We start from the raw sequence: 288,358 nt of genomic DNA on the forward strand, positions 1-288,358 counted from the left end.
ATTACAAAGTAGGCTTAGGCCTAGGTTACCATCCTTTTGAAGACTTGTGAAGACTTTGTTTTGTATATGTAACCACACATGTCTACACACCCAGTACGGACGAAACCCAGTTCCGGAAGCCAACCCTTGGTAACCGTCGCCTCACCACCCAGAGCAGACATTGACAAATTCAATATTTAGTTTATGTTTAATGACAATGTTTAATGTAGTTTCAATCCAATAGAAGACATTTCAGTCTCTCCCTTTTTTCTTTTTCAGTGGTCAAAATCAGAACAGAATACAGTTACACTAGTTATATACAATATATTTAATATTCATACACCACTCCCACCATGTTTTATCTAATTATTCATGAGCCTGTTCTTGCCTATCTTCTTTGACACATGTTTAAAAACATCGATTCTATTACTATTTTTTAAGTCCTCAATTTATTCCGTAGTTTTACAGAAATACAAAATCTGTCTTTGATTGTTCATATAGCATGATTTTTTAAATTTTTTCCCCTTAAATCAGGGGTGTGAAACTGATGCCATCGAGGGCCGCTGCCCTGCTGTTTTTTCACCTCTTCCTGCCTGATTACCTTGATCAGGTGTGTTCAGTCAATGATAACCCTGAAAAGCCAACTGACACACCTAATCAGCAGAGAGAGCTGGAAAAGCAACAGGGACAGTGACCCTCAAGGACCGGAGCTTGACACATGTAATCTATACAGTGGTTGAAGTGTGCCTTTGTATGTGTTTCCTCAGTTTTTAATACCATAGTCTAAGTATGATAAAATCAGTAAACAATACAGAATATGTAGTGCTTTCCTGTCCAAAAATTTCTAACGCTTGCCAATATAGATATATTGTTGGCCATTTTGTTTTGTATATATCTGAAATGAGATTTACTACAGGGCGGCACAGTGTTGCGGTGGGTAGCACGCTGCCTCACAGCGGTAAGGTTGGATTCCCGGGTGCCTTTCTGTGTGGAGTTCTCTCTGGGTTCTTCCTCCCACAATCCAAAAACATGCATTAGGTTGATTGACTACTCTCCATTGCTCGTAGGTGTGAGTGCGTGTGTCAATGGTTGTTTGTCTATGTGTTGCACTGCGATGGGCTGGCGACCCATCCAGGGTGTACCCTTCCTCTCGCCTATAGCCCACTGAGATAGGCTACGACCCTGCGTATGGGATTAAGCGGTATGGAAGATGGATGGATGGAGATTTACTACACAATTTATGATCCACTATGACACCTAGTTAGCTATCTAACGTAGCTAACTATCACACCATTTCTTAATCTTCTCAAGTTTCTGTGAAACCAGTCCAGAGAGTTGCTATAGAATTTCACCAAATGCCTTTTTTAGGTCAATATATATTCCCATTGATAATGTATTAAATCCTTTAAAGCTTTAAACCTTAAAGTTTGGGACAAGGTATGAGAATTTCATACACTACAAATGCTGGAACTATGTGGTTATGGTATCAGTGATTCACGTATATTCACACAACAAAAATCAGATTATGTCATTAGTCCTTGTTTACTGTAATTATGTGATTTTCGACAACCAGAAGACACCATGACCTAGAAACTCTAGTAACCCAAATAACTGAAGACTGATCAGAATGACAGATGTACGCTGAATCTAATCTAAACAGCAGGTTAGACCTCAGTAGACAAACATATTTACTACAAGATCTTTCATGTTCATTTTCTACATTATCTGCTACTACACTATTCTATGCTTGTTTGCAACTTCATCTTGACAAAGTCTTCTCCGGAGTAGAGGATGTGTTTCAGGGCGCTCAGGATCAGTAAGTCGATGTCGTCATTGAGGTCGATTTCCTCATGATAGTTCTTAACGAGGAAGATGCAGTCCATAGAAATCCCCACTGCTGCACTTAACCTTTCCATCTGAAGACCACAAACATCTCAGGTCACATGATCTTTAGACAGAATTACATTTAATCTGTTGGTTAATAAATAGATGTACTCATTCAATAGTAAAATCATACCAGCTGTTTCAGATATCTGCTCCTGTAGATGTTCCGCAAGTCGTTCTTGACCTCTGCACACGCTGCATCAACTTTGGTGAGAATGGCTATTTGAGGAACGTCTGAGAATGACAGAACAATATGATTGAGGACAAATCTTCTATATTTTATCTCACTGTTATCTCACTGTCTTAAGTTCTTTGCAACAGACACTTCAATAACTTAAGTCTGTACACATTTGTCCTACTGTACAGTACATGTGAACTTCAGAAATCAGATCAGCTCTCAACCTACATGGCACAGATATCTGTTTTCTCCAGAAAAAAAAAAATCTCTCTATGCTGGTCAGACAGTAACACCACTCTCACTCACTCGCTGCCAAAGTGTTTTGCTGTCGTTTTAACACTAGCAAATGCTGTGAGAAACTATGATCGTGTTGTATTAGCTTAGCATTAGTGCCACAATAGTGTTTTGTAGTTCTGTCATTGTTAGCATTTGCTGCCTTGGCTGTCAGTGTGTTGTTTTAGCATTAGCATTGCCCACTTCAACACTGTTAAAAGTGTTTAGGCATATAGACCTCATGTCTGTGTATTTAGCAGCCACTGCTTAATGTGTTGTGATAATACAGTGGAAGCTATCTTCAGTTACCAAAACCCTGAGTTCAATACGTCAGCTCTTCACAGAAAGTGGAATGAAACCAAGTAAAACCATTGCTAGGTATGCCTCTGTGAAACTTGGTAAGTAATCTTGTAAGGACACACACATTTACTTGGGGTTAAGTGTCTTGCCCAATGACACTTGGGCACATGACCCGAGGAGCCAGGAATTAAAACACCACCACCAATCCTATGATTGTTCTACCTCTCTCTTTAAATTGAAGAGTTGAGTTGAACTCTCACCCAGATGACTGGCTTCCTCCCTGAGTTCCTTAAACTTCATCAGGACTTCGTCACTCATGGTTGACAATGTGTCAGCAGCAACGACACAAACCAGAACATGAACCTTATCATTATCTGTTGGAGTTTTGTTGAAATGCTCATCACCTTCTGATAATTTAGATACTGGATTGAACTGAAAAGGAGGAAAATGTGCATACAGCAGAAGTTTAACAAAGAACGTTCGAAAAACAGAAATTACAAGCAGGAACCTTACCATGTAACTGTCCTTCACACGTCCCTGCAAAGACATTTTCAAGTCCTCTACAAGGATTTTGTTGAAGCCCATTACATCGTTGAATACAAAAGGGTAAAAGATGTCTGGACTGTCTTTTTCGATCTTGTAGGTTTTTTTCTGTAGATGAGGAAATCATTCAACACTGCGTATGAACTATATATAATGTCTATATATAACTGTCTATATATAACTAATCAAATATTAATTTTACCTTTTTGGTGAAACTATCGTCACAGATGTTGGCTGCCAAAGCCTGTCTGCACATCCTGCCCCTTAAAACACTTTGAACAGAGTTGATGAAACTGGATTTTCCAGCTCCACATTGTCCACAAAGAAGAATCCTGAGCTGTTGGTCTTCATCAAAAGGTTTGTAGTCGTTCACGTACTGGAGAGATTCCTGTTTGTCTCTGCTCACAGAAAAAAAGTGGGTCTCAGCTCAGTACAATAACGCACAACAGCTGGGTAGATAATGCAGAAAGCATTGATTTTAGTGAAATTTGAATCATTAATGCACTTACACTTACCTCCAGTCTATTTGCCTCCATGGTTTATTAAGAACTGACAAAGACAAGTAATAAATAAACAACAATTATATCATTGTACAATGCAGAAAAAAACTTTTTTTTAATTTTTAGTTTAGTTTTTAAATTATCCTACGTGGAAGTGGAGGATGAGGTTTAGATGATCTTCCTGCTCTATTCGAAAAAAATTCTGACACTTTATGTATCATCCACATAATGAGGTGGAATTTTGGGCTTTGTTTCAATATACAGTATTTCTGTAAATCAAAACAAATGTAAATATCTTACTTAATATATTTACTTTTACATCATAAAGCAATATTCAGTCTCTAACAGTAACCAGATTTACAATGACAAATAAAGAGGTACTAAAATATTTTACCTTTGCTGTGCTTAGACGTCGACTGAATGTCAAGCCGTGTGATTGAGCTGTTCACTGTTAATTTCAAATTCTGGAACAATGACTAACCATGTTCTCGCCCACTTTTTGTTTTACTTTCACTTAGATGAAACATTTAACTTCACATAAAGACTGTCGAACATTCTCTCTGTCCCGTACAGAACCTGCAAATGGCTAGTGTTTCAATGGGTTGAACTGCTTTCATGGATACATTTATTTTCTTTTATTTGCTGCTCAGTCAGACTGCCTGTGACTTTTCTTTGTTCTGCCTCTTCGTGCAAGCATAGTCGCTCGAACTTGTTTTTGTTAGGCAGACCAAACATTCTGCATGTTACGACGTAACAAGGATGCTGCTAAAAAAGTTGCATACACAGAGGATTCATGATTATTTTTATTATTTAGGAGAGTTTTAATGCCGGCCTGATCATTTTTTTGTTGTATTTATCTGCCACACCTTAGGGCTAGTCTGTGAAAATATTGTTTGACATTAAATTGGTCTATGGTGCAAAAAAGATTCTGGGCTGCTGCTTTAATGTGAAGATAATCAAATATGCATGTGGGAAATTCGTCATTTACGCCAAAAGGGGCGCATTTGTTTTGTTTAGTGACATCTTTTGTTAAGTTTTGTTGTTTTGTAATTGTGTATTATTTGTATTCCTTGTGTGTGTGTATAACTTTTGTCTTCATGGGTTGTGGCTTATTAGGTCCTTCTACTCTTTCTTTGATCTCTTAATTTGTTGGTTCTGTTTGGACCCTGAGAAACAGTCGGTGTAATTTTGACCATTTCAACATTAATTTTGTAGAATCTAGAAGTCATCTACTTGTACATTTTGTGATGTATTTTGCCATCTTTGTCATTGTTGGGGATTGAACAGGTATTCCCGATTTCATTGTTCCCAGAATTCATCAGTTTAAAACTGCACTCTTTTTCACCTTTTATATAGGTAGATATCTTCTTTACACAACTGTCCAATAAGTTGCAGAAAAAATAATGATTTATTGGGTAGTATATGGTTGGGAGTGAGAGGTTTTGGGCCAGAGGGATGATGAAGTTGCTCTAGATTTAGTAGTCTACTGTTGACTATGGCAATTTCTTCATATAGAAATGTTCTCAGAGCTGTAGTACCAAGTCAGCTGGCTGACTTATCGAGCATAGCAGTCAGGATGCTTCTCATAGTTTATATCTGGCACTCCCAGACCTCACTTATATGTTAGCAGACAATCTTGGTCCATTCTCTTCAAACAAAATTTGTTCACATCTTAATTTGCATACAGGCCCTCTGATTGATATGAATGATCTGAGTCCATTCCTAAAGGCATCTTTGGTCAAGTCGTTGGGGGTTTCTCTATATATCACTCTGGAACATAAACAAGTGAACAATAATTCATATCGTTTCGCTTGGAGTTTTCTGTGTGTGAAACAAACCTGAACCAAGGAGAAATTGCTTCAAGTTTAAAAACTCATCACTTGAGTTTGACCAAAGCAAGTAAATTAAGGTGTAAAAGCACTCTTAGACACTTTCAGCTGAGCTGCCCTCAAACCTCTTGAAGCTGGGTTGTTATCAAAACTTGTCACCATTGTCCTGGTTCTGTTCTACATCTTATTTGTTGGATTTGATTAACTACAAAGTTTTTAATCTCTAGCTGTTCTTTGACTACATTGCCAATGCAAACTGTGAGTGAGCAACCTATCTGCCCTGTCTTTTCTGTAACTTGGAGGTGTATAAATGGACCATATTCTTTGAAACTTGCATTATAAAAGTTGTGAAGCTCATACTGTACAACTTTGCCAGTTTGGAGGAAGGTAGTATATCGGAATCTTTAGGGTTGCTATGTACACTAAGGCAAATTTTTAAGCCATGACTCCCAGTGGATCTTAGTGGATCATAGACAGAGTCAAAAACAATTGTAAGTGGGTTTTCCTTTAAAGGAAACTGGAAGTCATCAGCTTCAACACACCCCGGAACTCCAAGAGCTCGCTTGATGTGGTGTTCTCCCAGGGCAATGTCCACATACCCTCAGTCCACGCCCTGCTCCGTCGCTGCAGAAGATGATCCGCACCAAGTGCCGTACAATTCGGGGGGTGACCCCAAGCACAGCCTCGTTATGAGGAGGGTTGACTGGTCTGTCCACCAAAGTCCTAGTCACGTAAGTTGGAACAGAAATTGATTGGGCCTTTTACGATCGAAAAGGATCATTAACCCAGTCTCTGTCAGGCTTACCTTACCCAGAGCCATGAGAGTTCACCCAACCTTTAATGTCAGTCAACTCAAACCTCCGCCTTTTCCAGTGCCCTGGGTCCACCCACTCTGTAGTTGCCCCCTCAGCACCTCATTAATGGTTGTTCCACAAACTTCCACCATTTACATCCTGACCAGCCTGGACCACCTGGAAGCTGCCCTGGACCGGGGGGCTCTGTCGGGAATCGAGACTCTTAGCCATGTCTCCGCTTACCTCCAGTTTTATTTTGTTAAGTTCCTGTCCCATGTTAGCCCGTTGTTTTTGCTTCTGACTTTACTTCCAGTTACGCATCATCTCAGCTGTTTCCTGTTTGCAATCTACACAGTGCAGGCTGTGATTCGGGGTCTGTAGCCTCACCAAACCTGACAGAATAGTGACAAAACAATTTATTATGTGATAATACTTCAACTGTTGCAACATCATCACACATATGATTCCTTGATTGACCATGTAACCATGTGTTTACTTTAATCATCATTTAATCATTTTAATAATTTCTAGCTTCCTTAACTTTCTCTATTTTAACCCTGTGATGCATCCAAGTTTATCTTCTTTTACTTTATCTTGTTTTAAGTTTTGTAATTTGAAATAATATAAATACATTTTACACTGCTTTTGTCTTGCTTCTGACATAATTTTCTTAAAAATTGTGCATTAATATTCAGAGCAATCATTGCATGACATACCTGGGAACAAAGAAAGCATTGGTTCGAATTATATATTGACCTAACGTATTTTTACTGCTTTTAGTAATGTTTTTTAGAAATGTTATTGATCATCCTTTATAAATCTGACAGTAATATGTATCAAGTTGTTACAGGTATGTACTGTACACTACAGAGGCTCGTGAGCTGGTGCTGGGGCTTCCTGGGGTGAAGAATCTGAGTTTTCATGTGTTCATGCGTGGTTAGTAGATCAAGGCAGAGTTTCCTGATGGATAAAGCACTCACTGTACTGTATGTTCGATTTAGACCACCTGTGGAATAACTCATTTACCATTTGTGTGTGTGGATAAATGAGTTTGTGTGTTTTTTTGTGTGCAATACTCATCAAGAATCTTTTTAACCAGTTGAATTTAATCTATTTTTGCACACAAGTTTGTGACAAAACTGGGATTGCTTCAATACCACCAGAAGAATGTACCCAAACCGAAGATCTTGACATTAACAAAAACAGACGCTTCCACATCTTGTGTTTTGTGCTTTACGGAGACGTAACTGTGCGATCTTATTCCGGAAGCTGTGCAACAGCTGCAGGGATTTCAACGGCACCGAGGGGACAGACGCACTGAGCTTTCCGGCAAAACAAAAGGAGGTGGAATTGGTTTCTACATTAACAGTGGCTGATGCAGCGATGTTTCAGAAGTGTCTCAACTTTGTTCTCTGAACCTCAAGACCTTCACTATCAACTGCCTGCCCTTTTACTCTCCCTGTGAGTTCCCCTTATTCTTCCTCATCGGCGTTTACATCCCACCACAGGGCTGGCTGAGGAAATTCTGAGGATAGAACGGACAAGCCCAGATGCCTTAGTCATCATCCTGGGAAACTTTAATAAAGCCAACCTCTACAAACAGTTCATCAAATGTCCAACCAGAGAGAGAAAGGTACTGGACCACTGCTACACCACCATTAGCGGTGCTTATCATGCTGTCCCCCATGCTGCACTGGATCTGTCCGACCACATCATGGTGCATCTGATTGCAGCCTACAGGCAGAAGAGGGCACTGCTACTACCCTTTAATGCAAGGTATCCCCTCAAAGGGTTTAAATTTTCTAAAAGGACTTACTGGATGACTCCTCCTTAAACTGTCGCCTTATCGTGGCAGAGTAGTTTGTGTGCCCGAATGACTATGAGCTATGTTGTCAGGGGCTAATTGCCCCTGGTAGGGTCTCCCAAGGCAAACTGATCCTGGGTGAAGGGCCAGACTAAGAGCGATTTACAAACCCCCTTATGAAAGGAAAACCAGCAAGGGCCGAGACGTCGCCCGGTATGACGCAGCCGGGACCCCACCCTGGAGCCCCACCCTGGAGCCAGGCCGAGGCTGGGGCAGAGCCCAAAGGAGCGACAAATAGGCCCTCATCATCCGCAGGAGTAGCCACCAGCCCTGGGGGGATAGATCACTCACTGTCGTTTGTGCTTATGGGCCAAACGGTAGTGTGGAGTACCCGGCCTACTTGGGGTCTCTGGAGTGAGTGTTGGAAAGCGCTCCAACTGGAGAGCCCATTGTTTTCTGGGAGATTTCAATGCCCACGTGAGCAACGACAGTGATACCTACAGAGGCATGATTGGGAGGAACGGCCTCTCTGATCTGAACCCGAATGGTGTTATGTTATTGGACTTCTGTGCTACGCACAGTTTGGCCATAACAAACACCATGTTCGAACATAAGGTTGTCCATCGATGCACATGACACCAGGAGGCCGGAGGTCGATGATAAACTTTGTAGTCGTTTCACCTGACCTACGGCCATATGTTTTGGACACTCGGGTTAAGAGAGAGGGGCTGAGTTGTCAACTGATCACCACCTGGTGGTAAGTAGGATCCGCTGGCAGGGAAGGAGGCTGGAAAGACTTGGCAGGCCCAAACATATTATGAGGGTCTGTTAGGAATGTCTGGCTGAACTCTCTGGTGTCTGTCGTGGTGGGAATCCCCGAACCCGGTGGTGAACACGAGAGGTAAGGGACACCATCAGGCTGAAGAAGAAATTTCTGCCCTGTCTTTCTGGCAAACCGTTTGACGCCTAAGGAGGCGAAAACAGCCCTTCACCAATTCTGTTTTCAGTGGAGGTGGGGAGCTGTTGACCTCGACTGGGGATGTTATTGGATGGTGGAAGGAGTACTTTGAGGATCTCGCCAACCCCTTCGACACACCCTCTGCTGAGGAAGCAGAGGCAGGGGACTCTTCCCTGTCACCCAGGCTGCTGTCACCGAGGTAGTTTGTAAGCTCCTCGATGGCAGGGCAGTGGGGGTGGATGAGATCCGTCTCTGGATGTTGTGGGGCTGTCCTGGGTGACACGCCTCTGCAACATCACGTGGATGAGGGGAACAGTTTCTCTGGACAGAACAACCGTGGTGGTTGTCCCTCTTCACGAAAAGGGGGACAGGAGAGTGTGCTCCAACTATAGGGGATCACACACTCCCCGGGAAAGTCTATGCCAGGGTACTGGTGAGGAGAATTATGCCGATAGTCGAACCTCGGATACAGAAGAAACAATGTGGTTTTCGGCCTGGTCATGGAACGCTGGACCAGCTTTATACCCTCAGCAGGGTGCTTGAGGGTTTGTGGGAGTTTGCCCAACCAGTCTATATGTGTTTTGTGGACCTGGAATAGGAATTTGACCGCGTCCCTTGTGTCATCCTGTGTATGGAGTCCAAGGCTCTTTGCTAAGATCTTTTTCGTCTCTGTACAAACAGAGCAGGAGCTTGTTTTGCATTGCTGACAGTAAGTCAAACCTGTTCCCGGTGCACGTTAGACTTCAGCAGGACTTCCCTTTGTCACCGGTTCTGTTCATTATTTTTATGGACAGAATTTCTAGGCGCAGCCAGAGGCCGTAGGAGGTCTAGGTGGGGACCACAGGATAGCATCTCTGCGTTTTGCAGATGATAGTGAGCTGAGTGTGAAGCGGTTGGGATGAGAATCAGAATTCCTCCAAATCCGAAAAGGTCCACATTAGCATCCAGATAGGCCAGGGAGGTCAGGATGAGCCCGGTAGAAATCCATAATGAGACTAGCGTCCAGAATGTCCCTGGCTGTAACACTCCCAGTCCACAAGGTACTGGTGACCCCGGCCCTGTCGTCGACATGCCAGGAGGGCCCTGACCGTGTAAGCAGGCCCACCATCGATGACCCGGTGAGAAAGCTGAGGAGGAGCCGGAGGAACCAGTGGACCGGAACTGACGGGCTTGAGATGGGTGATGTGGAATGTAGAATCCATGAATTCTCATGGATCTAGGCATAGCGAGTCTGACAGACACGGTAAATGACCCAATGAATCTTTGTGCCAGCTTACGTGACTCTTCAACCGAAGGTCCCTGGTGGACAACCACACCCGATCACGTACAGCATACTTGGGCTCGGGAGATCGCTTTGGTCTGTCGCCCCTTTGTACCTGGCTTGAGCTCGCAGCATGGCCTGCCGAGCCCTAGGCTAGGTCTGCCGACAACGACGAAGGAAGGCGTGAACTGATGGGACCTGCAACTCCCATTCCAGATCTGGAAACAGTGATGGCTGGAACCCGTAGTTGCACTGGAAGGACGTTAGTCCAATGGTAGCGCACGGTAGGATGTTGTGCGCATACTCGACCCATATCAATTGCTTTGCCAAAGTGGAAGGACTTCTGGAGGAGAGAAGCAGGAGTCCCGTTTCCAGTTGCTGATCGACTCTCTCAGTCTGCCCGTTGGTTTCTGGATGGTACCAGATGAGAGACTCACATTGGCCCCCAGCAGTGCACAGAATTCCCGCCAGAAGTGAGAGACAAACTGGGGACCTCGGTCAGACACCACGTCCAGCGGGAACCACTCCCCACTCTTCCTCCTCAGGAATCCGCACCACCAGATGATAGGCACATGACATTATTCAACCCCCGGTAGTCAATACAGGGCCGAAGCAAGCTGTCCTTTTTCCCCACGGAGAAAAACCCAGCTCCCGTTGGGGAGGACTAGGACGGATCAGACCAGCTGCGAGAGCCCCTTCCAGGTACTCCTTCATTGCCGTCCTCTCCTTTGGGGACCCTTGGGAGGTGTAGCGCCTGGCATCATGGCACAATCGTGGGACCGGTGGGGTGGTAGTGACGTGGCTTAGTGTTTACTAAACACAGCACAAAGATCCAAATAACACAGTTGATACTAATTACAACACAGGAACTAACATGACATCAAGACGAGACAAAGTAAAGCTTCTCCAGCAGGCCAGAGGGCCAAATCACAACACTTCCCTCTGTGAGGAATCTTTGTTCAAGGTGAATAAAACAAAGGTTTGCAGAATATTTCATTTACTGTTCTGTTTTGTTTAAATTCATCATCATTCATCAATATCTAATGAAAAGTATGGTGAGCTATGAACATTTATATGTAGATGTAAGGATGTATCTTAAAAGGTTTGTGAATAAACACCTTGTGTCAGGCTTGGGTAGGTGTCGGACCCACATGCACGGCGCAGAAACACGATGGTGATTAAATACAGGTTTATTCGATGATGCAGGGTCAGACGGTCCAGGTCATACACAGTTCGTTCAATGAGGCAATACACAAGGGAGCAGGCAATCTCTGAGTCAAGGTCCAGGCAGGGTTCGGTACACAAGCAGGCTCGGCAAAAGTACAGACAAGGATCAGGCAAACTCACGGTCAGGTTATCAGGCACGGGTCTCTCACAGGTAGCAGGATATACAGGGTTCAGGCAAGAATCAAGGGTCAAGGCGATCAAGGTCAAAACACGAGTGGCTCACAAGAGAATGCTGGAAAGAGTACATAAACTAACAATCTGGCGACTGGGGTAGGTGAGAGGTGGAGGTTAAATACAGGTGCTGATTACTGATGGGTAACAGGTGTGGATACTGGGAACCGGAGAGTGACAGGAAGTTAACAAAATAAAACAGGATGTGCCCGATGACATGAATCATGACAGTACCCCCCCCCCCCCTATGGTGTCTTCTACGGCGCCAACGAGCCCCTCCCCCCTCCGCCCAGGGCGGGTGGAGGGAGGTAGCAGGAGGAGGGCTCGAATCCCCCCCCTTGGCCGGACGACGAAGCAGGGTGGGCGGAGGGAGGACATCAGGAGGAGGGACCAGCGCCGGAATCCTCCTCGTCTGCTGAGCCTTGGTCGCGTTGCCCCATCCCGTCCGGGGACGGGGCCTCAGGATGCGCTGCATGAAAGTCCCTGATGAGGGACTTGTCCAGTATGTCCCGGGCCGGCACCCAAGAACGTTCATCCGGCCCGTAGCCCTCCCAGTCGACCAGATACTGGAAGCCCCGGCCCCGGCGTCTGCAGTCGCGGAGGTCCCGGACCGTGTAGACAGGACCCTCGTCCACGATCCGAGGAGGAGGAGGCGGTTGATGAGGAGGGACCATGGGACACGATCTATAGGGCTTGAGGCGGCTGATATGAAAGGTGGGATGTATCTTCATAGTCCTGGGCAATGAGAGCCTCACAGAAACAGGATTAATGATGCGTGATATCGTATATGGACCAATGAATTTAGGAGTCAACTTACGGGTCTGGGCCTGCAACCTGAGGTCCCTGGTGGATAACCAGACCTGGTCGCCCACCTTGTACTCTGGGCCCGGTGTCCGCTTACGGTCGGCCGCCCGCTTGTATTGGTCCCGTGCCTGCAGCATGGTGCGCCGTGCCTGCAACCATGTGCGACGGCAGCGCTGAACCAGAGCGTGCGCCGACGGGACGTGGACCTCCTCCTCCAAGGCCGGAAACAATGGTGGCTGGAACCCATAGGCGCACTGAAACGGGGTCAGTCCGGTGGAGGCGCAAGGCAACGTGTTATGGGCGAACTCCACCCACACGAGTTTGCTGGCCCATGACCCCGGGTTTCTGGAGGCGAGGAGCCGCAATCCCACCTCCAGTTGCTGATTGGCTCGTTCGGCCTGTCCATTGGACTCGGGGTGGTACCCCGACGATAAGCTAACCTCTGCCCCTAGGAGAGAACAGAACTCCCGCCAAAATCGCGAGACGAACTGGGGCCCTCGGTCCGATACAATGTCTGTAGGAAAGCCATGGAGCTTAAATACATGTTCGAGCATGGCTTGGGCCGTAGCCTTGGCTGACGGCAACTTGGGTAGAGAAATAAAGTGGGCTAACCTGGAGAAGCGATCTACCACCGTCATGACGACTGTCTTCCCCTGGGAGGGTGGTAAACCGGTGACGAAGTCTAGAGCTAGGTGCGACCATGGGCGGTGCGGTACCGGCAGAGGGCGCAGCAGGCCGGCCGGTCGCTGATGCGACGCCTTGCCCATGGCGCACGTGGGACATGCTGCGACGTATTCCTGGACGTCCTTCTTCACAGTCGGCCACCAGAACCGTTCTCCCAGCCGAAACAGGGTGCCAGATACCCCTGGATGTCCACTTACCAGTGAGGCGTGAGCCCACTGGATCACCTCCCCCCTGAGGTCGGGTGGCACGAACAGCCGGTTGGGCGGGACGCCGCGTGGGGCTGGACGGTCACGGGTGGCCTCCCGTACTCGACGCTCCACCGACCATGTGACTGCCCCCACCAGGCATCCGGGTGGTAGGATGGGCTATGGTTCTGCTGGATCCTGCTGCGCGTCATACAGGCGAGACAGAACGTCAGGTTTCACATTCTTTGACCCAGGGCGATATGACAGATGAAAATTAAAACGGCTGAAAAACAGTGCCCATCGGGCCTGGCGTGAATTCTGCCGCTTCGCCGTTCTGAGGTATTCGAGGTTTTTATGATCCGTGTATACTAGGAAGGGCTGGTCTGCCCCCTCCAGCCAGTGTCTCCATTCCTCTAGGGATACTTTTACAGCGAGCAGTTCTCGGTCCCCGATGTCGTAATTACGCTCGGCGGGGGATAGCTTGCGGGACATGAACGCGCATGGGTGGATCCTACCGTCTGTGGGATCCCTCTGGGATAGCACGGCCCCAACTCCGGAGTTGGACGCGTCGACCTCCACCACGAACTGCCGTTGTGGGTCGGGCATCCGTAATACGGGTGCCGTGATGAAGCTGCGTTTCAGACGCTGAAACGCCTCCTCTGCATCGTCTGTCCACTGAAAAGCAGTCTTACACGAGGTTAGCGCATGCAGTGGGGCGGCAATACTGCTGAACCTCCTGATGAATTTCCGATAGAAATTGGCGAATCCTAAAAAGCGTTGCACCTCCCTGCGGCTCTGGGGGACCGGCCACTCCTGGACTGCCTGGGTCTTGGCCGGATCCATCTCAATCCGGTCCCTGCTAACAATGAATCCTAGAAAGGAGACCTGGTCTGCGTGAAACTCACATTTCTCCGCTTTTACGTATAACCGGTGTTCTAACAGTTTCTTGAGGACCAGGCGGACATGTGCTATGTGCTCCTCCTCGGAGCGAGAAAAGACCAGGATGTCATCAAGGTACACGAAAACAAAGTCATTAATCATGGGCCCTAGTACCTCGTTCACGAAGGCCTGGAACACAGCTGGCGCGTTGGTAAGGCCGAAGGGCATGACGAGGTACTCATAGTGTCCATTCGGGGTATTGAAGGCCGTCTTCCATTCATCCCCCTCTCGGATCCGTACCAGATGGTACGCGTTACGGAGATCCAGTTTCGTGAAGTGAGTAGCCCCTGCTAGCAACTCAAAAGCGGAGGATAGTAGTGGAAGAGGGTAGGAGTCTCTAACGGTAATGTCATTGAGACCCCGGTAGTCAATGCAGGGCCGCAGCGAACCGTCCTTCTTCCCCACAAAGAAGAACCCTGCGCCCGCAGGAGAGGATGAGGGACGAATAATACCTGAGGCCAACGCGGAGTCCAGATATTCCCTCATAGCCCGGTTCTCCTTGGGAGAAAGCTGATACAACCTCCCCTTGGGTGGTGTGGTCCCTGGGCGCAGGTTGATCGCGCAGTCATGTTTCCGGTGGGGCGGTAGAGAGGTCGCTCGAGCCTTGCTAAACACCGTGCGAAGGTCGTGGTAGCAATCAGGAACTCCAGTTAGATCGGCCTGCTCGATCTCCTCACTGGCTGTCGCCGTTGCCCCTGCAGGTGCCTGTTGGGAAACTGAGGCCTGAAAGCACGTGTTCAGACAATCTGAGTCCCATCGGCTCACCTCCCCCTTGCGCCAATCAAGCGTGGGATTGTGCAGTCTCAACCATGTGTGGCCCAGAACCACCGGGTGGTAGCACGACTCTACGACCAAAAACGTGATTCTCTCGGTGTGAGTATCAGAAAAAGTCATTATTACCGGCTCGGTGCGGTGGGTGACTCTCCAGAGCCGTCGTCCGTCCAGTGCTGCCGTCTCCACGGGAGAAGCCAGGGGGAGCGCCGCGATGCCCAGTCGTTCCACGAGTCCGGCGTCCATCAGACTGGCATCAGCTCCAGAGTCAATGAGGACCGCCTGCTGGACGGATCGGGTACTGGAAACCAATGTTACAGTTGGTAGTGAGCGGGCGGAGGCGCTACCTAAAACCGTTCGGCTCACCGCTACCCTCCGCGCTAGCGATGAGCCATGTCTTTTAGCGGGCAGTGCAGGGCGAAATGTCCGGCCTGACCGCAATACATGCACAGTCTATGGGAGCGTCGACGCCGCTTCTCTTCCTCTGTAAGCCGTGCGCGTCCGATCTGCATCGGCTCCTCTGGCGGCGGTCCAACTTCCGGGTTCCGGGGAACGGTCTGGCCGCCAGGCTCACGCTGCCCCCTCCTGGGGCTCGTAGTGCGGAGTCGACGGTCCTCCCGCAGCCTTTCCTCTCGATGGTGCTCCCGTTCGTTGCTCCCCAGCCTACGGTCAATTTGTATCGCCAGGGCGATCAGAGCATCCAAATTGCTGGGCAAATCCCTCGCCGCCAAGCAGTCCTTGACCCGCCGAGAGAGTCCGCGGATGAATACGTCACCCAATGCGGTGGCGTCCCAGCCTGCTTCCGCGGCTAGCGTACGGAACTCGATCGCGTATTTCGCCGTCGATCTACCGCCCTGCCGAATGTTCACCAGCCGCTGAGCCGCCTCGCGTCCCGGGGTGACTTCCTGGAAGATCTGTTTCAACGCAGTAGCGAAGGCGGCGAAGGTGCACACGCAGGGAGAGCCGTTTTGCCACTCCGCTGTCGCCCATGCTTCCGCGTCCCCCGTCAGATGCGAAATAGCGTATGCCACTCGAGCGCGTTCCGATGGGAAGGCGGGTGAATGTAGCTCAAAATGAATCTCACACTGCGTGAGAAATGCTCGACAGTCTCCTGACTCACCAGAGAACCGTATCGGGGCGCCCAGCCTGGCGTCTGGAGCGACGGCCAAGGGAACCGCTGCGACCAAGGGCGCAGCCGCGGCAGTGGCGCTCGGAGTCGGTCTCGTCTCTCCCGTCGAGCTCTGAGTCAGACGATTCATCGCCTCAGTCAATCCTGCCATCGCCGTCTCCTGTCGCAGAACACACTCGGCCAATCTCTGGAGAGCGGCGTTGGTTTTCTCCTCCTGTTCTGCTGCTCGTTGCTCCTGAGCCATGAGCTGTGCTCGGAGGTTCTCTGCACCGGCGGAGTCCATTTCTGGCCAGATTGTTCTGTCAGGCTTGGGCAGGTGTCGGACCCACATGCACGGCGCAGAAACACGATGGTGATTAAATACAGGTTTATTCGATGATGCAGGGTCAGACGGTCCACGTCATACACAGTTCGTTCAATGAGGCAATACACAAGGGAGCAGGCAATCTCTGAGTCAAGGTCCAGGCAGGGTTCGGTACACAAGCAGGCTCGGCAAAAGTACAGACAAGGATCAGGCAAACTCACGGTCAGGTTATCAGGCACGGGTCTCTCACAGGTAGCAGGATATACAGGGTTCAGGCAAGAATCAAGGGTCAAGGCGATCAAGGTCAAAACACGAGTGGCTCACAAGAGAATGCTGGAAAGAGTACATAAACTAACAATCTGGCGACTGGGGTAGGTGAGAGGTGGAGGTTAAATACAGGTGCTGATTACTGATGGGTAACAGGTGTGGATACTGGGAACCGGAGAGTGACAGGAAGTTAACAAAATAAAACAGGATGTGCCTGATGACATGAATCATGACACCTTGGTTATAATAAAAAAAACACAAATGCTTAACATAAATTATAATTACATGTACATGCAATTAATATATAATGATTATGGTAAATAAATAAAATAAAATTACTTTTTACATTGATGACAGTGCACACTGTCACTGTGAGTTGACGCCTTGTTGTAGTAATGAATATTCTTCAAGATTTTACATTCAGTATTGAAATAAAATTTCATTCAAATGAATTCATTAAATCACAGCTCTGTTTGTTCAAACGTGCAGTCACTCTGTTGTGTAACCATGTCTGATGCTTATAACCACTTAATCTCCTGGTTTTTCCTGTTCCTTGTGTTACTGTTGGCTCATGAAAAAAAGTGCCTCCTTTCTGAATTTTATAGGTTGTGAACTGTCAGAATAGAAAGATAGCTTATGTACAGTACAGTAATGAAGTTAAAGGTACAATTAGGTTTTAGTTTTTCCTTTAGTTTAGCTTGCTTGTTTATAATTTACATGTTTTTATTCAGTGTATCCATAAAAAATGGTTCAAGGAGAGGTTGAAACACGTGACTTCGCATAAACACCTAGGTGGAGCAGTTGTATGTTTACATTAAGTTACTGGGTTGAGTCCAAACAGCAGGTTTTGCCTTCACCTAAAACTACTTCTCATGAGTCACCAACAGTTTGAAAATGGAAAATATTTTCTCTGATCAAGTTACAATAACAATAATACATTCCAGAGCTTAGCGTCACTGGATAAAAAAAAGTTTTTAAAGCAAAATAATCTTTGCGTGAATCAAAGGCGACAAACTGTTGGCTTTGTCCAAAATGTACTAAAATGTAGTTTCATTTTTATGTTTTGTTTTAAATTTAATTTTCTATTATTATGGGTTTTGTTTTATGGAATTATAGTTGCGAAGATTTAGGTTTTCTGACTGACTGACTTCCAGACTGTATTGTGTTTTGGTTAAAAACATTACTAGAATGTAGGCTTTTATATTAGGTCACCCACCGTTTTATTACTTTCTATACAGGTAAATATTTGCTGGTGTATGTTAGAGCCATAGTTCTGAAACGTTGTAACACGACTATAATATTATAATATTATAAATCCCTTCTCACCCCACATGGGTGGTCTCATCCACCTTCCAAGCTCGGGTCCTCTACCAGAGGCCAGGGAGCTTGAGGGTTCTGCGCAGTATCCTTGCTGTTCCTAGGACTGCACTTTTCTGGACTGAGATTTCGGATGTTTTTCCAGGGATCTGTCGTAGCCACTCCTCCAGTTTGGGGGTCACAGCCCCTAGTGCTCCGATCACCACAGGCACCACTGTGGCCTTCACCTTCCAAGCCTTCTCCAGTTCCTCTCTGAGCCCTTGGTATTTCTCTAGTTTCTCATGTTCCTTTTTCCTGATGTTGCCATCGCTTGGTATTGCCACATCCACCACTACGGCTTTCCTCTGCTCTTTATCCACCACCACAATGTCTGGTTGTCTGGAGGTGTTTTTTTATATATATAAAAAAAACACCTTCTCACGTCAGCCTTCTCACCCCACACGGGTGGTCTCATCCATTTTTTCCAAGTTTGGAAAAGACTAAAGATATATATATATATATATATATATATATATATATATATATATATATATATATATAGATATATATATATATATATATATATATATATATATATATATATATTATATACTGCACTTTATTCAAATCTTTAGTCAGCTGTGGACAACATATACTTTGATGGGAATTTCCGTCTTGAATGACAAAAGTATAAATATTTTCCAGATTGGTAGAGACCTATCTGTTTCCACAGTCTGTTCGGGGTTAAGTGGCTTGTCCGCCTCAGATGGAGCTGTCCAGCACGAAGCTGCCCTCTTGAAAGATGGTGCTTATCTAGTGACGTGGGTGTTTGTTTGTACAGTAATGTGAATTATAGAGCCACCTACTGTTGCTGCATCAGATGAGGTGACCTTCGTGTGCTACAGCCTCTTAAAAGTATAGACATAGCCTGAGCTGCCTACATTAAAATTCTCAGTCAATATTGATTCCTCTGTTATGCTTTTCTCTTCCTAAACATATGTAAATATTCATATTTCATCCACATACTGTATGAATTTATGTAGATGTAATTTATTTTTCATTTAGAGCTAAATTATAATTTAACAATTTTTCTAATTTGCACATAGGTACATGATATTTCTCCATCTTACTCTTGTACATATTGTATATAATCTAGTAGGAGAATGATGATCGGTATGAGAGGTGAGGTTGTGTGGAGCATTTGCAACAGCATTTCAATATTTCACTTCATTAAAACTACAACATTTCCTTCTCAGGCAGGAAGCAATATCCTCAGCCAGCATCTGAGACCTTATTCCATTAAGGCGAAACCCATCTTATTTTAGTCCGGATTGCCTGGACCAGTGGAAAAAATTAAGTTATTTGAAAAGAGATCCTAATGTCAACACCTCAACGAGTCCGAGTCGGGAAGAGTTGTGGAGTTAACAGACTTTGCTCCTCTGCTGCAGAGATGGGCTTCTGAAGACGGTGGCCGAGGGGAAAATAAAGAGCGCTCAAGTGCCCGCGCTCATTTATATTCATGTGAACAAAGGTGGCATCTGGTTTTGGATTGCTGAACTGGGACTTGTGCACCTGTGCAGCAGGTCTTGGCAAAGGTTGGAGGATGTTGTTGTGTTTATGTATTTTACAGTTCAGATTTTAATAACTTTAACGCCTCTGACCTATGATTTGTTTAAACGTCAGCCACCAATCACTGACTCTGCATCAATGTGGCAAGGTGACGAGTTAAACCACTGGAGTCAGGACGTCACTGTGGCTTTTCCTGCCTTACTTTTACCTGTGGGTTAGTGGAGAGTGTGTGAAACCATTAGAAGGTGCATGCGTTTAACAAATGACGGTCCAAACAGCTCGGTCCCACGGTTCCACTGATGTGGCGGTGGTCAGAATCTTTCAGCGCGTCTACAAGGCAGGCAGCAAGAGAGTCCTAATGGAACAACGCTCCCAAGTCTGAATAATGGAAGATTTTCCATTGTTCCCATTCTGTTGACACGTTGCGAATGCATCAATAGCGCAGCTGCCGCCACTCAGGGTGGTAATGGTGACATCCGCCGAGTTTAAGGCAGCCAGATGGAGAGAGGAGAGTGAAAAGAGCAGCTACGCGGTGAGTCAGATGTGACCCTCGGGTACAGTTGCTAAATCTGGACCTTCAGAAGGAGCTAATAAAAAGCAACACATTTCTGAGGCGAAAGAAAAAATCCCAAACGTAGAAGATCTAAAACAAAATCAAGCTTTTATGTTCCATAAACTGGAGTTTATTACTCTATTTGCTGTCAACACACACATGCTGTACACTCACTAGCTACTAATCTAATTCATTTCAACACAGCCATTAATTCTACTTCTACAAGGTTTTAATTTTACTGCATGTTCTCTTTTCCTCCATATGACAGGAACAAAACATCAGAACCACCACTTTATATAATGGAGTCGAGGTGAGTGAGTGTCTACACGAAGCTGCTAATCAGACCTGAGCTAAACCTGGGCACTTTACAGGGCTTAAATGCTCTTTGAGTCACACTGCCGTTGTCATCAGTCAAGTCAAAATAAATAGGTTCTAAACGGTCGAAAGCATGTGATACTAAAACTGAATTAGCCCTCAACACCCATGGGCTCAAACCCCACATCTAAGCGCGGATTCTTGCAGTCGAGTCTTTATTATTCTGTCTCAATAGCAGCTAAATGAAGCTTAGCGCAAGTTCAATCAGGAAGATTGGCCCATTCACAAATCTGTGGCCTCTGCTCCGGCATTCAGCTCTCTTTCCTAATCAGTTCAAGCACCTTCAGATTTTCCTCCCTCAGAACTAGTTGATTCGGAGGCACCGGATCAGTGATTATAGTTTATATTAGAAATTTAATATTACATCAGTGGAGATCAGAGCAACAGCGTGCACTAAGGCACAATACCATAATGCAGGGGCAGCCGGCAATCAGGTGTTCATTGCCTTCCTAGTTTCTGATCACACACAGTCTATTATTAGAGTTGCAAATTGGTTTCATATCTGGCCTTTGAGTGCATGGTACAAAAAGTCTGTGCAAAAACATGTAAGAAGCAAGCAAACTACTATTTCATCTCATCAAGGAGCCTAAGGTAAGATGCGTTTTTATTTATCTCATTTGGTTTAAGCCTATAAAGCTTTGGGTTGTTACAGCCTTGACCAGACAACCCCTCCACATACATGGCAGCGGTGGCTCGCTGCTGTTGCAGTATTTAAAAGTCATCAGCAATGCCACACTGAAACAGGCTGAAATATTAAAGCCTTTACTACTTTTAAAGCTACAGTCATTCCTTTTATTTGTGGCAGTGCAGAGGTGTGTGCTTCTTAGCGTTTGTGAGCGAGGCTCTCCCTTCCTGCCAATCAGACGATTCCCTTGATCGCCGTTTGATGAGTGGTGCCTTTGCATCAACATGGAGGAATCTGCAGCGACAGGAAGTCAGGGTGAACAAGGAGCTGAGGTTCTGCTGTGAGTTTTTGGGCCTATACTGTAGTAGCTGTGGAGCATATGGTAGAACCTTGATAAATTAATAATAGCATAGGAGAACTGGGGTATATATCGATATTGGCTCTATAAGTAATGGGTGCAAAAAATAACTTATTTGTATGAAAATTGAGAGTCAAAACCTGAAAAGTTTGAAATATCATGTCGTGACTCGAAATAAGAACCTGTTCACTCCTCACAGCAGCTCTGGAAAAGGTTCAAATCCTTTCTCTGCCACGAGCTGATTCGCCGGTGATACGTCCGTCCGCGCTTTGATGTTTTAAGTTGAAAACAAAAGCAGAGCAAAAATGGCCAGCAGTCACTGCCAAATCCCAGCCCGCACCTCATTCAACGGGCATAAATAATTTAAAAAAAAGGAAGCAGTTTCTTAGAGTTGCAATCTTTCATTTTCACAAAACAGCAGCGAGGCATCCATCCCCAGCTTTACTGTCGAGGGATAAAGGGGCTCCTTCTCCTTTTTTAATGCCAGCTGTACACGTTGATAGCAGTTACGCTGCCACAGTCTGGACTCTTATTCTGGCATGCTTTGGCTATATTGTATGTCAGAAGATAGGCTGTGCAATATTCTCCGACCACGAAATGAATCCACAGAGATTTCTTTGTGGCTTGTCCAGATAATCCTTTTGGTCAAAGAAAAAGAAGCCCTGCGCTTCTCGCTGGAGGCGCCAGAGGGATTCACAGCAGGAGCTGTTTTCATTTTGACTTGCGTCGCGTGTTTACCGTGTTGATCCGGTTTGGAGATAAGGGCGAATGGGTAGCACAAGTAGAGAGCACTTCAGGTAAATTAGCATAAAAGCTATTCAAGGATAAACTTTATTTTTTGTAGATTAATTGAATTGATATGTTTTGCAATGTCAAGACAGCAGAAAAAGAGAGAGAGAGAGAGAGAGAGAGAGAGAGAGAGAGAGAGAGAGAGAGAGAGAGAGAGAGAGAAGGCTTAGAAAAGTAAATGAAAGGAAATGAACAAAGAGGGAAGGAGCTTATTTCAAGCATTCCCTCTGCAATCTACTGTCCGGGGAGTAAATATCTGTTTTTCATTATTTAAGTTCCCTCAGGACGTCAGCAAGTTGAAACTGGGAAAAAAAGCATCGCCTCGTGTGGCCCGCATGCCGAGCAAAACTACCACCGTTTCCTCATCAGAGATGTTTCCTCGTCGGGATGCTCCGCGTGTGTGTGTTTGCGCTTATGGGCATGCATGCAGGCGTGTTTGTGTGTGACAAGGCGCCGAGCTGCTCCCGTTCTTCGAGGCCCCCCCGGGCGCGAGCGAGCATCTGCAGCCCTCGCGTTTCCATATGCCCCGTGCCTCTCAGCCTCTCTCAATCATTAATTCAGGGTGATTATGAATTAACAAGCCGCCATCAGTCTTCTCCCTGTCAGATCGGAATGATTTTCCCGGCCACGTTTTATGATTTTATCTTTTGAGGAGCTAATGTAGTTGAGTTGAAAGTGCACTGATGTGAGCTATTAGGTGGTGAAGCCCATTTTATACAAGCCAGTCTACCCTCAAAGTGGCTGTGTGTGTTTTCCACGAGTTTATTTCCAGAATAAGATGACTTCTGTTGATGCTTTTGTTACCAGAAGCAACATTATATGTCATGATGTGTTCCTAAAGTTGTTGTGCAGTTACTGCTGCATTTACCTGATTACACCTATTTCACTGAGCTCACAGGCCTGGAAGCTCCTCAGGGTTACCAGTGGTGTTTGATGGCACTTATACACATGTTTTCTGTCTGTCTTTAATTTTTCACCATTTTCCCCTTGAGTCATAATCAGAAATCATAATCAATCAAGGCAGTTTGCTCAAGCTGGTGGAGAATATCTCTCAGTGAGGTTTGCTGCAGTCCCAGACCCTTGGAAATGATTCCGTAACCCTTTGCTCTTTCTCGGCACTTCTGCTCTTAGCCATGCTCGCCTTCCTGAAAGGCTCTAATTAGGAGGTATGCAGAACAAACAGGCCCTGTAGTATCAGACCTGGGTGCATTCGCTGCAGTTAACCCAGTTTTCAAGGATGCTCATTAGCAGATTTTGTGCATACAAATCACACAGGTCCAAATGTTGTTGAAGAACTTATTTGCTTCACTACATTAAAAACATGAAAGTTTGGTCTGAAGCCGTTCAGTATGAGTGATTAGCAATGAGAAGTAAACACTCTCCCAGTGGATAAATGGCTGCAGAACCATGCAAAATCTACATTTCAGAGGACTGTATGTGCTCATTTACACGAAGTTTGCCTGACAGTGATGGGAATTCTCCCCAGGTGGCAAAGCGAACAGATCCCCCTTGAGCGGATGGGTTTTCAGTCTGTTGCTCAGTCACTCGACAACGGGACAGACGCTTGCCAACACGGGGGCCTGAGCACAGCATCCTCCTCTTGAAGGGCAGTCTCCTTAATCACTGTGACACCCTGCTGCTCTGTTGTTTTTGGCAAAACAAAGTAGGAGCGAGCAGGCAGAGCGGACCTGGTCAGACGTCTCCTTTCCGGAGAGAGATTTGCAGGCGTCAAGATGCTTTTTTGGCGGCCGTGCTGACACTACATCACAGGATGGAAGTGTTGCATCACAGTGTAGTGCATTTCAGCAAGACTTTGACAGGATCTAGTGGGTATCAACCCTTAGACTCATCAGGGATATGAAAAAAGATTCACGTTCAGGTTTGTGGGTTCACAGCTTATGGTCATAAAATTTTTTAGATCATTTAAGGTCTGAAGTCTAATGTCGATGGGCTTTCAACACTGAATGTACATAAATTTAATTTCAGCACTGAAATATAATCAAGCCTTAACCTGTCACACTAACTTGTTTCTGGACCATTTATTATAGTATGGCCTAAAAACCCATTAAATATGCATATTATTTACATACTCTGCAGATCAGGACACAGTCTGCAGAGAAAGAATTATATCAGGTGACATACAATATGAACTGAAGTGAAAGATATGTCATCTTGGTTCCCTGCTTGGCCGTCGTACTCCCCCAGAACCCCCCAGATGATGAAATCTGGAGGAAATATTATAGCTGAAGGCAAAAAGATGTTTAAAACTATTTATCTGTAAGTATGAAAACCTCTTTAAAGTAAAGAAACATTATAACAGAACAATCCTCTAGAAATGTGGAAATGAAAAGTCTGATTGGATTCAGACATTTACATTTTGTTTTTTTTCCAAAATCCCCATGTGTTTGGACTAGAAATTAAGAAATAAATATAGCTTTAAAATATGTTAATTATTTTATTATTTAAATTATGTGTTTCATAATATTAAAAGTTAAAGTTAAATCTTTAATTTTAAACGTATTAACTAGGCGTGGTAATGTTGCTTACCAGTGCTCGTGCGGGGATGCACGTGCGCCCTCTGTTGCCTGATTGACGGTCATTAAGCTAATTAGTACTGACAGGTGTTCACTCCAGGCTTCTGTGGCGTGTTAAACCAATTATTACAGGATAAACTGGTACGCGTTAATTTTTTATTGAGTTATCTTTACTACACACTCCCAAGGAACTCATTTAGCGGGCATTTCTAGCGGAAATGGAAATAAAACCTTTACGTGAGGGGGACGACACAGGTCGCCGGGCAGAATTTCAGAAGCCACAGGTGAGTTCATCGCATTAAATGTGAAACCGCGCCACATTTTGAGCAAGCGTTTAATGTTCGCGCAACCATGACTAAAACGGACTTTGGTTCCCTCCTCTTAACATGTGCATCGCCTGTTTTCCAGGGTATAACAACACTGCGCCACGTCTCGTGGGGGTCGTTGGCTTTAGCTTGGCGACATTTAACTAGAACTGTTGATTCGTTAGTAGTATTTTAAATGAGAAAATATTCATATAAACATTTAAACTATTGGAACGTGACTCTACAAAGCTACAAACACTCGAAGCTGTAGATTCAAATATAGTGGAGTGAAAAGTACAGTACTGTAGTTATCTTTTTGCTGTAAAAAATAAAAAAATGTATATGCTTCGGCTAAATCAAAATAATTGCAATCATACTTAGGCAGCTTCACTAACAGGATGGAGATGAGACTTCCTGCTATTAGACAGTTATTGTGTAAACGCCGTGTGTCTGTCTTGAATGTGATCCCTCACACGACCACTGAGCTCTTGACTCTGCTTCACTTCATCACCCGCCACCTGCCTGCACAGATGTTGTAGCTCGCTTGTTAGCGTCACTAGTCGATGGTGGTGTCACTTCCCGCTACACCTGTTGTCAGCGTGTGTGCATTTTGGCTCAACGATCCTATTTATCTTGAAGCGCAGCTTATTTGCACATCTCCGCTGTGTTCACTTCATCCGTTCCCTGACAACTGTTCGCCTGATCTCACGCTCTTGCTGCCGGCGGTCAACTCACCTAATGATCGACTTAACCATCATTCGAGCTTTTCCACTCAGTCACACGAGCAAACGGCTGCGGCGTTTGTCCTCTATCATTTCAAGTTCCGCTGTCTGGGGACATTTCGTGGCGTGTCGGTTGTGCAGACGACGCCAAAGAGGCAACTGGTGACAAACCAAATAGTCGTCAAAGCCTCAAAGGACTTGTTTGTTGCCAGTTTAAGCAACTTTAACCTTAATGCGGATGCAGTGATGTCATCGGAGCTCTCGGGTAGGAATAGAAACCTTTAAAAAGAGTTCCAACTCTAGGATGAGACAAATCTGTGTCTCTCAGAGGCGACACCCCCTCCCAATGCTGCACCAGCTGCTCACATGTGACTAAAACCGCTCACACTTTCTTTCCTCTGCTCCACAGAAATCGAACGGTCCAGTGTTTTAGTCCTTGATCCGAGGAAGCTACATGCAGTCGGAGAGTCCCGTTCCTGCTTTGTTCTCTCCGTATATGAGGCGCTCCATCAGAGTTAGGCTGGGTATGTAAAGACAACCTAATGAAACAGGCACAGCATGTGGGAATTAAAGTAGAAGCGATCACGCTCCCGAAGGAGCAAGAATGTGCTACTGAGAAGCAGGAATGAAGACAGATAATGCAACACCAAGGCATCACGAGGTTATTTAATATCGTCCAATTTAAAATGAGCCAACACATACGGTTTCATCCCCCTTCAAACGGCTCCAGTGCTGCATAAAAAATAAATCAGATGCTAAAAAGGGCTGTAACAACTTTTCAAATATTGCCTGTAGTTTGTTTACTGGTTTCAGGCTTCAGTTTCACTGCATCACTTCACCATACAGAGGCCCGGAAAACGCTGAGACCTCAGCAGTCTTTGAGTTCGTCAGGCGTCTTTCCAGAGGACGTTCTAAATGGCAGTTCCTGTCTCCGAGTGACTTTTAATGTGTTGCCCCGCGTGTGTTTTCATCACATTCGGCTTCAACCTATGGCCCCCTCTGTGCGAGTGTGAGATAAGAATGCTCCGCTATAATTTTAGCTACGTAAAGCTCCGAGTGATGAGATTTTTAATACCATCCACAGTGGGACTGTGACTCACAGAAGGATCCCAGGTCAAAAAATAACTTTTGTGTTTTCATAATGTTTTCATGTGGAAGACATTTAAAAATTGGCCTGCGCAGCTGGTGCGCGTCCTCATCGGTTTTATCCCCGCACTCCACAGGAAATCTGCTTCTGCCTAGCAAACGTCTCGTGACAGGGATGTGCCATGGCAAAACTGTGGCTAAACACATCTGCATCAAAGTGTCAGGTACTCCGTAGAGTTCAGTCTGTTTGTCTTGATCGGTGCAGTTTCCAGTCACGTCGGAGTTGTGTAATCTGGCTGCGGTTCCAGCCGTTCTGTAGCGTCTCCCACATACTGTCCTTGAGATAAAAAATCACTGCTGCGTAAGAACTGCCATCCTTAGATGTGATGGATTGTCGTTTATTTCAGAGAGCCAACGATAATGGGACCTGCCCCCGGTTTGTGAATGGGTCACGGATCTGCTGCCGCCCCCCCCCCCCACCCTCGAACTTCCCAGTTTGTAATTCACTCATGCTGGGAGCATGCCCACACATAGTTTGTTTCAGGCTAGGGAACCCATTAGAAGCACTGTAATGCAGTTTTTGGCAAGAGAGAAACCCGGGCATTCATTAGACTGGTTCTTTTTTATTTAGGCGCAGCGTCATCAGCAAGGCCTTGTCATCAAGAGACAAAAATGGCATTTGTAAAGCGTTTGTTTTTTACAGACCCGATGCCAGCAGGAGAAAAGAGCAAATTTTTAGTCTGCCTTTTCTCATCGCTGCCATAGCAGTCGTGAAAGATGAAAGAACAATCCACAGATTATCATTTTATTTTCCGTTGGCTTGTGTCCTTTTTTTTTTTTTTTTTTGTAAAATAAATTGGGCAGCCTGTTCAACCCTGAATTATGCATTTAATTTTTCGCTCAATAGAACTGCTGTCATAAAACACAGGAGTGGGGTAATTTTTTAACACGCCAAATGTAGCCTAGCTGCAAACGAACTCATTGCTCAAAGCTAAAAGGAAAAATGCATTGTCATTTATAAGAACAAAGAGATGCTTTCAGCTTGGAGTATGTGACAGCAGCAACATACTCTTCTTGTGTTGACATGAAAATAAACTCCTCGTATCAAATGAGCATCTGTATTCCTCCTCCTAACTGGCTCTGGGTCCCTTCTTCTCAAATTGCTTCTCGCCCACAGCAGCCTCTCTTTCTCATGACGTGATCCGGTAATCCATCTTCAAAGCCACGCTCCCTCCCCTGCTTTAACATACAGTAGGTGCACGTGCCCCAGCCTGAATATCATATGCATGAAAAATGCGCCAGCCCTGCACTTCTTCAGCGTCGCATGTTGCAGCGCAGCGTGTGATGGATAGAATGTGTCACTTGGTGCAGTGCTCGGGGCAAGAGGCATGCGTTTGGAGGTGGAAGTTGTCCCTGAGTGTCAGGGAACAGGAGGCGGGAAAGTAAAGGCCAGAGACCCGGCTGCTTTGTCCGCGTTAACTACCGTGACCTGACAGGGACACACAATTCATGAGAGACAAACATGTCTCGGCATGGATTATTTAAACCCGGCTGAACTTTGGCAGTTCTGAAAGCTTTACTTTGTGTTGTTGATCGTAAAGTGCAGAGCTTTGGCATCTACAGTTAAATTCACACTATTTGTACAGGGACGGGGGTCATTATTTTCGTTCTCTACACCACTACAATGGCTTTAAAGTGAAGCATTACCTTTGCTAATAGTTCTGCCTTTCTCCACTGCTGGTTTGCTGGATCAGGTGGTTTTAGCCAAAAAAAAAAGTGCAGAGAGAGCTAAAAACCCAGCAGGGCTTTGGCGCTGGGTCCAGGTTGGCCACCCCTGTTCTAGACTGTCAGCTTATATGAACAGTGTTGTGTTTGAGGTAATTAGACAAGCTGATACTCACATAAATTAATTTGTCAGCTTAATAAAGCTTTTGCTGTCAATTAACGTCCACAGTCTGGACAGTCTGACTGCTGGGTCTCTCCCTCGCTAATGCTTTGCCAAACCTTCCGTCTTCACCTCCCGCAAGTTCATACGGTTGCAGCCCAGACGAGTGGCTCTGCAATGGCAGAACCCTGTACTGGCGTAGAAGCAGTGTAGAATCTATTTGGTTCTGCTACGAATCCCAGTCAGTCATGAATCTAGATTCAGAGCCGACAGGTCAGAATGTGGCTCGGACGCGCTATTCTGAGCAGGCAATGGGCAAGGCGGCCTTCAGCACTTACAGGTCCTGATGATATTATTTCAACAGGCTCTCAGTGGCGTGGAGAGTCATTGCAGTGGTTGAGAGCTAATGGGCCAGATGTAAGAGCCACCTGGTCGGCGCAAGGCCTCCGTATGCTGCAGTTGACAGAGCCAGTCATGCGGAGCCGAGGCTCAGCTGTCTGATGCTCGCTGTGTCTCAGACACCAGGCTTAGTGCAGCTCATTTAGCACAGCAACATTTCTGCGCAAATGCCTGTATACAGTATACAACACGAGGTGCTGCTCCTTGAAATTATAACTTGGAGCCAGTGGTAGCATGTACTCTTATCATCATGGCATTAGCGCAGCTTGACCTTTTTTCAAATAGAGGTCGCAATGTGCAGGTCTGAAACTGAAAATCCATCACTTTTACTCAACCGCAGGCAACGCGCAAACGCACTCCAAATTCCTGTCCATGTTCTCAAGATGCAGACACGCCGCCGTATCTGGGACGTGGAATGAGCGGCGGCGGGCGTTTGGCTGCCTGCCCATTTAATTCATTTAACACTGAAGAAAACGGAGCACCGTTGGCAAACAGAGCAGTGGAAAATAGAGCCGTGAATCTTGATTGTGGAGGTAAATGAACAGATAGGTCTGGAGGTGTGTCATCTGTCTCGGAGCAGAGATGCATTAGTGTGGATACACCCCGTCGCTACCGCGTCCCCAGTAACCTTAAGGACAAAACCAAATCACGTGCGGGAGCCCGGTATTACCTCGGATACCAGCAAGCATCTGGGCAGAATATGTAAAGAGACGGCTCCAAATTTGGAGAGGCCGACCTATCTGCAGGCAGTAATAATATTTAGACAATAAAAGGCAGTGTTGCATGTATACTTGTTTAAATATTCATGGCAGGAGGGTGTGAGTTACACTGGCAATAGGTTTGTGTCAGCACAGAGGTTGAAGATACCCTGAAGCCAACGTGGGGAGTAGCAGACTCCCACCAGTGATGACCTCTTAAACTGTTCAGCTCCTCTGAAGTCAGAGCCTTAACACACGTTTTTGCGCTGGCTTGTGTTTTATCTCAAAGAAAACCAACTAATTGGATCAAGCTGATAATGTGAATTGTGTTTTGTGACATCCTCTGTGTCATATGTGGCCCTTGGCTTATTTTCACATTTCCATTTAATTATAAGGTCTGACACATGCGATCGTTAAAACATGGTTTTCACCGGTGGAGGCTTGGAGATATCGGCATATTCATGATTGTTCTGTGAGATTCCGATACTCGTTTGTTTATTCATATCGATCTCTATTTCAGATCAAACTTAGCTGTAGGTGTGGCTGGAGAGTCTGATCAGTACGTCTAACTCAGCAGGGGCAGGAGGGTGCACACATTAAATAGTGATGGTATTTTGACATGATTTAATATTAATAATATCAGCGCTAAAAAAATAAATGGACTTCTCTGACATATTGAAAAATATGCACCGCACCAAACAATCTCTTGGAAGGGAAGAGGTTTGAAAGAAAACCAAATGGCGCCGATGCCCTTCTCACCCCGGACCATTAAATGCACCTCAGTCAGGAGAAGAAACCGCTCTTTGGAGATGTGCACGGCGAGACGTAAACACCAAGGTACATCAGCCCTGTGTGCTTCTCCGGCAGTCCATCACCAATCACTGTCTGGGCCTTTCCCTCAGTCTTTAAATCTGGAGCGACAGCGTGTCACTGGGAAAACCCATTGAGCGCACTGCGGGATGAAGGCTTCATGGCCTTCTCCATCACACCTTTGTTCCATCCTCCTCTCTGAGCCATGACAAGGAAGGGGACGAGTTATCACACCCGTCAGCTTTATGAGTCCCTGTCTGCCTGCGCCGTGGTAATAAAGTCAGTGTACTGCTTCTTCAAAATGGGGCGAGTCAGAGCAAGTGATGGGAAATTGGTCAACAGAGTGTCGTTGAGAGGCAAAAAAAGTCCACTCTGCACCAGTGGTCTCTTTCAATGCATTGTTGCTTTGATTAATCATATATATGAGTAGAAAACCTGATTCCTCCAGAGAATTTTCCACCAGAGGAGAATTTATTTCCTATCCATAAGAATTATCTGATTTACATAAACCAGGACTGCCACAGAACCCTGAAATCTGATTTAATCCATCTTTAACCAGATTACTTTTACTCTATGTTTAAATATTAGCCCTAGCCCATATATGTCTATTATGCAAAGCCCATACGTTTATTTCCTCGTGACAACTTCTAACATGCCCATAAAGGGTTTTTACTTCGCTTTGAGACGCATTGCATAGAAGCTGAGCTTCAAACCCTGCTGTGCACTGTGAGCATGGGTAGTTGTGTGAGCATTAATTGTGTCGTCTGCATCTGCTTGGGAGAATAGGGGCCGTCATCGGGTCAGATTCCTGCTGCCTCTGGGAACGTTTAGTCAGTAGCAGCGCACGTTATGACTAAGTTCAGTTGATGTGTACAGTATGTGGAGGGCTGCTAGCGAAGCGGCCTCCGTTCAGTGTCACGTTAAATCCTTTCATTATTGTGTGTGTGTGTGTGTTAACAGTAATCATATGCATTTCACAGAGCTCCTCTGTTTGTTGTTTCTGACAGTGCACTCAAAATGTTCAATGGCCTTTTTGCGCTGAACCCACCTCTGCCAGGATTTCATTGTGTGGGTAGTTTGTCAAAAACATTGCATTAATTGTTAAACTTGCAGGGGGTGTTTTGTACCTGCAAATGAGGCAATTTGTATAAGCTGTCATGGGAAAAAAATAAAGCGAAACTCTCTGGATGTTACTTTTGTGCTAGACATGAAGGTATACAGTATGTTGCTCCTTCACTGTTACGGAAACAGAGTAGTGGCACATTTAAAAAATATTTTAAAGTTTATATTAGGACATGCTTTTAAATTCCTAAATTGAAAAAAAAGTTAAAAAAAAAAAATTAAGTATTATACAAATCGATAACTAGCAGTGAGAATATAGATTCAGCCCTAAACGTGTGGATGCAACGAATTGCCTTTGGTGTGTTAAACTCGAAAGCTTAAATAAGAATATGCCCCGGAACATAATCTTTCTTCTGATGCAAAGCAGTTCAGCGTTTCTGACAGTTGAAGCTATCTCCCAAAAATAGAAGGCTCAAGTCTGTCATGCTGTCAAAATATCAATCCTGGAGGAGTGCTACTGACAGATTAGGATGCTGCATTTGCATAACTGTCACCTTCTGGACCAGAATAATGCAACCAGTTCCTTGCCCATTGTGTCTGCATGAGTGTGCTGTAATTTATTGTCATCTGTGTTATATCATTATTGAAAGCCAAAATAATAGGGCATCTGATGCTGTTTTTTTTTTTTTGTATTGTTATAGTATGTTATTTCATTTATTCAGAATAGTGCATGAATTCCAAATGCTGGAGGCAATACATGCTCTACAAAGGGAGCTAGATTGGAGGCAGTTGGAACAGCATCCACCATCGTGGACCCAGCTGACTGAATCAGTTTGTTCATATCACTTTTGATGAAGTGAGACTGAAAAGCCACGGAGGGTCATCTATTTTTGTCTGGGTTTTCTTTTTCCTTCAATGGCCTCAATATTTGTAAGTCATACTTTAAATCAGCGTCAACGGGTGCAGCATTTTCGCTGCTGAAATATTGACTTGCTGAGTCAAAGCTAAAAACCAGAAAGAAGAAGAAATGTGTTGCAAAACCTGCATCTGTAGAAGGTGGAGACCACTGTAACTAGTAGCTGAAGTGCAATTTGTATGTGCGTCACGCTGTCTCTTTGAACTTCCTGCCTCCCTTCCTTCCCGTCTGTCTCAGTATTTGACAGCGGAGGAGCGTAGCATGACTGGAGTGTGCAGAACCGGGGCCTCCTGCAGCGTCAGGATCTAAAAGATTGATGCAAATACACCTGTTCAGTCTCACTCTGGCTCTTTCCACTTCATCCTAAGATAGTGCACATTAGAAGTAACAGCCAACCTGGGCGACTTTACCTTCAACAGCAGCACTCTGAGGTAGCGCTGACGAGTGGGGGCGTCTATTGAGGTCAAAAGAAATGGCACATGTTGCTGGAAATGGTCCATAAAAGCTCTTTCTGACATGACAGAATAGCTCTGGAGTCCTGCCAGTAGACGGTTCACAGTAGAACTCCGTGCTGCCTGTCGGAGCCCGTGCCGTTCCAGCATAATTTACTGTAATGCAAGATTAAATGGGTATTTGTTTATTGGGAATAATAGCGCAGTTGGTAAAACATCTCTTCTGGCAGAACACGTCCGACCGGTACACAATGCATTTGACGGGGAAACAATAAAAATCGCACCAGGATTGTTTTAAAACTTCCTGAAAACTGCCCGCTGCAAAGGAAGATGTGCGAAGACGTGGCCTCATTATCTTCATTAGTGACAAAGCCCACGTTTGGCGTTGTATGGAAAAAGCGACTACTGTGAGCTGGCGAGCCTCCATGCCCCTTTCTTGCACTCCTTCAAGGAGGACTACAGCACATATGGCCCCCTGGGCAGTATGGATGGGTTGCTGCAATCAGAGTGGGAGGACACAAGCACAAGAAGAAGTGTCCCATCTGTCACGATGTCCTCTCTCACTAAAGTTGATTAATAACGGTTGGAAAGAGAACAGTGAGACAGTGAGATGAATTAAAGCATCAGAATAATCTCATACCAGATATCGAGATATCTATTTAGGATTTGTTTCTCACCATAATCTTTTAAAGCTGCCGCGTCTCTGTAGCACATGTTTAACAATATGTACTGTAGCCAGTGAATCTACAACTCAGCTGCCGCGTCAACAGGATTCAGAGCAAACAGTTTTGGAAGACTTTGACATCCCCTCCAAACACCTGAACGCTGGTTTACAATGCGTTCCCCGGCCGTCTGGTAATGCATACCAAGCAGTGCCGCCGCCGCCTGGGAGGCGGCTGCTCTGCGATGGCCTGATGATGTGTGAAGCGCACACCTGTGCATCGTGGTCATGCTGCGGTGTAGACACTTAGCCTGTCTAGCTGCAATACGCTGCGGTTCCCCATCAATACGAGGCCAGCCTGCGCCATCGTAGCACAGGAAACGCTTTAGTAGCCAAGTAAAGTAGAGTGATCTGATAGTTGTGTTTGAGAAGAAAGTTTGGCTTTTTTTCTAAGATGCCAAAGTCTCTGCATTAGTTAAGACTTCACATATGTTACTGTACTAAATATGTAAAGCTTCTTTTAGTAGAAGATATAAACGTTTAGGTTATGTCTTGATGATGTGATGTCATTTTCAGTAGATGTGCATTTTATCTTTTTTCCTTTTGATTTGTGATGCCACTTGAATCTCATGAGTGATGCCATACGCTTAGCTTCAATACACATTCCCGTGGGCACACTTTATAATTTCTTAGTTATTTTTACTTATGTCTCATGCTGTTTGTAGTCATGGAGCTGTCCACACAGCTGTGGTGCTGAATTGCAACATACAGCAGTTTTAAACTCCCTCTGTTAGTTAAACTGGAAGCAAATGTGCACATTTGTGTTGTTTGGGTTGTTGAGTCTTGCACTTTGAATCTATTTCCATTACATAGTATCATTCTGCAAAAGACTACATGCATAATAGTATCAGTGTGGGACTCAAGGTGCAGTCATCCGTGTGTGTGTATGTGTGTTTGGAACAAACATAGAAAATAGTGAAATTACTGCATTTAACACAACCCTGAGAACTGTCCAGTAAATTGAGTTTGACATGAATAAAATAAATGGAGAAATAAATAAGGCAGTGCATGACTATGCAGTGGTGTGTTTGGAATCTACAGGGATCAGTGTTGATGCCTCAGTAACTCACATATTATATTTTTGCCCCCAAGAGTTCCCAGCACCACTTAAGATGGCACGGCCCTCCCAGAAAACCATTTCAAGCTGCAGCTCTGATCAGACCCCTATCAGTTTTCTTTTATTGTGCGGCCGTCCTTGCTGAGTTGAGAGTTTGTGGATGTTATTTATGAAGGACTCATATCCTATTTTCCAAGCACCAGTCAAGAGTGCACTTGCCTGTTGCATATGTCAAGAGGTTTAATATGCTTCCCCTGGTAGAATAGGTAAATAATCAAGTAATACATTTTACTCCACAGTCTGTGTGGCGAGAACGTGGATGCTATTTTTAAGTGGAGATGAAAACCATAGTGATATTTCTCCAACTTAATCATAAGCTGAATATTTTTAGTAGTCAAGATGGAGTCCAATAAAAAGGATCACAGCAGAGACGAAATTCATTTTCATAGAAGCCACTGTTATTGACTGTAGGGTCCTTTACGCTGGAGGGGGGGCTTGGAAACCAAATGATGTGAACAATGAAATTAAAACGTAAAAGGACAAGGGGCATATTTTCATTTTTTTTAAATTCTCAGATAAATAGGGTAAGAAGCTAATTTTTTACAGCTATATCATCCTAATGGCAATATTAGCATTATAAACAGTCACTTTGGATAGAAATAAAACAATCCTGTTGTAACAAATTATTGTAACAGTTGAGGAAAACATGTCCTGCCCACACACCTTTCCGAGTGTTTCACATCAGCTGTGCTGAATGTGCTAAAGGCAAAGGAAGACCTATCAAATGTAGTATAATTTTCAATTTTGACAAAGCCAAATTTCATATCGTCTCGGCGTAGGAAGCTGCCCACACAGCGCACACACTGAGATGCGGGGCCCGTGTTCGCAATAATTCGGCTTCGCAGCAGCAAGTATAGGTGAGTGAGAGAAGAAAGGATATCAGAACGCCCTCCTCCTACTCGTCATTACATTACACTTTGCATTCCGACCGGCTGCACCACCACGACCATTAGGTTTGCATTTGCCTAAGCAGGTTTAAAGCCTTGAGCGGCTCATTCAAAGGCTCTATTCCGAAGCAGTTCTGCTCCCAGTTGACACTTGATCAAGTTGCTGCCCGGTTTTAAAGCTAATGCGGACAGTCAGCGCCGCTCACTGGCTCCTTGTCTTCGGGGATTCAATTATTTTAGAATAAAATGGAGGAAAGTGAAGAGAGACTTCCATCGGATGAACAGCCGGAGTCTTAAGCTAACAGCAGTCAGTAATGTCCAAGCTGTAGTGGGATCTAGAATGTAATGAAACATACTGACAAAAGTCTCATGAACATCACAGGACTTAAATGTTCACATGTAGTACAGTATATTATTCTCCCAAGACTCAGTTATCACTCAATACAGTAGTTACACTTCTACAAAACAGACATTGTACATTATAGCATGAACAATTGTCACATTAACACATTACAATTTTAACTCAACATAGTCTGCTGAGTCCATTAACGTTATAAAACTGATTCAAAAACAGCCATGTAGCACGTACAGTATCTTTTTATAATACTAAAGTAGATCGACTGTATCAGTGTAGCCAGTGAAATGCTCAAATATGCTAACTCAGAGAACACAGAACAATGAGCTGTGCCATAAATTATATTTTACCCATTTCAAGTTGTAAAAGAATTAAAAATACAACATTGATAATGGCGATTGATAATAATGTGAGGAACAGCGCAAATATTTTGGTTTTGCTGCATAACCTTTCATGTGTAGTCTCTACCTGTCTGCTAAAACAAGTGTGTAGGTAATAAAAATAATCTTCTGTAATGACAATTGCAAAATATTCATATGTACATCTGCACAATATAAATGTAGCTTGCACACATGTCAAATTGAGTTTATCAGTGTATAGTGTAAGAATGATGTCAAATCAGCCCACACGCGTGTTTATTTAATACCTGCTTATCTCTGGACACTCAAGTTTTCCAGGCCGCTGCAGGAATAATGAGTGCTGTTGTTCTGAAGCATTTTCCAGCTAATCCATGTACGCTGTTTGCATGTCTTCGATGATCCCTCTTCTCCACACTGAAGCGCTTGTCTTGTAATTACATCACACCCACAGACGGATGCCGTGGACTAAATTAAAAAGACACCGTGCAGAAGATGCGGGTGAGATTCTGCAGGTAGTGCTCTAGAAGCACAAACCTGGTTTTGGTTTGCTTCATGTGTCTGTTTCATTTGGAAAAGGCTTGATGAAACTGAAAATTTGCTTTTATTTGTGCCAGCGTATGTGGTGCAACAGTTGGTTTACTGTTGTTCAAAGGAAATGTGGAGAGGTGTCATTAAATTACTATAATCACTCGTCAACACGAGCACTTTGTTCTACGCAGCATCCCCTTTTTTGTTGTTGACAGGAGCTCATTACCTAATAATTTCATCACCCATAGACACGGGAAATGACAGCTTGTAATTAATAATTGTTCAAAGATTGAGACTGTCTGGTGTAGTCGTGCGAAGTTCCTGCAGTGTCTGCAGATTTCCATTTATCAAGGAGGAAAGTTTGTAAAGGTGTCACTCCTGACCTTTAGCCCACCACGCTAGGAAATAATCGACTTGCTAGCAAGTGCTGTGGGCGTCCTGGTAATTCCAAAACCATCAAAAGCGCATTGTAATTTTCCGCAGCGTTTTGCAGGGCGCATTAGCCGTTCCCCAACAGCCGACGGAAGGCAGCAACGCGTGAGAACGGTGGGAGGGATGAGCGATGAACAAGGAGCGTGCGAGACAAATAAGATTAGAGAAAAGAGGGGAGACGCGGAGATTAGAGGACAGCAGCTGGTGTCGGCGAGGGGTCCCGTCTCCGAGCGCCGGTGTAAAGCAGTGACACCTGGCCGGCATGCCGGGCCCAGCGTGAGCAGAACGGGCCCGAGACCTTTTTTCCTGACTAAAGCGTCTCATTAAGCGGAGCATGGTCAGACCAGTAAAGCACAAGTGGGTAGATTCAAAAGCACGCTCTTCTTAAATTAAATTCAGGAAACGCTGATGGCGCTGGGCGCAGTGGGCGGCCGCAGGCCCGCAGAAACCTGCAATAAATATTTCTGGGAGACCTGGGAGCAGAAGTAGAAGAGTCCATAACCAAAGCAGAACCATTTCAACCTGTCGTCTTTATTTCATATTGTCCATTCCATGAGGTGCTGGTCAGAGCATGACAGCTTGTTTCTTAATGCATAACAACCCACTTACAGTAGTTACTTTATACTTGTCTGCACTTTACATTGGCCTTTACTTTTTACCATCTTCACCATCTTCCAATAAGAACTAAATGTATTCTTTATCTTGCAGCTGCTGCTTTTACTCTTCTTCCATTACCCTCGTTCATACATTCATGTAATGCAGCGTCTTTGATTAAAGTCAAATATGGAATGAGTTGAAACATGACTCATTCGACCATAAGCACAATGTCGACCTTTAAGTCAATAATCCTCATTCTCCTCCGCTCTGCTCCTTCTAAGTGTGTGTGTGTGTGTGTGTGATCAGCCCAGACCAGAGCCATCACTCCATCGTCCTGTTGTCGCTGAGTTGCCTACATGCTCGGAGAAGTACGAAATAATTACCTGCACAAGTGGCGCGCCACCTCTGTGCTGCGCGGCTCACGTGGGTAATTAAGTCTGCAAGTTGGAGATAAGGGACAAAAGACAAACAGATCTACATGCAATTGATGCAGGGCACATTATGTTCAACAGCATTTGTTGTAGCTACATTAATCTGTTTGAGGCATCATTTTCTAATACCTCAACTACAGACCAGCTGTCTATCAAAGGAATCAGAACGTGAAGTGGTATCGTCAGACTTGATTGGACAACATTTGAGTGTAGCTGCCTTTGGTGTTGGTGACGAGAGCAAGGCCTCGAAGGACACGAGCTGTGCAGTAGTGATGTGTTTAAGGTCAGGATCTATGCTTTAGCAGCTTCCTCCTGAATCTGCTTGTCCACCAATTTCAACTCATTTATAGGCTGCCTTGCTTCAGAGGCTGCAGCAGTGATGACACCTCTACCATCAGTGCTATGAGGTTCTATTAATCCCCACCTGTCATCTGGAGAACAGAAGACAAATTATTCTGGAACACCTTTCAGTGTTGTGAGCTCCAATTATTCTTCTAAGGTCTTCAGATATTTTCATTGTTTGAACTACTTCTATAAACTTCAGATGTTGGTGGTGAAGTCATCCAAATTCATCCTACTGTATTCAGAATCATCCAACTCAAATTTATGTTTTTCTACTATTAACTTGTCCCCCCTAAAACTTTCAAAGCTTCTAAAGTGTGTGTGTGTGTGTGTGTGTGTGTGTGTGTGTGTGTGTGTGTGTGTGTGTGTGTTAATTAATTTAGGCTTGTTTCAAAATTAAATTAATTCTAACTAATTACTTTTCCACTTCTAAGCTCTGATTATTACTGTTCTTTTTCGACTGTCCAATTTTAATCTGGAAATCCTGGAAATTGTTGTTGTGTTGTATACAAAAGATGAGCTGTGTAGCTGTAAAAGGGAATTGTGTCATCTAGTCTTTATTGGCAAATTCACTGATGCAGCTGATGTACAGTGCTTTTGGAGTGAACCCTTTCAAATTAGACCACGAAAATATTTTAATGGGATGTAACCTAGGCTTTAAAGCAGCAAAAGTATTGATTTGCTTTTGTGGCGAACAGATTTGCAAATTAATTAAGCCAGGATATTTGTAATACATAATTGACAGTGTCTCAATACATATTTACAGCACTAAACATACCCGTACTGTACAGTCCGTTTCACAGACACTTTTAGTCTTTCAGTAGCATTCTATGGTTGGGTCCAGGCATTCACATCACTTCAAGGACTAGAGAAGACACTGGCTTAATGGAGAAAAGTCCAACAGCCACACACTGCTCCTGTTTTTCTACCCTGGACTCAAACCCAGGTCTGCTGTTCGTCAGCCCTGCATATTACATGACCTCCAGTCATCTTAACTGCCTGCAGCTAATATACTCCGTTAAGCAACAATACATACACATTATAATAATCATCATCCAGTACTGAACTTGCAGTTGTGGTTAAGTTAAATAGCAATAGGTTTGAGGAGGCAAAAGGTCAAGCAGCGATGTCCCTTTCCAAAGCTCATAAGTTAACTTGGCCTGGCCAAAGACCCAGTCTGCCATTGTGTATGCAAGTCTGGGAGTTGGGTATATTTTTCTGCACTTATTTTATCTTGGCTTCTTCCATCTGCATATCCTTTTAATATTTACCACAATCACTTGTTAAACAGCTCACTGGAAAAATCACGAAGTAGTCGCTGATGTAATTGATGCAGAGTTTTGAAGACGCAGTTCCCAGGTGTTTCTTGCTGATAAAGAATCTGCTATCTTGAAACTGGAGGAGACCATGACGCGTGGATAGAGGATGTGTGCAGAATATCAGTGGCCTATGTGCCACTGTATTGGTCCCGGGGTTGGCGACATCTTTGTTAGTTGTACCGTACGTGTTTTAGTATTCTCTGTCTGAAAGCATCACCGTTTAGGGCTTATTACAACAGTGCTGTTCATTTGTTAAAGGTTAAGAAGTGCGCGACTGAAAGGCTAACGCGCTTGCTGAGGCAGTCTGCGCAGCTAGTGGCCATCTGAAAGCTGCAGGCAGGAGTCGCTTTAAAATGCAGGCTTCAGGGTGGACAGTTGCCATCTCGCCTCTGGCTTTATCAATGCTGGCATCTGACACTCGCAGCAGTGCTGAGCTCAAGCCTCCATTGAGGAGGGGGGGAGTGGGTCACATATTTCCACTTTGCCCTTGGACACTTCTAACAAAGACTTCGTATGAATGATAACTGGAAAGAGGCAATAAAAAAAAGCCTGGCCTTTATGGACGCTGCTGTGTTGGAGAGGAACATTCAGGGAACTGTTTTTCCTCTACATATTTTTTTTTATATACATAGAATTTTTAATATTTTGTTTGTGTTGTTATCAATAATGATGCAAATGATGTGATTTGGACTTCGGACATCTGATTGATTGAAATCTATTCACGGTGGAATGCTCGTGTTGGTGCCAGCTTTAGTTACGGTCAGTCTAATAAAGGGGCTGTTGCACTCCTGTGTTTCGCTGCAGCATTTTGGAAACTTTGGTGCTCTGTGTATAACACGCATCAGTCTGGTTCTACTTTTCTCATGCCTTCATTCGCGCTGTGCTACAGTCTAGCCGTGTTCAGAGACTGGACCATTAACGCTGTTGGCCGCCTTTCTGTGCCGCAGCGCACAAGCCTGAACAGGCGTCACAACATTTTAGCTCCGTGGGAGAGCCACACTCAGCTTGACCTGCACTAACCGTAAGGAGTCCAATACATTTGCACCTTTTCTCTGAACTAACCATTCAGTCAATGGCTAGAGTGATTGACAGTCACCAGGACAAGGCGACGTCTAAATCCATCTATCCATCATCCTAACAGCTTTTCCTCTTGGTGCTGGAGCCAATACCAGCTGTCACGAGGGGGGCACACACCCTGGACACTTCACAGTTCATCACAGAGACAAGACAATCACAGACATTCATGCATATGGACAATTTTTAGAGTCATCGTATGTGTGTGTGTGCGCGTGTGCATGGGCAGGCGCTGGAGTACACTGTAAAAAGTTGACCAGGAATTTAGTGGACATGTATTGTTTTCTGACAAAAGTATGACGTAATTTGTTTTTCTAACATTAATACAAGATATTAAGTTGCAACAAATTTGAGAACTTCCGAAAACACAAACAAATAATAAAATACAAATAATTGTAGTTAATTAAAATGTTGCGACAAAAATAAAATGATTATATAGTTATAAAAATATTCATGTGTTTTACTCAGCATTGCTTTGGGCAAGAGGTGATTTAGTTACAACATTCTGTCATAACACAACATTTGAGGTGCGTTTTTTATTTATTTTTTTTGTGTGTGCACAAACTGTCAGCGCCAACGTAAACGTGAAGAAATACTTGGTAATAAAACCGAGATAGTGCCACCTGTCAGATAGCTGCAGGTGCTCTTGATAAAGCACGCCGAAGACACATTTCATCCTGGGTGCATCCGTTTTCTTCTTCATGGCTTCTTAACTTTCGCGCACAGTGATCCGTGTGATTTTGTTCCACGCTTTCCATTTTTACCCCACGTAGATTTAAGCTGTCATGTGAGTTTAGCTCTTCTCCTCTCACCGTGTCCTATCGGCTGGAGTGTTACAACTAATAATTGACTTGTTGCTTCCCGTCGGCTGGACACACACAGTGTTCTTTTTGTTGTTGTGATTAAAGTTCAACCGTTATTATCAGGGCCAATGAACATACTCTGTGTAAAAGTGATGCTTTTAATATGTAGGAACATCTGCAGATTTGTGATTATTCTACTGATTAGAATACGAGGGGGAGCAAATTAAACAGTGCTTTAAAGAGGTCTGTAATAATAACACCATTAAGCCTAGGGTTTCATACAACTCACAAGGTTAATATTTAAGTGGTGATCCACTGGATTATTATTGTAATGTGTCAGCTCTATTATGGCAAAAGTCTGCTGCTATTCCCACTCCATGCAAGATCATGTAGTGACAGAGAGCATCTACTGTATACACATCTTAAAGTCTCCATATTATGCACAATCCTCCTCCTAGTCATTCCTGGTACCATGTGATTCTAGAGTGTGTGTTTAAACACAGTTAGAACACATGTTATAAGTTCACTTCCTCTCTTCTAATTGGTCAAATCTGTCAAATTTCCCGGAACTGCCTGTTTAGAACACCGTAGACGCTTGCCACGTTGTGCGATGCTTCCCTGCATACGCTATTATAGAAAATGCAGTTTTCGGTACAGTTTTCATTGTTAGTTGATTGAAAGAAAAACTTAAAGCAAATTCCAAAGCCTTAAACATATTGGAGACTTTAAAGACTAAATGGACGTAGAAAGTGTTATTATATATACTGTTAAAAGCAATTTAGTCATATTTCAATGAACTCAAGACTTAAGAGTTTTTTTGTTTTTTTTTAATGATGATGAATGGGACATAGTTTCTTGCCATCATCATTTCCTGAACTGAAAGCATCTTCTCACACACACCGCTGCATGTGTGAGAGGAGATGACACACATGCACACACAGACGCACACTGAATTAAGGCAGATCAAAAATATTGCTACTCCTTCAAAAAGAACTAATACTCCCTATAAAATGATGTTATTGCTCTTGGTCACATGTGTTCATGTATTAGATTGTGTTTTACAGTCCATGTTTTGCCTGACATAAATATTGCCCTGCAGGGATAAATTAAGTTTACTGTTTCAAATTGACAGTTTAATCGAGTTCCACAGAATTGGTTTGTTTAAAGTTTCTTCACCACATCATTAGAGAGCCACCCCCCTGTGAGCTGTAGCCAGTATTGCTTTGTAAGGACTCCTTGCTATCCACAAATCCAGGACCGTATCTATGTACCTGTGCTGAGCGGGGAATTGTGTCAGCAAAATGACAATAAAGATAAGCAAAGCTTCACAAAGCTCTGCCCCAGATTCGGCTGAAATTAGGATCCGTGGGCCCAACTTGGCCTTTTATCAAACTCGCATTATGCATAGGGATCCAAGGAATGTGGACTAATTAGCATTTGATCAATTTTCATAGAACCTAATAACATTAAAGATGTTATTTTGAGAGAGATGCCTCATTACAAGCCATATTAATAGATTAAAAGTCTTGCTTACAGACATTCTGCGAGGCTATTTTTACTCGACGCATTTCTGAACTGTCAACACAAGAGACTTATTCAGTTCTTCTTCATCTGTGGCCCGCTGCCCATGTTATATTCAGGCCTTTGCCAAATAAATGAGGCTTTATTGTTCAGTTTTAGCACGTTTTTGTGCACATGACGCAGGATTGCTGTCCCTAAATGGCACAGAGCAGTGAGTTTACATGTAACACACTAGATACTGTACAGATGCATACATAATCTACTTTATAGAAAAAAAACCCAAACAAATCCCAGTAGATTTCTGTCTTTGTGCAAAAGAGCAAAGAGTTGTACTGGAGCAGGAGACAGAATGAGTTCATTCCTGAATGCTGTGAAAATGTTGCGAGCATACATCAAGCAAGATGTCAAGATATCAATAACAGAGACACTTTTAAGCTGTGTTTGGGTCCATGTACAGTAAATTAAAGCCGGCTCCAATTATGTATGAATGCACTCAGCCTCTGCTCATGGGGAATTGATTGAGCCTGTCTCCCAGGAAACACAGCACCAGCCCTGTCTGTCATGCATTTTAGGCAGAGTGAAGGATTTTTGACCACTGTCTAAGCACATCACTCGACATTTATGGGTTTTAATTAGGAATAAAAAACAAATCGCTTCATGAATTACAGTCAAAACATTAAAACGTCAATACATGAATCATATGACAGATATTTGTATTGTCTGTATAATTTTGGATTTAGAACAGCACAGATGGAATTAAAGTGAGAATGTGTTTGTTTGCATAAAGTGTAGTCTTAAGGAGTTGTAAGGAGTTCTGGTCCATGCTGGCACCCAGCTTTTACTAAATGTTAGTTGAAATAAAGTGTAGTCTTAGGTAATCTCTCAAAATCTCTGAATTTATTTCATTTTTGGGGTAAATCGTCCAACTGTCCCTGGATTGGATTATGTCTCACATCTATACTGCCAATGCCTTTTACTGGAAGTGGCCTCTGTCTGGCCGCTCCGCCTTAAAGGCCCAATAAAGCATTCAGATGACACAAACCAGTTTCTCTGAAGTGAAATAGTGGAACGCGAATGAATGCTTACGTTGACAGCAGTCGCTGATCTACCTGTGGTGATGCTGGGAGTTCACCGGAGGCCCGAGGGTCCGATGCTGCTGCAGCTTCTGCACATGCTCGCTCTGTCAATGTTGACCAAAAGGGAAAAGCCTATTTGGCGCTGTTGCTTTTGACTGGTCAGTACAAACGGTGCAACAGCAAAAGTGCTGTGTGGTGATGTAGCTTCTTAAGTCAGGAAGGAAACTCTGCAGAGACGTGGGTTAAATATTTAATCGGAGTCTGTGCGTGACAAGCCAGAATCAGATGATGTTTACGCTCAATCTTTTAGCAGAAAATGTTTCATGATCAAGACCAGAGAAAACATCCCTTCATCTTCCTGACCTTCTATAACATGGTCTAATATTATATTTCCATTTGCAAATATCTTTTGCTTTGTTATAAAGCTTTATTTATATCTCTTAAACAAGATTACAGAATCCAAAAGCCATTTTTCAACATTACCTTTTCAACCATATGTTTTTTTTTTTCTTCCATGTATCAAAGGCTGTTCTCACAAATTCTGAAGGTCTCTTTCACCAAACAGGCATGAGCATCGTAAACACTTCAAAAACATTTGCAGCGTTTCATCTCTCCTTCACTCTGACAATCATCTTTGGAAGCGAAAGGTCAGGATTGTGCGGGCTTTTATGCCGCTGCCGACCAAAGCTCGTGTTAGGAGAGATTCCGTCGCTCTGCCACGTTTGGCGCTCGGCCCTCTTATGCATTAATCACCCTGACAATGAGTGGAGAGCAGGAGTTTAAAAAGCGTGAAATGAAGATTATATGTTAACTGTAAACCAGCCTGTGTCGCACACGATCCCAGAAACATGAAGTGTTGTTTAGATGATGCACTGTAACCCTCAGTTTGATGCAGTCCATCAAACCTTTTCCTTTCATTCAGCGGCAGATTATGAAATTGACACACCAATGTCCTACCAGAGAGAAACCAACTCCCCACGTAGGCGAATCAGACAAACAGATGCTGGGAAAATACTGATGGCAGCAAAAATAGACTTGAATTGTCCATTGTGGCTGTTAATCCCAGGGAGATGGAAGTGGTTCTGTGGAAAAATTGACATGGGGGGTAAATTTTTTCATAGCGCAGAACTGAACCAACAGAACCACTGTGTGATTTTAGTGTAAGAACCCGGCCCCAGATTGTAGGTCAGGGTTTATTGCTTGACGGAGATTCTTTATCTGTGCTGGGAGAAGACTAAGCAATGCATCATGTTACAGTGTGTGTGTTTTTTTTTTATACATTTGCACCTGCTATTGCACACAGAGGGTATTAAGAAGCAGCACAAAGAGCTAAATATCCAGGACTGAAGCCAAGATTTGAACCCACACACAAGGCTGCAGTGTGAGGTTGATTGTGAATGAAGCCACGTTAATTCCTTTTACTCTGCATTTCTCTGTCTCAGAGATTCCCACTGAAAGTGGCTGGGGGAGTGGAGGGTGCATACTTCTGGTAGGAGGCACAACTTGGGTTAACATACTGTACTGCACTTGTACTAATGATGTGAGATGAGACCATCACCTAGGAAACCAACCAAGGAGCGTGGCAGAAACAGCGAAGGAGGCGCAGCCTGGCTGACTGACGGGCGCGCGTAGCGCTGTGCATGCATAATTAAGGAGGTGGCGCGCGCTGCTTCTGGCTTGTTGAGGCTGCTGTTGAACTGGAGCGCTTCGCGTGCTGTTCTTTTGCCTTTGCTGTAGCGTCCGCTGCGCTGACGACCGTCCCCCGCGGGTGTGTGGGAGGGCGCGAGGGAGGAGGAGGAGATGCCCGCGTCTCCTGTAGTGGCCGCTTTCAGACGCGATCGGGATGAACAGAACTCCTGCGAGGCGCGGGGGTCCGGCTCCGCGCGCGTTTCTGTTTCACAATTTTTTTTTTTTTTTGTGTTGTGCGTGAGTGGACGGCGGCGGTGAATCGCACGGGTGAGGTGAAATGGACGGGTGGAGGACGGACCTGGAGACGTGCAGACAGGCCGGCAGGCAGGAGGCCGCGCTGCACCTGTGGTTTAACCTGTTTTCTGTTTCACGGGTCAGAACCCGCGCGGCCTCTCCTCGCGGGGAGTTTGGGGAAGGTAATCGGTTGCAGGCCTGGCTTTTCTTTGCGCGGTCCAAATGAGTGATGATGCAGCTTCACGTTTTCATACGTTTATTGCAGTCGTCTGTCTGTACCGCGTAGCTCCCTCGTACTGCCTTGGTAAAAAAACAACAAACTACTCAGCCTCCCACCTTCGTCCTCGGGGACAAACACGTGGTGAGTCAGGAGTTGACACCGGGAAAAGACAGTTGAGTCTGTGGGGAAACTGGGAGACGCAGCGACGCGACTCTGTGCCAAATGTTTACAGGCGAGCTGACATAGTTAGGAGGTGGAGAGGGCTGAAACGTGGCTGTCTCTCGCTGCTCTCTTGGAGGAGTGAGAGATAGGAAATCTAGGTCATCGCCACTGATGCATTGCAAAGCGAACTTCAAACAAACCTGGCCTTTAGCGTGATGGCTCTCCAAAGCTGTGCTACATGCCATCAGAGACCGATCGCCATTTTCTGCCAAGATCTGCCACAAAGTGATGAATAGAGGGTTTTTTTTCGTCTGATCTTCGGCTACACTGCGTCTGTCCGACTTTGTTTTCATGTGTTACGGTGGCTTTAACATATGCATACAAAAAAATCTGTCTTTTGGAGTGGGCTTTGTAACCAATTAGTTCAACTGTAGTCGGACCATATGCTAGGCCTCCCTGCCTCATCCGCCCTTCACTCGGAATAGCCTGTGGGGAGTCTTATCCGTAATCATACCCCTGGGAAATGTGGTAAAAGGCTGCGCTATTGAAGGCTCGATCTGTCTGTTTCAAGGGCAGTTGGTTGAAGCAAGCGTTGTATTGGAAAGGACTTCACCTAGTTTCAGAGACCGTTGGCGGTGTGTTGATTCAGTAAAAGTTATTGTGACCTTTATCTCTCGGGGGAAACAGCAAATTACAGATCGCGGCTCTGTCGGACTCGTGAGGGGCCTTGGGTCGGGACAGGCGCGTTCAGTTTCAGCTGTGATGATGCGGGCGCCATAAAAAGCTCCCTTTTAGAAATATATGAGCCGAAGTCCAAATGAATCAGGACCCCATTAAGCAAGGAACAAAAACGCAGCCTGGTAGCGCAGGCGAGACTGTTTGGTGCTCAGCCTTGCAGAATAATTTTAAGAATAGTGTTTTTCACGTGCCGCGCTGCACACGCTATAATTAATGGACACAGGGTTTACTCATTGTTGAGTATTTGTAGGCTTTCTGACTAAGTGTTAAATAAGTGGTGGTGTCTGCTCTGCGCGAACATGGAGGCTGAGTGCTGCAGTGGGTGCGGAACGGCCACAGTAGCAACTGTAAAACAACTGTGTGCAGCAAATGTGTGAATAACAAGCAAGAATATTTACAGTGGATTCGTATACAAGCTACAGCAGCTTGTCTGTGCGCTTTTGACTTACTGACTCTGACCTAAGGGTGGTGACAGGCCACTGTGGCTATATCATTACATCGTTTGACTAGAGAGTTGGATCAGATTACAGGATAATTGGTAAATGAAATATGATTAAATGTGAACAGTTCAGGGCTTTCGTCACAACACAAGAAGAATAAGTTATTACAATAATTAATGAAAAGCTCCTTAGATCATGTGTCAGGAGCAGTGAGCGTACTCTCCCACTTCTTGCTAGTTGCTAAAGAATCGCCCATTGTCCAGATCTGACTAACAGCCTTTATTTAGAGCGTTACGGGGATTTTGGCTGTGGGACAACAGTCCTGTACAGTAGGAGCAGGAGAATGACAAGAAGGCGTCGCTAAAATAGATGAAGTAACGTTACCCACCTCTTCACACGTACGCCAAAACAAATCAGTGGCTCTTACTCATCTCTGACAGTCTCACAGGGGTGATATATGCCCTGCATAATGCCTGAAATTGGCTAATCCTGTTCCTCACACACACGGAGGAGAACATGGCACTCCCCCATGCAGCCCTACTGAGCAGTAGGTAAGATCACGCTCTCCTGCCAGCAGTGTGGGAGGCATGATGCATTTTAGGAAACAGCAGCTGAACGGTCATTTATTAGCTACATAAAATGCCCACATTATTCTAATCCTCCACCACCAGGCTGTTACCGCTACTGTTTGCCACTGAGAACAGTGGCCGTCTCTAAAGCTCCCTGTTCCTGCAGCCTCTTACCTCCACAGCAATCTTAAAGAGCCTTTCTTGTTTTATCTCGAGCTGCACGTTTGAAATATGATCTAAGCTTTCACATCAAGCACACGTGGCCACCGGCGTCTTTTTCCATTAATTAGGTGAAGCGTGATGTCAGCGGGCAGGCGGGCCGCTCTGTTTGAGCTCGCCCCGCGTCTCGATTGGTCGTCTTGATGCGTCATTCACAAATCAAGGTGCACGGCCTGGATCATCTGGTCGCCACTACAAAGCCCAGCGAAGCTCACGGGGAGTTGCTCATTATTCCGATTATTCAATTATCCTCCAAACAACGTATCGGGGGAAACGCGCAGGAAAATGTTCGCAGATCTGATCCGGTGCGTTCACGTTCCATCGCACACATAAATGCCAGCATCACTTGGCTTTGAAGCCTGTGCAGAAGCATAATGTCACTCATCCACTTCATTTCAGACGCTTGGCCTCATTGAATCCTAAGCGTTTTTTTTTTTTTTTTTTTTAGAAAGCTACTGTAAATAGAAATCTGGAGCCATTTAACATTTAGAGAGAAGCCAAGTCCCTCAGTGTAATACAGACTGTATTATAATGCATCTTACAACAGATTGACACTGAACATGTCCAGTTGGCTGTTATGAACATACAGTATATCAGGCTCTGTTTGCAGACACGCATGTACTGACTGTACATGTATTTAATAAAATTTTGCATTAGATTTTCTTAGAGTATCTAACAAAAGATTCCTTTTGAATGTGCAATTGTCATTTTGGAAATATCAACATTTACTTCGATGTCATTTCTTCAGTCGAAACATGAGCAGGTTGCCAACCTTTCCAGCATTTTATAGGCTTTGTGGTAGAAAGTACAAAACGCTGCACGGAGAGCTTCAAACATTGATCGGTGCTTTCATCATCTCCCATCTAAGTGCAGAAGCTTTGTCTCAGTTTCTCGTGATTTCTTTTTACGCTGGTAAGGTTGGATAGTGTTGGGCGGCCGAGGAAGAGGCCGTCGCCTCTGCAGTTTGTTGTCTTGGACTTGACTTTGCTCCTGGTTCTATAATTAGTTTAATTAGACTGGTGCTGCCCAATTAAAAACAGACTTCAGCTGGAGTTTGGGTACGAGCCAGTTCCTGGAACTCTGGCAGCTTGAAAGTTCATATCAATTAAGAACACAAACACTAAGTGGCTTTTTTTGTATGAATGTGTGAATGAATGCTTCCATTTATTCATTGTTTTTATGGTTGTAATAGCCATGGGTTAATTGGTTTGCTTGATTCTGAGGCTGCAGTTTACTTTGACGCGAACAGAGAGCCCCGTTTTCAGGTGTGTTTAGTCAGGGGCAGTTTACCCCAATGTTCTCCCTTTTTGTTTATTTAATTTAGGCAAGTGAGAACAAGGCCATTGAAGCAAGCCTGAGAATGAAAACTACATTAAGAGTCAATAGTGGCTCCCTGACAAGAATTACCATTTGTGCTGTCAGATGTAGGCCAGGAGGGCTATAAAAATATCTGCAACCAGACTTACCTCTGCCAGCGCATAGAGCTGTTTATTTTTAGGTAGTCAGTTCACTGACTTTCTCATACTTACATAAGGCTGAGTGCTGCTGGGGAGGAAACGGGTCCGGGTGGGATTTTGTTGTACATCTCTGAACGTGTGCCTTTATGGCTGTTTTTAAGGGGCTTCGCTAACGCGGCTCAGCGTAGCAGAGACGAACCAGACCAGCGTCGTCTTCCTGATGCTCCGCTAGCTCCACGAGAGCCCGAAACAAAGAGTCCGTCTTGACTGCGCCACGCTGGATGAAATAAATGGACTCCCACAGCTGACATGACAAACATTTCCACTGTCACAAATTGTCTGGTCTGTTTTTTTTTTTGTTGTGTTTTGTTTGCGGCAGCAGGAGTCCGCTGGGACCCTGCAACACCTGATGTGCTGCTTTTCCCCTCACATGCTGAAAGAGACATAACCGAGGCTGAATGTGCTGGATCCACAAGAAATTCCTTGTGTGTTTAATGCACAAAACAAACACCTCTTGATGCTGCAAAAGACCCTTTTTTAATATTTTGGACGTGAAGATGTCCAGGACACGTGCCTCAGCGGGAGCACTGTGGATTTAGTGTGACACATTAATGCTTCAGGTTCAAGCTCAGTAAATCTGTTTTTTCAAGGGAGATGATCTGAATCTGAAACAAGAGGTGAATTATGCATCAGCTGTGCGGTGACATCACCCTAAAACTCCACACACTCAGCATTCTGCCAGAAAGGTTACGTCCTCCTATTATCAGACGCTGTTCGCTGGTGTATCAGCTCGTCCTCTGTGCTCAGACGCACCTTCTGTCCACACCACCGTGCATCATTATTCAAGCACTGGAACAAATTTAAAACATGCATTATTAGTTTAATAGGGGCTCGCGCTTTGTTAATCGGCGTGGTGCGTTGTAATAACTGCCATGTTGAAGTGTTTGCCGCCAGGTCCCGTTCGCCGCTCGGAGTTGGGGAGGCAGTAATGGGAGAAGGGCTTGGAGGCTTCCTCCAGTGACCTCATTACCCCAATTAGGTCTGTAGCCCTCTCTGAAAACGGTCCATCTTGCAAAGCGATGTCTGATTATCGCTCCCAGACCGAATGAGGCTGAGGAAGCGGGGCAGGAAATGCGGCTTCACTGCCCCCAAAAACAAAGTCACTGCATTTGAAGAAACCCTAAAAGTCACATACAGTAGAACGCGTGTTTCTAGGATGACTCACAAAGTAATTACCTTTCGAGAACCAAAACCCATAATATCAGCTTTAGTTCCTTACCTTTGGGGCTTTGCTTCTTCTGTCTTGTTTCTGCAGCTGCACATTTCTCAGCGTTGACGCTAAGCTAGCATTAGCTGTGAGCTACCTCTGCAGTGAATAACACTAGCATTAGCTGTTAGCTACCTCTGCAATGAATAACGCTGCCTCTTTGGGCGCAGGTCCGGTACTCAGCACTTATGGAAAAATTTCTGATTAAATGTTAATTCTTTAGAAATTAACAACAAAACAGTTTCAGTTGTTTTATTATAACTTTGAAAACCAGAGCTTCAATTTATGTCATTTTTAACTCTTTTCCACTTATTGTAATATATCAGTAAAGGTGTCAATGGGTACGGAGCTGCGCCAGTGGTTTAATAACTTATTTACACTGTGACTTAAATCCTCCAACCAGTAGGAAAAGTGCAGCAAACAATCACGGGACAGTTGAGTTGAGGCCATGTGCGAGTAGCGAACTCCGATAGGAGGAAGGGATCAATGCCGTGTTTGTCCACTTCTCTGCTCATCAAGGAACCTCTATTCAAGTCCGGCTCTGCATATGACAAAGAGAGCTCACAAGTGCACATCTTCGGTCGGAGGAGGGTGGTTCCTCCTCCTCTGAAAAGCCGCCCCCCCTCATCGTAATTCGCCTCACAGCGCCGCGGTGCAGGAGGCCAAAGTCTTGACAGGAGTCGCCCAGTGAGGGGGAATCAAACCAGCCCCTTTCCTGTGGCCTGGCTGGCCAGCAGGGAGGCCTGTTTACCTACGAGCCCCTAATCTGTACCGCACCTTCGCAGTTTCCGAGAAGGAAAAAAAAGGAATTCTCGACAGCCTTATTGTCCATTCATCATCTTTGGCGATGCAGGGTTTTGTCTCTCGCTCGCTGGATGCGAGTCCTTGGTTGCTCATGAATGCCGGCACCACTGCAGCTGTACAAATCGAAATTCTTTCAGGCTTTTCAGTGGACTTTTCCCATCCATCTTATTCTGTAGTTAATATGGAACAGGATAAATAGGCTTTGAAATATTGACACATGGGAACGAATACTGATGTGGTCAGATGTAGCTACCGTGCTTTAATAGTTCCACCTATGCGTGAAAGTGGAATCCTCCAGAGGCTGTTTGTCAGTGACGCAGATCGATCTTTGTTTATGATGTAATGAAAATATGATTACTTTCATAAACACCACATTCTGTAGCACTGGCCCCACTCCAGGTACACTTTGTAAACCTGTTGTCAGCCTGCTCCCTTTCACAACATCCAAAATACTCCTCCAGTGCCTCTTAGACGGTGCAGGTGCTCCACACTAAATTCATTCTCACCTGTTGAAATCCACTCAAATCTCGTCATTCGTTTTGGTTTGCGCAGTTTCCTACACCAAATGTAATTAGATCAAGTAACATGATGCTAAGGAGTCATAAATGTAAATATGTATGCTCTGAACATAACAGACATCAATTCTTCATTATCACGAACAGCAGGTAAACTGTGCAACAGCTCGGCCCATGATAACTGCACTGGGTTGTGCTTGTGAGTGACCCGCTTAGACACAGTGACTTGTTAAGACGAATGTTTTACGGTGAATTTCAGCCCTGGTCTTTCGTTTCCATTGGGCGGCAGTGCTCCGTCCTCGGACTGAAGCAGCTCTCCATAGCCCGCCGGTCTATGCGCTGTATTACTGCATAGGCCGGTGAAAATATTTCCCAGCCTGAGAAATAATTTCGCTAAATATCCGCCAAATGAGAATAAGATTCGTCAGCTCGCCGTGTCAATAATAAAGACTTCCGAAGAACGCAGGTCTGACACGAAGCGTTCGCGCTGGTGCCGCTGTCAAGTCAGACGGGACACAGACGCCGTGCTTCTGTGGCTTTTCAAAATAAAGCCCTTAATAGAAACTCGCGAACAGCCTCATGAAGAACTACAAAGGAACAAAGGCAATTTAACCCATTTCTATGGACTAAACACTTTATTGCAATGATAACGTTGGTGCCGCCAAAGTCCAAAATCATAGCCACGATAAATGTTTGTGAACATTTTTACGGATGATTTTATTTTGTCGGCAGTGCCGTCATGTCCCGTGCTGCCTTGGCTCGCGTGTGCGCGCTTGCCGCATCGCGCGTCGACGGAGCGGCACTCTGAGGGAGACCGAGAGAGCGAGAGGGAGGCTGCGTCTGGTGCGTCCGTTCCTGCGCGTCACTTTGGAAATTTGCGCTCATGCGGTCCTGCTCGGAGATGTGCTCGCGTGCCCGCGTCGCGTGGAAGTGGGCGCCCGAGCAACTGCTTTAACGGGACAGACTGACTAATTGTCTCCAGCATTGCCTTTAATTGATGTGGCGAGCGTCCCTCTGATCACTGTCATGATTTTCCTCGTTTTCTCCCCTCCCGCTGTTTGAAAGTGGCCGGCTGCAGGTGTTCTCGTGACGCGGGTCTCGCCAGCCAGGATTGGCACTATGTGATTTTGGAACAGACTCTGCCTTTTTTCGTGGACTATTTCTCGATTGGGATATTTCACAACTTGTTTTGATGCCGTTGCCGCTTCCCGTGGACAAGAAGACATTCTGATTCATCGTGATGGTCTGGGGCTATCCGAACTGACGGCAGAGTAGCACGATCTATCTGGAAACTGCTTGCGGTGAGTCGAGCCTATTTTTCCCGTCCTCACGCGTCTAAAGTTGGTCAGGTGCTGAAGCTGCCTCCTTTGTCGTGTTCAAACCCAGTTTGTCGACTCCCACGATTAACTTGGATGACACGGACATTTGATAGGCGCAGATTTTCATCGAACCACTTGCCGGCGCACTGTGACGGACGGATTCACGCTTTCCTACTATGCGACACTTAAATGCGCATTTGGAGCGAACGCTTTTTTCCCCTCCTCTCTTCAGTTCAACATGAATCCTCCTCGCTTTTTTCCGCTTTAGTTGCGGACGGATTCTCCTCAGTGGAACTGCGCGGCTGCAGTACGGCAGCGCGAGTGCGCTACCGAAGTCCTCTGTAAATCTGCAGTTAAACCTCTAATTGTCCAAGCGGCACGAGCACTGCGTTGGCGGACGCGAGCTCTCCATTTTACGCGCGCGTTTTTCTTGCCGCGACCTCAAACGTTTGCGTTTCACCCCCTGTGCGTCAGCGGCGCGTGTTATGAGAGATGCGACTGGGTGTCCGTGTCCGTGTAGCGCTGCCAGTGGGTGTCTGCGTGGTTGTGCACGCGTGCGCGTGACTTTTCCGCGCGTACCCTTAAGATGGGCGCGCGTGCGTGTGTGCGCGCGCGTGCGCGTGAGATATGGGAGGGGAGAGAAGAACCCGGCCTTAGTTATTTCAAATTATTTCTGCTGAGTGATTGCTTGGCGAGCGGGCTGTCTCCGCGCCTCTGTTCAGTATTTCCTAGGATTTCCTCTCCTCTCCTCAGCTTCTTTTCCGTGCTTGGATGGATGATGGCTTGTGATTGTCCAGATGGATGTTGGAGCTCTGTTCTGGCTCTGGCCACACTAGGCTCTGCCAGTTCAACATATTTGCGAATCAGGAATTGATACTGATGTAAAGTTTCAGCAGATGCTGGTTTAATGAAAAAAACCCATTCTCTTTACATCTACAAACGAGTTGGCGTCTTTTATAAATTTCACATTTCACCATTTTATCAAGCAGTAACCTCTGAAAAGGACCATCTTCCCAGTTTCATCCAGACACTTTGTGCGTTAGGTGATTTCTTCTTGGTTAGTGATGTTATGTTAATAACATCTTTATTCGTCTACAACATCTGGGGCTAAGCTTTTCGACAGGAGAGACTCGCCGCACATCAATTAATAGGTAAGTGGCACCGGCCACTTAACAGAAGCCCTGCAGCTACATATTGAACTGGGTTGAGTGCTCTCACACAGAAATTGATTTAGACAGAGATTACAATGGCTGCAGAAAGTATTCAGACCCCTTTTACTTTTTACACACCTTCCTGCAATTTTTATTTGAAACGGATACAGCTGGAATATTAAGCATCAACTGAATCTCCGTATTTAATAATAACAAAGTAAGAACTGTATTTTTCCGCCAGGACTGTGATAAAGTCTTTTTGGTGGAAATTCATATCTTTTAGTCATCTTGTGAAAAAGTGTCAACACATTTTCCAAACCGGAGGTTGAATAATTTGTCACGTTTTTCATGTCACACCCTCCTCAGACTGAACTTTAACCATGTGGGACTTTGGCTGGAAGACACGAGAAGCCGATCACACATTTGCTGCAGCGTTGTCCTGGTGGCGTCCTCCTGGTCCAGTTGCTGTCACTGTCACGCTCCACTGTAATGACGGTATCAAACAGGTGACAAGCAGTGCCCGGTGGTTGACAGACGAGTCGTGGCCCAAGATGAGAGCTTCATTCTCCTAAGTCCCTAAATTCTTTTTGGCAAACTGAAAGCGCACCGTTACGTTGCTTTTACTCAAAGTGGCTTCCATCTGCCCACTCCACCATATCAGGCCTGATAAATGGAGTGTTACTGAGATGCTCATGCTTCCATCACATCCCTCCATCTTGGCCGTCTGGAGCTCTGTTAGTGACTGCAGGGCTCTGGTTTACTCCCGGACCAGGGTCCCTCTTCCTCTGTTATTCACTTTAGCCAGGCAGCGAACTCTGGTGCTGCTGGTTGCAGACATTTCCCATTTCACAGCGATTTAGGCCACCGGGCTCCTGGGAGCACTCAAAGCTTTAGAAATGGTGTTGTATCCCTGCCCTGATCTCGGAGGCCTCACCTCACATTTAATGCGCAGGTCTACAGGGAGCTCCTTGAACTTCCTGCGCCGGGCTTTCTCTCTTGTTCCTAAGTCCATTGTGAGCGGTGGCACCGCATGCACACACATGCCGTTTTGAATTACAGCATGTCCACCGGATTCAGTTTGCTGCGGGGTAACTCCGGTCATGTTTTTGACACATCTCAAGGACAATTAAGGGAAACCCAGGTTCAGCTGGGACTTGTCCTTTTCTTAAGAGCTGACATTGACATTTTATTTCCCTATTTTAAACGCCAGCCTCTGCTTGTCTTGCTCTAAATAATGCTAAAACAAACAACAACAGGTTTTGCAAATAGCATTTGACCTTGTTTGGTTTATGATGCTTATCCAGTTGGCAGAAGGGTCTGATGACATCACAAGTCTTTCCATATGTTGATTGATGCTTTTAATTTCCAGGGAGCTGTCTCCAAAGCCTATTGGCCTTGGGTTTGTAATCAAGGGGGGAGCAGTCAAAGGCTTTCAAATGAAAGAGTTCATTAATGTGGTTGGAAATAAGTGTTGTCTCACTGTGGAAGATTGGCTCCGTGTGAGGAATGATTGGAGCTATTGATGAAGATTAGTGAGGAAGAATGTTGGCGAGGGAGTTGAGCCGAGGGGCCTCAGTCCGTACTATTCAGTTTCATTAGTCAGCCTCGGGGGGAAACGGACATAATGAGAGGTCACCCAACTCGTCGGTGTGTATGTGTGACCCTGTGCATGTGCAAATATCATAAATGGTGCACTTTTGGCTGTGCGTCTTTCGCTTGAGTTGTGCAAACGTATTGACTCTTGTTAAATCTCCGTATCAAAGCGTGGCCTACATGCATAACTGACATGGTCTCAGCTTCAGCGCTTGAAAATCCAATTCCCATGAAGATGAGATTCCTCTTTCCCCATGCCTTGTTCCTTTTTCCTTTGCAATCACTGGGCATCGATCTGATTCAAAGCTATTTATTTTTGTTGCGGCCGTCATGAATTGACAAGTATGGTGGAGCAGGCACATAACAACAGGACTTGGCACAAAGCTTCTTTTAGAGGAAGAATGACCACACTCCAAAAAAGTGGTAAAATCCACCAAACGTGATGAGGCTGCAGTCAGTATTTTTTATTTATTGTTTCAGCTAAAGATAAACACCAGATCAGGATTAACTGAGCACTTTCTGTTTAAATAAGTTATTAGTGGTTGTACCATCACACTGCACATTATGTTGCACCAACAAAATAGTCTTTTGTTTGTTTGTTTTCAAAGATTTTAGGCATAAAATAATTTAGCTGGTTAGTAATTACTGCACTAATGATTTATTCAATAATAAAGTAGATCTTCAGATCTCATTCAGACATAACGCTGTCAATCAAATATTTGTTTCAGCTTCTCAAATGTGCAATTTTACTCCAACAAATTGTGCTTTTGTGCATCTGGGCTGTTTGTTGAACAAAGTAAAGCTTGAGTTCCTTTCTCAGCCTACTGTAAACGGGGGTGAATGGATCAATGGCACTTGAAGTGACCAGTTGTGACTTGGGAAGTAAAATGTGAATTCATTGCAACATTAATTCTTTTGGTAAATTCAGTGTAGTGATGTGGGGAATTCTTTTACTCAGGGCTGTTGTGACACTTACACTGTAGATGAGATGATATGCATTTACCGTTATATTACTATATTGGACTGTGGGTGTATCCATTAGGACGCGGCAGGATTTGCTTTATTGCATACAATAAATTACAATATATGATCGCCTCTGCTGGTGAACTACAGTACAAAGACGTTCTTGCACACAACAGTCCATAAAAGATGTAAATATAACGTTGGCAACGACAAACTCGAGTTGTGAACCAGAAAACGTAACCAGCCTTTGCACACCTCTCACCGTCTTCACCTGCTGATGGGAGAAAACCCTGATCCCCCTGAGCTCCTGGCGCCAATACTCAGCAGGGAGATACCAAAATGACCTTTGCAAATCATATTCATCTCCCACTTTTATTTTAACCTGGATCTGAACAACTTCATGTGTGGATGTGAACACGGCTGCAGTTGCTACAGTGGACTGGCTTAATTTACTTCCTACATGTAGAGGCATCACTGTCCAGGAGGAGCAGTGCTTAATACCACAATGAAAGAGGAGGTAATAGCATCATCTCAGATGCTGTCTTTTCACATTACTGCTGAAGATCACATGCAGGCCCTTCTGTGCGATGTGTTTGTGTGTTTGGGGGGTTGATTCAAATGAAATGAATTTTGATAGTGTTTGTTTTCTGATTTGTTCAGGTGAGGTGCATGCTCTGGAGCTCGCATGTTGGTCAAGTCTAAAAACAGGAGTTGAAACGCCCACCTGTGACGTGATCAATTACCCCAATATCCCGTATTTCCCTTCGCTAGAGGCAAGTGATGTTCAGTCTGAGCGTTTTGTCCCGCACCCTTTTAATCAGACGTCGAATGAGACGCCCATCGCTACGGGCAAGAGGAGCGAATTAGCATTTTCATCCTGTCTTCCCCAGCCCCGCTCTCACCTAGCCACGTCTGGAGGTGATCCTCTGAGGCCCATCCAGCCCAGGAAGATGAAGTTGATGTGTTTTAGATAGCTTTTAGAGAGATGTGGATAGAGGATGGAAATTACATGCCAGGGGAAGCAAAATGAGCAATTTTTTCTCCCATTTCACCTCCTCTGTTCATCGGATGTGTGCTTACTCACACACGGAGGCTTTGTTGTGGCATTCCATACGTTGGTGCAGAGATAAAACACACACGCGCGCACACACGCACACAATGCCAGTTGGCAGGAACAAAAAAAGACGAGACCCAGACTACATTATCGCACGCGCTGATGCATTAGCCGAGTAACTGCACAACAGCAGAGACACGGCTCTCTAATGTTATCAAAACACTATCATAACTACCAATCTTTATTCACATTTTGACCTGTATTCTAAGTGGCTGGTGATGAGATATTCAGGGGACTCAGTAGAGCCTTTAACAAGCCCATTTCGGATGGTGCGCCTCCAAAGTATTCACTGAATGGTAATGCTCACATTATTATATCTACTTCAGTGGGAACCATGGACACGGCCTCTTTTGCACACAGCCTATGAATGAATGCAGTTGGAATCCCGACTGTGTTTGCGCCATATTTCCTCCTCCGAGCAAGACCTCAGCCAACCACGTCGGGGGATTAATAGTGAGGCAAATCAAAAGACGCTTCATTAGCAGGTCTCCATTAGTCGTTAGCCGCTGCACGAGACCTAGTGGAACCTACAGTACTTACAGCTGCACTAACCTGTGTGTTTTACCCCGGCGCTGGTGTAGTCTAGGCCCGCTGGGCGTCAGTGACCCCGGCAGCGGTGACTCCATGTATATACATGCGTACAGTATTTACACGGCCGCGGCGGAATCGGGTTTGATTACATGCACAGCTGAACCCCCCCGAGCCGCGGCGTCGCCCACGTATTCAGACGCAACGCTTGCATTAATAATCCAATCCCCAGCGCGGCTAATGACGGCAATAACTCCACGCAGCGCTGGGGGTGCGGCTGGTGCGCTGCCGTCCCCAGCCCGAGCGCCGGACCAGACCCACGGAGGCCCAGCTCTCAACAGGGTTCTTGATTTATGGGCCACTTTGCAGGAAAGGCCTGGGGACGCAGCGCTCCTTGTCCTCTGATATTGAATCTCGGCTGCCTAGCATGGAGATGTGGGTTGTCTGTTATTGTGAAGGCTTATTTGCATTGCGCCGTTAAGCTCTCAGCGGTAACTACAGCATGTCTGCTCCCTTTAGCACTTAAGTTTATTTTTGCTTGCAGGGCTGTTTGGCTCTGACGTGTGAGGACATTTTCGGAAAGAACGTGCGGGCCAATAGCTTTCACGGTGATGGATGCGTGTGTGCGTGCGTGGGCCTGCGTCTATTTTGCAATGTGGTTATGAACCCTTGAATATATATAACATATAAGCACTTCTCTCCAAGAGCAGTGTATGCACTTGGGAGGTGCACGTTACTTAGCTTTAAATTTCCACATAAAAATAGCTCTGCCTGCCGTATTACAGTATATTGTATATTGTGATTCCAAAGCCACATGCTGCACATCCATCATTATCCTCAGCACTGTGCATTCATCACTGATGAAAGCTGAATCACTTCCAAGCAGTGTGTAACCCCGACGCACGGAATCAGATAAATTGACTGCACAATTTGAACACACTTGGAGGAACGACTTTGATTATTTGTTCAAAGCTTTTGTTTGTTTTCCCGCTGTTGGTTGGATTGTGTGTTTTGTTGCGTTGTCTTGCGCTCTTGGCTTGAGTTGCTTCTCCCTAGTTGTTGATTTGATTAAAAAAAAAAAAGAATCTGCAAGATAAATCTTCAGCAGCTTTAATGATTATAGCTGCTTTAAGGTAGGCGTTTATTAACTTGTGCTAATAATCTGACAATCCGCTCTCGCCGCCCTTTAAATCTACCCACAGTTCCGCTGCTCAGACCGTTCGTTCAGCTGAAATTATTTGGCAGATTACGGAATCTGTCAGGGCATGATTTTTCACTTTTACTTTCAACATCTTTATACTTTAGAACATTTATGTCGGCCGTTTTTGTGGTTACAGTACACATTTCCCTTTAATCTGCAGGAGGCTGCTTCGTCTTACCAGACGATGTCGACCATCTTGTTTCCTTCACGGCCCAACAGGAAAAAAACACACGCATCCAGTGAAATCTTTCCCTACTGTTGGACAATAATATATGCCTCTTTTTTCCTTACTTTCTTAAAATCGGAGCTCCTTGAAGACGATTCTCTCGGACGGATAGCATTAACATACTGTAGAGCTGCTCGGTTCAGCGGGAGATCAGTCTCGGTGGCACAGATTTAAATTTAGGTGTGGAGTGAAAACGGCGTGTTGGAGGTTGTGTGCGAGGGAGATAATGAGAAGCGCTACAGCCGGCGAACGGCTCATCGTTGCCACTGGAAGTCCCAAACTCCGCTTGATGAATTTTCATTTTATTTAGCGCGGAGAACGTTTCTCTGAAGTACACCTACTGCTGCTAAAGATAGACGCAGCTAATGTTAGACTTAAGGCGGCCCTGCAGCCGGGGGTTTTACACGTGTCACTCCCACCTACCGCACACTTTCTCTCAAGATGAATCCTGTGTCACACTTTGAACTCTGACCGCGTTGCGGTTTGAGTGACACCGGTGCGGCTGCGGTGGAGGTGGGGGCGACGGGGGGGGGGCTTCCTATAGAGCTGCATTAGGAGTAAAGTGCGCTTTATTTTTAGATAACACGTCTGTTCTGTGGCGTTTTGGAGCGGTTTAGCTGTAAAGCTGCTGCCACGGCGTGAGCTACAGCGCTGGAAGACGCATCGTCGCTGGTTTGAATTCTTCAATGTGAGATCTGCTGTTGTCATGTTGATCTGATATCAAATAATGCACATTTGATTTGACAGTTCGACTGAATGGCATCTTCAGTGCCTGCAGCAGCTGTGCGGGAGCAAACAGCGCTTTGACGTTCCCAATAATTGTCAGTGTTGTGTGAACGCTTAGTGTTTTAAATCACATCAAGATGTTTTTGGCGACAGTTATGGAGGCTGTTAGCTCAATAAAACGTAAACACTGCGATGTCGGGATGTTAGTTTGCATGGGATTCTGTATCCTCCGTAATCGCCCCCAGCTTCTGCACACTTTAGTGCCTCGTATGGTCGTCGTCTCGTAGCCTCCTTCCTCTGTCCTCCCGATTCCCCCATTTGTTCATCCTGTCTTTTCCCATTTATTCCTTCCTTTCGGTGATTCCAGCAGGCTTGCTCTCTCAGTCCTCTCAGCCCTGGCCTGGAATATCCGAAGAGAGGGCTCTGTTCATTTAATGTCATCCTTATTTCCCTGACAGCCAGGCAGGATAAAGAATCTCGTTAGCAGGCAGCTCAGGGAATGTGACTAAGAACTGGACGTGACTGCACAGACTGTGTGTGTGTGTGTGTGTGTGTGTGTGTGTGTGTGTGTGTGTGTGTGTGTGTGTGTGTGTGTGTGTGTGTGTGTGTGTGTGTGTGTGTCCATAGAATTCACTGAAAGGGGATTTTGTCAACCTGACTGATGGCTAACAGCCTCCAAGAGCAAGACCCCAAATTTATAAATTATGTGTTCGATATAATGTTGTTCTTCCCTGGGACACCCTCGCTTCCACTTACTAATGCTTGAGACCAAATGACTCAAATATTTAAGATCGATTTGTGAAAGGAAATTCATTTCTATCATTTAGTTAGAAAGATGACCTTTGACCTTGATTAACCCTTCAGTGCAAAGGTCTGCGTGTTGTATTAGTACCAGGGGTAATGGTGAGGCCACACTGCCAACCACAGCACCATCACGCCACCCCATTCATATTTTATTTTATCACTAAAATTAAAAATTATTAATATTGAATTTGTAAGTTTTCATTAGAACCAGTTGCAACCTGATGTAAATTAACAAAGTTCAGATTTAGAATTTCACTTCCTGTGTTTACGCAATAACTTAAATGGTGGCATCATATTGTAGGTTTATAATAATCAAGTTCTTGATGTTGAAGTCAGTAGATAAAATGTGACTGTTTCTATAGTTATAACAATTCTCCTAAAAAGGATGTCGTCTGTTTTGCTGTTTACTGTATCAGACAAACATACGTTATTACATAATGTTGCTGCTCACTATCTGCATTTCATTGTTTTTCCTCTTCATCTGTTGACTTTGCTCTTGATGCATCGAGCCGTTGATTTCCTTTTCCCTCACTGTTGCCAGGGAAGAAATAAGCTGTGCATATTTTTACACTAAGGCAGCAGAAGCGCGCGAAGTCGATCGCAGAGCACGTTTAGAGACGTCGACTATATTTGAGAGGCGGCCTCGTTCTCTTTTCACTTTCTGTGTGCTCATAGAGAACATGGTGCGGTTGCGGGGTTATTAGATAATCAAAACTGGAATAATTCAGTGAGGAGAGCAGAGTTGTGTGGGTGTACTGTATGTGTGCGTCATCCAAGGGTGGAAGGGCTCAAAGTGTTCCTCACTAACGGTATTGTTAACTCCCTGAGCACTGTACAGATCCATGGTGGGTCTGGTGTTTGTGAGGAGACAGGAGAGTGGTGGTGGCAAGAAGGCGTGTACAGACACACACTTATATGAATATGATTTGTTGCTACTTGATCTCGGTGCCCTCGTGTACTGTATCTGACACGAGTAGCATGCTGCGCAGAGGGCCATCTAGAAACATCAGGTAACAGCGGCGTCCCCTCAGGAAATGTGTGACAGGCCAAGACAGGTTTGAAATGAGAGGTCGGAATAAATCATCATCTCAATATCCGTCTGGCGAGCCGTAGTAAAGCAGCGCGGCCTCCGTCGTCAATTGCTAAAATTGTTTGCGCGAGGGCGAGATGCGCTCCTCGGGGCGAACTTGAAGCCCCGGGAGTGTCGAGAGAGTGCCCCATTTCTCTTTCTGAACCCTCCTCAAAAGTAATTGAATTTTGGATGAGGGCGCAGAGAAGGAAAGCGTCGGGGAGGGAAGACCGAGCAGAAAAAAACAATCAGAGATTGAGAGGCAGGTGACAGCACCTTTTGGATGAGCTTCTCGCGCTATGAGACGCCTGACAGCATCGGCTTTCATCGCGACGCTTCTAAGGGATGTTTTCCAACCTTTCATATGTTTTGGACATCCAGCATCCATTCATTTGTTGAGGGAGGAACACTCTCCTTGCTTTTTTTTCTTGCTCCATTGTGTTCCTGATCATATCTTTGACAGTTAGACAGCCACACTGAATCTATCACTTTTCACCAGCTAATAACCATCTGCCAAGAAGTAAGGCGATAGTGACAATAATACATTGACACCCTTTCTCGTGATTACTGATAACAAATTGACTGTTTGACCTTGATAAGCCCTTGAGTAGCTAATTTCATCAATCATCTTCTTAAACAGCTCTATTGGTATTTGTGGTGGAAAATGAAAGCTGAATCAGAGTCTAATGCAGCCCATGTACTGTGGTTTTTATTTGGGGAACATGTAGCAGAAATGCATTGCCCCTCCTCAAACTATCTTGGTGGCCACAAACCTCTAACTTCAAAAATCAAATCTGAAACTATTGGAACAGAAAGAAGCAGTCTTAAGGAACAAGGATATGCATTGCACAATATTGAATTAAATGCAAAAATCTGGCTGCTACATGAGCACCCTACCTTCTATTCTAACTTTGATCTCCTCAGGAGAGTCTGACATTGACGCGCCAAAGAGGTGCTTTAATGTGAAGCATAGACTCGTATCAAAAACCAACACACACTCCACACATCACTATCACAGGGAGGATTCTCGGTTCAACGGTGACCAACCCGTTGCTCTCGGCCCCATCGTTACGGAGGTCCAGCGTGGCAAACATCGCCAACCGCATCACATTTGACGCACCCAGAAGACGTCGTGTCCACTCAGACCTCTCATCTTGAAAATAACAACACCCATGTCTGAATGATGCTTGACAAGCTCCACAGCCTTGCCTTGTATAATTGGACTCTGTATCCTCCCCACCAACATAACAGACAGCTTGGATACTCTTGTGCGAAGCGTTGGGGAAACACTACTAGTACTCGGTGCTCCATGTTTTTCGCAAACTTCAACAGGGAGGTAATTTACAGTATCCACATGACAGCCAGGCACCACACATGCGAGGCTCAACATGGGCAGTAGATGATGAAATAGACCGAGAGCATCATATTTGTATCACTGGGCGGCATTTGGGAGATGAGACGCCTGCACAGAGCCTACAGACCAGTTAAGGACATCATCGAGTCCAGCGTGTGTGTGTGTGTGTGTGTGTGTGTGTGTGTGTGTGTGTGTGTGTGTGTGTGTGTGTGTGTGTGTGTGTGTGTGTGTGTGTGTGTGTGTGTGTGTGTGTGTGTGTGTGTGTGTGTGTGTGTGTGTGTGTGTGTTCACCCTGCTGCTCGCCTGGCGAGGCAAACGGGAGGAAGTGTCGAGTGCGGGGCAGCTCCTTCCCTCAGGCTTCAAGTCTTCAGCAGCGCTTCAACTCCCCCACACAACCACCATCGACGACTCGAACGCCACTCTGCTCAAGTGACAGAATTAGGTGATTGGCAGAAAATTAATCATTTCTGAACTCAGGATTGTGACCGTGCCTTCCAAGCCAGAATGCCAAACATGCCCTAGTTACAGCTATTTAGTCTTTGTAAAGCAGGAAACACTTTTTTTTTTCGCTACCATTCCTCGTTTGTACTGATCCTTTTTAGATCTATAGCCATACTCCATTGCGCTTGAAAAGCACATGTATTTCCAGCTAACCTTGGGAAAAACCACGGTGAGGTGAGCGACCTTGGAAACTGCTTTGTGTAACATCACTTCTGGATCCATTTTCCTCCCAAGGGCTGAACACAGGCTTATACTGAAGCAAAACATTGTGTCATGTCTCCATGTGTGATTCTTTAATATATTTAATCCCATAAGCCACAGCTTTTGCTTTGGGTGTGCATATCGGCAGGGTGTATGATCAGAGAGCCCAACACTTTTTTTTTTTTTTTGTATTTGCTCATCACTGGAGTCGCTGACAACAAAAAAAGAGAAAGAAATTAATAATCCTACGTTGCAGAAGCACGTTTTTAACCTTTCCAGTGATAAGTGTTTGCTTTGATGTTTAGCAGTCCAGGAGATCACTGAGAGCTGAAGGGATACTGAGCAGAACTGGTGATTCAGTCCTTTCCTCCCTGTTCAAGCGAAAAAGGAAGACACCGGAGCTTTTGTGCTAATGTTGCCCAACATGCAGAGCTAATTAAAAAGATAAGATTTTTGTGTGGTGACGTGCAGCTTCTTGGTCGGAACCGCCCAGTAACAATAGGCTTTTTGACTGGGAGGACATGGCGGAGGTGCCATCTTCGGCTCAAGGCCAGGTTTTCACGGCTCGTTGAGCGTCTCTGGGTTTTTTGTAGCTTTTCAGGGTTTCCTCTCAAAGGCCTCCTGACGAACACGCTTGGAGCCTCTCTGCCGCGTCTCAAATGCCAGTTGCGGCATTGTCGGAGGCTACGTGGGAATGTTGCTGGGGCATAGCAGGGATGCCAGGTTGGCCTGTGGCTGAGAGATTCCTCGGTAGCCTAACAACACAGAGAATTATGCAGTCAATGAGCAGGTCTGTCAGCGAGGAGTGCTCTTAGCTACCGGCCATGTTGGAATAAACGCCATTAACTTGAAAACTGTCTCTTTTTTTTCATATTGGAAAAAGTTTCAGTTCATATTTTTGCCTGAAGCTGCCATCGTTATTAGGTAAAGGATACAATTCCCACGTTGCAGCCTTATTATTTTTCATAATGACTAATTTCAGCTGCAGTTCATTTCACCAGTCACAGAGAAAACAAATTGTTAAGGCCTTCGACTAATATTTATGCCACGTGTAGAGGCAGAAGTGAACTGATTACTTGGACACCTGATTGCGTGGCGCTGGTTAGGAGCGATTGCGTTATTGTTGTAGGTAGTTGACAAAGCAGCAGGCAGCAGGTTCGCCTTGATAGAGATGCATCTTGACATTTGTATCATCAAGTGCCTGATTATACAGTAAGTCCCTGAAGAGACACTGGTATAAACAAAGCACAGGCAGACAAAGGCTTTGGAGAAAATAACATGCACATACAGGTGCAGAATCTTTCCCAGATGACCTTAGGGCTTAGAAAACTTTGTAATTATTGGCTTGAAACTTCCAGGTTTCTTTCTTCCTCACGATTTGATGGATTGCCTGCTGCAAAAAAAAAAAAATAGTGTTTTATGTTGGCTTTAGAATATTCATGTGCATTCACAAGCCTGCCCCAGTGTACTGCGGAATAATAATTGGAGGTTTGGTTTTCTTGCAGGACTGGTAAAAAATGAAAGCCCCCATCCCTCTTCTGCTTCTGCTTCATGCCATCGCGGTCCATTGCCTGAAAGTGGTGTCGAAAAGAGGCTCAGGTAAGTTGTTTTCTTACCTCCACTGCGTCTTCATTCTGTCCTAGTGGAACACAGCGAGGGGCAGCGCCAGCGTCTGCTCCACTCGCCGCATCCACATTTCTATTAAGTGGTACAGTTATTCCCTGGAACATATGAAGATTTCAAGGCTTTCCTGTAGCCCGAGAGCACGAGCGGTGTTAAGTCGACGGCAGGGGGATCCCACGGCCTTGTGCCGCTCAGCTCAAGACGCCGCGTCATGATAAGAAACAGAGCTCCGCTGTCTCTTAACAACTTCATTTTTGCACCCACTGTCACACAGTTCAGTGAGTCATGATAAAAATATTGTGTGTAATTGTTCTCATTTCGGACTGGATCGCATGTCGTAATCCTGTTTTAATTTACCGCACAAGATTATAAGAGTGCTGACTTGTTTGCTCTTCAAGGCTTTGCTTGCAAACATACGGCTTAATCACTTAAGAGAACACAAAGCTGTGCTTTAGATTAGATTTTCATGCTGTTTGCTGCAGTTCTCATGAAACGTAGCCTGCAGATACGGCGATTGCTGCTCATTACTAGTGCTGGAATATTGCAAAGAGGAGCCGAGCCAGTGATCTTGGTTCAGAGACTTGTATTATTATGTGCATACCTCAAATTGGGTCCTAGGTTAAAGACGAGCTGCGAGTGAGTGGCTGAACAAATGAACAGTACTTTCAGGGTCCATGAAGCGCTTCACATCGTGAAGTTTAACTGTGGCCTTAAAGGTCTGGAATTTTTCTATAATATATAAATATGGCGTGGACTTTGTTACATAATGTTAAATAATTTACTCTACTAGATCATAGAGGAACATGTGAGTGGACTAACACGGAACGGGCCAATCTGATCTATTTACTGTCCATAGGCTGCTTGCGTTTGGGCTTTACTCATGCATATTAGTCAGAGGTGTTGGAATCGCCCAGGGCTGATCAAAGAGTTTTCTGCTTTTCCAGCAGAAGTCCCTGCGGGCCATCTCCTCAGATGCTTCCCCAGCTATTACCTGGGGCAAGGATTTGAAGCGCTCGCGCTGATAAATGACCCCCCCCCCCCTTCCCCGGTCGTGCCAGACCCCACTCCTTTGTTTCTTCGCCTCAATTGTACGGCTTTATTAGGGCCCAAGTTGTTTGCACGTTAAAGCACAGGTGCAAAAAGAGATTCAGGGCACTGAAAGTCAGCTTTTAACAGCCTTGCGTTTAGTGAGGGCAGGAAGGTGAACGTCTTAGTCTGAGGCAGGTTGATTTAGCAAGAAACCCTTATTTGCACTTGGGCTTCCATAGTTTGATGATGTTTAACATAAAATGACAATATAATTAAATATGTTAGGAGATTATTGAGTTAAACAGACTTTTGTAGCTCTGTTCAAATAAACTCACTGTAAACAATCCAAGCTATCAGCCCATTAAAGATAACTAAGTGACTTGATTGACTCCCTCAGGGCTAATAAATCTCATTTGCTTTCCTTTTCACAAGGCCGACACGTAAACACACACACACGCGACCTCTGGGAACCTCTGAACATCGCCGCCTGTGCACGGCTATTATCTGTAGATGATTAAATTCAAAACAGCAGTCTCTGAGTTATGCTTGGTCTGCATTTGTACCTGGGGTGGAACGGCGCAAAAACATACAATGCATATCTGCCATACTAATCCTCAGCATGCATATGTAGGAGAACATATCCATTTGTCTTCCCACCGCGGTTTCTCTTTGTTAGAATGCTGATATGGCCTGAATGCTTGGGTGAACAGTTTAATTATGTGTGGGTTTTTTTTTGCTTAATGCAGCACATCCAGTTAAACGTTGAAGCAAAATCGCACTTTTGGTGACTCATAGTGTTGTATCTTGTCAATCCATGATGTACAATGCCCATCCACGGTGCATTCCAGTGGTCTGTCTTGCATTGCATTCTTGTTTGAGTCTGTCATCCGTATAGGAGTGTGAGGAGTTTGTGACCTTTACATACAAAACCAAATTAATGTTGTTGCACTTTGGTTATGCTCGGACTGTCCCCAAATTGATACACTACAGTATTGCTGTTGCCACTGTACTGTACGGAATCCACTGTAGTTCATAGAGGGACATGGTTGTGGCTGCACCTCACCAAACCTAAACCGAGGGGGACCACACCAGAGTTCTCTGTACATGACTGTATTAGACGTGTAACCTTTTAGGTCCATTCCCGGTGCTTTTGCCAAGATAAGGTGTTCCTCCTTGTAGTGATGCTGTTGTTTTGAAATAAACACCTGAGCGCCCTTGTTGGCCGCCTGTACTGCGCTGTACGGTGAGAGAAACCCTCTAAGAGGGTTCGCTTGGTTACTTGGTGGGAGCTGAATAGAACAGAATCCCATTTCTGCGCGCCACACAGCTGCGCTTTATTTGATATGAAATAGAAACTCGAGAGTTCGCATAAGGTCTCACTTTACCCTCTCTAAAGTAATAACTATGCAGTTATTCTTTTTTTCACCTCTGAAAATGGATTACAATCAGAGGGAGAAGGAGCTTCGGAGGTTACTGAGAATGACTTGTGGCAGGCCCGACTTCAGAATAGAATAAAAAGGACACGTGCATGCATTTCAAAGGCCCCTAAACAAGCTGAACATCACCTAAATACTGAAATGCTTCACGGGCATCGCCATTCATCTGCATTGTGCTGCGAGCTTCGTGGCGTCGGCTCATCTTTAGTATTCAGGGTTTTACTCCGCGCAGCTACTTGTACTTCCCAGGCATCAGACGCCTTTGTTGTACACAGGGATTTACTGCGATGCCTCTCGTTCGGCGCAGTTCTACAGTACAGGCTGCCTGTCGATGATCCATGCGCTGCCTCGGGGATCGGACCTGCTGTCGTCTGGTCGTGTCAATCAGAAGGCCAGCATTATAGCTCTTTGAAGTGGTTCCTTTGTTGAGAAGAGCCCGGATAGTCCCTGCTCCATTCAGTCTACCTTGGTTTTATTCAAAACTAAACTAAATTTTGTTTCAATCCCCAAAGCAACATAGCTGCTACGAGACAATACTCAAAGAGGTGTTGTAAATGGTTGGTTGGTGCACACTGACATATAGCTCTGATCAGAGCAATCGCGTCTTTTTCAGGAAAGCGCCTTGTTTAATAGAATCTTTACTGTAAGCTGCTGCAGTGCAGGAAATGTTCCCTATTTTTCGCGAAAAGTCGCTACTAACAAAACCGCGCACATCACCCCAGTGAACACTGGTGGCAGTTGCAGATTCACAGTCCCATTCTCCGACATTGATTGAGATGAATTCAGCCTCTCTCCTCCCCTCTGCTGTACCGCCATTAGTCCCCATTTTGCCGCCCGACGTTGATGAGTCGCCAGACAAATCACGCTTACCTTTCCGCAGTCTTCCAGTAATCCGAGCAATACATTACCCATAACACTCACTCGCTGTAAATGCATCGTTCTGTTACTCATGCATATGTAAAGTGCCGTTCTGCGACATGTGTTTCCCTTTAGAAATGGATTGCAGGATCCCCCCTTTGCTTCTAGTTTCTATTAAGGATGGTCTGAGGACCGCACTTGTCATTCTGATGAAGAGTAGCTGTAAATAAAATACGCCACCACAACAGGACCTTGGTTCCTATTAGAGAGCAGCCGCTCATCATCCGTCTCCCCCAGTGCATTTATCTGCTGGTACAGTAGGTCCACAACATGCATACGCTTTTCCTTTTCTTCGCCTTCCTCTCTTGAAGAATGAAGAACCAAGGACACGCTGACAGTCAATTAAATTTACAGTCTTCACACCCTTTGCGTCGCACATCTCTGGGAGGGTGTCAGCATTAATACCTTTAGTTAAAGCGTAGAGCCTCCCCTCGCTTTAATGGGGCTACTTGCAATTTGACCAATAACACGACCCGTCCTAATTGGAACAGACAGTGATTCCTAACAGGGGACGTCAGCACACAGCACAGATTCAATTACAGCAAGTCACTTGCCTTTGTAATTGATATTAAAGGATGTTAAATATGGCAGGAAGCTATCAACAAGAACCTTGAGGGAGAGATGAGGCACAGCAGGACCAAGCCTTTCTACCGTGTCAGTTCTCTACACGTGAAAATTGCTGAAAGTCAGACGATTCTTGTAAAAGTGTTAAATTTATATTAATATAGTAAAATATAATGAGCGCCATCAGATCGATTATACACCACTTTGGGTTGTCGATGATAACAGCGTGGGATAAAAAGGCTTGAAATTAAGTTTGGAAATCTTTCCGATGGGTTCCCGCTCCGCCGCCGCTACTCCCTCGGCCTCCCTCGGCCTCCCTCCCGCTTTGCCGCACATACACAGACACACATGCATGGAGATGGTTCATCTTCCCTCAGTCAATACCGCATACCTGCCACAAATGTTGAATGATTGCCTCCACTGCACCGCCCGTTCGTTGCAGGGGAGATTGATCACACACATGATATTAGAAATGAAATGGCTTGCCACATGGAGTTGTTTTACCTCCTGCTGCTCAGAGAGAGAGAGGGAGAGAGAGAAGCTGCTCAACAAGTGCAACCGATATAGGTTTTCTCGACAACTGGGGGGTTACTATGGATGTCTGTTTGGGGCTGGAGACGCATGCCACAGGCCGGCGTACGGGATGAATGACGATCAATCACTTGATTTATGAGTGAAGCAGTCAGTCTGTGGTCTGTTTCCTGACCTGTAATAATGTTACAACACCACAGCAATTGAGAAAAATGCCACAAAGGCAGGGTGAGAACTGTGTGGAGCTTGAGGTGTTTAAAGCTCATGCTATTTCTGTTTCTATGCTTGTTTTTTTTTTTTGGGGGGGGGGGGGGTTATTGAAAATGTTGTTAGTTAACAAAGGACTGATTGATTAGCATCAATAATCTATTGTTTAAACTTGGTGCCTGATTATCGAGGCAAGGATGTGCACAAACTCGACCCTTTTCATGTAACTGTGAAACATGTTTTTAGTTTTAGACTTTAGTTTATATTCTTCAAATTAGATTTTTAAAAGTAACTTATTAATTTATTTATTTATGATCTAACTTTGTTTTGTTTATTTTTCTTCCCTCAAAACTAATACTCAGACTTCCTTCAGTATCTGCTGTAGAAATATACAGTAGTTTTTTTTTGTCATAATTTCATCCTTGTATTTTGTAGTAGAAAACATCTGCACACATCTGTTCTTTAACATTTGAGTAATTATTTAAATGATTTTATTAGGAGGTACAGTTATAAAAAAAACTTAACAAAAAAACAACAACTTAAAAAAATGTTTTTTAAATCTTGTATTCAGTTAAATATTATTATTAAAATTATATATTTTTGTTTTAAGTTTTATATATTACAGTATATTATAATATATGCCCTATTTTAAACTTGCATGCAAATGTGGTGTGTGTATATCTTCCACGTTGGTCTGTTCATTCGTCTGGAACTGCAACTTGTCTTCACATGGTCCACATTAAATACAGTATTTTGCATTATGGCTCTTATAAAAGCTTCTTTCTGAAGATAATTTGTTCATGTTAGGCTTCCTTAGCAAATTGTGCAGCCCACTTTAACAGCTGGGGCGTTTGGTACCAATTTGAGAGATTATATGTGTGGATGATAATGAGCTTTATTCTGAAAGAGGATTTAAACATGGAGAAGGCTGGCCACCGCTTCATTTAAGAAACCGTGTCTCTCAGGTTTAAACCAGAGGACTTTGGTTTCAAGAGACTCTCCCATGGTAAAATAAAACCCCCAAAGGGGGGCAGCTTCAGAAAAAGGAAGCAGTGAAAAGCAGAAGTAAACAAGTAACGTTTGAAATAAATGTTAGGGCAATTTGGACATAAACCGCGATGGCTCCAGAAATTATTTTAATTTTCCTTCAATGCTTGGCTCTCACGAAAGCTGAGCCACGGGGGGAAATGAAGCCGCAGTCTCTTAGTACTATGCAAATTGCCTGGAGGCAGTGATGGGACTATACCCAAAAATATCACACATTTCAACCTGGGGCTGCAGCACAGGATGAATCCATGTGGGTGCTAGCCCTGATTCTGCGTCGCCCGCTGCCTGTGCACATCTGTCTGTCTGTAGCAGCAATCTGAGCACAGTTGTTCTGTTTTTATGTTTATTGATGTGATCCCCTGCTCGTGTCACCTTTTGAAATGGCTGCCATGCTCCTTTTTTAAAAGCAAACAAGGCTCTCCTTGTCATCCGTGCCGCCTCCTCCGCCATCTCCTTGCTGAGTCTTTCTGTCATCCTGCCCGCCTTTGACTGTCGCTCTGTCTCACCTTTACATCCTGTGCATTTGAAGTGAGGCTTATTGCTGCCATCGATTGGCAACTTTATCCTGGAGTCTGGGGAACCAGGGCAGCGTCTCAGTCTTAAAATAATTAAAGCAATACATACTGTAGAGGCCTCATACTAAAATCATTATTGGATTTTAACTGCTTTAAACCAGCAAGTTGTTAACTACAACTACTCTTCAGGATTCATCGTTTTTTTCATTTTGAAAATTGAATCTGTGCTCTAATGTGGAAATATGACCCTTCCTGGTACAGAATGCAGGCTGGAGACCAAAGCCTGGTGTCTTTAGCCTCAAAATACACCTAGTATCTGCTTAGTGGAGAAGAAAGGTTTGTTTGATTCGTATGAACTAGTGGTTTGAGATCCACTCATCCCAACCTTTGCAATTTTGAGATATTAGATTTTTTTCTTTCCCTGTGACTGTTGCGACATTATAGTACATTTGGTTTTTATCGATTGCAGCGCTAACTTTGTTTTGGCCCGTGTAACTCAGTTAAGTTTGATTTCTGAGGGGAGTTCATTGATTTGCATGACAACAGTGTCTCTTGTCAGTTTTAAAGTTTATCAGCCTCTGTAATTGGCCCCGTGCGTCACCTGTTGGTATTTCCACTTCAATTACAGGGAATTTAACCAGCCTCGAAAAAATCCTCTCTGACTCACGGTGGATATCTTGATGCAGCCTTACATTTTGACACTACCAAGATGAGACAAAACCATAGATATGCTTTGTTATATTCCCCCTAAAGAGCTTCCTCCTCTGTGATGAAGTGCATGCATTATTCTTTTAGCCATCTGTGTACAGCAGAATGCATTGTATATCCAAGGACTACCAGCTCCACTCAGGGATCATTTCTTTTGATTGATGGTTTGGGACAGAAGATGAGTTTTTTTAGCTTTTTTCCACATGGCTGTCGCTGCTACACACAGTGTGCCTACTTCCCATGTGTGTTTGCATTTAGGACAATGGGAATGGAAGATAAATAAATCAGTAGAAAGGAGATTTATCATGCGGAGACGCCAGCTTTCTCCTGCAGTCATTCATAAATTGAGCCTGACTATGGATTATAGAGTTTAACGCCGTAATGAGCCTTTTTTCCACAAACTGGGAGGTAAGGAATGGAATTATTCTCCACATTTGCATCCTTTATTATGTAATTGCACGGCTCGGCTATAAATATGAATTCATCAATTCACAAGTGTCATAAATAGATCTGAAGGAAAGTCTGAAGCAGGTTAAGGTTAACGTCTCACGACCAGCTTTACACGCCGTGTGGTTTGAACCACCTTCGGAAAACATGTTAAAGGAACTGTCAAAGCTCCCAACAGTCCCTCGGCGAGTTCACGCTGAGGCTTCTCTTCACGAGGCTCCCAGGAGACTGAGAACATGTAAGAAGGGAATCGTGACCAACTAGCTCGCGAGCTGCCGCGTACGCCATCAAGCTGCTTGAATAGATCCAGTACCTGATGTTTTCCTATGCAGCACCAACACGCTGGGAGTCATTTTCCTATTCACCAGCCTGACCTTGTGGCCCAGTTGTTAGCGTGTGATGGCTGTGTCTAAAATAACCTCCCGACCGCTAACATCGTTGGTCGGGGAGGTTTGTGGACCTGTCCTGCCTTCGTTGCCACGTTTCTAAAAGCAGCTGCGTGAATTGCATTTTTTTTTAATTAGCCAAGCCCGCACAGCGAGGCCGTGGTCACTGGAGAGGTGACGTTTTGTGAATGCAGGAAGTCTCCCAATAACGTAGGGTTTGATGAGGCTGTCGGACTCTTGTGTCAGCCAGGCACTCAGCATGTGGCCTTCCTCAATGCTCCTTTATTGGAAGGTTTGAACACATCCTCCCTAACTGTGTTCATTCCCTGTGTCTCCCCAATGCTCAATGAAAGCTAAGAACAAAAAAACACAACTCTTTTGTTCTCTTTGTACTTTTTCTTTCCTTTTGAGTTTTAGTTTTTTTCCCTCTTTCTGTTTTTAGTCAAACTGGAATTGGTCAAAGCGCAACCTAGTTCTATGACAAGCTGAGACATAGTGAATCTATACGGGTCCTGCCAACTTTAGGGATCTTTTATACCCCATCCTTTTTTCCTTCATTCTGTAGTTTTGCAAAGGAGAAAGAGTGTTCGCTTGCCGAGGATTAGGCCTTTGTTGGTTGCAGGAGACTGACACACTGCAGGAGTTTTGGAAACAAACCAGGTCGACTCTATTCTGCAGGCTCTGGTTGCTTCTCTCACCACTGTTCTTTACTCTAAAGGCACAAGCAAGTTTAGTTGTTATTATAATTAGCTGGGAATTACCTGGCTCACCTCCCTCAGGAAATAGTCAGGCTTTATTTATCCATATCTAAAGCACCTGTTGTTTAAGCAATGAAGTTGTGTGTTAATTGAGATGTCCCACATTCGCTTTAAAATTTTTAATTCTGTTCAAAACCTGCTTAGCTATTCCCTTGTTCTGGCACTACTCTCAGGGAAGTTATCACATATTTCCCTGTCACATTTATGGCTCGCGTTTGATATGGCACAAACCGCTTATTTATGGTCCTCCAGAGCCCCAAAAATGGTGGAAGCTGGAAGTAGATTTCCCTCAAGTGCAATGATCGATAAATTCTACATATTAATTAAGTTCCGACTGCCACCTCCAGGCTCTCTCCCAGGTGCAGGCTTCGCTCTGGCCTCTTAACAGCGCCGTGTTCCTCAGCCAGACCCACGTCTCCTTAGCATTCATGGAACAACCCACAAATGGAGGTGCTGCGTTAAGAGTGTTTCCCTCTGATTCGTGAAGGCAAACAGAGGGTTCATCAATGACTTTAATTTACAAGAAGTGCTTTTCATATCGTATAGATATGACTCAAACAGCCATGGAGTGTTTTTAAAGCATTTTAACATGATACAATTCTATTTATGTGTAGAACAGAAATAAATGAGAACGGACAGGTTCCAGTTCTGGGAATGTGCCATTCCCTTCTGATGTTTTATTTGTGAAGCTAAAAGTAGAAGTAAAAAAAGAGGAGAGCCTCCAACTGGGTGGACGTAGTTACAATACCGTCACCTTTGCTTTGGTTGTGACCCTTAAGAGGCGTGCAAAGGTCTTCGTCACAGGGGGCTAGGGACATCTCTGACAGCGTTGCATCTCTGAATCATGTTGCCAAGCCGCACACAGTGAACTTACAGTCCCAAGTGTTGCTGCGCTCTCAGCACATCCTCGCACGCGATCTCCAAAACAGGACTCCAAATTCTCCTCTCAAACTCAACATTTGCGTGTGATTCTTCCCAGAGGGTAATTAAACCGTTTCTTGTCTGATCATCCTCACAAAAAGAAGTTCCCCTCCGTACTGTACAGTATATCATCTGACATCCAAAACACTTATAAATAAACTGCTGTATAAAAATGCAACGTTCAGACAGCCAATTAACTTTGATTCTTGAGGTTTTAGCTTCAGAGGGTGTGTAATGAGGCCCAAAGCCTAACTGCGAAGTCTGTTAGCTGCTATTCGACAAAAGCTGCTTTTTTTTTTTTTTTTTTTTTTTTTTTTTCACATGGAGCCTAATGAGTAGTGGAGATACTATCATTTTTCATCTACAGATCAAATGACGAAACAGAAACAGATCAAATAGCTTGATATATGATTAAAACTCTCTTCACAACGGTTGACCTTATAATTTTCTCTGCACCTGCAAAGGCAATTAATTAAAAACAACAGCAGGTTTGTTTATACCCAGTCATTAAGCTGCTGCATTTGCCATCAATCCATAACTTAAATGTCTGTCCGACTTTATTAAAAGCCCATGCGGCAAAGCAGCTGGGACAAAGCACAACAAAGCGAACGGCTTTTAGATTTTTGACAAGTCATCTGCCCCAGTTCCTGCGCTGATACACTCCCGTTTGGCACCCAAATAAAAGTATCCAAATCCCATCCCAACAGCTTTCACTCGGCATAGAAATTCAAATATGGCCTGATTATAATGTTTAATGTGCATGCCACCCTCAGCGATCTTAAAAGCGTGTGATATGGGCATGAAAAGGGCCTCCTCTCTGCTATGCGCAGTGCTCTCTAATGCTCTCTGTTGCTTTTTTGTGCACCAAGTGCCTGGTCTTTAAAAACACAAGGACAGCTAAAGGATTATGGGTCTGTATGCGTCTTTCATTGCCTTTAATATGCAAATGGAGATTAGCAGTGGAAGGAAACTCTTTTGGCATTGAAGTTATTTTACCAGGAGGTGATGCTAGCCATTCACACCTTTTTGTTCCTTCTCAGGACCAAATTTAACCGTTTCAGCGCAGGTCGAGCCTTGTGGACGGCGAGGACGTCCTTTACCTGCACAGTCATGTAGCCGAGCGCAGCACGTGCGAGCAAAATATGACTCAGTCTTATTAATTTAAGTCAAAGGTAGACGTTCGTATTTCCTTTTAAGCAAGATTTGAAATGATGACTCTCTTGGACATCAAACAAAATAGAAGTACATCTCTGCAATTCACAGCAAAAACCAAATGCAGCTGGGTAAATGACTTTGGTATTACACTGTCAGAAAACCATTTCAAATGTGCCATAGGAGGCAATTCCAGCGTTTCTTTTGATCTCCAGCGAGGAGGGGAGAAGGAAAGGATTAGGAGACGTTTCATATCATGGAATTGTGATCCCGGCATTAGAGCCATGCAGCGCACAGTCAGTGTCAACATTCATAATTGAGTGATTTAAATGATTTGATTTCTGGCGCTGCAGTTTCACATGCACCCTAATGTTTAACCCCTTCAGCAAACCCACGGCTGATACCGTATACACTTACCTAGAGGGTACTTCCGCCTTGAGAACCTCTTTGAGCCGTTTTTTTTATGCCCACGTTCAGTCAGGGGAGCCTCCACTGTAGATGCAGGTGGTGGAAGCTAATAAACAAAGCACATCTGCAGTGTTTGTTTTAGAATAAGAACAATAAAGTAAATGCAATTCAGATCTAAACAGAACCACACTTACTACATCATCATTCAATGCGTCGTTATTGGGATTATTGATTCTGCATGTGAACACCCATGCACACAAGACGGGGGAAGATTTTTCAATCACACATCTGTGCTGTTCGTGTACAATTGATCAGAGTACTTTGTTGAGTCTGGCAACCCAGAGGGCGCCCGTGGAGCCTCTGACTGGCTCAAAGGGGGGCTAGAGATTATTGACTTTGGGATAACAGAAACTGAGATGTCTACAGAACGGAGTTGCTGAATAATTGGCTTCGAGGAGCAAATTAGTGTGCAGAATGTATATTTATAGGGTGAAATATCTTAAAGATGAATTGGAGAATAGTTTTAAGGCCAGGTCTTACACCTCACTTATCTTAAAGGCTGGTGCCAGTGATGACCTTGAGGTTCTTCTCATCACTTGCTTAAACGGGGGAAATGACCGTAATCGCTGTGTTGCCTTTCATCCACATCCTTCCTCTGTTCTAAGTCACCAGAATGTGGACCCATTTTCCCACACAGGTTTTCGGTTAGCACGTCCACTCACAATGACTTTAGCATAAAGGACATCGGTGCCCCTCATTCTCTCAATGAATTCTACATTTTCCACTCTGTGTGTTTGCTGAGCTGGGGAAGTGGCTCTGTTTTATATGTTCCTCGACCTCTTCCGGGCCTGCAACGTGTGTGGCTGAGCAGCATAATTGGGTTGACAGCACAGGGTCCTGCCTCACATCCAGCTCTCCGACAGAGTCGCCCTCCTCGTCCGTCCTTTTAGCTGTCGAAGGCAGTAACGCCAAAGCGGACGTTTAAACAAGCCACCGTGCGTCCCTCGCTGCTGTTGACTTTGTCCACAAACGCCATTTGACTGTTTGTGTTTTTATTATTGAGCTGTAAACACGTACAAACAGAAAGCGGCAACGAATGAAATGTGGCTCTGAGTTAATGAATAGAATTTAATGGACACTTAAGGATTGTGTTTGTTAATTTTCTGTTAGCGCACGCGTGCGTGGTTTTAATGAAGCTGAATGAATTGCGCAATGGTTTGCTGGTGCACACAGCGCGATTATGTCAAATATGTTCTCCGGGTTGCGCGGTGGTTTAAATGAGGCTGCGTGGGCATGGAGGAAGGGCAAAGGGAGGCAGAGGCAATTGGAAAGGATGCAAGGCCGAGCGGCGTGAATTCATTTCCTCTCTCTCTCTCTCCCGTGTCAGGGGGACCTCGTCTGAACCCATTATGGCGGTAACAAGGTGTCAGCGAGCGGTCTTGCTATGGGTTCTGGCCTCCGAAGCTGTCTGGCTGCCCGTCTAAGTTAATTAAGGGAGGGAATGAAAGTGTGAGGTATGGGGACAGTGTTAGACAAAAACGTTTAACTAGAGGGCCCAAGTAGAGAATGAGGAGTTTCACTGTCCTCTCAGAAGAGTTTGCAGTTTGAAGAGGGAGCTGGATGGACGAGGATTCGTTAGGCTTTGGTCATGTTCAGGTCCTTTAAGTTAGAGCGATTGACCAAGCTTGTTCCTTAAATCTGTCACCAAGTTCTTTGGGATAATGTCCTCCCTCCTCCAGTATAAACAGATCTGGCACGCTGGTCCTCCTCCTTTCCTTCACCCCTCCGCTGTGTCGTCATCTCTCTGCGAGGGCAATGCCGAGGTTCACCGGGAGAGTGTTTTTTAGTGCAAAGTAAGTGGGCGATCAGGAGATCTCATCAATTCCAATGCATGCCAGTTGCCACGGAAACAGAAGTGGAGAGGCTTTTCTCAAGGATCCTGTTAAACATTTAGAGTGCGCGGGCCTCGGAGAGAACGAGAGCGAGACGGAGTAAAGAGAGAGCGGAGAGGGAGGAATGTGTCGTGTGTCCGTCACGCCATCTGCATTTTGGGCCCTTTCAGCAGAAGGTAAACTTGAGCGGGAGCATCGCTGTTCTGCAAATTGTAAATGCCAACGGCTTTCTGCAGGAAAACAGTTGAGGAAATAAGACAGCAGCGGTAGATGAATGAGTTGTGTTTAGGTTCTCGGACGACCTTGTGAAAACCGACAACAAAGCCAACATAAAACATCAGATTACACACATTTGCATTGATTTATTCTCATGTCTCCATCCGTAAATGGCGTAAGTAAAACACTCAGATGCTGCCCTCGCCGACCAGCTGGGCCTTGACTGGCTCAGCACAAATGGCCCAAACTTGCGCTCCTGATCGAGGAGCGTTTCCGGGGTAATCTCCCGGCAGACAGGCCCTAAATGGGAAAGGGCTGTTTTGCAGTAACGACGTAGGCTCAGCAGATAGCAGCTCTGTGTAATTCCTTTTAATTACTGTCCAGGAGGCGATAAGACCTGGTTGGAGAGGCTAAAAGAACAGATAACGGGGGACGAGGGGATTTGCCTGAAGGATGTTCCACCCCTTGGGCAAAAACAGCCTGGTTGTCCAGAAGCAGCCTGAAGTTTGAAGCTGCCCCGCAGCCATTTGCTTTTTCTCTTCTCTTCCCGAGCTAATGGATGTGGTGCGTGTTTTGACATCCATTTTAAAGATGTTTCAGTGCCTGACTTGAGGGTTTTATCGGTTAAGACATCTGATGAGGTCTTTTGAGCAAACGGCCGGGACAGACTCATGCTGCGTCTGTGCCGTCTTAAAAGTCCAGTACAAACTTCCATATGTCAGAACATTCAGCTGTTCAACCTCAAGTAACCCCAACTCAAGGATCTTCTTCTGGAGCTTTTTATTCCATCACAAAGGTTTTATCTTGTCGCTTAATTAAGAGCTGAGATGTTTGATCTCACCATTATTCTGAGCACCTCTACTCATCAGTGTCTTTTTTTAAAAATCATTATTTAAATGACATTCAGCATGTGATGACAGATTAACTTTGTCTGGTTTTTGAAAGTTTACTGTGCAGCTAAAACTATATATACTGTATATCTAGCAAATAAATTTAATTCGGAAAGATTAAACATTTTTGCTGTTTATTTCTCCTTGCAAATTCAAAAAAGCACTTCAAAAATAGGCATGGGGGAAACACTCTTGAGTAAGACCATTAAAGCCACAACAAATATTCACAGCATGACTTGCGGGATTTTCTTTTAAGAATAGTTCAAAGCAATTTACAAAAAAAGACATGAGCCCTACGAAACCCAATTCATTTCTTTGCCACATCCCAAGCCTCCATTAGCATGCGCCATCGCTGAGTCCTACAACTTGTCAGTCACCTCTGCTCTTCCGTGAAATCAGCCCAAATACCAGTTGCTGTTTTCCAGAATTGCGCTGCATACATGTCGCAGCACCGCCTCAGACTCATGACCTGATAACAAACAGGGCAGCTTGTGCATAGAAAGGACCCAGCAATGAGTGATGCTGTAGTGTGGAATAACTGTGTGCGTGTGTGTTTTATCTTTGAAGGAGTTGAACCCTACATGGAAACTGCAACGACTCCCTAGAGCTCCAAGTACAGGGATATATGAGCTCATATTGGAGAAATGAGGCTAGTTGTCTAAATGCATTACTGTAATAAGACCTGGGAGGGGGAGCGGTTCAGTGTATCTGCACGTTGACCTTGTTAGTATTAAGTTCTTGAATCGCTCTCTGGGGTTTCGCTCGCTGGCAGGGGCGCGTTGGTGGTCGGTCCGACCCGTCTTGTTCCCCCCCCCCCGTTTTTTTTCTCCCCATTCAAATCTCCCCTTTGTTCGTGTTTATTAACATCCCGACGAAGGAGCCGCGTCTCCGCCGCTCTGCAGCTGATCATTAGCAGCTGGAACGTATTTCGCACTTGTAATACACAGAACTCCAAGATACTAATTACCTTTCTGTCACCAATACGGCTCGGCGTCGCCGCCCCTCCCCTGCCTGCTCAACAGTCACTTGTGCAAAGAATCCGCTTCAGTCAGGCATCTGTGGAGAGTCTATACAAATCACGCTGACTATGACAACCATTCATCAGTTTGATAAATGATTATGAGAGAGAGCTACTGAGAATATGCAAATTACAGATCACCACATACCTCACTCTTAGTGATTAGGCAGCGCATAAATATATCAGTTTCCAATACCACAGAGGTTTTTTCTAAGAAAAACAACCAAAGGTGTGGGCACATTGGAATTGTTAGTTCTAATGCAAATACTCATTTGAGCCTACAGTATGATTAAATTAGCCTGAGCCGAATGAAGCTGCTTTTCCAAATAACATATTGAACAATAACAAATACTCCTGTATGTATTCTTGTTGTTTCCATATAGTTTTTGCCAAATGTGTAAAAGCAAATAAAAACAATGAAGAGCATTGTCTGCATCAGCTTCTGTAATTACCCAGGGTCTCACTCTGGGTATCGGTTCTGTTATAAAACTTAATATGCTGTATTTGGTCCACTCTGAGGCAAACCTCTAATGTCAAACCTCTTCATATTTTGTCATGTTATTCCACAGTTCCACACACAAGCCAGTAGATACGTCCACAGTGGTTAAAGGAGAAAAAAGACCTTCTTTCCCCAGCCTGACAGAGTAAAGACGAGGGAGTAAAGGCGATAAGAAGGGAGAGGGATGGTAGTGGGTGGGTCAGTGAAGAGAAGATAGTGAAGGATGCGTGCAGAGGCTGCTGTGATATGGGAAAAGGGAAAAAAAACACAGAGGGCTGCGTTTAGAGGGAAAGAGGACAGTGAGGAAGGACGCCTCAGTAAGTTTCTCGGTTAAAGCCATCTTGGCACCTCATGACCCAATTTCCGCCGAGCAGATTGGCGAAGGATGAAACCAAAACTGACATCGACTTGCTGAAGTATTAAAGCGTCTAAAATGTACTGGATAAACAGGTAGTAAAATCCTGAATGGAACAGTAGTGTGTGTGTGTGCGCATGTGTGTGCGAGCGAGTGAACGAGCAACAAGTGCAACCTCTGATTCCTCCTGCAAGGAGCCGACTGAGGAAAAGCATTACAGATGCTGATGCCTCGCGATGAGATTCAATTTCGCTCCGTTCACGCCTCCGTGGTTTTTCCTGGTCATATAGTTTAATGTAAGAATAACGGCATTGTCAATGTCGGGCTTTAGTAGTGTTCAGTGTGTCCCATGAGATGGAGGCCGGCATTTCTTAGTTTTTAGATGGCGCTTAACCAGCCTCAATCATTGTTTATTGTGATGCACGCTGCATGTGGATCACACAGTGGATATTTACTTTGTGCTTCTTCCTTCCCCCCCAAACCCATGACACTGCACCAGCAAGGCAAACATACTGATACTGATGATATAACCAGTGTCAACCAGATTATCTCCAGACCCACTTCATTAGATAGTATACTGTAGATCCTGTAGTCTGTAGAAAGCTAGCAGATATGAAGGAAGCTGAGTAAACAGGGAGAAGTGCACTAGAGGACATTCTGCTTTCTTATGCAAACTTTATTTAATACTATGGATGAAAATCCTTTGTTACAACTGGTGTATTTTATCGCAGCAGAGGCTCTTTTTGACACTTTTAGAAGCAGGAGAGGTCTGCGCAACTGCCTCACTGTCACTTAAATGAGTGTGTGGTGTCGGTGTTAGGGGCTGATTATGTAAATAAGACAGTGCACGGGGACCTCGCCTAAACCTGTGAGAGATGGTGGTAATGGTGGGGAGAAACTACAGCTCCACCAGGGATGCAAACAATTTTCTCAATCAATAGCCAGCAACGTTGAGGAAAATCGGTGGACTGCTAATCGTGAGCCAATTATGAAAGAACATGCTCTTTATTAAAACGGTGTTTAACCACTGATGTCTGTGTGCTCATCACATTATCCAGGGAATGATACTGTATGTGTGGAATCAAAGAACTACGCATAATTATAAGTGTGGACTTTCTACTGACAAGCACGACAACAACTAGAGCCGCATTGGAGAAGAAATATAATATCACACAATACGCACTGAATTTACTGCAGAACAATTTAAAATGTCACTGTCCTAGATTAAGGCTTTGGTCCTAAATACAGACACAAAGGAGTTGTTTATATAGACCCAAAAACTTGCCAAAAGGATAAATAAACTCCCCACAAGAATCAATAGGTCTTTAAATAAGCAGCAGCAAAAGGGAAGTAGCCCAAATAGCCGTAGTCGTCATCCATAATGCCTAATAATTAGGCAGGGGTGTGGATGTAAAGTAAAGTAGCACTGTGACGAGAATCCTCCCACAAAAAGGCCTCCGCTCAGCAGAGACATGGAGAAAAGTCAAGAAGGAAACATAAAATGAATGATGCTTGCATCCCTCAAGGCTGAGATGTGGACCACCGTGGCAGTGACCTGTGCACGGCTCGCGGTGAGTAAGAACCGCGGCCAGCGCCCGCTCAGCGGGGGGCCGCCGTTCTGCGGACGCCGACTTTTAGTGCCGCCGGTAAACTGGGCCCGTGCTCACAGCAGGAGGCGTCTCTACGTTTGAAGCATATTTAATTAGTGCGCGACACACTGAGCATTAGCTTCTAGAGCTAGCCTCTGCAGCTAATTCAGATTTATTGGTGGCCAGCTGACTCTGTCCCCTAAACCTGAGCCCGACTCCCGTCTCACTGTTTCCTTTTAGGTGTGTTTGATTCATTGGACCTGTGAATGATCAGCAAAGACGCATGAGATGCACCTCTTACGGTACCACTCACTGCATCATCGCCTCCTCTTTGGCTGCTGGTTAAGATTTAGAATAATTGCTAAACTCTTAACGCTAATTTCTTTATGCTTTGTTGTCTCTTCTGCTTTTCCACTCCACTAAACAGTAGATGGGTGTAGTCATCAGTTCTACAAACCTGCTGCTAAATGCGCCTCCCTGATGACCTGCACCCTGAGGTCTGCTCCCAATATGCAAATGCAAAATCTGGTTTTGTGTGGCGCAAATGTTGGGCAATAAAGTGTGTCAGGGAAACACCGAGGAAGGACTGTACGCTCTGCGGCTCGCCTGCCCCAGAGTGCTTGGTGAATTATTTATGAAAGCGCTGACAGAAGAGGAGCAGGTTCAACAAGGCGCGTTTCTCGGGGGGGGGGGGGGCGACCGGTCGTCAGGTGGGGCTCGGTTCGTCTCACGGCCTCTGGATTTTAATGATGGTCCGGCGTTCTCGTTATGCGAATCTGCACCGCGGCTTTTTCTCCTGTGTCAGCTGAAAGGAGCGCTTGCATGTGAATCTGTAATCTTCTGTGGGCCTGCTGCCCCTACTTTTTTTTTTTCTCATATACTCTTGCCTTGTCACTTCCATTCGTAGTTCTGCCACTTAAGAGTCTGTGTCTCAGCTCCTCGCGCCCCTTCCTTCCACACTTTGTCATTTCCCATCTAATTTTTTTTTTACTTCTTCAGCGTGTCTATTTCTGAATTGCTCTCATTCCCTGAGTCCACCCACTCCCATTTCCACCTCGTACGTCTCCGCCCGCATACTACTAACACTATCACTGATGATTGGCAGTGCATTGAACACAATATAAATCATTCCTCTTAACCTGCATTAGCTAATTAGAAGTCTCTCTAATTCAGAGCCTGCAGTATGGCAGAAAGCGTTGCGTAGAAATGGATTCTTCACCACTTGATCCTCCATTGAATTAGCCTGGCGTGATTTGTGAAAATGCAAACGGACATCGGGATGTTAGTCATTCGTGTGGGTTTGGCTTCTATGAGGGCTGCGTCCGCTGTCCGACTGCAGAGTCTCGGGTGAAAGCGCTAGCTTTGGTTGCACAGTGGCACTTTTGGTTAAGAGAGATAACCTCAAGGAGCTGCCCACAGGAATTCACCTGCAGGCAGAGAGTACGGCTTCAACTGATAAGGCAAAAAAGCGCACTTTCATCTGTTTAATATAGTTCAGCACCCACCAACATATGTGATGTGTGTGAACACACATTCACTGAATTATTGATGGTTTATATTTCTGAAAGGATTTTCACTAAAAATCCCAGTTACGCAAATATGGCTGCTTTGGGGTTTTTTTGTTGTTTGTTTTTTAGATTTAACGCTGTCCAGTCAATGTTGCATCATTTAAGAGCTGAAAGCTCATTATTACTGCACATTGATAAATACAGTAGCTGAGTTTTATAGGTGCAACCATTAAACAACATAAGAGAATAGGAAGTAGTAGTATTGGAAGAGGATAGACAATGAGGTGAAACTAAACGAACATGCTAATTTCGCCTCCTAAGTATCATTTGAACTCCCCAACACATTACAATGTGGAGTTATGCACGCCCGCCACTAAGCTGATTTCCCAACAGTGTTTTGCTGCCATCCTGAAATTAGGAGAACAAGCAGGTGCCCTCTTGTGCTGTCGCTGCGTATCATCTTAATGTAAATCATTGCTATCAAGGAGGATTACAGTTGGCGTTCCGCGGCCCTCTGACACCGCGTGGAGCCGTGTTACTCATAACAGCGATGCTCTTCTTAATTAAATTTTGTATCGACCTCACTAAACTGACGCTGTGCCGACAGTCCCGTTAAAATTATTGCTCGATGTGCTTACCGGCACAGATTGAGGCATTGTAAAACTTTACTGTCGCGATGACTCACTCTGTCTTTCTGTTGCGCTTGTCCCTCCGTCTCATATACTTTACAGGAGTCTTTAGGTGACGTCTAATACCTCTAATTTTCTTTTTTTTACCTGAGAACCGTCAGAAATTCCAAATGTGATAACAAAGAGACATTTATCCTCTACAAGCCCTTAAATCACCTTTGTCCCTGAATGAAGCTCAGTTGAGGCGGCAGCCCGGACACGCGCTCTCCTTCCAGCGGCCCTCCCCTAATGCATTGCTCCTCTGGGCCGCTGCATAATCTGACAGCGCCTCCGCTTATAGGCGTTCTCACTGTCAGACTCGCCTCTCCAGAGGATGGACACATCACAGGTGTCAGCAACAAGAGTCTCCGCTAGCGCCGGCTCCCTCAGGGGCTCACTTGTCAGCAGGAGCGGCATCTCCAGTGTTTGACCACGAGGGAGCAAAGACGGGGGAGCGAGGGACGGAGGGAGGGCCTGGACTGATGAAAGCAGATAGACACCAAGCAGGAATAAAAGATGTTGGTCTAATAAGGACACGCTTGTGGCATTTGTAATTGTTTGTACACATCAGCAGCTGGAAATACATACAGGGTTATTCATAGGTCATATGTAGTCACTGCGTCTGTCATTGTGTTCTTGGAGCTTTTGATTAACTCCAGAGATAACTGGGATCAATCAACCTCCCATCCAATCATCCTTTAACCTCATCAACACAGGTAGTTTTGCTCATTAACTTTATTTTTAGTTAGTAATGGGAATTATTGCTCTGTACCTCTCTAGTAGCCCTTAAATGGGGTAGAGGTCACAGATTAGATGCTTGTTAGTTCCAAAAAGGGCCAGATTGTGACCCTGTATGATAAACCCATTAAATTCGTACTGGTTTAGTTTAGTTAAGTGTTTTTTTATTTTACCGTTGCAAGAGACAACACTAAAACTCAACCTAGTTTTGAGCACTGTACCTCCTCTTGTTGCTCCTATGTTTTATCCTCCATGGAGGAGCCGGTCCCAGTGAAGGAGGTTCTATTTCGACGCCATCGCTAAGTTGGACACAGTGAAGCAATATCAGCCGTAGTTCTGCTGGAGTCTGAGTTGTGTCGCACGTCGGGCTCGTGTGACTTTGCTGCAAGTTCTCTCAGCCTCTTTGGAGACGTAATGTGCCAGAGTATCTGCCTTGGTTGGAGCTTAATGGCCTGTTTGTGCTCGCGCCACGGAAAACAGCCCGTTTAAATCCAGCCCGAGTTCCGCTGGCTGCGCCGCCTTATCTCGTGTGCCGGGTGCGATCTCTCATACGAGGCTGTTTACATGGGAGGAAAGTCCTGCTCCTCAACTCAAAAATCCATCTCAAATTAAAGTCACGACTTTGGTATGATCTGCTTCATTCAGCGTTACAGCCAACATCCCCAGCTGATAACAAAGACTTGCTCTTCTCTATCACATTTTTTTTTTTTTTGCCATTGTGTCCAAATCTCACTCCCCGCAGTGCGTTTCCACCGCATGCATCTATTACGTCTGCACTATTCCTCTGCGATCAGATACAGCACATCCCTTCCCGAAAATCCCCAACTTTAACCTTGCGGAAAAAAAGCTTGAAGATTGAACTATCTCAGCAGTTCCCAGCATCTCTAAGCTGACAGAATGTCTTCATAGCAGTTCAGGGCTCCTCGGTGCCCATGGATCTGTGCGTCATCCGGAAGGTTGACAGGCGAGCGCGCAGGCACCCACACAAGCGGCGCGCCAACACACATCCACAAACACGCGCTCGGCTGAGAAGCAGGGGCCCCAATTATGGGCTGCTGTGACAGGAAACGGCTGCAGGGGAGTCACTGTCCCCCCGGGCAGGCCACAGCGCACCCGCTGCACTGCGAGCAGGTCCTCTGACAGGGGTGGGAGCGCTGTGCCGCCGCAGCGTGCAAAACAAAGGGCCGCTGGAACCCAAGGAAACGCTGGCGGTGTGCTCTCCGCACACGCTATAATCAGATCACGTTGAACCGCGCTGCTCCGTGCTCAGTCACCCACGCGCTGTGTTTGTTGAGGGGAAGAATGAGGTCACGTTTCTCGTGAAAATCCGGCCTGTCTTGATAAAATGGGGGCAGTGAACTATGGAACATGTATAACATATGAGACCAAACCCAAAACAGACACTTGCCCATTAACTCTACTTTTACAGGGTTATAACGCTGGAGTCATGCTTGGGTGAAATATATTTGGAAGTGGTTCTAATGCTCGTCCTCATGATTTATTTTAAATATGTTGGTCAAATTATTAGAACCAGCCTTGTAGTGCACTCCATGAAGACTTCAGGGTCCAATGTGACCCCAGCCTGCAGTCAAACGATCACCTCCCTTCTAATAAAGTGGCCAGTGAGTATTCATTTGCATTTAATAGATGTATTTCTCTAAATTTGCATCTAAAAAATGAAACTGTTAATTATGTTATGTTCACCCAAGGCATGATGGTCTTCGCTTTGGTGCTTGACTTGTTGGCCTTAAATCGCGTTGATGCCATTATTACGTGATTGGTTGCTCCGCTTTCCACTCTGAGTGGCCGGCGAGGATTCGGGTTTTATTTCCTTGTCATTCTGTGAGGGAGAATAAAATGAAACTCTGATGATCAATTTAGGTGGTGGAAGAGGAATTACATGAAAGCTTAGCACACAGACTGATTCGTATACACAACAACAGTCCACATATACTGTACAGCAGTGCCTGTCAGTACCTCGCTTCTTCCTTGGGGAAGCTGGAAAATGTTCCAGTCCAGCAACACAGAGTAAAGGACGTCTCAGCTCCAGTAATGTAGGAAAAAAAAGATCAAGGATACGCTGACATAAGATTCTTATCACGTGTATTAATGACCAGACACTATAGCTGATCACATTCTAGATTGCTGCTGTGGTTTAGCTGGAAGAAGGCCACATTTAACGCAGCTGTTTTAGATATAATGATATGATTCACCGTTTTATCAAACTGTGGCCTTATGTTTGCTCACTCAGTACCCAATGTGTGGCAGAAACAAGACGGAGTGGACGAAGAGCTGAGGTATAGATCATATCATATGTCATAGGATATATCATTTAGAAGCCAAGCTTTATAGTAGTAGTCTGTTTTGATTGGTGCTTTAATCATCTATAGAGCCTTTAAATAATCAAACATACAAAATGCATTGTTTTTCGTTGCTTGAACACAAATGTCCACAACATGCATGATTTAGCAAAATGCCCACTAAAACAGAAGGTACTATATAGCGGGTGAGTAATTGCCTTTTGACGTCGGCTCTAAGTGTTGGGAAAGATGCCAAGATGTGAGGAGGCAACAAGTGAGTGCACTCAAAATCCTGTCCGCCCCCTTCTTAATTATCTTTACATGCCAAGGAAAATAAATTGCCCTCCTCCTCAGGATTAATAATATTGCTTTGTGGGGCTTTTGGCCATAAGTTGTGGAATAATGAATAGTGAAAAGACTCATGTTGCCTCTGGATTGACTGCAGAAAAGTTGGAGCTCTATTTCAGGATCAAAGAAGCTTTTCAAAGTTCTGAAGAGGTAGATTTAACTTAAAGTAGTGACAACTCAGCACAGTTGTAGCACACCTCCACCTGCTAATGTCCACCCAGCGCTGTTATAAATAGCTGCTGGTGATGTGGACCCACGTCGCTGATTACATGCTTGTGTGTAAGTGGCCAAATGGGCAGTGTGACGTTATGACAGCATATTTCTCTACCCAGAAGTACTGTATGAGAAGCCCAGAGCTGAGGTGGCAAAGAAACTAATTTCTTTACCCACATTAGACTCAAAAGGCCCAGAATGCAATATCGCCACAGCTCACCCAGTCTGCACTGTCCACCCACGCTAAGTACAACCCAGAGCGGAGCGCGTCATTTGAGCTAAATCTCCAAGTGTTGTCAAAATGCACGGAGCCATTACAGGCGAAAGTGAGAAAGGGATGGAGGTTACGGAACAATCCCAGGATGTATTTGTGAGTGATAATACCGCGCCGTGTGCCTGAGCCCTTCATACTCTACTTGGATAAACACAATATTTGAAAGATATGAAGCCAGACTTGCTTACGCTGCAGGAAGCGAGGGACAAAAGTGATGACATCCCTCCATTTTTTTTCCCCCTTAAATCAGCATATCGTAGCTCATAATGTGGTTCATCATACGTGAGTCTTTCATAATTTAATAGAAATCCACAGGGGTTGTCGTAAACGCCGGGCAAGTCAACAAAAAGCGAATCTTTGAGGAGCCTAAATTATGTAAGGATATGATTGTGCGCGGAGTTGCAGGCACGACTCAAACAAAAGCCACAGTGTAAAAGATAATATTTGACATCCTTCCATGAAGGAACGCCAGTCGGTCCGGGAACGAGCGGAGCAGTATCTCCCAGTGAGACTGACAGCTGCCAGCGGAATGGCTCCCCTCATTGCGCCTGCTGCTAACGTTCAAACTGTACACAGTTGTTTGTCGGTGACAAATAGGCACGAGGAGCTGTGCTCCACCTTCAGTTCCCGTCTGTCCTCTCTGCACATATGCATCATGTAGCCCCCTCTGAGCCGGCTGGATAAGCTCTGACACTGCACCCCCACCCCCCGTAAGGGTGCTCCACCGCTCTCTCCAGTAATGGAAATGCTTCCTGAGTGCTCTTTCAAGGCCGGCGTGGACGGAGACTTGAGCTGAGTGTGACCGTGTACACAAAGCATCAGCAAATGTATAGGTGGGTTGTTGACAGACCTGCAGGACACTTAAATTTTTCATGCCGGTGATGAGCGTCACGTTTAATACTATGGGAATAGAATGAAGTCCCTTTTCCAGCTTGGGGAAAGTGTCAGCACGCTGGGAACAGAGCTCTGACATATTATTGGTTTTTAATTTGACGTGGCATTTATTTGGCCTCAAATATCCGACCATCTGGCCACAACAGCAACGGGCACTAGCAGCGACTTGGAGCAGCGGACTTTGTGGTTTTCATGGCATATGAAGAGTTTGTTGATGATGCTGTAAGTGTTTCTTACACGTGTAGATGACATCCCTCCATATAATTGTTCTGGCGGTACAGACTGACTGTCAGAAGCCAGACGAGTGGTGAGATTGTTTGTCATCGCCCCCTCGTTGTGTCTGGGGAGATGCTTGAAATGTCTCTATGGTATAACAAAATTTCAACCTGGACAAATTTTAAACCTTTTTTAGGATAATCGCTTGCATGACAAGAACAGAAAGCACTTAATTCTGTTTAAAGGAGGATGCAGCCTTTTTACCTGTGCAGATATCTGATATCAGTGATCCGACTGCTTGCGTCACTGTGGCCGCTGTGGTTTCACTTTCCACAACCTCGGCAGCAGACGGGAAGATTAATAAAAATTCCCCCCTGAACCAGCGAGGAGTCTGTGTTTGTCCAGTGAATTTCTGCTGTCAGTCAAAAGACGGTTTGGTCTGGACACACACGGCCCAAGTACTGTATTTGCATAATCAGGTCTCGAGGTGTCAGGCATAGTGTATTTAAGCATTCAAACGAAAAGTGAATCTTAAACAGAATGTACTTTTATTTTAGTGCTCAGACGTGCTCCATATTTAACGCCTTAACCTCTTTGGATTGCGCTAAAGGGGTCAGCGGTCCATTTACGCTCACTGTGATTGCTTCCTAAACGGCCTCAAGTCAGAAATGTTCATTTCCTTGAACGGCTCGCTTTCTTAAAGGCTGTGTGCAGCTGCAGGTGTCAGATAATAAAGTATATAGATGTGAGATAACGGCAGAGGATCGAAGACACGGACCCTTTCTGCTCGAAGCGTACTGGACAGAAAATGGTAATCTCTCCTTAACTGGCGGTAAATGGTTGAAAATCACTTGACTTTAGCTAAGTGAAAGCCCCTCTTTCACTTGCAGGAGCCGCGTTCATGTGTATGCATGTATGTGGGGATACAAACAGTCATTGATCACCGCCTGCAGAAAACATTTTCTTTGAATGTTTTCCTTTTTCGCCTGCAGCACTTTCCGTGGCTCTGCAGACATATTGGAGTGGGCGGCTGTGCAAACATCAGGACACAGCGGGTCCCGGCTGTCCAAATGACAGTCACACATTTACTTTGCAGCGACAGCCGCACACTCGGCGCGGCCGGAACATGCGCAGTCGCGCCGCCGACGGCCTCACTTGGCCCGGCTCGACCCGATGGGCTCGCGCTAAGCCCTTCGCTCAGCGCTTGGGTCTCTGCGGGCCGCTTCGCAGGCTGACGCGCCTAAAGGAGCCGAACCGCGGCGACACACACACACCTGCATTATAGAGCCATAGTTTGCTTTTCCTCATGCTTCTGCAAACAGACGGGGTGCCCACGGTCGCCATGACGTCCAGTCAGACTCACATTGTACTGTAAGTGTGCAGATGATGTCGCTTTTAAAGATTTAGTTCCAATAGCTGTATATTCTATAGAGTAGGATTTATTCTAACACTTTATGTACTAATACTAGGTAATATTTTACCCAGTTGCTGTGGTGCTGCCGTTGTACTGGCTCCAGTTTAACTCTATTTGTTCTGTACCAGCATGAGCAGCTGCTGGCTGGTACAGTATATGGTATATACAGTACCCAGCCATCCTTTGGATTCTGAGACTGGCCCCTGTTGCTTTGCATTTTTTCAGTCTTACTCCAATAGGCATCCTGCTGCTTGCATAGTAGACCAGTCGCCATGGATACACGCCTCAAATAATGTATGTGCAATAGTTCCACTACACCACAGGGTATGAGCAAACTATTCATATTGACCCCAGCTAGTGAGCCTTTTAAGCTAGTTGCACTCAACTGGTTGCAGAAAATGCTCCGCTAGTGATTAAATGTGACCTAGTGGCAAGTACTGTATCACTTGTCCTAATCCTTTGTCGTTGGATGTACTGCCCCTGCAGGCTGAGAATGAGGACTAAAGAGAATGACGGAGTGCATCTCCACACACTCTCCGCGATTTATTAGATTGGTGACAATTTCAGTCAGTATATGCTACTGAAAACAGATGTGCAACAGATGTGTAGTACAGTATGTAGAGTATGAGCTGAGGAAGAGACATGTCCAGGTCATGCACAGCGCCATTTCCTACTGTACTGTATGTAACCATGTGCTGTCTGCTTGTTGAGTGTCTGTTATCGGCTTCAGTAGTGAATGTAGTATTAAATTCTGGTTTGATTGACAAGCTGCTAAGCCCTAATTTGTGTAGTTATCTTTTTACATAGATGTATCTTCTGTAAAATGATTTGCCTTTGGAACATTGGGCAAAAGCAGTCACCCAATTTTAAAGCCCTAACTTTCTAAAAGACAGAAATGAACCTCCTGTTGGCTGCTGCAACAAGGAACTCACAGGCAGACGCAAGTTTGAAAGGATAACACAAATGTGATTCCGTTGTCCCCTCTGGTTCACACCAGCAACAATTAACCCCGGTTTTCAGAGATAACCCTGTGAAAACTGAGGGCCAGGCCTCCTCCAGAGCAAAGTCATCCCAGTTAGTATCAGGCTTAACCTGCCTCGGCTTTGTGAAACGGTTTTTAACCCGGGGATGAGGTAACGAGTCAGCGCTCTAATACAATCTGCCTGCGCTGCTTACGGTACCGTATGTTCTAACAAACCTGTACTCTCCATGCGCAGGCGCATGCACGTCATGTTTCAGCTGCTCAAATGGACAAATATTTGCTAGCACATTATAAAAATGGATGCACGCATAGAGGCCTGTTCAGCTGTTTGTGAAACAGCGATAGTCTGGCAGTAGCTCTGGGAGAAGCTTCCTGCTGTGCAGATTGGTTCCAGGCTGCTGCAAAACCAATATGAAGTTTTGGGGCAGTGATAGCCTAATGGAAAGGGAAGTGTGTCTGCAGTTAAAAGAGTAGCTTTTTCAAATCCCTTAAGGAGCTAAATTCTGCGAGAGCTGTAAGAAAAATAAACTAGCCTGCACACTCCCCTCAAACAATTATAAAACTGCAGCTGCTTTTGAGCAAGGCATTTAAACCTTGTGGAACCAGTGTGCGATATTCATTGACTGTAGTGGCACTTGGCCGGTGCGGAGCCTTTCTCACTCTACTGAAGCCCTGCCAGGCTGTCACTACCAATGAGGCTGTGCTGTTAGTCAACCTGCCGGCCTAAATAAAGTTGAGACAATAGCAGAGCAGCATCAGTCGGAGGTTCCGTGGGAGGAGTCTATTAGCTGGGCTAATGCCTTTCTCTCCTAGTGAGCTAATCTGTCTATGAGGGATGACGTCACTTATATAATACTCTGTATTTAGTGAGAGGCTTGGTTTGTGATGCTTAGGAACATATATTTTTAACCCATGCACTTTGTAATACAATGACCTGGACGCACCTCTTTCTAGACAATCAACTTGACATTTTGCAAGACTTACTTTCATATTTGTTGTTTTATATTTTACTTGATACTCGGTTTTATTTTTTCGTGTACAGTTAATACTTTTGCTGTCCATTCAATACTGTTCTTCTATACAGTTTTGTCTTATTTAATGTCTCCTTGCTGCTGTAGACAAAAGAATTTCCCCATCATGGGATAAATAAAGTCTATCTTGTCTTATCTTTAGTGCTGGTCCAAGGACACAGACATGTTACCTACAGTGTAGAAGTGCCGGGTAAATACTGTGTCTGTTCCCTGCCAATCATACAATGTGAACAGCAGCAGACACTGCGGTTTACACTTTGCCCCCTACTAATAACAACCGCTATAAAATAGGCTGATGGGAGGTAGTTAATTGCAGAATAGTAGGTTTGGAAAGTAGAGAAAGCAGCACTCGAGGACACATTGACTCAAGGACTGTACAGTAACTAGGCAGAGATTTTGCTTTAAGACCTACCATGTGGGACTGCTTTAGAAGCTGTTGCATTTTTTACATGCTTACTGCTCTCGGTGAGCTCTCATAGTCGTTGCATTGTTGAGTCATACAGTTTGGCATATTCATATGTGTGTCTGTCGTGATCCTGGAAACGTTGAACCTGTGATGTTTCTGGAGGACCTGTGATGCCGGCTCACTCGCCGACTCTCGGGGCAAACCCGGCGTCCATCACCGCGATCGCGGCGCCTGGACAAATCGAGGATGTCAGCTAGCTCGATAAGCTCTTCGCTGCCGTTGCGCCGCGCATTGCCGACCCGGTGAACCCATCACGGCCTCTGCCACTGGCACCATCCATCTGGCCCCGCTGGCTGTCAGTCAGTCCAGACGAGCTGCGGCTCGGGCATACGGCGTGTCCGCGCAACTTAAGCTTAGCCGCAGACTCCGAGGGCTGCTGCATTAGCTGTGTTTATACCACAGAAAGGGCACAAGTTGCAGAAGGTCAAGACAGTAAGTGGCCTGATGAAAGTGTCACTCTGGGGAAATTTCATCTTCGCATCGGTGGAGGGTCAGAAATGTCAGCTGGCAAATTCATTTTGATAGCCGTAACTCGGCGAGATAATGTGCAGAGAGGCACGGAGACAGGGGGAAGGAGAGTGGACTACGAATGCAGGGAATCATAAATCTCTCCTTTGATCACAGATAAAGAGGTGGGTGGATTTGTTGTCCCGGCCTGCGCGCCTCTGCAAGTATGTCATGTCGTTTGCCGCACGCCTCGGCCGGGCGGTCCCATCTCTCTACAGCGTTATCTTTTCCCTATGAATAAAATGGACCAGACTGACTTCATACGAGAGCGATGTCAAAACAAGGATCTTTTCATGTAACTTTTGTCGTGGTGACCTTTTGATGAGTTCAGGGTCCTTTTGTTGCGATCCTGCCTGGGCCTTCAGGAGTCTGTGTGCGCTTGCCCTTCTATCCTTTTATCCAGGAGTCTTTCCACACTAACAAAGGGTGAAGTCAAAGGCTAGCCCCTTGTGATGAATTCTTCACAACGGCGGCAGGAAGTAAAGCAAGTGGACGGAGGCCCCGTGACAAATCCTGCTGTGAGTGAAACTTGAGGCTTTCACAGTCAGACATACTGTAATGAGCAGGGTCACGTGGTTTTTTTTGGTCCTTTATAGCAGCATAGACCATAAGGCCCATGGCTGCAGCAGCTTGTCAGTCAACCAGTCAGCCAGAGACACCAATGCAGGGAACGTTTATCTCCTACTACTGCGGGCGGTTTAGCGAGTTCTGCTGTGCTGCGTGTGGCCGGTGCCAAAAGGTGGGGATAGAGTAACAGACTTAACAATGCATCTGTCTTGTTAGAGACCCGCTCACCGCCTGGTGATCCGTCATTTCCCTCCAATCCTTGCGTTGCCATGTGCTCCTGGATCACGGCGAGCGGAGACGGTGACCATTATGATCCCGTCAGATTTCACTGGGGTTTATCTGAGGGGGCGCTCGGGAAGCTGCAGCGAAACGTTAAATGGAAACCTCACCTCCCAGCCTGTCTGTGCGCAGTGGAAGCAGTCCACATTCTTTTAGTGGTGGCTCATGTAGGATCCACAGTTTCCCCACGTGGACATGTGGACTCATTAAGGACTGCGACACGCATCCTGTAGCTGCAGTGAAACCCAGGAGGTCACATTTAGGATCGGACAGTGGCTGTGGCTGAGAGCAAGTGCCCGCCGTGCGCCTCCCTCCCGGTCTTTTCATAAACATCAGCGGAGACAAATAGATGCAGCGAGCAGAGACACCAGCTTGATTACACAGATCCATACAGGACGGTGATCGGTGCTTAGCTCGATGCCTCCTGACCTGAAGAGTTCATCATTGCGGCTGATCTTTCGCTCGCGCCGCGAGTCGCGGTCCTCGCCTGTTCTTTCTCATCAGGTCCGTGCTCCCGGCAAATGGCCGAATAGATTAGCGAGCGCAGCACAAGGGAGAGACCGCCCACGTGTCCAGAACGGCTCGTGAGAGGGGAGTTAATTTAATGTCCTTAATGATGAACAGCTTTGATTGTCTGGTTTGATATCAACCTTATAATCAGAAGAATCATTAGAAGTATAATTTCTGTAACAATGCTGTATGGTCATTTGAATATTTCTCATTATCCCTTTGACTTTTTGTCTGATGTGGCAACTACAGTTCTTCTTCTCTGGTAGTTTTTAATACCAGAATCCACCGAACTCTGTTCTGCATCTTGAACTTTGTCCCCCTCACATCTGAATCTGGCTCCATTTGCTATATGCTATTATTTGCAATCAGTGCTTCAGCGTGATATAAATGTCAAGAGCACCCCTTAAAGTGGGCACAGTGGGTGCTACAGTACAACAAGCCTTTGTTACCGCGCTGGCCTCATAAATTCCTTCAAACTCTCGTTGCCGGCGTAATTATGGCGAAGAACAAAAGTCAGATGACGCAGGTGATTTCCCATAAAGGCCAACGAAGTGAGTAGGGGAGGTCACAGTGGGTGGGTGTGTGGGTTTGAGCTGATTCATTCCCTGCGTCAAACTGATCAATGTCATTACTTTAACTCGACCAAAAGGTTTTTGTGTCTACACGTGACTTTGTGATGGAAACATGTTGTTCGTGACCCGGAGGGATTCTGCTCTGGCTTAGACACCTGTGACCAGCCAGTTTCATTTTACATGAGGAAAGAAAATTAGCATACGAAGTCAGCAAAGTAATTAAATTACTTGAGTTACTTAAGTGTCAAATCAAGTCGGAGTATGAATCCTCTAAGTGTGGTTCATCAAATTATATTTTCTCCATAATAAGAAAATGTGTTGTAATGAATGTAATGAAATATGATAATTTTGTGTAAGTGAATATTTTAAATATTTATATAATGTAATGAGGTCATTTACATTCCTTACGCGTTTTTGTTTAACTGTCCTGATGATTAGTGATCCTGTGCAGAACATATTATCCATTCGCATACAATTTAGATCTGTCATTTCTAAATTCTAAAATATAGTAATATAAAACAAACGTAATAACAGATGCTACACTTGCTATACAGTAGTTGTTTAGTTTGTTTAGTAGTCTGGAACACCAGTAAACAAACAAGATTTGTTTTCCTAATATAAAGTCTGGCAAGTGCAACAATGGAGAAGCTTGTCTTTTGAATGATGTTTTGAATTTTTGGGCATTAATAATAACAATATTAGCAGTCTAGTAATATGCAGAACAAATCGCAGAACACACACCATCTCTAGATCATGGTCCTGAAAAACTCATGGCTTGACCTTCAAACTGTCATGATTCATGTTACGTGTCACATCCTGTTTTATTTTGTTAACTTCCTGTCACGCTCCGGTTCTCATCATCCACACCTGTTGCTAATTAGTAATCAGCACCTGTACTTAACCTCCACCTCTCACCCACACCAGTCGCCAGATTGTTAGTTCATGTACTCTTTCCAGCATTCTATTGTAGCCATTCGTGTTTTGACCGTGACCGCCTCGACCTTTGATTCTTGCCTGAACCCTGTTGATCCCGCAACCTGTGAAAGACCTGTGCCTGATAATCTGACCGTGAGTTTTTGCCTGATCCTTGTCTGTACTGTCGCCAAGTCTGCTCGTGTACCGAACCCTGCCTGGACCTTGATTCTGAGATTGCCTGCTCCTTTGTATATTGCCTACTGGAACGTACTGTGTTTGACCTGGACTGCCTGACTCTGATTCACCGAATAAACCTGCATTTAATCACATCTGTGTTTCTGCGCCGTGCATGTGGGTCCGACACCTGCCCAAGCCTGACAGAACAATCTGGCCAGAAATGGACTCCGCCGGTGCAGAGAACCTCCGTGCTCAGCTCATGGCTCAGGAGCAGCGCGCAGCAGAGCAGGAGGAGAAAACCAACGCCGCTCTCCAGAGATTGGCCGAGTGTGTTTTGCGACAGGAGACGGCGATGGCAGGATTAACTGAGGGCAATGAATCGCCTGACCCAGAGCTCGACGGGAGAGACGAGACCGACCCCGAGCGCCACTGCCGCGGCAGCGCCCCTGGCCAGCAGCGGCTCCCATGGCCGTCGCTCCAGACGCCAGGCTAGGCGCCCCGCTACGGTTCTCTGGTGAGTCAGGAGACTGTCGAGCATTTCTCACACAGTGTGAGATTCATTTTGAACTGCATTCACCCGCGTTTCCCTCGGAGCGCGCTCGGGTGGCATACGCTATTTCGCACCTGACGGGGGACGCGGAAGCATGGGCGACAGCGGAGTGGCAAAACGGCTTCTTCCTGCGTGTGCACCTTCGCCGCCTTCGCCACCGCATTGAACAGATCTTCCAGGAAGTCACCCCGGGACGCGAAGCGGCTCAGCGGCTGGTTAATATTCGACAGGGCGGCAGACCGACGGCGAAGTACGCAATCGAGTTCCGCACGCTAGCCGCAGAAGCCGGCTGGGACGCCACCGCACTGGGTGATGTATTTATCCGCGGACTCTCTCGGCGAGTCAGGACTGCTTGGCAGCGAGGGATTTGCCAGCAGTTTGGACGCTCTGATCGCCCTGGCGATACAAATTGACCGCAGGCTGGGGAGCAACGAACGGGAGCACCACCGAGAGGAAAGTCTGCGGGAGAACCGTCGACTTCGCACCACGAGCCCCAGGAGGGGGCAGCGTGAGCCTGGCGGTCAGTCCGTTCCTCGGAACCCGGAAGTGGGACCGCAGCCAGAGGAACCGATGCAGATCGGCGCGCACGGCTGTCAGAGGAGGAGAAGCGACGCCGACGCTCCCATGGACTGTGTTTGTATTGCGGTCAGGCCGGGCATCTTGCCCTGCGCTGTCCACTAAAAGACATGGCTCATCGCTAGCACGGAGGGTAGCGGTGAGCCGAACAATTTTAGGTAGCGCCTCCGCTCGCTCATTGCCTACGGTAACACTAGTCTCCAGTACCCGATCCGTCCAGCAGGCGGTCCTCATTGACTCCGGAGCTGATGCCAGTCTGATGGACGCCGGACTGGTGGGAGCGACTGGGCATCGCGGCCATTCCCTTGGCGTCTCCCGTGGAAACGGCCGCGCTGGACGGACGACGGCTCTGGAGAGTCACGCATCGAACTGAACCGGTAATAATGACTTTTTCTGACACGCACACCGAGAAAATCACGTTTTTGGTCGTGGAGTCGTGCTACCACCCGGTGGTACTGGGCCACACGTGGTTGAGGCTACACAACCCCACACTGGATTGGCGCAAGGGGGAGGTGAGCCGATGGGATTCAGACTGTATGAACACTTGCTTTCAGCCCGCAGTCTCCCAACAGGCACCTGCAGGGGCGACGGCGACAATCGGTGAGGAGATCGAGCAGGCCGATCTGACGGGAGTCCCCGATTGCTACCACGACCTTCGCGCTGTGTTTAGCAAGGTCCGTGCGACCTCCCTTCCGCCCCACCGAAAGCATGACTGCGCGATCAACCTGCGCCCAGGGACCACGCCTCCCAAGGGGAGGTTGTATCAGCTTTCTCCCAAGGAAACCCGGGCCATGAAGGAATATCTGGACTCCGCGCTGGCCTCGGGTATCATTCGTCCCTCATCCTCTCCTGCAGGCGCAGGTTTCTTCTTTGTGGGGAAGAAGGACGGTTCCCTGCGGCCCTGCATTGATTACCGGGGCCTCAATGACATCACTGTAAGAGACTCCTACCCTCTTCCCTTATTATCCTCCGCGTTCGAGTTGCTAGCAGGAGCTACTCACTTTACCAAGTTGGACCTCCGTAACGCCTACCACCTGGTTCGGATCCGAGAGGGGGACGAATGGAAGACGGCCTTCAATACCCCGAATGGACACTATGAGTACCTCGTCATGCCCTTTGGTCTGACCAACGCGCCAGCGGTCTTCCAGGCGTTTGTAAATGAGGTACTCGGCCCCATGATAAATGACTTTGTCTTTGTATACCTTGATGATATCCTGGTCTTTTCCCGCTCCGAGGAGGAGCACATTGCTCATGTCCGCCAGGTCCTCAGGAAATTACTGGAACACCGATTATATGTTAAGGCAGAAAAGTGTGAGTTCCATGCAGACCAGGTCTCGTTTTTAGGATTTATCGTCAGCAGGGACAAGATCGAAATGGACCCAGCCAAGACCCAGGCAGTTCAGGAGTGGCCGGTCCCACAGAGCAGGAAGGAGGTGCAGCGCTTCCTAGGATTTGCCAACTTTTACAGAAAGTTCATCAGGAGGTTCAGCAGCATTGCCGCTCCATTGCACGCACTAACCTCATGTAAGACTGCTTTTCAGTGGACAGGCGAGGCAGAGGAGGCGTTTCAACGTTTGAAACGCAGTTTCGTCACGGCACCCGTGCTGCGGATGCCCGACCCACAGCGGCAGTTCGTGGTGGAGGTCGACGCGTCCAACTCCGGAGTCGGGGCCGTGCTGTCCCAGAGGGATCCCACGGACGGTAGGATCCACCCATGTGCCTTCATGTCCCGCAAGCTATCTCCCGCGGAGCGGAATTACGACATCGGGGACCGAGAACTGCTCGCGGTAAAGGTATCCCTAGAGGAGTGGAGACACTGGCTGGAGGGGGCAGACCAGCCTTTCCTAGTATATACAGATCATAAGAACCTTGAGTACCTGAGAACGGCGAAGCGGCTGAACTCACGCCAGGCCCGATGGGCACTGTTCTTCAGTCGCTTCAATTTTCACTTGTCGTACCGTCCTGGATCCAAGAATGTGAAACCTGACGTTCTGTCTCGTCTGCATGACGCGCAGCAGGAACCATCAGAACCTGAGTCCATCCTACCGCCGGGATGTCTGGTGGGGGCAGTCACCTGGTCGGTGGAGCGTCGGGTACGGGAGGCCAACCGCGACCGTCCGGTCCCACGCGGCGCCCCGCCCAACCGGCTGTTCGTACCACCCGACCTCAGGGGAGAGGTCATCCAGTGGGCTCACGCCTCACTAGTAAGTGGACACCCCGGGGTGGCTGGCACTCTGTTTAGGCTGGGGGAGAGGTTCTGGTGGCCGACGGTGAAGAAGGACGTCCAGGAATACGTCGCCGCATGCCCCACGTGTGCCATGGGCAAGGCGTCGCATCAGCGACCGGCCGGTCTGCTGCGTCCTCTGCCGGTGCCGCACCGCCCCTGGTCACACCTAGCCCTGGATTTCGTCACCGGCCTACCACCCTCCCAGGGGAAGACAGTCGTCATGACGGTGGTAGACCGCTTCTCCAGGTTAGCCCACTTTATATCCCTACCCAAGTTGCCGTCAGCCAAGGCTACGGCCCAAGCCATGCTCGAGCATGTTTTTAAACTCCACGGCTTCCCCTCAGACATTGTGTCGGACCGAGGGCCCCAGTTCGTCTCGCGATTTTGGCGAGAGTTCTGTTCTCTCCTAGGGGCTGAAGTTAGCTTATCGTCAGGGTACCACCCCGAGTCCAATGGACAGGCCGAACGGGCCAATCAGCAGTTGGAGGTAGGATTGCGGCTCCTCGCCTCCAGAAACCCGGGGTCATGGGCCAGCAAACTCGTGTGGGTGGAGTTCGCCCACAACACGCTGCCCTGCGCCTCCACCGGACTGACCCCGTTTCAGTGCGCCTATGGGTTCCAGCCGCCATTATTTCCGGCTTCGGAGGAAGAGGTCCGCGTCCCGTCGGCGCACGCCCTGGTCCAGCGTTGCCGTCGCACATGGTTGCAGGCACGGCGCACCATGTTGCGGGCACGGGACCAGTACAAGCGGGCGGCCGACCGTAAGCGGATACCGGGCCCAGAATACAAGGTGGGCGATCAGGTCTGGTTGTCCACCAGAGACCTCAGGTTGCAGGCCCAGACCCGTAAGTTGACTCCGAAATTCATTGGTCCATATACGATATCGCAAATTATTAATCCTGTTTCTGTGAGGCTCTCATTGCCCAGGACAATGAAGATCCACCCCACATTCCACATCAGCCGCCTCAAGCCCTATCGATCGTGCCCCATGGTTCCTCCACATCAACCGCCTCCTCCTCCTCGGATCGTGGACGGAGGGCCTGTCTACACGGTTCGGGACCTCCGCGACTGCAGACGTCGGGGCGGGGCTTCCAGTATCTGGTCGACTGGGAAGGCTACGGGCCGGACGAACGCTCTTGGGTGCCGGCCCGGGACATACTGGACAAGTCCCTTATCAGAGACTTTCATGCAACACATCCTGAGGCCCCGTCCCCGGACGGGATGGGGCAAACACAGCCACGGCTCTGCGGACGAGGAGGATTCCGGCGCTGGACCCTCCTCCTGATGTCCTCCCTCCTCCCACCCTGCTTCATCGCCCGGGCGAGGGGGGGTGATTCGAGCCCTCCTCCTGTTTCCTCCTCCCTCCACCCGCCCTGGGCGGAGGGGGGAGGGGCTCGTTGGCGCCGTGGAAGACGCCATAGGGGGGGGGGTACTGTCATGATTCATGTTACGTGTCACATCCTGTTTTATTTTGTTAACTTCCTGTCACGCTCCGGTTCTCATCATCCACACCTGTTGCTAATTAGTAATCAGCACCTGTACTTAACCTCCACCTCTCACCCACACCAGTCGCCAGATTGTTAGTTCATGTACTCTTTCCAGCATTCTATTGTAGCCATTCGTGTTTTGACCGTGACCGCCTCGACCTTTGATTCTTGCCTGAACCCTGTTGATCCCGCAACCTGTGAAAGACCTGTGCCTGATAATCTGACCGTGAGTTTTTGCCTGATCCTTGTCTGTACTGTCGCCAAGTCTGCTCGTGTACCGAACCCTGCCTGGACCTTGATTCTGAGATTGCCTGCTCCTTTGTATATTGCCTACTGGAACGTACTGTGTTTGACCTGGACTGCCTGACTCTGATTCACCGAATAAACCTGCACTTAATCACATCTGTGTTTCTGCGCCGTGCATGTGGGTCCGACACCTGCCCAAGCCTGACACAAACCCTCTACAGATTACTTCATGCTAAGGCAGTGAACCAGTCAAGGATAATATAGAGGGAAGATGCCGTAAGTTCTTAAGATCTGAAGAAATACAATTACGTAAGTTTACTTTTACTATAGAAAATAAATGATTTTCATATTTTTGCTCTCTTGTTCCCTGCTCATCTGTTTCCATCTGCTTGTGGCCCAGTGTCATGCTTTTCATCGCCTTCGCTCCTCTGTGTGCGGCGCCGTGGTGGAGGTGAATCCTCCGCTGCCGGGATACAGAATAAAACAATGGAGTCAGTGAGACATAGCAAGGCTAATGGATTCACCGCCACCTCTTCCCCACCTTCGCTTTTCATGTGCAAAAGTATTCATCGAGTCTTGATGGCGCCGGTCATGCATGACACTGATTCATTTAAATGGGGCCCAGGAAAAAAAACAAAAAAAACACGAGAACCCTTCACACACCTGCAGAGTTGGCGGAAAACAGTTCAGGAGAGGCTGTGTTGAATCAGCATTTTTATCTCCAAACACTGCAAAGTTTATTTACCGTTTAAATGTGTCTTCGGTAGATTTTTGTCGGTGATGATTCTGTTCGCCGGTTTATTCCGACCTGTCACACGCAGACTCCACAACGAGCAACAGCTGCCGGCGAGTGAAGTCAAACTTTATTCGGCGGAGTCAAAATAAGGGTGAAAACACGCACTTGTGCTGTGCACTGTTAATAAAAGTTTCCACTGAGTAATGCTCTGAATCAGCTCTTGGTTATGATGGACCAGGGCCAACACACAGAGCTCAGACCTCGCTGTTGGTTGAAACTGCGTCCAGTCCAAACACCAGGAGATGTCTCCATTGCTGTCTAATTATTGTGAAGCCTTATTGGTGTTTGAGACATAGAGCAGCCTACTAAAGAACACTGGGGTCATTTCTACAGCTTCTATAAAAGGTCCCAGGCACCCTTTGCCTCGTGGATCCATTCTCTGTGTTCATAGTGTTTAGTTTGCCTTTATGCAGTGTGAATAAATAGCTTTTGCTTCCCTTGAGTTGAATATAAATGGACACATTATTCAATTTGCTTTGCTGTATAATAAACAACTTAAAAATACAGTAAGCTGCAGGGGTAATTTGATAACTTGCCACCTATATCAAAAAAGTGATGTGCTGAATATTCCATTTGTGTAGTTAAGCAGCGCAAAAAGTGCCTCGCCAGGCTATTTTCAGCCCAGGTCCTGTAGCATTGTGGGTAAATTGGTTGGATACAGCCTCTGTGTGGCCTCTGTGGTCGCTCGCTTTGCTTTGATGGCACCCAAGATTAAATGGTCACTGTTAGCTGAAACGCGGGCCTGTGCAGTTTGGGCCGTGCCGGCTGCGTAGCTGCTGTGTCTGACGCGGCCCCTGCCTGTCAGTCAGTCCACAGAAGACGTGTGTGCAGGATGCATTAAGGATGTGGTGTCATGGGCTTAGTTTGAGATGGGGCTGACGTGATCGCGTCTTCACTGGTTGACCCATTCACTTGTGAGGCTGTATATAATGTGTGTGGTAATAAATCAGATGCACATATAGCTCAGTGTCTCGTCAATATTATATTTTAGCCTGAGCTGCAAACTGGAGCCGAGGGCTGGCTTGTTTGTTTTTCTTTATTTTGTTTTTTCCTTAAAATATCACTACCATAAAGTGGTTATTGGCAAGAAGAAGACAAAAAGGTTCCATTGTTGAAGCTACAGAAGCTAATTGTGAAATGGTGAAATATTTAATAACTAGGCCATTGTGCCTATAAATGTATTAATGTTCAGTTTTCTTTCTCTCATGCATATTTCCACATGTGCGTGCGCGCAGCAACGTGAGTTTGTTGTCGGAACCAGAGAATTACACTGCGCTTTCTGATTATCATTCCCCCGCGCAACAACCCGGTTTCTCTGGTGCATTAAAAGTCACAAGAGTGGAACAAATGGCACGGTTTCCACAATCATTCGGAATTAATGAGTCTCCCTTGCAAAGAAATGCAAATTTCCAAACACGAGATTGGTTCCTAAAACAGGAATGAGGGAGGAAAAAAACCCCATCTCTTTCAGCCATTTTAGAAGCGGGCCTAACATGCCTCGCGCTGGTATTCCCCTGTCTTACAGAACGCTTCCCCTTCATAATGAAAGCCTTCTTGGCTTCGGGGCGTCGGAGCAGCTGCTTAGTATGTGGAAAATGTGCACAATGTGACGGTCATGCCAAGCTGCGGTGCCGTGAACTTGCTCCGCTTCCTGTTTGCTGCACTTAGATATCACTGCATCATTTCTTTTCGTGCTGGCAACTTTGGAGTGTGTGGGGATGATAACATCCGGTGCAAGACAGATGCTCGACCCCCCCCCCCCCAGGTGGATCGGGCCGCGGCGGCTGATGACACCTTGGGATCCGGGGTCCGCGTGAGGAGCGTTGTCACTCTGTTTGTTTGCCTTCGCGTCAGACCGCTTTGCATCGTGGGCGTACATCACTGGAGAGATGTTGAAAATGCCCTTCATCCACCTGCTGGGACTCTCATCCCACGCTGCAGCGTGTTATCACATCAATGCAACCTTTTCCTCCAGACAAACTGGAAAAAAAAACAAAAAAAACGAAGAATTTAAGGGAAAACACGAAAAGAAAAGAGGCACATGCTTGACTTTGATGGGGAAGATTTTAGAGGTGAGCCAGACACTGCTTCATGCTTTCATTCCTTATTTATTATGAAGAGCACCGCTGTGTCGGCATGTGCATGTGGCGGTGAGGGATGACTCCGTTGTGTGATCAGAGCCCGAGCTGCTGTTGACTCCAGATCTCAGCGGGACTTGGCCCGTACCCCGGAGACGCATAATGGGTGAGACAGAGATGTTAGATGTAAACTGTCACGCCGCCCCGCTGGAGTCGACCGCATGATGCGCGGGAAACCAGCGCGGCCCCTGTTGCACGCGAGGGCCGGCCTTTTCGCACGCACAGGTTAACCTTGAGTTGTCCATTGTGGCAACGCAGCGGGATCCCCCCCGCCTTTGAATAATGAGGAGCGCCGCGGACGAAGAAGCGGCGCCTGACACGAGTCCCAGCGTGCGTTGGTGCGGTTAAATGAACTACGCGAGGCGCTCGTCTTTCTCACCGCAGCGCCCGTGACCTTTTTGGCAGCGGCGAAACCGGCGGCGACGAGCGTCGCGGGGCGGGAAGGCAGTCGTCCATTAGGCAACAAATCGGCACGCGGCCCAGGATGCATCGCTAAAGTGGGATTTGTGGGCCCGGCGTGACACGGTGTAATCCGGCACCGGCGCTGCTGTCCTCACCTGTTCACCGGCAGAGTACCGTCATCCCATAAACGCCGCTGCCTTTGTTCGGCGACACATGTCACCGTTGTGAGCCTGTTTATTTAAGTGGAGGAAACAAGGGAGCGGGGATTAGTACGGTATGTGATGCTGCCTGTGTGCTGTATATGGGCTGTATAGGCTTATGTGCACTACATTAGTGTGCATATGAGGGAACAATGCAGTCTTGCAGCGCATTGTCACAGTTTTGGCAGCGTTTGGCTGCCTCTTGTGTTAGAGGATTATAGAAGGCACTGGCACTGTCATAACTGAGTCCTTCACCTTGGGACCTTTTTTTAATCTTAATTAATTTCTGATAATTCCTCATTAACATTGAAGACATAAGGGCTCCATAGCGGGGGAACGGCCACGTTTAGCGCCACGCAGAGCCTTAACCCGCACCCAAGAGATGGGAATCCGGGCGTGGGCAAAAAGGGGGGGACGCGGGTGGTCCGCGGATTAGGAGGATTCAGCATTCGGCCCCCCTCCACCTTACGTGACCTTGCCGATGTTCGTTAGCCGTACGTTTTGGTTTTACATTCATCGCCAGCGTCCCCGCCTCGCTAGCAGGTAGCTGAGTAATGACTTATGCCGCTGCATGACATTACGGAACAGTATTTTAAACAGCCAGGAAGGAAGAGGGAGAAGAGAGAAAGAGACACTCTAGTCGATTAATAATTCATGCTCTGCAGATGATCTGTGAATAGCGGTGGTAAACAGGTTTTTATGGCTTTTAAATCAGCTATATTACATGCCTGCACAAAAAGAAAATGACCAATGACTCTATTGTAGGTGCAATTTTGATTCAACGCATTGTAGCTAGCAGAAAAAATGAGTAGCCTCATGAATGGGAAGCTCGACTTTGTTATGTTATTTGTTTGGAACGCCTTTCATATCTGTCGACTGGGGGAATATTGTAAGTGTTGCGCCATTAGGCACCAGAATCCTTTGCTGCTTCCACAATAACTCCCCATTGATGATTGATAATGTGGAAATGGGGCTGTGGCGTGACAGGCATCAATTTAATGGTAATTGTATTGTTTTTTCATGAGGAAACCTCCATCAGAGAAGTAATATTGAGAAGAAATGAGTTTGTGCTGTAGTACACATTATGTAGATATGAAAAGGAATGGTGCAGCGTTCCTCTCCTCCTGTATTGTGCTTCGGAGGCGGCTCATAAGCCGGCTAGCTTGTATTTGATCATGCGCGGTGGCAGGATTTAACAGCCCTGCTGCCAAAATGGCACTGAAGGCTGTTTTGTACTTGCGTTTTTTTTGGGTTTTTTTTTGCCCCCTCCTCCTCTTCTTCGCAATCCTAAGTTATTTTTAATTTGCAGTTGCAGCCCCCCACCAACCACATTCCTCCTCCCCCTTCTCCTCTCCGTAATAAGACCATGCAAAGTGTGAATTTTTTATAATGTTATATAAGAAGCCCTGGCACCCCCAGAGACCTATGTCCTGGTTCTGGTGTGTTCAAAACAAGCACACGAGAGGAAGAGAGTAGAAAAGCGAGGTTGGGGGGGGTTAAAGTTAAGTGAAGAGTCTGAGGGATGGAGAAGGCTGTAGGAGAGAGGACGGGGAAACTGCAGAACGGGGGGAAGAGGAAAAGGCAGGTTTGGAGGAAGGAGGAGAGGGAGAAAGGGAGACGAGCAGGCGAGGAGAGGGGATTAAATGGAAGCGGGAGAGGATGCATGCGGTAGAGGAGCCTGTGGGGGGAGATCTTTCCATTAAGAGGCACAGTGCTTGGCTCTCTGATCTCTCAGTTGTGTAGCGATGCCAGACAAGAATACTCTAGGGCGACAACCACTGCCACCAGAGAAACAGCTCCTCGGCGACTGATATGCAAATACTGTGTACAGCGCGAGCGAGGAGGGGAGACGGGGGGATGCAGGGGGAGTCAAAGGGGGAGAGGGGCTAAAGGGGAAAGGGAGAGGGAGGAGACAGGAGGTAGTAAGTATCCTAGCTCCTGCATAGTGTTTATACAAACTGTAGATTGAGGACTTGCAGACATTTCTTTGTAATTGTGGTCGTGTTGGCCGATGCTGGTCTGTGTTTTATGGCACATTAATTTAGTCTGAATCTTTCGTAATAACTGTCTGCTGTGCTGTATTGGCCTCCATGACCCCTTCCTCTCTGCATCAAAACAGACTATTGTTCCAGTAAACGTGGGCTCCTTTTGACTTCTGCTGCTGCAAATGCCCACCAGCATCAGATGCGTGTCCACCGTAGCGTGTTTCTAAGTAGCCAGCTGCAGCAACCTGCATTTATAATATGCTTTTTAAGAAGAACATCAAATGCATAGTCTCGGTATGTTTTGGAGTCTGACTGCATAATCACCAGCTATTTAGTAGTATTATTGTATTTCAATAAATATAGTGTTTGTAAAAAACAGATAGAAAGTCTTAACAAGTTAATAAATTAGGCTTTGTGCACTGTTTTGTGTTGTGAAACGCCGCCCTGCTCCAAAGCTTGTTATTTTAATACCAGCCTGACTCTACGGAGATATGGAAGCTACTTGGGGGATAATTGGGGGTAATATGTTGTGCCGTATCGGGCAATATCTGCCTCCTGGACAGAAAGATTAACTCCAGTTGACAGCCGGGCGTCAGAACCTAATATAGGGTTTTGGGCAAGCATGGAGGGCGGATAAGTCATCTGACGAGGTGTGACACAGAAGCCGGGACACGTTTTTTTTTTGTTTTGTTTTTTTCCCCCACTGCGCCTCCTCCACCGCGGTTGTAACTCTCCTCTCGGAGATATTAAATGCAAAAATGCAGTTTCATTTATTTATGACGCGCAGTGCCAATAGCCCAGCCAGTAAAAATAAGCCGGTGTAAAGCAGTAATTTTACGACCACGATTCCATGTCAAAACATACAGGAAATAATGAAGAGGAGGCTTGATACAGTGGCGCGAGCTTAGCCTTGGGGACGTGTTTATCTTATTATTTGCCAGGTGACATTATCATGATCATTATGTCCGCGCCGCCTGCGTGATCCTTGCGTGATTGCCCTATTCCGGCAAATGAAGCTGGCGCCGCACACCTTGGTGCCTGTCACCCTGCCAAAACCCTGCCTCCACTTGATTGCCTCTGGTCCAAGTAATTTATTTGTTTATTTTCATTAACAGAAACATTAGGTCTCTTTTCTTACCGGATACGGGGAATCTGTTAATGAACATGCCAGTTAAAATGAAGATGAAAGCGCCAGTTAATTATCTCCTCCAACATTCTGCGAGACGGATTAATTCCAATAAAAAAGGAGAAGTCATTACCAGCCGCTCGACTTGTCAATGTGTTGATCTGAGGAGCTGTTTACAAGGTTCACAGGATAAGAAATGAAACTGAAATGTAATGCAGGACCTCATTACACTTATCATACCCTAGTAGAGAACTTATTTGAGACACCCAAGAAAAGGGATACAATTAAGCTTGAAAATCGTCTCCTGCCCTAAAGCGGTGACATTTGGCTGGTGGGCTTCTCGGGGGCAAGGTGGTGGTGGTGGTGGTGCAGCTGCAGCAGTGGTTTCAATTTAAGCGCCTAGTGTAGTGTACAGAGGTAACAAATGATTGCAGACTGGAAGTAGCCTCACAAAGGTCAACCTCTGCTCAGGCACCTGGACTTAAGATTTGACAAACTGCCTTTAAATACATGGCTTGTCACAGGGGACCTTTCCTTACAGCCGCTGATGCATTGCCACAACTGTGCATTAGCAGTGCCCACAAATACTCTATGTACCATGGGACACCGAACTGGCGTATCCATGCTCTGTCCATCATTTCAGTAGATGTCATTTGTTCCAGTAGGTTTGCAATATAATAGAGATTCTGCATATCTGGACCTCCAAATAGTTATTCAAATACTAAATTACTCAACGCTCACCACTGACATTTGGGTCAGAAAAGCTCCCTAAGAAGCAGCCGATATGTAGGAAATCATTGCCATCGAGGAAGATTAACAGGATTAAGAAGCCAAACTTTAGTTTTTCACCACTTTGACTAATGGTCGCCGGTCTGGTTTATCTTGGGATCTATTATTCCTGATCCTTTCCAAAATAGCAGGCAGTAAATCAAGTGAGGTGGAAAGACGATTAGACAAGCTAACGACAGTCTCTAATCTGCCTGTTTACCGCCTTCATTAGAAAATCCTCAAAGTGTAGAATCAATTGTTGTCGTAGTCGCCGCATATTCGGCCTCTGCATGAAGACCAAAAGGTGTGTGTGTGTGTGTGTGTGTGTGTGTGTGTGTGTGTGTGTGTGTGTGTGTGTGTGTGTGTGTGTGTGTGTGTGTGTGTGTGTGTGTGTGTGGGGAAATCCAGTTTATCAGGTTACTTCGATGCACATCTGCATCGGTGTATTTAGGTCTCTATGTCAGACCACAAATGGCAATCAGCCGTCCTCACTTGGCAGCACAATGCTTTATGACTTAAATGTGTATATTATGATAACCTGCCAGCTCAGATGAGCGGGCGCAGCAAGCACTAATGGAATGTGTTGGCCTAAAATAGCCCATTAATGACACAGCTTGTTTAATGGGGGTGATGGAGGGGGTTCTGGGGGGGGTGGTGGCCAGAGGCCCGCGCATGATTGGTGGTTGAAGTAATAAGCGGAAAAGCAACGCCACCCCCCACCATGGCATTCATCCCTCCTTCCTTTCTGTGGTTGTGTCCCACCCACCCCCACTGCTGGGAAGAGCAACACAGGAGGGAGGGAAAGGAGGCCAGCGGGAGACACTGAAGGAGAAGCAGCAAGAAATTCTGCCGTGTTACATCATCACAGCCCCCTGGTATTATGTGCACCCTGATCAAAATTCATGTATTCAGCCCACCTCCCACTCGTGTGGTTCACGGAGGAAGAGGCAACATGTCGGTTTATTAGCGATCACCCGTCGGATTGAGCCTGGACCCGTGCGGACACGTAGCGTGAACGAAGGGCTCGCGGCTGAGAGGAGCCGCGAGCCCCCGCTAATCGGCAGACAGTTGATTTAGTTAGAGTCCTGGTAATCTCTGGTGACCTTGGGTACTGTCTGGCTGTCATTCAGTCAGGAGACGGGCTCTCAGCCGGCCTCTGCATTCACACTATCTCTCTCTCTCTCTCTCTCTCTCTCTCTCTCTCTCTCGCTCTGCATTGATGTCTTCCTCCCCTCTCTCGTGCATTACTGGCAACCATCGCCCTCATCCATTTAGCTCACCTCTTCCCATACTGTCTATAAAAGAAATCACAGACTTCAGAATTTACGATAGCATCTCAATTTGGCTGGTGTCAGTGTTTGGCAGGCTGAGGGGTTTTTAAGGTTATTTTTATGGCATTTCTGCTTTATTAAATAATATGCAGCCGAGCAAGATGACAGAGATGGAGCGATAGGAGAAATTTAAAGTGACAGAGGTCTTTTGCCAGACAACAAACTCTAATGCGTGTGTTTTGGACCTCCCTTTAAACAGCGGCCAGGGTCAGCCGCTAAACAACAGCCCCTCGTCCAACAAGAGACATTTGACAGGTTCCCAAAGTGCAGCAGCATTTATCTGAAATGCACAGCGTTCTTGGGTTTATTCCACAGTGCGACTCTACAGACTGTGGAAAACGGATGAATATGTGGTTTGCAAACTGCAACTTTTCGGCATAATGGGGGGAAAAAAGGAGACAGTGCCCTCCTTAAAATACTGACACTGCATTACATATTATAATTTTCACTGCAGAGGAAAGAGGAGACTTGACAACAGGGCTCCTGTGCTTCATTTGCACTGATCTTAAACACCAGTAGACTAATGGGCAAAACACAGGATGGAGGCGATCTGAAGATCTCTCAATAAGGGCTTTCATTTGATACCTGATTAGGTTCGGATCGACTCAGACACGTGTGTCTTTGCTTTTAAAAACATAACTAGTGAGGTTTATGAAATAATTTGACAAAACCTTGAGCAGGTAACAGTCTGCCACTGGAAAAGTCTAACAATTACCAGGTGTTTCATCACACTGGGCCTCTTTAGCCTTTAAAAGAATCTAAATCAGGTTCTTTATGACGTCCCATTTTTATCAGCAGGGGAATTAGATTTTTTTTTTATTATTTCCTGTCTTGCAGCCTAAAATCTTTATCATGCTTATTTTTGATCTTAGGTTTAAACCACTGGTGCTGCCTTCCTGGTTTCAATAGGAAGGCAAGCTGCAGGTTGAAGAAGCCTATTCATATTATGTGATATGATGCCAAAGATAAGTAAGCTAAAATGTTTTACAGTTACGTTTATACTAATGACTTAACTGTAGAGCTCATTTGATTTGATTGCTCTGCTCTTACTGTAGCATGTGATTAATATCAGAACCGCTGTTTATTTATCCAGCGCTGCTAAAGCATAGTTGGGGATTGTTATACACTGACCTCCAGCCTTTTCCACTATTATCTGTTGAAACAATCCAAGTGCTGAAGCTGAACTGGTGAATATTCTGTCTTAGACTTTTACATTTGTTTTGTAAGTGTATTAGCATCTTCATCCTGCAGCAGAACCAGTAGTTCCATGCAGCCGTTCGTGTGCCGTGTTGTGCAGAACTGTCCATGGTGCTGAAGCTCTACTGGTGGCATATTGTGAATCTTTGAGAAATGTTGGACTGGTGAGTTTAAAGTCTGAGGCAGGAGAGATGATGAATTATGGCCTTTTAATTTGTAGTTGCTAGCCGTGCAGTAGAGTTAAAAGTCACATTAGAAGTCCATAGAGCTGCATTTGATGTCCCTTTTCTATATAGCTTCCATAGTTGTTAGATTATTAAAGAAAGTCATTAGTAACAACCACATCAATAAATAATTATAATATGAATACTAAAGGTGATTCTACCTGGGAGGACTCAGCTTTGTGCTACAGCCTGTGTCTCTGCAGGGTGCGTGCGGGCGTGCGTGCGTGTGCATGTGTGTGTAAATATAACAGCCAGCCAACTCCAGAGTCTGGCTGCATTTTGGATTCTGCAGAAAATAATGAATGGATTCTCAATAAAACATCCACAGCACGAGTTATGGATAGTTATGAAGCTGGCTTCTTATAAACAATAAGCCCCGAAACTTTGACCGCTCACTGTGACGTTGAGACCAGTCCCAGCAGGTATCAGAGGACATCAGCTTTTTACCAGGTCAAAGACAATGAATAAAGCATTAAGCTATTGTACGTAGCTTCTGATAAAGAGTAGTCTAAGGATGACCACAGACTAGTGATGCAATATTATACATTTTATATGTAAAGATGCAAAAGAAATCAAAAGACTAATGCCCCTAAACAGCTATGAAACCACATTATCTCTGGCTGCCAACTACACACACAAACAGGATTTCCAATATTAAATAAGTCAATAAGACAATTTAGTTGTGTGCTCACTGGGGACGAAACAAGAGCCAGTCACTTAAGTGCTTCCGCCCTGTTTGTCTTAATAGAAAGATAAAAACTTGAGTGACACATACAGAGCGCTGTGAAATTAAACAAACGCTGGAAGATGACCTTGCAAAATACAAAACAGAGAAAAAGAAAGACTTGACCTCCAATAACTCTGAATACGAGAAGTGAAGGAACATTTCCATAAACCCCAGCCTATTTCGTGTGCATGTTTGCCAATGTCTTATGGAACTCGGTCCAGGTATTTGCTGTGATTTAAATGTGTTTAATAATGATGCTTAATGATTTGATTCTCAAACTCTTTATCCTTGACTTTGGAGTCAAATGCCCTGAAGTTGCATACGGCACGTGCCATAAAAAATGAGCTTCAGCCCAACTCCCGGCTCCTTAGTTTGACATGTACTTAAGGGAGACTCGTTGGGCGAAGTTCGTCTCCCAAACAGCAAACTCTCCTGCAGCCATAATAATCCAGTGGAGACCCGCATCCATTAAGGATGCATGGCTAGCAAAGTCGTGTGCGCGTCGCCACAGTCAGAGCTCTGCCCAAATGAGAGTATCAGTCTGAAGAGCCGTGGAGCAGTTGCATTAATTTAGTGCACTCCACCACCACCTCTGCAGATATTTTGTTTATATTGAATTAGCCCATTGTTACCTGCAGTTCCTCCTAACAAGCCCACAGAGTCTTTCATTACAGGGCAGCAGGCTACTGTTCTGTTTTGCTGCTGTCGAGCCGGCTGAGTGAAATGCTACCTATTGCCCGTTTCTGCAGTAAAACCCCACCGCGTGCACTGTAGAGTACAGTTTGCATGCGTTAGCGACAACACTGATGAGTCTGTGAGTTGAATCCTCGTCCCTGGAATAAGACGTCACCTTTCCCTTAACCTTTTATTACTGTTCTATTTTCAGCGGCTCCTTAGACGGTCACCCATCTAAAGCTGTGAACCCCGATTTAATTAATTACGTATATGCAAATGCGCGCTCATAGCGCCAGGATCTCCATTTTCATTTTCTTGTCTCTTTTCCCGTCTCCTTCCTCCCCTCTTCTTTTTTTTATTCCTCAGCTCAGGTGGATTTATTGTAAATTCAATTTGCATTAAGGCTCTAATTTGCTGACACTGTGCATGAATACATTTTTTAAACTGTTATGCGTCCACCCCCCCCCCGCCCGCCACTTTGCACGTCTGAACCATGAGTGCATTCGGAGGCAGAAGCTGCTACAACACATGGTAATGGAAAATCTTGCTAAGCTTCTAATTGGAGCAGAATGGGACGGCTTACTTCGAATCAGAAAATGAACTGCTTGTTATCAGCCAGTTGGCTCAGGGATAAGGGAATTGCAGCTTTGGCGTAGAGGGAGTTGCTGTTCGTTTGCGAGCCGAGTGGAACCTATACTGGCTGTGTTTGTGCGCGTTATATAACAGAGTGACCTTACTGTATGTGCATCACTTGCCTAATTAGCTTTAATGCTAGCAGCCTTTCTAACCTAAATAAAGGCACTTCCCCTCCGCAGTGTGTTAACGCTGCCCGCGTGGAACTCGCCGATTTATGCAGTCGACGTAGTGATGTACTGCTCCCGCTTCTTTGCAGGGATGCTGGAGCAGTTTACATCCAGAGCAACTTTTAATGATTAATTATGTGAAGGCTTGCAGCTTGACTGGCGCAATAAATGACTCACTCGCTGTTCCAGATTTACAGTATGAATAAGTTAACGTGGGATTTGCAGGCTTTGCATTCCTCCGCAGTCTGCGCCGGAGCCGGAACGTCAGGAGGGTTTCGGCGCGAGGAGCACACGGGGGATATTGACTCGCGAGGAGAGCCCGCGCTTGTCTGCTAATCGACAGCGGCGTGTATCCATTAATTATCAGCATTTTTTCCCTTTTCTTCGCCGATTTTGATTGATCTGTTCACTTGGTCATGAATAACTCCTCGCCTTGGCCTCAGGACACTAATGATAATAATCTTCTCCACAAAACTGCCGCTTCTGCTTCTTTCACCTTCTTCCCACTGCTGTGATTCCCAATCACTACTTATTTTTCTTATTTTTTTACATTATGTTAATAATTATTTCGATTGATCTCCAAACGCTGCTCCTTCATGTTTTGCCATGGAAAAACTTGACCCTATTCCAACTGCTCCTCACGGGAGCGAGCCAGCAAAAAGAGAGGAATGTTGATGTGGCGTTCATTACCTGTGACATTGTTACAGCGTGTACCTCAGACTGTGGAGGCCGCGCCGCCCATCCAAACAATTTCCGTCACGGCGCAGACGCGTGGAAGCAGCGGCGTCAGCGTTATCGGGACACATCTCCCCTACATGTACCTACCCCCCCCCCCACCCCCCATGTCACCGGCCTAAACACTGTCACAAAGAATGAGCGCGGCGCATCATATCGTCTAGTTTGTAATTGAATTGTAGTGGGAGGTAGGCTGGTAATCAGTGTACAGCAGGTAGTTTTCATTCCACTCTTTGACAGTAATGTCCTCTAATGGGGAGCTCTGGCTCGGCTCTTGTTCCAGGCCACTGGCTTTGCCTGGATCCCTGGCTGCCTGTGAGACTGTGCGGTTGTGTTTGTGTGAGGGAATGTGCCGGGTGAAAGTCGTCAGCGCTGCAGCTCGCTGCCTCGCCGACTGTTCCAAATCCCTTTCAGTATTCCTGAAGTCCTCCTTTTTTTAATCTCCTCGACCTTGGAGGCGTATCTATCGAGCGCCGAGCCGCCGTCCACTCCGGCTGAAATATTGGCGATCGCTTCGAGTGATTTGTGGCACAGACGTCCTTACTTCTGTGGCTTTTTGGGAGCCTCGCTGTCCTAACTGATCGGCCGCTCGAATCGCTCCTCTATCATAATTTGCTTCCTCTCTCTTTGAACTGCTGGCACAACCTCCCGTCGCCCTCTCGCTCCTCCCGCGCGCGAATTGAATGGCTCGGAGAGCGAGCGACGGGAGGCGAGCACAAAGGCAAAGCCGAGAGAGAGAGAGAGAGAAAGACGATGCTCTGCTCGTTAACAATGTGGGAGGAAAACGCAGACCAAAAAATAAGGTCAGAGTTGACGCTGGCGAGGCGACGCCGGCGTCCGCCAGGGCCCCGCTCTGCTGAACGCCCTCGCCGCCTTATCGTGTCACAGGCGGCTGGCGCAGACGCCGCTGCGACAGGGTCCTCCATCCATCTGGGCGCGCTCTATTTTCACCGGCGCTCATTTCGCGGGGGCACCGGAGCACGACGCCCAAACGGTGTGTCAGTGTCTGTAGTGCAGCGGCGAGGGTCTGAGTCACCAGCTTAGCGCACCCACACCACCATGATACAGCACAGAATGACTGGCTGCCAGTGGAGGCAGCACTGAATGTGTGGCCTGCTCCTGTGTGTGCGTGTGTGTGTGTTCTCCACATGTATTTTGTACCTGTGTGGGCAGTGAGAGTGTGTGGAAAAAGCAGTGTCTTATTCATACTCCTGGTCATGGTCCTATGTGCGCAGTCATGTCTGCAATGCAGCACTTTGGCATTTTCCTCAGACGTCGGTATTGTTTATGTTGTGTGTCTCGCTGCCTCCCAAGGCTGTTTGTTAGATGAGAGGATTACTGGCACCGTGGGGAACAGAAGGATGATTTTCTGATTACATAGTGCTCTCTCCGGAGGAGGCACCCCAGCCATAACAGGATCACTTCTGCATCTGCTGCTTGTCAAATGTTCCCCCTGAAATAGGCACGAAGCGAGCGTAAACATATGGATCCCAGTCAGTTTTTATAGTTTGACTGCTCAGGAGAATTGAAAACGCAGTTCGGGAGGCATAATCATCCCTTTTAAAGTCGGGAGTCATCACGGATTCGCACACTGAGATGATCGTTTGAGATGATAAGACACTTTGTCAGATGTGGATGTATGGAGTTGTTCAGATTTGAGACGAGCGCCGCTGAGCGTGAAATGCAGAGCAGGCCTCATCACCTATATAGTCAAAGAGGCTAATTTACATAGTGCACATGCAGTTTAAAAGTTGGAGACAGGTGGATTTTGCAAGCGGAAGTAAAAAAAGTTAGATCGTTTCATGTACATGTTCTGGAGCTTCATCTGAAAAAGTATGAAGAGCCGTTCATACGGGAGTCCTACGTGAGTCTGTGTGTTTGCCACTCTCCTGCTTACGCTCCCTGCGAGGGTCCTGCCCCGGCTAAATCACCCGCTCCCCATCAGCCACCTCTCTGCGCTCCCCGTCCCCGTTGGCATTTAACCCGTGATTACAGACAGCAGGTGCCGCTCTCCGCGGAGGCCGTGTCCAATCAGGGGAGCGCAATCTGATCCAGAGGGGCAAAGCCACGGGCTCGTGGGCAATGTTTATTTTGTGATAGGAAGAAAAATGTTTGCCCCCCCCCCTCCTTTTTCCACAATCATATGAGTATTTGCATATAAATGACAGCCCCGGTGGCTGTCAAGGAAGAGAAGGAGCTGAGGGGAGCGAGGGGGACGAATGACAAATGAAGATGAAGTGTCATGAGAGTAAAGTGCAGGCGAGATGGTGGGAGATGGAGACATTTAATCTGCTTGTGAGGAGCAGGGACGAGGGTGGGAGGTAAATGTCACCGCAATCATAAAATAAGCCGGGCGGCTGGAGTCGCCCTGCAAAAATATCAGTTGGTTCATCTATGTTAAAGATTAAAATGGTGATCATTTGTGGAAGCGCGCACGGACACGGGCTTCGGGGCCAAACTGTCTGGAATGCGCTCGTGTTGCATTTGTGAATTGTGTGAATTCCTGCATGTATGTTGCTCCGTGTGTTTAGAGGCGCTGGTCACAGCCGGGCGTTCGCAGCGTCTCCTTCATGCCACCATATGCTCCCTAACATCAGTCACACCACAGTCCCTATATTTATGTTTACCTCCCACCGATTTGCAAATAAATGCCTCTCGCTTGAAGCAAAAAGCCTGAGCCTTACTTATTGTTTGCGGTCCCTATGGAGCGTGTGAGAACACACTCTCACATGCAGAGGGGCCGTGGCTGATTGCTTTATTGGCTGATGACTCATTCTCTTTTTCCAACCTGCTGGAGGTACTTCAATCATGCAGGTAATCTGCTCTCGCTGCGCCAGAAGCCGAGAGGTTACCTTTCCCACACATCACAGCTATTTTCCTCTTAATTGAGACCCACTCTGCTGCGACAGCATTTTTACAAGGTGGAAAATGGCAGGTCAAGATTCCGAGACATCTTTCTTCCCCCTCCCGTATTCCTCCGTCGGCGAAAGTGTCTGTGAAGTTGATAAGTTCCTTCAGGGACCCTGGAGCCAGGCCAGCTAAGACACTTTCCCTCTCGAGGGCAAGTAAAGGTTGATGTCACATCACCTCATAGATTGTGTGTGTGTGTGTGTGTGTGTGTGTGTGTGTGTGTGTGTGTGTGTGTGTGTGTGTGTGTGTGTGTGTGTGTGTGTGTGTGTGTGTGTGTGTGTGTGTGTGTGTGTGTGTGTTCGTCTGATCAGCCTAGACGTAACCTACGCACAGCTTCCTGATTGAATTACGCAGGGGCTTTTATAGCAGCGAGCATCTCCTTAAGTGCCTATGAGAGAACAGACACTTTGCGGGACCTGTTGTGACCTGACTCGATCTGCATACGATTACTCCTCAGGACATCTGTAACTCAATTCATGGGCTTCTCCAGAAGGAGTGCGCTGTGATGGTGAGCTCTATTTTGGTGACTAATAAGTGGTTCTGGTTGGTTGCGCAGTGCTGTGGATACAGACCCGTGTCGGGGCCACTTCTGCCCCCAGTTCCATCAGTTAAACTCTAGTTTGGTAGCGTAGCTTCGACTTCTCCCACTCAGCTGACTTTTCCCTGCTCCTCTTTTTTTGTGGCCTCTATGTGATTCCCATTTCCCTGCAGGATTCCATGGTACAGTAGCTGTAGCTGTGCCCAAAATCTGATACTGCGTGTTCTTGTCTGACGCAGGCTCCTCACTTGTGAATGCATCTGTAATCAGTGGAATCAAGTAGTGATGTACTAGATATTTCTTTTTCTCCATTTTATTGTGGTTTTTAAGCAATCTTGTTTGTGTTTTTTTTTCTGTGATTGAGAAAAGGTTTCTCACAGTCAATATAATCTACAAAACACAGAAAAAAAATGAAAACGAACCGTGTGCCTTAATTGGGATCTGCCCAAAGACCTGATCTCAATGTGGTGTCAGTGAAGGTGTCTCTATCATCTGACCAAATCTGACAAACCAACAGCTACTGTACCAGTTGTCATTCCCCTCATTGTTTGTTTCCTGGACACGTTCGGCGACAGCGACTGAGGACTCGTCCCGTTTTACTTACGGGTCGCATGCAGCGCTGCCCGCAAACACTGCTTCTGCTCGACAGGCCCGTTCAGTGAAGAGCTGACGGACTTGTTATTATCACCGAGCAGATTGGACAATTCCCCCAGCAATTGTGATCCAGCAGAATGGAAATCTTGCAAGCCGGGAAATGTTAATCGAGTTCAATTAGGCTTTGTACCATGTTTGTTTCCTGCCAACAGATTATGCACGAATCCCCACCCCCGCTCTGCCAAATGAACGATAGCTCGAAAAGTTTGAAACGGACAATTTGAGGATAGGTGCTGTTTAAGATAAGCGAGCTCCTCATGGCGGCATTAAAGATATACTGCTCGCTCCGAGCTGGTCTGAGTCCTGAAAGAAATTAATTTAGAATGTTTTTTTTTTCTCTGCTAAAGTGTAATTGAATGTCCCAGAAGGCGTGAGAAACATTTAATTTCACTGCTAGGCACATAGCAATCAACCATTTCATTCCTTATCTCGTTTGTCTCCTTTATCTGATGCATACTAACATGCGCCCCATTTAATGTCCTGTAGTACACATCGGTGGAACTCTTTCAAGGCAGCTTGTCCCCGTCTCCCCCAATGTCTTCCTGAGAGGGTGAACGTTGAGCCGTGAAAGTGTTTGTTTGCAGCACTGAGAGGCAGCGGCAGAGCCAGGACGTCTGATGTTTGGCAGTGAAACATTTGCTGCGTGTTTTTTTTTTTTTTCTTTCCTTCGTACCAATTCCAGCCGGCGAAGCCAAGTCAGAGGCATTTTAGAACATATTTGTCGTCCTCTTCACTGCTGGGGCGAGCAGAGTACAGTGTGTCAGGGCTGCAAAGACTAGTTTAGTGAGGCTTATTAAAATAACTTTACTTTTACTGAAAAAGCACAATTATTTTGAATAAAATGAACCTAGTTAAAGTAGAAAACAACCTCAGGTCCATAAATTCTGGTGCTTTATTTTGTAGTCAGGGTTGTAGTTTGTTAGCTGTTCCAATCCTTGGTCCATTTAACATCAGTCTTGACACCGGTGCAGCTGGCCCAGTGTTGCTCCAGGTGCAGGACAATCACTGGCTCCATGAGTTGGATTGCGTATGCGGTTCCTGGATGACGAGCGCATTGGTGCCAATGACTGGGTCTGACGTTCTGCTGACCTAAATCCAACTGATTGGCCCGGGGCCTCGTGTGCCGGTGCAGCCAAGGCCATCAAGTAGCAGTGTGAACTGTGGAGGAGCCGCCGGTGCCCCGGTTCTGCAGACTCATTAAGAGCGTGGCCAGACGTGGTTGGGTTGCACTGTACAGGGCACACGCCTGAGTCATGTTATCAGCTGCTGTCCACACAACATACAGTACTGTAGATGTGTCTGGGATTTCAAATTTGAGTATAAATTCATGATTTGTTTTCTGTTGTTGTTTTTTTTCGCTTCATTTTTCTCTAACGTTTCGTTAATGATGTGCTTTGTGATCCAAGTTTTCTCTGGGTTGTGTGTTTTGTGCCAGAGACTTTTTGGAATCACAAGTTGTTACATACTTTATGCACTTTTGTGAAAGTAATCGTGCTCTGTGGGAAACTATCACTTGATGACCTTTTCTCGCCTCTTTCTGTTTTTGTTCATTGTCAGCGTAAACTGATACTAAGAGTCTCAATTAAGACCCGTGATTGAAAGGGAAACCGGTCGTCGTACCTTAAGCCTTCAAGTTATTATCGTCCGAGAACTAATTAGCGAGTTCTTGATAAGCACGGGTAGTGCATCTGTTGCCATAGCAACGTTAGACTTAATCAAAAAGAAAGCACACGCTGCGTTAACCAACATTTGCTTCTGCTTCGATTTGCTTCCAGTGATTCAGGCTGGGTTTTTCTGTTCATTTTCTTCTTCTTCCGGAGATGAACCGCTTTACTCAAAAGGGAGGTTAAGAGGGTCGCGTCAGAGTGTTGCGTCTGAACATGCTCGTTAAATAACTGTAAGAAAGTGGCTTATTGTTGCTGGTGTAGGATGAAGTCAAATCAGGAGAGATGCTGCAGATTTGACCCTGCTGCTACCTGCAGGTAAATAAGCTGCCAGAGTGAAATAACACAAACGACGGACTGGAGCTGCTTTATCTGGTCGCAGGTTTTGCTTGTGTTGCCTTGTTGCCTAACATCTGCTGTATATAAAGCTAAAAATAGACAGATACTGTATATAAAATAAATCTGTACCATGTAAGACCAAAATCTCAGGATAAGGTTACTGCTTTGCATTGTGGTATCCTGAGCCTGTGCTGGAGAACCTGTCCCTGCATGCTTAGTTATATGTTTCACCGATTGGGAATGTTGAACTCGTTTGGAGCCTCACTAAACTCTAAACTCTGTCAAGCTGTTAATACCTGCTGCATCTTTCAGTGTGAGGCTCCACCACAGCTGTCCTGGATACATCCCGGTTTGACGTGGTGTCGTCCTCATTATTTAGGGCTCAAGTGATTTAGCGTAGCCTTAGCATGGTTTTCACTTTTCTCATTATTTCTTCAGTAAGTAAAGCACCCACTTCTGCTGGCGCTGCTCTCAGCATGACCCTTCCAGCGCCGTACAGTTCAGTACAATAACATAAATCAGCTTGGTTAAATGAGTCCCCCCCCCCCCCCCCTTCTCACATCGACCGCCGCAACACACTCTGCACCTCGCTGATTGGTGGTCGAGTTGCTCCTTTGGTAAATAAAACATTTATAGAGACTTAATTAACGAAGCCTGTTAAAGTTGGGGCAGATGTGAGCTCCAGCTGTTTTTAGTGGAGGGGCGATGCGGCAGAGTGAGGCGAGGGACGCGAGGATGCCACAGTAGGAACACGAAAGCAAAACTGGAAAGGGGAAGGTGTGAGAGATCTTTTCATGTAGCATGAACCCAGATTCAAGTGAAGGTTTCATGTAGTTCATAAAACACTGAGGACGCCTCTGTGGGAGCTTAGCGCTCCTATAAGATGAAAACAACAGTTGCGAACACATTATCACTGTATTTATTTTATAAATGAACAGCAGTCTGTAGCATAAATGCTCAGTTCTTTCACAATGCAACTGGTAGGAAGGAAATCTGTTTTTCACCAGCTGTAAACCTGCTCAAGAGCAGCTTAGCCAAGCGGCAAAGGTGAGAGCTGGAAAGTGAGTCTGTGCCTTTGCTGGGACAATAATACGATCACTATTCCCTCCTCATTACCTGTTAGTGGCCTCTACTGGATGTCCTTGCATGTCGTACCACACACCATTTTTTCCACTGCCATGACTGAATGCAACGTTGGAGACCTGAGGGAGGTCTAGCTTTAGGAAATGTGACTGGAGACAGTAACACTTCATGTAATGTCTGCATCATTGTCCTTGTCTTTCAGTGGAAGGCTGCACAGACTGGTCAGTGGACTACCTGAAATACAAGGTGCTTCTGGGAGAACCCGTGAGGATTAAGTGTGCTTTGTTCTATGGATATATCCGAGCCAACTACACCCATGCGCAGGCCGCAGGACTAAGCCTTATGTGGTACAAAAGTGCAGGACACGGGGACTACGAGGAACCCATCAGTTTTGACGGCGCAAGGATGAGCAAGGAGGAGGACGCGATATGGTTTCGACCAGCAGAGCTGGAGGATGTGGGGTTCTACTCCTGTGTATTAAGGTAATCTCTCCTAAGTGTGCATTGTGCATGTCCGAGAAGCCATTTCACCATTTTAGTCTTGTCCTGCCGGCAGTGTCAGTAAAATAGCAGGAGCAAATAACATTTTGTTAAGTCGAGTAAAGCCGTGTTAAAGTCCTCCCCTGCTGATTTCTAATGGAGTGTCTTATCTCTGCTCAGAAGAGCACCAGTCCTGGGTCCACAGAGCATCATCTAACACTGGGAGGCTCCTTTGTGTCACATTATATGTTAATGTTGTCTCAAGTACGATAGCCCACAGGTTAGACCCAAGGGCAATAATCAGGGTAGATGTCAAGTTGGTTTTCAAGGACTTAATACGTTCAGATAAAAATGTAATGAGTACAAAACTCAAATTTAGGGAAACTAGAAAAGATAAAGCACTTCACAAAATAAGAACTAACAAATGAATCACAACTAATTATAAGTCTGGACTACTAATAAAAACATCACTGCAAAGCAGAAGAAGAAACAAACAGTTTGGAAAATTATAGAAAACCTAATTCTCTGCAGGAACTAATGAACCAATCTTTATTTTTATTGCACTTTTCATACTATAAAATATAGCACAAAGACGAGAGTTTGACTTACCTTATGTAGATATAGTGAAATTTTTAATAAGTGTTAGATAAAAACCAAAATAAAAACAGTTTGAGTTTCTTCAACACACTGTAAACCTGCCAACGAGCCACGGGGAGAACGGAAATAAAATAATGTCTTTATTCTGCTCTGGGGGGCTATAATGCATTACTGTAGGTGCATTGGTTAAAACCGTAACTTTTCAGCCCGACAAGTACTGTACCTCTCAGTGAAAACATGAGATGGCATAGGGTGATCTAAAGGACAGTGGAGAACAATTAGTCAGAACTGTAAAAAAAGAAAAGACCACCAGTTAGAAAGAAAAGGCGAAGCCGCTGTGTAGGAGCCTGTAGCAAATCAAATGGGAATTTGAAGTTGAAAATAAAGAAAGATTTCCCTGGAGAAGCACAGAGTGCCAAGTTTCAAGCCTGGCATGTAGGACGCATGCTCTTGAGCACTGCTCCACAGGCTCCACGCTAAGAGGCTGTGGCCATTACCATTCACCACCATCACCCCCCCCCAACCCCCCCTCCAAATAGAATAGCGGTGACGCGACAATCCCGTATTCAGTGGCGTTCAGCGTTTTCCAGAGGTAGACAATCGGTCCGCTCGCAGTTATTGTGTAATCACACAGAAAGTGGAGCCGTGAGATTTGATGTGGATGAGCGGCGCCGCTTTGTCGCCAGTCGCCACCATTCAGAAGCAAATTAAGGGCCAACACTTATTTGGGGAGAAATAAGAATAGTCGCGGACGCCGAGCACTTTCCATCCCAACTCTGCCTGGGATGGAACTCGCCTGCGTTTGGTCCTGCATTGTTGCCTGCTGCCTTGCTTATTAGCACAAGGATGTTCACTTTCAAGGATGTTCACTTTCAATGCCTAACTGTAATATAAAAATGATATCATATATATATATATATATATATATATATATATATATATATATATATATATATATATATATATATATATATATATATATATATATATATATATATATATACAACAATGATAATTATTTACAATTGCCAGCATTGATTGACACTTCACGTCTTTGCAGTTAAAATGATTAAATGCGTTAATTCATCAAATTGTGTGAGTGCTGCAACATGTGAACTGATGCTGCTTAGAGTGAGGAGTTGTACTCGCTTGATTATGTAGTAATAACTTCTTAAACTTGCAGGTAAAGGGCGTTTCTCTCAGCTGGCTCATTAGTCAGCTCAGTAAAGCCGCATAGCATTGCTTTTACCAGGAGGAGGGTCCGGCTTAAGAGGCGGGGGGGATTATCGTATTAGATATGTACAGACGCGTGTCACATGCACAGTCCTCAGGTGCAGCAATGCATCAGAGTGGGCCACACAGGACCATCAAATTAAAATGATTTATAGCGCGGCATTAGCATATGTCCTGTCCAGTGGAGCCAAAATAATAAAGAGCTCGGTCCAGATGAATGACGGATCAGCCATTTGTGGGGAACTGACTTTTGATTGCGTCCTCAAGCTGCAATCGTAAGTGAAACTGAATATGCACGGTTAACGCACCTCTGAATTACTGTACATGTCACATTACGTGTTGCCGTAATATCACACTCCCAGAAACTTAAAATGGCCGCCGCGAGCGCATGCACTGTTTCTAACGGCCTCCTCACTCTTCTTAACGTAACAATGGCAGTGTGTTAAAAATTGTAGGAATTGATTCATCTAATTTTACAGCCACTTAGCAGCACGTCGAGCTGCTGTGTTGACATGACTCATTTCAATTCCCAGGCACCGTGGCCAAATGAGATGACTGCTCTTCTCTTTTGTCTCAGCAGAGTGGCTCCTATAGATGATCAGCACTTGCATATGTTAACATATATTTGGATTAGGCTCTTGGCAGGAGTTTCGCTTAAGGATCCTCACCTGTGAAACACAAAGAGACCCAGGGAATTAGAAGACGCCCGGGGGGCAAATGAATCACAGCACAATAAACAATGAATCTTCTCTCTCTGGATGCATTTCATACTGGGCAGGTTATAGAAAATCATTGTGTTGAAGTGGGCTCCCAAGATGTTATTGTCTTATAGCAATTGTTGATATTAACCAGTGTTTACAAGAAGGTTGCGCATCAGTGCTAAAAATGTCTCTTTGTAAGACGATATGAGAAATACCCTGCAATTTCAGATGAAATGTGTATAAATGAGACCATGCGTGCGTACGACGAGTAGCAAGCTACTGTAGCCGAATGTTAGCTTGTAGAGCTTATCAGTCATTGTCCTCAGGTCTTGAACCAATATAAAAAACTAAACTCAGCCCAAACACACACTAAGGCCGTACTGTAGCTCAGCCACAGGTTGAGTCATGTACATGACTGTCGGTGCGTGTGGACACTACAGACGTGTGCTGCACTGTGATAGCAGTCATCCACGTGCTCTGCGTGGCCCTGCACCGTCCTCGTGTCTGCAGCCTCACAAGGTAAACGCCAGGCTTCCCATGCTCGTCATGCATTGAACTGCACGGTCCAAAAAATACAGGCGGGTAAAAATCCAAGATTAGAAGGAGTCACAATATTACAGTACTAAATCACAGATTCAGTGAGAATATTCATCTTCATTTCTTTCTTAATATTAATTACAGTTTGATATAAGGAGGATTAAAGTTGTAGATTATCATTTCATGTTAGTGCTGCTGCCCGCAGGTGAACATTCCATATTCCATACTCCATCCGCGTATCTAGTTTTGTAGCACAGCATCCACTTTCTTTGACAGTTTGGTTGCCTAATTTAATCGACTTGATTCAATTTAAAGATAAAAGGAAAAAGCATGGTTAAAACATGGTTCCTTGAGCTTCAGACACATTCTTCTATGTGTTTGTGCGCTGTGTCCCGTCCACAGACTCCCCAGACTCCGTCAGTTGTCTGTCACAGGTGTTACTGCATTAGTCAAAGCTGAGCAGTGTAGGCAGAATTTTCATAATACTCCCACATCCTCGCCACAGCCAGCGAACACGCGCTGCTGCAGCGTTAGCGGCCTCGTCTGCCAATTTGAGCACCATACAACAACACGCTGTTGTCTCCGTCAAACGGGGAATTATTGGAGCTTCTGATTTATGCAAGCACTGGCAAAACCAAACACGGCCGTGCTTTGATGGCGTATATCGCAAATAACCTTGTGGGGGCTGAGGTTCAAGGCTCCGTGTTGTTCTCGCCGAATCATTATCACCAGCTGCATGCGTTACGACGCAAGAAACGAGCCGAACGTCACAGACGCCGGGCATTAAGGGACATGTTTATCACTGCGAGTTGCCCTAGTGGGAGAAAAAGCCTTGTGAAGTATAATAGGCATATGCTTGGTGAGCATCTTGGGCACCATGTGGCATAATGCAGATGAAGACAGAGGCACATCTGCAGCGAGAGAAGCAAGAACACACAAACATCTTAATAAGTTTTTGCACTCGGCGAAGTTTGGAGTCTAAGAGGAAGCTGGGAGAAATGTGCTAATGGGGCGCAGATACACAATTATTTCCAATTCAAATCATCCAGTACTTCAAGTACTGTGTTAATCGAGGCATGTTGTTGCTGCCGTTTGAGTCATCTTCCTGTTTGTTCCTCATCTCGAGATGTGAGAGTTTTGTGAAGTAGGGCTCTCGCAGGACCAAAGACTAACGGAATGGAAGTTGCTTCGAGAGGATCTTAAAAATAAACATTTGATGGATTATCGTTGTCTGGTGACGCGGGTTAACATTTATTAAATGCTGGTTTCGTTCTCTGTGATGCCTCGGACCACAGCCATGCCCTTGTGCGCTGCGTTACATCATCCTCTCCTCATATACACACACGTACGTACAGTACCTTGGTGCATTTGCTCAGCTGCATTTCAGTGTGTCATAGGGCACCGTCATACCCCATACACACACACACACACACACACACGCCTGCGTGACATGTCAGATCCCTCCTCCCCTGAGTCTCTCCGCTGGAACTTAATGTTCCTCCAACCTTTACGTGAGAGCAGGCCGGCGTCTGCACGCACGCCCACTCACATCCACATGCATTGGGAGCACGGGGGGATCTCTACTGTACGGCGTGCATGCATGTAGGAGTGGATGGGGAGCAGATGAGCAGCGCCGTGTGTCACACGGAGGTCAGCGCTCAGCTGTTACAGATGTTTTACCCCGAGGAGCGTCGTCGCTCGCACAGTCGAGGCATCTGCAGCGGCAGAGTGCGCCGCTCGCTGTAGAAGATGCTGCTGCTTCTCCAGCCCTGCTGCAAGCGCCTCCGTAAGCCTATTAGCGCTTCACAGTAGCTAATTCTCTCTATTTTATACCGTTCTGACAGCTGGAACTGCCGAGCTAAAGTGAGAACGGCTACTATGGTGACAGCGAAAGAGGGAAAATATGGAGTCGATGGTTGGAACTGGCGCCAGTGCTCTGAAAGTATGAGATTGTAATTTTAAAATGCCTGCTATAGTTGAGATTTAGGTTCAGTTTCAGCTGACGTGGAATTGTGTCACTAGTCCGGGTCTATTAGTGGATTTGTTTGTCCTGGAATGTGGAGAATGTACAGCTTAAAGACGCCAAAGCACACAGCACAGGATTACGCAGGAGTCACGGCCCAGTGGATCAGACCTTGGGTCCAGGTTGGAGTTCATGCTGTGTCCATCTCGCCTGTCCTCACACTGGAGCAGGATTTCTCTGTTTTTCTGCAGAAGCTACTGTACTAACGAAATGAAAACTCACCCCAATAGAAATGCTTCTGCTTTACTCCAATCACAGCATTTTATGTGACCTTTGGGAGCATTGCCTAGCAACGTGACAACCATCGCCTGCCTCACCGACAGTACGAAAAACCGAAAGCATTTTAAAATGTAGTAACACCTTGTATTTTATATTCTTCTCCTCTTGGAGGGCGAGTGTTTTAAGACATCATTAAATACGGTTTGACGTTTTTCCATTCTGCCGGAGAACAGTAATGAACAAAGTAGCAGTCTCGCTGTAATTGTTCCCCGGTTTCTCAAATCTAAAATGTTTCTTAAATAGCTTTTTCCCTTCACGCACAGATCTAACACGAGCAAGGTAAAGCATAGAGGACCCAAATGCCACGTCCGCCGCATCGATTGCGTTAGAAAGCGTCAGGATTACTGTGTCAGATTAAGAACACATGTCGAAGCGCAGGGAGGATCCCACTCCTTGGCAGCCAACTAACGTCGCACCTTTAACCCAGGGCTGGAACGCTGCCGCTCGCTCGCTTATTAATGGCTCTGCTGCATGTCCTGCAGGCTCCGAGTTGTCACCAGCAAAGGACGTTGGGAGGGGAAGGTGACAAAGGTGTGTGTGTGTGTGTGTGTGTGTGTGTGTGTGTGTGTGTGTGTGTGTGTGTGTGTGTGTGTGTGTGTGTGTGTGTGTGTGTGTGTTGTGTTGTGTTGTGTTGTGTTGTGTTGTGTTGTGTTGTGTTGTGTTTAAGACTGCGTAGGTGCCTGGACAACGCCAACCCGGCTCGTACGTACGCACACGCACGGACATTAAAAGCCACTTCCTACCCGTCCCAGCCCCGCCGCCATGTTGGCGGCATTAGTATTCGTGGGCAGGAGTGGCTGGTGATCTCTCAGGGAAGTGACAGTCAGAATGGGGCGTCTGGAACACTCTGTCATTCAGCCCCAGTCAGTGCCTGTCCAATTGATCCGGCCCAGCTGTCAAAGCCAATGAGAGACGCTAGACTAAGGAGCAGCAGGCACAGTTTGTGCTGTCAGTGCTTATGGATGATGTATAATATAAGGATGGTGTTTGTGTTATAGGGAACCTGGCTCAGGACCATGGGATGACGATGGCTCTCACAGCGGCGACATCCTTATGCATATTGTTTAATTCAGTTCAACTGAAGGTATCCCTCAAGTGTGAACTCGAGCAACTATTTTTTTTGCGTGCAGAAGTTAATTAATAATGATTAATGTGGGGTTTTAACAACTTCAGATGCCCCACAAATCTTTTTATATATGTGCTGCACGGTTTTTGGCAGCTGTGTCACTGTTCAGTAGTTTTATTGAGAAAAAGGAAGTTAGTGACGCATAAAGCATTTCAACTCAGAATAGGTACTCATCCTACAGTAGTAGCTCCACAAGGCTCATATTTAGTATCAGAATCTTTTGTCACGTTCCTAGTTTAGTTCAGTATTTACATCTACTGATGTCATTATAATCCATGTGCACACCTATAGAAGTGCAGTGCAGATGCTCCAGAGCAGTTAGTGAAGGCATCAATGAGGGTTTTCCACATTAGTATTTCAGGAGGTTCTGAGAGAGTTTGTTGCAAATCACTGGCTGCAATGAGTCACAGTGTCCAGGTGGGGTTTTAGTTAATTGTGTGATATGGATTCGCCGGCGTGCCTTCAGCCAGCAGCCACTGGTTATTGATGGCATTCCCCTATATTCAGCATTCTTCACACCTGTACAGAAGGAGCCCTGTGTCGACAGTGTTTGGACAGCCTCTTAGCCATTGTCGGGTGATGTATGGGCCGCCGTTTGGGCTCCGTCCGCGTTCTGCTTTATTCAGCTGTGTGATGTGGCACGGTGAACCTGGCCAGATATTTACTGGAGACGTCTGATATTACAGCGGCGGTGTCAGAGTGCTGCACTGGATGGCTCTGCAACCGCTTTGAGGCCAGGTGCTGGATATTAATAGGTTTTCTTCAAGCTCACATGCTGGAAGAAAAAAAAAAGCTAGTACTATTCATTTGTTTACTTCACTGTTTTCGCTGCTCCCTGGTCACGCGAGTTCAGCTGAATAATTTATTGTGGGTGTGTTGTGTCAGTGTGGTCGACCCATAAAGTGCTTTACCGCTAACATGTATGAGGAGCGGAGGTTATCTAGAGTAGAGCATGATGTGGAGTGTGAATAGTAATGTTTCACCACATTCATCTGAATAATGCATCCAGTCGTCGCTTCGAGTAACTGCACTGATGCATCCGCTTGCAGTCAGACATTCCCACTTCTAATCTCCACAAAACATATATGCTTCCAGAGTGGCACGTTTACATATTCATGATGACTGCATGTGGCAGAATCATGTCTGCATCTCTTAGCATGTACTTACAGCTGTAAAACACCCCACCAGTTTGTTTGTTTGTTTGTTTGATCCATAGGTCTTAATCCATCGTCCATCGTCTTAATTTTATTCAAATTCACCCACGTGAGGCCTTTCTTGGTGCCGTGAGGTCGCGTTCCTCTCCTGCAGGGCTTTTGGATGAGCCCACATCTGCACACGGTAGAGGAGCCATTCAGTTCCTTAACATCGATTGGTATTTAACACATTCTGGAAACCAAGTGCTCTTATTGGATTGTACTGTCAATATGAGGAAGACCCATCATTGACTTAATCAAAGTAAATGACAAGATCAGCATTAGTATTCCTGGACAATTTTTATTACTGACCTCATTATGGATTTCCTTCAGATATTATTAACTGGGAAGCTATACAAACTTTGTCCCTGAATAGGCCACAAGTTAAGGGATAAAATAATACATAGTGTAGTATTTGATTTGTGTTGCTTTTATTTTGAAAGGCACATACTATTTCAGGGTTTACATGAAAAACTACAGTACTTTTGTATGCTTGATGCAGATGGATTCTAGGTTTCAATTATGCATCAGGGGCATTAATTCGTCTGATTTCCAACCAGCTCTGCATGTGCTCATTCTAACGTGTGCTGGCTGCTCTTTGGAGGAAATGGAATATAGGTTTAATCCACCGTGTGCATGCATTACGGTCATAGCCAATTTCACTGCGTGCCCTTCACGCCGCCTCTGATTGGACGATCGTCCCATGCTCGATTCCATTTGATTAAGCCAAGCTCAAATGGCTCCTGGCTACAGGGAGCAAAAGGAGAGAAGGTCGAACGCGGAGATTTCAATCTGGGGACTTCTCGACTCAAATCAGTGGTCACAATCTGCATGACCACGCGGGTCAACGCTGCAGAAGGACTCATTTTCATTTCCTCAGTTGGACCTAATCCTATACAGGCATACCATATTTAGACCTTCCCATCTGAGGTGTTTTACTCAGTCGGCCTTTGCATGCATCCGGCCTTTCGTCCGTGCACAGCGGAGGAAGTCATCAAACAACATGCCAAACCATCTCTATATGAGAGCAGAGATGCTGACCTTCTCTTCCTCATATCTGATGGTGTGTTTTTTTTTTGTTTGTTTTTTTTTATCTGCCAGCACAATCACTTTGGCACCACAGCCAACTTTCCTCCCCCCGTCCCGAGCTCCCCCCCCCCCCCCCCCCCCCCCCCCCCCCCCCGCACCGCATACAGCAGAGCTCCAAGCGAGAAATCTGCAATAGTGCAGCTGTCAGTCAAAGCGTGATATACGTGGGAGAGAGCTCACAGCTCTCCTGCATCCTGAGGGTGAGTCTATAATAGGATAGTGGTTGACTTAGGAAGGAACTTCATTAGACTTTCATAACACAGAAAAAGCTCATTTAAATTCTACTGATACAGTGTATTATAAAGCGTTGGACAAGGCATTATCCCTTTTGAAACTGCTTTTGTGAAAGCCATTTATTTTTTAAAAGCAAATATAATCCTTTTTCAGGCCATGTGTAGCTGCACAAGGCGTTAAACAATTTGAGTCAGTCAGACAACAATTAACAATTAACTTTTCAATTATTTCGCCACAACAAAACACAAAACTACACCAAGAATCAAAAATGCAGAGAAATAAGGCACGGTTCTGTCACGATCCCGTTTCAGAACGAATTCATAGTAAACCTAGTGTAGTGTACAGTACTGTACATAGCTTTCCATTTAGAGTTTAATAAACATTAAGGCATAACTAAATAGAAACTATTGTTTATTTTCCAGAACTGCATTTTAGTAAAGCCATGTGCCCTGGATGCTCCCACAGAGTCTATTGCTCTGCAGCTCATGATCGGGCCCATGTTCAGAAGCCACATTCACATTTAACCACCCAGTATGAACTCTGCACCTTCCCTGAGCAGACACCGATCCAGCGCTGGTGAAGGCCAGCGAGAGTCTCCTAAGCACCACACACTTGCTTCTTAGCTTCTGCTAAATGTTAAGTGGATGTGACATGGCTGTGGAACACGTGGTGTTGCATGAAGATGCCTTTGGCAGAAATGCCTGAGAAAATCCTACTGCATAGTGTCTCCAGTGGATCCAGCTGTGGGTCCAACCACCATGCCCAGGTCCAGTCTGTGGATCCACCATCCTGCCTGTGCACTGCTGGTGCTTCTTGTTGTTGAGAGATTAGAGAGCGAGTTTTTACTGTCCACAGTTGCTGTAAAATTATAATAAAAGGATACACAGGATATGTTAGGTTTAGTTGTGTTAAACTTAAACTTTGTAAAGTGCTTTGAGATACCTTTTTTGTGAATTGAAGCTTTATAAATAAAATTGAATTGCATGAAATTGAATATTAAACCATCGGGAGTGTAGCGGTGTAATTATTTCTTTGGGTAGTCGGATGCTTGGGGCAGCACTGTCACTGTCTGACCCTGTACAGTGACTCACTCGTTGCTATGGCTGGCTACATTTCTTGCAAACCTGCTGAGTTTGTCCAAACCCTGTGCTGACGTTCAGTGATGATGCCACTTGTTTACATTGCCCGCTGATGTGGCCCTTGCCCTCAGCCGGCAGCCCCTCCGAGACGCCCTGTATTTGATATGCATAACTGTATGGCTGCTCGTACATTGCACCCAGGGGGCCGGGGAGCCAATGAATAAGGTCATGATGGAGTAAGAGGAAAATACGAGAGAGACAAATTGTTTATGCCTGTTATGAAATCAGGTTGCCAGCATAAACTTGAGCTTAGGCTGTCACGGAATGGAAAATGAGTTCCCCGAAGACACTGACTAGGAAATGACTTGTTTGCACGCAGGCGTTGCCGCTATCAATTTGAGACACAACTCAAGAGTTGCGGGAATTGTCACACTTGTTGGGAAAGATTTCAGGATAAGATGGTTGCTGTGGCAGATATATATAGGTTCTGAGCTGTCTGCCCTGCCAACATTCATTTAAAAGAGTTTTGGCACGAAAACATTTTAGTAAAAGACAAACAGGTAGACAGCAGCCTCATTTATGGAAGCGTAATCATTGCTTTAGTTTTCAGGGACCATAAATAGAGACATTTCACCTACTCCTGTCATAAATCCCACCATGTAAAAGCTTTTCCAGAATTACACATTGTGATGTACAGATGCTGCTTCGTTGTTTGTATTTTCGGCTTCTCCTACATGATCTTAAGTGTAGACAGATCCAGGCACAGAGGTTTGTCTTTCTCGCTCTTCTGAACGAGACAATGGGAAAAATGGCAGAAGAAGGGACAGAGACAGAGAGAGAGTCGCGCTGTACGGGACATAACGGACTCCGGTCGTTCCTCGCTAGCCGACGAAGGCCACACTTAGACAGGGGCTAATTAGGAGTAACTTGGCTCCCAGTCAGATTTAAGGAGCCTTGGTGCTTTATCATCGCAGGCTTGGTGCTGGAGTTGACAGGTGAATTATGAGCAGGTGCTACAGGCAGGAGAAGCCCGTCTTCCAACTGCCCAGTCTGACCTTAGCCCCGAGCATAAATAATGCCGGGACCATAAAGTCCAGGTTTACAATGACTGGGCAGGCGCTATCTTTGACTGGGTTAATCTTGTATTGATGTGGACAGACAGAGTAGTGCACAACTACTGGGGACTGATGTGAGCGATTGCGCCACGAGAGCTGTTGCACCGATGCTTTTGCTTCTACCGGTGCTGGCGAATGTGAACGTACCACTGGTTTCAAGAGCACTTTCCCGTGCTCTCGGACTGTTCCCACCCCAGTCCGGGCTCGGATCTGTCTCGAGCCGCTGCTTGATGTTGACCAGGCTTTGACCCGCCTGTCTGAGACAATTGCTTCATACGTCTGCTACTTGAGCCGGCACATCCAATCATGCCAGGCCGCATTAGGGGCCCAATATGCACTCCCGCACCACAGGTCTCAGCTGCTTCTGCGCTTGTCCTCCACACATGGATCCAGGCTCGGTTGTCATTCTAGGCGAATCCCAGCATTACGCTAATAAGACAGGATATTACATCTGGTAATAATGACAACTTTAGTGATCTGATGGTTCTAATGTTTTGGCCGCCATTTGTAAACCATTGATGGGGGCAAAGTATCAGTTTCTATACCATTTGAACAGATTGCTCTCAAATAGTTTCAACTAATGGGTTGAAATTTAAATGACATCATGAAGTGCAGCAAGGTAAACTGCAGCCGCCTCTTTAGGGGTCGTCCAACAACAACCTCCCTGTTACCATACGACAGGGTCAGCGTGTTAATTACATTAAATATTACATGGAGTGTCAACAGCTGTGAGTTAATAACTGTACAGCATAGGTCAACATGAGCTAAATTAAATCTGAAGGGTTTATATCTATAGTAGCTATATTTCATATAATGACATTATTCTGTGGTAACCTTTGTCGTCTGCTGCACGCGAGACGCTTCTGGAGAACGTTATTGTTAGCTGAAAGTAAGGCTCCGGTGAATAATCAGCAGTTATTTCATCACATCATTTCTATTAGAGAGGAGTTATTTTAATTAAGAGATTCATTAAGTTAGTTCATTAATTTCCCCGCAGGTGCCATGGATTCCCAGGAGGATTTCAAATCAATTCTTCTGCCTATTATTTAATATCAGAGCGAACGGTTGCTGAGTTAAAGGGCAGGCTGGGCTCGTTTCATCCTCCGGTGGCGGCAGACAATCAAATGAAGGCAAAAACAGATGTTTCCCGTCTGTGGACGAGTGGCTTGGCAGGTTTCGCCTGTTCCTGCGTAGGCATCCTCCCTGAGAGTGACTGTTTGCCTTTCGTGTCAGGCTGGTGTGACCTGTTCAGACTCACTCTTTCACTCAACGCCACCTGGAATCAGCACCTGCCCAGCTGTGGCACTCAAGCACAGCTGGGCTGAGCTCACGGACGAGTATCGATGTACAGTAGCTGTGGAAGTAGCAGCGAGCCTGGAGTATTTTTCCAGAGTCTGCCAATCATAATCTTTCTGCAGGATCCTTAACTCCAAATTGACCATTGCACATAATTTCACTGCATCCGCCGCGTATTGCAGCGCGGGCCTTGTGCCTGCCCTGCAGCTGTATACGCCAGCTGTCAGCCTCACACCTCTCTCAGCTGATGTATGCAGGATGCTATCTATCGGCGCTATGACATTGCATATCCCCTTCACACTGACACGTTTGACAGACACTCTTACCTATTAACGCTACGGTATCACCCAGCCTGTTATCACTGCATCTGCAGTTTGCAGAGTCCCGCGAGCGCTGAACGCTCCGGTGTGTAGTACACTTCCACGTCTCTGGAGTGTGCAGACGCGGGATAATTCGCCCGCTTTCCGACTCGGATTCATGAATATTGCGCTTGCTGACTGAGTAGCCAAGCGGTCTTCAGACTCAAAAGGCATTCTGATGGATGTGAAATGTTGGAAAGGCATCGTAGGACAAAGTGTTGGCCCACACCATCGATCACCCATGTGGAGCAGATGACACTATTCTCTCTCTCTCTCTCTCTCTTCCGGCGAGCGAGTTTATCAGCTCTGCCCAGAATATTTAACAGGGACGATAGAGAACCCGTGGGATCTCATTTGCACAGGTGTCCATCTGGTAGAAGTTGTCTGGGATAATCTCCACATCATGTTACATTTGCATCCGGCCTTCGTGACAATGGCACGTTTACTGTAAGCGGAGCGCGCGGCGCCGGCCGGTTCAGAGGGCGAGGGATTGTTTGCAGACGCTGGAGCGAAGACCAGCGTGTGCTGCGCTAATCCACAAGGCGGCTAATGCTGCTCAATAATGTGAGGATTTAACATGTTTGTAATTGTTTGTTGGCTCAGCTCAATTTGTGTGACCAGCTTTCGTTGGAAAAGTCGTCATGAAATTTGGCTATTTGGTTTATTAACCGGGAGGGATCCTCTGCAGTCGGACCAAAGAGCTTGTCAGTTGTGACAGCCTCATTAGCCGGCTTGTGCAAAGAAAAGGTGCTCGTATCGAATTCATTGATCATCGGGGACCTTTGCTTCTGTCCCCCTTCTTCAAAAAGCGAATCAATGCGTTCTTTGATTCCTGCGCTCGTTTAAGAATTACCCGAGCGCTAGATGCAATCTGGAAACCGCTGCCCTATCGGCGACCCAGGCGGCGGCCCCTGTAGATGCCTAGCAGCTGCATCTTTCCCTCTCATGCCTATTTCCCATTTTAGCACTTGAAAGCAGCGCTCCCAAAAGAGCGGCACCGGTGCAGCGAGGATATACTACACTGACGAGCGGTAAAATGAAGCGTTTATCCACCACGGCTCAACACTCACCAATATATAGGAGGCCCAGTCAGGTATATAGTCTCCCAACATTACTGTGCATGTGCTGTAATGTAACATTTTACACCCCTGTGCCTTGTCTTATAAATTCCCTCTATTATGCATATGACTGGAGCAGCTACATCGGTTGTGGCAAGCAATGGGCTGCCAGCATGCAGCGTATCTGCTTAACTGAAAACAAAAGGTTCAATCAATCCTCAAGTGCTGTTGACATTCAGAGATGTCGCCTCATATTACCACCCGTGTCACTGCATCTCATACACACATCCACACCGCACTGTATGTGTGTGTACGCCCACAGTGTTCCCATGGCGGTTCATCGTGTGTGTGAGATATTTTAACTTTCTGAGAATCTGTAATTGTCCAGATTTAAGGGTGGTCTTTGAGTTAACGCTGCAACATTCAGAAAGAGTTTAGGCTTAAAAAAACAAAACAAAACGATGACCAAGTGTGAAAATGATTAATTGCTTTTTCACAGGGAGGCTTTTTTTATCTGCCGCTTGTATGTTTTATGATTCACACGGAGTCTAAAGGAGCTCAGCCAGAAATGGACTTCTGGCAGCTTCTCCTTTGGCGCGACTTCAACATGATAAAAGCTCATTTACTTCTCAGGCTCATTCCTCAACTTTGCGTTTCTGCAGGAACTCCACTTACTGCATGAAAGTGTCCATGTCTCTCACGGTGGCGGAGAACGACACGGACCTCTGCTACAACTCCAAAATGAGGTTCTTCGAGAAGGCAGAGCTGAGCAAAAGCAAAGACATCACCTGCCCCGGCATTGAGGATTATATACAGCCAGGAGTGGAGCCTGACATCGTTTGGTACAAGGTAAGAGGCAGCTATTCTCCATTTAAGCAGGGAGATATCATTTGAAACAGCTGAAATTAAAGTGCTGCCTCCAGTGACACAGGATGTGCCACCGTTTATTTGAAGAGTAGGCAAGGTCAGCTGTATTCAGATCTAATTAGCTTCCGCCCTGATTTTCCCAAGTATCACAAATAAAATCATAGACCATCTGTTCACTGTGTAAACACTTCCCGGCGTCCGTTCTTCCTCTCGGAGACGAGCGACGCCCACGGTGTAACTGACCCGGTCCGACCGCTCACGTCTGACAGGCCACTTTGACAGAGCTGTTAGGTGAAGCCCGGGGACCGATTCATCAAACGCTAAATGCGCCCGCTTTGGTGGCCGCTGCACTGCACTTCGCTTCACCCTCCCACAGAATCAAATTAAAACAGCAGACAATGACTGTGGGCCTCAGCCTCCAGTGTTTGGCGCTCGCTTTGTCTGGGGGGGCTGATTTGATTCTGGAAGACCTTTCTTGGACTGCAGTGTGAAACCAAGCCCACAGTGCCCCAGTTTCTATTGCCTCAGGTGTTCGTTGGCCCAAAACTCGAAAAAGCCCTGAAAAGCTGTTACAACCTCCATTAGAGTATGTAGCTCATGCATGTGTATCGTCCCATCTGTTTTCTACTTTATGGTATTGCTTATAGCACTGTTATCCTACTGTACGTAGATGCACCACATTCTACTTCAACCGAGAACATAATAATTATTGTTTGTAGTTCTTTTATTACCGTCTAAACATCAATACAGAAGAAATTGCACAAACCCAGCTGTTTCCTACACACGTTCTGATCCACAGATGTACCGCTCCTTTGTTAAAACCCGCTCATGTGCTTTTTTGTCTGCTTGCTTTGAATGAAGGAATGTAAGCCAAAGCAGTGGAGGCAAACCATAGAGAGGAGGCGGGACACGCTGTCCATCAAGGAAGTACGGGAAGATGACATTGGGAATTACACCTGTGAACTGCAGTTTGGGAACTTTGTGGTGCGGAGGACGACCGAGCTGTCGGTGACAGGTAAAGAAACCCACGTTTGTACTCATGGCTGCTGTTGTTTGACATCACCATCGTCTGTGTTTTTGTCTTTGGTGATGACTACAACACACACACACACACACACACACACACACACACACACACACACACACACACACACACACACACACACACACACGCTGAAACCGAACACAAATAACACAATTTGTATTTTATTTTGACCCGTCTGGAGTCTGCTGAGTGCTTTTCCCATTATGATGTCCCCAAAACATAACCCAGCTTCAGGTTGTTTGACCGCTTTGAAGCTGATCCCTGCACCTTCGGCCAAAGTGTCACAGTCAATAATTACGCCGTCTCCGTGGCCCCTGGGCTGCTTTAATTGCTAAGCGGTGGAATTCACGCGCAGCCGCGTCAGCACTTTTCCTGCAGGCTGTTAAAATATTTAAGGCTAAACCTGACATGATTGCTCGCCCGGCGTCACCGTCACAGCCAAGGTTGACACAGCAGGCACCGTGGCTTGGGACAGCCCCAAGTTTACAGCCTAATTATACGCACTTCTATTTATAACTCATCCGAGTGGTTCCTGCTCAGCGCCGACAGCTGCTCCTCCGGCTCATTCGGCCGCGCTCGCTTTCCCGCACGTGCGCGTTGTGGGCGACTGGCTGAGGCGTCCTGCCGCCGCCAATCGCGAGTTCAAAGGTCAGACGAAGTGTTTGCCGCTAACGGCCGCCTGATTACACTTTATAGCCCCTTTTACGGAGACAACTCCCTCCAGCAGAGGCCGAGCGTAGTCATGAATCATTTTCTCACCAGCCTCAAAATGTCATCCTGAAGGAATAATCTTAATCTCTCTATCTACTTTGGAGACATCCAGCATTTCAAAACAGGTAGCTAAAGATGATTGATGATTGCGCTCTGGCAGTCGACGCTGCGTTTATGATGTTTTAGAAAGAAATATACTCCTGCACCTGTCTGTGTGAGGGCACTTTTCTCTCTCAGCCCATCTGCCTGTAGATACTGTATGACTATGCCTCTCCTCAGCGCTTTGGTAGACTGGCAGGATGTACCTGTGTGTTGTCTCTTGCCTAATGCATGATGGGATGGGCCCCGCACAGCCCGTAGGCGTCTTAGACAGCGAATGAGCGGATGAATAAAGCAAGCGTATTTGAGGGTTCATTTAGAATATAGCAATTTAGAAAATGGCAAAAGAAGCACAGAAGCCTTGTTTTAGCACTAAATTGTATGCATATATGCAGATACAATAAGTGTTTCACCCTCAGGGCAGCAAAGCGTACACTACTACGAGTTCTCATTGTTCTTTCTGAACCTGAAGTACTTGGAAAGTAGCAGTGTATGAAACACTTAGAGGTGAGTGCGTATTTATTTTACACGTCTAGACTGAAATCAGAGCATGTATTGTGGTGTTTTGATGTTGTATACAGATATTGTGGACACAGGCATCTACAGTACGTACAGTAGTGACTGTGCTTTTGGACGTAGCATCACGTGTGTCCAGTGAACGTTGGGGTACTTGCTGTACTGACACTTTCTGTGGGTCTGGCAGTTGGATGCCATTTGCCAAAATCAACTTATTCCAGCAGCGTTTGCGATCTTTAGTGAATAATGACCTGGCATTGCTTGAAAAGCCGGCGTAATCTCGCCTGTTTCCTTTGCCAGAATGCACACACAGCTCGCCTACGTCACTGCTGTTTCGCAAAGAGTCTGCAAGGAAAAGGATTTAGTTCTTGAAAAGAGCTTATGCGCCGATTAGACCCGCACATGTAGAACCTTTCAAGGACAGAGTTGAATCACTCCCCAGTACAAAGCACTCTGATCTCGATTATCATCAATGAACAATGTGCATGCAGTCAGTCGGGGATTTGATACGTTCACTGGTCACAGGCTGAATCTGTGGTCTCCAGTAGCTTTAATAATCGTTACTTCTGAGTCCAAAACACTCTAGTTCGTCTAATTTTTACAATTAATCACGGCCTTGAGCGTCCTAAGGTTCAGTTGTTTAGGAAATTACCAGCCATTTATCCCCATTATATGCCCATCTAGACGACCAGTGAGGAGAAGCGTGAACACAAGTAGAAACACAAAACCGCATCACAGAACAGGACGGTTCCATTACCCATAGTACTGTATGTATCATATAGTCTGTGTTATTTGGTGCTGTACGAACACAAACTGTAACTTTGTGTCACAGTTTGTGTAACAGTAAAACTGTTACTGTAAGTTTTTATTCCCATCTTATCTGTATGCTGGGGAGGTTCCAGGATTAAACTCCAGGAAGGAGAGCGGAGCCTGTATTAGTGGCTGCACATCAGTTCTTTCCACACAGGGGCCTGTGGTTCACAGCTGCCCCATTTGCATACTTATCTATAATCTATCACTGTAATATTACCTTTATGTAATATTATCATGGTAGATAATTGCCATTCGTCTTCAAACCCTTGTATCAACCGCTTTATCAACAGCCCACAGGAACTTTGAAACCAGCACAGTGAGACAAAAGGTCCGATTTCATTCCTGTGTAATTTGAACAGCTAAAATCCTGTCGATGACTAATTGGAAGCGACGTTAATTTTTTTTTTTTTTTTATGAAATTTGGAGTTTCATAGCGTCTTTTTTGTTGTCGCAGAATGAGAGGAACAGTGATGAAAGAAGGTGGGAAACGGTGGGAGCAGCAACACGTTGTTAGTGTAGCTAATGAGCTGGGACCGACGCCGTTAACCTGCTTTCCTTTGGCTCTGCAAAAAGCCCGAGGGCTTGAAAACAATCACAAAAAACTGTTTTGCCACATAGAATGTCTCTTCCTAAACTGACTGATGCGTTCAGCTGGTACTCTCCCTGTCCTCCGCATCGGAGTGTTTTCAGTAGGCACATCTGAATCTGATACCGGGGTAGCGTGGTGGCTCATAGCAGTCCCCGCTGCAGCGCTTGCAGCACTTTCAGAACCATTTGCTCTTGAGTGAACAGCGGTGTTTTGCTAGATAGCACCAAGTTATTTTAGCGTCTTGCTTAGTGTTGGATATTATTGGAATGAAAGCGCTTCGGGTTCCACCGCTTCCTCGCCGCTCTGGAACAATGGGATCTCGTACCTTGGTGTTTGTTTTCAGCTGTGCATTTGTAACCTAAAGAGTGTTTTCTGTGTGGGATAACAGCAGTAGTATAGACATTTTAGTCCTGAAGAAAAGATTGCTCCTGTCTTAAATTCTGAGCTGTGTTTAAGACATTTATGACATTTGTAACAGGAAAAAGGCTTTTAAATGATAATGCTAATTCAGAGTATTATAATGAAACTCTGGTCCCCTTTAGTGCATGTGGTTCCATCCCAGCCCTGTGATGGACTGCCTCTAGATAGCTGCTTTAGGCTCCAGTAGCCCTGCGACCCTGCATGGGATTAAGCGGTAGAAAGTGGATGGATGAATGGATGGTTCCATCCCATGCTCTTACTGATGCCATCTTCCCCTATGTTATATAATTTGGAACATGGAGCGCTAGTGCTAGTGCTACAGCTAGCTTCTTCCCTAGCATCTTATAGCATACGTAACATTTGTCTGGTGGGTCACTTAGTTAATATATGGAAACTACAGAAACAAATATCAGCTACTTGCCATTATCGCCCACTCCTGATCTTGCTAACAGTCCCTTGGGAGTGTCTTATAGAGCGCGTTTGTCTGCAAACTATGCTTAACTAATTTAAAGTGATTCATTCCTAAATAATTCATACTGTAACAGTCATGACAATAGATTCTCATTTGGAAACACAACCAGCTTCTCACAGGGAGTAAGAGGCTTTAGGCTAAACTTTTGTTTTCTTTTTAATATTGGAATCATTGTTTGTTTTGTATCCTGAGCTGACACTTCTTGGATGTCATTACCTATAATATATGCAGTCTTGTCTGTGTGATGAATGCCGTTACAGCTGAACCATATTGATTCTTCTTTTTTTTTACACTTCAGTCCAGCCTATTGTTCTCCGCGAGCAGCCAAATGACTTCAGTTTTGCTGAGTAAAAATAAATGCGACATTTGTTTTGCTGGTGATGATGAGAGGAACACAGATCGCTTGTGGTGGGGTTTAAATGACTCCAAATATCCATTCAGCATTCAATCATTTACAGTGTGAACGTGTTTGTTAGCAAGGCCTGTGTCCTAATCCTAATAAGATGTTTACTACTCTGACCCAGTGTGGCGCCGCCTCTCCTCCGACTTCATTGCACAAAGTAGAAATCCTGCCAGAACCATTTCCCGGCCATTACCAATTTCCTTTCCCTTCCCTGACTTCCGTCATTAGCATATGAAGGAGATAGGAATATAATTGTGCCTCTAATTGATGGAAGATAATTAATCTGAGCAAGGTGCTGCTGAAAAGTGATCCTTTCCCTGTGGCGTTGGAACAGTTTGATGAAGTTCAATCATTTTTTAGATCTTTGGTCAAATTATGGAAGAACCCACTTTCATGAAACCTTTTATTGTTCTGAGTAGGCTGTGATTTTAACTTGCCACTTCCTGGCGTGCATCACTTGAACTTTCAAGGTAGTGACATGATTATTTGTGTATTATTTCTTAGACATACAATTGCATAGTGTTGACTTTGAACGGTGCGTCGCCATTTGTGTCGAAGCCATTACATTTGTGTCTGTGAAGGTTTTCTCAAAGACCCCGGCTGGATCTTGGCGCTCGCTTCATTTTCTCTTTACGACCTCTTTTATATCATAACCTTGGCGCGGCAGGAAGCTGTGAAGCAGCAATGCTGGCCTTTATGTGCGCTGCTCTCATCCCAGCGCAGTGGGAATTTAGCAAATATAGATTGTTGCTTAAACTGCGGGTTGCTATGGAAAAGACCTGTGGAGAATTTCTCGCCTCCTGGCTTTTTCCGTGAGCTCTTGGAACAGGCTTGTAATGATGATGCAGACTGTACAGTAGCATGACAGGAAAATGAGTGGGAGGGAAGCAGTCACTGGCACTATACATCTGTGTATACGTGCATGGCTGCCAATTCACTAGATGATGCATATGACCGTCTGAGGCCTGCACCAAACACAAGGATGCTGACCTGCATGATATAAAGTGATCAGCAGAGCGATGCCCACGTGTGCTCATGAAAAGCACTCCAGCCTGAGTGAAGAGCCCTTCAATTATAACCGATTAAATATTGTTTGTTCACATGGTCACTGTGTTTATCTTTCTAAATGAATTACTGTGAGGTTCTGAGAAAAGTATTGTAGTACTGTCAGCAAGGTTTTACTTTACTGTACAGCACCACGTTGAAGGTGTTTGCTGTCGTAGCGAGCTGCCATGATCATAGCGTGCCGCCGGTTAGCTCAGTGCAGAATAAAATGAGATTACAGTAGGACTGAGCTGGCGTGGGGGCTTTTACTGTATGAACCCATGTCACACAGGCTACAGTATGTCCTTGGTTTGACACCAAAGGATACATTGTTACTTAGTTCAGACTCTGGCATTTACCCCCCCCCCCCAAAAAAAATAAAAATTCTAAACATGTTAGAATTTATTACCTGCAGTAAAAGTGACCAGCGTTTTATTTCCCCGACGCCCGCGAAGCTTGGTGGTAATGAGCATACAGTACAAGCCTCCCACTCATTCACTGCTATTAACAAAGACACTTAGGTTCATCGGTGTGTTTAGGATACTGTAGCCAGCCATACAGTACAGCACCACACCAATGTAACCCCCGTTTATGACATAATTGAGTCTCATTTATGATGTAGAATGAGCAGACTTTGCCTCTTCAAAGGCCGATTTGAGTTGATTGTCCACATTTTCTGGTGCAGACCTAGTTTGTACATCGGCCCAAGAAATCATTAACAAAATTGCTTTACTGATGATGATGATGAGGGGGAGGTTTGAAATGCATCCCTTAGATAAAGAATAGCATTTCTCAACTGTCACAAAGGCTCCATCTTGAAATAGCTGCGTTCCAACCTGCACAGTGGGCTCCTGCTCAGCTCTATAGGTCTGAAAACGTAACAAGTCCCCCAGCCGCTCCCGTATTTCCCCGCGGTGTCCAGCTGTTTGCCCTAACTCCCTTGTTTTCAGCCAGCCCGGCCGTACCCCTGCGGTTCGGCAAGCTGTTTATGTGTTCCCCCGCCATCGCTCGCCGGCCCAGCGAGTCGACTCAGCCCCGCGCTCTGATCAATCCGGCAGCAGCGCGCGTACTGTAGTGCACACTCAGCATCCCGATGGGTTTTACACCTGCTGGCGCCATCAAAAGGAGCAGCACAAGAGATGTGATTGCGGCGCTCGGAAGCAGGGGAGGAAGTGGGCGAAGCGGGAGAGAAAATATCTGAGCGTGGCGCATGTGCGAAAGCGCGGTGTGCTCAGGCTGGAGCGGTTACTTGGTTACTGTACATCAGCACACGCTGTAATTTCACTGAAATGTGTGTATACTGTAGCTGTCGAAAATGTTTTTAGTCGCAGGTAAAGGAGGTTCAATTCAGTGATTTGACTGTATGGCCCTCAGATCAAAACATTCAGGGAGAAAGCCGTCTCATAGCATTTGTATCCATCCCCATCCTGAGCTTAGGGTTTGTGTTGTTGCTTCCATAATACTGTGGCAGGTAATTGGCAGCGCGTTTCTGATGTCTGGGCTTTTTTTTTGTTTTCTGGCTCGGCTGGGTGGATCACAGTCCCCAGGAACAAACTGCAGAGGAAGAGCTGCAGGAATCTGTTTGTCTTGGCCAGCTTCCCACAAGGTGAGATGACTTTGATCGGTGCCCCCCTCCCCCCGCCCTCTGCCAATTTGATGAGGTGGCATTTTCTGGGCACAAATGTTGTTTTAGGCAACAAAGGACAGTGTCCCTTGGCATTTTGGGAACATGGGCTGTCGAAGGTGGACTGGATGACACGCTACAATAGGTGTCTGTAGTCATGTATGTGCTATATTTGATGATGGTGCATATGTACCATCATATTTCTATGACTTATAAAGAGCACGATGAGGCCTTTGCTGAAGTCCCCCCCCCCCCCCCCCCCCCACCACCACCACCACACACTGGAGGAGCAACATGCTACTTGTGTTTTTTTAAACACTATTAAATCTGTTTGTACATCAAAATCTGCAGCCAGAAGTGTTCAAATATTTACCAAGACCTCTTTGCCTAAGAGACCTGAAGACCCTCTTTACGGAGCAGGTGAATCAAAGCAACAGATGCGATGGTGGTTTGAACAGCTGGTGCAAAAATGCAAAAAAAGGTCAGGTGGTCTGGTGCCTGTGCCGCGGTAGCAGATTGATCGGGCTCTTTTTAAGTAGGGAGACAGAATCTCAGACAATAATCCCCCTCCATGAAAGCGGGATCTTGAGCTCTTAGGCCCTAATTACTAACAGTGGGCGGCTAGTTGACACATTCCTCGCGCTTTGACAGAAATAATGATGCTTTTGATGAAAATTGCTTTTTCTGACAGCTTAATCTCGACGACAGGAAAGATTAGATTGAATTCCACCTCGCCGGTGCACAACTTTATCTCCCGCACTTATTCATCCTCCCGATTTTGCATGAAGTCAAAAACCAAAAGGAAGACGAGATGACGAGATGAGTATCTGCTCCACGTTATTCCTCTCTGCTTGAGACGACTCCCCCAAGTGATCGCAGCCGATTCCCGGGTCCCCGAAGCGACTGTCACCTCTGAGGCAGGCTGCCGTCATACATCATGTCAAATATCTATCAATTAGCAGACTGTACTTACAAATGCTCCTCTGACACACCATACATCTGGGATTGCTAATTAAGACGACATGTTACATAATTAATGCCTTCGCTGCACTAATTAGCGCTCATTTAGGAGACGTGAAAATCAACGCTAAACTAGTGTTAATGTGATTCCGCACCACACCTTCGCGGAGTGGGTGATCAGCAGAAGAGGTGTGGAAACGGGAATATTTCAACACTTGGAAATATTGAAAAGGTGTTTACCCCAACTTTAAAGCCGCGTTTAAGTGTCGGCACTTGATTTTGAGTGACTCGATTTGCGGCTCCTCTCAAGGCCACAAGTACGTACGTCTGGCGCGGCGCAACGCGTGCCCCTCCCCCCTTTCGCTCTCTGGCAGTTTGTAGAAATGCCCCATCAAGGGCACTTCAGCCACATGTCAATCCACTGATTCCGCCCGCGAGATAAGGAAGCGGGGAGGGACGCCGGATGGGACTCCTGCATAATTTATAGCGAGCGAAAATCAATTTTGTGGCATAAATTACTCTGATGTTAATTAGTTGCAGATTGGTCTTTTACAAAAGGTGCATTCTAAATCACTTTGGGGAGAGACTCGCGGCGCGGAGACGAGGCCGAATCGTTCAGCTGGTGATAATTCCACATGATGTTATGATGGCAAATTAGGGCCTGTTTCTTTATTGGGAGTGTGACCGAATGTTTTGAACTGGCTGAAACCAAATTAGAGCGAATGCTATGCTTTCGGCCTTTCTATTTGTATTGTCAGGGACTGGAAGCTTGTTTTAGTGCAGTCAAGCCTCCTACTGCTGCTCTCTCACATACAGATAAGCCACCACACAACCACCCTCGGCCGTGGAGATTGCTTACCAGCGCTTAGTTCAGTGGCGATGCCCAGTTGGGCCTTGATGTAATGGAAATTGATTGCACTGCTCCCAGGCTACACTGTCAGGACAAGTTATTTTAATGGCACTAAAGCAGGCTTATGTTGAAGTTTAAAAGGAGGAAGGCGGGGACTCGTCAGTGACTGGAGGCGTTACTGCGGCATCGCGCTGCCTTTTATTTATTTATAACATTGCACAATGTTTCTCGAGAAAGGAAGAAGAAAACGCGGAGCCTACAGCGCGGGTGAGAAGCGCGTGGGGGCGGGTGGTTGTTAGGAGGCCGAGGTTCACAGGTCATGGCGCCCGCACCGCCTTCTCACAAAAAAAACTTCTAATTAAGGAAGAATTTGTGACATTCGCGTGCGGATTCGTGGCTGCGTGGCGTCGCCTGCACAGGCCGTGCACGCCTGTCAGGCAAAGAGGAGGGAAAGCGCAGGAAGTGTGTGTGTGTGTGTGTGTGTGTGTGTGTGTGTGTGTGTGTGTGTGTGTGTGTGTGTGTGTGTGTGTGTGTGTGTGTGTGTGTGTGTGTGTGTGTGTGTGTCTGTGTGTGTGTGTGTGTGTATGTGCGTGCGTGCGTGCGTGCGTGCGTGCGTGCGTGCGTGCGTGCGTCCGTGCGTGCGTGCGTGCGTGCGTGTGAGCCTTCTCTTTGAGTGTCCTGCTTGCCCATCTGGAATAAAAATAACATCATAATATAGACAGAGGTTTTACCCTGCTGCCTTTTCATCAGTGATGAATGTCCCAGAGTTGAGGTTGCTTCCTGTCAACAACTTGCACCGAGGTACTGTAACTCCTGTTGGAGTGTACTGACACGTGCCTCTGCATCAATGGATGAGACTTGTTGGGCAACTTTTGGCAGAGACTGTGTGCTCCCTGTTGTTGTCTCTCAATAATAAACAAAATCATTTGTATCATAATCGGAAGACTTACAGGACAGAGAGAGTACTTAAGAGCCTCATAACACAATCAGCTCCTAATTTATTCTAAGGTTTAATGACATTTTGAGTTTAATGGCATTTCAGATTGCAATGTCTATATTAAATTACAATGGCTCATGCATGAGCACTTCAAGTAATGTGTTTCCCTCATGTTTTGTCCGCCGGCCAATTAGGCCTCAGTGTGTGACAGTGTGGCCAAATCAAAAGGTCCCTGCACTTCTCGACAGCTAAAGCAGCCAATTAAAATCCCAAGCCCGGTCGAAACAGCCATCACTGCCCTCTATGAATGATCATTACCGCACGCGTGGGTGGGAGAAATCCACAGGCGGCGTATTGATTGCGATGGTGAAAACTGATTCGCCAGACGACGATGAAGGCGTCAAGTCAGGTTTTGAGTAACGTTTCAAAGATATAGTACACACACACACACACACACACACACACACACACACACTGCCCTGCTGTGCTGATTGCCCGTGGTGGTGTCACTGTCAAGTGTGCACAGCAGTAAGCCTCATCACACAGGTCAGCAGAGCCAAGACCTCACTCGCGTACTGCTTGATCATCTGAAGAAGTCCGGAAATTAACTTGGATATGGAATATTTGTGGGCGAGCAAGTTGGGTGAGGGGGGGTGGACCGGTCAGCCGCATCTGTAGGCGAAATGTGTTTGCCACATGCAGAGATGAGAAAGACAGCGCGACGTGTGTGTGTGTGTGTGTGTGTGTGTGTGTGTGTGTGTGTGTGTGTGTGTGTGTGTGTGTGTGTGTGTGTGTGTGTGTGTGTGTGTGTGTGTGCGCGCGCGTGTGCGCGTGTGCGCGCGTGTGTGCGCGCGCGTGGTGCTCAATTCATATTCAACTCACACAGCGTTGTGGCTTATAAAGCTCAACTTATTGCATCTCTGCATCTCTGTGGCAGATCTGGAGCATGCCTACATTACGTTGCTGTTTCAGGGACCCGTTATAATAATATAATGCATACTGTTGTGGTGGGAGGTGTCATTACCAGTAAGGGCCCCTCAGCAACGCTGGACATTGTTGTCACACTGTGCATTTGCACCATTACAGTGACCCACAGTGGACATTATGGCAACTGACACGCTTGTATTTCCCACCTCATCACAGACATGTTGTTACAATCAAATGACAGGCTGCAATCGCTGTTTAGTAAAGTTTCCAAATCTATACATCATGTGATGCTTGTGTTTGTAACAATGGCTCTTTAGAGCCTCGGCACATTGTGCTTGTCTGCAGCCACAGCTGTCTTCTGCTGCTACGAAATCGTATTACAAACTTGCAATAATTCATCCAGCCGCATTGTGATGCAAAACAGGGCAACTGAAGCTCAGTGTTTCAGGATAATGCAGGACGCTGTCACAGTAATCAAAACGACGTATGCTGTAAAATAAGACAATGTGAGGATGTTGTTAAATGTTCATCACGGATGTGGGGAGATTGAACGGCAAAAATCTTCCAGGATTAGAAGGAAAGATGTTATTATTGTGAGGAAGACTTGAATTTCACTTTGCCCCAACGTGGATGTGGTTCTGTTTTGTACTAATTGGCCTGTAGGGGTTGCTGCATGTAATTATACTGAGCAGCATCTGTGCTCTACACTTCCTGTACGCGTCTGCTTTAGAGGCAGTCCACGAGCAAAGAAATACATAAAAACCTATATGATGACACATTTGTACAAAATGCCATGCGTGGTCTCTATTTACTCAGCCTCCTTTTCCATTCGATTCAAGAAGCCGCGCTCCAAAGTGGCAAACAGTGGGCTTTACCCGTGTGCACCTCACTCGACTGATCCTATATACATTTGAAGCGTCTGCTTGAGTTGAAATTCTCCAGCCGTCCGTCTGCATTGCATTTCCACAGTTGACCTGCTGCCTGTCGGCATGTAGCGCTACTCTGATCAAACCGGCTTTGCCCTCGATTTCGATACCGTTTGCATGATCAAAGGTGTTTGTTGCATATGCTTGCGGAGCGCCAGCTCCTCCGCTGCTTCTTTAGTCGCCCTGTGCTGTGATTTTATGCATCCGAACAAAAGGAGTTTATCGTGACATTCACGAGGGGGGAAAATATACTTTTGAATTTCCGCATCAGATATCGCAATTTGCCATTTTCTCTACATTTGCAGGAAGATTTTAGGAAACCAGAGTCTGGGATAGATCCCAGATCTCCAGTGTTTTGACTGCATGTTTGGGTAGAATAACAATATAGCTGTGAAATGCCTTCTTCTATTGATTCATACTCTACTTCTGCATAACCCATGAATCCATTTTCCAGAGGCTTAAATCTTGCATAAATGTCTGTTCGTCTGTGTAGAGCACATCTCTCTGGGAGTCACTGTAGTGGATTTAAAAGGTGAAATCAATAAAGGTTTCACCTGGATCACTCTTGTTCGTTGAAAGAGCGCGCTGTCCTAACATTTTGCCTGCTCAGTGGTTTTACCCTGCTGGCTTCAATTAGCGTATTTCCGCAGCACTGTGACGCGACTCTGATCTTTTCATCAAGCATCAAGGCCCCGCTTTTTTCACAATAAAAAAAAAGTCTGAAGCTGTAAAACGCTTGTAAATCAGCCATTGGCCCCCTCAGGCCACTGAGGGCCAGCGGATTCAAAAGCTTGTACAACTGATGATATAGTGCACCACAATGGCAGCACCACCCCTGCTGGCATCCGGCTCCAACCACTGACCTGTTTAAACAAGTGGAGCGCTCGCCACAACCCGCCTCCGGAGCGTGGCCAGTAGCTTGCTAAACGCTGGTGTGCAGATGTGGCACCAAGAAGCAGTTAAACAGGCCACTGCCCACGAGACCAACAGAACTGAGTTCAGGTAAAAGCATTTTTAAGAAGGGGCCGGAACCTCAGACGCTGGCGAGTTCATGAGCGACGGGCCGGAGCTAATGATAAAAACTAGTTGGCTTCCTCTGTGCCAAATGTTTTGTTTCCACTTAGAAAAGGAGTGTGTGTGTGTGTGTGTGTGTGTGTGTGTGTGTGTGTGTGTGTGTGTGTGTGTGTGTGTGTGTGTGTGTGTGTGTGTGTGTGTGTGTGTGTTTGGGGCGTGGGCAGTCAGACTCACACAAGGGAGCACTTAACAGCTTGCGGCAGGGGTTTAACAAAACCAAGCAGTCGCTGGCAGGAGGTTGAGAGGGACAAGTGGTTCGAAGGCTGGAGGTGGGGACGTTTAATAGATGCAACAGAGGGAAATGAAGGCTGCAGTTGCAATGTGTGTATTGCACGTGGGCTCGCATGCATTACTGCAGTTGCATTTGCTGCTTCGTCTAATAGCGGAGGAGAGCCTTGCTCACTCGCGGTGTGTGGGAACGAGCAAGGCATCAGCTACAGTCGGATGAGTGAGCTCTGTCTGACTGACCAGATGTTTGCAGCGCTGCCGTTCAACAATCTCAGCATAATGAAGAAGGATGGGCGGATCAATATGTATCCAAGAATAGTTCAAAGTTCCATCGATCCACGGCCCCAAATAGAGACGCAACACCAACACTGGCAGCAGGATGACGCACCAGCAGCGATCTCACTAAAGACGCGTGTGTGTGTGTGCTTTTTCTGCAGTGATTATGGAAAACATGGTTAAGGCTGATGTCATGCAGCTCGGATCCATTTGTGCATTAGCCGTATCGACTGGGACCGGAGATCCAAGGGGCTCTACGGCGATAGTGGACGATTCTGTCGGAGGTCAAGCCTAACAGAGTTTATAGCAGCCGCATCATTATAACATAGTAGACATGTTTTCATACAGAAGGGTGTTTTATTGGAGCACTGAGCCGTCGTCCTACATTCTTCTGCAGCAGCTGTTGGCCGATTGAACAATTCCAGTAGGCGTTATAGTAAACCAGTGGCATTCACTAACTACTGAGGGATTAGCCGCTCTGGTTGTTCAGCAGATGATGTCATGCCACCTCTGAGTTGCAAGCCTCCTCACCATTTGCCAAGGATTTCTTTGTTTTGTTTTGTTTTTTTTGCTTACGCAACATCCATTTCAGAGCTTTTTATTATTAAAAGCGATCATATACTTGTTTATGGAGGCGCCTAAGTGCTGGTTCAATCAGGTGCTTGTGTTGTAGGCAGCTTCGATGAATAATGCAGGGCGTCTGTGCTGTAGTCATTGCGCGCCGGAAAGGATGTTTGTGCCAGGAGCGTTAGCTGAAAATCATTTCAGGCATCAGCAATCAGACCTCACAGAGGTTACAGTCAAATGCCAATATTGGATCAACCTGGTGTGTTTGACTGAAAAGTTCAGAGGCGGACGTGTTGGTCCATTTTGTTTGGATTTGCCCAAAGTGGACAAACAGACTGTTAGACTGTTGTATCGCAGACGTCCTGAGGTTTGGAGCAATAGCACTTGTGGCTATTGCATCACCACAAAGTTAAGTGTGCCCTGAAGCTTCCTCTGGATTTATGCAGTGCTCCCTAACAAAAACATCGGAACAGTCTAAGCTACGCTGAGAGGGATGCTGGACCGTGGAGTAAAGATTTGAATGAATCATCAAAATCTTAGCTTCACCCAAGGATTGAGAACAACTTTGTCATCGTTCCTGCATATTTCTTTTTATTCTTTACTTAGAATTTACTACTGACTATTTGTGTGGGTTGTGATGAATGTGTTACAGGTTTCTCAGCACTGCACAGTCAGATTACAGAGCTCACACTATGACTTGTTCAGATAAGTTAGGGACACGGATGTGTATGTATTAATAATCCTTGAATGATGCCTGAGGATTACATGGATTCTACAATATATGATTTTCTATACTGTGTAATAGCTAAAAAGTACACACATGAAAGAGAAAATTACATTTAAAAAATGCAGGAAGGTTATTGGTTCTATTATTTTATTTATTTTTTATTATTTATTTATAATGATGTTAGTTCCTTTTAGTTCAACGATCAACACATTTATTAAGTTTAGACTTTAAAGGTCAAATGTGTCCCTCAGTGGGTAGAGTGTCAGTCTGGGAAGCAGAGGCTCATGAGCTCGAACCCATCAGGTGTGTCCTTGAGCAGGACACATACAGTACATGTACATAGATCAGTAAAGTATGTCTTGTCTCATGATTTTTAATGCTGCACAATAACATAAACTTTCATCGACCGATAGAAATTACATAATTGCTTGTTGTGAATCTGTAGGAATAAAATTTTAATTACGTGAAGAAATGAAGTGTGTGACCAGTTTAGGTTCATTTCTGTTTGTACAGTATGTGAGTTTCAAAGTGACGGTAATGTCTTGGTTGGACAGACTGAGCCCTGCCAGGCTCGCGCGGCTAATCAAAGTTTAAATGTACAATTACAATAACAGACTTAGTGAAACTGTCCCTTTACACAGTCTTTATTAGAGGATTAGTGTGAAGCTCAGTATATTGACTGTGTAATGTGAACGTCCTGCAGTGCAGAGTAAATAAAGAATCACTCCTGGCTGCAGATGTTTTGCAATATAAGTGATCTGCCAGGCTTAACAAAGATACTTTAATTTGTCCTTGGGAGCTGTACCACAGAAAAACTATGCCTTTTTTCTAGCTGGAGGAAGAAACTTGTAAAAATCTTAATTAAAAGATTGTATCAGACATGGCTTTGCTTATGAAAATAGGGAAATAATGGACTGAGAAGGCAAGATTTTCCAAACAGAGCTGAGGAATAATTCACTTTGCTGGAGTCGCTGGAACGAGAGGCAACTTTCTTGCCACTGCGAGAGAATAGGCATTTTTAATGAGATGGCGCTGATGTTTTTAATATCCACACCAGTGAAGTCTCAATATAGCGACTGTAGTAGTAGACTGTAGTGTGCAGAGTGTCACTTGGCATAAGATCCCTGTTTTTCCATATTCCCCCTAATGTTTGTCTCTTTTTTAGTCCTCATTATGGCAAAAACAAAGTATAATTAACACAATCATGATTAATTACAGCGCACAGCCTTGGTTTACACATCTGCCTAATTGCAACTTTCTTCCCTTTTCTTGTTTTCTGCTGTTCAGCTTAGCAGAACTTGTCACGTCATGGGCGTTCCCTCGCCCTCTCCGCCGTTCTCCTGCCAGAACACGCACCCGGAGCATATTTCCACGCGCCGTTTTGTTCCCGTAACTTTTTCTCAAGCATCGTTCGGCTGCTTCCAGCTCCGGCGTGTCTTTGTTCGAGCGCCCCCACGTACTGTACGCTACTCCCACCGAAGCCTCCGCAGCAGCCAAGTGTTCATATAGAAGGTGAGCAAGGTGGGAAGTGTAGCACTGCCCCAGGCACCCTGCCAAGCCGGTTCCCACGGCGATATATACGTAGTAATGCCCCTATTGATTCCTCCCAATATATTTATCGAGAGCAACTGGAAAGTGGACGGAGGGGAAAATGGGAGGATTTATGACAAGCAGCACTTAAGATTAATTCCCTTTTTAATTACAGTGAACTACACCAGCCTTGCCTGTCCAGTGGTTAAATTTAGAGCTAAGACAAACAGCGAGCAGCGCCTGCTGAGAACGCAGTATATGGAAGACATTTTATGAATCAATAGCACATTTTTTTCTCCACTGCGCCTCATGGAAACTGCCCCCAACTGTATTGGGCTCTGTAGAATATTCAGATCCGATTCCTGGCCAGCGTACGCTTCCATTATTTCTTGCTTTCTTTTCTGGGTTTGCTTTGTGAACGGTCAGGCTTGTGGGGGATTGTGCACCAGCCCCTCATGAATGGTCACAAGACGTGTGCACCTTGGTGGCGCCTACTGTACAACAAACAAGGTTCTAGACATAAAGCGTGAGAGAAACCCTGCACGTACAGTACTGTTGCCTTATCGTCACCCATAGACGCCTGCTGGCATTCGTGCCTTGTGCTGTCAGGATATCGGACCCTCTGAAGAGAACAGCATCATCTGTAGTTTCATCTGCCAGGGCAACGGAGACCAGCTCTGGATTGACTGCACCCTGAAATATCCACGTGTTTACTTACACTAATTTGAAATGATTGCTGAGATACAAGCTTAGTTGATTAGACAGGATGTCGACCCCAATGACCCCACCACACACACACAAATCACTGCTGGCGTAGAAGTAGAGCAGCAACCATCATGTTTCTCCCCAGCTCTGCTTCTCTCTCTCTCTCTCTCCCAACTCTATTTGCTGTAAAACTGTTTTCAGCCCACCACTCCAAGCTTCTCCTGCAGCTCCGCTGCTCCTCCACCACGATCTCAGTCTTCTTCTGACTCATCATCAACTTTCCCCCTCCAAGGTATTTTAGGCCGGGCAGCTTGAAACATATCACCCTCCCTCCCTCCCTCCCTCTCTCCCTCCCTCTCTCTCCTCCCACCCTCCTTATCATCCAGTCAATAGCACGTTTCTGAGGCGAGTGGCCCCTGCTGAGGAAACAGGTGAGTAATGAGTACAGGCCTCCCTAATTAACTAGCAACTCCTTCTCAGCCATGGCTGATTAGTCACACATCATCCGCGTGTGGACAGTTTTTGCTCAGTAGGCCAAATATTTACAGTGGTTTAATATTTAAAGTGTGTATTAGATTTAAAAAGACATCTCATTAGAGCAGCACTTTCATATGACTGTGTCTGGCCATTGTGCACTGTCTTTCTTTTCAAAGCCATTCTCTGGAGAGTGAAGTCACTCCAGCTCTCCTAATGCCTGCAGTTATATGATTTATGTGATTTCCCCTGAATGTATTGTCCCATCCTGTGAGCTTTCTCATATTCAATTGTTTTGATGGATCTTCTAAAACAACACCCTTTTCAATAAGGAAATATACCCTTATTATGCCTCTCTCCTGCAGGGTTTCTATATTGGTATTTTTCAACAAGTTCCCTTGGAGACTTTGTGCAGTGTCATTTCTTTAGGGTTCATGCTTTTTTTCCAATATTTATTTATTTATTTTGTCTGTGTGCTTTCAAAGATCGCCGTTTCAGCTTGGGGAGTCTCCCAGAGCATCTGGCTCATTTTTAACAAGCAGCATCCTCTTTCAGATGAAAGATTCGTCTTGTGCAACCCGCGAATATCCATCATAACAAGTACCCGCGACTCGACAAAGCGCAGGCAGGTTCGGCCGCGTTCGGAACGGGCGCGGCGCCGTTTGATCCACGCGGCGCAACCGTGGCTGCGGCGGCTCATAAAACGGTGCGTTCGGGGACTGTGGAGTGTGAAAGCATTGAGCAGAGGTTCTATAGATGGCGTTGCCAGACGGGGGATGTTACACTGTAATGTCTATAATAACGACGTGGAAGGTGCAGTAGAAGAGCACAGTGTCATCTGTACCAACTGTACTGATCAGCTAAGAAAAAGCAATTAGCCTGCATAATTAGCCTCCATTAGCCTGCAAGATCGGACACGCCTAAATAATGTGACAAAGACCTGCTCAGAGATCTTAGGACATCCTGTCAATGCTCTAAATGTTCTGCACAAGAACAAAATCTGCCAACTAGATCCTCCGGGGCCCCTCTCATCCTAAAGCCCATGCTCGAGTGGCTCCCACACAGACTGCGATGTCTACGGTGCAAGACTTCTGAATTGCCCTTTAGAGATAAATACAGTATTTTGAATTAAATCATAAACCATCACAATCCATGAAAGTATGGAGACTCATCATAGTTAATTTGATGACTGATGCCTAATGATACTAGTTCTAAAGCAGCTCTTATCTTTTAGAAGACCTAAATGAGTGAATTAGTTGGATGAGAAAATACAGTTGCGCTGTAGTTTTTGTTATGCTGCTACTTGCTTGTCTGCTCAGGCAGAACTCAGCTCCTCCCCCACACACACAGTGGAGAGCAGCAACGTGACAATACATGAGCTGACCAGCAGTTCACTGATGAAACCATAACTTCACCCCACCCAGAGCCACTGCACTGTGGCAGCATCTCTCAATGAGGTATTTAAAAAAGGAGGACATCTGATGTGGCGGTTCGTACCAGATGTCAGATAACAGATGTTTATTATGTGAGTAATTGGATCTAAGGCAATGAGATCCTTACAAGACGCACTCACAAAATCCTAAAATGATTTAGTAATGACTGAAGCCCTAAATGGCTCTGCACAGGTGAACAGCCAACAGAACAATATACCAAATGGGTCTGTTTTTACGATCTACTTTAATCATTTATAATTTTTTACATGTTGTTCTGAACAGCATGAGCTTCTATAAACTGGCCTCATAATTCGTCCGGTGGAGAATTGGCTGCCTGTGTCTTAACAATCCTAGTATTATTCAAAGCCACACTTTTGTTGTTTCATCTAGTTTTCTTATTATTTTGCAACCCTGTGAAACCAATATATCACACGGCCAACAAAAGTACAATTATGCCATTAAATATCTTCTTTTTTTTTTTTTTACTGTTTGTGTACTGCATGTAAAACAATAGAAATATTCACGAGACATGAAAAATGCCCCACCTACAGTGCTGCTCTGTTTAGCAGTGAGAAGGGAGAACAGGACCAGAGATGGTTAAATTATAGCTTTAATTTATAGTGATTTATAACTTAATCCAGGTCCGGTTAAACACCAGCAGTTTCACGAGAGGCCGGCGTCATGTCGACCCTGCTCCACCTCACTGTCCTGAGGCAGATGTTTCACTGAGGGTCCTCCAACTCCAATGACGGTTATTTTGTGCGATCTATAAACGGCAGCTCCCCCATGGCAGCGTCATTGTTCTCAGTAACACCGCGTACATGCGACTGCTCCACGCGTCTTCAGTTCAATCAGTGGCGTTCGTGAAATCCGTGTGCTGGGGGAAAATTGTCCTCGTTTTGTTGCGCGGTAATGAAAGCACTTTTCCTTCAGCCGAGGTCACATTAAGAATTTACTATGGCATTTTCCAGTCTATTGACCTGTTTATTTAGCCATGAAAAAGAAAAGTGCACAATAAAACCTCGTAAGTACTTTATGACCGACTCAAAAACACTATATGGTTGCAAAAGCAACACAGTGCAAGATGTGGTTCAATCGACTCATTGATTAACAGCATGAGCTACCAAATACTATACATGACTGAGAGGCTCAGTGACGTGAGTTTGTACCTAAACTTTGAATCTTGATCCCTTTCTAGTTTCTTGATCAGCTGCTGGTTTGTTTCCTTTTCCCTTTGGACTGTTTACATTTACAGATTCACTTTAATGATGTGTCTGGAATGTCAAATCTCGTTCTGATACTGTATGAAAAGGAAAACATTTAGGTTTATTTTCTCATGCTAAATTTTGCTTTTCCTTATTAGTCTGGCAGCTGCGAGCAGCAAAGAAGCGTAATATAATATTTGTGCATCAAGTTGGACGTTGTTTCCGCGGCAGTTTTCATGTCCTTGTGGAGCTACTTCTGGAGACACCTGTTGCAGCATAACACAAAAGAAGTCTGCAGATAAAAGATCACAGATTGCTGGATTCCACGTTCCAGAAAATCCCGTGTCGTGAGTTTGGGTCCAAGTAGGAACTTGTTTGCAATGTGTGTGTTTCACCGCCTCGACGGTGTTCATCCATCTTCTCCAGGTAACGCCCAGCGTTTCTGGTCGTCGCCACTGATGCGACAGATCTGCCGTCGTTGGGTGGGGACAACAAATCGCCCGCGTGGGTCGCGTTGTGCAAAGGTTCAGATGAACTGCGATGCGGCTGCGTGGACAGTTAGACTGGGAGGATGCAGAACGACGACAGGCTGTGTGTTTTAGTGCCATCACAGCGGCCGGGAAGGCAGAATCCTGCTCCATGGAAGAAAACACTGCATTATATATTCATGTAACTTTCCTCCGCTGTAGCAGGAGGCGGTGAAAGCATCCCATAGTGCCGGGGTGTTTTTTATTTATTTATCTGCGTGCGTACGACTAACAAGGTTTGCCTCTCAAGTCGCTCTGAAGCCGCTTTGGTTTATTTCCTCCTATGGAACTCACGCCGCAGCCTTCCTTTCTAATGATGTGGCGCTCGCAAACACACGCAGACGCGCTACTCCTCTTAATCTACGTCTGCTGAAGTGCTCGTTAATGAGGTGTGAACACCGGGACCATAACCCCCCCCCCCCCCCCCCCCCCCCCTCTCTCTCTCTCCATCCCTCCCTCGCTCGACGGACGGAGGGGCGAGCGACAGACAGACATGTGATGACAGAGAACAAGCTTTGTTTTTCTATTTCATTACTCCTCACTACTCACTCTGTGTGTGTGTGTGTGTGTGTGTGTGTGTGTGTGTGTGTGTGTGTGTGTGTGTGTGTGTGTGTGTGTGTGTGTGTGTGTCCGCCTGCCTTCCAGCACGGCGGGATCCCACGGACGAGCGGCACATCAGCAGCGCGTCCTTGATTCGGATCAAGGGCAGCATTTCCACTCGCATTAAGCAACGCTCTCCGACATTTTGTCACCTTGAGCTTAAATCTCGCCGCTGCCAAAGAAATCTGCCTCCTGTTTTCTGAGCTTATTACCAAATCCGCCAGAACTCTGATTAACTCCTAGGCCTGGGAATATCACCTTCGGCTCGCACTGAGCAACCTGCGAATGGAAAATAATCCACATCTGACTTGACAGGAGTGTGATGCCGATTTATTTGAGAACCCGTAGATTCAGACACGCGGAGGTGCTCGAACTGTCACAAACCCAACAATAGAGGACAATAAGGCCTTGGCTCATAGATGGTAAACATGCAGGACTCTGTAAATAAGCATGCGAGGCGTGGGAACCGCCTCTGGTCGCTAAGCGAACGCTGACTGTGGAGCTCCTGATCGTTATCGTGCCTGTGGAAAATACTGTACCATTAACGCACGTTTCAGTTTCCACTGAACGCGGATCTCGGCGCGTGGCATTTCCCGCACGCGTGCAGGACTCTCGCACGATGCAATAGAGATTGCATGAGTTGAAAGAGGCACTGTTAATAACAGGGTTAACCTTTGAGCGAGATGCTAAATTTTACGTGTCCCCGTGTGGAGGCTGGTAGTCGCACCTTCCTGGTGTTTTACTGCCAGCTTTATCACCACTGGTATTTGGTCTTGGGAGAGAGGGAGCTCCTTAAAACCTCAGACTTTTCTCCGTTTGTTCGCAAAGACCACTAAACTAATGTACGGTGGGTTGTCATCATTTTTATATTGAATATAGTTCAGGGCATCTTTAAAACTGTTGTTTGTCAGTTAATATTCGTATCTTGTTCCAACTGTATATGGATTGAATTAGCTCGACTACTTTTTTTATTTAAGTGTGACAATATGTGAGCTTTGTTTGATGATTAGATCCCGAGTTCTCCTTTCATGTTGCTATAGATACACATTGCACCTTGTCGGACGAATCGTTATCAAACTTTTTGTGTGAGTCATAATGAAGCCAAATAATCTGAGCATATTTCATCAAGAATGAATGTAATTAAGGTAATGAGATTTCTTTACACTGCTTTGAAACACGCCGGGCACAGACAAATACATCATTCACTGCGGTTTGTGGCATTTGAATTTGTAGTTAATGAGCTCATGAGATATTTTTTCCTTCTTTCAGCCCACTTCTCCAAATAAATTGCATGATTCTGTATATGAGGTCAGGTTACGGTTCCATCTGTTAGTTAATTGGACATCAGAACAATGGGGGAGGGGGGGGTGATCATCAGCACAAGTCAGCGGACACTAATGGAGCAAAGTTGCACATTGAATTAATCAGAAATTGGTAACAACAAAAATCTGTTCTATTAAAAAACATAATAATCAGAAGTCTTAGACTCCTTGAATAGATCTGACTGTCTCTTCCCTCATACGCAGAATGTTTGAAGTCATATTTGTCAAGTGATTGGTTTAGGTTCACCCAACAAGACCTATAATAATAATAATAATAATAATAATAATGTTGGACTTACTGTAGTGGTACAGTATTTAGTCCTTTGGCACTGGTTTGCCCACAGTGACAGCAGAATGTTGTTATGCGTGAGGCGACACTCGCAGGCTACAGGACACATATGCTAATATCTGCCTTAGTTTTGTGAAGACCAGTCAAATATGGGTCCTGTGGAAAACTGCAACACGTTTAAACCTGGGAGCTTCAGCACAGTAACAGGAGTGATGTTAATTTTTCTGGACATGATTTACTTTTTATTTCTTCGTAATAAATAATCAGCACCTCAGTTAGAAGCATTCAAAGCTATGGTGATGCCTCTATGTGCAGTTTGTTTGGACCAGCTGATCAGGAGGGCTGGTTCTGTTCTGGGGGTGGAGCTGGACCCCCCCCCATCAGATGGAGGACGCGGTTCAGTGGAAACTTGGAAACCACTCCTCGCCTCTCTCAATCTTCCCCCAGGTTCAGCTCCAGGATCGGTGCTCCAGTCGAGCCACGAGTCGTTTGCGCTGAATCGAGCCTCACCCCTCGGAGTATTTCCAAGCATGCAGAGATAGAAAAACCTCTCTAATGCCACTTTGAAGACTAGAACCAATTAGGGAATCATTATAATGAGGAGCCTCTAAGTGCACGTCTTTTGTTACTCAGCAGCTGTCTAATTGGAGCTGGTGTTTCGAAGGGAGTTAGGACGAAGGCTGTTCCTAATTTAACTGTGATACACTTTTAAGCAGTGGCTCAGTCATAGCTGACGTTTTGGCAGTTCCTACCGAAAGTTCGGCACGAGCGCATCTGGGACGGCTGCGCGTCCCACAGCAGCTCTTAACCTCCCAAACCCGCTGCAGCTTTGCAGCAAATGCTTTTCACCCCGGGCTGTGTGCAGGATTCAGGACCTCCACCGCTGCACAGCTACCATGTACTGTACAATGCAGGTTTAAGCTGCAGCCCATGTCAGAGCCATATCATCTCTTAGCCACTCATTCAGCCCAAGAATGAATAAAACTGTTATTGAAGCAGCTGCTGCCTTGAAAGTATGCACATTGATGTTTGGAGCCTTGAATGGATGATTCTGAGTCATAGTAATTCATCTCTTTCTTCTCGGTCCAGTCTTTAAATATTATATTTCCATGTATTTGTGCCACTTTAATGCTGCCTCTATTTTGGTCTTCAGTGAATAAATCGTACTCCCACTGTCCATAAGGGAGAAAGATGTGGAATTTAATGCGCTCCTCTTCCTCTTTCTGTTTGTCTTCTCACAGCTCCCCTGACGGACAAGCCGCCGAAAATCCTCTTCCCCTCCGAGAGCCAAATGAGCGTCCTAGAAATGGCAATAGGTAAGGAAACGCCGCGCTTCTGCTCCGTCTGCGCATCCTCACACTTTCCACACTGCTCAATTAAAGCGATGCCGAATTTCCCTTTTGCTGCTTTTGTCTTGAGCAACAGATGTTGTCTCTCTCCTCGCTGTGCATAGTGTGGTGGAAAGCGCCTCTTGTTCATGTCATTCTAGTGAGAACTCCCACTGCTTCCTGAGCGCCCCCCCCCTGTAGAATTGCAGTTGATGTGTTTACCCCGAATGTGGACAGCGGCGCCGCTCCACTGGTGCCAGCTTCTTCTTTGCTCGACATAAACCCTGTTTTTGAGCACTGATTAATCCTTTTTCGCCTGCCGTACGTCTGGTTGGTGTTCCAGCGCAGTAAAGGTTTGATTCGAGGCAACCAGTGTGTGTTCAGGGCGAGGTTTGCGCCTTCTGTGGCATTTTCTGAAGGAACCTTGAGTTTTTCGTGCTACAAGGAAAGCAGGATGAGTCACGATCAGCTGTGAATACTTGTCTGCCTTTGTCCTGTGAGTGGTTCCCAGTGCAGCGCTCGCTGATGCTGCGTGCGGATGTTCGTGTGCTTAGCTCTAATGACTCACTAATGAATCACAGGGGTGCTTCTTAGAAACCTTACGTAATCTCCCTTTAACTATCTCCAAATTTCTGATGTGAGCATCACTTCAGATGGGTGCCTCGCGCGGCCGCCGCCGTCGTCTTTGCTTTTCCTCGCCGGCGTCGGATGCGCGGAGGCCCGTGGGACGCGTCCCGCCTTTGTGTCTTATTGGGCAAAAGCTCAGCTGTTGGTGGAATGGAAAACGGGTCATGACGGAGCCTTTCTTTTGAAGTGAATTCGTCGTCGCTTTTTTTTCATCTGATTAAATGTCTTATAGTGGATGATGGTGATTTTCCAAATCCATTACCTGATAGCTGTGAGAACAGGCAATAATGTTCCAAAGAAATATACCGTATATATATTGTATTTCATGATTACTTTACACTTCATGGCTTTACTGTATGTTGTACGACTCTTAGCAAACTGCACCCGGCCAAGGTGGTCTTGATTTTTACTGGGCTGCAGGCAGAGTCAGCACCTGTGTACAGTACATAATATATGAACCCATTTGGCCCGCGAGGCGCCGGCGTTGAGCGTTGGACCAGGACGTCGTTCACGCAGGGCGCCGCTCGAACGCGCCGTGTCCTTTCAGGCTCGCGCCGCGGATCTGGCAGAATTTTCCCACTCGGCCTTTCATGAAATATAAAAGGATAAATGGCTTCTGCTGACTGTTAATTAGGCAGGTGAGAGCGAGAGGAGGGGAGGAGCGGGAAATGGAGGAACGCGGAGAGACGCTTTTCAAGCTCTTGTTGGGAAACTCGAGGCATGAACGGAGGGAACAGTGGGCTCTGGAAACCGGGCCCAGTTAATCAGCGCGCGCTCTTCATCCACTCCACTCCATTTTATTTTTTTTGTCTTCTAATGGATGTGGTTCCTCACTTATAGCTGATTAAATTTCAAACGCTGGAGTTGAACACGTGTGGATGCTCCTCTCGTCTCCCCGCTTGCTCTGCAGGACGGATCACGGCTCTGTGATGTGTCCTGACGGTCCAGTGCGTCGCTTCCCCTCCGCCTGGTGCAGATGCAGGATGATCGCGTGCAGCCCAGCAGCGCAGGCCGACTGCAGTGCACGTCTGCTTCTGCTAGACCGCTAATGCGTACGACTTGTAAACACTAAGTGCTTTGACGACGGGGCGATTCATTTATTTAATGCACGCACACGTTTGTGCTCTCGGTAGAAGAGAAAAATGCTGCTTTTGTCACATCTTTGTTGAAACAACCACCAACAGGGGATTCAAACCAACTTCCAGGCAGCAACCTGCTTCTTTAGCCTTGATTCTGCTGTTGCCGCCGCCGCTGCTGCCAAGTGTGATTTGTTGTGATGCTGCTTTCAATGTCGCATTGACATGTCACTCGTGGCCACACTTTCCCGTCTATCTTGACATTTTATTTATGCTCAGATCGAATTTGCAGCTGTAGCGGCGCGCTGATTACGACGTGCATTCTGGGAATAGCCGACGAGTTCTGCCGAGATCTTGAAAGAGCATATTCCAACGGTCGCATCAGCATATCACTCCTCGTCCCTCTGACAGTCGGCGTCTCAACACAACAGCAAGGTTTCACAAATTGCCACACAAATATTTGACTTAAGGACGCCTTCCTTTGCATCACAAATCTGCAGATTCACTCCAAGTAACTCAATGGATTCATTTCCCCCCACGCTGCCTTTTCTATATTGTGACTTTTTCCATACTGTGTTTTGAGAGACTCTATCGTTGAAAGTGGGAGGGGAACACAGGAAAAGGTCAAAGGTCACTCACAGACTTGTATAACAAATGTGTGACAGGGTTTGTTTCCTATTGTCAGTTATTGCATGTGTATCATGTCTTCACCTCGTCTTTTTCACCCATGAGAGGAACGTTGGCCAAAATAAAATGCCTTTTCATGTTATGACAGCATTGTGCTGGTAAAAGGCCTTTTTAATTTCAAACCAGCCCCACGTTGTACAAAAGCTATTCATTTAATAACATAGTTTGCAAAATTAGTATCACTTCCTCTCACAAAGGCTTATTGTGGAAAAGGCTTTGTTCCACTCGGCTTCGCTGCTACAGCGTGACAATCTGCTCTCCTCTGAGGTTGCACTTCATCGGCCGGCGAATAATAAGCGTAAACTACAGCAGAAACAGGTCTTGGAGTTACTCATCGGAGGGAGTTGTGTCATCTAATGAGATGAACAGACGATCACAAACCTCTGCAGCCACATTCAGGTTAGACACATGAATGTACTGGTGTTGTTGTGCAGCAAGTAGCAGATCTGATCTTGGTTTTCTTGCATTGCACCGATCCAGTCACCTTTTAATGATCACCGTGGTCTTTTGAATGTTCATGATGAAGGCACCCATTGTCACAGATGAATCCAGATTGCACTACAGCGGGTTCTGTGCAGTGGTGCAGGCAGGCAAACATCATCTAGCTCAGTCCTGGGTTTTTCAGTCAGAGTCTCATCAAGTTCTCATCAAACCATAAGGCACGTCTCAGCCACACAAAGAAGAGTCTCTCGCAGCGCCGCATCGGTAACAACTGTAGCCAATATCACACAGGCTCGCTCTCACACACACACCAGCCATCACTCTAAATGTCACGGGCTCAGCAGAACGCTCCATCGACGCCAAAGGTTCAGAGGCCCTGGGATCAATATTACATCATTTCTCTCAATTAGGGCATATTTATTCCCCTCAAGTTATTGTACATCTGCGAGTGATCCTATCTGCATTCCTGGCGAGTCTCCAGATAAGCAGAGGCCCTGGAGGGAGGGGAAGACAGAGTGGGATAAAGATGAAGTGAGAGAAGAGAGAATGAGCGAGGAACCAAGGTGGAGGGGAGGTTGTGGCGCACGGTTGAAGCGGCTGAGGGAAAAAGTGAGCGAAATCATTTAAGATTCACAGAGGGGATGAAATATGATGGTGTCTTACCTTGGGTTATTACAGATGAAAGTGGATACAAGGCAGCACACTGTCCCAAATGGTTAATATGCCCTGCAGCGTGGAGGCATAAATCCTGAATGTCACATTAGAGAGGGGGGTTAGCGGCGGCGATTGGAAGGGATTCTTGGCCAAGCAGCGCTCCCATCAGTGTTTTACATAAGTACCTTAATGAGGGGAACAGTCTGTGCAGGTTCTTCACTGGACCCGGTCGGCGCGCTGAACCCACGGCTGATTTCAACCCAGCAGCCGGGTGAAATCCACCGGCGCGTGTTCACGTGGCGGGTCTCGGCCTCCCGCCTTGTACCTGTCTCTGCAAACTAACGGGGAGCGTTTGCTCTCCTCAGCAGAGGAGCGGCGTCCAGAGCTGGAGCGCCTCGCGTCCGCGCAGGCGGTCTGTCAGAAAATGGCCGTTGACGCGCAGTTTACAGGAAGTCGCGTTTGCTTAATGCCCGGACCTGCTATGCGTCAGTGGATCAGAATGCAATTTGTTCTGGTAACATTTAAAGCAGCCTCCTCGTCTGCTGTGCTCCCGGGCTCATCTTGCAGCACATTGATTTATTTCACCTATGCTGCAGCGCTATAATCTCACTAAAGGTGCTTTTAATGACGGTGAAAGCATTGTTGTCCGCAGTCAGCATTCTACCCGTGGACAGAGGCGCTGATTTGATCAGTGGTAAAAGGAAAATTATTAAACAGCATTTTCGTGTGTTGACGTCGCTAACCGAAGCGATCATTTAAGGCGCGGAGGCAATTAGTTCTCTGGGCGCGGACGTTCTCATCCTCTCCTTCACAGTTCAACGTTAGGAGCCGACGCGACGAACATATCGCTCCTCTGGCGCTTGTTGACGTGTACCGGCCGTCCGAGCTGTCACTGGGCTTCGTTAAGCGTTCAGTATCCAGCTGTTGCCCTATCAGCATGTGACGTCAGAGCCGAGCCTCCTCCTGCAGGAACGGCCCCGTTCGGAGGCTGAGGTGTGTGTCGCCAGCAGCCACTCAGGGGCCTCCTGCTTTCCATTTAAACGCGGCTTTTAGTGCCACAGTCGGGCGGGATTTTCACAGCCATTAGCTTCAACCTCAGCACGGCGGTGTCACCTTGCTCCATTGTCAGCCACTGGTTAAAGAAACCGCGGGCGAGCCGACGACATATTAATCGCTTCGATTCCTATCGCTGAAAGCCGGAGAGGAAAACGAGCTGGCGTTCATGTTTATGCAAGACTCTCTGCCATCGCCTGAATGCAAAGCCTGCAAACTTCCCCCTCACCGCCGTCCCCTGGCGGCGCACGCGCGCCGCCCGCTTGAACTAATTGCCCTCGCCGCGCCGCCCGCCAGACAGGTGGCCGCGCTGGTTTCCTCCCGGCCGCGGTGCGTCGCGCTTGGACAGAGATCACAACGTCCCCCCGGTTCCCGGAGCGTGACCTTGGTTGGGCACCGCGCTGCCTTTGGCCTCACGTTGGTCTTTTGGGCCAGCTTGTGATTGTGTGCGCGCTTCTGCGGGAAAGACAAAGCGGGCGAGAGAGAGGGAGGGAGAGAGAGAGAGGAAGAGCAGCGTCTGATGTGTGGCCAGAGCGTTGGAGGGGCAGGGGGACAGTGGGGGGGGGGGGACGACTTTGGCAAATGGCATAAGAATATGGGAGCATCGAAACACGTAGGATGAGGTCGTTTACGGGTCTTTTACCGCCCCGCGCCGCCTCCTCGGGGGATTTGTATGTGCTGAGGCGCTGATCCGCTCAGATCTGTCTCCCTCCACATATATACAGTGCAGCGTTCATCTGCTTTGTGTCGGCCCACAGCGTCCGCCGCCGCGGACCTCGCCTGGGTCTGTGGGCGGTCGTGCTACCGGGAATGAGAATGTGTCAGATGAAATGCTGCGGATATTTGTCTCATAACTGCTGTGAGTCGGGCAGCACCTTGTGCCTATACCTTGGATAAAGAAACAATATTTTCCCCTCGGCAGTGGGAGGGATTATGGCGGTGTCAGGCAAGCCCCGGCCGCGCGGCAGACCAGAATAGAACAAGTGCACGTCGCTGCTGCTGCTGCTGCTGCTGCTGCTGCTGCTGCTGCTGTGCACATAGCGTGTCATTGCTACAACTTATTGATATTTACCACCGTGACATTTCTTGCTCTGATTATCTGCAGTGTTTTAGCCACTGGCATTTAATCTAAACAGTGTTCGACGTCGTGCGTGCTAAGCAGAAAATGTTCCCTTCCTATTATGTGTGAAATACTAGCAAATAATAAACATAATAAATGTATATAGCTGTACAAGTAATCCTATAATAATCATCCTGCCATCCGTCTATTATCTGCTTTGCTCGGTCACTGGATGAGAGGAGGACTAATTTAGTCCACACTGAAACTAGACTGGCTGCTGTCGCCTGTTTTCTCCCCTGAACACAGTTGGACCCAGTCACTGCATGCAGTCGCGAGCCACGGGGACCCACATGAGCAGGTTCTGGGTGAGCATCACAAGGTGCGCCCGCCAGTCTCAAATCCTAATTTGTTACTTCACAGCTCGACGTGCTGCTTTTTGGGAAGGCGGCGAGCGTCATGTTCCAGACAGTGAAGCCAAAGTGGCCAGAAACCGTTTCGCCGCACAAAAGGTTTCTCTCCGTTCCCGGTTCTCGCTCGGAGGAACGGCCGCGTCGTGCCAGCGGCGTTGGCGGCGCTCAGGGTTAATCTCTGAGACCCAGGCTAACTGTGACACGGAAGCTTCACTATTTCTTTATTTTGGCACACAAACACCAGACTAGTGAGTCTTCCTGCCAGCCACAGGCCAGGTAGGAGATATCGTGCATCCCTCCATGCGGTGACACTAATCTCACATTGATTTTAATTATGGCACAAGACAAAGTACTGTAGTGTGTGAGTGGGTCCCCGGTCCATTAGTTGCTGCTGCCGCTGCTTTGATGAGTGCGGATACATCAACGCACATTATACCAAAGTTCCTTTATTTGTTCATTTCTCTCCAGTTAATTGTGCTGAAGAGGATTTGCACCCTTTATATCATGGCATCATGCTTTTAGGTTCAGTTCACAAACTTGACTAGTGACTAGATGCAATTCTTCAATGCATCAATTGCCTCATACTATACTGTACGTTACTACTGACAGATGCCCCAACAAACAGTGGAAGCTCTCCCTGCGTGGCCCCTGCTGCCTCATTAGCTCGTCCTTCACTCAGCCTTTTCCATCGTCTCCCACTCTGACTCTCCTTGATACAGGACGAACGCTTCCATGAGCTCTATAATCATGGAAATCCAATGCTGTTATTCATGTCAAGTTCCTCTGATTGCCTGAGTGGCTGTGTTCATGCAGATGCATTATTCTCGACGAGTGAGTGTTTTTTCTGTATATTTTGGCTTCCTTAAAATGAAATGCATCTGTCTTCATCAGCGTGAGGTGAGGTTTCACATCAGCCTCAGCTGCCTATGGATCCACGTTCAGCTGTTGAGCAGAGTTGGGGAAACCTCCACAGACGGCACGAGAACGTTCTCCTGGAAAGGTCCAAACGTGGAGAGGGCAGACTTTACCGAGCAGCACTAAAGTAGGAGCTCACGCTCCGCACTCACTGTGCACCAGCGAATATCTTGAGTGGTGTTTGTTTAGCAGAGGTTGCCTGAGCTGTCTCGTCCTGATGTTGGTCTCATGCAGACGAGCACAATAAAAAGCCAGAGTTGCATCAGTTCTGGAGAAAAGTATACATGGGCTAAAATTTGGATTGGATTTGTGCCACTGGGGAAATTTATTAGGTGTCCCACCCAATATTGAGTTGTAGTCCATTTGCACAATCAATACCTTGTCTCTATCCAGTGGTGGCTTCAGTAGATAAGTAAGGTTCCCAGGATAAATTTAATTAGGCCATTTTGTGGGAGAAGCAGGTGGCACTGATATTTAGCACACTTTGTTGGACGTGTGAAAGAAAATCAGCACTAACCTATCAACACCAGGCAGCTCCAGAGTCCCCGGGCTGAGACACCGGGTGCTGCCAAGTCAGGCCTGCGCGTGTGTGTGTGCGTGTACACATCTGCTGCGTGTGCGTGCGTGCAGGTGGGCCTGCAGTGCTCTGTTGTGTAATGTGTGCGCGTGTCGAGTGTGAGGATTGTCCCAGTTTACCAGACCAAGGGCTATGACTCATCAGCTAATAAAGTAGAAAGCGACTGTGTGTGTGTGTGTGTGTGTGTGTGTGTGTGTGTGTGTGTGTGTGTGTGTGTGTGTGTGTGTGTGTGTGTCTCAGACAGGCAGAAAAACAAGCATGCCAGCGTGAGTCTCTGTGCCAGGATGTGCTCACCGTGCGTGTGTGTGCGTTCACTCGTAGCTGAACGTGTGTAAAAAGGGTAGCGGCACAGCACGAATGATTGTGAGCCACGGGGGGTGGTTTTAATGCTGTCAGCGCTGTACCTGGTGCATCCTCACACGCCTGCTTCTGTCTCCATCATGCCTTCAGATAAATACTTAAAGTTCCGCTCATTATTTCCCTTGTCACAGCCGCTCCAGCATTTTATGTTTATATGTTGACGCTACCTACAATAACGTTGTTACGAGACTAATAGAGACAATAACTTATGTTAATTTTTGTTCTCGGTGTGTTTACTTGAAGCTTATAGTTCATTAGCCACAATGCAGTTTGCATTATTATCAGTGCTCCACAGATTATAATGGAATCCAATTTTTGCACGTTGGATCAGGTCCAAAGTATGAAGCAGTGCTGTGTGGCCTTATTGCTAAACAGCAGCCGCGCGCTGCACTGGGATGAAGCACCTGCGCTCTGCATTAATGCAGACGGGATAACAGAATGACAGCATGAGTCTGCAAAGTAAAAGCAATAAAAGGTCAAATCTGTGATTTGTTTAGTCAATTCAGCATTTACTTACCTGACAAAAGGCACAGATTCTGTGCTGCAGCTGTATATATTTTAAAGCCGAAATGAACGAAACACTGATTTGTCATATTGTGTCATATTTATTGTAAAGTTACAGAAAACTTCTTGATTTAATCAAGAACGAAATACCAGCTGCTGGAAGTTTCCAAATCTTTTAAAGTAAAGCCTTTCTGATCTTTGCAGCACAGTTTCATTTCACATAATACGGCAAGAATCTCATCTTAGGCGTAATCGTAAAACCTTTTTGTTCCCTTTTAGCAGCAGGACGCGAAGGCAGCGAGTCTGAGAGCTGACAGGAAGAACAACACACACACACACACACACACACACACACACACACACAGAGTAGCAGCCACTTTCCACCGAATTTGTCTGACTCCTGGTCCTGGTTTTGGCTGTATTGATCCCTCCCTGTCAGGCTGGATGTCCAGCAGACACACTCTGATGGGCTGTTATGATTGTTACCATCTGAACTTGGCCTTTACCAGCTAATGTTAGTGCTTATTTTCTGAAGGTGGGTAATAATGTCAGCTAAATGTCAGTCACGCTGGAAAAAAAGCGGTTAGTGAGTCAGTGGCTGCGGCGGAGGCATGGCTGTCGGTGGCTCAGGTGCCTTTCATAGGCATCAACCTGTGACCAGAGCTGCAGCTGCTTTAGAATGTGGGCCAAGGAAATGGCAGTGATGTGCTTCAATAGCAGTAAAATGAGCGTGTTTAAATTTGAGACACTTAGGCTGGAGGTTGGCCTCAGCTCCATCTAAACGGGCTCATTTCTTCATATTTTACCATGGACTGTTGGCGAAGCTGCTTAAAAGCCAAACTGCACCCATTGAAGTTGTGAATTTGCATTTGGAGCCAACTGAAGCCACTAACGGAAACCTTCACACGCTGCTCGCTCAGAAAACTCGTCTTGGAATCACGACACTGTCTCCAGACGCCACGTAAATCGAGGGCATGCGCCTCATTGCAGCACGTCCTGCGTCATCTGCGATCCACGCAAACGGGTCTTCGGGCGAGCGATAGCTCGTCAGGGAGCGATAGCCGCATCCCCCTGCTCATCGTACAGCTGTCAGTCAGGCCCCCCCACCCCACCCCCACACCTGCTGCTGGAGAATACCAATGCTTCTCACCTCCTGGGGAGCTGTGTGTGTGTGTGTGTGTGTGTGTGTGTGTGTGTGTGTGTGTGTGTGTGTGTGTGTGTGTGTGTGTGTGTGTGTGTGTGTGTGTGTGTGCGTGCGTGCGTGCGTGCGTGCGTGCGTGCGCGCGCGTGCGTGCGTGTGTGTGTGTGTGCGTGTGTGTGTGTGTGCGCGTGTGTGTGTGTGTGTGCGTGTGCGCGTGCGCGTGCGTGCGTGCGGTGCAGATCACATGCACACAGATCGAGGAGCAGCCTTGCGATACCTCCTGTACAGTCTATGGTGGAGCTCCACCTTCCATACGTACTGTAAGGATGAATCCCGCTTTAGGAGACCTACAGTCATTTGCATCAGGATCGTCCCTGTATCATTTTCCCCCTCATCGCTGCATTCGCATAGATCGCCGTTAAGATTTCGTCGCCCTGTTTTACGCTCATCCAGAGGTAGATTAACAAGAGGACAGGCTTCTTCAAAGGGAAGGGACCGGCTCTGTCCTCACTGACCGTCTTGAATAACTCCCAGGCTCCAGTGGTTTGTTCTCCTTTGGGTTATTTCTGGGTCTCATTTTTTGGAATTTAAGTTTTGCCTGTCCTACTTACTGCATTCCCCAAAGTGAACGCAAGGCCTTTTTCAGCCTGATCCACTTTTTCCTCCATCTCTCTCTCTCACTCACTCACTGTCTATGATGAGTGGGCTGTGTTAGCGGCTCGTCTCAAAGTAGAGTTTGGGTTTTATAAATTGACCAATACTGTGGATATTTTTCAGCGCCTCTGCTGTACAGTATAAATGATGTCTGGTGCTCCATTTTGTTTCTATTTCCTTATTGTCGTGTTAGTACATTACACCAGTGAAAGGTAAAATTTTATTCCTGTCAACTCTAGGATGAGGATCAGAATTTTCTCCAGCTCTCACATCAGCAATCTGTTCATGCTAGTGCCCCCCCCCCCCCCCCCCCCCCCCCCCTCTCTCGAGCGCCCGTGCCATATTTTACTCTTCTCATCTCGTCTCCCCTAACATTTCATCCTTGCTCCCTCTCGTGTAGCTTCCCCTCTGCGGTCTGGTCCGTGTTTGTACCACATCATTAACGGCCGTTGTGGCTCCTTTCTCGCTGACCTTCTTTGCTTCTGTGCTCTTCATCTCAAGCTGTTAAAAATTGCTATGGTCTAATAGTTATGTTTTAAGAAACAGCAATCTGATACATCTAATTCATTTTAATCTGTGTCACATGGATTTTGGCTGATGGAATTACTGTCCTTCTGCAAACTACTATATGAATTACTATTTTCCTCTGGAAAACAACATTTCTTTTTACATGTTTGCTTTTTTATCTTAGTAAGCCATAGCCTCTATTGTGTGTACTAGTAAACACTGGATTGCAGTACTCAAACTGTAATACACAGTAGGACCTTTTAATTATAACTCGGCCCCAGGAAATGCAATTACTGGAGGAGTTGATACAAACAAAGGCGGTCACAAGACCCCAGGTTACGTAAAAAGGCCTTGAGGGAAAATATGTGTTGTAAGAGAAGGGAGCAGCCACATTCTGCTAGATAATGTCCAGTCACTGGCAAATAAGCTGCATGAGCTCAGGGCTGGATCTGTCCTCTGTCTAGACATCCGGACATTGCTGCCTCCTCTGGTACCGGACGGCGCTGCATGGACAGAACCGGGTCCGGGGGAGTAATAACAGCAGAGAGTGCAGTTCCTCTTAGACACTGCTGGTCTAACCTGCAGCCATGACTTTAAAATGCGCTTTGCTAGTCATCAGCGTTGTTTATATTCCACCTCCGGCTGATATTACGCCTTCCTCTCACTGTGGCCATTTTGTAGACTTTAATAGTGCTGAGCTGAAAAAGCTTCGCCCAACACATAGTCTGTCCCATTGCAGAGAGCAGACTCACAGTAGCGTTTAATGGAAAAGTTGTGGAGGACACTGCTCCCTGAAGGCCCGGCCAAGTTTTTCTTAACCAGGAACTATGGATGAATAAATGTATTTGCGTTCCCACACTGTTGCCTTTGACTGCAGGCGTCCCCTCTGGGAGCACAGAGGACTGCTAAACGCAGCCAAGCACCGGCACGGCCTGCGGTCCTACTGGAGCAGCCAATGCTTCCAGGCCTCTACGTGCCATCGCACTCTAACACAACACACACTCACACACACACACACGATGCTGCTCTACCTGACTGAGGAAATAACTTCTGTGCACGCTATGAGGCGGGGAATCGGCGCATGGCGTGAGAACAGTGCAGCCAGAACAGCTGAATTCATCGGCTGGTATTTCGTGATTAGTGGTTGTCTTCAGGTGATGTCATCACAGGCGCTGCAACCTGCAAGCTCCAGAAACTGCAACGAGGGAGATGGCGTTTTTTTTTTTTCCAAGTAGTGAAATGCGGTCAGCGCCTGGAGCGGTGAAAGAAGTGTGTCACCCTGTATAAAGGCAAAGAGGGCCACAGCCTGACGCCTGAGCATCCTTGTCGCGCACACACACACACACACGCACACACACACACACACACACACACACACACACACACACACACACACACACACACACACACACACACACACACACACACACTTCTTCTAGCTGACAATCCAGAACCCACATGTGCGCCCGCTGTCTGGTTCAGACCATTCAAAGACTTGACACACACATTATGTGGACTGGAAATAAGTAGGTGCTATTTTTTTTTGTGTGACTTGACTGTTAAACTCGTGGCCTGTGTGCGAGAGCGTCTCCCAGGGCGGGGCTGCAAGAAGCGCGGGTCGTCAGGGATCAGCTGAGCATCTTGATGAGGAATCACCGCAGGTTCTGTCCAATAGAATGGAACCTAAATTAGTGTAGACCATTTTTAAATCAAACCCATCTGAAAAATACAAACCGATAAAGGGACTTTTGAGCTGCCTTCGTGTGCATTTCTGCTCAAACATATGGAATAAGGAGAAATGTAATGTCGGTCTGACAGTCGCATCCTTTCAGTCCCAGAGATCGCTCCGTCTGAGGTAACAAAGCGTATAATTTCACATCCATGAATATTCACTTGGACGCTGTCTGCACTTAACCTTTCCTTTGCTCCTCTGCCTCTTTCTCTGGCTTTAATGCAGCTCCGCGGACAGACGCTCTCCCACCTCTCCGTTCTCCTCTGTTATTGCCATCTGCTGCAACATTAAGTCTCTTTTGATCAGCGAGGGGCAATCATTAATTACACATGCAAGTGGAAGCGCGCGGGCAACTTAATGGACTGCTCTTCCACTGGATTCAGACGCGTTGTTTTCCAAAAAATGGTTGATGGTAATTATGGCTCCATTTTGTCACACAGTGTGAAAGATAATGGTGCCCAGTGTTTGTCCTCAAAATCTTTGCTGCAATTATAACCCAATGTTAATCAATTTCATCACGGAGGCAAACAATGCAAAACAAGTGAGGTCACGAAACAATGGAGTGAAAATAAAAAGAGACTTAGCCAGGAGTTGTTGTGCACTTCAGCTGGAGGAACATGAACGGCTTCCATTAATTGGTAAATATATACATTTTATTCACTGTGCTGTTTGTTGTATGCAAATAAATGATTTGCTGTTCTGCTCTGCAATTAAGCATAATTACAAATATCAGAGAATGAGTATTTATGTAAGAGGCAAAGAAGTGACAACCTTGAGAGCGCTAATATATCCAAGAAGTGCTTTTTGCTTCTGTGAACATGACCTCCCTCCGGTGTCCAGAGCCGCAGTTTGACCCTGACATGTCACCCACGCCATATTGGAGGTCTCCATCACCTTAATGGGCTGTTAAGCATCATTACAGCCTCTGTGGCCTGAGCTAAAACACACCCAAGGTTATCGATTCAAGGTGCTCAGGCGGCTCCGCGCATCACAGGACACAATAGCAACTGATTTAGAGAGTAATGGGTGAAACAAAGTTAAGTAGTTCAGCATTAATCAAACGGCAGTAAAGAAAATTTGTTGTCGTGGGTTCATGTGGAAGATGAATGCAGACAACAGTTAAATGAAGGGACCTTAAGGAGACTCATTATTGGATGGAGATCGATCCGGTCATCAGTGTTGTTACAGTGTGATACTCGCTGGAACTCTGAAGACCCAGAGTCACCTTGTAGCATGAAGTTGTCAACTGTCACTCACTGGCGCTTTGGGAGAAATCAATGTTACACCGGGACAGATCCACGTCCTTGTTTCTGCTTTCATCGCATCATGCTAATGCAGCGTATTCATCACAGCTTTCTGCACTCATCCACACACGGCACGCGTTAGAAACCATTGCTTTGTCAGTCAGAAGCTGCAGCTTCATCTCAGATGCTGGTGGAAGTAGCTGAACTCAAACCCTCCCAGCTTCTAAATGACAAAGCACGTGTCATCCTATTAATCAGCACTGTACTGTACGAAGGCAAGGTCAAGAACAATAGGGCAGTGTCTTTACAGTAGCTTTGCCTCAGTATAACTATAACTAGAGGGGGTTTCCTGCTCAATGACACCTAGCTTAATAATGTAGTTCTTACTGTACCATTTAGGAGCCACAGCCATTTTAATTCACACCGTTTACAAACTAAATGGGGTTTTAGAAGGTTGATAGTTAGGAAATTGTGCAACACAAGACGTAGTTTTCAGCCTTATACGATGTGCAGTTGTTAGTCGAAGATGTTCTGTAACATTTCGATATGATCCCTCCCGTCGAGCTGTAGGAGACCACAGGCCCTAAACTAATGAGGTAACAGGTTTCAGACCTAACAGACAGGGAGCGACAATAGCATTTATCTGGAGTCATGTTTTTGGCAACATGACTAATCAAATGCACCCCGGTATGTTGGTGTGCAGCAACTCCTGCAGGAAATCTCCAAGTTCTAGCTTTCTGCCAAATCAATCAGTTTTGAGACGTTCTTCCCCCTCAGGATGTCAGGAACACACATTCTGTGTGATTCAATGACAATGACTAGGGCTGTGACAACTCTTGAATTATCTATAGCCACAGGTAGACATTGACAGAATTTGAAGGACTTTCCTATCGAGCCAAATACACCCAGGGATAGAAAATTCGGATTATCCCTGGGTTATAATGGTCCAGCTGGAGGGCGACGGCTCATTCGTGGCTTCCCTGCTAATGCAGGCTGCACTTCACAGTCGTAACACAGGGATCCGCTCAAACCAGGTCTAGGGAACGGAGATCAACCTGCACACAGTTCTTGTTCTTTGTTAATTATGAATTGATACTGACTTTTGCTGTTTTTTTATATTATTATTGGTCGCAGTTCAAGCCACACATTGGAAATTAGTGCCTGAATGAATATATAGTGCCTCAGTTAGGTTTCTGTGGTGTGTGTGCTTGTGTGTGTTCGCTGGCATGCTTCATGCTTCTGCTTCTAACCATAGGGTCAGTTTCTGAACAGACTTTCTTACATTTCTTCAGTAACTCAGTTGGGCTGGTGCCAGAGACACGACTTTCTCGGTGAAGCGCTCGTTCTTCTGTGCCGCTTGCTTTTAGACGACCTCTGGCTGTTCTCAAACTCTCGGGTCGGACTTTTCACATGGATTGTGTAATTGCCTTAATACTGAACGATATCTGCTAAAGACAGCAGTGTGGACCTGGTGGCAGCTGTGTAATTAAAGCACATTTACTCGACGGCTTCACCGCGTGACCGGCTCCACCGCAGAGTGGTGATGTGTGAGGACGGATCACTGACACAGAGCCACCGTGGGCTGATCACACGTCGCCTTGTACTTCTCTCACTCACTGAATGTCTTGAACGTCTCATTTTGTCATACTGAGCCGTCAGCCCCATTTATACAAATGGTCCCAACCTTCAGCTTGGCCACTCCAGCTCTGACTCAGATTGGGTATTTACTCTAATTTGTCATGGCCTCACTAGTCACATGATGCAGTTGATAAATACTGGGCTACTTTAAATCACTTCATATATGAGCTGGAATTTCTCCTTGACAACATTTGCGATATTTCCTCATAATACAGTGTTTCTGACAGAACTTTCTGCCTTCACCTGTAGCACCAGCAGAAGCACGGCCGCTTCTATTGGACGCCTTTTCCTCAAGCCCATATTATTATTATTATTCCTGGTTTCCTATTGAATAGCAAGGCCAAAAGTGTGCAGCCGCACATTCAGCCTGTTCTTTTCTTTAGAAGTCCCTGCTTCCCGTTCGCCGCTTTATACCTTCACACCTGAGAACCAAGTTTTGCGAGCGAAGCCTGAAGAGACGTTGAATGGCTCTACTACAAGAGCTGAGGGACGCGGTCGCCTGCTGTGTGCAGCTGCTGTGGGCTCACACAAAAAGCAGCATTTATTTTAACACTTTTAATATCATCATTATCTATTAAATCAATACTAAGAAATCCTATTAAGCTGAATAATTTGTTGAATATACTGAATCCTCAATTATATTTTCCATATTGCTGTGACTACATTAAAGGCACCTTGCTTTATTTTTTAGACAGAACATTGAATGTCCAACAATGTATTCGGGGGAAGAATCTTGTTTTGCAGTTATGCTAGATTGTTAACGTGGAACATCAAAGTGACCCAGTTCTTCATTAATTCTGCTGCGCCGTGCTAAAATTTGACCAAAGTCCTTATTATGGAGCACAGAATGAGTCTGCGCTGCAGCAGATTACACAGCGCTCCTCAAACAATGGAGCGTGCAAGGGGCTCCGCCAGCCCGCTAATTTAGCCTGCACCTGTGGGGGGTAACCTGCCCCGCGGATAGCGAGTGGCAGTGACTAAGGTATTTGCGCTTATCAGAAAGTACAGTAGCACCTATGGAGTGTGCAGCTACGGCCTGTAAACAGCAGATGCAGTTGGCGTTGGGTTGACAAGTCAACTGATTGGGGAGTTGATGAGGCTGTGAGGACACGATGCCAAAGCCTGGCCTGCAGCTCCCGATTCATTGTGTGTGTGTGTGTGTGTGTGTGTGTGTGTGTGTGTGTGTGTGTGTGTGTGTGTGTGTGTGTGTGTGTGTGTGTGTGTGTGTGTGTGTGTGTGTGTGTGTGCGCAGCACATCAGTCCTACTGGAGCAGGTACTGTAGCCGTTCCACTCCGTTGGACTCCATTCACTGTACGTTACGCGCTACATCTGATAGAAATGTTGTTTCCCGTTTAGAGGCTCCGTTCTGCTCCCCGGCAAATTTTTTCTAATGATGGTGTCTTTAAAGCCCAATTTATTACAAACAGACCTTTTGCTCTGGAAAAGAAAATAATGGACTCACTGGAGGAAACTTTGCCTCTGCTCCACTCGCTCTATAATTTTCCTTTATTAGACCGCTGCGACCGCGGCCGCCACAGGAGTGTCAGAAACTCATAACGCTCTCAATTAACGATCCTTTTTTCTGTTTTTGGAAGTATTCTCAACCTGATTACCAAACACACTTTTTTTCTCTTCAGTGAGGAGAATCCAAAGAATGGCATCTCTTTTATTATAATTATTCAGTGCAGGATTGATTTAAACGCTGCTTTTGTTATTTCATCCACTGTGTTATTTTGGCATCGGGGATATTTATTGTGAGAAGAAAGAAAATATCCGTAACACAACTTTCTGCTGTAGCTGCGTGGAGCAGATACAAGATTAAAGCAAATTAGCAGAATAGAACATTACCCTGGTGAGTAGTAATTGTGTTTATTTTTTAATTTGCCTCACGGTGAAGCGATTGAATATTGCCCGTCGAGTTGAAAAGCAGGAGGTGAGGCAAAGGATAAACAAACATTAGCGATTATTGGAAAAAAAAACAAAAAAAAACACGCGACTAAAAGGACAGCAGGAGCCGAGATTGTGTCCACTGTTTAATCAGACTGAATTCTGTTAGTGGAAGCCGCCTCGCGTGCCGAGCGCGGCGGCAGCTGAGGCTTTTGATCATTACCGCGCGGATTTAAATAGACGAGGTAAAGCAAACAAGCTTCCCCGTTTCTTTGTCCAGGCCAATATTGAGGTTTCGCACCTGCTCATTAGTTTATTCAAGACTTGATTTCACGCAATCAGCTTCATCTGGATTCGCACCACGCTGAATTATCTCATCCGGGGGAAAATTTAGAAAATACTTGGTTGCAGAGTTTTTGCATCGCCGTGTAGATCCTCCACAAAGGTTACCTGGCAACTGGAAAAAGGGCCAGCCCGCGCCTGTAGCCGGAATGATTTTAGGCCCAGACATCATTAAATTCTTTAAACTCACTTTGAGCCTTTAAGCGCACTCCTCTGGAACTCTTAGGTCCACTTGTCTGCTTGATAAGACCTTTATGAGACTATATTTCATGTTTTACCAGGGCACCGCTGAGTGTCAGAGGTAATACAGGCTGGCAGTGATATAGGAGTCTGGTTTGCAGAGATTACAGCGCAGTCGAGAAAACAAAGTAGTTAATAAGAAACTCGATTACAGTAATGGCGCGATGCGCTGTGAAATGTGGGACAAAGTCACTCTTTATTTATTTTTTTTTTTAGAGGCATTTGACAGAATAAGAAAAAATAGAGACACTTTGCACATACAGTAGTTTAGAATTTAGAAACAGCTACAAGAGCATGGCCCTGCCACTTTGCTGTAGGGGTGCGATGTCTGACTTCATACAGGTCATTCACAGGCAGCTGCTGCCTGAAACATGCCATGTGACGTTCGCAGCAGTGGTTTTCTGAACTCGTTGAGTTTGTTACATGGGAGCAGGCGAGCGTCATTGATCATATCTGTGAGCTGTGACTATATTGCATTCGTGGCATCTGGACGTCTAACTCGCCTGTTTCGCCCCCCGTCCAGGTGGCTCCATTTGCATATTACATTGAGATTTGGGGCATCACCAGCGATGCTGTGTTGCAGTGTTCCAGTATTTTTCATGAACTCATATTTACCTTTCATCCTACTGACGTGAACAGGACGTCTTAGCACTAGTTCAAGGGTATTTTTTATTAAAGAAATCTAGCTTTTTATTATTAGATGTGATCTGACTCCTGTACATCTGTTATTGAAGCACTCATTAAAATACATCTTTGTCTATATTCAGTCTGATTATTGGGAGGACACACTTTCTTATTGTCAAATCTCAGTTTATTCCCATCACTGTGTGAGAAGCATGGAGGAGCTGCCTCATATACTGCACATGTTTAAAGGAACTGAATAAGTTTGAGAACAGGGCCGTGTTTATACAGTTAGCCACCCACACCCAGCACCCAGCTCTCCTCTGTTCTTCTCTGCTCCTTCAGAGGGAGGAGGGAACGTGGGCCGATCTTGACCTTTCCGAGCACACACCCCTCCCACACACACACACGCAACTCTGTGTGTGTGTGTGTGTGTGTGTGTGTGTGTGTGTGTGTGTGTGTGTGTGTGTGTGTGTGTGTGTGTGTGTGTGTGTGTGTGTGTGTGTGTGGCCTGAGCTTCGGAGCCAGAGGACTCTGCGTCGGCTTTATCCCTGACTCCATGCACCCCCCTACGCCACTTGAAAGTCAGCCACCTCTGACCCAGCGGTACCAGTATGGGAGATCCAGTACAGCCACTGTGGAGAGGTCGACCGCCTGGTTCAGCACAAAAGAAGCAAGCGGCAGAAGATTGTTGTCGTGTTCGCTCCAGCACAGTTTATTTTCGAACTGTGCAATCAGCTGCAGCAGCGTCGTTAGCATATAGATTTTACTGCAGTAAAAAAAAGGGGGCATGCGTGCAGATTTTGGTGTCTCCACCCAGGACACTCTACTTTCACACTTTCCCAACTTCACCAAGAGAATACAATTAACTGAAGTTCTCTCACACTGTAAACAAATTATACTGCTTTTATTTTTTTAGCTTTTGCTCAAACCTCCACTGTCTCACTCTTCCTCATTAATTTGGGGCTCACCACAGCTGAGGGCAATAATTGCTTCCAGTATTCTCTGTGCAGTATGCTATGGGCTTCATTTTCTATATGTAGGTGAGACGAACCGCTGTGATGGGATCTGCATTATTAATGTTAGCGCTCATTTGATGTTGTGTTGCAGGAGGTAAAGCCGCTCCTCTGGAATTCTCTTTATCACCGTTTAAAAATAGGCCGCTTAATATGTAAATATGCAAACACGAGTGTGTGCGTGCGCCTCGTTGCATCGGTGAGTCCGTCGAATGTAAAGACCGACCTGTGATTTAGCATGTTCGCGCGCTCCTTCGTTCACGTGCGACGCGGCCGCTTGGCGACAATGAGAAGTGACAGAAAAGAGAATAGCACTCTCATTTGCAGCCAGGGTTGGTTGGCTCCGTGAGGCCTCCAGCTCCCCGGTGACAGAGTCCTTATTTCTGGGAAGATGGGCCTGTAATCGGACTCATATACTTCACACCCCGTCCATGTAATTGGGCTCCGGGCCGCAGATTTAACCAGCGCTGCCAATCACTTCATTGAGAGGGATATAGGCAGAACGTGAAACGGAGTAATGAGTCTGTTTGAGCCGGGGCCTGCCACGTGGAAACAGGCTTTCAAGGAAAATAGCACCTTGTTGACAATTAGACTTGAAATTTTGAGATCTTCACAAACCTCAATTTTGAGTGCAGCCTTTGTTGCTTTTGAGGCTTTTGAGCAGCGTAGCACCAGCTTATAGCGTTTCCTTTTTGCGTTTGATTTCTCGCCTCTTGTAACATTGTTAAAAGTAGGGCTGTCAAAGTAACACATTAACTTTCATTAATTAAATGCACAAAAACAACACATGCAACTGGTGCACCATCGAAATTGCCCTGGCCTCGGTGACTTTGCACTGTATATTAGTGAGCCCGCTTTGCTTTGGAAATGGAAGATTTACGTGCAAAAAGCAGCAACATGTTCTCTGTAGTCTCTGCAGAAAATAAGGTTTTTGGAAAATCTGGTATCATTCACCTTAACGCAAAGCATTTGGTTAACTACATGCAGAGCATCTAAGTAAATAAATAAATCTTTGAATCTCTGTAATTCCATGCACACTTAGATAACGGTATCTGAACGCAAACATTTACTTACAGGTGAAAGCCTGAAAAAGAGGTCTCAGATTTACACCGCAGTTATTTTTTGTGCCTGTTAAACCATGGTAGGTTTTACAGTGAGGACATTTCGAACCAGATGTCTGAAAATATCAGCAGAGGTCAAATGCGATGCCCAAGGAAGTGCAGAAAAGTTCCCAAGATGATAGTTGGAATAGTTTAGAGTCCTAGCGACCAGCAGGACCGACTGCGATGCTTTACGTTGTTGTTTCAGACATCTACTCCAGAAAGTTGTGTTGCTGGTGAGATGTACAGATGTGACTTTATTTAGTACTTTCGAGCAGCATTTAGAGCTGTGCTGTAACCGTTAAAAGCAGCTGTTACTCCACATAAATATCTGAAAACAGTAAGACTGGACAGAAACCAGCTTTGTGGTTGTCTGTGTTGCCAGAGAGGGAGCTGTACGTGTGTATGTAATCACAAAAGGGCCTAAAGAATGGAGCCTTCATTACAGTAGAGTCTGTAATTGGGCTAATTTGAGCTAACTTTGCCTGTTTACCTGCGTGTGAGTCTCCTGACCCGTCCTGCCTCTGGAGTCTGACAGAACACCCCGAGAGTCTGCACCGTCACACACAGACCGGTGATTACGATGCTGTAACTACTGTGACACATATTTGTAGCCTTTCGGATAATTAGATGAGTCAGCAGCTGTTCTGTCCCACGTGTGGCCTTTGGTTTTACCTACATGCCGCAGGAACACGAGGCGCCCTGGTGACACAGACGTGTGCGTTCCGATGTGACCCCGTGCTGCTGCAGACACACACACACACACACACACACACACACACACACACACACACACACACGCGCGCGTAGACGTACGCAGGAACAGGCATAGCGCTGCCGCCGAGGCCTCAGCGACGTAAATTATCTGCCCAGATTGCTTTTCTGGAGTTAATCATCTCCTTTTATGTTATTCATTTATCAGCGCTTATTGTTTGTCAAAGTAATGCAGTCGCCGCGTGATATGAAGTGGAATGTAAATTTTGTTTGGGCAACTCATCGCTATGCGCCAAAAGGAGGTGGCCGCGCCGCAGGATTTACATTTACAATTACAGTCATGATACAATCATCTCTCATCATAATTCCTCTGCCCAGGATGTCAACTCCGATAGAGAACAGGCGTCACGCGCCGCATACCAAGCGGCTGCTCGGCAGGCCTGGCACCCGCTCCCGGCCCGTGATTTACGCCACGCAGCCTCCTCCCTCCCTCCCTCCCTCGCGTGTCGCTCTGCTTCCGTGTGCCTCCACTTCCTAATGCCTCGTCTCACCGTTGCCCCTGCAGCGAGTGCGGCCTGGTGCGAGCCGCCATTTAGCGCGGTGGTGGATGGAGGCAGACGCACAGCGGAGCGGAGGGGCTCGTTATGGCTTTGGTTAAGAGTGGAGCCGTGTGGCGGCTGTGGTGTCAGGCTGTGATACAGTATGTCATCTTGTCTGTTATGGGTTTGTTTTTTTTTTCCAGGAACAAACAATCTTAATAGGTTGAGTCAGCAAAGAGCCTTGTGTGTTGCAGTGATTTTTATGTAGGATGAACAAAATATGAAGATGTACAAGAAAGCTTCCCTCAGCCAACACGTGGACACCCCCACACACAACAGACCTCCAGTTAAAGTTCCCATCACAGCCCTATTATGTCTTCCACATTTGTTTTGTGTGGAGTTGAATTGTTGTTGTGATGCATTCACGTGCTGCTGGGAAACAGCTGCTTCTCTTCACATTGTGTTACGGAAGATTAAACCTTGAAGGAGGCCAACGCAAATACACGGTGTCATGGAAATAATGGTAATAATGCGAGTGTAAGAGTGAATCAAGCATCAGTCGGTGCGTATGAATGTACAGCCGACGGACGGAGAACCGGCTGAAGGTCCGGCTGAAGCCTGTGCTGCTCAGACGGTTGGAGTGTCCTTGAATGAGCACTAAAACATGAAGACACATGAATCCTTGGATGACTGTGTTTATGTTTCAGCTCTTTGTCACAGAATACATTTGCAGTCAAGTGTTTATCTCTGCTGGAAAATGGAGCTGCAGCACGCGTCCATTGATTCAGCGCGCCGTATGTAGTGTTCTGACCCAACGCAGGAGCAGCAAACATCGTCCTTCTGCATCTCTCTGCGTCTGCACAGCTTAAATCTTCCATTTTCCACTTTGGATACTTGGAAACCATTTTAAATTCGTACACTCAACTGTGATGCTGAGGAAGTCGGGGGAATGTCTGCAAATGACTGTAGATGCGGTGTTCGTGATTCACCAATGGACTCTTGGATTAGTAACAAACATGCTTGTGAGTGTATGGAGGAGTGTGCGGTGGTGATCCGTTTCTCTTTATAGACTCGCTTCCTCTCGTCATAACGGCAGCTGTCACGGTGAGTAAAAATGCACCGTTCCGTCTGCATGGGGGGGGGGGAGTGTAAGCCTGTATGCGCTCCCGTGCATACAGAGCGGACGCGTAAAACCTCTGAGGAGATCCGCACGCCTTTCATTATTTTTATTCAGCAGCCATCACTCGGCTTTAGCGGGAGGCTGTGCGGCAGTCTGCTTGTTAAATCACACGAATTGGACAGTTTCATCTTTGATATCTTCTGTGTCTTCCCGCTGATTCGCACTTTTTAACTTCGACCAGGGAATTGTTGAAATGCACCGCAGGAATCGCTGGAAGTACCCTCTACCTCAGCAGTTATGAGGCGAAACATGCAAAACATGTCTCGCTGGATTATCAAGAAGTCTTCTGTCCTTTATAATGGCTGGCGCTCAGGTGTGGGGTCTCTGTAACGCAGCCCCTGAACGCAGCACACGCGTGGATCTGCATCTGATCCCTCCGCTCTGTTTGTGCAGAACAGCTGACGGGGGGACTTCCTCCGTCGACTCCGCCGGCGCCGAAATCTCAGCAATGGCTTCTGCGTTGGAGACGCCGGCGATGATTTCATGCTCAGAACTGCGGGGACAGGAGAGCCGAGCGTTTGGTCTCACTTTCGCGTGGCGCTGGAGTGCACTCGCAGCCAATTTCCCTTTGTGTTGCCGTGCCCTGTTGATCTTATCGGGGGGGAAAAGCTCGAGCGCAAATCCGGCAAAAGCAGCTTTATTTTAATGTCACAGGTATTAGATTTGCTGAAGAGCGAGTATTGAAATTGGCTTGAACTTGGCACGTTTTAAGGGGCTCCGCATCCGTTCTGCTTGTGGTGCAGATCTGGTTTGGGGAAATGAGTTTCCCCCCCACCACCCCCCACACCCTGTGCTCGTCTGGCTCTCTTGCTTTTCATTCTCATTTATTTATTTTTTTAAAGCCTTCTCCATCTCCAGTCGTACTTCCGCTGAACCTCGCACGCTGTCTGACAAGAGTTTTATGCTAATGCGAGCAGTTAGGAGGGAGGATGACAAGGGACGGGGATTCATCCAGCAGACGTCTTGTACTGGTAGCGTGTAGAACAGAGCTCCTCGCCTCATTTGAGGTTTAAACCATTCCTTTTTTTTTTGTGGGTCTAAAATGCTCGTCTTAAGGCCTAATTATACATGAGCCGTGAGAAAGTAACAATGTGAAGTACAAGGGCTGAAGAAATGTCCTTTCTGTTCCTCGCATGTCTCAGTGAAACGCACACGGATTAAGGAGAACGGGAGGAGAGCATTAACAATAACAAACGCCAATCGATACGAGCCATTAGTCATGTTATTTAAGCAGGATCTCGTCCTGGTGATATGTTCTTTGTGAGTGCGTCTTCCGTGCACCAGCGGCACCACGGCTCAGTTTGGAGGAAACTGGAGAAAGCTAATTAATTTCTCGCCCTACTTCGTGTCCAGACCCGCGCGATTATGAGGCCTGAAGGTCTGGACACGTTTTGCTGGGTAATTCATCTCTGCCATTTTCTGCAAATATCAAAGTGGTGTCGTGAGGAAATGTTTCCGTGTAAACACGGCATTTGTATCAGCCGCTCCCGTGAGTGATTTACCGGCCTCTATTGTTCGGCCTCATCAACCTCGTCGGGTTTTTACAAATGAGAACAGGTTCCCGGGGCCCGTCGTGCGTTTGGGGTTGCGCTGTAGAACATTCGCCCTGGATTTTCAGAGAATTCGGCAGATCACAGGGTCGAGTAAAAAAAAAAAAAAAAAAAAAAGGAAGTACAAGCGACAATATGGAAGCAGAACCATCAGGTGACCCAATCTCTGCCCAGCAGCTGGCCGCCCGCTCCCCCGGCCAATTAGCCCTGAGAGTTGAGACGCTTTCAGCGGCTGCGATAAGGCCGGCCTCTTTCTCGTCGCTCCCGTCTAATCAGCCTCCTCTAGAGCATCGGCCTTCTATCGGCGCCGCGCAGAGGATGGGCCTGTTCAGTGACAGCGGTCCCCGCCTCTTAACAGGGGAGGCGGCGGCGAGCGCGCGATGGAGGGAGGCATGGGTCAGCGGAGATAAGATGCCCCCAATGGCCGCGATGGAGGGAGGAGGAGGAGGAGGAGGAGGGCAGCAGCGAAGGTGTGTGTGTGTGTGTGTGTGTGTGTGTGTGTGTGTGTGTGTGTGTGTGTGTGTGTGTGTGTGTGTGTGTGTGTGTGTGTGTGTGTGTGTGTGTGTGTGTGTGTCCACTACTGATCACTGTCTTCCCCCTTGTTAATCAAAGACATAATAAGCCACGTTCATTTTCCCGCATGAGCCATGCAAACAGACAGGAAATTGTATTTCCTGCAGACCAGCAGGTATGAAAATACGATGATAAAGGAGAGCGAGCGCGTCCGAAGGCGTGCCACATTCAGAGACGCGTGAAGGTACACTGCGTTTAATCCCCACATAGATTTGGTTGCTCTCTAAATAGTAGATATCCTCAAGTATGTCTTTGTAATTCCTTTTCTATTCCGCTCGCCTCAGTTGCCTCCATTCAGCGGAGCTTTTCAAAAGCACTTCATGGAGGGTGGGGGGGGGGGTTTCGGCTCCCATTCGGGCTTGATAGACCCTCTTGTTGTTACAAACAGAGGGATTATGGCCCATTGGCTTTTGAAAAAGCCTCTCTCCGTCCCCTCAGTGATGCTCTCATCATCCAGCTATTACACCAGTGTGCCACTCACTCAGCGGCGCCGGGCGAGCGAGCGCTTCGGCCGCTCCGCGCGGCGCCGCCGGAGGAGTGACGCCGTTTCCTCCACCTGCGGAGGCGCGTCGCGTCCCCGTCTTCTCCCTCAGGACGTAGAGTCGACGCGAAGCGGGGTCGTCGGCGGTGTTTGACGGGGGGGGGGGGGGGGGGCGGTCAAACACTTGCCTCCGCTCTCGGCCCGAACGCCGCGGCGCCGGTCGCGGCCGCAGCGCGCTCTCCATTTCAAATGACACATTTGCATTTGTCCTTGGTCCAGACGCGATGATTTGGTCGCGTTTCCTCCGACTTTTCCCCACGTCGCGCGGCGCAATGTAAAATTTCCATTATGCGGCGGCGCACCCTGCCTGTTGGTTTAATGGAACTGATTGTTTTTTGATGACAGTTGAGAAGGTGACTTACATATTTAGTCGATGTTTAACATTGGTACTAAGTAAAGGGCAGTAAAGTGTGTTGGACTGGGCGCTGGCAGAGGTTTGCTAACCTTTGAATGATGGCGGCCTCCACGTGTCTGCTCGTGGCTCTACGTTCATTTCACGTGTGTGTTTAGAACTAATTCACCTTTGCAGAGCGTTTTAGCTTGAGGCTGTTGCTCTTTGTGCTCGTTAGAAAAGAAAAAGGGGACGGGGGGGCTTATTTCGAGAGAATGAGCGTGAGCAACGGAGATTTGCATAGAAAATGACACAAGGTTAATATGCGGCGGTAAAAACCCTGCAGGAGCTGACACGGTGCGAAAAAGTTAGCATGTGCCAGGAGATAATGTCCACTCTAGGTAAGCAGAACATCTGTTTCCACAACCAGAGCGCAATTCAGGGCCGCGAGGCCAAAACGCGCGAGGTGATGGAGTTGAATTTGGGCGGAATTTGCCTGGTTCTGTGCAGCGGCGCCCCTGGGGTTGGAGCCGCGCTCACGGAGCAGAGCCGCGGCGCTGCCGAGTGGCCATCCATCACGCCGGGGCCCGTCTCCACAGGGGGAGAAACACACACACGCTCATTGTTTGTTTGCCACCGCCGCCACCTCAGAGACCGTCCTCACCCGCCACCAAATTGGCTCCAGGAGCCGCTTTTTGGAGCGGGCGTGAGCGTGGCCATTAGCGAGGAAAGCAGGTGCGCCGCTTCGCCCAAAAGCCCAGGATTTATTCCACGGCCATCAGGCCCAGAGGAATAGATTGTTATTTGGCCATGTTTCATTTTGAACAGAATAAAACTGTATGGGATAGAAAAGGGGGGTTGAGCTAAGCAGAACTTTGCAAAGTCACCCCCCTCCCCCTCCCCCTCCCCCTCCATCGTCATTCGTTTGCACCCGCTGAGGTTTGGATCCTGACATAAAGAAGCGATTTGAGCCCGAGAGCCCGTTTTTATTGAGTCCCGCCGTCCGGTTGACCACGCATCTCCGCCGCAGCTGCACACGCCCGCCTTTCTCCGGGGGCGCCCCGAGGCGGCCTGTCACCCGAACGAGGTGGTTATTAATGTGGACGCTCGTGTGTGCGCCCGCCGCGTCCGTCCGGCTTTGACAGAAAGGCTTTTACGTGAGCCGCGGCAACGCATATGTACAATGAATGGAGGAAAAGCACCAATTATGGCCACAAGTCTCCAAAGTGGCTTTTAGTGCCCAGACGGGGAGATGTCTTGAAACTGGCTATGACACACACACACACACACACACACACACACACACACACACACACACGCCCCTGTGTCTACAAGCACACTGTTTCCTTTTCAACCCTTTGATTACTTTGTGGATGCAGTGATTGTGAGGCCACCCTTGATTAGCTCAATTTATTCCCTGGCCATGCCAGAGGGACATTTAGGGAAGTTTTTGCAGACTCTTTCCATTTATCAAGATGGGAGGCAGACATGATTAGAATTTTAATATGTCCTTGCGGCAGAATACAAACAAGCGCGTGCAGTTAAACTGTCTCTCTCTGTTTGCACACGTCCTCTTTTTCTCTTTTTTTTTAACTCCAAGATGAAAGAACAAAAGCAGTCGTCGAACACGATGTCGATGTCGGATTGTGACATCAGCTTTGTTCCTTGTGTTGGTTTGTTTTTGGAGCTTTTCATTATGGATGTAGAGTCAGCCCCCAAACATTCCCTCCGCTCGTCCTGCGCTCTAAAAGTCAGACTTGATGAATGAATGGGGATTCAGTGAGAGGCTCAGCGGAGCCTGCTCTTAGATAACTACCGCCAGTAATTTATTAGTGATTCCACCGTGTGTCTTACTTACTATTGATGTCGGTTATGAGACAAAACAGGAATTAACACATATTACACAATACATATATAATATTCAGTGGATCAAGTAGAAGAGTTGATCAGTTTAATAACCTCTGTCCTTTGTCGTCCTGAAAAGCGAACTCATTGAACTCTTTATTTTCATGTTGTGTTGTTGCCATTGACTGACCCCAGTGTACTTTTCAATGAGATTTTATCAACATTTAAAGCTCCTCCTACAAAAAAGAAAAGCACGTGTGCAACTGCAAAGGCAGAGCAATTAACCAGATTGTGAGTGAGCGTGCGACGGGGCATGAACTCAGATGAGAGGATTCTTCTGCAGGTCGGATGCTGAGACGTCCAGCAGCAGTGCACCGGTGGCACTACTAACCCTGTGTAGGGTTGCCTTGGCAACAACCTTTACAGTCCGAGTAATACCCTGGCAACAACTTTATGGCCAGGTAATACAGAAAGTGTAAAAGCTCGCACTGGGAGGGGGGGTGGCTTTTAACTGGACCAGTTTATCCCTCAAATCGCATCCTCATCTCCAGGATCAGAGCGGAGCTGCTCCCACGTGCACGCTTTGGGCGACCACAAGGAGGTTGGGGGGGGGGGGTCTGAGGGCCTGCAGTTGGTGAGGCAGTAGATTATCTACCGTTTTCCTGGCATCCAAACTGAGGTTAATAGCCTCTTTTCAGCACTGGGGCATAATGTCGGCCATCCGCCATTGTCTCCACTGGGCATAATCTGTTTCACCCCCCCCTTTGACAATGCACACACATCTGAAGGGATAAACAATGAGGTGGACAAAGCAGTGGACATTAATTCTCCTTCTGAGAATGTCTTATTAGTCTCGAGAGGCTGTTTCCAGAAAATGGCTCCGAATTTGTCTTGTTCCAATTCGAGGCTGATGTGAGGGGAATTCTTTACCGTGACACGATGAGAGCGCTCATCAGTTTGCTCCTAATGTTGAATTGCCGTCCCCTTAAAGAACCGCCTGCAGGGAAATTATTTCCTCCTCCACGGACATTGTCTTTGACTCGGCCCCGCTCACCTGCATCTATCCCCAACGTATCAGCGCGCAGCTACAGTTTCCATCACTGCTCCGGCTTTTTTTCCCCGTGTCCAAAAGCCTCTTTCCGCAACTCACTGCACTTTTAGGTCCAAAAATAGCAGGATCAGAGGAACGTGGCGGGATTGCATCTCAGCTGGCTGATTGGATTGTCTCTTGGTCTATCTCAAGCTGCATTAAGCAGCAGAAGCTTTGGACATATAAAAAGGTGATGGATGCCTCCTCCGTGCGGCTGGACCGCTTGGCGCTGACCTCAGCAGAAGGCAGAAAAGGCACAGAAAAGGAGAGGCAGACGGGGATTTACTGACCGGGAGAGAGGACGAATGCAGGCAGGCGCACATGCAAAGCTCTGTCTGGTTTTTGCCACGGTGTTTGGAGGGACCGTGCAGCTTGGAGAAATTACAGAGGGTAATTATCCCTTGCTGGAAATCACAAGATCTCGTGATTAGCTATCAGAGCTTTCATTCCTCGTCTTGGTTTACGGTTTATTCGTTCTGTCTTAATTAGCAAAGTTATCTGCTCTCCTCCTCCTTCACCCACAATATTCACCGCTGCCGTTGTCATTTCAGCCCCCCGAGATCTTAGCGTCGCAGAAACATCAAGATCAAGCAGTTTACCACTAAGTGGGTGCATTTGCTCTGACCCTGTCGTCCATCTGTCGGTAATATTCACCCGGCTAGACGGATATTTGCTTCTGTGGAATGCTAAATATGGCTGAACTAAGCGTTTTCGGTGGGCGCGCCGACGTCTGACTGAAAAAGCACAAATTAATCAGGCAAATGCCAGAGAGCCCATTATTCTGTATACAGCACGGGCCACGTTCTCATTAGTGCTGAATCAGTCAGTATGTTTTGGCCGCTATGACATTAGAACCACCTTATAATGTAATGCAACTTAGAGACTGAGACATAATAAAGTAGAATTATTGTCAGTTGCTGTATTGGGTAGACTTAGACTGTAGTGATGTGCCCTAATAATAAAGTTGCCATGACTACAGGTAGAATCTACACAACGTTTTATTACTGTCTTCCTGCTGTACGTGTAAGAAGTAACCACTCAGTAGTAGTAGTAGTAGTAGTAGTAGTAGTAGTAGTAGCACTAGTTACAGACAAGGGGCTGAAAGTCGGCTGATATCAACGATCTCGAGCCCCTGTTTCAACACAGGAGGTGGGTTTAAAGTTGAAGAACTAGCTTAAACGACATGCTTGTCTCCTAAAACAAGCATAAAGGATTTTACGGTTGGCCGAGAGGCCTTTCATTAATGACTCGTTCTTAGTAAACACAAATAATGCCGCTTTTAGTGTTTCTTTTATCTCTTCCATTCGCCTTCACCCAGTTCCCCGACGTGGCTTCATAATCTGTGTAAAATGCTCAAATGATTCGTCCAGGTGAGTAATGCAGCTGCATTTCCTTAAGCCGGAGCCTCCTCGCTCTCCTTGGGAAATCAAATGAAAAGAGCATTATATTAACCTAATACATCTTTCAGGCTCGGACCGCAGCCGGAGAACTCTTTAAACTCCTGGATAAATGATCTGATATGAAGAAGTGGGAGACTGATCGCACGCTGTAGGATTCCTAACCTGACGAATATCTTCAGAGGGAGTGAAAGCAAACAGCGATTGATCTCGTGCCACTGTGCTTCATACAGTGTGCGTCGCGACAGGGCTGAAGTATTTGCAAGTGAGTGCTGGGACATTCATTGTCAGCGAGTTACAGTGAAGGAACAACGGCAGAACGACTCGTGGTGCCCGTTGATACGGAGAGAGGGAGACGTGGGATCAGTGAAGTAAAATATTAAAGATTGTATCTGGTGAAGAGGTGGCAAATGCCTGGTGTTTGTTTTAGCGATAGCCCAGAAGACCAGCACAAGATCCGCTTGAATAAATCACCGTGTCAATTTGTGGGGAGCAGAACTTGAACATTACTTTTATTATCATTTATCATTTTCAGAGATGTGGAACTGGCACAAAAATGTCATCTCCGCGTTGCAGTTATCAAGTGCACTTTTTTTATGGATTTCATAACTTGCGGTTTAGTCTTTCATCACTTGCCTTCAGCCTCCTGGCAGCTTCTTTGAAACATCTTGATTTATTTCCCCATTTCTCCAAGCGGTGTTCCAGATATCCTTTTAGTTTGCCGGGCCACAGTGGAACTCCTCCATCGCAGCTCCTCGCGCTGGCAGATAAAATATCTGCTGCATGTTCAGGGTTGGGCATAAAAATGCACGTTTAGGAATAATGATGATGAATCGTACAAATGTTATACTTCTGAATATTTGTCGTCTCAAGCTGCATGTGTGCAGTTGACTTTAGCTTTTTGGTGATGTCACTGGGAGGATAATCAGCACAGATAGCAGAATTAATATTTATCAAAGCCTTTAGTGATATTCATTTTTCCAGACCGAGACAAAAAGCAGGATGTTCCCTTTCACAATACTGTTGTTTGGCCACAGCTCTGTCCTGTACCTCCCACTCCCCTCAGACACGTCACTGCATCTGCAGCGGAAGGAAAAGCAGGAGCAGGGCAGGTGGAGCGAGACGACGCCTCCGACCGTTTCACCGGCCCACGCGTGTCCACGCGTGAGGCATCCGCGCACGTGCACGGGCAGAAAGTCCTTCCCATTTGCCCCGTGGCCGACTGGTCTGCTCCAGCACAGCTGGGGAGGAAGCTGGAGACATTACTCAGCTATTAAACTGTTATCTGCAGGTGTCACCCACAGCAGGGGCTGCGCTGATGGAGGCGCACACACACACACACACACACACACACTCGTGTCCCCTTCAAACTGGGGCGTTTGGGGGCCGGACCCGCGGTCGCCGAGCCGTGACGCCGACCGGGGGAGCAGACGGGTGAGTCGGATCAGGTCGTGAGGGGAGCAGCGGGGGCGCCGGAGGACAGCCCAGCTGGGTCAGCGCACAGGGAGGCCACCAAGCGCTTTATTTCACGTGTGATGAATCAGCCTGGTTTCTCCTCCCTGTTCATTTCCTGCCTCGCCGTGACAGCGCCGGCGAGCGGCGGCGCAGGTCCTCGCTCGTCCCGGAGGACATTGGTTGAGTCTGAGAACGCTGCTGATGATCCTGTGCTGCTATTGAGGTAAATCATATGTGGGATTGTTGGACTTTTGTCCCATAACACGAACACCTTTTGTTTCTGCTTTTTAGATGTCAGGAGGTACAGTATCAGTTTTAGTCATTTTCTGGTCACAGAAACTAAACGGTCTGCGCAGTTTTAATCATCCGTCCTGTTGCGTCCGCCAGGTTTTTTTTATAATGATTTGGACATTAATAGTTTCTGGTATTTACCTCGACAGCATAGGTGGGCGAGACCCGACCCAGCTGATAAGTGACTCATTTGATTTTGCAGCCCATTATGCTCCAGCTGTGCAGGCTGATGTTTTAAGAAGCAGGTCCATTCATTACGCGCTTCATTAGTTCCGTCCCTCAAGGTGCGGCGCCTCTTCTGTTTTGTTTGCTCCAACGCTGTTTTTCAAGGCGTTGCAGGAAAAGAAAGTGCCAGTCTGGCATTCTCTGGTCAATGTCCCCCAGGGGCTTTACCTCGAAATAGAAAAATACAATGCAGGATGGAAAATGAAGAAGTAGCGCTTCTTAAATAAGAATAAGAAATCTGCAGGACCGTTTCTATTATAAAGTGTATGTATGGAAGGGCGAAATCGTTATTTCATGCCTTGACACAGTCTGATTCATTTCCCTCCATCCACGCTTCTGTCTTGATTGATATTACAAGCCAAATATTTCCAAAAGCAAAACAAATAACTCCATTTCCACTACTCTTACTTTACTAATGTCTCAGGGTGTTGAGTGGAATATATGCATTCTCCTTAAACGTGACTAAAGGTGGGAATGGCGCACACGCACGCCTTGTTTTCCAGCTCGCACAAGGAGCGGCGTTTTGTGAGCAGACCTAAAAATAAGAAGCTCGTCACAGCGGGAAACATCCCCCCGGGAACTGCTGCTTATTCACATCCAGCTGGAGAACTTTTTCCCTCCTCTTAATTTTTTTTTGCTGCAATAAATAAATCCAGCAAATTATATTTGAGTTATTCAAGAATTTCATATATTTTAAATCGTGCCTTGAAGATGTGTTTAGATTACTGACATCCTTTGACTGTGTTTACCACCCATTGCTCTCTTAATTGGTTCTCTCCATTTTAGACAAGTTGCTTGTTGACTCTTTTGTTCCGAGTGGCAGGGACGTGACAATGCACCAAACGGCCCCCCGCAGAGGAGCAGAAAGTCATATTCAAAACTCACGATTCAAAGAATTTTATTAATCCCTGAGGGTGGAGCGTCGTCGTAGTCGCAGTCAGAAGAGGAAGAGAAACATGCGAATAATACGACGTTGATGGTCAAAGGTTGATGATTAAAATAATTTATACAGCAACAGTACGACTGTCATTAGTTTGATAGCATAGACTGAGATCCTCCTATCGTGAGTCCTTGCTCACAGCAGGCGTGACTTCGCAATAAGAGGCCGGCGCAGGCGGTCGAACATTTTTGAGGAAAATGAAATATTGCTGTTGTTTGTCTCCGCTTTAATGAGATGTGGGACGGCTGCTCTGACGTGCAGCACAGGGCGAGGGTGCTGCGGGCGCACGCACGCGCGCACGTTCACGCCGTCACGTGCAGCTAATCACTCACTGCGCTCGAGTGTTGCGTTCGCTGTGCCTTTAATGAAAACAAACTCCGTTCCAAGGGCTCAGCAAGATACTGTAGTTGGTAATTAAGCCCCAGCACACTTCCCCCGTCTCAAACTATTGACTCTCTAAGAAATGTTTAAGCGAGTCAGCAGGCGCCGAATAATAATCTGGAATCACTCACACCTGTTACGCTGCTGCAGAGTTTAACCTAATCACAATTAGCCGCGAGAGCTGCGTCGTCACCGGTTTCTGTTTCATTCCGGAGCAGCGGAGGAGCCTGTGTTTGTGTATTACAGGTACACGTGCAGCGCTTCTCTGGACGCGGGGGTGCGTGCGCGCTGCTGCAGGGGCGGCTCCGGCCCCCGCGCGGGCGGCCCTCGGGCGAGGGGCCCGATACTTGGCCTCTGACCCGTCTCCGCGCGGCGAACCGGGCCGTGGGCGGACGCGCGGCCTGCTGCTGCGTTGCGTAACGGACACACAGCGACGCGCCGTCTCCTGCAACACGAGGCCGCTCACGTGGGAAGGTGGGAAAACACAAGCAAGAAGAGGCTGTCGTATTAAAGCAGCCGGCGGTAAATTGCGTATCTGGGCTAATAAAAGCGACAGGGAAATTGCTGCCAGCAGATTTCCTTCAAATCTCCCCGGTAATTCCCCATGAGCCCCGGCATTACGGCCTCACTACCCAGCCTCAGATTAAACCCTCCGCCTCACGGCGGCCTCACCATAAACACAGCTCACGGCGTCGTCGCGCTACTTTGGACTTTTGATTTCAACACTCGCCCTGTACTGTACATCCAAAGGTTTTGTTTTAAATGTGTTTTAAGGCCACAGTCCAGCAACATGTACTGGAACACAATGGGCCCGTAATGTTAATACTCTAGGGTTTATATTATCCCACAGAGAAGTCGCTTGAAGTTCTTACTTTTCCACATGGTTCTGTCTGCACTTCACTCCTGCGACCTCTGGGTCAACTTGCCCTGCTGCGCTTCTCCTTTCAAAGCGTTTGACCCAGACCCGGTGTCCTACCCTGAGCCCATTGGCATTCAGCGCCAACCCTGTTGTGCAGTGCCCAGGTTTCAGTACCAGGCTTCCAGTGCATAGTGGATTCTCTGCTTTGTTTTGCTTTGCCCATCGAAAAACACCAGCGCTGAATTATTTTAACATATATCATAACACAAATAACCCACATTAAACAAAGGTAGTATTTGTTTTCAGTGGATCTATACTCTCTTTCTTGTTTCTTACTTTATTCTGTTTCACTTTATTATCATCACTGATTCACTTGAGACACACACAGTACAGCTGCAGCCCCACAACCTCAGCAAGGCAGGATGTGAAACACATTCAGGGAATGCAAATACAGAACATCAGACAATTCAGGCATTTCTAATGAATAAGAATATAGTCATGGATTAAATTCAGAGCCAGCAGGTTAATAACAGGAATATTTCAATAAACACTGTCCTGAGCCTGTTAAGCTCAGAAGTGGCATCAGACTTGTATTGTGTTCTAACATGCATGAGTGTGTGTGCAGCATAAGCAGGTGGAATGTGAGGAACCGTTCACATAGACAGGTCAACGCGGCAGCAGCCAGTCACTGCAGGAGTCTGGTGATGTCCAGCGTAACGCGGCCTCCTCCTGTGCCGCACACATGAACACGCATCACTACCAACGTCAGGTTAACACACAGACGTCCAGCCGTGGTGTCACTCTGCCTGTGTCCCACCGCTCCACCATCGCACTTCACGCTCACAAGCTGTTAGCTGTCATCACTGCCATGGATGAGCGGGAGACGGGGCCAACGGCAGCACAGACGTTTCACTGTGCTTCAGTGTCTCTAATGGCTCCAGAATTCGACTTTCAAACACACGCCACCATTATTTTTAATGCATATTCTGACGCATTCGTACGATTTCTGGTTTTATTGGAAACGGTGTTGATGTTTTTTTGTGGATTATCGCTCAGCACCGATCACACAGTGGATTTGCGAGAGCTGCTTAAGTCTCTACAGCAGAGAAGCTCCTGGTCTAACAGAGGATGAAGTGAATAAGCCCGGCAGCTCGCCGTGTGTCTGCTGGTTTACAGATAATAACAGATGTTTGTTAGTCTGTCTGATCATGTTTTGCTGCGTTCTGCACCGCGGGGCTGAATTTCCTGTCTTAGCCGACCACATGTGCATCTCCATCATTATTCAGTGGCCATATTTTAGAATATTATTAGTGAACGGCTACTTTTGTGACTAACCGTGCGTTATTTTGCTGTACCAGATTAAATATGCTGCAGAACAGGGTCAAAAATAAATAAAATATATTCTCCTCTTCTCAGATTTTTCATACTAGCACATATTTATGGTATTTGCTCAGGTCTAAATGTTTTCCAGCGTAAGGTCATAATTTACCGTGCCATCAGCTACTTCCTCCTCCCTCTCTGACCTCTTGATAGCATTGCTTGTAATTTATTGTATTGTTTTTAATTAAATGGATGGCAAGGGGCCTTCGAGTGCCCAGCAGCCCTAAGACGTGCCATTTCTTATCTTAATTCTAAGTTCAGCGCGCACCTACTGTAAAGTGGGACTATAAAGCTGAATAGGTCCCAGACTGCACCGCTGCATGTCGGAGGGATTGAACAAAGACAAATGTCACCTTTGGAGGGGAAGCGCGGGGATAATAAAGCGACAGCTGGGTAGCGGTGAACGCAAACTTCCCAGACGCTGGAACGCGGCGGCGGCGCAGCTCGGGAAGTCTGGCCCGTGTGTTCTCAGTCTGCCGTAAAGGATCAGAGCGCGAACAGCCTCGGATTACAGAGATCCCTGCCCTGATAAGGAAGAACTTTAAATTAAATGGAGTCACAGCAGCTTTCGGTGCAATGCGTCCTCATCCAGCGGAGGCCGAGCCGCGAACTGCGCAAGAATGTCTCGCGAAACGAGATTACAACAAATTAGGGTCGCGTCATGTTCCGAAAATTGCGTTGATCTCACATGTAATTGCTGAATTTTATCCTGCGTGGTGTAGTTGTGTCTCTGACCGCTTCCTGCAGGACCCCGGGTCTCCGGCCCACCAGAGTGCTTAATAAGGAAAATATACTGCGGCATGAAGTCGTGGGTGGGAGAGGAGAAAATCAATTTGATTATCCACAGAGCGAGCCGAGATGTATGTCTGAATAATCGGGGGGTGAGCTATGTGTGACTGGCGTTAAATGTGATTTCCCTATATATCAGGTCATTGGAGAATGTGTCTCCACGGTTATTTGTTCTAGGTAGCCATTCGCCAGGCTCTCATTTTATTCCAGCGGCGATCTGACATTCAGCAATCCCGGCCCGGTGACCTTTCTGACCTAACATTAAAATGGTTTATTTTGCAAATGCACCATTCAAGCAGTCGTGGCTGCGCCCCGAGGGGGAATTCCATTCGCCTTTTTCTCACGGCGCATATTTCCTATAGTGCAGACATTTTGTTCTCCCCGGGCTCCCGTGTCAATCATATGTTAATTTCTCCAGCTCGCCGGGTTTCAGGCGCATTTCATCACAGCGCCGTGTTTAGATAAATCTCTCACAGATTCGGAATTCGGAGATTTGCCCACGCGTGTCCCCGAAGAGCAAGTGAACATGACGTTTGAAGGAGCCGCCGCGTAGGTAACGCAAACACCTGACTCACGCTGCCCGTATGCACCACAGCACCACGGGCAGACCCCCCGCCGTGTTCGTCTGTGCACACGATGGACGGGACGAGGCAGGGAGGCCGTGTAGAGGATGCACGCTCTCACCACAGCTCTAACCTTTGCCTCAGCGTCCTTCCTGCAGAGCCTGCCCCCCCCCCCCCCCCCCACCCCTACCAGCTCCTCTGTGCCGCTCGGCCCCATTGTCTGTCGCCGTCCCAATCCGGCGCTCATTATAGAAACCTGTTTGTGCAGAAAGCTCTCCCAAGACATGCTGCGAGGCATGAGAGCGCGGGGAAGGTGAGGCGAGAGACAATGGAGGGGAGATGAATGGGATGAGCAGAGATAATGAAACAATGAGGAACAGCCATAGATACAGTGCTGATGTGCAGGAGGCGATTGCTGTAGCACCAGCACTCAAATATCTCGTATCTAAACTGGTCAAATCCTCAGCAATGACATATTGGTGATGAGATACATACATATGACATACATTATTCAGGGCCTGTGGGGGAAACGTGTGTGAAAACATGAGAACATATTCTGCATAGGGCTTGAGCGCGTGGTGGTGATTCAGTATTCATCAGAACATCACTCACATTACACTTGAGCTTTTTGATCTCGGAGCATCCCTGCACATGCTCTCCTACGGCAGCGCCGGAGCATCGCCGTGTAAACCCGGCTCTCCTCTTTTCCCGTTCCTCCCGGGAGGAACGTGATGCAATGATTTCCAAAACTCCCCAGCACCCCCACCCCCCTCGCAGCTAGATTTGAGGTGATAAGTTACAGCAGCTTTTCCCCCCTGCTTTCTCCAAACCTGTTCCACTCATTCACTTCGCCTTGCCTCCTCGCGCATTCGGCTCACGTGCGATGCCGAGATCCCACACGGTGCCTCCTGAAACGTTGGGAAACACACCTATAGTCCCAGCCACTCTGCTGTGTCCTGTTTTCATTACATGGACTCCCCAGGAGAGAGTATGGATGTAACAGCACTCTCTTGCTCTCTACTCACTACTCTTTCCCCTTCTCTCTCTCTCTCTCTCTCTCTCTCTCTCTCTCACTGAGCACAGCAAGCCGTCTTCATATTTGCTGGTGACTCCACTAGACCATTTAGAGACTAGATGTTTTTCACTGAGGAGACCGGGGCCACCCTGCTGCAATAAGGCCCATGCGGTTAAAGGGGTAATAACTGATTTCCAGGGTTTCTGCTGTTCCTGCAGCCGCGTCATCCACCTCACGAATGCTCGTCAGTGCTCTTGTTTTATGTAATGGTACAGTATGTTCACTCCAGCCGACGCTAGAATGTGACGTTACATAGCGCCCAGCTCTATTTATAAGCTCCACAGGGGGGCGACCGAGAGTCAGACACACACACAGGACGCAGACTGAACGGCAGAGAAATTACGTCTCGTCTAATTGTTTCCTAATGTGCCCAATCTTTTTTCTGGGCCCTTTGGGGCTTTGGTGGATGATTATGATGTTCTTCCAGGACCCTGAATGTCAACCATCCTGCTTGTTGAGAGGTTTCACAGACATAGACACAGTTCAACTGGTTGTTGTGCCTAACGCTCATTTTCATTCTGGACGTATCTAGCGTTTTGTCCTCTGGTCCCGGCAGAAGAGTCGACCCAGCGTGTGTGCAGCATCTGAAATGTACTGTACGCTGAGGTTTCCAGGTTACGCACACGGCTCCCTTCACCTCGGCGCCGTTGACCTTTTTTAGAATTTAGTGTGAATAAAACTCTTCTTTACCACTGACCCACGAATGGGACGGACCAGAGGAAGTGGCATTTGATGGATTCGGCAGCTCCTGAAACTCACCATTGAAGCCGGCCCTGGCTCGTAACATATCATCGTTACCGCGCACATTGGAGGAGCCTGAAACTTTTATCCAGCCTTTATTTTGCTTGGATTGCAGTCGAGCGGCACGCCGCACAAAGCCCGCAGAGGCCTGTGTCATCGGTGATGGAGAATCATTTGGATCCTCTGGACAATACTTAGGAAGGAATTCACTGAAAGCATCGCTAAAGTGGGTTCAAGCTGAGCACTTAACCACGGGGAGCTTGAGCTAGGAAATAGGACGGTTGGGAATGAGAGCACGCTTCAAAGGTGACCCAGCGAGGCCTGGAGGAACCTGCTATTTAGTGCCATCAGTCTCTTCCTCTCATTGTGCGTTGGTCGCTTTCGCTTCCCAACCTGCCACATTTTCTATTTTCTCCCGGCTCTCTGGCCGCATGGTGCCTCTAAAAGAGGGTTACTGGATGTCTGCTTGCTCCGCAGGAGCATCCCCTCCCCTTGTGTGCCTGCGTGTCTGCACCAAAGCCCAGCGAGGCTTTGGATGCTGCTGGAAGCCAGTCGTCGTCCTCTAGCATTTCACAAACTCATCATTGTCATCACATCTATATTTTTTTAGATCAACAACATTACTTTTTCCTTTTTTGTTGTACAGTTAATTGTACAATACATAAGGTAGTTCCCTTCTTTCAATGGATTATGGCACAAATGACTTTTTTCTCTGAGACAAACATAAGAAACAAATAATTATTTATAGTAATCCTGTGAAATCAAGTACTCAAGTATTGTGTTCAAGGCTTTATTACCATTTAATAGCAGAGCTGAGCTGTGATTTCTCCCCCCAGACGATAAGCAAGAAAAGGTTTACCATATGGAAGGTAATGATTCTTCGACTGGGCTGGGCAGCAACGCCGGGCGCTGCTTTAGTGCTACACGACACTGTATTATGCGAACATCAATGCAAAGAGTGGGTGTTGATCTTTGCAAATGTCATGCTCTGTTCACCAGGCTCGAATTGGACTTGTTATTCACTCAACCCAGAGCCTGTTTGCTTCCCGCCGCCCTGCAACACAACAGCGGTGCCTTATTTAATTTCCAGACACGTGGACCCCGTCGCCGGCCCAGCGACGTAGCGCACGGCAGAGACAATCCTAATTTCACAGCACATCACTGGACGTTTCCTGCTGTGATTGCCGCGCGTTAACGCGCTTATGAAATTCGGAAAGGAAGTTTAAACACCGCATTGTATCTTTGTTTGTTTTTGCCAACATTAATCAAGGCGGCGGCGGCTCGCCTGCTTAGCAGTAATGAGGTGCAAAGCCAAGTATGAATGACCATACGCGAGGGAAACGTCGATAAATGAATTGTGAACGGAGCACACTCAGTGGCTGCTTTAAATGCGTGATTGGAGAGGCACGGGGTGTAATAAGCAGCACAATGCCGAGGCCGAGCAGAGAGACAATTAAGCTAGCACATCTGGCAGCGCTCGCTCCCGCTCCCCGGCTGCGACGCGCTTTCAGGAATGGCTTCCTGCTGCCCGGATGCCGCGTGGAGTCTGGGAAAGCCCCTCGGCCACCGTGATCACATTACCTCCTGATTCAATGCGTCCTCTTTCCGTCCACATCAGCCGCCCGCTGTCCTGCCCGTCGCCAGCCACGGGGCGATCTTCAAGTGCTTTAATGTGGGGCCCAGACTCCTGCATTAGAGCGAGGACTAATTAGAGAGCAGTGGGAATATCATTTCATCTGGATGAGGGAGAAAAGAGCTTTCAACCGCCGTCACCGCAAGTGACACCACACAGCTGTCACAACTGTTTGGGGTTAAAAGCGCTGCTTATCTTGTTCTAAACTACGACTGATCTTCAGTGTTCCGCCTCCAATGGGAGTTTTATGCACCAATGGGAGAGAACTGACTCATAGTATAATAGTACTTGACCTCTACTAAGAGTTTCATGCCCCACACACAATTGAGTGACGCCTGATAACCTCTAAAAAGAACTCAGCGACATTTGTTTATTTCTTTATTCATATATAACTGTAGAAGAGGATGAACTATTCTGGTTTAGTGTTGGCACAGGTTGCAAATATATCCTGCACCTTCACGTTTGCCCAGTTGCCCCAGTAGCTAACCAGTCTTGCCATGAGGTTCATTCAGTAGCTGAGTGTTTACATGAGACGATCACGTTTGCGCCGTTCCCGCGGAATTAGTCTTGGACACAAGTCAATTTTTCCGAGCACTTAAATTATGTGCTGTTTTGTTTGATATGATTGAAGGCTCCACAGCAGCTACTCAATGGACCCTGTGATGAGAATTCTTTTGTCGACTGCTGTTTCCAAGTTCAGTAATTAAATGTGTTTGTCCTGCAGAATCTCTTTGTGCAGCCATTTACGTCCATTACATCAATGATGTATAAAAGCCACTTTGCATCATTATTAGGGTACGAACTGTTATCGTAATTTGCGCTGTGTGCTTTTATTGTGCAGTGATATCTGTTTGCAGATGCCACTTTCTTAATTGTGTCCCATATCACTGGACTCGCACTGCAGCACCAAGCTACCTATGTGGGTTATTAGGATTGCACCAGCTTTGTCTGTTAGAAGTATTATCCTTAGCTGCAGGGCTTAATTTATTCAAGGCAGTTAAAAGCTTCCCTACTCAAGAGCTGGATTGTTTGGATCTGAATGGAAAACGCCGGTAGATTAACTCGACATGGACCGCGCACACGCTGCACGCGGACGCACCGATCTACAGTGTACGTAGTCTCCGGAGCGCGGGGGACATGCCATCCTCTGTTCACGCGGGGTGGGGAGTCTTTCTGCCCCCCCACCCCGTGAGGAATGACGTGTGATTTCTGCGTCCGGCTCTCGCGGCCTCCTCGTCTGGCGCACAGATGCATCCCGCGCAGCTTCCACTCTGGTTGCTCAGCCACGGGAATCTTCGCTGACGTCTCCGTCCTGCAGCCGCAGCAACTAAGAGAGATGCCCTAGAGGTGCAGGAAGATAAGAGAGAGGAGACAATCGCATTAGGACTGACTTTACCTCCTTCACCAAGATCAGAGGTTGGGATTTGAATGTTTGTGTGTGTGTGTGTGTGTGTGTGTGTGTGTGTGTGTGTGTGTGTGTGTGTGTGTGTGTGTGTGTGTGTGTGTGAATCCCTGCATGGCTGTTTCTGGGCTCTGGCCTCGACCTGTGCAGCGCCGGTTCCTGCTGCAAATGAAAACTCCGTCCCTATGGGAATGACGCGCCGCCACGTGAACAATGAGCCCCTCGGAATAAGTCTCCGCGGTGAATGACACCGCGGCTGCTGTTGGCGCAGCAGTGGAGCTGTCAGTGCTACAGTGCAGCGTGCTGTTGGAATCCATAGGTGAAGCCTCTTGATATCAAAGGTGGCGCACGAAAGGAGCCGTGTTTCCTTTTACTGTTGTCTGCACCTGTCAGAATGGTGTGTTTTGTTGTTTTGCTGCTGTTTTATGTGCTCCTCCCGCACAGGCCCTCCCACTTTGTAGCACCACAGAGACCCCTGGTGGAATTGGCACGCATAGCAGAGTGTGTGTGTGTGTGTGTGTGTGTGTGTGTGTGTGTGTGTGTGTGTGTGTGTGTGTGTGTGGTCAGGGAGAGACGCCAGCATCTTAAACACATTCACTCAGTGTCCCACACACACTCACTCATTCAGCCCTTATCCCTTAGCTGTGGACAATGTTTTTGTTGAGCCATGAGACAAAATGCAAAACCATTCTCTAACTCGAGGCCTTGTTTTTATTTTTGTGGGGTGTTTTTTTTTTTCTAGCATCTCCAAAGCAGATTTCCGCTGTTAACGCCTATCATCTGAGCTTGCCACGCTGCTCTAGAGGCCTTGGTAGAATAAAATCCCCATTATCTTTGAACTAGCAAGTGCCCAATTACACGCCACAGTTATCTTCCATCTCACAGACTTCTGAGTCGTCGCCACAGGGCCCGGCGAGCAGCCGGCGCTCACCAAGAGACGCTGAGTCACCTTTTCGCCTTCCTGGACACACCACTCTCCATCCTCAGTGGCTTTTCTTTACATATCAGTCATTCCTCCTCGCTTTGATGATGTTGTTGTTGTTGTTCTTTGCCCCCCCCCCATGGTGCGGCTGTCGCATCACGGGTAACACGCAGCCGCGGCTGTGCCCGTCAGCTGTGGCTTGTGTGAACAAAGACTGAGGGCCCTTTAATCCGAGGCAGAGAGAGAAAGGTTTAAAAGGCGGCTTTATCTGTCTCCACTCACGTAGGATGTGTGTTGGAGATGAGCCGAGCGGAGAGGGAAGGAGAGGGAGGACTCCTGCTGGTGTGAAGGCAGGGGTTCGTGTGCTGATGTGTGTTTTCTGTGAACTTTCGTAGCCCTGTGTTCTCATAGTTCTGATCATCGCTGGAAGCCTACGTCACACTGCCTACGAATCCAGGAAGAAATGACCTCTTTTCAGTCTTTTCAAGTCTTCAGCTGCTTTTTAGTGCCTGCACATGGTTTACAGCTGTAGCTGCTTTGGTAGACGTGCCTCAGCTACAGTATTCACAAGTCTCATCAAAACAGGCAAAAACTGCGGATAAGAAACCCTGTGACTGTAGCCGGAGAGAATAGGAGGCTTTTATAACACACTAGTGCTGGAAGGCTGGAGTGAAAGAGGATTCAAGAGAGTTTTAAAGTTTAAGAGACCATCAGGAAACACATCCAGGGTCGGGGGTGGTTCAAGATGGCGCCTCTGGAGAGCGAGAGGGAGTTCGGGATTTCAGGGACTTGAAGAGGCTGTTGTGGAGTATTGCAAAAGATAAAAAGTGGATTCTGAAAAGAGAAGGGGCTTAGACGTGCGTGTGAGTCTGGTGTTTGTAGTGGGATCCCGTATCCGCAAACACCCACCGCCTGAGGGCCGCGGGGGGGGGGGGAATGAACGCTGCCAGGTTGTGCGTTCTGGTGCAGAGATGAGATGATCGCGAAGAAACGAAGGAAAAGTATCGGTTGCGTTTTTGTGTGTGTGAAATGGTCGATGGGAGCCACGAAAGATGCGATATGATACATGTATATGAGCTGTGTTCTGAGCCACATCGCTTCTCGTCTCCGTCTCCTACAGGGAGTCCGGTCAACCTGACCTGCAGAGCCTTCTTCGGCTACAGCGGAGACGTCAGTCCGCTCATCTACTGGATGAAGGGGGAGAAGTTCATCGAGGATCTGGACGAGGAGCGCGTTCAGGAGACTGACATCAAGTAAGGCCGCTGAGATTCGCCACTAAATGTCATGAGAGTGGCCCAAAGCTGTGGCTGCCTGTTACTGTATGTGAGCTCCACCTGACTGATGAGCTGAGCTGAGCTGAGTGTTGCTGATCTCCAGCATCAGGACCCGCTAGTTAACACCTGTTTAAAGGTCCGACCGCACATCAGCGCCCTGGGCAATAAAGGAAACCTTTCACTAGCAGGAAATCCATGAATACTTGGTGTGTTGGTTTTAGTAAGTCAGACAGCTACAGTTAGCATCTTTATCAGGCCCAGTTCAGCCACCGCGCCACCAGCGAGCAGCCATTATGCGCCACTGAAACATAAGTGGAGGCAGTAATAGCAGAGCAGCACTGGAGAGGAAGCCCGTTTCAGATGTCCTTGTTAGCCTGCGTCTGCGTTCGGTGACCTCCATCTGTTGGCTCACGAACTCATCAGGTGCGGAACCCACGGCCAAGCCGCAGTCGGCCCCACTCAGCCCGCTGCCGTAGAATCGCTGTAGCTGCTTTAGTCCTGCAGGAAAGAAAGCGAAGCACCTTGTACATGAAACAGCGGTAAAAGGCAGCAGGCGTTGTAGGTAATGCTGTTTGTAGTTATGCAGCTTTGCAACTTGACATTTTCTGAGGCGGCTTTTCCTTTTGAATCGTGTTGCTTTGGGTTTTAATAGCCATTCTGTATCTGTGAAGTGCCCCCCTCCCACAGTGGGTCCACAGCCACAGATTTGAGAGATATGACCAAAAATTGTCCACATCATAACGTTACACCACATATACACACGTTATACAGTTCATCCACCGTGTTCTCAGCAGGAAGGTCTATCAAAGAAATATGATGTAGCTTCTATAGTAGATCATGGCCACAGATGCCTAGCTCAATAGTACAAAGGCTCAATTAGAGAACACACCATTTTTAATGTAGGTTTAATGTCCGTTATGCAGAGAAGCCATAAATCAGGAGGTAGATGGATCTTTACAATAAGATACAATAAAACTGGATGTAGTCCGCTGTTTCTGTGTAAATACGTCACATCTTCTGTGATTGCTTCAAGCCAAACAAATGCTGCCGATGTCACTGAGCTGCACTTCAGTTTAATAAGCTCCATAAGTGGCTCCTCGTCTATGAGGAGTACTGCGTGTATAGTCACAGTAAAGCAGGTAGTGATTCGGCCGTCGTGCTGAAAAATCCCTGTTGTGGACAAGCGGCGACTAATGAAAAGGTTAACTGTAAGCGGCATGACAAGGCTGGTGGAGGAGGAAGCGTCTGAGCCGGTGACCTGGCATTTCAGAGACGTCTCTATTAGCCTGCTAGCACACTCGGTCCGGCTCCCGGCGCCGCTCTCTGCGGTGAAGGACACGGGGCCAATTAAAGCCTGCAGGATTTAGGAGGGCTGTGGAGGTAGACGGCGGCGGCGGCATCGGGTAGGAGGTATAATAATTATGGGAAGGAAGGAGGAAGCTTTGATATGAGCGTTAAATGAAGGAAGACGCCGAGGGATCAAGACTGACCCTGAGCCTGTGTTTGTTTGGTAAAGAGGCGTGTGTGGGTTTTTGTTTTTTTTTGTGTGTGCCTCCACATGACACTGATGCCGTCTCCTTCCACGGGTTCATATTTATTTTTTTACTTTTTTGTTGCCCTATTTGAATGTGCACCACTTCAAACCCAGTCCCTGACATCAATCCGTGAGCTTTTGAGCTTTGAAATGGAAATTAATCACACGGTAGTATCCCCTGAAGGGCTTCCTGTAATACATGAAATGGCGCTTTTGGCAACAGGGCTTCGCTGCCGACATTCCGGGTTCGCGTGGAATTTGGGGCTGCGGAACGAGGCCGCGCGGGTCTCGCGAGTCGGGTCGCGGCGTGGACGAGAGGAGGCTCTAAACCAGGAGAGTTTCCAGTGCGAGCCTTTTAAGCAGCGGTTCAAGTGTACAATTTCATTTTCTGACTCTAATTAACGCTGCGCCGCATAAATCCATGGGAAAAGTCTCCTTAAAGCGCCTGTGTTTCCGATAAGAGCTGTTTGATTAGATTGCATTTAGCAGTAACTGTAGCAGAGCGTGTTTGGACAGACTGAGCCGCTGATCCCTCAGTGTCTACATTTTTCAAGAGAAGCCGCTCTGATCAAATTCAAACGGGTGCAGAGGAAGGGGGGGGGGCTGAGCAGACTGCGCGGGGAGATATCACAGCCGGGGAGGTGTTTCAGAAACGAGGCTACGCCTGTCAACACGGCGCGGGTTAAACGCTCAGGTGTCCCTGGATCAGAGCTCAGACAGCGACGGGCTCCACCAGCGCCCTGCTGCAGCGATAATAGGTAATTACAGGTTCCAGGCTGACGACTGTGGTTGTTTATGTTTGGACCCAGTAATGCTCCATGTACTGTGATTATACGCGAACTGCGTGACTTCGCTCCTGGTGATGTCGGCGTGATGAAGTCGGCATCGCAGTGATCCGACGTCGCCTTGAAACCCAACTGAAACCACGTCTGTTTCCGCGAAACAAAGATGGATTCCGCGTGGGCCCCTTCAAAAAGCCATCAGCGCCGATCCGTAGCCCAGCCTTGTGGGGCGTCGTGTCCGCGCGACTGGACACACAATGGAGAAGGATGAGCGTGAGAGGAGCTCAGAGGAATCGGGGGACGGGGAGGCTGAATGAATGTCCCTGTCACGCGCGCTCGCAGGAGCCCTAACCCGGGAGCTAACCTTTATGCTTCCCCGCAGAACGCCGCTTTAAAAAGTGCTACTCCATATTGTAATTAGTTTTTATGAAGCGGCTAGTCTATGTAGCTGCACAATGATTACCTCTAATGGTTCTTCATTGTGCACGGTCAATAAAAGGAATTTCACTTCGGGTGCGATATTTTCTACGTGGGATACCAATTATCGCCCACTTTGTAAAGCTAATGTAAGATATTGCCATGGCAGCAGTGGTCGTATTGTGCTTCATCTTCATCTCCCCAACACTTCAACAATCTGCTTTGTTTAGTGCGTTCATTGATCAACAAGAATTAGATGAGTTTTCATATTCAGATGCCCGGCGGCAGGCGGCAGATGAATGCCCAAGTGGCACTCGTACCTTTTTCCGCGCTATTAGCCCCATGCATCATTAAACAGGGGCTGGAAATAGCTGCGCTGCTTTGTAACCTTAAGAGGAGCATCTGCTCGTGCATCATTCCTGCCTTGGCACACGGGCCTAGCAGGGGATCTCCAGCGTTGTTGTCCTGCTTTATCCTCCGGTCGTGCTAGAATGTAAAACCATCAGCTACTGCAAACTGTGATTCCGCAGTAGATTCTCTGCATCCCGCATGAAAACCTTCCTCGTGTTAAATTAAATTTCCCACCTCCACTCTGTTTTGCTCCATCAGGTCGGAGCCTCAGCCTCAGAGGCCAGTGTGTAGTCACCACCGCGGCTTGGCCTGCTTCTGTCAGGTTGAATGGGCTCAACTGAGGGCAACACTTGAGTGTTCTTGGAAACACGGCTGTAACTCCTGCCATAATGCACAGCAACGCCGCGGTCGCTCCGGCTCTGTCTTCCCAGTGAAATCGCTTTTGACTCGGCATGAGTCACTTTTACCTGGTGTAACCTGGCCTGCTGAGCATCATTAGCTTAGCATCGGTAGCGTTAGCATTGCTTCACGCAGTCCATTTAGCATCACTAACGTGATGTAGCTCTGGAAGATGACTGAATGTGTTTAACTAAAACATCAAAGGAGCTTATTCATTCTAGGCAGCGCCGCAGTGCATCATGACAGTCACACTATTATTCCCGTATCAACATGTCACAACCAATCGATGTCAAGAGCTGCAGCCGGTCAACGGAGGGCTATTTTTCATACGGCGAAATCTGCCGTGACTCACGCGAGGCCGGAGGCGTGTCCGTCACGGCCGCCGCCTCCTGCCTTCGTCATCGGCTCCAGTTTTCCTGATGAATCCACGCGCTGCCTGTCGGAATGTAAAAGCCGCCACAGATGTCAGGAAATGGAACATCTGTCTGACGACGCGTTCTTCATATTGCCTGGGAAAACGTGCAGGTGTGAACCCGCGGAATGGTTCTCAGAGAATGTCACGTCGGAACACTCGGCCCAGATGGAGGCTGGTAATTCCAAGGTCATGATTCATGGATTTTATGATGCATACTGTGGACACAACTCTGTTTTCCTCGAGGCAAACTTTTTTTGCCGGAAAATCTATATTTTATTAAAGAGACAATATTCTCTACCTGTGACTGCCTGCAGTCATGTGTGTCTAGATACATGCATTTATTTCTTTTTTTTAATCATTCTTCAGTAAACAGATCCAGAACATGTGGGTCAGAGACTTCCAGCCGCTATTATCGTCAGTAAAGAGATGACTGGACTTCATTGTTGTTAAAATTTGATCAGGGCTCGCCTTGTTTTACCAGCTGTGAGTCATAAACTTGTAAAAGCTAAGAGCAGACAGTGACGGATCAGTCGGCCTGCGGTGATTAATTGACGGCTGCTGTCCACGATCAGAAGATTCCAGTGATGAATTCCAGTCTTTTCATCAACACTGCAGCAGAAACCAACCCAAATCCAATTGTTTATAAAAAAAGTCTCCTTCATCGCGCCGGGGTAACACTTGGATTTCCTGTTTTTCCTGAGATGAATGAAGAGGCAACGGAGGGAGCAGGCGATTATTCTCGACTCCTTCACTCAGTTAAAATGACCAGCGCTAGCGAGAGAGGGAGCACATTAGCGACGTGACATTTTCCTCCTTTGATGTATCCACTTCACGCCGCTTTTCTGCCTCCTAATCAAAAAGGCACATGTATTTATCACTGGCCCAGCAAATTAGGACGCGAGTCAGGTTTAGAGCAATGTTTGTGTCACTTTGCAGCAGCTATTTTTCAGCTTTTATCTTGAATTTTAATCATGTAATGTTAATTAAATCTGCAGTAATTTATATTATAACTTTTTTTGAAGTGAAAGTTGCCTTTTGCGGTGACAAACTGCACTTGGCCGGACTCCGGCGTTCTCCTTCAGCTTTACCTGCTTAGCAAACGCCTCTCGGCTCTGTCTCAGCAGGGGGTGCTTTTCAGTCTGAGTGGGACATGCAAATGTGCATGTATTTGTGGCAGTGTTTTCACGTCTCAGTGTTATTTGGGGGTTTATTTTCCCTAACATTCCACCAAATCCACCTTGCTGCGCTCTCGTCCGCCTGCAGGACGATCCGGAAGCACCTGGGGGAGCAGGAGGTCTCCATCTCCCTGACCATCGACTCTCTGGAGGAGAGCGACCTCGGCAACTACTCCTGCTACGTGGAGAACGCCAACGGACGGAGGCAGGCCAATATCCAGCTCATCAAGAAAGGTGAGCTCACGCCGAGGAAGGTGACGCAGTGATGCTACATGAAGGAGAAAACACCAGATCACACGCTATGAGATGCAGCGGTTTGGCCACATTTGCCTCCTCACAATGAGGGTATTAAACAACATACAGTGTACATGTGTACACACACACACACACACACACACACACACACACACACACACACACACACACACACACTCATTGCCAAATCCTCACTGAGATTTGCCCATCTTTCATCACTGTTGCCTTCTCTCCCTCCTCCTTGTCTTCTTCTTCTTCTATTCAGGCAAACATCTTTTTTTCTTTCAGTTTTTGCTCTGATTTAGCCTCAAAGAGGATGAAAGTTGATTCCATGATGATTTTAAATAGAGATGCACACTTTTCGCTGTGGTTATGTAAGCAAGGCTTTTTTTTTTTTTTTTTTTCCAGCTAGGCTACTGGGGCCTCTGCAGCTTTAAAGTTGTCAGTGTTGAATATATTTACATAGTAAGATATTCCTCCTCTCTTTTAAGCTCACAGCTTTGGATCTGGTTTTGATGGCAAGCCAGTTCCCCTCCATTTGCTATATTAAAGGGGTTTATGCTGCACAGTGGCATCTCAGAATAAACTGCAGAAGATTAGACCGGTCCTCGCAGGATTGCAGGTCTGCGAGAAATCGTCCCCGTTTCCTGCGTTCTTTATTTGCCGCGTCCGTGCTGCGGTGCGGTACGCGGCCGGCCGGTGAGTGTTTGCGCTGCCTTTCAGAGGGCGTCAGGCTTTTTTCCCCCTGCTCGTCTCTTGAAGCCGTGAAAAACAGCACACGACACTCCAAAGGAACAGCGTCGCCTCAGCCGTCGGGTTTCTCTCATCTTCGCCTCCCTGTGCTTGACTCGCGTTCAGTTGCGTGCGCGCACATAGCGTAGCAACATCTGCTCAGATGGTGTTTTTACACTCACTCCAACAACAACCTCTTCCTCTCCCCAATCTCAGCCGCGTGCTGAGGAGCCGTCGCCCGCGCTGTGTAGGTCGGGGGCCGCGCGTGTAAATCTGCGCTCGCTCCGCTCCCTGACTTTGTTTGCTCCTGTGTTTTTTCCCACTCGCCCATATGTCCGTCTGCGGGCTTGGCTGAAGGTCACCGCCCGGACAGGTGTGATGAAGCGGCATGGGCCGCGCTCGTTAGCTCCGCGGAGCATCATCCTTCATCACAGGGGCTGTCAGCCTGATGGCCACTGCGGCGGGATGGCCGCCGCGCGCCCCGACGAGGTTAAATGCGCGGCGTGATGGATGGCGACACGCGCACACGTCCTCTCCATCCATGTATACGTATGTGCGGCGTCGCAGCCAGTCCGGCCTTTACTGTTGTCCATTAGTCAGCCAATGAAGGCTGACCACCAGGATTTTGTGAGGCGTAGCGAGGAGGAAATGTTGAACGGCAAAAGATGGAGTGACACCCAGCAGAAAGGACTGTGAAGTATGAAAGGGGCCGGGAAGCCTTGGCAAAGTAACAAGATCATGAAAAGACAAAGCAAACAAGGTTTTCAAGGCAAGACGCTCGACCGTGGACCCTGATGCTCCACTCCATTATCCTGTAGTGTAACACATCCTGCCTCGTCTGCTCGTCCAGCTTCCTGCACCTCCTTGAAAACAGACGTAACCATCGAATAGCGTAGTCCAGTGTGTGATCGTCTGCTGATCTTCTCTGCAGCTCGTGTCAGGCTGCAGCGATGACGGGCGGCAGGACGACAGGTCTTCATCAACCTTTCGACAAACCAGTGTTTGAGCGAACAGCTGGAGCGCTCCCTCATCGCGCTCCCGTCTTCTTTAACGTCTTTTATTGTTAAGGTCTAAGTTCTGTGTGTGATGAATCATCTGTGATATTACTCATGCTGACACGGACACCAGCTCCTGCAGTAGTGTTGGCTGATTTCTTGGGCGGCTTGAAATGTTTCCTTTTGTTCAGCTGTTTCTATTGGATTGCCCACAGTCTGATACATGGATGCCTCTGTACAGTACACAGAGCAAATATACACAAATATGATGGAATAACAGCTTTCTATCTTAATTTGGTCTTAAATTATATGAGTACAATCCATCCGCAATAAGCCCATAAGGACAAAACCACAAAAACAAACTCAAACACACACACAACACAACACAATTGTGAAGCCATTTTCAGGCCAATGTGAGCTTGTGGAAAAGTCATTTCACAGCAGTGAAGAACTAATGCGTCTTGCGTTATTTGACGGGTATCGATGTTTTGCGGTTGGAGCTCCGTCATCGTGTGATCGGATGCTCTGAGGATGCGCCAGCTTTAATACGCATGCAAGCAAAGAGACAGGGAGCAATGAAGGAAACTAGTGGGTATTACTGTAGATGGGTCAATATACAGTATGTTGCCATTGTAAAAACGTCTAGGCGAAAGGTCGCAGTCTAACTCCGAGCTGCATGATTAAAGGCATTAACGTCTCCCTTTGCTCCCTCTGCGTTTGCCTCGTTAGCGGAGCTCATGTACACCGTGGAGCTGGCCGGAGGTCTGGGAGCCATCCTGCTGCTGCTCATCTGTCTGGTGACGCTGTACAAGTGCTACAGGATCGAGCTCATGCTCTTCTACAGGAACCACTTTGGCAGCGAGGACATCGATGGAGGTACGGTTTCACAGGCCGATCGCCGTGCTCGCTTTCCAAAGCGGCCTCTTGTCGCACAGATAGGAGCGAATCCCACACGGATGCAGTGTCGAACGTTATTATTTATATTCAGAAAGCACCTGGGTTATTTTTCATGTCTTAAAGCTGCATGTGGCACGATTTGCATTTAAATATACACCTGCTTTATCCGTCTAAACAGTGGCTTAGACATAAAAAAGCTCCTATAGTTTCCTACACATCAGTTTAGTTGTGAATCTAAAAGGGCAAAAACAGAGTTTATGTAAACTACTCCATAAAGTGACCTAAAAAACAACAAACCAGTCGCCAGTCCTAGATGTTGGGCCCCTTTTGTTGTCCCATTTGCATCTCTAAAACTGATCAGAGGCCAGTTTGCAGAGACGCTCACGCCGGCTGACACCACATTGCAGTGGGTTGACATCGTCAAGCGTCGTTCTGTTCCCTGACAGACCTGCAGGGCTCGAAGCCTTGATCACCGCGCGCAGCTGCTGGTGGTGTGTTTGTATGTCAGGCTGCATTGGCCCGTGCTTCGCTCTCAATAATATTCTGCTGGATAATGACCCAACGTAGGCGGAGAAACTAATGCGAGCACATTCTAATTAGCCACATTTGTCAACCCCTGAAATTCCCCTCATTCCCATTATGTCACTGTCATGTTATCAGCTACATACAATAGCCGCTGGTTGTCGAACGTTGCTCTCCAATAGCAGCGAGCTGATTACTCATCTTCTGTAGGATGCAGCACGCTTCGGTGTGTGATGACATTTGCTTTCCATTTTCCATTTACATATTCCTCAATCGAGCACTTGGCTCAGTCACGGTGCAGGAAGTCTGTTGTAGTAAAGGCAGCGAGAAGACGTTACAGCGGCTCTAAAAGACCTGATGCAACAATAACAACACTAATAGTCAGGCAATAAAGCCAGAAAACAATACAGTCTACTTAACCAGCACAAGAGGCTCAGTAAAAACCCTGAGTGCAGGGAAACTCAATAGGTCCCCGGTTCAGTTCCCGCCACTGCCACCAGGTGTGTCCTTGAGCAAGACACTACACACTAGCTCCCCAGGCAGTAACAACTGCGTCTCCAGGGGATGGGTTTATATATATATATATATATATATATATATATATATATATATATATATATATATATATATATTATCCTGGAAAATAAAGGATTACTCATCAAAACTCCAGCTTTTTTAATTGTGGCTGTGCACACTTGGGCGAATGGCCTGAAAGAAAAACATATTGGGAGGCTTCATACAAACGCTGATACTGCCAGTCATCGACGCCACGGACAATTCACTATTTACACAAACTTGTGCTGCAGCAGACGGCCAATGCTCACGAGTTAGCGCAAAGATTATCTGTGGCGACTGCCCAAGAACATGAAAGGAAGCCTGGCGGACGCTGGCGTGGCACCCCCTGGCCGGCGGAGCCTGAATAAATGAGTCTGGAGCTCACGGGGAGCGGAGCGGCCAGGAGCGCTGCTGTGACGCGCCAGCCGTGGGAAACGGCTGGTCAAAATAAAAAAAAAGCATTAAATGTGAGTGAACGTAGTAAAACTGTGCTCGGGTCTGTTGTTTGGGTTAGTTTGAAAAAAAGCCCCACACCGAGACGCGGCACGCGTTTTAATTTGATTTGCGTCTAATGAGTTTCTCGAGCACCACCTGCGAAGAATTCAGGGGGATGAGATTAGTTTGGAGAGGATGAGTAGGTGCGTGAGCACGCGACGAGGCCGCCAGACACTTGAAACTCTGTAGGTTGAGCTTCTCCCGACGCTGTCTGACGCCGGTAGCCGCGGTGTCGCACGTTCCCGTGGAAGCCATTACTTCCGGCCCCGGAAAGCGGGGCTTTGCTGTAACGGCCGGTGCGGAGGCAGCGGCGCTGAAACCGGGAAGGAAGATAAATGTCGGGCCTTGAACTTAATACCAAACAGCGATTGTCTCCCTTAATTGTACCACTCGAGTGAATATTTGGAGAGAGGAACAGATTTTCAATTTGTTCTCCAGTATAAGAGGATCAGGTTCAATAAGACGCGGCGCGCTCCCTGCGGAGCTCCCGGGAGACCCCTCATACTTCCCTCAATGCCACAGTCGATTAGACCGCTCCGCGCACGCGCGCGCGCGCGTCTGCGCCCCGTGAGTCGTCTGCGGCTCCTAATGACAATGTACCGCAGGTGATTTGAATGGATGGGGAGCTAAATAGGAGTCAAACTGGAAGCGGCCGCCGCGCGCGCGGAGGCGGAACCGTGGCGAAGCGAAGGGAGGAGGCGGCGGGCTGAGATCCCCGTCGCTATGGTAACCGATGCGCTGACGGGGAGACGTAGTGGAGATGGAAGTTATAGCCGTGCAAACACACTCTTCATCAATAAGGCCCTTAAGCCAGTGTCTTAGATCTCTCATTTTCAGCGTAACTCTGCGCAGCCGGTTGAGCGCCCGCGTTTCCGCCCCTGCCAGATGTTAAACTGGGAGCTCTGCGCGAGGACAACGGGACGGACTGACGGCTGTTCGTCTGCGCCGCACGTCAGTTGGAGACCGCTCAGCTGTCGCGTCGCGTGGGTATCTGTGGAATCAGTGATCGTCGTGTCATAAACTCGAGCGTCAGCGTCCTGCCTCATTTGCATACGCGACGCGCGGCGGACGCTCGAGCGGCGCTCGAACACAGACGTCAAACTAACTTCACCGCGGTGACGTCACAGCAGCTTATCGCATGCGGCCGGAGCGCCGCACTGCATTTTTAAGCGCAACTGAATTACTGCGTCTCCGTCGGACGCGCACTCGCACTCGTCTGGCCAAAATTAGATTACGGGGGAAACAAAATGGTATGTTTAAGGGTGGAAAGAGTGCTCAGCTCCTCATTAGCAGTCCGCCCCACGTGCCCGTGTGGCTCCAGAGTTAAGCGCGTGTGTTACGTTGCAATCTACTCGCCCATTAAATGTAATGGAGCCCAGAGATATCGGGGAGATTACGCCTCCAACTCTCCTGGCGAGTCTCTGCTGCGGGTTCAAGAGTTCGCAATCTAACTGTGAGCTCTTTGTGCGCATGTGCATATATTAGCCCCCCCCCCCCCTCCTCACACACCACCACCGGAGAAGATGCTCATCCCTTTTGTACTCGCGTGTGGGATGAAGGGGAGCAAAGGGCTGGATGAGTTGTGCGGCCTTCAAGATTCACCCGGAGCCTCCTCCTTCTCGCTCGCTCGCTCGCTCTCTCTCTCCCCTCTCGGCTACAGACGAGTGGATCAGCACCACCAGAACAGGCCTTTTTTCTGCCTACACAGCTTTCGTTTCAAAGGTAGCAGTGGAAAAACAGAGAGGCAGATTTATGTCACTGTGGACGGAAGACTGAGAGTCAGTTTCCCTAAGTGAGGTTTCAATTCATTATTTTTACATGTGCCCGATGCTGTAAAGTGAATTGCATGTGTTAAAACCTTGTTGAGAGTGCCTGAGCCCAGAGAGAGGCACGAGTCCACAACCGGGTTCTGCTCCAGTTCGTTGGAGTCCAGGCAGTGTGAGCTTGGGATGTTTTAAGGCTCCCCCTGTACAGTAGTAGCGATGCGGGTGTTGAAGGGACTCTCCTCTCCTCTCCGCCTGCAGATAACAAGGACTACGACGCCTACTTGTCCTACACCAAAGTGGACCCGGACCAGTGGAGCCAGGAGACGCGCGAGGAGGAGCGCTTTGCCCTGGAGATCCTCCCCGACGTCCTGGAGAAGCATTATGGGTATAAACTCTTCATTCCAGACAGGGACTTGATCCCCACAGGAAGTAAGCTCTCTCTCTCACGGCGATGTCACGTTGTGTCCAATGTGTTGTGGCTTGGTGTTGCTCGTGTCGCTGTTGTCAGTGGTGACTTGCCTTGTCTGCTGTGACCTATGATGCATCTGTGTTTGTGCCGTGAGCTCGGCCCGATCGCGATCCGATCATTACGAAGTCGGCTTGTTCTAACCACTGGCTGAGTTGAAGTGGATGCTGAAAGGGGACATTGAGGGGTCATTGAATTACAATAACTGTGGACGAGATTTAGATTTTGTTAATTGAATACATTATCATAAAAATCATATCTAAGCTATTTAATGAGCAGAGTTTAAAGCCAAGAAAGTGATTCAAGCATCAGGGAGAGTGAGACGTCTCGCGTTTCTCACCTTCTTGCTTCTAAATTAGCTCAATGGTTCATAGATGAGGACACGTCTGTTGATACAATAGCACAGTATCAGTAGACAACAAAGTTGTCAATGAAGTGGTTTAGCATAAACTCACCTGACAACTAAGGTTGGGAGCTTCTGCCCCAGAACCCAAATTACACACCCACATCTGAGTAGCCTGGCATTTATTTAACTAATTAATGAAGCTCGAGTCTTTGAAACATCCCCGCACCCCTGAAGAACCCTTCAAGCTTTGTCTTAATGGATCCTTCATTCAGGGCCATGCACGCTGGGCTGGGAGGCTGCGTGCCCCATTGCTGAACAGGGCTTAAGAGGAACTGATTGCATAGAACAGTATTTAATGAGTCTGATACTGAAGGAAATTAAAAAGTGCCATCTATTATAATGACCCGGAGACGTTGTCAGCGCACGCGGGGACGTCGTGGCTGCGAGGACCATAATAAAAGAAAGCAGGTTCATTAATCTGCAGCAGATGACGGATTATGCTGATGAATCAGAATCGATTGTAAACTAAATCTTACTTAAATGGACGTAACCCGCTGCACCTGAGTTTACCAGTGGTGAGAAGTAACTGGGTGCGCTTTGACTTCAATGCTCAAACAAACGCTGCGTTTATTGAGTTGCTGGACTGCAGCTTCCTCTGAATATGGTGCTTCTGCAATAATCATACGCCAACAGCACAATAAAAAGTTTTTCTAAATACTAATGAACTCAGCTTGACTTGTTCTCAAGTCTGCACCAGGTCAGCGGCGCCTCCCGCGCCCCAGACTTTGACTGTGGAAGTGAATGACGCCCTTCCTGCGCTCCGAGCGCGTCATCTGCCCTGCGTTGAGCCTGTGGGAGGTGTAATAGCCTATATCGCATATGCGGCGCAATTAGCGGAAACGGCCGACGCTTTGATTACAGCCCGCGCTCCTGATCCAGCTCCGCACAGGCCGCGCCTCTGCATGCTGCTGTGAAATGGTGTCAGCTGTGCGGCCAGGAAGCTCCTTATGCATGGATATTAATGCATGTTCTGCCATGGTATATTCCTAATGGAGCCCCTCACCATGCCCCCCATGCTTATCTTTGATTAACTCATCACGCAGATGAGTTTGATAATACCATTATGTTATTAGCCTCCATTTCAGTACTCGACTCTGCCTGCCTTCCCGCACATGCCGCCATTACTAATTACGCTCCCCTCCGGTGGCGCCGCGCCAAGGTTCCGAGCCCAGCCGCTCGCCGCGGCCGCGCGCCGGATGCAGGGGGGCCGTGGTAATATGGGAAGAACGGCATAAAAATGCAAGGATTGAGAGGAGTCTGAGGAGGAGTCTCTGTCCCATTGTGTCCGTGTGCACACATTTAGCTCCCGTTGGGAATGCATTAGCATCTCAACGGATATAATAAAGGAGACTCCAGCTGTAGATAAACCCAGTTTGGCCTTTTGAGGCCTCAGCGCGTCAACAATCATTCTGCCGAGCTGCTGACGCCGGCGTGTTATTCTGCACTGCTATTATTCTCACAGTGATGGATTTCTTTTGGCGGAGGTACAATCACAACTCCGTCCACTTCAAAGGCTTTGGTCCTTGTGTTTTTTATGCCCCGTGTCCCATATTAAACTGGAATAAACTGGTCAGCGAGGTTCCTGGTGGAGAAACTCAGTTTATGCCAGAGCTGTGTCCCCGCAGTGACGCAGCTGTTCTGTTTACTTATTCATTTCTGTGTTGTTCTGCAGATTTACTGATCACTTTGAATAAATATCTATGTTTAGGTTTCACCAATGATCATTTCCAGGATGACACAAGACTACTTAGAGGTACTTTTTCCCCAGATTTCTAATGTTCGGGTAAACGCACACCGACAGACTCTGTGAATTTGAGTTATAGCCGTTTATTGGTTGATATTAATGCCTTCATTATAAAGAATTGACATAACCTTTAATATTAATGTTATCATTAGTCATTAGTTGCAAATTATTAAAAATATTTTTAGCCATGTTTTTTTATGTTTTGTTGTCAAAACAAGTATCTCTCAGTCACATGTGGTTCCAGCTATGAGACATCAGATACTAAGTATAATAACTGATATTTAATTATATCTAATTCAAAAGCAATCTGAGACTGAATTTCAGTTTTATTAGATATACCATGAGCTACAGCACAAATAAGAGGGCAGTGATTATGTTTTTAGCTCAGGGGAGTTGGAACTGGGCAGTCAAAGCCTCTAATCTGCCCTGAAGTGATGCCTTGAAACAACTGTGGTCGCTGGAGGTGCCAGCATCAATCTGAGCAGGTTTCCGCTGCGTGGAAGCTGGAAGGTAAATTACAACCTTATGTCCAGCCAGTGGTTTAGAGGAAACGAGACTTTGCACTGATCTTGTAAGTGCATCTTCACCGTAAAGCCCAGCTTCAAAGTGAATGTTCTGCAGGGTTAGTTATAAGGTTCAAACACTTTGGGGTTTCACTGTGCTTTAATGGGCCTTGGAGACAAACTACACAGCAACAGTAATGTTGTGGCCCGTGTATTAATTTCACTTTTATGCAGGCAGGGGTCGTTTATTACACATGCAGCCCTGTGAAAGGAGACGCTATAAAACACTCTGCTAGTCTCCAAGGCTGCAGATTTACATTCTGACTAATCGATGGCGAACTTAAAATAAAACTGTGACTCATTAGCTAATTATGTGCTGTAGCATCCATTTATCTGTTCCTCTTTGTTTCATTCACGAAAGGGCTGAAGTGAGACTTGTTTTTGTCTGATTGCTTCAACCTAATCGGCACAGGCCCAAGCTCAACAAAGGGGTTTTGGCTCCAGGGACGCGTCGGGGGGAATTACTGCGCGAGGACCAATTATCAAACAGCGAGGGGAGATTGGCTTGTCATGTCGGAGCAAAGAGCGCCTTTAAATCTAAGTTTACTCTAATCAGGTCTCTCTCATCGCGACGCCTCAGGCAGCGCCGACATGAAAGGAGGAGTTCATCCTCGGTGATGCAGCGCGGAGGACGGAGAGGAGATGTGACACTTGTTTCCTTAAAGACCAGCAGGCGCTCCGTGAAAATACTCAGCCGCTCACACGCCCGCATATATTCTGTCCAAACAGCTCCTCTTCACGTGCGGAGGAGGTTGGTTATTCCTGTCGAACGGCCTCGTCGTCGAACCCGGACCCGAACCCGGGCCCGGGGGCAGGCGCTGTGCCCGCCCCCCTCCTCACGCCTGGGGAAGCGCTTAATCACATGCATTATCACCCCAGCAGCTGAGCTCATTAGGGCCGCGAGCACAATACTGTACTTACTGTAAACACGCATTTCACACGGATTCTGTAAAAGCCCGACTTTCAAACCGAGCCCTCTCGCATTAATGTGTTTAATTCGGAGCAGCTTGCTCCATTATTAAACGCCGGAGAGGCTCTAGATGCTATTTTCTGTATCAATATCCTCGCCGCCGAATGACTTAGCGCTGCTGTAGATGTTTAATTCAAACGACTGCACTGTTTCCATTCCAAACACTTGTTTCTTCTAAAGTTAAGCAGGTTTGCGTGTTAGAAACCTGGGTAGAAGGTTCGAAGTCCCTGTGATGAGCCTTTAAAATAGCCTGTGTGATACGTTTCATCCCATTTTCATCATCAGCTCTGTGTAGATTCATGTAGATTAATAATAGTTAAGCGGACAGCGTGCGCCACTGGTTGCTGATGCCTCACCTGCCTCTCCGTCTGTGTGTCCAGCCTACATCGAGGACGTGGCGCGCTGCGTGGACCAGAGCAAGCGGCTCATCATCGTCATGACGCCGAGCTACGTGGTGCGGCGCGGCTGGAGCATCTTTGAGCTGGAGACGCGGCTGCGCAACATGCTGGTGACGGGCGAGATCAAGGTCATCCTGATCGAGTGCGCCGAGCTGCGCGGCATCATGAACTACCAGGAGGTGGAGGCGCTCAAGCACACCATCAAGCTGCTGACGGTCATCAAGTGGCGCGGGCCCTCCAGCAACAAGCTCAGCTCCAAGTTCTGGAAGCAGCTGCTCTACGAGATGCCCTTCAAGCGCATGGAGCCCCTGAGCATCTCCCACGAGCAGGTGCTGGAGGTCAGCGAGCAGGGCCCCTTCGGCGAGCTGCAGACCGTCTCCGCCATCTCCATGGCGGCGGCCACCTCCACCGCCATGGCGACGGCGCACCCGGACCTGCGCTCCACCTTCCACAACTCGTGCCACACCCAGATGAGGCAGAAACACTACTACCGTAGCTACGACTACGACCTGCCGCCCGGCGGCACGCTGCCGCCGCTCTCGTCGCTGGGCAACCAGCACACCTACTGCAACATCCCCATGACGCTCATCAACGGGCAGCGGCCGCAGGCCAAGTCGCCGCGGCAACAGAGCCTGGAGGAGGCCCACGGGAACAACGCCATGCTGCCGCTGCTGCCCAGGGAGACCAGTATATCCAGCGTGATCTGGTGACAGAGATGGTGCCAGGCGGCGTGGACCTCGGCTCTACATGTCCGTCACAGGGAGGACTCACCACTGGCACTTGGACCCTGAGCGCACTCAAGCCAGGTGAACCCCAATGGCTCTAAGCTACTTGCTGCTGTTGAATTTGCACCAGGAAACAACAGGGAGGGAGAGAGGAGGGAGGAGGAGGATGCACTGGACGCTGGTGATGGAGATGCTGGCAGATTTAGTTTTGTTTTTGTTTTGTTTTTTTGTTTTTGGTCCAATAAGAGCTTTTAGTGAAACTGAAAACAAAAAAAGAAGCAAGAGAACTTTTTTTGTATGCCTGTAAAAACACTCAGTAACACAAGCCAACACCTACGATCATTTACCCAGAGAGTCGAGGAATACAGGGTCCTGTACATACGTTTTTCTAATTCTTTGTAGCATCGGTGTTTGGGACTTGTTTCTTCTCTATGTTTTCCTGATCGGTTTTGGGACTCGTTCTCCTTTTATTTTTTTCTTCAGTTTCAGTTCGTACAAAGTGAAACAATGGCCTGTGAGATGTGTCGGTTCAACCGTTGTTACCTTTTTCTTAATTTGTTGGCTGGTGTAGTTTATAAAGCTTTTGGGGATTTTGGGGGGGGGGGTCGAGGGTCCCAGTCTTTGCAAGAGGAGAAGGATCCGGCTTGGATTTCAGCTGCGGGGGTCCGGCTGCAGTGGGGGGTCAACGATCTGGACTGAACCAGAATATGCAAAAGGTGGAGTCCGGAGCGCGGGAGCAGCCCGGTTTCCTGAATCGACGGGAGGCTTCGGGGGAAAGAAAGTCTGTGGACGGGGACGCGAAGAACACGGTGCTAGGCTTCCCATTGCTCTTTCTCTCACGATAATATTTACTTTGAAAGAAAAAAAAACAGCCTTGCTATTTACCTTAACAGATGATTATATGACAAAAATGAATTATGTGTATTATTTTGAGAAAACAAAAGTCTATTTTTGTAACCGAGGGATATTTGCTTAGAGAAGTTCTAAAGTTTTAGACAGGTGGAATGGAGGAAATAATAAAAAGAATAATGTTTTGTTACGTGGAACTGCATTGCTCCTGAAAACCGATAGGTCACTCACTAAATGTCTTACCCCGACGTTGCGAGAGAGAAACGTCGGTGTCGTCATCTTCCCCAACAGATGAGGTCTGACGTTTCCAACGCGCTGCGGATTACAGCTACACTGACGTTTGGGTCCATTGGGAGTGTGCGTGTTTTTTTCTTTTCCCCATTGTTGATTTTGATGTTGATTTCACAATCATTGCAGCAACTCGCGGGCGATTTAACGAAGTCGGAGCCGCGCTGCCGATGATGTCGGAGCGGATGGAGGCGGAGGACGCCACCGCCACCCGTCACCTGACGCTCACTGTGCTCAGCTTCGTCTCAGCCCAACCAGACTCGTTGTGTTATCGCTCCCCTTCATTACCTCTTAAATGACAGCTCTGTTATTCGTTTACCCCCCCCCCCCCCCTTGTCAACGGAAATGACTCGTATGTTGCGTTCCACCTTCAGATAAATAAAATAGGGCTCTCCCATCTCCGTTCTGGACACTCTTGAGTCGGATCCGCTGCGGCGATGAGACAAAGGAATATGACAACCATAATGAAGAGTTTCACCTAAAACAGCTGTTGGCTTCGTAATAAAGTTGTAAAAAGTTCTTAAAGTTTAGTTATTAATATAAAAGTAACCTTTTAGACAGTGTAACCTGTTATGCTTTTGACCTACTGACCAATAACCATCATGGGGCGTCGTCTCCTCACATCCAGTAGCCTTTTAGAATGAAACCCTTCTTAAAAAATAAAAAAATAAAAAACATCATGATGTAATAACTCAAACGTGACGAGAATGTATTTAAAAATGCAGATTAAATCATGGAGTTTATGGAATCATACAATATAAATGCTACTTAAAGCAACGTTAGACCAAAGCAAGCTACCGTCACCTGCTCTGACTCTCGAGCCGAGGGGGAAGTGAGCGGAAACGAGACGCGCGCCACCGTACGCGACTCCTCCTGCAGCTGTGCCAGAAACGAACCTCCTCCTAAAACATCTGCAGCATCTCCTGATGTAGATGTTTTATTCAGTGCCATAAAATATGCAAAGTGATGGAAGGCCTAAACACTACATGAACAATTGTATTCCCCCTTTATCTTCTTGCAAGTCTCCACATATTGCTTTTATAATTTTAATTTATCAGACTGTGGCAGAGCTGGGCCCTCTGACATTAAACGAAAATCAGCGTCTTTGCTCAGAGTGGGGGACGGTATCGAGTAATATTGTAAAGGAAATGTCCGCTCTTTTCAGATATTCCAGTAAAACGAGTAGCGGCCGGGCCTCGGTCGGCCCCGGGGACGCGTGGGTTACGTTGAAGGGCACCGTGTCTGAACCCGGGGATGCGTCGTGCTCCGTGACGTGTGTAAATAAAACCACAGCGACGCGAATAAGATGAAGACAATCGAGCCATATATCCACTGAAGCAGCAGCTGCTGATCCGCGAGGCCTCTCAGTAGGGAGTCGGTCCACGCGTAGGGGGAGGAGTCGGTGGCAGGAGCTCGGCTCCGTCAGAACCCGCGGGAAAATCCACTTCTTTTGGTTTTTTAAGCAGTCTGAGATTTTTGTTTCACGATGGATTGAACTCTTCTTCTGGCGATGTGGCTTTGATTATTAAAAGATGATGATGATGAAAAACAGTGACAATATATAGCACAGATTTATTCCAGGCACTTTCACGACTCGAGACAACAGACAGTCTCTCCTGTTTCTGATTTATTTTCTATTATGTATCTGCAGTGTTCATTAAAAGAGATACTGTTATTATTAATAAAACCACATTTACGGTAATGTGATTCCTCCATCCTGTGTGTGCGCGTGTGCCTGCTCTATTAGTTTTTGCGAGAACACCCGGCTCTTTGTTTATGGAGGGTGGTGCAGATTGCTGACGATGCCCGGATCTCTCTCTCTTGCTCTTTTTTTTTTTTTTTTTTTCTTGGCCTGGAGCCGACGCGGCCCCAACCACCATAACTCTGTTGTCTCCCATAAAACCTTGAAACAACAATCAATATGTCTACTTATTCCTCTCCAAGACTGAATCAGCCAGGCTTGGGTTTCGGAATAGGACTAAATCAGCCAGTACGTGGACGAAGACTTTAAAACCTGCCGTGTCCTGATTGTTGTTTGAGCCTAATGCACTTTTGGCTGCGGCCACACAAGCGGCTGACGAGGATCAGCCCCCGGTGCAAGGCGAAGGCTGCTTCCTTTATATCACCACGCAAATGTTCTAATAGACTGTATTTTAAGCTGCGCCGTTTCTGGAATACAACCCAAAAACGCTGTGACTCACTCGCATGTGCCGACTTGATCTTCAAGGCTCTTTTTTCGTCGGGAATGAGTCCATTGAAAACGGCGAAAATGTCGAACTGTCACATTTAATGTATCTAAGAAACCAGGATGCTTGTTCTTCCAGCGTGCTCCCAGGCACATAAACAAGCCCCTCAGAGCAGTGCACCAGCAGGGCAGCCATTTACTCATTAGGCTGTGATCAAAGCACACAAACTGGTTGAGCAGCGGAGAAGCAACGAGCAGTAGCACAATGCAGCCAGACAGCGTTACAGCAGTCAGCTGATAACACGGTGCACGTGAGCGAGGCTGACGAGCAGCAGCCGCCGTGCTCCCCCCCCCATCGTCCAGCTGACGCCCGGGGAAGTCTGCAAGGCTGCGTTATGTGATTATTCATGACATGACTCATCTGTAATTGGGAGACGTTCTGAGACGTGTGTGTTTTTTCATCTCTGAACACCACTTTCTCTGTGGTTTCTCCTCTGCTATCAGGTTTTACCAGAACATTTCAGGCTCGTGGGAAAACGCATTAATAGAAATGTGCAGACGGCCCAAATGAGACTTAATGGCGCTTCCCAGAGTCGTAGTGAAGATTTGGCTACTTCTGTCGGCTGAAATTCCTCCACTGTCCGGCAAATAAAGGTCTTATTATATCTTATCTTCCGCCACATTGACTAAATGGAGCTGGCGAGCGCGTGGTGGTGCAGCCGCCTTGTTTTTCCTCCACGACGGCGCATGAACACGAAGCCATTCTAATCATCCGTGCCCAAGTGAACATGGAACGCTGGCAGATGTTTCCATTTGAGCTGACACGTCGCCATATGGTGCAAGTGTACGTCTGTGACGAGAGGAAGCTCCTGAGCGTCAGCCCCCCCCCCCCCCCCACCTCCTCAAATGAAATCATTTTCACTTCATTACGGTGTCACTGCATAATAAGCTCCCTGAACAAGGACATGTGACGGGAAAAGTGGGAACTTCCGCTGCCGTTCGAGCCAATTGCACTGTGATGGAGGCTTCAGGAAGTCGGGCAAGGGATTTAATTCCAAGACAGACAATTGTCATTTTCCCCAATAATCTTATGATTTGATCTGCAGCTCTAAGTGCCTAGAAAAAGTGAGCGTCTGCACGTGCACAGGTGTTTTTTCTCCCTCTGCCTGCACATACGCACACATTCACTAGTGAGGAGTATTACTTACTCAGGCAGGTATACCATGGCCCACCATGTCCCACAGGGCCTTGTTACTCAGAGCTCTGTGCTGTGTGACATGCCTTCCACTCCAAGAACCAGGCCAATTGTCTGTGTGTGTGTGTGTGAGAGTGTGTGTGTGTGTGTGTGTGTGTGTGTGTGAGAGAGAGAGAGAGAGTGAGCGAGCGAGCGAGCGAGCGAGGGAGCTAAAAGCATTTGGAGTGGATGCAGTCAGCTGTTAACCTAGTTTTGGAGTCATTTTGAACTCAACTATGGTTCAGCGCTGCATAATTGCCGTCACATGCAGTGTGTGTCTGTGTGTGTGTGTGTCAAGTATCACTGATCACTTACCCGTTAATTTACTGTTACTCCATGCAAGAGCAGCTCCATCTTTAATTAACTATTTTACAGTAGTGTCGATGTCGGCACAGTGAGGCTGGGAACTGATGCGACTGTAGATGCAGATGCACAGCGTGTGCCGGTATGTTGACGCCTTAATGCAGCAAATCAGGATGTCGCTTTAAATCACTTTAACGTCATAATCAGAAGCCGCAGCAGTGGATTCGAGCCTCGGGCCGGTTCGTCTGTGGAGAGTGTCCCGATGCAGGAAATTCAAAGTGAAACGCTGTCACCTGCTGGACGCGCCTCGCCCTGCACCGCCGCTGAGTCAGGACGTCGCAAAGCATGCCGGGAGAGCGAAGGAACCCAATTTGAGCCATTACGGTGCAAGTGGAGTGACGGGTAGATCATTCAGCCTCGATAAAAATCACTCGCATCTTCCCTCTAAATTGCCCCAGTTAAAATCTTTTTGCCATCTGACACCTGTAATTGTGATGAATGGAGGCGTGCGTGGCTCCTTTAAGGCGGCTCACTGCCAGGAGATAAGCTGCTGCTGTTCCTGAACACCACTTTGTGTGGCTCCCAAATGAGCAATGATTTTTTATTATTTATATTCTCAAAATAACACACCGGGCACAGGGTGACTGTACGAGGACTAGACGTGTGATGGCGGTGGAAATCTTGCTCAAATCACAAGTAATATTTGGTTGCAGGTTATATTTTAATCTACAGGGATAAACACATTCTATTTAAATCAAATATATATAAAGAATGCACCAATTTACATTTTAGCATCAGAATAATATCAATATTGCACATTTAATATTTTTAAGGCTGTATCGCTTTTCATTTAGCTGAGGTGGCTCACGGGTCATTTCAATTAGCTTGAGTTTAGAAAAAGACTACAACAGGAAATGGCGTTTGCGCGGAATTCTGGGATGTGTGGAAAAACTTTTGGACCGTTCACAAGAAGCTGTGGCCGCTTCTGGTAGTCGAGTCTCTGAGCAGGTAAGCGTCTGTGCATGCACCTGTCTGACGTCGTCGTTATTATCTTTATAACAATCTTTGCATTGGTTCCCTACTTTTGCAAGGGTTCAAGACGAAATATATACGATTTCATGCAATGCTGGTGCAACGCTAATATTTCAAAGTGCGCTCACGTGTGATCCCAAGAGACGTTCAAATGTCCCCGGTAGTCTTAGTTTACAACCCACTAACGCGTCGGTTCAGGCGTGTGAGTTAGTGGGCACTGATTGGCTGAATATCAGGAAACACTCTAAAACTCATAACTCATCGTGGTGTAACGTTCACGGTCAGCAGTTAATTAAAGCAAGTGCAGGATAATCAACTAAGCTATATATTTATAGTATACATCCTTAAAAAATGAAGGAGTGACAACTAGACTGTAAAGTAATTTTAATTTGTTGAAAAAAAATGAAACGTGCACTGCAGGTGGTAAGAGTGCAATACACGAAATGCAGGAACTTCCCTGAACACGCACGGATACACTGTGTGTATCCTGAATATAGAGCCGGATGCTGTACGGTTGTTACAAACACACAAACAGCAGCTCTACCTCAAAAAACGGGTCAATGCCTGGATTTTGGATGTATTGGGTAAATGTATTAAAACAATACATGACTGTTGCCGCGTGTCACCCTGCTGCTTCAGGCCCCATGTTTAGTCGTGACACTCGGTCCAGAACCGTTGGACGACAGAGACTCTGCAGCGTCCGTGATGTGAGACCCTGCAGAAGGAAGCTGCAGGGATCCCAGACGAGCCGCTCGCTCTGTATCTGAGGGGAGGGGGGACTCTGGGAAGATTTGCTGCGCTAAAACCGACAGCTGAGCTTAAACGTCTGTTGCCTTGACAGGCTGCATCCGGAGGAAAGAGAAGCCCCGAGAGAAGGAGCTCAGGAGCTGCCATCAGCGTTGGCTCTTTGTCGTCGGCAGCAGAAACGTGGAGCTGAGAACTCGGAGACTTCGATACCTGACTTTTAACGGCCTGCGCGACGACCTTCCGTGGCCTTAAAAGACATCAGGTCACGACAGAGCAGTAAAACACTATGTGCAGATGTACATGTTGAATGCAGTTAATGAGCCCAAACTCTATTTGTGGGAATAATTTCAAATAGCAGCTCTAAAAATAAAGTATTAAGAAACGTTCAGGTCGATTTAAACTAGTTTAAGTGTCACAAACGCTTGCGTTTTAAAATGACTGTGAGTCACTACAGAAACAGACACTGCGTAAAATGTAGCTTGCTTTATAATCACATTGAATATTAGAATTTCAGATAACACGAAGCACATCCCCCAGATGATAACTAAGTGTGCCTCACGGGAGGTGATTCAGCTGTGACGTCCACTCACATTATCAGCACCGTGCCTTAATTCACGCTGGTGTTTCCCAGGTAGCGACGCTCTCTGACGCCCGGGAGCAAGGGGGGGGGGGGGGGGGGGGGGGTGAAAAAACGGCTCAGCTCAGGCTCCCGGTGATGTTAATGAATCAAGGCGTCGAGCAAATCCTTGCGGAGGTGAAGAGCGTTCCCTGAACGCACCACGAGCCACAGCACAGGCGGCTGCAGACCGGCTTTAATTGTAATGCAGAGCACAGGTGTGCGCACATTTGTGTTCCTGGGCTCCGATACTGTGGTTACGTCAGGGGGAAAGTGCTGTGTCTGGATAACGATGAGGCGGAAAGTGGCCACAATTTACTGTATCTGTTATGAAGACTTCAGCGTCGCTATCGATCCCAGTCGTGCAGTCGTCGCCTGCAATCACAGCGGTGACCTTTTCAATGCACCCCCTTTCGGATAAGTACTTACCACAACACAAACACTGGATACGGTCAAGTTTGATGTGAAGCTTTATCGCCGCTTTGTGTGTTTGTGTCCAATTGGCTGAATTGTAGCCTCTAAACAAGGAGGAGATCTCTGACACTTGAGTGACCAAATCACTGCTCGCTGCCATGTTGGACTTCAGGTAATTGCTTTCTTCTTCTCTGCCAGGAAGCAGCAGCTGCATCAAAGCAGTGTGACCTTTGACAAAAGGTCAAGAGTAAGGTTCTGACGCATCACCAGTAGGTTTACTTTTTTTTTTTTTTCCTTTTTCCATTTTTAATTTCACTATAGTTTCTATAGTTAACAAGCCAAGGAGGAAATGTGCAGGCCAAAGTCAGATCAAACCTTGGCTGTTGTGGGACATAATTGAAATGCATATATAAAGGAAGGCTGGCGGTTCACGAGGGACCTTTCATCACTGTTAAAATCCACCCGTTGGCGCCTGTAGCAGCAGGAAGTGATGTGCGTTTGCAGCTCCGCCGTGAGGCTCAGCACTGAGGTGAGCTCCTCGCTCCGTTTAGCTCCGAGTTATTCCACCGGGCCTTTGTGTCGGCCTCTGGAGGTGAAGCATCAGCCACTGATCACTTCAGCGCCGGCCTTGGACACGAGGACAGCGGGGGACTGGACAGGCAGCACATCACTGGTGTCGGGAGGCTCACTGACACTTCACTGCACTGTATCCTCTGCACCTCGCGCTCCTCCAGGTCGTTGCCTGCAGATGGCGTCTCCGCCTCACGGGCTTCCTTGGTGCCAGAGGTGGAGGCACATGGGGAATCCCGACCCGGGGAAACCGAACATCTGTGTCATTTTAAAGTGGGTGAGCTGGGAGCTTCGCTGCGTCTGCGAGCGTTTGATGTGTGTTTGCGTTTCCGGCTGCGATGCCCTCCTGCACACGGAGTCACCGCTAACCACTGAAAGTTCGCCCCCGGCGCAGGTCATACCGTACAGGTTCTTCTATCACTTGCATGATTGAAGTTGAAACCTGCAGGCGGTCACCGAGCATGACCAACCCTCCGTTTGCTGCTTTGATAATGACAACACCGAAGCTGAAGTCCTGCAACCCTGTACGAGGATGGGCCAAACTTGAAATGAACTCGGGTTCTTTTTGGTTACACAGTGTTTTCTCTCCTCTTTCTCTTGACTTCCATTGTGTTTGACACTGGTTAATGATGAATCTGACCTGCTCCTTGTGAGCTGCCGTCCTGCTGATTACCTTGCTCTGGTAGAGTTGGAAAACCAGCAGGACTGTAGTTCTCAAGGACCTGGGATGGGCCCCCCTCTATTAGAGGGTAGAGATAAGCTTCCCAGTCATGAGTTCTGCTATTGTGGACTCGTTCCACACATTAATAATGTATGTTACATTATAAACAGCAGTGTAACTAGAACCAAACCACGACAAACACACACGTCGTATCTCAATTCAAAAGGAAGACAAAGCAGTTTACTTTAAACACGTAAAAGGAAATATATTTTTTTTTAAAAATGAAATAACAAAAAAGAACATTTCGTACAGACGAGCTGCTTTTGTCATTTGCGGAGGTAATTTACACAGGACTTCAAATGGAAACGCTTTACCAGACGTGGCACAGCAGCGACCACACCACACGGTTCCTTTGTTTCCTCTCAGTTATTTGGACGCGTACGTTGATGTGCTTTACTGACCATGCTGAGTTTAGTGTGGGTGCGTTGTTCCACATGTGGTAAAGCATGAAGAGATCATGTCACATACCGAGCTTCTTTTAAGGATTAATATACACTGGCTCTTGGTAATTCACTCGTATGACGTACGCACCATTGAAACATTTACACACAATTTTGTTATTTTCTCTCCCTGGAAACAAGAATACTTCTTATATTTTTAAAGACAACAGTTAAAAGTTCCAAGCCGGTGCCTCTAGGATTAGATTCCTCCCACCTACATAGGCCTTTTTCTTCCACGGTCACATTCCTATGAACAATTCGATTTGAACAAGAAACAAATAGGTTGTCGTGGCGGTCTGCCTGGCACGAACCAGGGGTGTGCATAGGTGTTACCGACGTTTTCCCCAAGGCTCTGATAAGGCAGTTTATCTTTCTCCATTCCACTGTTTTTTCCCTCTTCTAGTTCAGGAGCCTCAGTGGATGTTGGTGCTTTCTCGTAGCTTATTGTATTCCAGATCCACGGACCGCTGAGTTGGGACGTTTTGTGGAGGGCGATGGGTTGGGACAGCCAGGCGGAGGAGGCAAGACAAAACCAAAACCGTGGTAACAGGATGCATTACATGTCTTCTTCATCGTCCATTTTGTGCAAACCGATATGTAAACAAAGACTATCCGAGGTCGGGGAGGGAGGCGGGTCACAACATGCTACAGTAACACAGGGAGACAAGGTGGAGGGGATGCAGTGTGCTCCTTCGACAACCCGACAGGCACGAGAAGGCCAGTGAAATAAATAAAAGGGGACAGTTTGCTGTGCTTTTTGCTTCACTCAAATTTGCATCTGGAGCTGAGGGAGTTACTCGTCGCCACCATAGCAGCTGCTAATGTGCTTGAAAAGTTTGGCTTGTTTGTCACAGAGGCCGAGGAGACTAGGGGGTGTTTGACAGGAGGACATGAGTACCACAATAAGCTCCTTTTGGAAAGGTCAACACACACACACACTCATACACACGCACACACAAAACAGGCACCCACTTAAGATTGCTTTATGGTCATGCTCACTATTGCCTTGCCAATATTACCAACCATCCATTAATTACAAAAGAAAAGTACAAAATATCTACCACACTGCCCCTCCACTCCCCTCTGCTCAACTATGAGGACAGAACCATATTCACTTTGTTTTATCATTTATATATATATATGTACTGTATATATGTACACAATATGCCATTTGAGGCTGTTGAGAAAAAAGGGGCAGGATGGCGTCTCTGTAGTGAGGTGACAGAGTCATTAGTTTCTTATTTTCCCTCTTTTTCAGCAACAGTTTATCTACAGAATTGTGACTCTGATGAGCGATGTGATTCAAGGGGGTTTGATCAACGCGTTGCATTTGCGCCGATCACACGTGGATTGTTCAGATGAGCTTAATTGCTGCCGTCAGTAGACCCAGGAGACGGGAACCCACTGAGGAGTGTTGCACACCAGGTCCACCGCCTCCTCCAACAGTCGTATGGTGTCGTCGATCTCGTTGTTGATGATGGTCTGGTCGAAGTAATGGGAGTAGGTCTGCTGCAGCATCTCTGATTCCTTCTGGAGTCGCTGAAGAGAGTCATCCTGAGGAAGCAGAGAGGGGGCTGTCACTGACTGGCCTTCAGGATTCATTTGTCACCTTAACAACTGGGACATCTTTTTACATTAAAGTTGCAACAGGTACTTTTGAAAGGGCAGGAGCTACAAACTGAAATATCAGCTGATGTGTGGTCAGTCTGCTTTAAAGTTCATGATTTACTTGGTTGCATTATGTTACTGAAGTATTATCAGCTGGCTGATATTTAACAGTAACTTACTTAAAAAGCAGCAAAAAAATCATCAACTAATGTGACTACTACTTGAACAAAATAGCAAGATTAACTGAAATATTAACTGGTTGCTGCTGCTGGTGCTGATGTTGTGATGGACAGGTGTCAGCATGAGAAACTCTTCATGATCAAAAGGTGTCAGAACACAGTGCACTGCACCTTGCTGCATGATGCATGTTAGTGATATATTATATATACTCAGGACATGTTTTTGCAATAACTGTCAATAACATTGTAACCAGACTGTTTTTTTTAATAGTTCATGGTATAAGAAGAGGAAACATGACGGGAAGGTAAAGATAGGACAGAGGAGACAACAATGCACCACAAATCAAGATGTACCACCTACAGAGAACACAATGCAGGGGATTTATAGGAGGATTAGGGGGATTAGCAGTAATCAGAAATGATTGGGCAAGATAACTACTGGAGCTATAGACTTCTACAATCTCAACACAACTTGAACTTAGACCACTTTATCGGTACTTACAGGCAGTTTCCTGCACCATTTTGGAACCTTTAGTGCAAATTAGGCATGCCAAAAAAACATATAAACATGCTTAAAGCAAAAAGACACAAGCAGAAATTAAGGCTGTCGTCACACTGGGGTTTTGTTTGCTTGTATTCAGCTGCTCCCCCAAGCCAGCTGGTCTGCTGGCTCAACCCAAAAAACCCAGTGTGACTTAGGACTGAATGAAAGTTAGTGATTATGTGGAAATAAGTTAAACTTGAACAACGCGCATGTGTGGGAGAGAAGGCAGTATAAAGTTTATAACTATACCTCAGTCAGGCCAGGGGTGATAGTGGGGGCTGCGATGAAGACGACGTATGGCGCAAACTCAGCTGTCCTGAGGATCTTTAGTGCCTAATGAGAGAGGGAGGAAGGGTTTATTTAATTTCTGTAGTAGAACTACCCAACAAATATAATGTGTTTTAGGCGTTGATGCCAAAATTCTTCATTTACTAACAGAGAATGTTTGGCAACACGAACCATATGAGCAGCACTGACTGACCGAATGAAAGTTTCTGTGCCCATACAAATGCAAGATATTTCTTGAGAGAGTACTGTCAGCCATTCTTATACCCATGCACCTTAAAAGCCAGCATTGCTATTAGGAAAGGCGGAGATTGCGAGATGCTAAAATAACTAAAAATGCAAAAGAAGAGTTTCAACTGTTGAACTGAATTGTCATGTTAGCCTACCAATACACTTAAGCAGAAGTATTTCTATGATGCTGAACCCTCAGACCATCAAGTCCTCAGTTACCTGTGGTTCGACATCCAGGATGGAAATCATGCCCTGGGAATGGATCTGCCTGATGGTCTCCAGCCTGGTGCCATACATGGCATCTTCATGGCTGCCATACTCCAGGTAGTCGTTGTTGCTGATGTCCTGCATCATCTGTTCATGGGTCACAAAGTAGTAGTTCTTTCCGTTCTCCTCATCCTTCTTAGGAGGCCGAGTTGTGTCTGCATTGAGAAAGACAGTTATGACTCGAAAGAACACATATCAGTTTGGTGCAAGTAGTTATACAGGTCACAATGTGTGTGTATGTTTGTGAATTTATACTGGTGGACTCTATATGTACAAGTAATTAGAGTTTGTGCAATAACTTAAGTTAGCACAGTCAATTAATGCAGTCAGTGCATCCTGGTATTCTTTTCTCTGTGTTTCCTTACGAGGAATGGGGTAGGCGAAGCGGTCAGGATGTTTGTAATGAGCGTGTTCTTGATGTGCCTCCTCCCAACTCCATGAGCACCTGAGATGAAAGGATCCAGCACAGACAGGTTAAATTGACCCAGTAAGTGTAGAAGCAGTATTATTTTACTGTGACTAAGTTGGAAGATGTGATTTGTTGTTCTAGTGGCCTTTAATCTATCAGTCTATCTAATCTAAAGTTTTAGCATTCTTTGGGCAAAGGGTTTGGTGAGTGGTGTAAAGGAAGACGATATACGGTAGTCGCTTAGCCCCACCCCCATAGTTTCTGTCCCTTTTTAACAGCATTCCCACTAGGAGGCAGTAGGAAGCTACCACAAACCTGTGGTAGTCAGCTACAGGAGTCAGATACTCGCCTGAACTCTTGTAGAACACGATTGAACAGATTATACTGACATGATGTGAGTGGGAAACACTGACAAATGACCCTTCTGAGTAGCATACTGTAGGCAAAGATGGGTTGTATAGGTGTGAAGTGGTCAGCCAGTATTTTGCATCATCTTGTTTGTCCCATGTCGCTGTTGCAATGCTCCCTTGCTTTATTTCGGTCTCCTCTCTCCCTTTCATCTGTCCGGTCCCTCTCCCATGTGTGTCACAGAACCAACATCTGTTTAGGTCATGACTGTACAAACCTGAACACTTGCATCTATTAGCCTTTATATTCAACATTGCCATTTCCAGTAAATGGATTTTACTGCGCCCAGCCTTTGACCACTTCCTTGATCTATATAAATACTTGTGCCATTTACTTACCAAGCAGAACCAATGTTTTCCGCTTGAAAGATGGCACCTTCACCACTTCCTCATATGTCACTAGGTCTAGTTGGTCAAACACTGCAGCAGACAGGAAGAAAAAAAATAGGTCAACTTTTTTTTTAACATCTAGGTACTGACAAGTTAACTCATGTAAGGTTTTTTGTTTTAACATCATGTAATGTTAAGGAAATGTGTTGGTACACCTGGTACACCGTAAACAAAGCACAGATCTCCCATATTCACAGTTAACGACACAGATGCTATTAGGTGTTATTCAGGGCCTTTTCCAACATTCTGATGCAGACTGTATTTGGACCATCTAATGTAAAGATGTGTATTGATGAATTTAATACTTTTGAACAATACTAACCACTAATAGTACAGAAATCTATTAGGTCTAGGATCCTTACATTCTTTAAATGTAGACCTGCACCATTCAATTATTCAGTATTAATGCAGTGCATAAAACAAGACCTGATCAAGGTTAGAGGCATGTATTTCTAATTTACACTAGCCTTTCACAAATTGAGGTGAAATAACTCTAAGCTGGCATCTTGTCAACGTTAATTACACTGCAAAATCATGGAAAACATCAGGAGGAGGATGGAGGTATAAGAAGCAGATAAGGAGGAAGAAAAACACAGAAGCTGAGAGGACAGCTGTCTGGAGTTACTTACATGCAGCCATGTCATTGGGTAAGAGACAGCATGAAATATGGACAAAGGGTGGGAGCGGAAGGGTTAATAAAGACACGATAAAAGAAAACAGCTTTGACAAAAGAAAAAGAGCACCACAATTTAAACATCCAACAACTGTTAATTGCAACACAGTCACTGGAAAATGGGGCAAAATCGAGACACTATAAAAGGACTGTCAGAGGGGAAATGCAACAGACGTGCAGCCGTTACACATAAGGGGAGTTACGAAGGTGCGACAATGTGGTTATTTAATCCATAAGCCAGTTGAAATACAATGTTTTTCTTACAGTTAACAAAAGCAGTTCTGTGTTGTAGGAACCTGTGGTTAAATTCAAACATGTAGCCAGATGGACAACCTGCTGTAGTCATCTACTAGATGAGCTGTCAAGACTTACCTGCATTGTGTTTGGCCAGGTACTTGTCTTTGTACTGTTTCTTCTTCTTGCCAAACCAGGTACAACTGGCCTGCTGTTCCTGTTTGGTCTTCTCCATCGCTATACACGCCACACGCCTGCGGGAGCACAATTTACTGTATATTCAGTGTTATATATTCATTATAATGCACTCCAGGACCACTTTAGTACCCAATGACGCTGATAAAACAGAAGAAGGCGGAATTAACCCTTCTGTGCAAGCGCCAACTCAAAAACTGACATATTCCAACCTGCTGTATTGTATTGAATGACATGAGCTTTGGATTCTACTCACCACTCCTGTAGCTCAGGTGAAGGGATGAGGCCTGCTGTACCGTTCTTGGTGTTCTCCAGCTTTCCCTGCCACCAGTTGTGGTCGTCCTTCGATATGATCTGAATGATATCACCAACCCGGAACTGAATGCCAGCCTCCTTACATGGAATGAGGTCGTCTTTGGAGGGATCGTACTCAAACTGAGCGCGTACATAAATCTGTAAAGAAGGGACAAGGAAACAGACGAAGAAAAAAAAAGTGCTGACAATGAGGCAAAGAATAGCATTGTGCTCACAGAAGGATGTAAGGGGAAGAAAATGACTGGCCAAGCTGCTGCCCACATGAAGGGACTGGCTGTTAATTTGTTAGGTTATATAGATGCAGTGCTGACATGAGCCATTAAAAGATAAAAAGACAGCAGTGGGAAAATCCACAGCATAGAAGCCAAAGCAGGAGAGGCACGGACATTCAGATAAATGACGAGCAAGACGAACATGATTGAACAAAGTGCTTTTCCACTTCTGCCCATGGGCATATCCGTTTTATCAAGGTTTCATTTGCACACATGAACACTGTTACAGCGTTTTCCGTTGACAAACCAAATATGACAACCTTGCCTTGATAGGTAGCATGGCATTTAGACATGACTATGAGGAGCAACCGAGCTCTGCAATGGGGGTGGGAGGTGTTGGGATCTACTTCTACAGAGGGTCCACTTAGAGACATCTTACCTTCACGGACAATTTGTCCTTGATAGCAGCTCTGGTGATCTATAGGGTTGAGAGCATCACACACACACGCTTACATATATCATGCAGTATAAAATGCTATGGGCATAAATCAAGGAGGTATGGTGAGGAGCTCATCATAGGAAGACAAATGTACTTTTGAAATGCATATGCTGCAATTTATACATAAAGTATAAATGCATGTATGTGTGAGCATGATGAACACAAATTTAAAGACACAATGGCCCTAATTACAAACAGAAAACTGAGCCATTTACTGTTGCTCATTACTGATTTTACAAACTGGACTGTATTAGTCTATGAAAAAGATTTTATAATATAGGAAATTGTTCCTTTAACATAGGTGGCCAAGGACGTGGCGAAATACCTCATGTAAAGGAAACAGATGTAATGGGAAAATGCAAGAGTGCTTATAAGTGCATACATGCAGGTTTAGATGAGTGTTAGTTTGTCATATCAGTAGCAGATTGTGAGGCAAAGAGGACCAAGTTAAACTGGAGGAAGAAATCTCACCTGACGGCCTTTGGGCTGAACGGTTGATGGCAGGTCCTGGGTATCATGAAAGTGAGATTTGATTAGTTATTATTTCACAGGACTGTTCTACTTTGATAGATAGCAGTAACAAAAGTTTTTTTTTACAATAAATGTAGGGATGTAAAAACCTGCACATACTAGCTGGACCTACAAATGATTAACATGTGCTGTATGAAACCAAACTGATAAAAAACAATGTGTAGACTTACCAGAATGGAGCTGGTCACACTAGCGTGACCGTTTGCAGGCGACTGTCGGGATAAATCAGGCGACTCTTTCTGCAATAGAAAACACAAACAACTGTTCTTCTCTGGCGTCTGCAGAAGGTTAAAAACAAATGTGGGTTCCCATTCCCCTACCTCACAAGACATGGACTGGGACCGGTAACTGGGCACAATTTTGAAGGTGATGCTACCCCTCATTTCTCTCTGCAGAGAAGGGAAAAGAGCACATGACACAAAATGATTGTAACAAAACCCTAATAAAATTATAACAATACAATTTGTTCTAATTACTAAAAGGAATTAGAACAAAACCACATATGACTAGTATTTTTTTAATAGTATGACTAATGCTGATGCATTTTGGGCTGAGTTCAAAACCTATAGATTCCCAAGAACATCAACAGTTTCATCAGAAGGGCTGTGTGATCCACGCAACTTGAAATTCAAAGTGGTGTGTTTGACTTGTGGTGTGTCTGTATGACTTACCAGCATCTTCTGGAGCTGCTCTACAGTCTGATTGGCAACACTGATGCCATTAATCTCTCGGATTTCATCTCCTACATGCAGAGTCCCTGAAGCAGTGATATAATAAATTACTAAAAGGGTACAAACGAGGCTCCTGGGTGTTGAAACATAAATGCTGCACTGGCCAGAAAACCCTCACAGGTTACTGATAAAACTCCAGAGGAGCCAAGGCAATTTAAGGAACAGTTACACTGTTCAGTAGTTATCAAACTCAAACATTAACTGTTGTTTTATTGTTATTGTTAGTAGATTATGAATGTGTGGCCTAAGCTTGAGCAATATATATTTATTATAAAACTACCTTGTCGATGTATCATCCCACCATGCATGATGCGGGCCACGATACAGTGGTTGAGGTCATTCATTTTAAGAGTAATGCCCTGGAAAGGATGGAGGGAAACATCATCAGTGGAGCTTGACAGTATTTTAGACTACAACACAGTTTACCACGCTGAGTTGTAGCCATAACCAATTTATCTCTACGCTGATGCAGTAAAGCCTATAACCTGCCAGGTGACAGGACACTAAAGCCCATTTGTTGTGTGTACATGCACTTAGCAAAATCAAGAAATGTGTGTTTTCCATCTACACACCATGGGCTCATCAGTATTCTTCTGGAACTGGACCAGGCGAACTCTGGTGACGTTCTCCAGGTCCATGTCTCCGTTGGTGCTGTCTGGGGAGTCTCCGTTCAGGTAAGGTGAAGTGGGTGGGGGGGTCACCCTGAGTGCCTCATCGCTGTAGACCTCATGAGCCACCACATCATGGGTCTGCAGCAAAGCCTTGAGGGTGTGAACACATATCAGTGTTCAGTCTAAAGGCCCCACTGCATAGTCTAACAAACATGCTCCCTTTGGTCTGCAGGTGAACCCAATGAAAAACAATGTCTTGTGCACTGTACACGGAACAACATAAGCTCACATGGCTCGAATATTAAAGTGGGCTCACAGCAATCATGCCTCAGAGTGTTTTTATTATGATCTCCTGACTGCTAATCGGCCCCTAATGCCTTGCACTTAATGGCTTTTGACCCAAGTATAACTACTTGCACACAAATTTCCAACAAGGAAATTAAAATGTGAAACTGTTCATAATCCACACCCCTACTCAGACGACGAAAATGTGCTACCATGCTGTCACCCTTCACACACATTGCCACCAGTACTGTGTCTACAGACGGATGAAAGCCCTGCTGATCAGGTCAGTAAGGCAGCTTAATTGGATTCAAGCAAACCCAAGATGTGACACATCTAGGAGGTCCCACACATTTAGTGGCAGGAATCCCCTCCGCTCCTTTTCCTCTCCTTACTAAGCTAAATGAATACCAGCAACGTCCAATACTCACTTACTGCCGTGTTGTCTTATAAGTTAGAAGGAATCAAGAACATTTAAAAAGTCGCAGCCAAACAGTAAAACTCAAGTTTAGTTTTGAAACGCCAATTAGTTTACACAGTAATGCTAAGTGCAACAAATGCTTCTCTCGTTCAGCTAAGGCAATTCACAGACCCCAAAAATATAATCCAACTCACTAAAATGTATCGGCCTCAGTTTCTAAGTCTTCCTCCAATATTACTCTTCTACTCCCGCTAGACTCCAGAGCTACTGTATATCCATACCAGCCCCAGCGTGTTCTTCCCGAAGCTCTAATGCGTGTGTCTATCCCTCACCAAGCTCAGGTGCTAAGCAGCTTTGTGGCAGAGGGAGTTGTGTGAGCCCTACTTCTGATACAGTTGTAATCTAACACGCCAATGAGCACATCACAGACTCGCACACGCGGTCTAAGCTAGCTGCTGATAAAACTACAGCCGTGTACTGTGCTGCTGTGTGTAACGTCGCACCATGAAGTGTGGCTGTGTGAGGATCCTCCTGAGCTCCTTGGCCTCCATGTTTTCTGGGTAACAAGAGATGGTTTCCAGTACCTGGTGAGTAGAATAACGCACATAAGACAACACTCCTGTTTATATGGACATTGTTAGCGTTGCACAACATCAAGTTTGATGTAAACTTAAAGTTGTCATGCACATTTAACAATCACACACAGCAATGTCCTCACCTCTTTGGCTCTCTGCACACCATCACTAGGGGGATTTCTGATCTGAGGGGATGACCTGGTGTTGATTTTGTCATAAAGCTGAAAACACAAACAATAACGTGGCTATAAATACCTAGCCACCACTGATATTGCAGAGTTGATCCGAAGAAGCACCACATACAGAAACCAAATACTTAGCAGGCTTAAGTAGATGTAGGTCAAATACTGAATGCAGCTGATGCTTTACTTGTGACACCTACTGGGCATGTCAGGTATTGCAAGTGAAGAGAAGTACAATTAACTCACATCTAAAAGGGTGTGGAGGTGCTGGTCTTGGAAGACACTGTGTAGGAAGTCCATGTCTTTCTCACTGCAGTCAGTCAATGCATGAATTTCCTCTAGACTGTCCAGGACCTGTGATACTGCCCCTGTGTGTACACATACATCTGTGTTATACACTCGAACTGAATCACACACACACACACACACACACACACACACACACACACACACACACACACACACACACACACACACACACACACACACACACACACACACACACACACACACACACACACACACACACACACACCAAGCAGTTCCCGCAGACATTCACTACAACACAATGCAAACACTGAACATGACACATACACGTGTGCACAAGCACCCCCGTTACATGTCCACAAACAGGCAAACATTGGACATAAAAGACAAAACAAAATCACAAACAATAGAAATAAAACACAGAAAACACACAAACACTCATAACTATTTAACCCCAAGTACCTGCTGCATCGCCCACACATGCAGCAAAACCAGAGAAACAGCATCAATACAACATCAGGTAAAAGTCACTTTAGAAAGTCAGTGAGGATGATGAGTTTGGAGCAGATCACACAAGAAGAAAATGCTAAATAAAAGAATAAAAAGATACAAAAATGTGCAGAGCAAGATGCAAATGCATAGTAATAATAATAATAAGAAGAAGAAGAAGAAGAAGGAGAAGGGGGAGGAAATAGTGATGTAAAATGATGGGAAATGTGCTCTGAGGTCAGACAATTCTCCGATCCCAGAAAATATCAGTGAAGTAAATATATTTATCACTGGGATGCTTAAACCTTTATATCTTAAAAGACACTCTTGGATGACAAGAGCATGCAAGAAATAAGTAATAATTGGAAATGGAAACAAATTAATCTCTGACTGTGATGAAAATAAGACAAAGAGCGCAGAGGTGAAGTATAAGCTGTAAGCTTGTTACACGTTTGTGTATAAGTATCACATAATTACATACAAAACTAAAATACATACTTAAAAGATAAAGTAGAGATCCACCATTGGGTAATCAAATATCTTACGAAATATATAACATACGTCTCTCAGTTTCATCTGTTTTGTTTTTTTCTCAAACTGGAAAACCAATACTGCAAAATCTATTGGTAATTGTTAATAATTAGCTTTCATATTAAGGAAACTATACACTACATACATACTACTGCTATGTATGTAAGCAACTCTAGCTTTGTTTCGCTTTGTGCATAAAGACAGTAAATCAGCTTTTTTGTCTGTTTTACAGCTTTCAGTGAGAAATTGAGATGGCAAGTGAACGGAATACCATCTTTACAGGTCAAGTTTTTTCTTCATAAGGGCACAGGAGGGAAGACAGAGGATGACATTTTGCAGGGTCAGAAGCCATCATCCAAACCAACTACAATAAGCAAAAAGCTGGTGACGATGTCATCAACAATCTAAGGCTGGGGAGGGTGATACGTACTTTCAGCAGCTAGCAGTCCTAGAGACAGCGTAACAGAAGGAAGACAACACCAAAGAAAGAGGCCGAGGTTAGATGTTTGCAGCAACTACAGATGCAACGTTTAACACTTCAAAACAAAAAGACAATGCGAGAGGGGAGAGAGCAAAGATTGTAAGGAAGCATTAGGGCAGATAGGGAGTAAAAGGAGGTGAAGCAACGTAGAGCTAAATTAGCAAAAGCAGCAGGTCTGTGAAAAATCTGCCAACATGATGGAAGCTTCTCTACTACAAAGGAAAGACCAGAAACGTGTCTGGAGCCAAATGCAAAAATAGACCAGTCACCAGGAAGGTTGATTACAACAGACTGCCAGTCTCAGCATAAAGGGCAGTGCTATATCTGGCTGCACATAAGGGTCAGCCTTATTCACTCTAATGAATCATTAACCTATAGGCTACTTTCTATCGTTCATGACAGTGTCATACATGTGGGTTCTATGTGCTGAGAACTATTGGTGCTGTAGGTGCAACCATCAGTCTTTCTACCAAAGGAAGTGAAAGTCCCTGGTGGAGACAGGGAAGTGGGGATGTTGGTCAACATCTGTCCTCACTTTGACAGAGGAAGTTCACACAGACGGCTGGACGTCAGATAAAGACAATGGAAACCAGAGTTGCCTGGTGCAGATGCCAGTTTAGAGGTTCCATCTCTGACCTTCAATGACCCATTAGTAGATATTTCAGATAGAGGGAGGCCTGCCATACATATGGCCACCATTATCTAAATTGACAACTGTCCAACCCAAACCCACATACAGAATGATGGGTGTGTGTATTACCTGAGGAAGTGGGGTCATCTGAAAAGTCATGTAGCTCCTCAGGTGGGTCACCATAGTAGGAATTAAACTTGTGGCTGGAAACTGCAGCCAGCACTGCACCCTGAGATACAAGGCAAGGAGAAGGCTCAAAGAAAAAATACATAATAGCGATGTAGCCATCTCTCTCTGAATGTGTTATCACAGATACTCTTCGTATAGTCTTCGGAGGTCCTCTTTTTTAGTAATGTGCGGGTCACACTGCTGATGCTGCATGTGAAGAGCACACTGACACATGATGGGACGTTAGACTTGAGGAATTGGCCTCCTGTTGACATTTAGTGATATCAGAAGTCTACTACTACTACTATTAGTTTAGCTGATGTTCTCAATAAAAGGTGTAGAAGATCATGAATTATCATGACAGAATATTTGTGGTTGTTGATATTTATAGATTAGAAGACGAGCTGATCACAATCAACAGGTGCAGTAAACCAGGAAGCGCTGACAAAGTGTAAGGGCCCACATTTTAGCATGAAATTAATCTAGGTCAGTGATCAGAAACAACATGTACAATGGTGTGGAGGTGGTGACACTTCCTCTTTTGGGTTAGATGTTTGATCGTGGTGGCGATGCTGTGCTAACCTTCAGCTTCCTCCTGGCATTGAACTTCCTCAGTTGTTCCACCGTTTCTGGTAGGTGGATCTTGTAGGCATACCTGTCCCTCTCCTGCAAAGACACACACGTACGGTCACATTAATACAAATGGAAGCTAGAAACACAATGGTGGGGGCATGTGCACTCTTCCTTCCACAGAGACAAAACACACACTTTAGTGCAGTCACAAAACGGATATGAAAGCCTTATTGTGGTTCTAAGCAGAAGGAAATGCTTGATTCTTCTTCAGGCCAGTCGTTGGTCTGAGGGTTTTTTACCCCATACATTTATCACTACATATCTGTTTCCTGTTTGTCATACACAATGAACAGCACACAACAGTTGACCTAGTAAAGTTTGCAATATATGAAGTGAGGGCTCCGAGCTCGGCCAGAAGATGTACGGGACTTGCCTTTAGCCAGGGGTGGTTGAGGGCCTCGTAGACAGTGATCCTCTCGGCAGGGTCCAGCATCAGCATGCGCCTCACCAGGTCCTTGGCACTCTCAGAGATATGGGCCCACTGGCGCGGGTTCATCTGGTCAAACAAGCAAAGATACAGTGACAGACAGACACTTTGGAAGCATTGGCAGCCTATATTACTATAGCGGTTTGGCCACCGGGGTCAGAGCTCAGGTCAGATGAGGTCTGAGATTAGTAGACATTACATTTGACACATTAGATACTGGAAAAATAGCGTGAACATGGCGTGAATTTAGAAACAGCAGCAGCAGTTTAAAAGAAGCTACTGCTGTGCCACCCATCAAGCTGCCTGCGGTGATTCCATCTGTCACATATTAGTGCACAAATACAACGGCGCAGGCTGAAAAAAAACAACGATTTGGAGGCCTTAATCTCACCATCCTCCTGTTTATTTACCACTTTTCACTGACAGAGATAACAGGAAAAGGAAAAACCCAATAATTCTGTACAAATGTTTGGCCTCAAATAAACTGCTTATGTTAATATTTGACCAGCACCATTTAGTGTTAACAATCTAAATTCTGTTCCAAGTCATTTAAGCTACTTACTTTGTATTTCCCCTTAATGATGGCCTCAAACAGGCGCTCCTTGGTACCGTAGAAAGGCAGGCAGCCGGACAGGAGGATGAAGAGGATGACGCCACATCCCCACACATCCACCGGTTTGCCATACGGCTCCCTCTTCACCACTTCTGGGGCCATGAAATGAGGAGTACCTACTCGCCCTGAGAGAGAAAAGTTTTGAAGAGTATGTTGCTATTATTATTATTATTATTATTATTATTGTATAGACGGGTTCAACTGATGAACCAAAATTGCATTTGCATTCAATTACTATCTAAACCCAACATTCTAACTAATATGTTTCCTTTACGCTTACACAGGGATCACTTTTTAAATTAAATATAGGTGTGCACTCGTAGGATTGTATGAATGTACCTCCAGCTACTAAGCCAGACTCTCCCAGCTGTATTGCCACACCAAAGCCCCCAAGCTTGACTGGAGCAGAGTTCTCCTTTGAGGCCAACAGCACACAGTGAGGCTACAGAGGAATAGAATACAGTGGTCAAATAGAATGACGAAGACGAAGAAAGTAGTAAATCACATTAAACTGTAATAGGAAATGCACAAGCTGTACTAACTAACAAATGAGGCGATACACTGATTTATGCATTTTACTGAAACAAAAAAAGTCATCCCTAGCTTTGCAGAGCATTGCTCTGCTCTCTGTGCAAAAGTGCAGGATGTTTAATGTTCAATTGCTGGTTAGCGGCGTTTACAGTTTCACAATGACAAGACGACTTTGCAACCTACAACCACAATATTATTATAATGATCATGTAGACAAGAAAATGTCTTGCCTCGCCCCAAGATTAATAATGGTAAGTAAACACCACGAGATGCAAAACAGAGAACTATGACATGACATGACATGACATGACATGACATGTGAGAACTTTGTACTGCCTTGCTTGTTTCAGGAGAACTTGTATTTTTGCTATTTAAAACAAAATCTAGTCAACACATTATGTAAAAAAGGCGTGAAGGGTTTCTAATGCAGCTGGTCTTCAGTTACGGTCTACTGTACTGTACGTCAGGCAAGCTATCAAAGAATAATTAAAATAACTAAATAACTTTTTGAATTGTTGAATAATTATCCATTAAACTTTTATAAGTATTTATGTTTTTATTATTTTCCACACAGTGAACTATTAAACACCCAAACATTTCTTCTACTGTACAGCATGTAATCACTGTTATACAGAAGTTAATAAACCACATTAACAGAAATGTCTGCATTAAAAAAACCTCAAAGTTTTTAAGAAAAAAAAGCTGAGTCAGTATTTTGGTAAGATCAAGGTTTTCCATCTGTGCATGTATAATCGAAGAAAGCTAAACTACTGGGGTAATAAGTTCCATCTACAAGTTGCGTTCTCACGAGATATGAAAAGTTATATGAAAAGGAGAACCTCAGAAACAGGGTGAATGTGTGAATGTGAGGGTGGGTTCATTTCCTGCCTTCACATTTTTTTTTCTGTCGGTAAACGGGAGACGAGAGGGGAGTGGAGAATGCTGACTGAGGCGGCGCCACATCAGAGAGGCGCAGTGAGCGAGAACCGAGGCAGCGAGAAAAAGGACCGGCAGAGTGAGGAGTCGGGTGTGAGAGGATACGAAGAAGCTATTCAGTAAAAGAGCGCACGGCGAGCCAAGGCAGAGAAGGACCGAAGGCAAGCGGAGAACAAAGAGCTGAGGAAACAACGGGGAGGAGCACAGCGTTACAAAACGTCGTGGGGGAGAAGAGAAAAATTACGACTGATGAGATAGGTGAACGTAGCAGAAAAAAAGCGTCAAGAACTGCTTCAGCGCGTATGAAACGCAAGCTTTTTGTACATAAGTCAGGTTTCTACAAAGAACTTCCTGCTTTCCAAGTTTAACGGAGGAAGACACGGTGGTCTACTTCTACTCTGCAGATTTGCGTTTAAGCTGCAGCTGCGTTGAGTCACGTATGCAGTGAATATTTATGGTGAGTGGTCAGCTTCAAACCAAACATCTGTGTGTAGCAATCACGTCCTGTGACCTTTATTCTCTACTGCTCAATTGGAATTTATTTGAGAAAAAAAAAGAATATTTATTCAGAGGGCAAACGCTACACTTTAAATTTCATAGCACCTCTTTTAAATGGTGCCGTATTGCTTTCATTGAATTACTATCATTTCCATTTCACACCATTACGTGTGCAACCTTTGAAACTGCAGCACACATTAGTCACCTGTCTGTGCATTTCTCATAAAATACGTATTTGAAGTTTCACAGCGAGGGATGTGATTTTTTTTCCCCCTTTACTGAGGGTTGTGTAAGATTTGCATCTTTGCATTTGTTCAGTGACAGTAAACTGACAAGAGCTTTTCTGACCTTTTTCCAGAAGCTGACTCAGAGCCCTGAAGAGAAACAATGACCACGTTAGTTTATGCCGCCTCCGTCTACACGGCCACTATATCTAGTGGCCGTGAAGTGAAGTCCTCTTCTGCTTTCGCGACGTCGCTCCTCCCAGCTTCAATGTCGCCCTTATCATTTACCACCTTCACCTCGTCTCCTAACACCAGTCCAAACTGCACGTATGACAACTCAACGCTCAGTGCCTCTCTGGCGGTCTTCTACTCCCTGTTCTTCTTCTTCGGACTTGCAGGGAACCTCTTTGCACTCTGGGTCTTCCTCTTCTTACATTCAAGCCGCAACTCTGTGCGAGTATTCCTCATCAACTGCGCCGTGGCTGATCTGGTCCTGCTGGCGTGTCTCCCATTCAGGATCTTCTATCACATTAATGGAGACAAATGGGTGCTTGGACCGGTAGCCTGCAAGACGGTGGGGAACGTATTCTACATGAACATGTACATAAGCATTGTATTACTGGGCCTCATAAGCTTGGACCGACATTTGAGGATGCAGGGGAAAGGCAGAGTGCGAAGAGGCATGAGTCGGCCGTGGAGCTGCGCGGCGTGCGCCGCTCTGTGGGGCTTCTCGCTGTTGGGAACGCTGGTCATGATCTCCACGCCAGAGGACGAAGAGGACAATAGCAAATGCTTCCAATATAAGCAGCGACGCAGCGTCCCACTAAAGGCCTACTTCAACTTACTGATCGTGGGGTTTTTCTGGCTCGTCTTCGCCATGCTCGTGGTCTCCTACGCGAGGATCGCCTCCCGGCTGCTGAGGGTGTCCCGGGACAGGCCGGACCTGCCGAACTCGCAGAAATACAAACGGACCGCCAAGAAGTCCTTCTTCGTCCTTTTCCTTTTCACTTTATGTTTCGTGCCCTACCACGTCTTCCGCCCCGTCTACATCCTCTCGCAGCTCAATGACACTAGATCTTGCAGCTACTTGCAGATGGTAGACCACACCAACGAGGTGATGTTGTTATTCTCCGCTTTCAACAGTTGTCTGGATCCTATCCTGTACTTTCTACTATCCGGCTCAGTGCGCAAGGCTGCCATCCAAGCACTGGCACGCCAGTTCGGCAGCAGGCTTCTTTTCGTGAATGTCGCGACGTCTTACAGCTCAACAACGGAGTTCAGACGTCCATCTGTGCCTTTGGCTTAGGCTGACCCAGAACTAAACATCCTGGGTACAAGTATCTGTGTCACCGCCTCAGCCCTTTCCCCCCAGGACTGACTTTGCACTTTCTGGCTACGAGTGATTGTAAATACTGAAGGAATGAAAACTAGAAAAAAAATTAACAAATAATATAAGGTGATAAACATTTAAAGGATCTACTGTAAATTCTTATTGGTGGTTGAGAGAAAAGGCTTTGTTGTTTGTTTTCCTTAATGATCGCTACAATATTTGATAAAAATATTTAAATTAGAAGGACACAGGAGCTCATTTGCTTAAGAACAGTGTACAAAGCAATGACATCCATTTTCACTTTTCTCACTGTAAACTTTGGCTGTTTTCTTGTTTTTAAATACTAAACCTTTGGGCGATTTTCACATAAACACTGAACGAGTTTCCTTTGGAACCAAGGCTGTTCATCCCTTTGAGACTGTGCTGCCAAATAGCTGGTGGGTGGACCTTCGACATGGTTTGAGGCCAGTCCATCTGGTCTTACAGTGTCTGTTGCTTGTGTTAATCTTGTTGAAAACAGTGGCTGATGCTAATCTTACAAACAAATCCAGATCAGCGATTCGCATGCAACGAGACCTAAGGTAATGTGTGGATGAGCTTTGTGTGTGCTCAAAGCTACTTATTTTTAAAGAGCTGTTGTGTGAGAGGTCTGATGTACAGCATATTCATTGCCATTTTTCTAAAAAGGTTAAACCTTCCTCTGACCTTTGGTTTCAGTCTGGTGACACATTCTGTAGTTTCAGCAGTCGCGGAGGGGAAGTACTCACCTTTACATCGCGATGAATCACATTGTTATCGTGACAGTACCGAAGTGCCTCTAAAATCTGCCTCATGTAGTGACTGTATGGACAGAAAGCCCACTCTTATCAAAAGTCATGAATATTAACTGAGTGTTCTATTTTAAAGATTGCGTGCGTGTCCTACCTGGCCACTGCTTCACTGTACACAAACCCAGCATCAGCTCTCTTCACAATTTCAAAACACAGGTCGGCCCCATCCATACTGTAAGAGATTAAAAAATAGAAGAAAATGTCAGCGAGGAGTCCACTGAGAGATACCAGATCCCTCAAGAACAGATGAACTAGCAACTAGCATTTTAAACAGAGTACACATACAATTAGATACATCAGGGAGCTATCAGGATCTGCTTTCTCTAGCAAGAGGCACTATATTCACTAGCACTCTTCATGTGTTGCAGTCCCCAGGGAAGTATTTAGTACTTTGATTATTTTGTGTTGATTATGTTTTAAAATCAAATTAAATCAAATTAAATGTTATATTTAGATAAAATAAAGCCTAAGCCTAAGTATTCTAATGTGCTTTTTTAATGACTTATTACTCAATTGTTTTTTTGCCATGAAATCATTCAGCGGGTCTGTAACCAGTAACATTACCACAAATCACCACAGACCCGCTATGAATCACCTTCAAACGTGTAGAGCGAAAGGAAGGACTGATCAGCAGCTGCACATGAGGTTAACTATACCGGTACATGAGCGTTTCCTGCTCTGGTTAAAACCATTCATGCGAGATGCAGAAACAAAAAGGTCAGAATCTTGTTAATGCATGCCTGATTTCATGAAATATCGTGTCTGACAGAGTGATACACACTTACAATTCAAAGACCATGTAGAGCATGCCATCAGAGCTGTAGGTCTCCAGCAGTTCCACGATGTGAGGGTGCTTCAGCATGTGGCAGATACTGGCCTCTCGCTTCAGATCTGCCAGACAAAATTAGACACATTATGAAACACCAAAATCATTTATTAAAGTTTTTATTTAAATACTACAAATACTAACAAATATAATTTTTCCTAATAAATCTGTGCATCGCTACAGTTTTTCTAAGCATAACTTAGCCCATAACCCAACTCACTTTAGTGTTTTTAATTAAGCCTCACCTTGGTGCAAACAGTATTTTATTTTACACACACGCTGCAAAAGGAAAATAGAAGGAAGTAGAAGGAAAATAAAAAGAACTGAGTGGAAAATTGAAAAAAATAATTTAAGGTAGAAAGGCTAAATAATAAAGATTGGGCTGTAAAAGTAACAGTACAGCAGTCTAAGCACAACTGAATGTGCAGGATTTAACATCAGCTTTGTTGAAATGGTCCACTGAACTTTAAAATCTACATTTTCCTATTTTTACTGTGAGGTGGAGAGCAGAGCGATGAGAATGTAGCAACCACACACGACAAAGAGAGACATGCAGACTCTCGAGATGCTCATTTGTGGTTGTTTGGTGGCGTTTGTTCTTTCACGCCTCTGGGTGACAAATTAGGAAGATGAAACGCCAGCAGAAACAGCATGCCGCCGTTTCTCTCTCTCGGCTAATGCCTCAACCGCACCACCAGGGGACGCTATAACGCAGTTCATTTTCAGGCTGTTTGCCCTATCCTACTTGGCTAGTGAGAGATGTTGGGTGGATGCATAAGGAAGCTGACAACCTTGCATCTTACAGACAGGCAAGCGACACCAGATGCAGCATCACCAGAACCCTGCGTTAATTTCACATGCGAATGAATATCTGTCCCACACGGCAAATACAATTAAAGCATTAGTAATGTCTCATTAAAAGGACCAATAACCAGCAAGGCAAGTGGAAAGACACAGATGGAGACTGATAGACATAATTTGCTGTTGTTGACCTCCTCACTCCATAAAAACCTCATTTACGCACTCCACTCCCCATCTGCAAGTCTACTCATCTTTCTGAGTATACCCATTGTGTCAGGACAGACTAGTGTCATTATGCAACACAGAGAAATGACACCGTGTTCCTGCTACAGAGACCCCATTCTAACGTGGCCTTGCTTTCATTATTTCTTCCCTCTCTTCTTTACACTCATCACTAGCCCGTCCCATTGAGGATCTATTCTCTAACTTAACAATACGGCCCAGTGTCTACACGGCAACGAGGAAACCGCTCAGACAGAGGCAGGCAGTCAGAGAGGCCGGAACAGTCTGAATGAAACCAAAGCCATTCACAAGGCCCCTTCCACAGGCACTCTCGTGTGGATTGTTTAGGACAGATTAGTCCTCGTGATGCAATGTTAAATATTCATAAGGGGAAACAACCTTGCTAGTTTATCTTACAATATCACAAAAACAAGCCTGTTGAAATCCCTCCAAAGCTCATCATGCAGCGACAAATTACATTTAAAATATTTTCATTACATACAATACTTACATACAAATGTAATATTGATTTATTTTAAATATGCAGTACCATCCAGACACAAAGAAATTTTACTTCACCCAAAATTCCAAGTCAGACAGCTTTTGTTCATTACCCCAATATCTCAAAAATATGACACACAAATATATTCCTGCATCATGACGAATGTTTGTTATTCAGCCCAAGCTGCACTACACACCGTCTACCTTTCCAACAATGCAAATTGTTTTTTCATAAAGAATATGCAACATGATCCAAGATGCAGAGTGACCTGAGCATACAAATCTATAGTATTCACCCCAAGAATGCAGACGACAACAGCAAAAGCACAAGAATTTGACTGGTTCCAGTCTACTAAACACGATTACAGGCCATGAAGCTGTCAAATTAATAATAAATAAAATAAAAAAATTCCATGACTCATCTGTGAGTACACATAGTATAACTCATGATAGACATTTCATAGTAGCTGCTAACCACACTGTAAAATTCAGTCATAACATGTTTCCAAAAACAGAACACCAGCCAAAATTAAATAAAATTGTATATTTCTCTACAACTTTCTAAATTCCAACCTGTAATCTGAGGTGAATGGGCCTTAGCTATAACACTGGATGTCCATTCAGTGTAATTATTATTGTAATTATTTACATTTCCTTAGAAAGATAAAGTAAGCCATTATATGATATAAACCAGATTAGTCAGACATTTTCTCCCAAAAAGCACACACTGCATTATTGTTGTCATCCCCAACAGCTTCCATTACAATGAAACACGGTCATAATCTCTTTGAAGTCATCCATCCATCATCATCATCATCATCATCATCATCATACAGTATACACCACGAGAAGCCAAACAGTCAGATGCTTTGTGCAACTGAGCACAAGATAAGGTGAGTCCTAATAGTGAGTCCACAACCCAGCTATAGCAAAGTAAAAGCATTCCTATGGCATCATTTAGTAGAGTTTAATTTTAGACCCAGAATTATGACAAAATGATTTAGGACAGAAATGTTGGTGTACTGTACTATGGGTGTAATGCTGGTATAAATCTCCTCTCTTGGGTCATTTCCTTGTCTTGCTGTTACTGGCTGCCACACTAATCTCTGACTGGGACCTCACAGATGGCATGCAGGGAATGCCAACATCACCATCAACACATACACACCTATGCTCTTTGTCTCCATCTCCCCCTCCCTCAGCCCGACAAAGCACAGGACCACATGGTGAGACATGGCATGCTTCAATATTAACCAACAACCACAACCCAACCGTGTACACAGATCCACACACACAAACACATACAGTTCTAACATGTTATTCATCTGTGTGCAGCATGTGGCATTAGGTCTTGTTTGCTTGTGTGAGATAATGACGTTATGCACTAAGAATATATTCACATCCAAGCCTAACAGCATTTGCAGATAATTCCCCACATTTGCATTAAACCACAAACAACCAGATGGGTGTGGCTTACAGCCACCCACTCAATTTCAATGTTAAAAATGTAATTCCCTGCGAGTGACCGCATCCTCGACAACTGTCCTGTCCTGATTCTGTAAACCCCACCCATCTGGTGCTCCCAGTACACAGCCGAGGCACAGGTCGGCTATGCCCCTCACCTTCTGTGCTGAGGCCAGGGCTGGAGGTGAAGCTGGCCACATCCACGATCTTGACAGCAAACTGCTGGCCCGTGTCCCTGTTGATACAGCGCCTCACGACGCTGAAGGGACCCCTGCAACACAGAAATACACAAAGTTAGTCAGATGAAATCCACAAACACACCAATCGGTCAGCGCAAGATTTTCTAATGCGAAGAGAGTTCGAATATCCTCAGTGCAATGGGCACACACTGCAGAGAATACTGTACATTTGTACTGGGTGGTAGCCTGCACACTCGTGCCAGTGGGAATTACAGAGCAGTGGTGTGCAGCACAGCTGTAAAAGCTAAAATAAAAAAGCTTTATTATAGAGACCTGAGCAAAGGGAGACCTACCCTACACGGTTTATTTATAAAAGTGTTTCCTCATGACCGGAGGCTAACATATGGAACCTATGAGAATTGCTTTTCTATACGGTGAGGCACATTTCTCAAAAATGCATTAACTGCAACTTTGTACAGTTCAGAAGAGACATTAACGCGCTTGAGACAACCAATACTAGCTCTGTGTTTGCTTTATCTAGAAGGATTTAGAGGGGTTATACTGTACCAGGCCCAAAAGGTTTAAAAACTGTTTTATATGTAGAAAGGGGCACAAATTGGCAATAGTTTCTGTTAATGTTAACACCCAACCAACAACAACTGTGAAATCACATGCTCAGGATCGGTGAAACTGTTTCCACTACCACCCAAACACCTCAACTTGAATTTATACAATCATGAATAAAAAGCATTGTCTGTTGATTGTGTCGCCATTTTCTGATGCAACTATGAGGGAATGCAGGGACACAGGCATTAAACAAATGGGATATTTTAGAAATATTAAAAACATGACACAAATACCAGAAGCAAGCAATAAAATGAACATTTTGTTACCTCCTTCAGTAACATGGTAATTCTTGTTCAACAGACACTGACAGCTGAGACATTTGTGCATTTTGTCTCCTGGCCCACTGAGGTTAGACACGCACACATTTCAGCAGTCTCTGCATCTTACAGGCAGAACCAATGCCACTGGAATCAAACACAAAAACACCACCACATATTCACAAGTATGGGCTGTGTTTTAGGAAAATCAGCAAATGTAAGTATATGAGCTGCCTTAGCGCCCCCATTTGTCTCTCACATCTGTTGATGCGATTAATATTTAACCCCCGCCAACATATGCAGGGAGCCGGTATGCACTCTGCTCTGACAGAACCGTAAAATACAACACTCTTTGCTTCAGAGTCCGCAGGAGTCCTGCTTTTCATCTGACAGCCCCACTGACCTTTGCCCTGCTTGGTTGATGGGCTGTAGCAGCTGTGTTTCCCATTAAAAAAAGCGAGCCTTGGACGTGCGGGGGTCTGTTTGTGTGCATGTTGGAGCTCCTCATGCCCTCACTACAAATATTTCAGTTGTGGCTGAAGTTGCGTCAGAGGTTGCAAGCACATGAATACAGATGATCTCGTGAGGCTAAGGCCATTGTGGCAACGAGCTAATGTGTGCCAATAAAGCTCATTACCACCATTAAGAACCTGGATGAACCTGGCAGGTTAAGAACAACCCCATTTATGATCTTGGCTGTCAATTTAAGACGCCCGCACGGAGAATCACTGCGCAAATGGGACTTTTGTGAGAACAGTTGTCACTGCTATTGCAAGAGGGTTGGAACCTTCATAGATTGCAATATAATTCATCTCACTGTCTCAAATAATAACCAAACGACCACTCGGCTGTGTACAGTAGCCATTATGGAAGCATTAAAAGAGAGCAAGCAAGTGTAAAGGAGCGAGAGGGGGAGAAGAAGAAGTGCGTTTTTGTGTGTCTGTCTGAGCCAGAGAGGCCGTATGCCATACTGACATCACTGCAGCTGTGCTGAGTGGGTTCATACAAAACGCCCACACATGGCTCACATCCGACAGCGGTAGTCATCAAACATTAGCCCGAAGTGGCAATCTTTACAGCCAGCTCCTTGCTTCATTTCAACTCTCCGCTCCATGTAAATCAAAGGCTGGCCAAGATTGGATGTGCATTTTTGACATGCATGCAGGCCACGGGCTCCATTTCTTCTCAGCGGTATTTTGTCTCTCCCTAACAGGGACAGGACACGTGGAGCTGCAGAATCCATGCCACCAGTACTGCTCTCATGAGAGCAGTACTTTGCTTAAAGCAGCTTTCTGGCATTTACCTGCAGCCAACAGCTACAACACTCCCCTCAGTTAAGCTGTATCACAGGGCAAAGGTAATTTCATGTTAGCTGCTCTTGTCACCGAGCATGTTATTGTCAGTGATGTACAGTGACACGTCCACGCCATCATTTAGAAGTTTTCTAAAAAAAGAATGCTGTCATTACTCAGTAATGCAGACACATCCCAAAAATACTAAAAAATACTACACAATTTTGTGTAAGAACATTTACTGCCAAGTACTTTACTGCTATAAAAATAAGTATAGCAGCTTACAGCCTCAGCATACAAAGTCAATAATATTAACAATATTAATAGATATCAGAGTGTCTTTTCTCCCACACTAGTCTGGGCTTGAGTGCAAAGTTGTTAATTTAACAAGTTCAACAAAGTTCAGTCTTTTCACCCACAGTCTGAACGCCTGAGCAATAACAGTCCTGAGTGCTCCCCGATGCAAATTAGAAAGAAAAAAAAACAGTACTTTACCCTGCGCACATGTAAAATACGAATTTCAGAGTTTAAATTAAACCCAACCCAAAAATCTTTGCTACACTGCTTTTATTGATAGAAAAATTGGTCTCCTTTTACGAAACAGATGGGAGGATTAGATAAAGTATCACATTCATTAATGCGATACCTTATTGATCCGAGCAGGAAGCTAGTGTCATACTTCAGGACACTTCAGCTGAGTGATGCTGGCCAAGCTGGGGGCCAAAACCATGGGATTTCCAGCTGAACAGTCTCTCAGCCCAATTTACATACTCTATGAGGGAAACAAAATAGCGGGGAGATCTCTTCAATCGGGATCCAAAACCTAGCTTTAAAGAGACTGCTCTAATCTGTACAGTGTACTTAATGAGCAGGTATCTCAAAGCAAATCACTGTGAGGATTTGCAACTCATCAACCCCTTTCTTCAATATACATTTTAATATTTTGGACTTTTCAACTGTTGGCGTGACCAAAAAACAGAATATCAAAATATTTTCTTGTGATCTAAGAAATGATGAGTATTTAATGAAGAGGTTGAAAAACATATTCATCACCATTATAACACATAAGGCAATATAAAGGAGAAAAGATGTATTCCTGCAAACCGTGTCTTATCAATAACGCTTTTGAATCCTGATACTAGACACATCTGTTAAGCAGCAACAACAATTCAAGTTTTAGACAAACAAAGCAAAGGGCACTCATCATGTTTGTTTTGTATACTCAAGGTTGCATCGTTTTGGGAGAAACTATCATCAGATTTAAATGTTGCCCAAGCAATTTAATTATCCAACTTAGAACAACCCAGAGGACTGATCACATCATTGGTTTAACGAGTGAGGCGCACATTCCAGTATGTTTGGCTGTAATGAACACCCCGGGGCTGAAATAAAGAGTACTGTGACTCCGGTAGGGATTCTTAACAACCTAAGCGCTATTCAAACAGAATCATTACAGAAAAAAGGATTAAATTTCTCCAGCACTTTGCCAATGCTACAAATCAAGCTCGTTCTCAATATCAGGCCTGTGGTCATGTTTAAAACCCCATCATAAGATAATACGGTGTAAACTGTAAATAGCAAACCATTCGGTACCAAACGTCGACAACAATGTAATTATTATAGTCAAGAGTGGAAGTTAAATGTTTCCCGTTTCATCTTTACTCTGAATGAGAGCTAGTATGTCACAGGGAAGCTGATCCTACATGCATGAGCTTCTAAATCACACATGTAAACGTGTCATGTTACACAAGTGCACAGAAACAAGGAAATGCTACAATGAAACTTCACATCCAAAATCAAATATACAGTTCTTGTACCTGTTAGGCAGCTTCTCTGAATACAGATGTGAAAAGGGATGGCCTCGATAAGAGGTCACCAGGACACAAGCAAGCATAAACAGAGCTACGATTATTCAATCAAGTCAGACAGATTGTTATAAGATGTTAAACATCATGGTAAAGACAATCTTATCAGGTCATTTCACTCATGCTAAATCATAATGTTTTTCGATGCTATGAACATCACAGTCCTATACAAACATTTCATGGTAGGTGGATATTTTTAAACTGACAGTAAAGCCTCAAATTCAAGTCTTCTTGGAATATAAAAAAATGAAACAAACGAGAGAGTGGTCAATCAACAGACAAATTGTCATGCTGTTTTCAATCCATTTCACAGAGGGGGAAATGTTATATTTTCCTTATGTGACAAAATGGCCTTGGTTTCTTTAATGAAGCCTATTTAGGCTAAAATGTAGAATCACATATAGCAAAAATGACAATACAAATAGATAGTGGTGTCTATGAAGCCTTTCTATTTCAAATCTAATTAACCTACTCAGCGTTTGTCATGTTGTCCACTACTTACAGCAGCGCTGACATAACAATGGGAGATTAAAAACAAAGTGGGAGATGGCAACCTGCTGCAATCGGTGTCTGCTAGCATTATTTGTGTGTGTAGCCTCAGGGCCATCCCATTTCCAACTTCAGCCATTTCCATTGATCTGCCTCAGCCACCCTCGAAACACTTCCCAAGATACCGGGATTCAACACACTTGACCCATCCACAACCGTTTCACATCAAAACTGGCAGAATGGGAGGAATTTCATGCCTTTTTGGCAACATAAAGGTGTCATCTCACTTACTGAAAAAGGTCCCCAACTCCTGTTTCCTCATGCTTCACTCCTCTTTTACCTGACTAGACCATGACCACAATGCTTGGTACACCCAGGAAGTAAGGGAACACTGCAATTCTGTGTTGGCTAATGGCTGCAGGCTTGTTCGTTGGGCTATCAAGGTAGGTCATACAATAAACAGCACCAGGAAAGTCAACGCACACAGCTCGCATGGCAAAACACTGTTCATTAGACAAAACCATTAAAATATTTTTTGACAACTTTTTTTTATAAGTTATACAACATCATCGCAGTTGATCTAACATTCACTATGGCCCCAGGGCTCAAAGAAAATCTTGCTTTGATGTAATAAGCGTCATAGTTAATTTGTGTCGTCAAATGACTGCAAAACCTTTGCCAATGGCGCCTCGTATCTGATATCAAATACTCAATGCAGAGGTTCTGGAGCAAAACATCAATTAGTAACCAGGGCAACAGGAAGTCTCAGGATGAAGATAGAAGAGCCTAGGGGACTGGAGACAGTGTGCCTCTTTCCCCTACCAAACTTAATGGACCCTCAGTGAGGGAAGATGGCAGGGGGAGGAGACTGACTGGTAGTTGCAGTCAGGGCTGTGGTGGGCCTGTCAGGCTTCCCACCTCGCATCCAGGAGGAGCGGTGGAGCCTTGTCTGACTGCACAGAAGGAACAGGCATACTGTGGCAATTTCCAGCTTTCACGGCACTGTGAACCTCTGCAAGCACGTCATGCCCCTTCCAGTGTCCGGGTTTGCGTGATAACATAACATAACGACTTCACGGGCACAGCGCTGTTTCCTCCAACACGTTCACGGGGTGAATGGGCAATCAGTGTGTACGGGGCTGCAGGTGTGGCTGCTGACAGACAGATGAATTGGGATACAGAAAATCCCAACGTGGAGCCTGTCAGCTGTAAATGAGAACACAATAGCGTACAGTAGTCATTGTTCATCTCCAATCAAGTGAGTCCACGCCTCAGTTTAGCAACTTTACCTTCCTGCATGGAGGTCATGATGTCTGACACCATCAGTGACTCCTCAATTCAACATCTACGCAGTATTTCATATTTCATAGCATTAAACCTTGTGTGAGGATAAACGTTCTTACGCTTTCCTCCGATCACTATTCCCCCTGGTGAAACCTGCATCCTCCACATAGGAACAGCACCCAGACTAATTAAGCATGGCCCTTGCAGCCCTGTCGACAGGCAAAAAGGCGAGGACAGTGGAGGCAACTCCACAAAAGACGAGAACACGCTCTATGGGTTTTATCGACAGTACTTACTTCCCAATCACCTCGCACAGCTCGTAGACATCCTCAAATAGAACGTCGTCGTCCGCCATGGTCATTCGGATAAACGAGGATGCTCCCCGGGCAGATATCCCACCCACACGGGTTCTGCGGGAATCTGTGCTAACGTGAATGCCTCGCCAAACGGGGCTAGTGGCGCGTTAGACGATGCGCTCCTGGCAATTTAGCCCCAACAGCGTCGGTTACTGGAAACCCAGCGGCCCCTGCGAGAGTCCAAGCGAACGTTAGCCGGCTAACCACATTAGCTGGCGTCCAAGGCTGTCATTCCGCGGCCCCACCTTCTCCCGAGCTACTTCCCCGGTAGGCTTGCTAGCCAGCGAGCTAGCTAAACAGTAAGCACAGTCCAGACCCCGGGGCGTGGATATTCCCCGTGTCACTTGCAGAAAAACACCGCTCGTTGCGTGCCTCGGGTCGGTTTCTCGCCGCTGCTCAGCGCCAGGTACGCGGCTTCCTCGGCAGCATCCGCTGGCACTTCGCACACCGACCAAGATGCTCCCGCCGCTGCGCGCTAACGGGGTCTCTGGGAGACGGTGGGCTAGCAGCGTTATTGTGAGCTAGCTGTCGGTGAAATAACCGGTTGGCTCGCGCTGTAATCGCGCCGTGCACACCCAGCGTTATCGCACACGGCTTAACGCTATCCCACCGAAAACGTAATGTGGCCGGCCTGCAACACGCTTCAGCTTCCCGAGCCCAAATGGGTGATCTTCATGACGACCGGCGCCCCGTTGCATAAACCGTCTCGTGAATATTGAGATTCCAGCAGAAATCGTGTTCCAGCGGAGCCGACTCCTCGTCCGCCGTTGCTCCGGTTCCAGCCCTGGCTCAGATGCTGGCTGGCTTTGACTGGCTATTCCTCCGACTTCCAGAAATGCCAGGCTCCTCCCTCTATCGTCCAGGAAACTAGTCCGGTCAGATCCGAAATGGGCCCGCCACCGTGGGCTCAGATCAGCACATCGGCGCGGCTCGAGCCAATATGGCGGACCGTGGAGGTCCGATTTAGGCGCAGTTTCCTAATCTCCAGCGTTTGCATCCAGTCTTCTATCCCGCGCAAGCGTCGACCATAGAAACCCCATCACCTTACGTCAGCCCTTTTCTCTTCTTATCGCCATGCTTTTCATGTTTAAATTGTTTCCCCTGACATAAATAGCGCACTTATTGTATGTTTACTAAGACTAATATAGGAATCCAAATAGTAAAGATCAGAATCACAGTGATTCCTTAATTCGCCTTAGGGAGGTTCCTCAGTAAAACGAGGGGCAGCTTAGAGTCTATCATTTTACAATGGGATAGTGGCAGATTGTGGCATCACTCTGCCTACATGTAAAGATTACCTAGCACAGATACTTATAATGTACAGTCCGATACTATTAGTGCAATATAATATTAAGGCTATCTATTCTTGTCCTCTTTAAGCAGGTGCTTAAAGCAGGGGTTCCTATGGTGCAGGTAAAAGGTAAAATGTCCTCAGGTGTGAAAAGATAAGCCGCATAATATGTTGGTGATGCCCCCTAGAGCTGATGAAAGGAGTGCTAATAACCTCCCATTGCTCAGTTTTAGATACACTCTAATATCCTCAACACAACAAGAGAGAACTATACTGTGACACTTAAGAGCAACAAAGATGAATTGAGTATTAGCTTCACTTTACAATAAAAGGATGGTTTAACTTTGTTTAATGTTACCCTTTATATTAAAGCAAGAAGTCAATCAAGTTGATGTTAATGCAAAATTATTTTAACAACATTGGTTACAGATAAGTGCCAGTGATTTTATATATGGACATATGATGATGTTGGGATATTTTCAGGTCAAAATGTCCTTTGAAGACAAACCTGCTGATAAAAAGATAAAATGAGCCTGTCCTTTCTCTGGTGACCATAATTTAAAAAGCATCTAAAATAAACAAAATGTTGAGCTGGAAGACAAGTAAATAAAAGAAATAGATGTTTTCGTGCAAAAGAACTTGACCATGCTGCTTCTGATAAGCAAGGACGACTAGTGCCACTAGAGTGTGCTGTTATCTCTTTACACCTTCAGCAGTTTCCATGGCGCTGCATCCGTTCTGCTCACACATCATTTGCAAGCTTCCCCCATTGGTTAAAGCCCACCATCAGCTACCGATAATATGATTGGCTGTTGATGTGGTCATCATACTGTATGTCTGGCGGTGTATGTGCTGTGGAGCAAGCCTCCATTCAGTACACAGGTGCAGGCAAAACATACAAATGCACATTCATGGTCCAGATTCAAGGCTCAAAAATTCAGCAATAAGCTCAGCGCAAAGCTGGGGAAGGGGAAAATGGAGGACTAGAACCAATGAATACATGGGGGTGTACAGTATATGATAAGAAGAGGACAAGGAGAATAGTAAGAAAGTAGGGAGACACCATACATGGGGAGAAAAAAGAGAAGAGCACAGTTTCCATGGTAACGGGGAGGGGAAAGGTTTTGGTAGATGCATGTGAAAATGGCAGGTACTGGAACATACACACAAATACACATTTATCTTTGTCACTTGAGACATTGATTACATTATCCTGATAATCTCAATCCCATATTTAACCTTAAAGATCCACTTTTGTGCAAAATTATATACATTTCTGTGGCTCTGATGGGTATGTAGACAAACATCAAGAAGTTTAGAAGTATACACCCTTTATTATATGTTCCTGTTTTTTTGATGTGTTACTATAATCCCATATGAGACCTGTCTACATGAATCATCAGTTGAGAGCAGGCTGAAGCTGTAACTCAAAACCAGTTGTCTTACAGACTGCAAACTTCTGTATGGTCTATCAGCATGAATATTTGCAGATACATTGAGGGGCCCTCAGGCAGCTGTTTTTCACAAAAGGGGATATAAGAATAGGAATAGGAAAACATTTAATAGTCCCACAATGGGGAGATTTTGTCTCACAACAGCACACTATGTTACAGAAGATGAAATAAATACAGCAGCAAGTAAAACTACAGAAACAGATCAAGCTGGGTTGAGTTGGCACAGTATAACACTAAACGCTATACAGTAATATGGGACCTTTAATTTTCTTTCTTATCTGACAGGAATCTCACTGTTTATTATTTTATTATAATGCCTTTGCATCTTCTTCTTTACCTTTCAGCTGTTCCCATCAGGGGTCAACACAATGAATCATCTGCTTCCATCTAACTCTAACCTCGGCATCTTCTGCTCTGACACCAGTCAAACTTCTCCTCTGTCAGCATCTCCATCTATCTCCTCTTTGTCGTCCTTGTGCCCTCTTGCCTGCCATCCCCATCTCCAACATCCTTCTCCCAATATATTCACTATCCCTCCTCTGCACATGTCCAAACCATCTCAGTCTGGCCTCTCTGACTTTGTTGCTAACACAGGCAACGTGAGCTGTCCCTCTGATGTACTCGTTCCTAATCCTGTCCAACCTTGTCACTCCTAAGGAGAACATCAGCATTTTCATCTCTGCATCCGTCTCCATCTCAGCCTCTTGTCTTTTCCTCACTGCTACCGTCTTTAACCCATAGAGAAAAGCTGGTCTTGCCACTGTCTTGTTCACCTTTCCTTGGAGTCTTGCTGACACTCTTCTGTCACAAGACACTCCTGAAACTTTCCTCTACCTGCTCCAACCTGCTTGCACTCACATGTTTACCTCTTTCCCACACTCCCTATCAAACTGAACTGTTGACCCCAAGTCCATCTCTTACTACGGCTGACTTTCATGCCTCTTCTTTCCAGAGCAAACCTACACCTCTCCAGTTGTTCCTCCACCTGCTCTCTACTCTCAATGCAGATCACAATGTCATTTGCAAACATCATTGTCCAGAGAGATTCCTGTCTGACCGCATCTGTCAACCTGTCCATCAGCATAGCAAACAAGAAGGGACTCAAAGCTGATCCTTGATGTAGACCCACCTCCACCTTGAACTCCTCTGTCTGACCTACTTCACCACTCACCACAGTCATACTCCTCTCATACGTATTCTGGACTACTCTGACGTACTTCTCTGCCACTCCAGACAACCTCATACAGTACCACAGCTCCTCTCTCGGAACGCTAACATATGGCATCGCTGGATCCACAAAGACACAATGCAGATCCTTCTGACCATCTCTGTACTTCCCCATTCTCAAAGCAAAAATGGCATTTGTGGTGCTCTATCAGGGCATGAAACATACTGCTATTCATTACTCTCCACCTTCTTCCTAGGTCTGGTTTACAGTAATCTTGAGGTTCATTGTGTGGCTCATGTGTGGAAGCTCTATGAATCACGCTTGTTTTTAAAGCGCCAGAACACTCACATCTTCAGGTAAATTCTCTCTAGAATCCTGGTTAGAAAAAACACTACTGTCTCCTACGAGGTAGGTTATCAGGACCAACAGCCTTTCCACTCTATCCTTTTTTAGAGCCTTCTTCACCTCTTCCTTTCTAATCTTTGCTATCCTTGCTCCCCAAAATAATGAGCGACCAATTTAATATTTGCTTGAAACTCTGCTAAAACAAGGACCTATTAATATTTATTAATACTCTTACGCTTTTACACTGTCCTTTTTCACATTTTACTCGAGAAAAAAAATACACTTCCTGTTTGGGTGCATGTTATTGGCTGACACTAGCCGCGCAGACTCACGGGAACGCGCGACGTTCAAATTTGCTTCCGGTTTGCTCGGCACGACATAATGTTAAATATGGAGCAGCATCGCGGAAGGTAAAATCTTATCTCATGAAGGAAACACTGTTTTTCTACCTAGTATTTGAGTCGGCATGAGCAAACAGCACAGTAATCGTGTTCTTCTAACCACGCTGTTATATGTTAGCCATATAACAACACGGTCAGGGTTTTCGTGACTACCTTTGAATTAAACAGATATCACAGATACATAAACACGGAACTGAACATTTATTTTAAATAACTCGTTTTGGTTTCTATGAATATGGGTGTAGTGTGTACTCTTTGCGTGTTACTTAAAATTTTACAGTAAGAGATGCATGTAAGCGTGAAATAACAGTGTGTAGGTTAAAGCAGGGCAACCTACACCCATCCATCCATTTTCCAAGCCGCTTATTCCCTAATGCGGGGTCACGGGGGTGCTGGAGCCTAACCCAGCTGGCTGTGGGCGAGAGGGAGGGTCAACCTACACCCAAGAAGCAAATAGAGCTCCATGAATTTAAAATAAGGCAAATAGGAGCTTTCAGTAAACAGAAATTGGCTTTAATCACTTTTTGGCAACATAAGAACAGCATTTGACTCCTTCTACTGGTCTCAGACTGGTACAGAAAGTGATCAAAATAGATTGGATGTTTAATCAAATCATTAACAATAATGTCCTAGAGTTTAACAGTTACGATCTACGATCGCTGTACAGGTGCTGGTGATATAATTAGAAAAAAAATTAAAGAGGTTGATTTATTTTACTAATTCCATTCAAAGGGTAAAACTTGTATATTAATTCATTACACACAGACTTATGTATTTCAAATGTTTATTTCTTTTAATTGTGATGTTTATAACTGACAACTAAGGAAAACCCCAAATTCAGTATTTCTTAAATTAAAATACTGTGTAAAGGTTCAATATTGAAGACACTTAGTGTCACACTCTAATCAGCTTTTTAATGCAAAACACCTGTGCAGGCCTTTAAATGACCTCTCAGACTAGTTCCGTAGGTGATATTCTAATTATATCAGCAGCACCTGTTAAATGAATTGTGATGATTATTATGGTTGACTGTTGTATGTAAATGCAGTAAAAGTCAAGACATTAAAATTCACAATTACACTATCTCATTATTTGTACTACTATTTGTACTGTACTGCAAAGCCTGCAATAGACAGCATTAACTGTAGGAAAGCTGATGGTATTGTTTGTGTGGTTTTTAGTGCGGTGAGGACTCCCATCAACGGTGTGCCAGTTCAAAAGAGAAGTAAAAGTTACCGGCTGTCATATGGCAGCTGCCTTGGTGCTGCTTCACGCTTTGGCTTTACGCCAACGTTGACAGCACGAAGGTTCAGCACCACCAGAAGAGTTTCAAAGTTGCACAATGTCAAGGTGAGGCAACCAAAGCCTGTGTGTGTGTGCATTTCCTGCACAGAATGGTCAGCATCTCTCTTTCCTCATTCAAGGAGAAGATAAATGCGGATCAGCTGGCCTTGTTGGTGAAAATGGAATGGAAGCTGTCCTACGTTACACCTCTGTATCAGTTCAGACACACAAAGCTGAAAAGCTACTCCAGGCAGCTCTCGGTGTTTATTACTGCAGAGAAGCAGCAGGGTTTGGCGGTGGACGTTGACAGAGTGCAGAACAGCTACCGAGTCTCCTTCTCTCTGGTGCATGGGATGGCGGGGACAGATGATGCTGAAACTGTTCTCATACAGGTAACCAGAGGACAGCATTGACAGGACATGCCAGTCTTAACAATAGATTGATACAGAAAGCTAGAATGGCTGTTTAATGCTCTTCATATACATTTACTGCCTAATTAAAACCATAGAAAGTAAGTCATCAATGCTAATTACTGAGATTATTTAAGATTTATTACTCGGAGCATTTTTGACCTTTTTAATGATTTCCTTTTCCACCGTAGGTCCATTCAAAGCATATGTTTGCAAAGAAGGATGAGCCCCAGAAGCTGATATGGAGTGGCTGGCTGACCTGCATGAATGGGAATTCTGATTACCTGGGCTCGCTTCCAAAAGACTTTATCTGTCTGCCACTCTTTGGTAGCAGTGGACCTGAGGACCTCACTTCTTTAGTCCAGTCTTGGTTTAAGCAGAACTTTGACTGCTGCATCGGTCCTCTGGAAATCAGCCACACTAGCCTACAATGGCTGGCAGCTTTATGGACCAACTGCCACAATGAGGATAACATCCAGCATCTCAAATTGATTTGGAGCCTTCCAGTTGCACCACCACTACAGATTACGTACACAGTCGACCCCCAAGATGCCTGGGATCTGTGGGGCAGCGTGAGAAAGGGTTCAGGTGCAGAGAAAGTGAGAGAAGAGGAGGAGCCAGGAAAGATCATTGACATTGATGAGGTGATGAGTTTCATGCAGGGGCTGAATTCCCACTTTTACAAACACTTCAGGCTGGATCTATCATCAGGAAGTCTGAAGGAAGTGGCTACATCACTGGGTTCAGCCAAATACAATGGCAAGATCAAGGTACCATCTGAGAAAAACATGTACTGATTCATAACATATATAGTCTCATGTTTCACTAATTTTCTGTTTTCTTTTTGTTTCAGATCTCAAACAGCAAATATATGATCACCACTCTCACACTGCTGACAGAGGGTGCCCTCCTCAAAATGCCCATCTAACAAAAGGACACATTGCAATATTGAAACTCTAATAGCAGCATCCATTTCAAGAACAGTTTATCCCCTTAAAGACTGGACTAACTGTATATTATTTTTAAACAATCCAGGCTTTTTCAATTGCAAGTAACCCTTCTATAGAAGTAGAAATGCATACTCATATTCTTATTAATGAAGACGATCTGTTCCTTTTCTTAAGAATTCATCCTTGCTTGTAAATGTCATACTTTGTATAGATGAGCTTTTTAGATTATATATTAGACTTGTCTTATTGTAAATTAAAGTAAAATGTAAAAAGTGGTGTGAATAATTCAGGGTAGCTTTAGTTAAGTCAGTTTTGAAACCAATTTCAGGTGCATGTGTACATGCAACTGTTAATAAATTTAGCTGCATTTGAAATGACCATCATGAAATCCCCCCCCAGAAGAAAAACAAAATTCTTCTGTTGCGCTTTCATCCCATCAACTCCACACAAACACATTTATTCTTTTATTTTATTGTTATTATAGACAAAATCAGGCAGCTTCATTTTAAACAGGATTCAACAAAATGTATACAGCTCAAATAAAGCTATCAAAATAATAAATAGAAATGACGAAATAAGAGGATATACATACAAAATGCCATTTGGGATGAACCGTGTATATCACACTAATTCGAAAAAGGCAACAAAATAAGCAATGATGAATCAAGTCATGTGTGGATAATTAATGTGATGATGCACTGCTCTGCAGCATCGTCGTGCTGTTACGCGGACACTACTAAATGCACAATGACAATAGCGAAGGCGTAGGAGTCACAATCGCTGCTCAATTATGCTCTTTACTGGCAGGACCGATGTCTAGCTTTTGATGGTAGTAATTAGGCTACAGCAGATGCTCATCCTGTCATTAAATGGCACCAGGGAGCTAAGGATCGTCAGTTCTGTTTCAAATGCTCTTAGTAGACAAAGTAAAGTAACATATTTAGTCATTAGATGTAATTATGGTGACAATATGTGTTGTATATCAATAGGGATTCCTGTTCATAGTGGAAATATAACTTTGTTAAAACCCCAGCTAGTGTGACAAACTTTTCAATTCCCTTAAATGGTACATAAGCTTGCCAGAACTCTCAGCTTCATGAAAAATACTTCGGCTAAGCACCAGACAGGGGGAAGGTGTCATCTTCCCACTTCACCGCCCTCCATGTTGTTTGTATAATATTTACTCAGGCATGGGTATTTACAGCTCTGCAAAGGAGTTGGCTTTCAAATTTACAATGGCGCTCACAGATGCCAACTTTTAACAACCTGAATTCAACAACCACCAGGCAAATACCAACGAAAGCCTAGGGAATTGTGTGCTAGTTTGTGGCAGCTTGACATATTCAGCAAATCTGGCAAAAATCTATGATGGGTTCCACAGAAGACACTGTTTACAGTACAAATAAGTACACCCCAACTCCACACACACACACCCACCCCCACCACACTCACACACATAGTATGCACACTTCAAATGTGCATTTACCCCTGCTCCCCACAAGAAATAATTAGGTGAACTGATATGAATCATGGTGAGTAGAACACGGTTAATACCACTGTTACAACAGATCATGCTTTAATGTTCAACATAAAGCCCCGTGTTCAGCCCCTTTAAATGAATAATCAGCGCACACATGGTGCCAGGAGGTAAACAATGAAGAGGAAAGTGACCCATGTAGTGATGTGATTCACAGTGTGCAGCAGCTTTATGATGCCAAACCCAGAAAGAAACCACCAACAAATCCGCTCGACAGGACGATGTTCCGCTTTATAAAGTCTGTAGCCTGTGTAGGACAAGAAAAGGGAAATCGATACAAACTGTTGGCATGTTGTTAGAAAAACACTGAGCAAGTTAGGATGAGAAAAATTTAAATAAATCTTAAAATGCACCACTTGGTACTAAACTGGTTAATTAGAAATGGTTACACAATTGTTCTTCTGGTATAGGTGTGGTATGGCTAATAGCACAGTAGAGGGCACTGTTGATTTGTGTATAAACATAATCTTGCACCAACAACAGGGGCAACAAAAACATGCATTACTCTATGACTAACTACATATCAGACACTTAAAATGAGCGAAGAAATGAAAGAAAGAGCTTGCTTTGTTACAGATACCTTTACCTCCTCAATGAATGTGTTTATTTCAGGTGCCGCTTTGTTGGCCTTCTTCTTCAGGTGCCTTTTTGCTTTGTTGACGTCCTTCTCCACCTTCTTCCAGTCGACCTTTACATAACCGCTGTGATTGGCGATCTGAAGAAAGACTTGTATTTCAAATAAATTCTGCACAGGTTTGTGAGGAGTTCTTGCAAAACATGACCTGTTATTTTTTCAGCATTACCTATTTTAAAGGTTCAAAATGTAGCTGTGGTCTAACTCTGTTATTTGACTTTCACAGGTTATGGCCAACTATATTAAAATATGTATGACCTTGATAAAAAAAACATGCAGAATGCACTGACATAACCTTTCATAAGCCCCATGTGAAATAAACTGATTTAAAGAATTAATAATTGTGTTTTCTTTTGAGATGCAAGAACAAATCTCAACACCTGGAATAATAAAAGGGCACAAGACACTATAGTAAATATAACTATAAATAAAATTTGAAAAAAAAAAACTATTTTGTGTTGTAATCAGAACTGATAAATTTAATGTCCATTATCCAGTGTAATCTACTGATAAAATAGTTATGAATATGAATTATGAATGCTGCCCTACATGCAAGGGCAGAATAAAAGAAAAAAAAAAAAACAAACAGAGATCCAAATGTCACCACATTTTGCATGTGAAGCATCATGCTGTGTCATTGTCAATGTGTGAATCTTCTAATACATTTTTATAACTTACTGTAAGACAACATTAATACACAAAAATATCTGATAATAATGATGATAAAGTACAGCCACACATAGATGATGACATTGTTGCCCTGTTCTGTGAAGCCAGTGGCGTCCCACAGATAATTACTGAGACCATAAACCCAGAGCTTACCTGTAGAAGGAGGAATCCTCCACCAACAGCAGTAGCAGCTATCTTCCCAACTCTTTGGAAGAGGTAACCAGCACACCTGTAGACGTGGAGAAAAGCACAATAAAGGGCACTATTAAACAGACTTTCATCAAACAGCATAGAGCACATAAGCACATATATTCCTTAACCGTACCATCCTGTCACACCTCCCATCATCAGCTGGGTGGCCACAGAATACTTCTCAGCGATTGGACCCGAGTTGTTCCCAAACACCCGACTCCACCACTGGTGCCTTCGGGCATATTCTGTCAGGTCCACCACCTCATAAACCTCATCTTCACTCTCTGCATCCTCCGGACCCGCTGAAAGATGATGGTGAAAAGTGAACAACTTACATGCGTTATCATCAGCCTATCACAATAAAAGCCAAGGAGTAAATGCGTTATACCATCTTCATCTCACCTCCTCTCTCTTTTGCCACCGACAATCCTCTTATAATAGCCCAATTTTCATTTTTAGGCTACTGACGGTACGTAAAAATGGATTAATCACAAAGGGTGCGCCTTTTAATCTAGGCTACATTACAAACAGGCACCGAGGGTTGCTTCTTTGTTTATGTCAATGATTGGGGAGGCTAATACTAGCCTGGAAACATGAAAAGCATAAACATTCCCTATTCGGCCAGGTTTCATTTTCACGTTCAACACCATAGCTGATCGTCATGATCGCGGGTGGGAAAATGTACGAAATTATAAAATCAATTATGACAATGGGCCGGTATTTCTACTAAACATAATCACTAACCTTCTCCGTGATCCACCGTCGCCATTTTGGAGAGAGAAGTTATGTCACCAGAATGTTGACAATACTAAGATACGCCCACATTATGATGCTTTGCCACGTCAGTGAAATGCTTAAATCTTGCTTGATTGGGCTCAGCAATTTAGCAACTTTTTTACTAAAATGCATCAACTTTAATTTTGCATGTGAAAGATTTTACGAAATCTCGGTGGGACTTGGAGAATTGCAAACAGGGCTTGCAGAAACGGCTGGAAAGGCACTGCAGTCACTGTTTTCACAGCCAGGGAGGGCAACGACAATTGACATCCAAAATGTCATTACGCATTACTGGCTACGAATTCATTTTTTTTGCCTTGAAGAATTTGTTACAGTTGACAGGAACGCAACGCTGGCCACTTCATCGCACACGCGGAACAGTCAGTTTCAAACTATGAATATTTTTCAACGTGCATCCAGAATAATTGCGCAGTTTAATATTGGTGGTTTGCAGAGAAAAAATGAATGTTTAAGAAAAAAGAATGATATAGCAGGAAAGTCATATGGTAAGATTTGGACGGTGCTATTGGCTGAAGGGGGGAGAGGGCGTGGCCACAGCGGCGCGTGGGTTCGCTTGGGTGACACAATTATAACAACTTTATCTTCGCGGCCGAAACGTATTTTATTGTCAAATACTCACATATTGGATATTTTACTTAGTCGTTCGCATTTAAATAGCAGCACAATATCACTTTGTGATGAAAAATGTGACGTTTGAGGAGCTACCCGGAGAGCGCTTCTATCCCCCCGAAAGGATTTACTATATTGAATCGCATCTTTTCAACCTGGGAAAAAGTTTTTGATCAATTTGTTTTCTTCACATTTTCTTCTTTGATTCGGCGGAGCGAGCCGTTAGTCCCCGCGTCGCGATTTTCCATGCAATCGTGCGGTGTGTCTCTCGCCGTTGCTGCCTGCGCTGCTGCTCGGAGTCTCGGCTCGGCTTCTTCTAGTGGTAATGAGGGAAAGAAAATGGCGGCGGGAAAAGCGAGTGAAACAGAGGAGGACTTTCCGACACTGACAGCCCAGGAGAGGGACAGTTTGGTCGGGATCGACAGGTCGGAATAGTCACCCCGTGCACATACATGAACGCACACTTGAAATTTTTATGGTTTTCTTCCGTTGCATGTCGAAAATGTCTCCGAGCAGCTCTGCAAGTGATACTGAGCCGCCTATGTTGTCTTCTTGCTTGCAGCTCACTGTTTGGATTTCAGAAGCTTCATGAAGATGGCGCCAGAACGAAGGCCCTGTTGATGAAGGTAGCGAATTTACCATGATGTGTTTTACAACCAAGCAGCACTCTTATCCACGAGACTCACTCCGAGTCGCTAACTATAATGCACGGGACGGAATTTAGCGAGCCAGGGTGTACGCAAGTGGCCCACTCGCTAAGCAGACCAAGGCCAGCTAGCCGCAGCCCCTCTTTAGCCAGCCAGCTAGCTTGCTAGTTAGCTATTCTCATCCGATGAACAGCGACCCCGCACCTGCGGCCACACTCTGTCGCTAACCAGGAGATCCGACTAGCTTTGGCTGCCTTCATTTCACATATGTTAGCATTTGTTATGTTGCCACACGGCGCCGTTGGTTAGCTGGGCGACAATTCCATACAATGTGTATGTGTGTGGAGTTGTAATTTAACCACCAACAACATAACGTCGTCACGGTTTTGGCGTAACGTTAGTACACCGATTAATGCAACCGTTGCGCTCCGCCGAGGAAAGTTTCATGTGGCCCCAACATTGTTTCACTGTGAGGCTTTGACTCTTGTGAGACCTGAAGCACATACGCGCTATTATCTTGTAATAACGCTGGTGGAAGTAACGCCAACGCCGTAGCCTTCCCCGGCGTGCACCAAACGCGGCGTTACGGTATTAAGGTTAGCTGGTGTCACTGTCAATTGCGTCGGCGTCTGGTTCATCTTGTGTCGGGCTTGTTGTGGTGCCAGTGCATCGATCAACTTAACTTACTTCGGCTCGTGCTCTTGTCGCGTTTTTCGTTCGGACTCGCGAGCGAGTTGACAAACGTTACAAGTAACGTTAATGGCTGGCTGCCTGTCCAAGATGGCGGGACATGGCGGAGTGACACCGATAGCTGTATGACCAATTTGATATAAAATGTGGCTCTGGGTCGCTCGTGCGCTGCAGAAGCAGGCCCCGAGTTTTCGTTGGGGTTTTTGCTCTTTGTAAAGTTGTGCTCCCCGTGTCGACCTAAGAGGCGTCAGGGTCCTTTGTTTACAGTTTCCATCGCCCCTGTTTGGCAATGCGTGCGATCTCGGACGAGGAAGCTCCGCGTTAGAAAGGGCCCAGTTCTACCTGTGCACGAAACACTGCTGTTCTAACAGAAAGCGAAGGCAACCGCGCGCGTCTCTGCGTCGAAGCGTGCGCGATGGGGAAGATGGTGCTTGCTCGCAGCTCGTGGCGTGACGGGACGTCCACGGGGCTGCTCGCTAGGTGGTGTGGGATACCAAGGAAGGGCAATGTGGCGATAGCTCCATGCAGGCAGCACGGACCACTGGCCATAGTTGTAGGGAAGCAAAATGCAGCCAGGGCATCGGGCCACGTTAAACCCGTGCTCAACTAATAATTTTGCGCCTTTGGCATCAGGGTGTTGCTGGTGATATGGTGGCTAAGTTGACAGCGTTTGACATTTCTGTGAGCCAGATCCTCCTCCTACCGCAGTACTCTGTATTTGTGCGAGCTTTACAGGTTATTTGAATACAGACGTGATCCTGTTTAGGTATGCAACAGGAGTCTTACCTTTTATAACAGAACCTCACAGTTCTGTTATACATAAGCATGCCACAACTAGGCCCTCCATTTATAGACTACACAAGTTAATACATAGCCTACAAATGTCGTAAGTGAGATTTAGTAAGTGTATTTTCCCACTAAACAGTACTAAATGTGACAGATCTGCTCTAAATATTATACATATTTATTGGTCAGTGCTGTTATAACCTTGCAGGACATTGTAGACATCTTGCAGCATAAATTGTGCACCAAAGAAGTACATTTTCCCATTTGCACATAGACAGTGCACAGTCTTTTAAATGATGTGTCTGGATATGAAGCGATAAATGAACAGCGTGAAGGAGAGACTGTAGTATCACTATTATGCCGACACCAGGATATTAAATTAAATAAAACACAGCATGACATTGGGTGACATTACTGATTACCAGCTCTGTATTTTAACCCTTCTAGAGATTTGGCTTCATTGAGCTTATGTAAAGACTTGCATTACAAACATTTATTTGTGGCACTTGCAAATTAATTTGGATGCGCCCTCCCAAGCAATTAGCATCAACTATGTCACACTCCAGTACGAAGTATTATATACATGACTTTTCTGAGGCATATTCAACTTATATCAAACAAGTATGTTTAATATATATCATTTTTGCATTCTTGATTTTAATAATTCTATATATTTCTTTCTCTTTTGGTGACTTCCTCGTTTGACACTGCAGTAGTCTTATCGCTGCACCATTCCTCTGTCTACATGCAGACAACTGTAGGTTCAACATTACTGACAGAACTAGGTCACTGTATCACCAATAATAACTAGGTGGCAATGACGTAAACATGGAATACCTGATGGGAAATTAGTTTTCAATTTGCGCTTATTGTTATGCTGTGGGTGTGACAATATCAGTGTTAACCGTACTTATCATTGCACAGTGCTGCTTGTGACAAGAAGTAGGGTGTTAGATTTTAATAATGATCCTGTCATTGTGCATATTGGTGCTTCTGTGGGAAAAGTGTGTGTGCATGAGGTTGTGGAGATCATGTTAAAGATCTGCGTGCCAGGAATTAGGACTGCTCTCGCTTTGGCACCAGTGGGGTGCTATGCTCTGTGTCTGACCTCTCTTCTGGAAGAGTTAAGAAAAGTAATTTGCAGAGTGTTTCCTGCAGGGATTAATAAAGTATAACTTAAATGATTCGTATCAGTTATTAGCATGCATGTCATTCAGAGAAGTTGTCGACTTTTGACATATTAATAATTTGAGCCTGTGTTTGTAAGTCGGTCATTGTGATGTATTCACTTAGACTATAAATGATCAATTTTTTTTACTCTGTTAAATATTCTATATGTTAGTGACCTAACATCAGGGGGCCATTCCCAGCAGATATGAAATATGTGAAGGACTGGAGAGATGTACTCACTCAGATGTCCTTGGTCACTAATGCTAACCAGGTCATTATGCACCAGAATTGGTCCTCCTCTGGTCTTGTTTTGAGAGTTTTGAATAAGATGCAATGCACTAAATATAAAACTGACCAAAACAAAGAGGACTAGTAGAAACAGAGCATCACATAACAGTTGTAGCCAGTGTGATAATTAATAATCTTTCTAATATGAGAGATTTAACAGTGTTAGTTAAGGTTTGTGTCTACAAACTAGCTCCTTTTTAAAATGAAGGACATGTCATTAGAAAAGCATAGTATTAACTTATGAGTGTGGTTTGAGACACACCTGTGACTTGAATGCTCAGCTTATTATTATTATTATTATTTTACAGAAACCTCTCAATTAGACTAAAGTGTAATGTCCGCACTCATCTTCTTCCAGGAGTTCAAACCATAATAACTTGCTCATTTTGTTTACCGACTGTTTCACTGATTGGGTGTGAATGTATGTGCATTCTTTGATCTTTTATGTGTGTTGTGATGTTGTCATCATTTTACAACAACATTGTTAGTGATTCATGTTTTTGCATGTGCAGTGTAATTTTCTTCACTCCCTGCCCACAACGTAGCTGTTTAGTCCCTTTTGTACTGACCATTTAAGGTGGGTTTGCTGCATCAATACTCCACGTCACTGTGCTGTGTAAAAGGTACCAAGCCACTATGGGTGGTCTGGGCTGACCTTCATTTAAGCTCCCGCAAGAGGCGGTGTTAAATGAAGAGGCGAGTGGGCTCCACGGGCTGTTTAAAAGCGGGTGTTGAGACCACCTACAGTACCACTGTGCTTGTATATCCTGTGAAAGTCTCCCACAAACCCTAGAGGAGAAACTACATGCAGATTCAAACGCATTTGTTATACATTGTGTTAAGTATGTTAATGATTCTAGTTATCAAGCAGGCACAACCCTACTCTGGAGTTGGGGAGACTTAGAGGACCATAGTGGTTGGTTGAAGGCAGCAGACGTAGAGGTTATACACGTTTACCACAATAAAAGGATTATGTATATACAATACATTTGGTTTACTGTGTACTAAACGTCTACATGGCATGAGTCCATGTTTACTTGAGTCTGACAGTTATAAATCAGACTGCATCAAAGTTTGTTTATTGTTTACTGCTCATAAAACTAAAATGTGTACTATGATCCAGCTCTTTGAGTTTTCCCTTCTTTTCCTCGGTCATGCAGCTACCTGTTTTAAATGAACAAATGGTACTCAGCACCGGGGTCCAATTGGGTAATCAGAGTGTCAGGGGGGGTCACCCTTGAATGTGTTGTTGTGTCAAGCGTATATCGACTGCGTGTTCTTGGCTTCTACCATGTTGGACTGCTTGTGTAGGTTGAGGATGTAACCTGTGTCTGGATTGTTGTGTTTCAAGCAGTCATTTGAGAAGTTTTAGACAGTCCCCTGACTACGGTATTAATAAGGATGTAAACAATACATTATAAGAGTAATTATGTTGTAAAACCTTTATTGTACTGCGCCGTCCATACATGCAAGTGTTGCTGAACTGATAATTAGGGCAAAAGGCGTAAAACTCTACCCCTTCTCTTTGTAATGGCTTTTTATTTTTGTACATTAATCATCAACAAAGCCGCAACTGTTTACTGCAGGTAGTATAGACATTGGTGTAAAATTATTAGAAAATAACTTAATAATAATATAGATAATTAAAGAACTAGCCAGTAATCCTGCCTGCGGCTCAAACCAGGTTGTGTTTTATAGAAAACCGACAAATTCCAGAGATGCAGTGCGAGTATCTCTTCATCAGGGCAAGACGTAATAGTAATTATATATCTTTTCAAAAAAAGAAAAGCCCTTGAGCACAAGTCTTTATCTACTCCATTCCAGTAAGTTGGTCCAGGGCTGATTTTTATCTTCTGCAAAGAATTTGAGTCTGCTTGGACAGACACAGGGAGGTGACGTCAGCTATTCTGTGACTTTCAAAAGTTTAGTGTGACATTTCTCTCCAGGATTTTCTCTCTCTACTTCTGTAGGGCACCCAGACGCTTACATTCTTATCTTTCTCATTTATAACCGCGTATATCTGATAAACACTTCCTTTATCATCTTCCCAGGCTGTTCGCTGCTACGATTCGCTCATCCTAAAGGCTGAGGGCAAAGTGGAGCCTGAGTTATTCTGCCAGCTCGGCCATTTCAACCTCCTCTTGGAGGATTACCCTAAAGGTAAGTTATGTTCTGTCTAAGCTTTAGTTTTGCACTAAAGCTTTAATTTAGTTGCATTGATTTTGAATTCATTTCTGTGGATTGAACAATCTAAATCTTTACTCAGCAAAGGTTGTTTGAAAAAAAAAAAGCATGCACATGGCTCTTATTCTTTTTCTCAATGAGTTAATGTTGTGGCATGGATTAATTCTCAACTTCCTTCTTCCTTACATAACAGCATTATCAGCATACCAGAGGTACTACAGTTTACAGTCAGACTACTGGAAGGTAAGAGCCTCACATAGTTTCATGTTCACTATGCTGCGCCATGCATTATACATCACATTCATGACTACATGGGAGCCCTTTTTCTGTTGTGTATGTGTAGTTTGCTTATTATCTTCCTCCCTAATTAAATAATCCCTTTCCGAGTTTATGGCCACATTATGGGATTTCGAGTTAATAGTCGCAATTAAGCTTTAGAGCTGCAAAATTTTGCGAAACATCCTTTAACAAATCTGGTAACTGTGTAATTAAATTCTTGTTGCCTGAGCATGACTTCAGTGTTTGGCTTCAGTTCACAATATATTATATATTATCTTATTGATAATAAGCATAATAATTGATTACTATATATTACTATTACAAATGTCGTTCAAACTAAAACCCAATGTGTTTTTTTTTTCTTTCAACAAGTCTAGCACACAAACTTTCTCATTCACTCACTGATACTCTCACATGTGTAAATTACGAGCACAGTCGCACCATCTTTCCCACACGTTTACCCATTTGCAGGAAGTTAATATGGTCTCAGTTAGGTTAGATGTCGGTGTGAGATGCGGTTTCAGGTTTCATACTTGAGTCATTTTGACCTGTTTTCCTTTGTGGTGAGATAAATCACAGGTTGCTGATTACGATATGTACCGAACGGCACATACTCCTAGTATGTAAAATTGTATGTAAATGAGAACACGTGCCGTTTAGTCTTGATGATTGTTAGTATGTCTTACCACACCAGGAAATGTATGGTTTTATGCTTGTCCAATCTCAGTTTCGATTGCTTGTCCTTTAACCTTTGTCATAATGACTTTCCACCTTTCTCTATCCGTCCAGAATGCTGCCTTTCTGTATGGCCTGGGGATGGTCTACTTCCACTATAATGCCTTTCAGTGGTGAGTACAAATGCATTTCTGGTTTTATGATTTAGTAGTGTCCATGTTAACCTTTTGCTCCCAATTGCAAGTGTTTTACTGACCATGGAAATCCTGCCAATATTACTTAATAATGTAAATTAAATATTCAAACGTAAAGTTATTATGTACACTTTACGTTAGTGAGGCTGTTCTTCTTAGCCACTCCCTCACAGCAAATCAAATAGTAGTTGTTTTGTATTTAATTAAGAGCCACAAAACCTAACAGTCAAGCAGAAATAATTGATATTTTTCTGATTGATTAGGGAGGGAAACCACACTCTTAACCTTTTATGAGAATATCTCTGTAGTGCTGTTAGTACTGTTCAATGAGCCCAAGTCTTAGACATCACCTCTTCTCATTTAAAAATCTAAATTTTACCAATTAATTTACTGTCTTAAAGACCAAAGTGATGGATAACTTATAGTAGGTGTGCATTTGAGAGTGATAGCTTCTTCAAGTTTTGCTGTGTTGCCAGTGGTCTCAGATTATCTTTCTTATACATTGTGCCTGTGTTATTAGGTACAGATGAATTTGAATTTTAAAATTGCTGTTGCAAATAATGATCACAATGAAACTGTTGATTGGGCAATAAACAATGTGCAGTGGAGAGTCTATTCAACAGAAGTTACTTATCCGTAGAAGAGCTTCTGCCACAAGTATTGGAGGGTTCATTTGCAGTCTGTATATGCTTTTGCGTGTGTTGCTTGCAAGCTAAAGATCTGCCTTTGAATGACCCTGTCCTGTGTTGTTTCCATGGTAATGGCACAACCAGGGAGGACTCACTTGTGGTTGAATTACTGGTTGTCAACCTAAAACTCTGGACAGATAAGTGTTAGGATGCCAGCCACTAGCCATTGTGCTCAGTTATTTTCAGATGGCTTTTGCTACAGTTCTTGTCAGCCTTTCCACACCACAATATTGTAAAGGAGAATAAAAGATGCATTGTTTGGCTTTCTCTTGCAATATTAATTTATTCACGCTAGTATCAGGCAAAAGCCATAAAATGGGATTTAAGTATTGTTACTGTGTTTGGAACGTTCTTAGTTTTTATCTGGAGAGATCACACTCAACATAATTTGAAAATAAACATGATCAGCCAGAATGTGCTGAGCCTTAGCTGTGTTTTAGGTCTTTGCCCCTGAAAGAAATATTTCCTGTTAGGGTTACCTACAGTATGTTTTATTTTCTGTTGTCTTATGTGTCTTCATTCTTCTCACTTTCCTTGCAGGGCGATCAAAGCATTCCAGGAGGTGCTGTACATTGACCCGGGGTTCTCCCGGGCCAAGGAGATCCACCTGCGTCTGGGTCTCATGTTCAAGGTCAACACAGACTATGAGTCAAGCTTAAAGGTGGGGCTAATCTACATCTTCAAACTTTTCTGTGTGAGAACTGTCAAACGTAACAGTTTGATTGAACTTACTCTAACTCACACCAATTGTGTAGATTGAAAAAGTTTTAACCTAGATGACATTTCCAACACTTCTATGGTGGATTCACAATAAAAACATACCACTGCCTTCACTGCAAAATGCGTTTATTATAAGACACAAGAAATTAGTTCTCTGCAGCAATTTTTACACGTCAAGGTAAGGTTACTGCTGAGTGTATGAAAAAGGAGGGGGCATGATAAGAGATTATTTTGTTCATCCAGTCATGGCAAGGTTTATTTTTTGAGCCTTTTACTGATTTTCACAACTGTTCCCTTTCAGCATTTTCAGCTGGCTTTGATTGACTCCAACCCCTGCACTTTGTCCAAAGCTGAAAGTAAGCAAAATGTATAATGTATTAAATGTTATGGCTATATTAAGTGATAAAGTATTTTTAAAATAAAAGTATAACAATAGCTATTTAGAATAACACCTCATCATTGTTATATTTTCTTTGGATTACATCAATTTAATTGATTTGGTAAAGTCCAACAACCCTCCACGTGTAATATTGGAAATAAAAGCTCCAGCGTCTCTACTACCTGCGTATATAAATAACAACAGCAGCCCTTGTGTACAAAGTGTGTCCGATTATAGTTATCTACATGGGCTTAGTGCTGGCATTACTTGATATGCTGCTTCCATCTCATCGCTCCCTCCTGCTACCTGTTACCTTGACGACAGCAATATCCAATTTTTGCGCCCTCGCTGTTTGCCTTTGCCTCATTGTGTCCTCCTCATTCCTATTCTCACGTATATGCAACAAGGGCAGCCCCCGTCTTTCTTCCCCTCTCTCTCTCCCGCTCTCTCTCTCTCTCTCTCTCTCTCCATCTGCTGAGAGTCACTCAGGCAGCTTAGATCAGACACTGCAGCGCTCCAGACAAAAGAAGGTGCCGCCAGGAGCACAGCTACCTATCTAGTCTGGTGCACTTAATGTAGACAGGCAACCTTGGGTTTCTGGCTCCAGTTTATTGACAATGCAGCACTACCTTCACATACTTGAAAAGACAATGTGGAGGACTAACTCTGTGAAAGGGTAGGAACGATCTCTTTTAAATACTAAATGCCATCTGCCTAATACGTTTCCTCTTCTTTCCTTTTACAGTTCAGTTCCACATTGCTCATTTGTATGAGATTCAGGTAAGCGCTCGCTTCTTGAAGTTCATCTGTGCTCTAGTTGTGTTTGCTCCCAAGGACACAAGACATTTGTTTTGTTTTCCTTCAGTTATTTATAATTGTGAGAATAAGGGCTGAATGTGCTTTGACTGTCAAACATTAAGGGAGCATCTCGTAACCCAGCTGCCGCTGTAAAAATCACACGGCGTCTGAATGCCGGGAAAGCCCTGGCTTTTGTATTTTGAACCAGGTGCTGACAAAGTGAGGAGGGAGTAGGGTGCATGAGTGGGTGGCAGTTAGGAGGGGATATTACGCTCAGCCGATCGATGGGGGTTGCCACGGAAACAGGAAAGTCTGTCTCCCCCTCTTTTGTATGCCGGTGGTCTCTCTCTCTCTCTCTCTCTCTCTCTCCCTCTCCCTCTCTCCAGTAGAGAGGTACAGTAGCTCTCGCCTGCTCTGGGAGAAGCAGTGCTTCACGACTAATGTGTTTCATTGTGCTGTGTCAGAACACAGCACTGCAGTGGAAGCCTCAGGCGTTTAATCTATGCAGCTATTGAGAAGCAAATCACTGGATGCAGTGTGACTATATTAAGTGGTGGTGGACATCAGAATTGGTTATTTTCAGTTTAGTTTTTAAGCTGTATGAGAACATTGGATTTCTATCTATGACTGTAAACAATGATTTCACTTCGTTATTTGTCTTTTGTTCTCTCTGTCTCTCCTCACCACTGACTCAAAAACCCCACTCCGTTCCCTTCTTGGTACATTCCCCCCTCCTTGCTCGTTTTGTCCCCACCGTTCACTCATGTAGAAGAGATATCGGGCTGCCAAGGAGGCCTATGAGAGCCTTTTACAGACTGAGGATCTTCCTGCACAAGTGAAGGCCACTACCCTGCAACAGCTAGGTAAGGACTGTTCAGTAGAAATAGAGTAAAGTGGGTAAACAAGGGAATCCAAGATATCTTTAAATGCAAAATCCACAATTGAGTCACAGTTCGTAAGCAGCAGTGCCTGGTTAATATTTGTAGCTTTCAGCCGTGTTTTAGAACCAGCATTTCCACGCAGTGTTGACCTGTCGTCAAACATCATAAATGTTGCAAAGCTGGAAATGTTCTTTGTGTGAGTGACTGGTTAATTCGCTGTTTTCCAGGCTGGATGCATCATACAGTTGAACAGCTTGGAGACCGAGCCGGCAGGGACAGCTATGCCATCCAGTGTCTGCAGAAGTCTCTGGAGGCCGACCCAAATTCTGGACAGTCTTGGTACTTTCTTGGCAGGTACGTCACTCACCCATGCACACCGTAACCTGCTTGTTTGGTGCCTTTTAAAAGTTGCATCAAATATTGTCTTTATGTATTAGGATATATTAGACAATGCTAGGCAGTGTTCTCTGGCATGTTTGCAGTGCATCTGAGATGACGTCACCTTGAACAGTTAACAGTAATTCCGGTGAAGATCTTCTGATATTCATCAGTTAGCAATTCGGTCAATCAGCTTTTTCTTGTTTTGTGCTATGATCTATCCTGCGACTCTGGTGAAGCGGGCCTGTCTTTTATTAAGCAGGTATTTGTCACGCTTTTTCCACCAAACCTGTTCCATGCCTGGTTTAGAGCCACTGTCTGATTTCAAATCAGTTGTTTGCAGCTTAACAGCCAAGAATCTCAACCACACAAGCTGGTTCCAGAATGACATCCTCTCTGTCCTCTGCTGATAGCGCTGGGGGCTGGACTATGAGGCCAATAAAGCTTGGTCAAACGCATAAAAAAAGCAGTATAGAATTTTTTAGTTGATTGTATTGCATGAGTGTGTGGATGCAACTGTAGCCTGGAACAGTCAGGAGCTGCATCTGTAGTTAGATAATGTGGTGCTTGTTTTTGTGCTTGGCTTTAGTAGTGCTGTGACAGCAAGAAGTGGGTCAGTGTTGGCTCTCTAGACTGAGAGCAGCAATCTGGGTTTTATCAGATTCTCAAATTGTACCAGCGTTGATCTAGCACTAGTCTTCTAAGCGAGGCCTTAAATGTTTCCGAGTCATTCGGCTACATGAGTGAAGACAGCCTAATAATTGCTTCTTCAGAACAAATCTATGAAATTCAATCCCATGAAAAGAATTACTTTTATTGTCAGGACTTTAATGTGAAGCATGTCTGTTTCTCCTGCAGGTGCTACTCTAGTATTGGCAAGGTCCAGGATGCCTTCATCTCCTATCGGCAATCCATAGACAAGTCGGAGGCCAGTGCAGATACCTGGTGCTCTATAGGGTAAGATGATTTCAATCGCAGCAACTAAACAAACTTTTTCAATGACCCACGTCTATTCTTTTTGTTCTCACTCTGCCTAAAATGTTTCAGTTTCGCTCTTGTTCTAAAAATAGCTGTCTGGTTATTTCTACGGAACTAGAAATCACAAATTTTTTTTTACCTTGAAAAAGTTATTTAGTTTAACATTTCTCATGTTCTCAGGGTCTTGTACCAGCAGCAGAATCAGCCCATGGACGCTCTGCAGGCCTACATCTGCGCCGTGCAGCTGGACCACAGCCACGCCGCCGCCTGGATGGACCTCGGCACGCTGTACGAGTCTTGCAACCAGCCACAGGATGCCATAAAGTGCTACATCAATGCCACACGCAGCAAGGGCTGCACAAACACCGCCGCGCTAACCCACCGCATCAAATGTCTGCAGGTGAGTGCAGGGAAAAATATACACCCGGAGGCGCTCATGACTTGTGTCTCACATGTAACCGTACACTTAAAGGCAGCTGTGTGTCAACAGCAGTTTGTAAAGGTGTGGTACACGTGTCAAATGTGTGCGCGTGCACACACACATACATACACAAACACAGACACACTAATCCACCGCCAGCATGGATAGCCCTAAGGGAAATAGGTGGTGCGCGTCATGATGGAAGTCAGTGACTGCCCAAATTAAAACAGACTTATTTGAGGTGTCCTATGGATAATGGGCAACATTGATGAGTGCCACATATTGTAGAAAGGAAAACTGTTGCCACCATTTTTAAGTAGTAAAACTATCTTATTGTGCAACTTAAACAGGGCTCAGAGAAGTGCTACGAAGTGTTTGATACATGTAGTGCAAGCTGCTGGTTGCAGCATCCTCCTCTAAAGCAAAAAAACTCCAACCTCCTTTGACATCTCTGAGGCGACCAATCATCTAGGAGTACCAAAACCATCTTCCTGAAGGTTTAAAGACCGGGGGGTTCCTAACAATCCCCATGATCATATGTTAATTTATCCATCTTTATTTATGTGTGAGCAGTGTCATTTTCCTTTACATATGCATGAAGGAATGTTGCATCTCCACCAGTTCAGTTACGTTAGCATAGTTTCATAGCATTAAGACAAGCTCAGTGGCTTGTTTTAATGGACTTGTGACCGTGTTTAGGATTACTGTTGTCCTACTGAATGTCATCCAGGTAACTATACCTCTTGTGTGTGGTGGATCCTACATGACTTGGGGATGTTAGCCAGCCAAGACATAAGCTTGTTTCCAGCTCAGCTTCACTTCTGTGTTTATAACCTCTACCTTTTTTATCATTGCTGATCATTTCCTTGTTTTGAGGTCATCGTTATTTAAAATAAAGCCTTGTATTTTTATTATTTTTTTGTTTTTCACGTCGTTTTCCATTCCCCTAGGCTCAGTTGAGTAACCCCCAGCTCAGTAGCCTACAGGGT

The 288,358-nt window shown here is 45.9% G+C and overlaps 7 protein-coding genes across 17 annotated transcripts in view; 4 read left to right on the forward strand and 3 right to left on the reverse strand.

Annotated features, from left to right (window-relative positions):
• Window positions 1-1,656: 1,656 nt before the first annotated feature.
• LOC114849802 (interferon-induced protein 44-like) lies at window positions 1,657-4,182 on the reverse strand. Of its 3 annotated transcripts, XM_029141536.3 has the most exons (8): window positions 4,052-4,182; window positions 3,806-3,926; window positions 3,673-3,706; window positions 3,360-3,555; window positions 3,128-3,265; window positions 2,875-3,046; window positions 1,997-2,097; window positions 1,657-1,895 (listed from the first exon to the last, which is right to left on the reverse strand). In XM_029141536.3, exons 2-8 carry the CDS (start codon window positions 3,882-3,884, stop codon window positions 1,716-1,718), a joined length of 900 nt encoding a protein of 299 aa, XP_028997369.1. In that variant the 5' UTR covers window positions 3,885-3,926; window positions 4,052-4,182; the 3' UTR covers window positions 1,657-1,715. The 3 variants fall into 3 exon arrangements, with proteins under 3 accessions (XP_028997369.1, XP_028997375.1, XP_055362735.1); XM_029141542.3 differs by lacking the exon at window positions 4,052-4,182 and having other exon boundaries at window positions 3,806-4,008; XM_055506760.1 differs by lacking the exon at window positions 4,052-4,182 and having other exon boundaries at window positions 3,667-3,706; window positions 3,806-3,890.
• A 20,783-nt stretch (window positions 4,183-24,965) lies between these two features.
• Window positions 24,966-228,377, forward strand: LOC114850611 (interleukin-1 receptor accessory protein-like 1). 5 transcript variants are annotated; one of them, XM_029142344.3, is made up of 13 exons: window positions 24,966-25,167; window positions 26,320-26,434; window positions 67,350-67,443; window positions 125,116-125,395; window positions 139,974-140,160; window positions 141,040-141,193; window positions 164,713-164,787; window positions 208,823-208,955; window positions 214,138-214,283; window positions 216,761-216,907; window positions 220,525-220,695; window positions 222,847-222,891; window positions 224,796-228,377. In XM_029142344.3, exons 3-13 carry the CDS (start codon window positions 67,362-67,364, stop codon window positions 225,521-225,523), a joined length of 2,148 nt encoding a protein of 715 aa, XP_028998177.1. In that variant the 5' UTR covers window positions 24,966-25,167; window positions 26,320-26,434; window positions 67,350-67,361; the 3' UTR covers window positions 225,524-228,377. The 5 variants fall into 5 exon arrangements, with proteins under 5 accessions (XP_028998177.1, XP_028998180.1, XP_028998176.1 ...); XM_029142347.3 differs by lacking the exon at window positions 26,320-26,434; XM_029142343.3 differs by lacking the exons at window positions 24,966-25,167; window positions 26,320-26,434 and adding an exon at window positions 53,884-54,395.
• A 6,278-nt stretch (window positions 228,378-234,655) lies between these two features.
• On the reverse strand, window positions 234,656-264,344 carry LOC114870611 (peripheral plasma membrane protein CASK-like). Its single transcript, XM_055504029.1, is given in 29 exon segments — window positions 234,656-236,491; window positions 237,518-237,601; window positions 238,004-238,206; window positions 238,417-238,452; window positions 238,455-238,496; window positions 239,207-239,287; window positions 240,303-240,418; window positions 240,616-240,812; window positions 241,326-241,364; window positions 241,857-241,892; window positions 242,087-242,155; window positions 242,237-242,305; window positions 242,588-242,673; window positions 242,928-243,006; window positions 243,220-243,408; window positions 244,465-244,545; window positions 244,680-244,757; window positions 244,965-245,089; window positions 246,436-246,453; window positions 247,247-247,346; window positions 247,868-247,951; window positions 248,292-248,414; window positions 248,908-249,083; window positions 249,298-249,400; window positions 253,245-253,317; window positions 253,402-253,479; window positions 254,093-254,198; window positions 257,280-257,392; window positions 263,411-264,344. Coding segments are annotated over 29 exon segments (2,826 nt in total). The 5' UTR covers window positions 263,476-264,344; the 3' UTR covers window positions 234,656-236,314.
• Window positions 250,395-254,313, forward strand: LOC114870614 (probable G-protein coupled receptor 34). The gene is made up of 2 exons (XM_029175491.3): window positions 250,395-250,882; window positions 251,282-254,313. Exon 2 carries the CDS (start codon window positions 251,311-251,313, stop codon window positions 252,451-252,453), a length of 1,143 nt encoding a protein of 380 aa, XP_029031324.1. The 5' UTR covers window positions 250,395-250,882; window positions 251,282-251,310; the 3' UTR covers window positions 252,454-254,313.
• A 3,694-nt stretch (window positions 264,345-268,038) lies between the features above and the next one.
• cenpl (centromere protein L) lies at window positions 268,039-270,953 on the forward strand. The gene is made up of 5 exons (XM_029169285.3): window positions 268,039-268,138; window positions 269,311-269,479; window positions 269,554-269,805; window positions 270,015-270,593; window positions 270,677-270,953. Exons 1-5 carry the CDS (start codon window positions 268,110-268,112, stop codon window positions 270,749-270,751), a joined length of 1,104 nt encoding a protein of 367 aa, XP_029025118.1. The 5' UTR covers window positions 268,039-268,109; the 3' UTR covers window positions 270,752-270,953.
• A 271-nt stretch (window positions 270,954-271,224) lies between these two features.
• Window positions 271,225-276,796, reverse strand: LOC114866996 (FUN14 domain-containing protein 1). 3 transcript variants are annotated; one of them, XM_029169315.1, is made up of 6 exons: window positions 276,547-276,796; window positions 275,665-275,826; window positions 273,939-274,107; window positions 273,767-273,842; window positions 272,891-273,025; window positions 271,225-272,557 (listed from the first exon to the last, which is right to left on the reverse strand). In XM_029169315.1, exons 2-6 carry the CDS (start codon window positions 275,705-275,707, stop codon window positions 272,480-272,482), a joined length of 501 nt encoding a protein of 166 aa, XP_029025148.1. In that variant the 5' UTR covers window positions 275,708-275,826; window positions 276,547-276,796; the 3' UTR covers window positions 271,225-272,479. The 3 variants fall into 3 exon arrangements, with proteins under 3 accessions (XP_029025148.1, XP_029025138.1, XP_029025129.1); XM_029169305.2 differs by lacking the exons at window positions 275,665-275,826; window positions 276,547-276,796 and adding an exon at window positions 274,550-274,824 and having other exon boundaries at window positions 272,897-273,025; XM_029169296.2 differs by lacking the exons at window positions 275,665-275,826; window positions 276,547-276,796 and adding an exon at window positions 274,550-274,824.
• LOC114866962 (histone demethylase UTY-like) overlaps window positions 275,160-288,358 on the forward strand; it is a 22,731-nt gene continuing 9,532 nt past the window's right edge. For 2 of the 3 annotated variants that reach the window (XM_029169250.3, XM_029169257.3), the window contains exons 1-13: window positions 275,160-275,637; window positions 275,775-275,838; window positions 280,845-280,953; window positions 281,171-281,220; window positions 282,046-282,104; window positions 283,355-283,475; window positions 283,836-283,890; window positions 284,659-284,693; window positions 285,481-285,574; window positions 285,820-285,946; window positions 286,829-286,927; window positions 287,129-287,348; window positions 288,320-288,358. The exon at window positions 288,320-288,358 is cut by the window's right edge and continues 99 nt beyond it. In XM_029169250.3, the coding sequence (XP_029025083.1) occupies window positions 275,459-275,637; window positions 275,775-275,838; window positions 280,845-280,953; window positions 281,171-281,220; window positions 282,046-282,104; window positions 283,355-283,475; window positions 283,836-283,890; window positions 284,659-284,693; window positions 285,481-285,574; window positions 285,820-285,946; window positions 286,829-286,927; window positions 287,129-287,348; window positions 288,320-288,358 (1,251 nt within the window). In that variant the 5' untranslated portion in view covers window positions 275,160-275,458. The remainder of the gene's footprint in view (window positions 275,638-275,774; window positions 275,839-280,844; window positions 280,954-281,170; window positions 281,221-282,045; window positions 282,105-283,354; window positions 283,476-283,835; window positions 283,891-284,658; window positions 284,694-285,480; window positions 285,575-285,819; window positions 285,947-286,828; window positions 286,928-287,128; window positions 287,349-288,319) is intronic. The other variant, XM_029169266.3, reaches the window with a different exon arrangement.

The sequence above is a fragment of the Betta splendens genome, chromosome 2 (genome assembly GCF_900634795.4).
Source record: "Betta splendens chromosome 2, fBetSpl5.4, whole genome shotgun sequence".
NCBI classification, from domain to species: Eukaryota; Metazoa; Chordata; class Actinopteri; order Anabantiformes; family Osphronemidae; genus Betta; species Betta splendens.

What these genes read in the sequence shown, in the direction of transcription:
- cenpl (XM_029169285.3), top strand. Translation starts at nt 268,110, where the DNA reads ATGTTAAATATGGAGCAGCATCGCGGAAG. An exon ending in ATGGAGCAGCATCGCGGAAG is followed by an intron (nt 268,139 to 269,310) that starts GTAAAATCTTAT and finishes TGTGGTTTTTAG; the next exon opens with TGCGGTGAGGACTCCCATCA. An exon ending in AATACAATGGCAAGATCAAG is followed by an intron (nt 270,594 to 270,676) that starts GTACCATCTGAG and finishes TTTTTGTTTCAG; the next exon opens with ATCTCAAACAGCAAATATAT.
- LOC114850611 (XM_029142344.3), top strand. Translation starts at nt 67,362, where the DNA reads ATGAAAGCCCCCATCCCTCTTCTGCTTCTGCTTCATGCCATCGCGGTC. An exon ending in CTGACATCGTTTGGTACAAG is followed by an intron (nt 140,161 to 141,039) that starts GTAAGAGGCAGC and finishes CTTTGAATGAAG; the next exon opens with GAATGTAAGCCAAAGCAGTG. An exon ending in CGTCCTAGAAATGGCAATAG is followed by an intron (nt 164,788 to 208,822) that starts GTAAGGAAACGC and finishes CGTCTCCTACAG; the next exon opens with GGAGTCCGGTCAACCTGACC.
- LOC114849802 (XM_029141536.3), bottom strand. Translation starts at nt 3,884, where the DNA reads ATGTGGATGATACATAAAGTGTCAGAATTTTTTTCGAATAGAGCAGGA. An exon ending in ACGATAGTTTCACCAAAAAG is followed by an intron (nt 3,266 to 3,359) that starts GTAAAATTAATA and finishes CCTCATCTACAG; the next exon opens with AAAAAAACCTACAAGATCGA. An exon ending in GCAGATATCTGAAACAGCTG is followed by an intron (nt 1,896 to 1,996) that starts GTATGATTTTAC and finishes TGTGGTCTTCAG; the next exon opens with ATGGAAAGGTTAAGTGCAGC.
- LOC114866996 (XM_029169315.1), bottom strand. Translation starts at nt 275,707, where the DNA reads ATGCAACGGAAGAAAACCATAAAAATTTCAAGTGTGCGTTCAT. An exon ending in GAGGATTCCTCCTTCTACAG is followed by an intron (nt 273,026 to 273,766) that starts GTAAGCTCTGGG and finishes GTCTTTCTTCAG; the next exon opens with ATCGCCAATCACAGCGGTTA. An exon ending in CATTCATTGAGGAGGTAAAG is followed by an intron (nt 272,558 to 272,890) that starts GTATCTGTAACA and finishes TGTCCTACACAG; the next exon opens with GCTACAGACTTTATAAAGCG.
- LOC114870614 (XM_029175491.3), top strand. Translation starts at nt 251,311, where the DNA reads ATGACCACGTTAGTTTATGCCGCCTCCGTCTACACGGCCACTATATCT.